The 288,358-nt window shown below is 38.9% G+C and overlaps 1 protein-coding gene across 3 annotated transcripts; it reads right to left on the reverse strand.

Annotated features, from left to right (window-relative positions):
- Positions 1 to 44,976: 44,976 nt before the first annotated feature.
- Positions 44,977 to 207,800, reverse strand: AR (androgen receptor). Of its 3 annotated transcripts, XM_060137406.1 has the most exons (8): positions 206,263 to 207,800; positions 117,656 to 117,807; positions 75,820 to 75,936; positions 56,939 to 57,226; positions 50,932 to 51,076; positions 46,828 to 46,958; positions 45,811 to 45,968; positions 44,977 to 45,132 (listed from the first exon to the last, which is right to left on the reverse strand). In XM_060137406.1, the coding sequence occupies exons 1-8, from the start codon at positions 207,798 to 207,800 to the stop codon at positions 44,977 to 44,979; spliced, it is 2,685 nt and encodes an 894-aa protein (XP_059993389.1). The 3 variants fall into 3 exon arrangements, with proteins under 3 accessions (XP_059993389.1, XP_059993390.1, XP_059993392.1); XM_060137407.1 differs by lacking the exons at positions 44,977 to 45,132; positions 45,811 to 45,968; positions 46,828 to 46,958; positions 50,932 to 51,076; positions 56,939 to 57,226 and adding an exon at positions 72,382 to 72,443; XM_060137409.1 differs by lacking the exons at positions 44,977 to 45,132; positions 45,811 to 45,968; positions 46,828 to 46,958; ... (1 more) ...; positions 56,939 to 57,226; positions 117,656 to 117,807 and adding an exon at positions 175,258 to 175,273 and having other exon boundaries at positions 75,903 to 75,989.
- Between the last annotated feature and the right edge of the window lie 80,558 nt (positions 207,801 to 288,358).

Genomic DNA, 288,358 nt, shown 5'->3' on the forward strand with positions numbered 1-288,358 from the left:
GAGACGGGCATGAAATGTTAAGGCTACTGCTGCCACCACCAAGAAGCCTGTGTGCGAGCACAGGTCACTGTCCACACCTCCCCTCCCGGGAGGCTGTGCAGCCCGCCACTGCCACAGTCCCGTGATCCAGGGACAACTTCCCTGGGAGAATGCAGGGTGCGCCTCAGGCTGTTGCAATATCATGCTGGCTTCTGCTGCCACAGGCTCACCCTGCATCCATACCGCTCCCTCCCCCCGGCCTGAGTGAGCCAGAGCTGCCCAAATCAGCTGCTGCTTTAACCCGTCCTGTCTGAGGGAAGAACAGACGCCCTCAGGCGACCTACATGCAAAGGCAGGGCCAAATCCAAAGCTGAACCCTAGGAGCTGTGCGAACGAAGAAGAGAAAGGGAAATTTCTCTCAGCAGCCTCAGGAGCAGCAGATTAAATCTCCACAATCAACCTGATGTACCCTGCATCTGTGGAATACCTGAATAGACAACGAATCATCCCAAATTTAGGAGGGGGACTTTGAGAGCAAGATCTATAAATTTTTTTCCCTTTTCCTCTTTCTGTGAGTGTGTATATGTACGATTCTGAGTGAAATTTTGTCTGTGTAGCTTTGATTTCACTATTTATCCAAAGGTTCTGTCCATCCATTTTTTTTTTTACTTTTTAAATAAATTTTGTTCTTAATAATTATTTTTTATTTTAATTATTTTATTTTATTTTATCTTTATTTTATTTTATCCTCTTTTTTTCTTTCTACATTTTCTCCCTTTTATTCTGAGCCATGTGGATAAAAGGCTCTTGGTGCTGCAGCCAGGAGTCAGTGCTGTGCCTCTGAGGTGGAACAGCCAACTTCAGAACACTGGTACACAAGACACCTCCCAGCTCCACACAATATCAAATGGTGAAAATCTCCCAGAGATCTCCATCTCAACACCAAGACCCAGCTTCACTCAACGACTAGCAAGCTACAGTGATGGACAACCTAACCAAACAACTAGCAAGACAGGAACACAACCCCACCCATTAGCAGAGAAGCTGCCAAAAATCATAATAAGGCCACAGACACACAAAAACACACCACCAGATGTCGACCTGCCCACCAGAAAGACAAGATGCAGCCTCATCCACCAGACCACAGGCACTAATCCCCTCCAACAGGAAGCCTACACAACCCACTGAACCAACCTTAGCCACTGGGGACAGACACCAAAAACAATGGGAACTACGCACCTGCAGTCTGCAAAAAGGAGACCCCAAACACAGTAAGATAAGCAAAATGAGAAGACAGAAAAAAACACAGCAGTTGAAGGAGCAAGGTAAAAAAACACCAGACGTAACAAATGAAGGGGAAATAGACAGTCTACCTGAAAAAGAATTCAGAAGAATGATAGTAAAGATGATCCAAAATCTTGGAAATAGAATAAACAAAATGCAAGAAACATTTAACAAGGACCTAGAAGAACTAATGAGGAAACAAGCAACGATGAACAACAAAATAAATGAAATTTAAAATACTTTAGAAGGGATCATTAGCAGAATAACGGAGGCAGAAAAATGGATAAGTGACCTGGAAGATAAAATAGTGGACATAACTACTGCAGAGCAGAATAAAGAAGAAAGAATGAAAAGAAGTGAGGACACTCTCAGAGACGTCTGGCACAACATTAAATGCACCAACATTTCAATTATAGGGGTTCCAGAAGAAGAAGAGGAAAAGAAAGGGACTGAGAAAATATTTGAAGAGATTATAGTTGAAAACTTCCCTAATATCGGAAAGGAAATAGTTAATCACGTCCAGGAAGCACAGAGAGTCCCATACAGGACAAATCCAAGGAGAAACATGCCAAGACACATATTAATCAAACTAACAAAAATTGAATACAAAGAACAAATATTAAAAACAGTAAGGGAAAAACAACAAATAACACACAAGGGAATCCCCATAAGGTTAACAGCTGATCTTTCAGCAGAAACTCTGCAAGCCAGAAGGGAGTGGCAGGACATATTTAAAGTGATCAAGGAGAAAAACCTACACCAAGATTACTCTACCCAGCAAGGGTCTCATTCAGATTTCATTGAGAAATTAAAACCTTTCCAGACAAGCAAAAGCTGAGAGATTTCAGCACCACCGAACCAGCTTTACAACAAATGATAAAGGACCTTCTCTAAGCAAGAAACAAAAGACAAGGAAAAGACCTACAATAACAAACCCAAAATAATTAAGAAAATGATAAGAGGTACATACATATCGATAATTACCATAAATGTAAATGGAATAAATGCTTCCACCAAAAGACACAGACTGGCTGAATGGATACAAGAACAAGACCCAAATATATGCTATCTACAAGAGACACACTTCAGACCTAGGGACACATACAAACTGAAAGTGAGGGGATAGAAAAAGATATTCCATGCAAATGGATTTCAAAAGAAACCTGGAGTAGCAATTCTAATATCAGACAAAATAGACTTAAAAATAAATATGATTACAAGAGACAAAGAAGGACACTACATAATAATCAAGGGATCAATCCAGAAGAAGATATAACAATTGTAAATATGTATGCACCCAACATAGGAGCACCTCAATACATAAGGCAAATACTAACCATCATGAAAGGGGAAATCAACAGTAACACAATCATAGTAGGGGACATTAACACCCCACTTTCACCAACGGACTGATCATCCAAAATGAAAATAAATAAGGAAACACAAGATTTAATGATACATTAAACAAGATAGACTTTATTGATGTTTATAGGACATTCCATCCAAAACCCACAGAATACAAATTTTTCTCGAGTGCTCATGGAACATTCTCCAGGATAGATCATATCTTGGGTCACAAAACAAGCCTTCATAAATTTAAGAAAATTGAAATTGTATCAAGTATCTTTTCTGACCACAATGCTATGAGACTAGATATCAATTACAGGAAAAGATCTGTAAAAAATAGAAACACATGGAGGCTAAACAATACTCTACTTAATAACGAAGTGATCACTGAAGAAATCAAAGAGCAAATCAAAAAATACCTAGAAACAAATCACAATGGAGACTCGACGACCCAAAACATATGGGATGCAGCAAAAGCAGTTCTAAGAGGGAAGTTTATAGCAATACAGTCCTACCTTAAGAAACAGGAAACATCTCAAATGAAAAACCTAACCTTGCACCTAAAGCAATTAGAGAAAGAAGAAAAAACCCATAAAATTACCAGAAGGAAAGAAATCATAAAGATCAGATCAGAAATAAATGAAAAATAAATGAAGGAAACGATAGCAATGATCAATAAAACTAAAAGCTGGTTCTTTGAGAAGATAAACAAAATTGATAATCCATTAGCCAGACTCATCAAGAAAAGAAGGGAGAAGACTCAAATCAATACAATTAGAAATGAAAAAGGAGAAGTAACCACTAACACTGAAGAAATACAAAAGATCATGAGAAATTACTACAAACAACTCTATGCCAATAAAATGTACAACCTGGAAGAAATGGAAAATCCTTAGAAATGAACAACCTGCGGATTCTGAAACAGGAAGAAATAGAAAATATGAACAGACCAATCACAAGCACTGATATTGAAACAGTGATTAAAAATCTTCCAACAAAGAAAAGGTGAGCAACAGATGGCCTCACAGGTGGAGTCTATCAACCTTTTAGAGAAGAGATAACACCTATCCTTCTCAAACTCTTCCAAAACATAGCAGAGGGAGGAACACTCCCAAACTCATTCTATGAGCCCACCATCACCCTGATATGAAAACCAGATAAAGATGTCACAAAGAAAGGAAACTACAGGCGAATATCACTGATGAACATACATGCAAAAATCCTCAACAAAATACTAGCAAACAGAATCCAACAGCACATTAAAAGGGTCATACACCATGATCAAGTGGGGTTTATTCCAGGTATGCAAGGATTCTTCAATATATGCAAACCAATCAATGTGATACACCATATTAACAAATTGAAGGAGAAAAACCATATGATCATCTCAATAGACGCAGAGAAAACTTTTGACAAAATTCAACACCCATTTATGATAAAAACCCTCAGGAAAGTAGGCATAAAGGGAACTGACTTCAACACAATAAAGGCCATATATGACAAACCCACAGCCATCTTCATCCTCAATGGTGAAAAACTGAAAGCATTTCCACTAAGATCAGGAACAAGATAAGGTTTCCCACTCTCACCACTCTTATTCAACTTAGTTTTGGAAGTTTTAGCCACAACAATCAGAGAAGAAAAAGAGATAAAAGGAATCCAAATCGAAAAAGAAGGAGTAAAGCTGTCACTCTTAGCAGATGACATGATAATCTACCTAGAGAATCCTAATGATGCTACCAGAAAAGTACTAAAGCTAATCAATGAATTTTGTAAAGTAGCAGGATACAAAATTAATGCACAGAAATCTCTGGCATTCCTATACACTAATGATGAAAAATCTGAAAGTGAAATCAAGAAAACACTCCCATTTACCATTGCAAAAAAAAGAATAAAATATCTGGAATAAACCTACCTAAAGGGACGAAAGACCTGTGTGCAGAGAATTATAAGACACTGATGAAAGAAATTAAAGATGATACAAATAGATGGAGTGATATACCATGATCTTGGATTAGAAGAACAAAGATTGTGAAAATGAGTCAACTATCCAAAGCAATCTACAGATTCAATGCAATCCCTATCAAACTACCACTGGCATTTTTCACAGAACTAGAACAAAAAATCTCACAATTTGTATGGAAACACAAAAGATCCCGAATAGCCAAAGCAATCTTGAGAACGAAAAATGGAGCTGGTGGAGTCAGGCTCCCTGACTTCAGACTATACTGCAAAGCTACAGTAATCAAGACAGTATGGTACTGGCACAAAAACACATATATAGATGAATGGAACAGGATAGAAAGCCCAGAGATAAACCCACGCACATATGGTCACCATATCTTTGAAAAGGAGTCAAGAATATACAGCGGACGAATGATAGCCTCTTCAATAAATTTTGCTGGGAAAACTGGACAGGTACATGTAAAAGTATGAAATTAGAACACTCCCTAACACCATATAGTAAAATAAGATCAAAATCGATTAAAGACCTAAATGTAAGACCAGACACTATCAAACTCTTCGAGCAAAACATAGGCTGAACACTCTATGATATAAATCACAGCAAGATCCTTTTTGACCCACCTCCTAGAGAAATGGAAGTAAAAACAGAAATAAACAAATGGGACCTAATGAAACTTGAAAGCTTTTGTACAGCAAAGGAAACCATAAATAAGACCAAAAAACAACCCTCAGAATGGGGGAAAATATTTGCAAATAAATGAACCGACAAAGGATTACTCTCCAAGATTTACAAGCAGCTCATTCAGCTCAGTAACAAATAAACAAACAACCCAATCCAAAAATGGGCAGAAGACCTAAATAGACATTTCTGCAAAGAAGACATACAGATTGCCAACAAACCCATGAAAGAATGCTCAACATCATTAATCATTAGAGAAATGCAAATCACAACTACAATGAGATATCATCTCACACCAGTCAGAATGGCCATCAACCAAAAATCTAGAAACAATAAATGCTGGAGAGGGTGTGCAGAAAAGGGAACCCTCTTGCACTGTTGGTGAGAATGCAAATTGATACAGCCACTATGGAGAACAGTATGGAGGTTCCTTAAAAAACTTAAAATAGAACTACCATATGACATAGCAATCCCACTAGTGGGCATATACCCTGAGAAAATTATAATTCAAAAAGAGTCATGTACCAAAATATTCATTGCAGCTCTATTTACAATAGCCAGGACATGGAAGCAAGCTAAGTGTCCGTCATCAGATGAATGGATAAAGAAGATGTGGCACATATATACAAAGGAATATTACTCAGCCATAAAAAGAAACAAAACTGAGATATTTGTAGTGAGGTGGATGGACCTATCGTCTGTCATACAGAGTGAAGTAAGTCAGAAAGAGAAAAACAAATACCATAAGCTAACACTTATATATGGAATCTAAGAAAAAAAATATGTCATGAAGAACCTAGGGGTAAGACGGGAATAAAGCACAGACCTACTAGAGAATGGACTTGAGGATATTGGGAGGGGGAAGGGTAAGCTGTGACAAAGTGAGAGAGTGGCATGGACATATATATACTACCAAACGTAAAATAGATAGCTAGTGGGAAGCAGCTGCATAGCACAGGGATATCAGCTCGGTGGCTTGTGACTACCTAGAGGGGTGGGATAGCGTGGGTAGGAGGGAGGGAGACGCAAGAGGGAAGAGATATGGGAATATATGTATATATATAGCTGATTCACTTTGTTATAAAGCAGAAGCTATCACTCTATTGTAAAGCAATTATACTCCAATAAAGATGTTAAAAAAAGAAAAGAAAGTTAAGAAATAACAAATTTTGTCAAGGATATGGAGAAAAGGGAACACTTGTGCACTGTTGTTGGGAATGTAATTTGGTGCAGCTACTATGGAAAACAATTTGGAAGTTCCTCAGAAAACTATAAATAGTGCTAACATATGATCAAGCAATTCCACTTCTGGGTATTTAACCAAAGAAAACAAAAGCATTAATTAAAAAAGGTATATGCACCCCCATGTTCATTGTAGCATTATTTATAATAGCCAGGATATGGAAACAGCATAAGTGTCCATTGATGGATGAATGAATAATGAATATGTAGCATATATATACACAATGGAATATTATCAAGCCATGAAAAAGAATGAAATATTGCCTTTTCTGACAACATGGATGGACCTTGAAGGCATTATGCTAAGTGAAATAAGTCAGAAATAGAAATACAACTACTGTATGATCTCACTTACATGTGGAATCTAAAAGTTAACAAACTCATAGATACAGAGAACCAATTAGTGGTTGCTAGAGGAAGTAGGTGCAGCTTGGGCGAAATGGGTGAAGGTGGTCAAAATGTACAAACTTCCATTTATAAAATAAGTCATGGGGATGTAATGGAAAGAATGCTGACTATAGTTAACAACACTGTATTGCATACTGGAAAGTTGTTTAGACAATACATCTTAAAATCCTCATCACAAGAGAAACGATTTTTGTAACTGTGTATGGTGATGAATGTTAACTAGATTTATTGTGATCATTTTGCAATATACACAAATATCAAATCATTACGTTGTATATCTGAGAGTAATATAATTGTATATGTCAATTATACCTCACAAAATCAGAATCCATGCTTTGGGAACCAGGAAGACACAAGCAGTGCCGGAGTGCCCTGTTTGTTATTCTCACTTGTAGGGAGCACACCAGGGTGAATGGGGCCTTGTGGCCCAGCAATTACTGAGGACCAAAGATGGAAGCCCCATTTCACCAATCCTGGAAGGCCCAGTTGCTCTTTTCCTTTCCAAGATGTGATTCTACATAAAAGGTCCCCTGAATACACTCCATTTTCTTGACAGGGAGGTTAGGACTACCTAAAATGTTCCAGAAGTAGTGTATTATATAAACAGAATTGGAAAATTCTACAGATAACAGAGAATGTTGCTGCCTTTATTTGAGAAATGCTGAATCCCAAAAGACCTATGCCCACAATTGTTTCCCCAGTGATGTACTTATAGCTCACCTCTAGCCATCTTCTCTGTTTAAGGCTGTATCTTTAAACATTTTTAACTTTAACCCACAGTAAAGAATTCATTTTATACTGTGAACCAGTAATTGCTTTTACTTGTGTGTCTATGTGGGTGCGTCTTCATATATATTTTCATGTACATGTGGATTGCAGTTTTTATATATCAAAAATTGCTGAATATTTGCAGTTTTATATTTTGTTTGACCAAATATAAAAACAAAAGTTTCACTAAACATTACTTACCTTTAGTATGTGCAATCACTGTGATATTTTCTATTTATTCTATTTCATTTTTAAGAAGTGCCAGTTGTTGACCACTAAATAGATTTCATAATCATAATTACTACTTTGTTGTGACCTACAGTTTGAAAAACACTGGGTTAAATTATTACCTCCTAAAGACTCTTCTTAAAATACAAGAATTTTGCCTGGGATAGATAATGCCACAAGTTAAGGCCAGAGGTTCCTCCAGAGAATGTGCAGATGAGAGGAATAGGGAGAGAGGGAGAAAAGAAAGGGAAAGGCCTGACATTAATAGAATGATAGGCCAAGTCAGAGTTTCTGGGAAGCCACAAAATAATAGAACTAGAAGGGTCCAAATCTGCCATGCTATTCATGGAGAAACTGAGATACAGATAAGGAAAGGACTTGCTAAAGGCCATTTTTATTTTAAATGGCCATATTTTAAATGTGTGACAGAGCCAGAGCTAGAACCTGAGGCTCTTGACCTGTAGTCTGGGGTATCTTCCTGCAAAGGGGAATTATAGCAACACAGGGCTTATTCCCACATAGGAAGCCCCATAGACCAGAGCTGGCACAAAGTACTCATCAGCATTTGGGGCCTAGAACATAAGCCAGTGGACAAGATTTAATCAGCCTCCGGCTGGATTCTGTATACAAGGATCAGCACTAGCATATTTGACATGCCTTGTCATCAGCAACATATTCTGCTGTTGACAGCTCCTGTTAGCAGAGCCAGTGTCCAGTTACATGATCATCCTAGCTAAGACAAAGGTGGGGAAGAGGAATGTGGCCCACATGCATAGCTGTTCCTTAAGCCAGCTATCTGGTTTGGTCAGGGAAGAAGCGGCTCATGGCTCATAGAGTGATGGGAGCAGCTATAGACAGCAAGGAACCCTAGACTTTTCTTGTTGGAATGCTTGTACTCGAGCCTCTGTCTCCCTTATCTAAGAACAGCTAGGACACATTGACCTGACCTGTAAGTTCAGCCTGACCTTGAACTGGGGCTTAGCAGTAGCCTCAAACAAGTGCTACTTGTCTTCTTTTTACTACTGTTGTAGTACTATCTTGGGTGCCCAACTCTGGCATTCAGTTTCCTGCCTGGGTCACCTACCTTGGGCCTCCAGTCCAGGGGGTGTCACTCAGTGATTATGAGCCTGAGCAGGTAGCATGTGGTTCAGTGATTATGAACCTGTCCAGACAGCATTTTTCATTCAACTATTCTACAGTTGCCTCAGGAAAACTTCTCTCTGGTGAAGTACCTCAAATACCAAAGCCTGTGGCCTTTGGATAAGAACCATGAAATTCTGAGGAAATCTTCAAATTTTTTTCCCAGCAGAAGCAAAGGACTTGAAGCCATGCTTCTTGTGTGAGAGTCTAGGTAGCTGTCTCCCAGGGAAGGCCAGACTGGCACCTGATGACATTTTTCACCTACATCCACCTTCCTGGTGGTGGTATACTCAAAGATACATTGTAGGGTTGCACAATTTATGTATTAGACAACGAAGGTGCTCAGCTGAGAGGGCAAGAAGAGACTGCCTGGCTTGTCAAGTAGCTGCTCACTTATAGTGCTGCACCCACCCAAAAGGGACACCTTTGTATAATGTCTGCCCAAAGAGGATGTTTTTTCCTAATTCATACTATATAGGCTAGGGCAGCACTGATGAGACATAAAGAACTCCTCTTAAAAGAAATGTTCAAGAAGCTTCTCTGGGCTGATCAGAGTTCTGAAAAGAGAGACCTCTGAAAACTAGGCCTTTCCCTGCCCACTCATTTTAACCATCTGGCATTTTCTATTTCAAGGCTTCAAGTCTTATCTGCATGTTGATCTGTCCTTAATCCAGCTCTTCAGCCCTACTTCACTCTTGAACTTCAGACAGATATTATCTAACTATCTATCTACCATCTGTATCTGGAGAGCACACAGGTACCTCATACTCAGGGTACTTTCCAAACCACTTCTACTGCCAATATTCCCCAACTGTGCTGAACATTTTCTATTTGACCTGCAGATGCACTCTCCACTCTTCATACACTGCTCTGTTCCCTGCAACTCTGACCTGTCCTCCTTACCGCCTTCCCTGATTCTCTTTCCTTCTCACATGCAGGTCAGAATCCATGATCCCTCTCTCTCAGCTCCCATAGCATTCTAGGTATGGGATGAACAGGCTGTATATGTGAATGTCTCCTGTGCTGGAAAGTGATCCTTTTGATGGTAGAGACCATGCTGTGTTCATCTTTGTAGCTCCAGTGCCTATCAGAGGGTCTGCCACATAGTAAGCACTCAAATAATTCTCAATTGAGGTTGATTTTTTCCTATTCTTTATTTTTTGGTGTGTGTGTGTGTGTGTGTGTGTGTGTGTGTGCATACCTGTGCTAATAAAGGTAGGGGAGACAGGAAACAGGGTACTGGAGATCATGACAAATGAAGAGAAGGAGTTTAAAACCAAGGGTCCAGAATGGAAAAGACCACTAAGGAAGGAAGTAAAAAGCAGAAAGGGATTGAGATTTAAGGAACACCATTTATATGTCAGGCTTCTTAGCCTCAGAGAAATTAAGTAACTTGCCCAAGGTCACAAGACTAACTAAGCATCTGGGAGAAAGTTTAAGGGAAAAATAAATGTTTGGGTGAGCTATGGAAACACAGATAGGAAGGAGAAAAGTCAGTGGTTGGAATGGCAAAATGGTGCAGGTTCTGGGGTGTAAATAAGCCCCTAAAGTGGGTAGGAGATAGCCAAGGAATTTGGTAAACATTCAGATTCCTTGATACCATTCTCCAATGATTCAGATTCAGTAGGCTTAGGGCGGATCCTGGGAACAGGTGCTTCACATGATGCTGATGCAGAGGATCTATAAACCACACTTTGAGAAACACTGAGGTAGACAGTGGGATCCACTGAAAGATTTTTTAAGTTTTTTAAAACCGTATGAAATAATTGAATCTCACAGATGAAAGAGACAAGAATCCCCTCTCCAACATCCCTGCCAAAGGGGCTTCCAGCCTCTGTCCCCATACCACTAATTGAGCCCACCCCCACATTACAAGGCAATCTACCCAGTCTATTGCTATACTGATGACCCAAATTATTAGAAAATTCTTCTTTAAACTGAATCTAAATTGGCCTCTCCATAGCTGTCACTCATTTGTCCTAGCTCTGACTTCTGAAGTAGCACAGGTCAGGTTTCTCTGTCACATGCTACACAGGCAGGCAGCCCCAACAAACAGGAAGTGAGGGTGCACTGAGAATATCTGCAGAGTGAAACTGAAATTCTCTGTAGGACTGAGTTACCACAGCTAGGAAGCGGCAGAGCCGAGGCTTAAACTCATAATGTCTGGGTTTTCTCTAGCACAAAGAGCCCTTGTCTGAGGATCTAAAGGATTAAAATTTAGCCCTAGTTCTTCTCCTAAGTCATTGTGTAACCTTCCCCTTTCCAGATCCCAGGTTCCATATTTGTAATACAATGTGTAATAAAATATGGACCAAGGGCTTCAACTAGATGACCCTTAAAATTTCTTCCAGCTCATTCGTTCATTCAGTCCCAATATGGTCACTCAAAAATCACATCCTCAACCTGGGACTATGTGAGTAAGACACCATCTCTACCTCACAAAACTCCCACTTTAGTGAGGGCAGGGAGACCACACTAACTTGCTCTGAGTCTCAGGCAAGAGGGGAATAATCACTTGACATCTGCAAACCATAAGTGTTCTTGAATCAAGGCTCTTAAAAAGACCCAGGGTGGGAAAGGTAGCTGAAGACACATCCTGATGGCACTAGAGGAGACACAGATAAGGATTTTGGAAGTAAGCAGCATAAAAAGAAGTCAGGGAGACAACTGGGACAGCAGAGAAGAGGTGATAAAAGAGGGAAGAAAGGAAGGATGGAGGTAAGGGGTAAGGGAAAGAGGGAGGGCAGTCTTCCTAGCCAGTATGTAGAAACTAGGTTATCTATACATTCTTTTCTACAGTCTTTTGGTCTTTGAGGCCCACAGGCATCAGATGACTTGCCTTAGAACCTGACATGATTTAAAGGACCAAGGTGAGAGCATCAGCTCTATCACCTCTGTGTAGTGGCTTCTAAAGACTTTGGGTACACCAGGAGGTCCAGAGAAGCAATGAACATAGTCTGCAGATAAGAAACTTCATTTATATTCCATGCCATGAACTTTTAGCAGCCACTCTTATCCTATGTGCCATTACTATCAGGTCTCAGCTGGCTGTCAATGAGTCGTTGCTCTGAGGCCTGCTAATAAGCCTCAGGTTGTTCACTTGGCCCCTCCCAGAGGTATGAAACACCAATGATGGAATTTCAGGCTTTGGATCAGGTGGTGGGGAGACATATTACAAGATCTGAAATGTTAATCATGCAGTAAATATGCCACCATTACCCCATTCTGTGCCCGTGTACAAATCACTAATTGATCATACCACTTTCTTCTATAGAACTTAGATACTGTCTCACAATCATCCTCTGTAAATGGATAAACATTGGAATGAAAAATTATATCCATTTGCAACCCTGCTTAGGCCTATCAGATCATACTAAGCAGGCAACTATCTGCTCCATGTTTGCAAAAGCCTGTGGTTGAAAGCTGCAGTAAGTCTACAGGGGCTTGTTCAGCAATATTCTTCTTTTATACTGAGCACTATCCTGAAAAGAACCAGAAAAGACAGCCCTGAAAGTGTCCTTAGAGATAATCTAGTGTAACTGAGGCACTTATCCTACTTGCACTGAGAGGTTGAGTGCTTGAGCTTCCTAGAGGCTAGAGAAAAAAGAGATACATAGTGGGCTATGTAATTTCTATATTTGATAAAAGAAAATGAGTTGTTTAGGAGTAACAAAGTTTCTCCTGGATTAAATGGAAAGGGAATTTATGCAGGAAAAGATTTTTTGCACGTATTGTTTCAACATTATGATAGGCATCCTGACATAAAATGTTGCTTTTTGCTGGTCAACATCACTAATTATTAGAGAAATACAAATCAAAACCACCTCACGCCAGTTAGAATGGGCATCATCAGAAAATCTACAAACAACAAATGCTGGAGAGGGTGTGGAGAAAAGGGAACCCTCTCGCACTGTTGGTGGGAATGTAAATTGATACAGCCACTATGGAGAACAGTATGGAGGTTCCTTGAAAAACTAAAAATAGAATTACCATATGATCCAGCAATCCCACTACTGGGCATATACCCAGAGAAAACCATAATTCAAAAAGACACATGCACCCCATTTTTCATTGCAGCATTATTTACAATAGCCAGGTCATGGAAGCAACCTAAATGCCCATCGACAGACTAATGGATAAAGAAGATGTGGTACATATATATAATGGAATATTACTCAGCTATAAAAAGGAACAAAATTGGGTCATTTGTAGAGACATGGACGGATCTAGAGACTGTCATACAGAGTGAAGTAAGTCAGAAAGAGAAAAAAAAATATCGTATATTAACGCATATATGTGGAACTTAGAAAAATGGTACAAATGAACCAGTTTGCAGGGCAGAAATTGAGACACATGTAGAGAACAAATGTATGGACACCAATGGGGAAAGCAGTGGGGTGGGGGATGTGATGAATTGGGAGATTTGGATTGACATATATACACTAATATGTATAAAATGCATAACTAATAAGAACTTGCTGTATAAAAAAATAAATAAAATAAAATTCAAAAATAAAATAAAATACTGCTTTTCAATTTTGTAAGTCCTATTAGATAAGAATTATTAGTTTTATTTTGAAAGTGATGAAATTAAGGATCAGAGAGGTAAATAATCCTGCTGTAGGTCAATAGCTAGTAAGTGATAGACTCAATATTTGACCAAGATTTGAGAAATATGATTCTAAAGAATCTTTCCAACATAGCATGTTACCTCCAAAAGTAACACAAAATGACAAAATGAAATTTTATTCTGCTTATTCCACAAATATATACTGAGTATATCCTATGTGCCAGGCACTGTTCTAGGCACTGTAAGAAACAAGGTAAATTGGGTTCTTGTACTTGTGGTGTTTATGGCTTGGGGGCCAAGGGGTTAAGGAAGACACAGGCAGTACTCAAAATATTATTTAGAATACATTATTATAAATTATGAAAGTGTTAATAAGGGGAAAAAGGCATATCACTGAGTTTGATATAGTCTGGGAGTTTGCATTAAATCTGTAGATAAAGGATAGGGAGAGTGCTAAAACATTCTCCAAGCTGATGGAGAAGTTTGTGCAAAAATCCTGTGGTGGGAAGACCTGAAAAAACTCCAATATGTCAGGAGCACAGAACATAAGCAGGAAATGATTGGTGAAGAAGGTCCCATAGGCCTTGTTGAGGAGTTTGGATTTTATCTTATGCACAAAAGAAACCATTGGAGAATTTTAAGCAAGTGAATGAAAATGATCCGATATATATTTTAAGTAATTTTTTACCATTATAATATATAGCATGTATGTAGAAAGCTATATAAAAAGTATTTGTATAATCAGTGACAATTTATAAAATGAAATGCATATAACCATCACTGAAGTCAATAAATAACACATTGCCAAGACCACAGAAACACTTCCATGTGACCTTCCTTGATCATAATCCTCTCTTTTCCCCTAGAGGTAATTGCTATACTGACTTTTGTGATACCCATGTCTTTTTTATTTTTTTCTTTTGTAAAATTAAACTTTCCATTTGATAGCAATTGTAGATTCAGATGCAGTTGTAGAAATGATATAGGAGAGATTCTTGTACCAAATTTCCTCAATAATAACAACTTGCAAAACTATAGTACTACATCACAACCAGGATATTGATATTGATACAGTCAAGCTAGAGAACAGTTCTATCACTGCAAGCATCCCTCCTGTTGCCCTTTTAAAGCCACACTCACCTCCTTGCCCCTCCACCCTACCCATTTCTGAACCCTGGAAACCACTAATCTGCTCTATATGTTCCCCATTTCTATAACTGTTTCCATTTCAAGAATGTTATATAAATAGAATCATACATGTGACCCTTTTGGAATGGCTATTTTCACTCAGCACAATTCCCTGAAGATTCATCCAAATTGCTGAGTGTATCAACAGTTCAATCCATTTTATTGTATTCCATAGTATGGATGTAGTACAGTTTGCTTAATCATTCACCTGTTGAAGGACATGTGGGTTGCATCCAGTTTGGGTTGGGCTATTGAGAATAAAGCTGCTATACACATCAGTGTACAAGTTTTTGTGTGAACATACATTTAATTTCTTTGGGATAAATGTCCATAAGTGCAATTTCTGGGCTTTCTGGTAATTACGTGTTTAATTTTGTAAGATATTGCCAAAATCTTTTCCAGGGTGGTTGTATCATTTCCATTCTCACCAGAAATGCATGAGTTATACAGTTTGTCCATATGCTCCCCAGCATCTGGTGTTGCCATTGTTTAGTTTAGCCATTCTGATAGATGTGCAGTGATGTTTCATTGTAGTTTCAGTTTGCATTTCCCAAATGTCTAATTATGTTAAACATCTTTTCATGTGCTTATTTGCCATCTGTATACCCTCTTCATTGAAATGCCACCTCATGTCTTTTGCCCATTTTCTAATGGATTGTTTGTTTACTATTGAGGTTTGAGAGTTCTTTATAGATGCTTTTCTTTGTCAGATATATATATATATATAATATATGTTTAAAATGTATATATAAAATCATTTGGGTTGATTGTATTGTTCAGTTTTTCTGTCTAGTGGTTCTATAAATCTCTGAGAGTAGGGTACTAAGTCTTCTACTACAGTTATGGATTTGTCTATTTCTCCTTTCAGCTCTATCATTTTTCTGCATCTTGTGTTTTGATGCACAGTTGTTTGATGCATACAAATTTAGGAGTATGTGTCTTCCTAGTGGAATAATCCTTTTATCATTGTGCAGTGTGCTCTTTGGTCTCTAGTAATTGTTTGCTCTGAAATATACTTCATCTTATATTAATATTAGCTATTCTTGCTTTTAAATTAATGTTTGAATGACATATCTTTTCCATCCTTTTACTTTCAAATTAGTGATGTCATTGTATTTAAAGAGAGTTTCTTATAGAAAATATTTTGTTGGATAAGTTATTTTTTCACTCTGTGAATATCTGTATTTTAATTATATTTGGACCATTTACATTTAAAGTAATTATTGATATGTTAGTCTGTCATATTTTATTTCCTGTTTGCTCTGTTTCCTATTCCCATTCTCTTTTTTTACATTTGTCTGGGTTATTTGAACATTGTTTTTAGTATTCCATCTTGATTTATTTGTAGTATTTTTTAGTATATCACTTTGTATCATTTTCTTAGTGGTTTCTCTAGATAGTAAATATACCTACATAACTTAAAGTTTTCTGGTATTGCCGAGTTACTATTTTGATTTAAATGCAGAAACTTCACTTTCTTTAGGTCCTTTTACCCTCCCCACATAAAAAATATAATTTGTTAAGCATTTCTTCTGCCTACATTGGGTATTACATCAGATTTTAGAATTTTGGGTTCACTTATTAATTTGGATTTAAGAAATTCATGAGAAGTAAGATAGTCTACTGTATTCATCCCTAACTTTACCCATTTCAATGTTCTGCTTTCCTTTACATGGTTCTAAGCTTTCTTATGTCATCATTTATATGTAGAGAACTTCTTTTAGCCATTCTTTTAAGATAGGTCTACTGATGACAAATTCTCTCAATTTTTCTTCATTTTAGAATGTCTTTATTTTCCCTGCATCATGAAGTATAATTTAATTGGATATAGAAAACTAGATTGACAGTTATTTCCTTTCAGTACTCGAAAAATATATCACTTTCTCTTGTTCTCCATTTCTCAGACTCCAATGATACAAATGTTGGATCTTTTGTTATTGTCCCACAGGTCTCCACAGATTCATTTTCCTTAGTCTATTTCCTCTCTGTTATACATATTGTGTGAGTTCTATTGTTTTGTCCTCAAGTTTACTGATTTGATCCTCTGTCATCTCCACTGTACTGTTGAGTTCAACTAGTGAGGGTATTTTTTTTCCTGCTGCTATTGTATTTTTAAACTCTATAATTTCTAATTAGTAGTTTTTATGACTTCTTTTTCTTTGCTGATATTTTATAATTTTTTCACTTGATTCAAGGGAAATTCTAATTGATTGTTGAAACATTTTTGATGGCTACTTTAAAATCCTTGTTAGATAATTCTAATATCAATGTTAATGTAATCTGATTATTTTTTCTCAATCAAGTTGTGATTTTCTTGGTTGGTATGGTGTGTGATTTTTTTATTGGATTCTGGATGTTTGGGACATTATAAGATGATATTCTGAGACGCATTGATCTAATTTTATTTTTATTGGAGTATAGTTGATTTACAATATTGTATTAATTTCAGGTGTACAGCAAAGTGAATCAGTTATACATATACATATATCCACTCTTTTTTAGATTCTTTTCCCATACAGGCCATTACAGAGTATTGAGTTGAGTTCCCTGTGCTATACAGTAGGTTCTTATTAGTTATCTATTTTATATATAGTAGTGTGTATATGTCAATCCCAGTCTCACAATTTATCCCTCCTGCCTCTGAGACCTATTTAAATATTTTATTTCATGTTATCTTCTTTTTCTTAAGCAGGCAGTCCCCTTATTGTGGTATAGTGCAGGGACCAGATGGGTGTGTGTGTTCAGCTTCTTACTGGGCACTGCTGACACCACCTTTGCAAAAGCAATGCACTTACTCATGCTGCTTCATTGCAGATGGATGGTGTAGAAGTTTAGCTTCCCCCTCTACCCCTTTGATATGTGAAAGCAGGGCACCCTTTTGCTGCCTTGGAGTGAGGTGTAAAATCAACACTTCTCTGGTTCCACTGCCCTCGTGGAGGGTTGATTCAAATTGCTCTGCTGCTTCAGGGTGGAGGTGGAAGCTCAGCTTCCACTGGAATCCACTGACTTAGTGGGGAGAGGGAGCAGGAGTGCCCCCTAGCTCTGTTTCACGCTTCCTCTTACAGAGTCATTGCTGCTAGGTGTGTGTGGAGGCTGAGGTTCAGCCCCAGCCCCAGCCCCACTGGGGCTACTCTATTTTGGCAGAACCAGAGTAATGTCTTTTGTAAATGTAATTTTACCATCTGCACATAAATCCATTAAAATATAGCTAGATTTGCCTTTTGATAAACTATATTAATGGAATCATATAGTGTGTATTCTTCTTTGATTTCTTTTGTTCAACATTATGCTTGTGAAATCCATACATGTTGTTGTATATAACTATGATTCCTTTGCTGATATTGCTGTATAGTATTCCATTGTACAAATGTACTACAATCTATCCATTCTAGTCTACATCAACACTTAGGTTTCTTCAAAGGTGCTATAGTGAACAATATTATCATGACCATTCTGGTATTTGTATCATGGTGCACAGGTACATTAACTTTCAGGTTATACCAGTTGTTGTGGACTATCTAGGTCATAGGATATGCATATGTCCATCTCTAGTAAATAGTTCAAAACATCTTCACAAAGTGTTTATACCAATTTATATTGCCACCAGCAATATATGAGAGCTCCCATTACTCTATATTCTCACCACCACATCTTGTTGTCAGGTTTTTGGTTTTTTTTTTTTTTTTTTTTTTGCAGTACGGGGGCCTCTCACTGTTGTGGCCTCTCCCGTTGCAGAGCACAGGCTCCAGATGCACAGGCTCAGTAGCCATGGCTCACGAGCCTAGCCGTTCCGCGGCATGTGGGATCTTCCCAGACCGGGGCATGAACCCGTGTCCCCTGCATTGGCAGGCGGACTCTCAACCACTGCGCCACCAGGGAAGCCCTTGTTGTCAGGTTTTTAAATATTTTCCAATCTGATGGGCATGCCAGATGTGCAATTTTAAAAAGATCTCCCCAGCTCAAAGTGATGCATGCAGTGGAAGGGGCAAGTAGAACACATCTTCAACAGCAATTTTATGGATGATGTAGACATACTTTTATTTTATTTCAGATTGCATTTACAACAAAGGACATGTTGTGGAAATAGAACTAAGGAAAGACATTTCAGCCAGTGGAGGGAAAAAAGAGGCAGTTACAACTAAGAATGTCCAAGAATATATAACCATGCGGTTCCTAAATTATGATTTGAGGTTCTTCAGGGTACCGCAGTGAACTCAAATGAGCATGTGACACATTTTAATTTTTGAGGGAAACACAGTAGTACTTGACATCTGTCAGACATCCTGCAAGCTACTAGCTTGAGGTAGTTCAAAGTTTCAACACTTGATTGTGCTACATTCCTTTTGATGGCTGCTGTGATAAAAATCAAGTACTGTGTGAAAATCCATATGGAACAAGAAATGAGAGTAGTGATGTCCAATCTGATTCAAAGATCTGAGAAGATTTACACTGCCTGAAATATGACTATTCAAGGTGACATAAAATAATATTTTACTATATATTAATATGCATATTAATATTTTTTCTTTCAATGTATGTGTATTATTTTTAAACAGCTACTAAGTTATTAGGGCATGAGTACTTTTTGACTTGTTTGGACTTAACTGTCTAATAAATGGAGCTATTGGATGTTTCTTTTGGCTTAGAAACACTATGAAAAAAAAATAATGAGATGCTAAGGGCGTCAATAACCAAGAAGAGTTCGGGAACTTCTGATATAACCTGATAAATGAAGAGAAATAGATGGGAAGGTGACCTAAATGTGCTTCCTCTCTTGCCTATCTCCCTGCTCTGTGTTAGAGGCCACAACACGGCCTGGAGCTTCCTTCCACTTTCTCTTTTCCTGTCTCTAACTTCTCAATGCTGGGGGAGGGGAGAGAGGACTTGAACGAGAATTTCTATATTATCTGACCTGTCTGCAGAAGAAATATTATCTCTGACTGGATCTACAAGCACCTATTATAGTTTCTGAATGGGGAGTGTTCATGGGTCCTAACATAATAATTTTATATACTCTATATTAATAATACTTTCTCATCTGAAGGAGAGAGATGTTATTTATATGTTCCCATTATCAATGGACAAAATGAACTGATTAACTTACATTTTGAGCTTATTTTATGAGAAAAAAGGCCCACAGAGAAACAGATTACAATCAAAAGAGGAATTGTCATCCAGTTAATTGATAAGGAACTCATGTAGTAAATGCTATACTTAACACAGATAGGTATATAGGTAGGTAGATCAGTAGATAGATAGATAGATAGATAGACAGATAGATAGATTGATAGATAGAGATAGAAGTTCTATAAATATATAGATTCATAATTATCCACAGAGGAAAATATTAAACTATTAAATAGTCTCATCAAGGACAGGGAAAGAAACCTCAGAGGCTAGATAATAATAGAATGTTAAGGTAGTAAGGTATTTAGAGACCTTCTGTCCACATTACAGATGAGGACACCAAAGATTTAGCCAGAATCTAATGGGGGTAGGGGGGCACAGCAACAGGGCCAAAGCCCTTGCTTGCTAAGGGAGCAAGCACATAACAAAAGTTCTAGAATTGCCTTCCCTTTGTCACATGGTCTTGCTTTACATTGCTACCTCTAAAATTTCTTCATCAAAGTCTTAGCAGGCAAAATGTCAACATATTATCTATTTTAAAAAATTAGAAACATTCCACTTCAGGGGAATATGTTCAGAGGAAGTTGCTATGTTTCTGGGACATTCTGCGACCAAGAGAGGAAAAGGACTTTTCAAAGATACACACTCAGGAATAGAACCCATGGCTCTTGACTAAAAGGCCAAGGCTCTGTCCAGTCAGTCCTAGAGTCCTACCTTTAATCCCAGCACCAGGGGTCAGGAAAGCTATAATGCGAACTGTTTTTCTGATTTTCTCTAGGCTGGGGAACTCCTTCAACACAAGCAGCTTGACTTCTGCATCTGATTTCAGGACCAGTGCCGAGCTTGCTGTGCTTGGAAACTTCCCAGACCTGTCTGTGGCTCTTGGCTTCAATACCTAAGAACTCAAGGAAAGAGACTGGTGAATCCCTTGAGGTGGCTGGGATTTACAGCCCATCTGGGAGGCCTGCTAGAATGCTTGTTCCTAGCTAGCCTGGAAGGAAATAAGAAAGGAAAGAGGAAGAAAAGTAGGGAAGGAGGCAGAGAAGCAGGGGGTTGATTTCTCCAACTGTCCCTCCTAGTAGGCACTGGCCAGGACCATTAGGCCTAGCACTCATGGCCTCAGGGAGGCTGGTATCTGAGAATTACTTGCTGGCTGGGTTTTCTCCCCACCCCCTTTTCCCTCCTTCTGCTCTTTGGGTTATGGTGACCCGAAACCGTCTCTCACAGTGAGTTCTGAGGCAGCAGTGTCTGAGAATAGCTCGCAGAGCAGCAACACCCACCCTCTGAAAAGATAGGCAGGGGGAAAACTGTGGCACATTCTGCTCACCCTGCTTCAAAGTGACTTGGGGGGATGAGCACTAGGGGTTGGGGGAATCATGAACTTGTGTTCCTTGAAGTTATTTGATGTTGGTTTTGGCTGCATTCAGGAAATTAAAAGGCATATAAAAAAATGAAGCTAATAAAACTGCAGGGCTAGGGAATGGGCCAGGCACAAGCTGTGGGCTCCCAGAGCAGCTGTGGCTGAGCTCTCAGGCCTGACTGGCTCACTATTCTTCCAAGGTGCAGGTTTGGGCCAGGCCAGAGCCAAATGGCAGAAATTAGTCAACTTTCGTGGCCTACCTTATTAGAAACACTGACTAACTTCATACACACAGGAGGTGGACCTTTAGGCTCCATTTCTGGCAGCCATGGGTACAAGACCAAGGTTTCTTTCCTTCCAGGCAGCATTTACTCCATCCAGGCTGGAGCAATCAGGGTTCTCCTGCCAGTCTGCCTACCTGGGGACTCTAGATGAAGAATAAGGGTGAGAGCTGGTCCTACCAAGGGTAGTGGCATCTGGATGGAAATAAGAAAGAGGGAAGTCTGCTACCTAGCATCTGGTCCAGGCCAGGGAAGACAGCTTATTCAGGCAGATATTGAGAGGCTGAGATCTATGGAGTAACAGTGAAAACAGGAGTCACCAGTACCTGCTCCCTGATTACCTGGGGTGAGGCGTGATAACTAAAAGAATGCCTAGTGTGAGTGTGAGGGAAAGTTATCTGTAACTGTCTCCTCATCTCCACTATAAGTGGTGGTCTATGTATATATGAAACCAGAAGGGGACTTTTTGCTACATAGGCCTGACTGAAGTGGAGACAGAGGATTAGGCTTTCCCAGAGGTGCTCATAGTTTCAAGGGCATTGGATTTGGAGTCAGAAAGCCAAAGTCCTGACTCTGTTGCTTCTTAACTGTGTGACCTTTCATAAGTTTATCACCTTCTTATCAGCCTTAATTTTCTCATCTGTAAAGTGATTATAGGACACTTTAAATGAGGTAACAAAATGCTATGTATTTGGCTGTGTTTAGAATATGCTCTGCATTCAACAAATTCTAGTGATCCTCTTATTTACTAAAGTATAGGCTAAAAGGACAACTGGAGAGATCTGAAGTCATGTACCCTGCCTAACATAGCCACAAATGTTGGTAAATAGAGTGTAAATCTGGAGGCCTGGCAGAGCCCCACAAAGGATGGTTCCCATAGCTATTCCAAAGAGTGGAGTAGAGGCAGGGAAGAGGAAGGGAGGGAGAAGGATTTGAGCCAAGTGTCAGAAAACTTAACTGACTTAGAGCAGGACAGCTCCCACCTGATGGAGATCAAGGACACTTTCTATTTCACTGTAGGAAGTAGTAAAGATGCCGAGCGGGAGATAGGTGACCTCTCAGCTGCATTGGGCATTCTTATAGCTGCCATCTCCTCTCCACTTCCACTTGAGAATAGCCTTAACTCTGGTAATTTTTCCATTACCCTGACATCCATCCTATCTACAACCTGGCAGGGGTTATCAGACCCTTGCTCCAATCATCCAGTAGAAGAGCCAGTTGGCCCAAGGCCCAGACCACCCAGCAGCAAAGGGCAAGTGGTGCTATAATCTTGAGATTTACCATGCTGCCCTCTCTTGGTCAGCAGGAGACAGAGCTGCATTACATTCACTTAGCACTGAGAAACCTCAATGAGAATATTGTGATATTATCTTCAGTTTACAGAAATGTCATCTAGTGATGGAACCAGGACTGGAACTTGGGTATGTCTGACTATGATGAAGACTTCTGGGGGAGAAGAAGAGAAGGGGAGCCAAAGAGAAAGCTCCATATGGAATTAAAATGTAAGAAAGACCTCCCCAACCTTTTTCTTCAACACCTGACTCCTTAAGCCATTATTCACAACCTCCCCTGTGGCCAGAATTTTGGTGGGCAGAGCCAGGGCCTCTTGCACTACAAAGACAAATTCTGTACCTGTAGTGACCCACGTGTATGCACTCTGATAGTAAGTTCAAGCCAAGCTTCTGGCTATAAAAACTAACCTCTAGTCCATTGTTGAGTTTGGCTCACTCTTTCCCTTTCATCTTCAAAGAAGCATGGTTCCTTATGGTAGGTTTGGATGCCATGACCAGAGTTTTGGCTACAACTGCCCCTCAGGCAGCTCTTCCAACTCTGATTTACATTCTATCCTTTCCAGTCTGCAGGCCCAGTGCTTCTCCCAAATCATGTTTTACCCAGGCATCTTCTTCACTATTTCCCATTCCATTCTCATTTCATTCCTGCTTAAACCAGCATAGTCTTTGCCCCTAAGCTCACTTTTCAGCCTTTCTCACTGGAGCTTTTTGTCCAGTGGCCCTCTTGAGATTCCAAGTTCTCTCTCCTCAGCTCTCCTGGTACCAAACTCTGTGTGCCCCTCTGCTTGTTTATTTCTCTTTATTCTTTTCCTTCTAGGCAACATTTACACCATCTAGGCTGGAATGATCAAGGTGCTTCTGCCAGCTAGCCTACCAGGGGACTCTAGCACAGGAATAAGTTTCAATGGCTCCATTATATTTGGAAAGATACTCCAGTTAACACTTAATATACTGAAATACTAAACTTGCATCAGAAGGGATTCCCCACCCCAATCTATGTGTACACAGGGAAGATGATATTCTGAAAACTATCATGGGGGAAGAAGAAGCCCACTTTTGTTGCTCTAAGACACCAAAAAAAGACATAGCAGGAAGTTGGGCCCTTTTGTAACTGACTATCAAATTATGATGCAGGTGAGTGGGTGGCAATTACTGCAGTAAGGGGTGTGTGTTGGAATCATTATGCATCAAAATGAAATATTTGTATGACATTTTTTCTCCCATTTCCAATAAAATTAAGAGCTTTAGGGTCTAAATGCTATAACCTTCAAATGATACAGTCTGAGCGTGGCAGTGTTTGCCTATGCACTGGAATAAAGCTTATAAATTAGAATCTGTCAGTCAGAGTTCCCCATGGAAAGGTTATGCTGTACCTGAAAAACGTGTACTACCTAATTAATTCCAGTCTGGATTGTGGCCATAGAAGCAAGATAATGTGGTGGGGGAGGAGATCAGGCTCAGGGCTTCATTTAAGGCTAAACTCTGATTTCTTCATGACTCAGTCACAAGAGTTCCAGGGTCCCCAAGACCTTGGTAATGTGGGCCTGGTAGGACGAAGATACCCCAGGAGAAGACTATCCTGACTGCAATGTTGGAGCCCAGTAGATACAGGTAGCCTGGTCCAGGCAAGAGCAGGCAGGGAAGAATTGCAAGCTACTACACATCTTGCATGATATGTGATGCAATATCTGGCTGTGGGTAACAGATGGGAGGAATGGAAGGTACAGAAGTGGAACCTGCTCTAAGAGGAGGAAGGCTAAAGTGGGAGGTAGCTATGAGCATGTGTTCAGAGCCCCAGGCCTAGAGATGCATGAAGCAGGATAACAAGGCAGGAGGCCAAGATTATGCACTGGACAAGCATGAGGTGAAGGGACAGAATACTGAAACCTAAGGGTTACACGGATGTTTATGTCTGACTACTCACCCACCAAGTGTCAAATTCAATTAGCACCAAAAGAGACTGGTGGAAGTGGTAGATACAATATAGCAATCCAATGTTGGGTCCTGGGTTTGAGGAGTGTAACTTGTTTCCAGGGTGCATTGACGGAAGGGAATAAAAATTCTAAGATTCTTTCTATCTCAGTCAAGACTGGCTCAGGACCTGGGGCAGGAAGAGGTCTGAGAATGAAATCAAGAGTGTGGCAAATTTGGGTTGGAAAATTGGGCAGGGTGGGAGCTGGGACTTATACCACCTGGCCATTCCTCTCCCTTCCAACCTCTCCTTACACCTATTCTACACTTCTACTCTCAGTTTTAGCTCTAGAGGATAGGTATTAATCATTCCCAGCCCAGTAGAGTGAAAATAGCATGGACCTGACACAAATCTTAATGCTTACATGCAGTTGTAGTCATGCCTCTTTTCCTCACTGAACTTCAACACTCAGTTCAGTTTCCTTGCCTGTAAAATGGGAATAATAGCTCCTTATTTCTTTGCAAAGTTGTTGTGAAGAGTCAATGAAATTATGCATAATGAAACTGAGCATAATGTCTGATATATGTGGTTTCTCTATAAATATTTGTTGAATTGAAATATTTGAAGCAACGTTTGAGATCTCTTTAATATAGAGATTGACCCTAGTACAATTCAAAGCTAACTACATTCTTTGGATAGTTTTGCACAGGCACCAGCAGGAATTGGCAAGATCTTAAAAGACAGGACTTGGGAGAGCTCACAGCTGAAGACTAGGGGAAGAGAGAGAGAGAGAGAGAGAGAGAGAGAGAGAGAGAGACTGAGATTGGAGAGAGAGTGAGACTGAACTGGAAGGGTGGAAAGGGGCAGTAAAAATGAAAAAGAGCAAGAACATCAAGAGAAGGGAAAACAATAGAGAGAGAAAGAAAAGATAGAAAGAATGAAAGGAAAAGGAAGAAAAAGAAAAGAAAGAGAAAGGTTGGGCAACTGAGAGGGAAGGGGACAGATAGGGTAAAGAGACAAAGAAAAGACAGATTGAGAGAAAAAACAAGAGAGAAGGAAAGATAGTGAAAATGAATGAGGGCTTGGAACTAACCAAATTAAATTGCCATTTGGGCATATCTTACCCTGAGACCTAGAGAAGAGTTGGGTGGAAAGCGAGTCATAAAGGGGATTTTGGCAGAAGGCATGTTGTAGGATTTCTGTCCATATGGTGACAAAATGGGATGGCAATCAAGAGAATGTAGTACTTGAATAAGGATGGACATATAGAGCAATGGAATATAATTGAGAGTCAAGAAATAAACCCTTATATTTACTGTCAACTGATTTTTTACAAGGGTGCTAAGTAAATTCAGTGAGGAAGGAATAGTCTTTTCAGGAAATGGTGCTGGATCAACCAGATATCCACATGCAAAATAATGAAGTTGGACCCCTACCTATCACTATATATAAAAATTAACTCAAAATGGATCAAAGACTTAAATGTAACTGCTCAAACTGTAAAATTCTTAGAAGAAAATATAATCATAAATCTTTGTGAGGGTGGATTAGGTAATGATTCCTTAGGTATGATGCCAAAGGCAAAAACAACAAAAGAAGTAATAGATAAATTGGCCTTATCAAAATGAAGAACTTTTGCACTTCAAAGGACACTACCAAGAAAGTGAAAAGACATTCTACAGAATAAGGGGAAAATTTTGCACATCATATATTTGATAAGGGCCTTATATCTAGAATATATAAAGGATGTTACAACTCAATAATAAAAAGATAAATAAGCTAATTTGAAGTAGGCAAATGATCTGAATGGATATTTCTCAAAAGAATATATACAAATGGCCAGCAAGCACATGAAAAGATGGTCAATACCATTAGCCATCGAGGAAATGTAAATCAAAACCACAATGAGATACTACTCGACACCCACCAAAATGGCAATGATCCAAAAAAAAAACCAAACCAAAAAAAAGGTAACAGGTACCGGTGAGGATATGGAGAAACTGGAACCCTCATACACTGTTGGTGGGAATGTAAACTGTTGCAGCAACTATGGAAAATAGGCTAACACTTCCTTAAAATGTTAAAAACACAGTTGCCATGATACTTAGCAATTTCTCATCTAGGTATATAACCAAGAGAAATGAAAACAGATGTCCACACAAAATCTTGTACATGAATGCTGCTAGCATTAATCATAGTAGCCAAAAAGTATAAACAACCCAATTGCCCATCAACTGATGAATGGATAAACAAAAAAACAACTTACCTGTAAATGTCTCCTCATCCCCACCATAAGTGGTGGTCTATGTATATATGAAACCAGAAGGGAACTTTTTGCTACATAGAGCTGACTGAAGTGGAGACAGAGGATTAGGCTTTCCCAGAGGTGCTCATAGTTTCAAGGGCATTGGATTTGGAGTCAGAAAGCCAAAGTCCTGACTCTGTTGCTTCTTAACTATGTGACTTTTTATAAGTGTATCACCTTCTTATCATTCATTGTGTTGTTCATCATTGTTTATTTGCTCTTTAGTTCTTCTAGGTCCTTGTTAAACGTTTCTTGTATTTTCTCTGTTCTATTTCCAAGATTTTGGATCATCTTTACTGTCATTACTCTGAATTCTTTTTCAGGTAGACTGCCTATTTCCTCTTCATTTGTATGGTCTGGTGGGTTTTTACCTAGCTCCTTCACCTGCTGTGTGTTTCTCTGTCTTCTCATTTTGCTTAACTTACTGTATTTGGAGTCTCGTTTTCACAGGCTGCAGGTTCATAGGTCCCGTTGTTTTTTGTGTCTGCCCCCAGTGGCTGTTAGTTTAGTAGGTTGTGTAGGCTTCCTGGTGGAGGGAACTGGTGCCTGTGTTCTGGTGCATGAGGCTGGATCTTGTCTTTCTGGTGGGCAGGACTGCATCCAGTGGCATGTATTGGGGTGTCTGTGACCTTATTATGATTTTAGGTAGGCTCTCTGCTAATGGGTGGGGTTGTGTTGCTGTCTTGCTAGTTGTTTGGCATAGGGTGGCCAGCAATGGAGTTTGGTGGTCATTGAGTGGAGCTGGGTTTTAGCGTCGAGACGAAGATCTCTGGGAGAGCTCTCACCGATTGATATTATATGGGGATGAGAGGTCTCTGGTGGTCCAACGTCCTGAACTCGGCTCTCCCACCTGAGAGCCTGAGCACCCGGCCGGACCACCAAGACCCTGTCAGCCACACAGCTTACATCCAAGCTGGGCGGCTGATCCACGCTGTCCTGGACACTGCCGGGAACTGGTCCTCCTTTTCATTTTTTAGTCTCCTTACTATATCAGTTCCTGAGTGAAATATGCTAAAATCTCCCACTGTAATATCAAGACTGTTAATTTTTCATGTATTTTCACATTTTTCTTTATATATTTTCAGGCTTTTTTATGAGAGGCATATAAATTTTAAATGATGTTATTTTCCTGGTAAACTGGGCTTTTTATCAATTCAAACATCTATTTTTTTTACATCTTTATTGGAGTATAATTGCTTTACAATGGTGTGTTAGTTTCTGCTTTATAACAAAGTGAATCAGTTATACATATACATATGTTCCCATATCTCTTTCTTCTTGCATCTCCCTTCCTCCTACCCTCCCTATCCCACCCCTCTAGGTGGTCACAAAGCACCGAGCTGATCTCCCTGTGCTATGTGGCTGCTTCCCACTAGCTATCTATTTTACGTTTGGTAGTGTATATATGTCCATGCCACTCTTTCGCTTTGTCACAGCTTACCCTTTCCCCTCCCTATATCCTCAAGTCCATGCTATAGTAGGTCTGAGTCTTTATTCCTGTCTTACCCCTAGCTTCTTCATGACATTTTTTTCTTAAATTCCATATATATGTGTTAGCATACGGTATTTGTCTTTCTCTTTCTGACTTACTTCACTCTGTATGACAGACTCTAGGTCCATCCACCTCATTACAAATAGCACAATTTCATTTCTTTTTATGGCTGAGTAATATTCTATTGTATATATGTGCCACATCTTCTTTATCCATTCATCCGATGATGGACACTTAGGTTGTTTCCATCTCCGGGCTATTGTAAATAGAGCTGCAATGAACATTTTGGTACATGTCTCTTTTTGAATTATGGTTTTCTCAGGGTATATGCCCAGTAGTGGGATTGCTGGGTCATATGGTAGTTCTATTTGTAGTTTTTTAAGGAACCTCCATACTGTTCTCCATAATGGCTGTACCAATTCACATCCCCACCAGCAGTGCAAGAGTGTTTCCTTTTCTCCACACCCTCTCCAGCACTTATTGCTTCTAGGTTTTGTGATGATGGCCATTCTGACTGGTGTGAGACAAACATCTATTTGTAGTAATGCTTTTGTCATATAGTTTATTTTGTCTGCCAATAATATAACTAAATAAGATTTCTTTGGTTGGTATTTGCCTAGTATACATTTTCTATTCTTTGACATTCAAACTTTTTGATTATTTTTAACAATATTATGTAGACATTTAACTTAATAAAGTCTAAAGTTAATGAGCAAAGTTCAATATCCATTCATGATAAAAACTCTTAACAAATTATGTGTACAAGAAACATACCTCAACATAATAAAGGCCATATATGACAAGCCCACAGCTAAGATCATACTCAGTGGTGAAAGGTTGAAAAGTTTTCCTCTAAGATCAGGAACAAGACAAACATACCCACTCTCACCACTCCTATTCAACATAGTAATGGAAGTTCTAGCCAGAGCTGTCAGGCAACCAAAACAGAGAAAAGGCATCTGAATTGGAAATGAAGAAGTAAAATTGTCTCTATTTGTAGATAACATGATTTCATATATAGAAAAATCCTAAATACTGCACTAGAAAACCATTATATTTAAGCAACTTCAGTAAATTTGCAGGATATAAAATTAACTTATAAAAATCAAAGTTTCTATACACTAACAACAAATTATCTGAAAAAGAAATAAAGAAAACAATTCCATCTACAAAGCATTAGAAACAGTATAGGTTCCTCAAAAAATTAAAGGTAGAACTACCATAAGATCCAGCAATTCCACTTGTGGGGATATATCCAAAATCACTATGTTGAAGAGATATCTGCACCCTCAGATTTATAGAAGCGTTATTTATGATAGCTAAGAAATGGAAAAATGTAAGTGTTTATCGACAAATGAATGGATAAAGAAGTTGTAGTATATATATACACAGTGGAATATAATTCAGCTACAAAAAATAAAAAAAAATCCTGCCTTTTGTGACAACTGGCGTGGACCTTGAGGGCATTATACTAAGTGAAATAAGTCAGACAGAGAAAGACAAATATAATGTACAACATGATGACTATAGTAACACTGTTGTATGGTATATTTGAAAATTGTTAAGAGAGTAGACCTTAAGAGTTCTCACCACAAAGAAAATAAAACATTTTTTTAGTATCTATATGAGATGATGGATGTTAACTAAACTTACTGTGATAACCACTTCACAATATATGAAAGTCAAGTCATTATACTGTACACCTTAAGCTTACACAGTGCTGTATGTCATTTATCAATATATCTCAATAAAACTGGAAAAATAAAAGAACTGGATAAAAATTAAGTTAATGAGTATCTTTATCTTCTTTCTCAGCAAATTAAGGACTTCAGTTTTATAACTGTAATAATCCCCTCTCAATATATAAGCAGTTTTCAGATTCTTTAATTCTATCTTGTTATTTTCCCACAATATTAGACATCACTATATTTTTTGCATATAGTTAATGTATGTTTAGATTTATTTACATGTTTATGAATATCTTTGCTCACTATTACCTCTTGCATCTCAGACCTTCCATCCAAGATCTTTTCCCAAATATCTGAAGTACGTCACTTAGAATTTCCTTTACTGAGGATCTGGTTAAAAATATTTTTATTTTAACTTGAAAGATAGTTCTGTTGAGTAGAGAATTCTCTCAGTATATCAAAGTTCATTTTCCACTCTGTTCCGCTACCATTATTATTATTGATAAGTTAATCTTAAGTGTAGTGGCTATTTCTTTGTAAATAACGTTTTGTCCTAGTTATCCCTCCTCGCTGACTGCTTTTGTAATATTCTTTTCCTTTAGCATTCTGTAAAATCACTGTGATGTGTCTAGCATAAAAAGAAACAAAATTGAGCTAGTGTGGATTTCTTTTAATTGTCTAGCTTGGGATTTGTCGGGAATGTAGGTCTTAAAGATGAATGTCTTTCAACAATGTTGAAAAATTCTCAGTTATTATGTTTTTGAATATTGCCTTTTTCCTACTCCATGACTATGCTCTGGAAGTCTAGTTAGATATATATTAGATCTATCTGCACTACCTTCTTGTCTCTTAACCTTTCATATTTTCCATTTTATTTCATTTCTGTTCTATATTATGGATAATTTGTTTGCATCCATCTTTCATTTCCCCAATTTTCTCTTTAGTTGCATATATTATGTGTTCTAATCAATCAATATAGATTTAATTCTACTATTCTACTTTTTTAGTTGGAGAGATTCTATTTTATACTTTTTCTAATATGTTTGGTTGTTCTTTATAGTCTCTTCTTCCTTGTATCTATTTCAAGCATTTTATAAATATACTTAATCACTTTAAGTAAAGTTAATTTTATATTCTAAATGTGATGGTTTTATATTCTATAGTCTGTGGGTCTGATTATGTTGTTTGTTATTTCTGAAGACTTTTACTCAGGGTGTCTTGTTTCTTTGTGTGTTTTGTAAATTTTGACTGTGAGATGCTTATTTTATTTGGACCTTTATGTATAGAAATTTTTGAGGTCTAGATGAAAGTTACATTCTTCTACAGAGGATTTGCTTTTGCCAGTCTCCTGTGAGAACCACCAATCTGGGATGTCATCTTTTAGTTTTTCAGACCTCATTAGTATCTTGAATTAGGACTAAAAACTATATGAAGGCCACTTATGGTTATAAATTCTCATGAGAGGTTTATTTTTCTCCTCCACCCAGTGCCAAGATGAAGCCAGGCAGGTTTCCTTGCCATCTCCTTCTGTGAAACAGATTTAATTCTTCTTCACTCTTACATTGACTTCACTCTAGTCTTTATCTCATATTCCTTCACCTCTTGCAGTCATCAATGTAGAAATTCAGTCTTCCAGGTCTGGTAAAACCCCTAGGGCAAAATTTGGATTTGATACTCATTTACCTCAGTGTTCCTACTTTAACTTCCTTTTTGGCTGTGGATTTTTTTTACTATCATACTAATTCAGCAATGAATTTTAAAATATTATTTTTATATTTTACATTTTGTTTTCATTGGGAGAGTCATTCAGGCTATCTAGCAAAACACACTGCTAAAAATAGAAGTCTCTAGCCAACTTCTAAAATAACAGTGCTTCCTTCCTGTCACATATTTAACTGGGATATTAATAATTCCTGCTGTGCTTTCCTTATAGGGTTCATGTGAGTCTCCAATGAGATAGTTGATATCAAAGTGCTATATGGTATAAAGCACTATTTAAAAGACAATAAATTGCTATTATAACTAAGTGCAAGCCAAAGCAGTGGTGTGGGCTTAGGGGAAGGAGATTCAAAGTTTAAAGGAGATAAAGCTGATTTCCAGCTGAGGAAATAGGGAAAACATACTGGAGTTGGCTTTTGAGCTGAGCCTTAATGTGTAGGAAGGATTTACCTAGGCAGAAGTGGAGGTGGTCATTTCAAATGAAGGGCACTGCATGAATGAAGGCTAATAGAATGTGTTGCTCTATTCCCAAAGGGAGGTCTTTGGTCTGGTCTCTTGTCCATTAGTGCTTATCTAATGGCACTGCCTGTACTCTGGTTCCTGACCTAGACCATTAATAAAGTCCATACCACGTCCACCTCAGAGATTCGTCAAGCAGTCACACTTGCCCATGTTTATTCTGTACAAGAGATATATCTAACAGGGTCTTCGGTCCATATCAAAATTGTCCAGGTACAGAATGACCCAAGATGCATTAGGAGAAATATACTCTCACCAAGAATGATGGGTGTCTTAGGCAAGATGGCATGCTGTATGGTATAGGCTGTTGTGGAACAACAAGCAATGAAATACTGGCTATGTTGTCAAGGATGCTGGTGACTGGACATTTGCAAGTACAGCAAAAATATCATTAGTCTTTTCCATGGTACAGATTCTAAAATAGAGGAATGAGACTACAGGCATGGGAGTGAGATAAAGTTGGAAATTCCCAGATTGACAAAATTCTGGTTTTAGCCAAAAGTTTCACAGAATCTAAGAAGGCATGTAAGAGCTAGAAGAAACTAGCCTAGTTCTTATCTCCCTTGCTCTACAGATAGGGAGACTGAGACCCAGAAAGGGGAAAGAGCCTGCTAAACTTCACCTGATGGTTAGTGGCAGAAGCTGGTACTCTGATTTCTGATCCAATGCTCTTTCCCCTGCATGCCTTTATAGACAAATATGCTCATAGGTTTTTTGGACACCCAGTGAACTGCTGTACCCCAGGCACCTCTAGCCAGAGACAGGAAAGGAAAGCAAGAGGCTTGGAAAGACACTTGAGAGATGGTAGGGCTGGAACAGACAATTCTTCCTCCCAAAAGTACTCATCTGAAGTTTGGGGAGTAGGTGGCTACTGAGGAAATCATGGGCTCATGTACACCAGACATCTCTTTCACTCTTGGAATGAGTAGTTGTAAAGGCAATTCCATTGTGATATCATTCCTTCCTTATTCCTATTTGTAATGCTGCCTGTTTTGAGTTCCTTGGGCCTCTTTGCAAAAGACTGAGAAAATCAACCAGCCTTTCAAAAAAGAAACTATACCGCAGTGATCAAAATCGTAGGCTTTGACAACAAACGTACTTTAGTTTGAGTTCAGGCGTTATTACTTAGAAGTAACCTTGGGTCTGAGCCAGAAATAATTTGGGTCAGGGCCTCAGTTTCTTTGTATTATGGGAGTAATTGTGCTCAACTCATAGGGTTAATATAAGGATTATGTAAGATACGATATAAAGAGCTTTGCCTTAGCATTTCTTGGCACATAGTAAGCGCTCAATACATTTAATACTATTATTATTATTACTATTATTACTTTGAGTCAATCTCTGTGTTACCCTCTACTATATTCTTTCTTATACATGTTTTAATAAAGCTTTCAACTCCCCAAACTAATTATGTTACAGCTTTGTTCAAAAATCCTTAGTTATCTCAACTGGTGTTCTGTAATTACTTGTTAGATGTGGCAAATAATATGTTGATAATATCTTAAACATTGAAATTGGTGAATAATTTTCTTAATATTATACTATAGGAGGTTCAAGATTTTCCTTTCAACATTGTCAGTCTAGGGCTTCCCTGGTGGCACAGTGGTTGAGAGTCCGCCTGCCGATGCAGGGGACACGGGTTCTTGCCCCGGTCCGGGAGGATCCCACATGCCGCGGAGCGGCTGGGCCCATGAGCCATGGCCGCTGAGCCTGCGTGTCCGGAGCCTGTGCTCCGCAACGAAAGGAAAAAAATATTGTCAGTCTCACTTGTATTCGTATTTTCTCTCTTAAGTGGGAGAGAAAGGGGCTAAGTGACAGTTGTGTATCAGGAATTGCATATAACCCTGGAGACTCCCTTGAGGACATGTCACATATGTGGCCATTAGCTTTCCCTTGTCGCAACTGAGAATGACTGGCCTACAGAAGAAATTTCTTTGTGGCACACGCAGGCTTTTCTCAATAGACCTTAGCCCAGATTCATCTCCAACTATTACTTTCTACTAGTTCCTATTTGCTTTGTCCCAAAGCAGTAGCCATATACTCTTTCCTGGCTGCTCAGCTACTTTTCCCTCCTGTGGAATTTCATCTCACTGTTCAAGGCCTGAGTCAGATATCATCACCTCTAGGAAGGTGGAATCTTGTATATTCTTCTCCAGCGTTTTTCCTGACTTCCTGTTTTGATGAACGAATGAGGCCCCACATCCACAGAACACCAATTTGATTGGCTTCCCATAGCCTCCACTACCCCTTATGGGGTATGAAGCTGCTGGTGATACTCTCTGGGATGCCCTGTCTCTCATCCAGGAACATCATGCCAGTAAGTGTCACTTAGGAAGACCATGGCACGTATAGGTGGCATAGTAAACAGTATATACTGTCATGACAGAGACCCTTGAACACATTCCAAGGATTATACCATGTCCAGGTTTTTGATAGATTGTTCTAATGTGAGGAGCCTAAAACTGGAAATCAGGAGATTCAGGGCTTCCAGTTCAGACTTAGGGTCATTAATTATTCAGGAGCAGCCTTTGGGCCAATCACTTCGCTGTGCTGAGCCTCAATTTCCCTATCTGAAAAATGGGCTTGATCCCTGTTCTGCCTGATTTCAGGATGTTATGAGGTTCAGATGAGATCATGTGTCTGGGAACTGAAATGGTGGCAACGATTTCTATAGCTCCCTTTAACCTTGGAATAGAGGCTCAACTCTTTAGTGTGACACATGAACACTCACTGGCTTTTGCTTCTTTCTTTACTCTTTTCTCTCACACTCATACCCTTTTTCAAACTTTTCACTCAGGCTAAACTAAACAATTTGTCTTTTCCCTTACAAGGTTGCTGCCTCTTGCCTGAGAAAGAATGCCCCTTTCTCTACCTTCAACCCCATCTTCACTGAACTTGGGTCACAGCCTAGACTTCTCTAAGAAGTCTTCCTTGACCTTCCCACTAGACCAGGCTAGGCATACTTCTTCTGCACCCCAGCAGAAACTTGCACTTCCCTCACCATAGCACCCATTACATTATAATTGTCTGTGTCTGTCTGTTTTTCCTACTAGACTAGAAGCTCCATAAGGACAGAGACCATGTCTGTCTTGTTCCTATGTGGGGTACATAGTGGTTACACAAATAAATAATTGTTGAATAAATGAAAGAACAAATGAATGAGGGGATAATTGGATACTGTGCCCCCATGAAGAGTCCCTGCAGTCTCTTGAGGTGGTGGGATTCTCCCACAAGGTTAGTCCAATCCTGAAATTATCTACTCTTGGCACTGTGTATAAGCATCAAAAGGACTTGTTTTCTTTGGAGACAAGTGTCACTGCCTAGGTGGTAAGTGATGTTTCTCTCACAGCACCTTCCTACTCGGTTGGCCTATTTTCTGGTCTTAGATTTGAATTGCTTCAATGGGGATTCAGGGGACAGTTTGCATAAAGTCTGGCTTAAGTCAGCTTTTTTGGTACAGTCTTGCTGATTGGCAGTCAAAGTTTTGCAAATACTCTTCTCTTCACTTGAAGTACTTTGGGAAAAAAGTTGAGGGAAGAGGGGGAAGTTGTGGCCTGAAAAAATGGTGGCAGAAGAATCTGAGAATTTGAATCATCTGCATCTGCCTATTAACTCAGAAAACTAGGTTTTCATACTTCAGTGTGTCTTTTAAATGTTTCTCATTGCTTCTACAGTCCCAATTCCAGCTCAACCAATAATTCTCTTCTTTCACTCTCCCCTGCAATGGCATGAAGGAAACCTCTGTGAGTGGGTGGTAGGTGAAGTAGGTACTGCAGTTGGAGTAGAGATCCTTGGGCTGTATACAAGGGAACCACAGATGAGAAGTGCAGGCTCTCTCACCAAGGCTCTGAACCAGTGTGCAAGGGGATGTAAGAGGTTTTCAGGTACTCTGCCACCCTGGCATGCTGCCTGCAAGCATATGAACGGGTTATGAGCTGGGTGTGCTAGAGCTAGTCCCTTGACACAGGTCCTAATTCACAATAACATTCAACAAGTTTTATGTCGTGACTTCCTTATGTAAAGAATGCAAAATTTGGGCTAGATGCTAAGATCCCTTCTATCTCTAAAAGGCAGCAATTAGAAATCAGGGGTTAGACCAATCTTGTCTGAGGAATAGATGTGGGAGGGTCTGAGGAATAGATGTGATAGGTTGAAGTCCCAGACTGGCCTGGCCTAAGGCATTTAATAGACTGTAAACTCACTGAAAGCATGGACTGTGGCTTAACTCCTACTTATCTCTGCTATTTATGAGATCATCTAAATGGTAAATTATTTTACTTTTGAGCAGTATCCCCATCCATCAAGGGGTTGACAGCATTTATTACACAGGACTCAAATTTTGTTTTGACCCTCTGCCCCAGGTGTTTGGTAAATTTTTATTGAGTACAAACATGGGGATTCTAGTTACAAAACTATGTGTTCTAGGGATAATAAAAGGCTCTTTCCTTTTCCTTTTATGTTACAATTTTTAAAAGTGTTGCTGTAGTTTGCAATAACCACGGTGTACACATTGGAAGCGGCTCTACATCTCATCTAGTTCTATTTCGCATCTTCAGACACACTCATTTTATAGATGAGAAAACTAAGGTCAAGAAAAGGGGAGAGGGTTGTCCAGTATCATACAGTGAATCAGCAGGTCTGAATCCTAGCTATATACTATATGATCATGATTAAGTCACATATAAGACTCCTGCCTCCAGGCTCTTTTTAATCCTCTAGGTGTCCTTTTCCCCCTGACCTCTGTGCTTTTCTACTCCTTGGAAAATCTATGGTGGATGATAACTACCATGTCACTTTAGGCATGAGCTGAGTGGTCAATGAAACCAAATAGGGTGGCTGTTAGGTCACTCTCTGTAGGTCTAAGAGAAGAGAAGCTAAGCAATGGTTGTCAGAGGGGCTCTTTTGCAGGCAGGCTCTGACTTCCACACACAACCCACAAACATTCATATTCTCTCTCTCCTTACTTAGACACACACAAACAAACACACATCCTAAGAATCTCTTCGTCTCCTCTCCATCAAGCATTGCTCTCAGGAAAAGTTTGAGAAATCCATCTACTCTGAAGTGGTCAGTGATAAACATGGCTCAATGTGGGATCACTCTCAGGGGTTCTGGCATTTTATCAGGGATCAAAGCCAGAGCAATAAGCCCACCAGTTGGGTCATATACATTCTTACTGAATCCCCAATCTGGCCCAGTAAAGAGGCACTGTGACAACCCCTATTACAGGTGAGGACACTGAGACATAGAGAACTTTCCCATTATTCCTTAACACATCTGTCACACTTCATTGATGGCCTGTATCTCAAGCCCAGAATTCAATTTGGGATCTCATTAAGTATTCACACAGAGGAAACAGGAGTGGGCTTTTCTTGAACTTTTGCAAACCCTAAAGAAGGCTGGCTCGGATTTTACCTTGATGGTCAAGGACGATATAGGTCCTCAAAACCAGTGAGGGTGTGAACATGCCCATTCTTTACCGGAAGCTTGGCAAGAACAGGGCAGTGAAGCCCCCACCCATTTTATGCTCCCACGAGGATGAGAATGAGGGTGAACAGCTGGGTTTTGTATAGCTTTCTCCTGGTTGACAAACTCAGGCTTTTTGATGAGAAGTTGTAATGGGTGGCCAGTGTCCATCTGTGCTTTCTAGCCCAGACCTTTTGATATTTTGGTGGTCCCAGGTCAAACTATGCTAAGGCCAACACAGGACAAATTTATAACCCCTGTACAAAGATTTTTTTAAATATATTAAAATCAAAGTAGCATTAAAAAGCCACTGGGCATGATACCAATTCGACTTCAATAAAGACAGCCAATAAAAAGAGCTAATTAAAAGAACTCTGATGACATTCATCTGAAATTTTAGATTGTTTTATGTTTTAACAAATTAACAACGGTGATAAGAGGACATTAGCAGCTTTTCTTGGGTCTCTTTGTTAACAATAACTTGAGCTTGCAGCCACAACAGGGGCTGTGGCCAAGTTTTAGCTGGCAGACCAGCAAGGCAATATTTTACACAATGGATGACATTTATGAAAGCAGAGACAGAGACAAACCCAGAGTCACACATGTATTCCAACAAACAAGTTTCTGCCATTTTTAATTGTATTTAGAGCAACAAAAGATTCCAAGATTACAAAAAGTGAATAGAACACTAGCGCTTTGGGCTGGTCCTGCTGCCCAGTGGAGGCCAAGTGCCGCTGTGAGAACTGAAGCCCCATCGAAAGAAGTTTCAAGCAAAATTAATGTTTCTTTGAAAAAAAACCTTTTATATGATGCTTTTTTTCTTTTTAATTTTTTCCCTCAACATAAAAAAATAATTCTTACATCTGGTTACATAGTCTGCTCCCTCCTGCTGCCAAATGAATCTCAAGGACAGCACAAGAATGTCATGTCCAAGGCACTCCCTAATCAATGTTCCAGTCTAGGGGAAAGCAGAAAAGTGTCACTGAGTGGTGGGAGGGGACTCTCTTTTTAGTTTGGGTCATCCCAATGGTGGCTACTCTCAGCACCTGAGTGGCTTATGGGATAGGACAACCCCACATGCACTTCACTGCCGGACAGTTAGCACCAAGGGCTAAGGTTGGGAGAGACTGCAGGCCTGGTCTATGTAAATACTCAGGGAAGAGAGTTCCAAAATGTGAAGCATCAGCCCAGGAGGGTACCACCAGAGAAGCAGCAGCATTCCAGAATTTCCTTTCCTTTGGGACATATGTGTGGGCTCCAGTCTTTGGTGGCCAATGGAACCTGTAGCTATGTGCCAGCCTTTTTAAGTAGTGCAGATGCAAACTGTTTTAGGCCACAAGGACCACTCAGATGATAGCTTCTCATTTAATTCTATAAAAAGCTGAGACAAGTGGGATAAGGAAAGGAATCAGCACTCCCACTCTACTGAATTGGGGTTGGAAACCAACCCATACATATTATCTATTTTCTGGCCAAATCTAATGGGGAGAAATCAAAGATGAGTCAAAGGCTGCTTTTCCCTTTAAGACTCTGCCTGCTAAATTACAATATTTACCACTTATTTTTGGAGTGGGAACATTCCGAATGGTTTGTTACCTCAGCTGAAGTGTCTTTGGAGGAGTGACTAATTGTGGATTTTTCTGCCTTCACCTAGAAATGGTTAAGGGTTGGGAGGCTCTGGGCAACAGACCCCAGTGTCAGTCTCTTAATTGAAGAAAAACACCCTTACCTGTGAGCAGAGATGGACCTGTACCTACAGATAAACTACTTCTAGTACACTGATAAATTTTTTAACAAAGAAAAACACATTTTCATTGTCAAAATCTTTACAGAACGTATCCAAAACCAGAATAGACACCCAGTAGCAAGAGCACCTCAGTTGCAGGTGAGTAAATTGTTTGAAATGGAGCACTTGCTCCAGGTTCCCAAGTGCAGGAAACTGCCCTTTTCTCACAGGGATGGCGAAGAACAAAAAATACCCTTCCTTCTTCCAACTGCACAGGTCCCATTAGAGGGTCACTGGCTAATTGCTTGGGTGGGCCTTTGGCCCCAAGTCTGGGCCTTCCCTATGGTAAATCCCAGTCAGTTCCAATGAGACTTCACCACCCTTTACACATTCATCTGTCTTGGGCTAGTAAAGTGCAACACATCATGTACCTTACGCTTTTCCCCCCTCTGCTCCTTTGCAAGGCCTGTGGGTCAGGCCTCAATAGGAGCAGAGATCTCTTGGCTATCTGATCAACCCAGGTGTCTTTTCCATTCTGAGAGAGCTTCCAAAACGTAGCTTTGGCCTCTCTCACAAATACATGGTATCAATTATGACCTGGAACCAAATATAAAGGTGCAGAGAAAGGTAAAGCTATCAGAACATATTATATCTATATATATAATTCAATTTTGAAACATGGATACAAATACTCATTTACAATATATTTCAACCTTCTGCCTTAAACCACAGAGAACTTTTTTGTGCCATTCAAAGTGGGCAGAAATGAGGATTACTGCCTGCTGTCCTTCTAGTGCAAAATCTAGTCCTTTAAATGCTCCTCTTATCAGCAAGGGCTTCACATCTTCAGATAAGCTAACATTGGCACTAGCAAACACAATGGCCAAGACAGCTCCACTTCTAACCATGCAATGATGGAGCTTTAAGAATTTGCTCAGCAACTACAACAGAAAAGGAAAGCTAGTTCTGCTTATAAAAAATCACTTACTGAAGGACCCATAATCCCTTTCTTTTCAAAATTATCTTCCACTCTTCTAAACGTGTATATTGTGGGGGAAACCCCACAAAACTCTTATAAGTCAGTCACCAGCAAAATCCTTTAGTCTGTCTTTGGATAGGTTACCAAAGAGGCACTAATGCTTGCTCCCTCCCTGCCCTTAAAAATTTTGGTATTTTAGCAGATACAGTGTAATCTTTGGTTACGTAATGCGATGCTCTCATCTCTTTGTTTTTTAAAACTGCTTTCACAGATTTTCAAAGAGATTAGTGGTGAGAACAGACCTGCCTATAAAAGGCAGCAAGGGTAGAAATATCCTTTTATAAGAAATTGCACATGCTAAATGGCTTATTTTGACTTTAAGTTTGGGATTGGATCTCGTGTTTTAGCATTCCTGGTTCCCATGAGCCCCTACATGTGGTTGAGCATGACGGCCACCCCCTTGGCCCAGTGCCCTCTCACCTGGGCAACTGGCATAAGATAATTAGTAGTCAACCTCTTGTTTTTCCAGGGCCATGTAGGGACCATGCAGGGATACTTATTGGGCTGTCTGAAGAGAGTCTCATGAAATGCAACCTTAGCACAAGACTGGGAAGGGACAGAGGGAGTGGCTTGGGCTTTTGAGCCATGCCGAATATCAAGGGAGAAAGAAAGGCCATGTCTGTGCTCTGCCTAATGAAACAAACAGAAGCTACTTGATGCTTAAAGTTAGGTCACTTGTGTAGTGTCAGTATCATGTGAATAGTGGGCCTATTTTCTCTTAAAGTACAAATAGAATACTTCTTGCTATATATGTATATATGTATTTAGAAGTAGAGTATGAACAGAGAGGGACTGTAGCATCAGCACATTATTTCTCAACCTGGACAGTCACCTCAGCAACTACCCAGAGGACAGAGTGAAGCTTTTTTCCCCCCATATTTTAGTGCCAGTGAACATATATAAAAATATATGTATTACTGATTTTCTTTAAGATATATGACAGAATCCTTCAAAAAAAATCCTTTCTCATTAAAAAAATAATGAACTCTCCAAGAACAAAGATACTGTCTGTGGCATAGAAAAGCTATGGAACAAAGAACCCAACCCCCGTTTCAACTCAGAGGCCAGGCCTGGGCAAGCTGCCCAATGAACAAGAGCTGAAACTGCCACACGACTCTTTTCTTTGACCACAGAGTTTGTGACCCTGGCTGCTGTCTGCTGCCAAACACAGATGGGGCCTTCTCCCTGGTGCTTCTTCTTTTTCTCTTCCTCACTCTCCATCCCCATTGAGCACTGCAAACCTTTTTGGAGATAGTCCCCGTCGCTTGTCTGGTGAGTGATCCTCATCTTTAAGCTCACCAGTTGTGTGGATGTGAGTTGCCGATCCTTCAAGGGTGAGCACAGTGTACCAACTACATCAACTCTGTTTGCAGAGCAGAGTGCATGCAAAATGAGACTTCTGTCAATTACACTGGCTGGAACAACAATGGCCAAAAGAAAAAAATAATCCCCCTTTCATCTGTGGGAGATAAAGCCAAGCTAAAATCTCCTTTGCTCACTGAAACCCCAGTGCAAAAACAGTAGGCCTAAATTCTTGTTTAGGCCATTTTTCCCTAGTCTTGCCATTCGGAAATTCGGAGTAATCCAGTTGTTGCTGTTTTTAATTACACTGCCGTTTCACTGAATTTTGGCTTTCACAGATGAAAAACATATATTCATAAAGACAAGAGTCACAACTGGGAAATCCATAAAGATGAAAAACTTGATAGCCAGAGAAATGGAAAGGAGAGCATCTAATATTTACAAGGAGAGGTATTAGAATGATATAATTGAATCCATGCACCACAAAAGATGAGAATCATTTCAAAACAGATGTAAAGGAACTATTAAAAGGTAACCTAGTTTAAATGAAAAAGTAGTGAATTTTTTCTCTTTAAAACAGCTAAAAGTGATCCTGTGACCCTACATAAGCCAAATGGTGTCATAACAAAGAAAAACAGAAGTTTTCTATCCTACCCCAGAAACAGAACCTGTCAGCTTTAGTTCTGTCCAGCAGTCTTGGATTGGTATAACACCCATCTTAGGTTCCCCTCTCCCTTGTTATTTAAAGAAGCTCTTTTGCAAGTTCATTTGGCTATTAATATCAACAGAAATCAGGGGAGGAAACCCATGTAGATCATATCATGTCACTCAGAAACTATCTTCTCAACGACAAGTAGAGTGAACCAACTGAAATGGGCTGCTTGGTGACTGGCCATTTCTTGTTTAGCAGATGAATTTAAGAGCTAAGTGAGGAGGCAGTGGCCAAGATGAGAAAGTAGGTGGACATTCCCCTGTACTCGCGACTCTGTTCAACAGAACAGAGGTGTGCCAAAGGACTATATGAAACCAGTATCCCAGGAACACACCGAGTTCATGGGTGGCAGCCCATTGGAGCCACACCAACCTTTCCAACGGAGGCCATGGTTCTGTAGTCTCAATCTTTCAGCTTCCTCTGGCTGAAAGGCAGCAACAAAGGTGGGGAGTCTGAGTGAGTATGGCCAATGTCAGAGCCCAGAATCAGCAACAGAGGAGGATGATGAGTAAACTCACCAGATGGTGCCCATCTGGCTTTAGACTTTGCTTCTGAAGACTTTTACTTTAGTAGTCAGTCTTCTCTTGGTTTCTTCTCTCTTCTTCCCATGACTTCTGCAGGTGGATATGCTGGGTGGCAAGGAGAGCATTTACAGAGTTTCTGGTTCTAGTGCCTTCATTCTTCCCACCTTAGTAATTGAGTTTTCTCTTCAACCCTGATCTGGGTAGCCCCTTTAGCTGCTCTGAAGGTGGAAGTCGGCATTTCTCCATTTTGTGGGAAGGTGTCATCTCTGGGGGACAAGAGCAAGACGCTCAGCTTGTCCAATCCCGTTGATGCCTTCTTTCCAGTTTGTCTAAGGGCTCCAGAGATCTGATAGTTGATGAGAGACATTTTCTAAGAAGTCTTTGAGCCTACTGGCATCTAGAGATAGACATTGAGACTGCTGGCTTGCTAGCCTTCTTAGTGGTGGGAGTTCTTAGCAGAGAGTCTGTGAACATGCCCAAGGAAGTGGACAAGCTTCACCACTGTGGATGTAATGCAGCCTGGTGAAGTTCAGGCCCACAAAACACTGAAGGGAGGGTGGATTATGCTTGTAGCTGTATGGAGTCAGGCAGAAAACATTCAGATCTTTTAAAGATAAGGGCAAAGAGGGATCAAATCTTCAGTGTCCTAAGTAGGAAAACAGTCAAGCCACCACTTCCTTTTCCTCTGACTGCAGCCCCAAGCTTTTCCCTGGGCCACAAATGGGAAAGCAGACCTGGATCGGAATGGTGACTTACAAAAGGTCAGATCTCCCTCTCCCTCTTGCTGGTCTGATTCTTCAGTGGAAGTGGCCAAGTTTTGGCTAAAGAGAACATTCAGTTCAAAGCTCTTAGAAAAGCTATTGAAAGTCAATTTGAGGGTGGAGGCAGAGGATGAGAGAGAAAGGGACTGGTGGGGGGAGGCCATACAGACAAGTTTTCAAACAAGAAGTACACTTTTCAGTACCATGAACTGTGCTGCAGTTGAGCAGTCTAGCCCTCAGGAGCCAAGGCTCTGGGCAGGTACTGGTGATCCATCTGTCCTCTCTGTCCTCTCTTAAATCTGCCTCCCATCCACGTCAGCTCTGGTGTCACCATGCCCTCTAATGGCAATAGCCATTGGCAGAAAATACAGTCTCCCAGGGAGAGAGGGTTTGGGGAAAGAAAGCAGTGACTCCCCATGGGCTTGCAATTTTCACTTTATTCTAGTTACTGTTGGTCTCTTCAGGGATTGCTGTTTGTTTTTATATTTTTTAAGAGGCAAAACCCTAGCAATTTTTTTTTTGTTTTTGTTTGTCTTTTGTTTTCCCAGATACTCTTACCTCTCTAAACTTCACGTGGCATTAGGTGAGTAAACGTTTGCATGGCTGGTATACAGTGCAGTGCTATAAACAAGCACAACTTGACACTGTGCCACAGGATCATCACAGATTTAAAGAAATACAACAGCATTCAAAACACAGATAAGGGCCACAGCGGGGAGCAGAGTTTGAAAGTGCCATGGAGGGTCAGATAGGGAGGCAAAGAAAAGAAAGGAGGAAAAGAGAAAAAAAAAAAGCCTAGCAAATAGAACTCAAGAACATCTTCATGACAGACTGTACATCAATAGAGGAAATTCCCCAAGGCACTGCAGAGAAGTAGTGCAGAGTTAAAACAGGCAGAAGATTTCTGAGAAAGGGAGTGGGGTGGGGGTGAGGAAATGGGGGCTTCCAAAGCTTCACTGCGTGTGAAAATAGATGGGCTTGACTTTCCCGGAAAGGATCTTGGGCACTTGCACAGAGATGATCTCTGCCATCATTTCTGGAAAGTCCACGCTCACCATGTGGGACTTGATTAGCAGGTCAAAAGTGAATTGATGCAGCTCTCGTGCAATCTGCAGGAGGACAATAAGAGAGGGAGAAAACAGGGTTGACAAGGAGTTGGCTTCTTGTCAGGGTCTATCCCCACATTCTTTGATTTCCTCCTCTTTCCTTCCATGTCCTTGGGCCTCCGTGTGTGTGTGTGTGTGTGTGTGTGTGTGTGTGTGTGTGTGTGTGTGTGCGCGCACGTGTGCGTACACACACATGTGCACTAAATTGTCTCCAGGGAGTCATCGAAGGCTCCCAAGAGATCTCTTACACCATTGCAAGCTCTCTGACTCAAGACTGCGTGTTCCTTTTCCTCAGCATAGACACACACACACACACACACACACACACACACACACACACTCGCTCTCTCATACACACACACAAACGCACATGACTCGAGGAAGAGGGGGAAAACATCCAGGTCTGTTTTGTCTGCGTAGAGAACTTATCTACTCTAAGCCCCTTCTCTGAATCCCAACTGCTCTGTTCTCAACTCCTCCACCTCTTTCACAACATCCAGCTGGGACACTGTGACCTGTGTTCCTTTCTTCTTCATTGAATTTTCTTCCTGGACCACACTCAAAGCCAGAGGGGAATGGAAGCACCTCCGAACAGGTGGTGCCAGACCTTAGAAGAGCATATTATCACTTGGCTCTATCAGGCTGCTCTCCCTGACAAAGCACCCTCCATCGTTTGCTTACAGGCTGCACAGAGTCCAGGAGCTTGGTGAGCTGGTAGAAGCGCCTTGAGCAGGATGTGGGATTTTTTCTCTTGCATGCAATGATACGATCAAGTTCCTTGATGTAGTTCATTCGAAGTTCATCAAAGAATTTTTGATTTTTCAGCCCATCCACTGGAACTGATGTGGGATGAAGACAGAATGGGGAGGGGAAACATGCCCACGAAGGAGCATTAGATAAAGCACCAAGTTTTCTGACCACAAACTTGACCCCCACCCCCACAGGGAGAGAACCATCTACTTGGTTTCCTGTCACTTGAGGCCTATATGCCTGGGACCTTTAGGAAGTCTGCTAGGAAGGTCTTAGGGAAAAGGCTAGCTGGACCCAGTGTGTAGGGTATCAAGTAAATAAAATTTAATGAGCTTTTCCATTCTCTAGACTTCTCATCTACACATTTCTTAGGACCTATGGTTTTACGCTGTTCACAGTCTGGCTCTGAATTAGAAAATTAAAACACGTGGTCTTGAATATCAAATTTTGTCTCCTTTCTCCCTCATAGAGGCTAAGCACTCTGCTTAGAAGAGACATTAAAGAAATATTCCTTGGCTGCCAAATAAGCCCTTTCTGAGTTGCTTACACAGAACTTCTCTTTTTGGCAGAAGAGGAAATTCCTTCCAGGAGGCAATCCCTTCTGCCCTACAAGACATATAAGGTGGTCCTTGCCTGTTTCTATGGTAGAAGCTATGGAAAAATTCAGAGACCTGCTAAAACCAGACAAAAAGGCCTTGTACCAGAAAGAGATTGGGGGTAGGTGGGGATCTAATGGAGGCTGAATTTTAGCAAAGAAATTGGTCTCTAGCCATGAAATTCATCCTTGTTAGGAAAAAGGATGCTAAGGGAGAGTGGAGGAGGGAAGGTGAAAGAAGAAGGGAAATGTTCAGGAGCTGGCTTCTTCCCAATAATCCTTTAATGAAAAAAGCAGCTTCCCTCTGATCCCCTATGCCCCTAGGGGCATTCTCTGCCCTTCCAGGCACTTACTAATGCTAAAGAGCAGCAGAGCCTTCATGCACAGAAATTCCTGGGGGGTGATTTGGAGCCATCCAAATTCTTGAGAGAGGTGCCTCATTCGGACACACTGGCTGTACATCCGGGACTTGTGCATGCGGTACCTGGGAAGGAAGCACAGAGAAAAAAAGAGGAGTAAGGAAAGGCTTACAATAAACCCAGAGAGAATATCTGTGGTTGCCCTCCCCTTTCCAAGTTCTCCAAGAAGAGCTTGCTGTTTCTCTTGCTGGTGCTTCAGTGACAGGAACAAAGTTGTTCTTTTTTCTCCAAAATCATGATATCCTGATAACTACTCATCTTGCCTGGCCAGGATATAGATTACCACATGGAAATTCCAGGTCCCCGTGGTCCTCCTGTTTCCTGGCACAAGGACAGGAAAGCCTAACCAAATGAATACAGTGGGACTGGCACATGGTCTCCCTGACTAGTCCTAAAATCTCAGCTGCAGCCAGAGCCAGAACCTGCCTCCCAGACATTCAAACTTGGAGGATTTCTAGGAGACAGGCCTTAGAAATCAAGTCTTAAAATAAGGACATCAGGATTCCCAAGTGACCACACTTCCCATATTAGAAATTTAATCATTTCTTTAAAAACTCCCAGAAAAGGAGATTCCCCATTGTCCCTTTAAATGAGTTCCAATGCTTATCAAATCAGCCAGAAAATATTTCTGAATGTCAAATCTAAATGTCCCCTGCTGAAGCGGAGCCTACTCCCTCATATACTGGCTGTTCCCTATCACAGTTTGGGAGTTATAAACACGTGTGAGCTGCTTTTATTATAGTGACTTGTGAAAACATCATCACATTATCACCTATAAATTATATAGGGAAGTGACCAAGGCTTGGACAGATTCTCGAGGGGAGCAACCTCTCTGTTCCATGACTGGCCATGACAAGCCCATAAGAGAAGATACAGCATCCTCCTGCTAGCAAACCTTCCTGGTTTTCAGCACTTCAGAAATTGTGTGTGTGTCTGTGTCTGTGTCTGTGTGTGTGTGTGTGTGTGTGTGTGTGTGAGAGAGAGAGAGAGAGAGAGAGAGAGAGAGAGAGAGAGAGAGAGAGAGAGAGAGAGAGAGAGAAAGAGAGAGAGAGAGAGACAAAGAGGAGAGGGAGAGAGAGAAATTGATTTTATATCTTGTGGAGAAAGGAAAGGGAATTTGACACTCACTTAAGTGGTGAGGAAAAAGCCCTCCCAGATTGGGTCTGAAGCCTGTGGTTTGACATTTTGGTCCCCAAACCACTAGCCTTGTTCACAGGTTGAGCAGGCCTGGTACTGGCTGGGTGGAAGCTCAGCACCCTATCTCAGAGAGATCTTGGATGGTAGAGAAAGAGGGAAATGAAGGGGCAGATAATGTAGAAATATTCGATGCAGGCTGGAACCCAACTGGAAAAATGAAGCATTTAGATAGTATCACAAGTCAACTGACCAAAACAATGCTGCTCCAAGCTCTTTCGCCCTAAGGAATTTTTAAGTAAGATTTGCTGAGCCTTAGGGCATGGCCTTGCTCTGGTCTGTCTGTGCTTCCAAGCCTCTGTTGATGACAACACTGCAGTATTTTTACCATTGAAATTGTAATCCTGACATGAAGGATTGCTCTAATACTGCTGCAGACCCCAGGAACAGAGAAGGTGTAGAAAGGAGGGGAGAAAGGCAAGGGAAGGAATTCAAAGGGAAAAGGAATAAGACCTGAGGAGGAAAGAAAGGAATAGAGTGCAGAAGGTAGAAAGCAAGGGGCAGGAATGGAATTCAGGAGGTAAGCAGAAGTAGGTGGGATTAAAAGAGAATGGAGAAGTGGGGAGACGAACATTGGAAATAAATGATGGAGCACAGTGCCTGGCACATAGTAATTGCTCAAAAAATGGCAAGTGTCATTATGATTCTATTCACTATTCTACAGATGAGGAGAATAAGCCTCAGAGAAGTTCAGTAATTTACCCAAGGTCACACAGCTAGGGTTCAGGTCCATTACCCTCACAAACTGTGTTCTCCACAAAGAGAGGAGGAGAAAAGAAGAAAGCAGGGTTGATGACAGGGTTTGGTGTCAGAGAGGTCAGCAAATGGGTTGGCCCAGAGTCCCTGTCTTTTTCTTTGGACCTCCGTTTCCCCATTGGTACCTTGAGGAGGCTAGCAGCAACTGGTGGCTTTTAACTGGAGAGGTACTGCTCCCTTAGTGGGTGCTAGAAATGTGTGGGGGCAGTTTGGGCTGTCACAGTGACTAGGATCCTATTTGGTATTTAGTGGGCAGGTACCAGGGCAGTTAAACACATTCCAATATGCAGGAATGTGCTAAAAGATGAAAAATGTCAACAGCATCCCTGTTAAGAAACATTGGTTTAGATGATTCTAGGGACTTTAAGAGCTCTAACATGGCGGGTTCCTATAAGAGGAAGGGGGTCTGCTGTTTCAGGAGCCCTGGGGCTTGATATAGGACCCTGACTCTGTGGGGAATCCTGTGGTACCTTTTGATGAGGTACATGGAAGTGGACCAGATAGCTGAGGTAGGGTGTCACATATTTACACAGATGTGGAAAAGGAAATGAAGATTTAGAAAATAGCCAATTATCACCTTGCAAAGGTTCAAAGGTCTTCAGGCTCTGGATGGGGAGGGTAGTGCAGGTGCCCAGTAGTTGATTTAATCGCTGGAGGGCAGCAAGAGGGTGGGTTGAGAGATGAACAGGAAGAGGGCTTTTTAAGGCCTGCTCCAGAAGATGGCATCATAGGTAACTCTTTGGAGATCTGGAAACCACAAAGCAGGTTGTGCCAAAAGCTCAATGGTTATTCTTAGCTTCTCGCTACCAGGGCTGGCTGAGTTGGAAGAGGGCAGCTGGGGACGCTTATTTTCCCCCATATGGCACTGCTGTACTGGAAGGAACCACTGGACTGTAGATTTTATTTTAAGGCTCTTCTGGGTTAAAGGGCTAAAGGGGAGGGAAGGTCAATTCCTTCCTGACCAAAGGGATTCTCTGTGGTGAGACTAGCTCAAAGTTCTTGGGAAGATTTTTTCTGGCCAGCTCCATTCACAATGCCACAAGGGACCTCAAATAGCAGACACAGAACAGATTATCATTGTTAGGAAAAGAGAGTATTGGAAAGGTACTTCTTTTTTATTTCTTGCCCATTATGGGACAGACATTTCACATCCACTAGCTCCTATTTTAGTTGTCATAACAAAACCATTTAAGAAAGATTTATTTTATTAACAGATTAGGAAACTGCGGATCAGGGAAGGTAAGGGTCTTACCCAAAGACAATGATGTAGGAAATAACAGAATAGAGGTTTCAGTTGAGGAAAGTACAATTTTAAACCCTGAGCTCTTGGCCAAATTCATGAAGGGTAAATAGAGCCGGTGGCAGGGCAAGCATTTATTAAAACTGTTTTTAAGAGAAGGGAAGTGGCTGGGCCAAGGTCACATGGCCAGAAAATGATGGAGCTGCACTTCCTCATCACTTACCATCAGGAGGCAGTATAAGAGCTAAGAGTTACAGAGCCATACTTTGAATTCTGTTGCCAACATGCACTAGCTGTTTGACGTTGTTGGGTAAGTCACTTTATTTTGTTGAACCTAATTTTCCCCATCCATTAAAAAAAATTTTTTAAAGGGGAAATCAAGTTCTCATGAGTGCTCAATGAGAAAGGATTAGGAAAATATCTAGTATGGTCCTGGCACAAAGGACTTTCTCAACAAATGGTGACTGGCAGTAGCTTTTGATGGTAGCATAAGGGACCAAAGGAACTTCAGCCCTCACAACTAGAGTCTCTCTGTTCACTCCCTATGTTGCTCAGAGTGAAGAAAAAGGATCCTGACATGAGGGTCTGAGATAAGGTAAAAGCAGGTCAGAAGCACTGCCAAATTACCAGGATTGAGTCTTGATTGGGAAAAGCGACAGCCTTCCCCTGTTTCCTCCTACCAATTGGCCTTTCAGCCAGGCAAAGCCACCTCAGATTGAGCAGGCTGGCTGGGCTTCTACTGCCTCACCTAAAGGTCAAATGAACCAACTCTCACCATTACTTACATTACCATCATCACCACCAACGAGGTCTGTGTTTATGTGAGTTCTGGACCCATAAGCACTTACTCATTGAAAACCAGGTCAGGGGCAAAGTAGAGCATCCTGGAGTTGACATTGGTGAAGGACCGCCAGCCCATGGCAAACACCATAAGCCCCATCCAGGAGTACTGAATGATTGCCATCTGGTCGTCCACGTGCAAGTTGCGGAAGCCTGGAGATAGGGCAGAGGCAGTGGTCAGACTGAGCACTGATGGGCTGAGTGAAGTCTGGGACTCTGCTGGGCTGAGAATTTCTGGCACTTGGGCTGCCCTTGAGGAGCCCCAGGGGCCATCAATGCTGGGGAGCAGGAGGGGAACAAACTATATGGTAGGGATAACACTCCGTGCACTCCCTACTTCATTGAGCTGCTCAAAAGAAACAGAGGCAAAAAGTGCACTGTCCATTGGAAGAGAATAATAATCTAACACTTACTGACTGCTTACAATGAATTAACTCTTTTCTAAGCATGTTACTTATATTAATTCATTTATTTCTCACAAGAATCCAATAAAGTGTATACTATTATTGTTCCCATTCTGTGAATCAATAAAAGTGAGTCACAGAAGGGTTGAAGAACTTGTCCAAGATCATAAGGCTAGTAATTGGCAGATCAAGTTCCAAAGCCAGTCTGATTCCAAAGCCTTGATCTTCAGAAAGGCTCACTGCCTTTCCAAAGACACAGTGTAATAATCATTTCTCTCACATGAACAGCACTTTTCACTTTACAAAGCTCTTTTCTAGCTATAATCTTGTTTGTACCTTCTAACAACCCTGGGAAAGGGATACTATTACATATCAGCATATGGTGGAATGCCTTTGACAGCCATGCCTTCTCCACACCACCTTCAGGTTCCATCTCTTTTCTCTGACCCTTTTCCTGCCTCCCACTTCCTCTCTATTGTTTTCTATTCAATAAATACCTGGCCCTGCTAGTTTCCTACTCTACTGCCATTCCTGCCTACTGCCATTATTATACACAAACAGGCCCTTTATGACCTGCTTTCTCAGACTAATTTCTTACCATTTGCCTTTTCATAATTTAGGTTCTAGCTATTCTGAAAAACCCACAGTTTGCTGAACACACACACACACACACACACACACACACACACACACACACATCATGCCTCTAAATCTCTGCTATCTCTGCACAGGCAGCTGCCTTTCCCTAGAATGCATTCTTCCCTCCCCAGGCTTTCCATCTGATAAACACCTACTCATCTTTCAAGTCTTCACTGAAAGGCTACCTCCTCTGTGATGCCTCTTCCAACTCATCCAGACAGAAGACCTAGTGATTCTTCTCTTACCATCTTGCTGAATCTTAAGTAGCTCTGTCCAATTATAGTACTCATTACACTGTACTGGAATTTATCTATGCACATATCTGTCTCCTCTGTAAGACTTAGAACTTTTTGAAGACAGGGACCATTCCCTTCTTATTCATCTTTACCTCTCTAGTATATAACACAGTTCAGATATTTGAGTAGGCGTTTGAGAAATATTAATTAGACTTAGGATTCTCATTATTTTCATTTTATAAAATGAGAATTATAGATGATCTCCAAATTACCTCCCTTAAGCTCAGATAACAGAGGCTCCCAGATGCTGCCTCCACATAGGTAGAACAGATATGTATGCTCTCCTGGAGGTTTCCAAATAGTTGGATACTTAAAGCATCACCTCAGAGCTCATCCCCTACCAGTGCCTCATTTATCTTCTCCCTAACAGATCCAGAATTATCTGAAATTTTGTCTTACTTACCTTATTAGGAATGCTTACATGAATTTGTATAATGCTTCTAACTTTCCTGATGATGACCTCATTTAACCCTCACAATTACCCTAGAGTGTGGGCAATGTGACACTTATTTTGTCAACAAGGAATCTGAGGGCCAGAGAAGTTAACTGACTTCCCCAAGCTCATACAGTCTGTATGTGGCTGAAATGGGACTAGAACCCAGGTGTTCTAATTCTCTTCTTCAGTGCTTCTCCCATACTACTGCTGAACAACACAGCTCAAGAACTACCAAGGTCATGAGTTTTTTCTTAGCCATAGGCTCAGGTCTGAAGTCTACACTATCTAGACACATTGTTCTGTTTGGTTGGTTCTTGACACACACACCCCCTATTTACCCTTTTTTCCTTTAGGTTCCAAGCCTACCAGACATCAGGATGCTAGAGCTCCTCACATCACCACCTTTGACTGCAATCTTAGTTCCCAGGCGTGTGCCTCACATCTTCACAGGAGCTAGTCTGCTAACAGACTAGCTGGAGCCTCAGACCCCAGAGTATTTCCTGCCTGAAGCCCTTCTGTAGCACAGAATACCTGGGACTGATTCTTTCCAGTAGGAGACAAAAAGCCAGGGTCAAGCATGGAACATCAAAGAATCTCTTTGGGAGGGGCCCGGGAGCTTGAACCCTGAACCCCTGGGGTGGGAGGCAATGGGAATCAAGGAAAGCCTTGGTTGGTGAGTGTGTGAATATGAGGGTGCATGGGGGGATGAGGATTAAACTGTACAAATACCAAGGAAGCCGTCAATACTGATGATTTTTCCTTCCCTGAGATGCCAGAGAACTAAAAAAGAGGAGAAAAAGGGAAAGCTTAGTTTGGCTGTAATACTAATTAACAGTCCTTAGTGAGAGCTGCTTAGAACTCAAGCCTAATTACTGTATATGCATCAACAACATAGCTGCTTCAAAGGCTGGGCATTAGAGAACAGAGTTAGGTATTGTAATCAGATTAGACCTATAGGAAAATTAGCCCGCTAATGCCCATCCTTTGAAGCAGCCTGCTCAGATAGTACGGCTATCAAAGGATGACTTGAAGAAACAGTAGTTCCAGTCTACAGGTTTCCTTCAACATATATTCATTCACTCAACACCTATTTGGCGCTGCATTAGGCTGTTTTGGAGAAACAGAGAGAAGTCATGGTTTCAGGTTATGAAACACACAAAACAGGTTAGGGAGCAGAGGCTAACCTGAGATTCTGTTTTCTCACTAGAATCCAATCAACATCATTTCTTAGCAATCTTCAGTAGAAACCTATAGTCTCATGTCTAGTCTGGAAGAACATACCCAAAGAAAGGTCAATTAGGAAATATTTGCTGCTTTATTGCACCTGACAGCTAAGGTCTTCAAAGAAGACAATTCATCTTTGGGACCCATGAATGAGCTTCTAGGAAAAACTAGTGGCAGCTTAAAATGATTTTAGTGGTTTAGCACTCAAGCTTGATAATAATGACCCACCATTTACGGAGCATCTTCTATGTTTCAACTATTATACTAGATGCTCTTTATACCTAATTTCTGTGCTGATAACCATCTGCAAGGTAGCAATTGTTCTACCATCTCTACAAATGAGGAAACGAGTACTGCAGACAGGTGGTTTGCTCAAAGTCACACAACTAGCGTATAGCTAAGATTCCAAGCCAGATACATCTGATTATAAATATACTGTGTACATACAGTCTACTCACCCTCCCTCAATAGTTATCATTTACTAAGGTACCAGGTGCTGTAGTAGGCAATTTACATATATCATCACTATCACAGAAAACTTCACAACAAAATTGATCTGAGTAGGTACTTAGCACAGTGCCTCTCAAAGGACAGGAACTCAATGTGTTCAATGAGCAAATAACTTGAATTAGTAGGTGATTATTGATAACATGAATAACAGTTCTAATGAATGTGGTACTTGGCTTTCTTTTGAAGCTATTCTTTAAATTACTCAGGGTCAGAGATCATTTCCTTAGACAAGCTAGATGGTGAACTGATATTAACTTGCAGACTTGTTAATGTAAGGAAAGGGCTTCCAACCCTGGAGGTTAGGCTGAGGAAATCCAGTGGCTCCCAGTTATACAAATTGTGCCATAATGCTTTGCACCAGGTTATTGTTAAGACCATCAAACTAGAACTCAGAGGGTTTGAGCCCAAGCTCTGGCTGCATTTGTTAAGTGACCAAATAGAACAAGTTAATTAACCTCTCTGAACCTTATCATTGAAATGGGAGTGAAAGTCCTTATGATTCATAGGACTGCTATGAGGATTAAGTGGAATCATATATAAGAAAAGGTTCTATCCTATAAAATGAGACACTAAGGTGTCTGGCAACTGCTTGGAAAGATTAAACTGAATCTCTGTTAGACACATGACATCAAGACACCCAGCTGAATAAGTGATAAGAATTAAAGCAACTTTTTCTTTTCTTCCTTTTTTTTTGTATTTTTTTCTTCCCTGTGTGAATTCTCTGTTTTCGGTACAGTGTATATGCAGCCAGAGTCCTTGGGCCTTCTTCCCAGGGATCTAATTGGCTAGTCAACCTCAGCTTTCCAAGCTAGGAAGGTGTTAGGGACAATCTGGTAGCTGTAACTGGGCCTTGTGAGTTGGAAAGACAAAAAGGGGGCTTGACAGTCAACATGCAATGTCTTCCAAGGCAGCAAGTCCACATTATGACCCAACTGGCCTTGGATAAAGTCTTGGTCCCTCACTGTAAAGCCCGAGGCTAGAGAACTACAGTGGTACTACACAGACTATGGGTAGAGTTGGATGAGGAGGGGATTTGGAGTTAGGAGGGGACGTGGGCTCAAGTTCTGGCCCTGATACCTTCTGAATGTGCAACTGTGGGCAAGCACATCACCTCTCAGAGCTTCAGTGTATTTATCTATAAAACAGGGAAAAGAATCCCTACTTTACAGAATTCTTATGAGGATCAAATGAGGTACTACATATGAAACTTCTCTGTTCACCATAAATTCACATCTGATTGACAGTTATTATTAAATGGCAGGTTAATCTTTGACTCCACAAGGAGAGGTTTGGTTGTTGATGTTTCAAAAGAATCTTTCAGTCATGGAAGTTTAGGATTAAGAGAACCCTTAAAGAGTTTATGTTTCTCTTGTTTCCAAACTGTGTTCCCTGGAGCCCTAAGATTCTGCAAGAGTGATCTGAGGCTTCTCTAGGGGTAGTGAGGGAGAGGCACTGGCTTTAAATCAACCAGCTCCACTTGGATCTGTGTACCATGTTTTTGAGAAATAAAGAGTTTGGCTGCTAAAGGAACATTTGTGAATCGTTGGACAGAGGATCTCTGGGGCTTCTTTAAGCTCCAATATTTTAATAATCAGACCTTTCCAAACAACAGATGGCCAAGAGAGGAAGTGAATTCCCCATCACTGGAGGTATCCATGCAGAAGTTAGAAAAACACTTCATATTTCTTTCACTATCACCTAATGTTTCCTTCCACTATGATGATGCTAAGGTAGCTTATTTTATTTCTTTTTTCTTTTTACTTTTTTGGTCACATGGCACAGCTTGTGGGATCTTAGTTCCCTGACCAGGGATCGAACCCATGCCCCAAGCAGTGAAAGCATGGAGTCCTAACCACTGGACTGCCAGGGAATTCCTTAAGGTAGTTTAAAGAGCACCAAGAGTTCCTTGAAGTAAAACTGGAAAACCATCAATTTAGTCCAAACCACTTTTCACACATTGTACAGATGGAAAAACTGAGACCAAGAAAGGGAAGGGATCACATAATGAGTTACCAGCAGAGCTAAGACTAGAACCTAACTGTTTTGACTCCCAACCCCATGTTCCTTCTATCATACCATATTATAAGAGTTCCCATGGTATGGGTTCCAAGTAATATTAAAGACAGAATATCAGTTAGGCTCAAGATTATCTTTGGGGTGAACCTGTGTGTGTACATATAGAAGAGCATCTTAAGGCATATAAGGGTATGTCTATGTGATCCATGATTATGGGAACATTTGCTGACTAAATCTGTGGGTTGAACATAGAAACATGGTTGCTGTGTGCTGATGTGAGGCATGTGGGATACTCAATAATGTTGCTTTTCTCCTTGATTTCTGAGTTTCCTTATTTTTAATGTAGGAATTTCTACCAATCTCTTCCCTCACAAGGTTATGGTGAGGATTGCATGAGTTAATGGATGGGAAGTAAACAGGCATGGTGCTTGGCCCAAAGAAGTCTTCACTAAATATGACCTCCCACATTCCATGCCCCCACTTTCCTTACCAGGCAAGGCCTTGGCCCACTTGACCACGTGTACAAGCTGTCTTTCACCCAGTTCATTGAGGCTAGAGAGTAAAGCTGCAAAGGAGTCAGGTTGGTTGTTGTCATGTCCAGCACACACCACACCTGGTTCAATGGCTTCCAGGACATTCAGAAAGATGGGCTGACACTCATAGCCTTCAATATGTGACACTGTCAGCTTCTGGGCTGACTCCTCAGTGGGGTTGGTGGCACTGGAAGTCTCCCCTTCCTCCTGTAGTTTCAGATTCCCAAGTTTCTTCAGCTTCCGGGCTATTGGGAAAGAAGGGAAACTTGGATTTATTATCAGTGGCCAAAAACACACAGCACAGCTACCCTGTTAGAAAAGCTGTTTGAGCTAAGAAAACAAGGATGTTCATTCTCCCTAGTCACAGACTCTAAACTCCTTAAGGACAAGTGCTCCGTTTAAACACTGGTTAAATGAATGATTCATCATTCTAAATTCCTCCTAACTCAAACTTTCATATCTTGCTTTCTCTGTGATCCTCTTGCCAGACAGACCTAGTATATCCTTGGATTGGACTCTGCCTAAATGCAGTCTCCACTATTCATACTTTGGATCTTCAATTAAATCATTTACTAATATATTCATGATTCACTCATTCATTCATTCAACAGACATCCATTGTTAGGCCTTTGCTTTTGGGTGGCGAAAAGAACATAGGCCCTAACCCTGTTTGGTAGAGGAGAAATAAACGCCCGCTAACAATTCTAACAATTAGAAAATGTCAAACTGGTGAATGTTACAACAGGAGTATTAACAAAAGAGGAAGAACAACAATCTCTCTGCATAGGTGAGGTCAGGAAATGTTTATGGTGATATATGACCTGGACCTCGAAGAATAGTGAGGATTTCACCAGGCAGAGAGGAATGGAAAGGGCATAAACAAAATCACTGAGTGTTTAGGGGTAAAAGAGACCAGTGTGGCTGGAGTGTATATTGTATATGTGGGGAGACTGGCTGTTTATGAGGTTGAAAACAAAGGTGGGGTTTGACTTTAAAGGAGCATGTATATCATATTAAGAAATTTGGGCTTTATCACATAGATGATAGGCAAGTATGGAATGTTTTAAATCAAGGGAATGTTGTACTTGTGTTTATGTCTATCATGTCTAGCAAACTGCTAGGGAAGGAGACTAGAAAGGCAGATCTGTTGGAGAAGGACTAGACTTATCATCCCACTTTGGGGTCAATGAATGGGAATTTTTTGGTGTTGCAGCATTTCTCACTTCAACTATAATAGTCCCAGGTATTGTCAGACATTTACACTCATAGTTGAACATACACTGTAACACATATATTGATTTTCATCTTTAGTAAAGGGGAGAGAGAGAAGCTGAAGTCTGAAATCCCCAGTTGTATCAAAGAAATAACAGAATGTCCCTACCTTTATAATCTGCCTGTAAAACAGGAACCATCCATTAAAAAGGATGATAGAAATAACATTATTTAAAAAAAACAAGAATAATCTAAAACTCAAACCTTATGAACCATCCTCCCCCTGTGCTCTCATACACACAATTTACAGGTCCTTGGGCATCCTGATGTTTACTTTGTGCTATTTTCCTTAGCATTTATATTGGCAGAAATATAAATAATTGAAAAGGTCATAACTCTGAGATCTAGCATAGGCAGTTGCACCAGGACAGACCATAAACCACTTTATCTCTAATCCCTTTAAAATAATAATAAAATTTAAAAGGTATAAAACAAAGAGAGAAGCTGATTGCTCAATTTTAATGGATAAATACAACAAAACCTGTTGCTGATCTGTTTCTGGCTCCTGCAAAAAAATGATACTTATCTGGAACTGACTCTCAGCTCTAATTAGAAAAATAAGTCTTGCAATGCAAACTCCAATCATAGTACAACTCAGTAAATCAATGAAAGAATGAATCACATGTTTGGATCAACAACCAGGGTAGAGGAGGAGAAAATAGAGGGTTTGGTGGTGCAAGAAGAGCCCAGAGAAGAACTCAGGGTAAAATAACAAGGAAGCCTGGAAAATCAACACAGAGTTCAAGATGACCTTGTCCAACAATCATTTCTGCAAGGTTTGGGCACAGTCAGTAATGAGATATGCACACCCACTGTCAACTCCCACCTCTCATCAAGGGCACAGGCTGGAGGTATGGGCAGGACTAAGCTCATCTTGTCCCAGAGCTACTGGCCTAGCCCCTAAAATTTTTTGTCATCTGGGGAACCCATTGCTGACATGGGCTCAAGTAGGCAGCTCCACAGACTGACAGTGACTTCTGGATCTGCTCCCCTGGTACAGGTTCTAGAGGTAGACATTCTCTTCCCCATCACTGGTACTTTCTGACCTTGGGCTCAGAAGTTGCCAGGCCATGTAGTCCCCCTTTCAGCCTGGGAGAAGACAGATATAATTAGCCTTATGCCTGAGGGAACTAAGAGATATAAGGTTAAATATTTTTTCTGAGCCTTCTATATACTTCACTTCATAAACATATTATATCACTTAATTCCACAATGATCTTAGGAGGTGAGGAATATTTCCTATCTCTGTTTTGCAAGTGAGTAAACTGAGGTAACACAGCTATCAAGAAATAGAACCTAAAAATCTTAACTTAGTCTGACTATAAAGCCAATGCTCTTTCTACTATATCATACTGCATCCCCAAGGAGTCTGAAGCCCTAAACCCTACTTCTAGCCTAATAGAATTGAGGAGTAGGGCTAGGGTTATATTCTCCCTGCCTTCCACCCTCACCCGTGACTCTAAACTTCAGTAACTAGCATCAAATCCAGAAAGGAAAAGGCAGAAGCTATGAGACTCCTCTAGTCATTTGCCCAAAGTAGAAGTAGGTTTGGGGAACTACAGTGGCTTAGAGATTCATAGCATGATGAAATAGGAAGGGTCATTAGAACTCATCACATCCAGGGGGTTCACAGAATTAATATACCTTCATTGTCTACACAAGTAATACAGTGTGTGTGTGTGTGTGTGTGTGTGTGTGTGTGTGTGTGTGTGTTTATAGGAGAATGGTGGGAACTCTGGTGAACTGAAGTGAATGCTTTACCACCTTCTTGCCCCTGCAATGCATGTGCACATAACACACACACATATACATACTCCTAGAAGGCGTTCATATAATATTTTAAATTTTTCCTAAAACTCTTCTGTATCCCAAAGTTGAATTCAGGCCTTAGCCATTATTTTGGGACTTCTGTTGTTAATCCAACATTTCAAGTCAAGGATGGAGAGCCTGAGGTCAGAGTGAGTGTGGTCACCTACTGGCAGAGCAGAGACTAGAACCGGGCTCTTATTCCTAATCCAGAGTTCCCTGTACCATACCAGCTCTTTTTCTGAGTAAGTAAGTCATTTCTACTCTATCTCAGTACCTGCCTCTCTGAACTCAAGATTTGCACTGTCCAACACAAGAGCCACTAGACGCATGTGGCTACTTAAATTTAAATTAATTAAAATTAAATAAAATTAAAAATATAATTCTTTAGGCTCACTAGCCACAGTTCAAGTGCACAAAAGGCACATGTGGCTTATGGCTGCTACAATGGACAGTACAGTTACAGAGCATATCCTTCATCTCACAAAGTTCTATGGAATACTGTTGTGAATCTAGACTGTTCTCTGGGGCATCTGTCCCATTTGTCATGCCTTACTCATGCTATTGATTAAAAAACAAATCCAAATGAATTTTATATAGAAGAATCCATGGGTTTTTCAAAAAGGTGGAACGACACAGAGAGGAATTGGTGCTGGTGCAATCAGCGAGGTATGCTCTGTCACCTTGACTCTCCCACCAATGACTCAGATCTCAGTGGGCTGATGACTTGTGAACCTAAGCAAACTCATTACAAGCAAGATCAATATGTGCAGAAACTGTGGGGAGAATCCATCAACCTAAAATAATTCCCCTTCTCTGCATAGTGCTAATGAAAACTTGGCTGGTATTTTCATATCCTCCTCCTCTAGACCTATATGGCATCTGCTTGAGAAAGAGAATCCGTATTCCCACTTGCCTCCAGGACCTGGGTAACCTGCTGTCCCTGCGGCCACGGTGGCCCAAGCTGCACCAGGTGTTCTGGCCTCTCTGCCTGAAGAGGGTGACTGTACTGAACATAATTGAAATCAGATTCCATTCATTCTGCCGGGGGATCCTCTGTTCTCTCTGTGCAGCAGAGGCCAGCATGTTGCTAGACGACTTGGAATGCTGGACAATGAGGCTTGCTAGTCTCAGCTGTTACTCAATGCCCAAGGCCTTGTTTTCATCCATGAAGGCCGCCCCCACACCCCTCCTGTCTCCTGCACCTGAGCCCCAGAGTCATATCTAACTCTTTCATGTGAGGTACAGGCTTGTCAGGCCCCTGTGTTACCGCAGAGACCCATTGGTTTGCTCAAATTGAGTGATGAAGCCAGGATAAAGGGGACAGTATAGGTTGATAGTTCTAATGGTGTGTGAGTTGCTTTGCATCTCATCACTGTCTTTCAATCGTAGGTCAAAGCAGTGACAAGAAAGGGACATTGGCAAGGCACATCCTTGTCTGTACCTGATCTTTAGGGGAAGAGAGCCCTTGAAAACATGCCTGGATCCTGCTGCCTGGACCTTATAGGGAGCTGACTTTTCAGCATAGTGGCATTAGACCCCTATGAGGGCTGTCTCTACAGCAACAGAGAAAGATTTTTCCAATCAGGTTCAATGGTACATCCCTCAGGAGAAGTAGATGTGATTAATCTGTAGCTTCTATAGCCACTATGACCATTAGGCACTATTCCAGCCTCATTCCTTGCTACCTCAAGACAGAGGTTTTCTCATCCTTGGGCAGGGGAGAGGCAAGGTGCGGTAAAGTTTACAAATTCTTAGAAAATTCAAGTTCCTCTCCCCAAGGTCAAGGATGTTTCTCTTCCTTGAATCTCACCATGGAGTTTGAAGGATAAAAGAATCATTTCCTGTGCTAGGTATACTTGATGGCCACCAATATTCCCAACCCCTGGTGTTCACATACCTTCTTCCAGTTATTTAGTCAAGCACCAATATAGGTGCTGTTGTAAAAGGATTAGGTAGATGTAATTAAGGTCACAAGTCAGTTGAATTTTGAGGGTCGTTATCCTTGATGGGCCTGACCTAATCAGATAAGACTTAAAAGGGACTGGACTCTTTCTGGAAGGGTATTCATGGAATCAGGGTGATTCAATATAAGGAATATTCTCTGTTGCAGGCTTTGAAAGTGGAGGTGTACACATGGCAAGGAATGAGGGCAGCCTCTGGGAGCTAAGAGCAGCCTCTGACAGCCAGCCAGAAAGGAAACAGAAACCTTAATCCTACAACTGCAAGGAACTGAATCCTGCGATAATCATATGAGCTTGGAAGAGGACTGTGAGCTCCAGATTAGAACAAAGCCCCTGGCCAATAGTTTTATTTCATCCTTGTGAGACACTGAGCTGAGAATCCAGTCATGTTGTGTCAGACTTCTGACTTACAGAACTGTGAGCTGATAAATGGGTACTAAATTTGAGGTAATTTGTTATGCAGCAGTGGAAAACTAATACACTCTCCTTACAAAATTGGGGTATAGACAAGATAAGAGGCTTTGGAATCAGAAGATCTTGGATTCAAACCCCAGCTCCATCAATTACTAGCTTAATAACTTTGAGCCAATTGCCTAGCTTCTCTGAGATTCTGTTTCTACCTTTATAAAATGGAGAAGCCGCTTCCTGCTTCCTAGGACACTTATGAGAACTAAATGAGAGAGAATGCCTGGCACATAGTGAGCCCTCCAAAATGATTTTCTTCACTCTCCATCCATTCCTAAAGAGTAGAGAGTGACTGGATTACAGGAGACCAAACTCGGACATGGGGAAGAAGGGACAGCAGGATTAACAGAGAACCAGATATGGCAGAGAAGGGAACGGACGAGTGACATATTATGAGATGAAAAAAAGTAACTGAGTTTCTTCAGCATATAACTGCCTATAAAACTGAATTCAGGTCTTAAGTGTAATTCTAAATGCTAACTAAACACAAAGGTACATTTGGTGCAGAGCTTCAAATTCTTTGTGAAACCAGACTAGGCTGTACTTATGTGAATGTCTGAAATTATGTGTGTGTGTGCAGGTGCTTATATATTATAATGCTTAAATGTATGGGTTATGAATTTGAATATCTTCACTAGTCAGGCAGATACGCAAATGATCTAAAACAGCCTAGTGAACATAAATAGGGTGGGCTAGGGAACAGGAAAGTGATTGATGCCCTGCCTAGAGGCAGTCTAAGTCTGTTTGTGCTGGACAAACAATTCTGCAAGTCAATTTTGGCCTGTGGAAAACCAATTTGTGGCCTCTGGCTTAAATCATGCCAACCATCATTTCATCCACTAGGATTAGAGTCAGGGGATCTCATTGTACAACTTTAGGTTTAGATATTCAGAGGAACACTGGATTAAGATCCAGGGGAGCTCACTGTATGATCTCCAGAACATCCTTTTCTTTCTTTTGCTCTTAGTTTCTTGATATATGTACAAAGGGTAGTAGTTAACAGCAAAAAGTCTGGAGTCAGACTGTCTCAGTGTTAAGCCTGGCTGTATTGCTCACTAGCTGTGTGACTCTGGGCAAGACTTAGCCTCTCTGTACCTCAATTTCCTCATCTATAAATCGGTGATAACATTAGCACCTAACTAATAAGGTTGTTAAAGAGGAATATAGACACTGTGGTGGTGTCTGAGAGTAGAGGGAAGATTCTACACCACCAGTAGAACCCTCCAAGACTGTGGCATGGTGAAAAATTTCACTGTACTTAAGGAGGCAGAATGCAATGATGACATCAAAGTTCTAAAATGTTATTCACAAGAAAGGGCTTTTTATTATTGGTGGTGGTATTCACATTCTTATGGGATGTCTGACCTTGAACATATCCCTTGATTTCTCCTATACCTCAGTTTTCTCATCTGACCTGACTACTGCATAGGACTATTATTTGGAGAAAGTGAGATGATCTCAATGAAAGTACTCTGAATTCTGTAAAGTTGTATATCAATGGGCAGGCTATGACATTTTCCAAGAATGAATCTCTAGCTAGAAAACACTCTGAAAAACTGCTTAGGGTGGCAACCTATAAGAAATATTGTCTTCCATCTTGGTCAACTGGTCTCAAGTCAAAGATTGAGGGCCAAACTGACAGGTTCAAGAATCCTAAGATAATTATAGGATCTACCTCACAGAGTTGTTGTAACTTTACCTAACAGAATACATGTAACGTGCTTAACACACAGTAACTTCTGTATGTCAATACATGATGCCTCTTACTCTTTCTTGCTAGTTGCTAAACCCCACATTGCTCCACGTCATTCCCTTTATCTCAAGCAGCTGAATTTCTCTCTGAAAAAGCTAACTGATGAAACAGGGAGATCAGCTTGATGCTTTGTGACCACCTAGAGGGGTAGGATAAGGAGGGTGGGAGGGAGACACAAGAGGGAGGGGATATGGGGATATATGTATACATAGAGATGATTCACTTTGTTATACAGCAGAAACTAACACAACATTGTAAAGCAACTATACTCCAATAAAGATGTTATAAAAGAAAAAAAAAGAAACATATAGAGTTTCCACAGGGATTTAAATCAATTAGGAGAGAGAATCAAATCAGAAGTTTCCCCAGACATCAATCTAGTACAGTAGTGGAGCTCCAAGGATTTTAAAGGGCCCTGAGAAGAGGCAAAGTAGGCCTGAGCATGTGGCTCCAATAAACCCTCCTTCTTTCAAAGCGGTGCTCTATTCCGTATCTTCATTTGGGACTCTGCATCAGATTTTGTTTGAAGAAAAGATTCCATTGCCAAGAAAATGTTTGAAAGCCCCAGATATTGTCTATTTCTTCCTTTCCCATTGAAACAAATCCCTATTATAAAGATGAGCAGACTGAAGGCCAAAGCTAAGTCTTGCTCAAGGTCACACAGCTAGATAGTAGCAAAGCAGGAACTAGAACCAGGTATCCTGACTTCTAGGGTAGTACTCTTTCAATTTTATCAGGTAGGGTAGCATGTTAGTGGGGAGAAGGGTCAGCTGGAAATGAGTGGGGAAGAATTAGGACAAGGATAAGAGACAGGGAACAGAGCCAGTTCTTGGCAGCCATGGAGTGAGAGATTAGTAGGGGTGCATCCAAGTGTAAGTGTACACAAATAAGTGTAGGCCAAATTCTCTCAGGCAATAAGGTTTCTTGGTCCTTCCTCCCATGCCCCCATACTCCTCCCTGTCCCAATTCTGAGTCATAGGAATAGCCAGGGAAAAGAATATTGAATTTTATCTTTCAAGGTTTATGTTGGACTATTTAGTCTAATGGTTTTTAGTTCATGGAGGAGTAAACGTAATTAATAATAGAATGATATGCAATGCTGCATATGCTTGCCAAAGCACAGGACCTGGCAGAAACTATTTCCAAGTCTCCTCTCTCTGACTACTGAGCCAGAAGAAAGAGGTTCACTGTCCAGATGCCATCCTGGGTGAGGGGCACAAGGTCATTACCAAAAACCTGCTCATGTGAAATTGCAGAGCCTGGAAATGGTTTCGCATATGAGGCTTTTCTACTGGAAAAAGTAACTACGTGAATTTAGAGCATACATGCTTTTACAATTACATTTAAACTGACATTAAAAACAAATGTGAAACAGTCCAAGCCGAACAGGTCAGCATGACCTGGAAAGCAAACGAGAGAAAAAAAAAAAAAAAAAAGAAAGAAAACGAAAAAGAAAAAAAGGCCCAATGTTAACAGCATTAGTCCTGTCAGTCTGTTGTAAATAAGAAAATACCATTGATGTATTAACGGCTTTATTAAAGGAAAATTCACTAGCAGAAATATGCAACATTCAAACAAATAGAAAGCAGTTAAAGAATAAACCACATTAGCCTTTCAATCCACATTAGGGAAACTCTTGTTGGCCTGGAGATTAAAATTCTGCCCCAAGGAGGGGGAAACTCCCTTCCCTCCTTGAAGTTCTTCCTTGGCTTTTCTCCAGAATGTTGCTGAGTCAGGGAAAGGAGAAAGAAGTGTGTGCGTGTGTGTGTGTGTGTGTGTGTGTGTGTGTGTGTATGTGTGTGTGTGTGCATGTAGATGGAGAGAGGAGAAGGAAGAGGGTGGAAAATGCAGGTCCCAGGCAAGGCTGGAAGAGTGCTTCTGACCCTCATACCTGTCTGCCCCTGGCCTCAAAGACTGCACATCCACCAGAAGGAAACTAGTTTCGATATGGAGGCTCTGAGGCAGAGACAGAGCATAGCAAGATATTACAAACTCTAAGGACCTCTCCTCTTACATCAATGCAAATTTTGAGGCTGGCTTGGGAGAAAAATAAGGTTTCATACTTGCTGGAGAAGCAAGTGTATGGTGTGAGTGAAAAGTGTGGGGCACTAAAGCTAGAAGAGGTAAAGTCTTATCTACTTTCCTCCATCATCTTAACTTTAATAGAAAACAAGAGAGTAGACACTGGTTCTTGGATTTTGCCTTCCTCCTGCTTTATGAAAAGTTCAAGTGTGTGTGTGTTCCTAAAAGCAGAGTCACATTAACTTTGGGAATAGGGAGAAAAGAAATGTCTGACTGTAGTCTCCTGGTCTGTTTGAAGAGAGAGGCTGGCTGGCTTCTTGGGGGTGTTTCTCCAGGAAAAACAGAAATCTGGTCTTTGTTTACTGAATTTCTGTGGATCAGCTACTACCTTCAGCTCAATGATGGAGCCTGAGGTTAAGATCTAGTTCCTTGGCAGTGGTCCAGCAAAATGGAGGTAAGAGGAAACTCATGAATTGCCTAATAACCAAGTGAAAATGCCACAGGAGCCTCAGATAGGCACAGTGGCTTCTTGTTCAAGGTAGCACTTTGAGTCCTATTAGCAAAGCTTCTTCCCAGCAGCAGCACACTGTGGAAAGCAAGTAACTGAGCCAGAGCTTCACTGCATCCACTTGAGTCAGTGCCTGATGCTATCATATAAAATCAAAAACAATCAAAGGGCACTCTGTTAATGCCAAGTCATATTATAGAAAACAACAATCATGATGCTCATGACTACATGACTTGGTAACTCTATTATTTAGTCCTCACAATATCCCTGTGAGGTAGGGAAACACCATCAGTCCCACTGGGAGGAGTCATCAACTAAGAGAGTAGCCCCCAGTCCCAACATTAGAGTATCTGTTGAGGAGCAAAGGCTTAAGCCCCTAAGCTTCAGATTCCAGGTGTTTCCTGCTATCCACTAGAGCCCTCTAGAACCCTCAGTTTGAATGAGGCAGGTCAGCCTTTCTTCAGTGTCTGGTCATTTTGAGATGCTTACAGTATCCAACCTGGATTTTTTCTAATATGAAACAGCGACACTGGTGAACATAGCAACTTAACGATGGGCTAGCACCTAGCAGGCCCCATAATCAGATACTTGAGTCAGATCCTCTGACATAGGAGGCAGCATGCAAAGTTGGGGAGAATGAGTGACTGCCATTTTGGACTGGGGGTTTCCTTGTCTCCCTACCTACCCATAATACAGAAGTGAGACTGGGAAATGGAAAATTCTTTACTTGGAGTTTTGCGGGTTTTTTCCCCTTTCTTTTCTGCTTTATTGACGAATATACTAAAGAGCTTATATATGTGTTTGTTATGTGCCTCTTGCTACGTAGCGGGCAAGAATTAAGTGGTGGTGGTGGTTGGGCAGAGAGGATGTGGAGGAAGGGAAGGGAGGTGAAATTTAAAGGTCTCATTATAGCCACTCAGAGGCCAACAAAGACTCCTTATTCAGTTTTCTGAATTTCTTGCAGCTGCCAAACAATCCCATAATATTACAAACATTATTACTCAGCTTGGAGATGGGAATGCTTCGAAATTAATGTCTGTGTGCCTAACAGCTCACTAATCAAAGCTTCCATGCCTCATTTTCCACCCTGGTGAGAGTCCTCATTCTCTTCCAGTTTCACTGTGGCCAGCATGATACACCACACTGTGCAGGCCCAGGCTGGTGACCTTCTGTCTTGGTCAAGATCCAGATTTTCTTTTTAGTTCCAAATGTCAGTCCAAGTTTTCTGCAGGTGATTTCTTCAGGATTGGTGCTTACATTGTTTTAAGTGCTGACTGCTAGAAGTCTGAAATGTCCCTCAACAATCAATTTTCACTTCAGCCACAGAACCACTGGTCCAATGGGGTATTAAACAGGAGAAAGAAATACATTTCTATGCCTGGGTTAAGAGATCTAAAAAGTGTAGCAAGAATTAAATGGACTGAAGAGAATGGAACTTGATTCCAAACGAGGTGATCTAAAGTAGTGATGCCATTTGCAGTTTACTTCCTAGATATCTGTTGCCATGGAAATATTATCAATAATAGATAATTTGAAGGCTCTACTGGTTTCTGGGTGGTTGTGTATTTCCCCCTTAGTTCTACTTCATACAAACATGATCCCAAAGGATGTACAAAAGTCTCTAAAAAAGCATCTTTCTCAGGTAAATTGTCTATGTATAAGTTCAGGACAATAGGAAAATATTCTAAACACTTTTGTTGATCTTAAGGAATACATTCTCCAATTTGTAACTACAAGTGGCACTCTTCTTAAATCAAAAGTAAAATGTTTTCATACAAACCATTATGTTATCAGTTCATATGAAACTTTTTTTCTGAATTTTTATATTTGGAAAATACTTGCCTTTGTATATATGACCTATTGTGGGCTGTGTACTCTTAGCTTTCTGCATACTACTTTCAAAAAACATTGCCTGTGACATCATTTTACTCTCTCAAAATCACCTCAGGGAATCTGGAGCACTCACAGCGAAAGTAAACAACAATAAAATCTTTCTGCTGCTATTACACTTTAAAAACTCAAGGAGTTTAAGTGGAAATTTTATAAGTTAGATACTTATTCAAGAACCAGATATGTGGTATCATCAATTTTGATGATCAGAGAAAATTATTTACCTCTACCATAGTTCTCTAAAAACAAATATTCAGAGACAGACTACAGCATATATGTGCTGTACCAAATAATTTGGTTTGGAGGAAATAAGAGATACGGTCTCTCATCTCTCCATATACAAGTTCACTTGAGAACTACAGTTAGAGAGAAGTATACCTTTTTCTCTCCAATGTCACCAAATATATATGTAACCAATTGGAGGATGGCAATATTGACCCTGGAGGACAGATTGCAAGGGTTAATTTAGGGGAAATTCAGAGACCAGGGAACCAAGGAACCAGTACCATAATCCACACTCCTATAGCAGAAAGAACAGGCTCCATTAGTGACTGGGAGCGCACAGACCAATTTTCATCCAAAAAGGGAGATACAGTGATATTTATTGTGTGCCTACTATGTACCAGTTTCTTTACAAATTTACCACCATTCTGTAAGGAAAATTTTATTATTCCCATAGTGTAGTTGGAAAACTGAGTCGGAGAAACTGAGGCTCAGAGCGATCTAATGATTTATCCAAGGTCATCAAGATACTAAGTGCCAGAGCCAGGACTAGAAACAAGGCCTGTATGTATCCTAGTCCACCATGCTATTTCCACTATACACAGGACCTCTTAAAACACAAAACCAAAAGAAAAAAAAAAAAGCAAAACAAAACCAGAAACTGTAAGTGCTGAGCCACATGTTGTACAGGTTGGTGTCAAAAGTTATAGGGCAATTCTGCTCCTCTGTGCATGCCTCAGTTATGCTGATCTGTAAGAGCACTCAAGTATCTAAGAAATTTGTGTGGGGAGTAGCACTTCTTAGAATTGAGACTTACTGCTTACATCTTCAACCTAGAGACTTTTTGGGCTCTAATCTACAGAGTCCAAGTAGAAGGGAGGAAATTCCATTAACTGAGTTCCACATTGTTGATTCTTTATGATACTCTGCTGCTTGCTGAACAGGGTTTAGAGGGGATTCAATCATTGTGTGGGCAGTGGGACACAAATTCTTAAAATCTGTGATTTCTAGGCCTCCTACATGAGCAATGAGTGTATGTGGTAGCACCATGATGAGGTTCTGGGTGGATGTTGGAATGCTAGTCAGAGAGTACACAAAAGGACTGTTAAACTTTAGGGTAGAATGTCTAGATAGCCAAAATATTTAGTGATCACTTTGCATGATGCTAGAAGTCATTATATTTCTCAGAAATTATGTATCTAGCATGCTCCTTGGGTCAGGAATATGTACCTGTGGCTATTAGATAACTTGGGCCTGAATTATATCCTATCCTTTGTGTATGACAATAATACTACAGACCCAACATGGTTTACTTTAGTGGTTTTAGTAGCCTCTGGTGCATACAGTTGAGATGTGGTGAAGATGGTCTGCTCTTGGTCATGAAGTCATTCTTAATTGATTCTCCTTGTGAGCAATATACATGTAGGTATACACATCTATAAAATGGATGACCTGGGCTTGGGGTATTGCCTACTTATAGGATAGAGTATTTATCTATAACCAAGTTTTCCAAAGTACATTCCAGAAAACAGTGGTTTTATAGGATATTAACAGGTACTATGTGAAAACAGGTTTCTGTGCTTGAGTTAAATTTGGGAATCCTGAATTACCAAGCTCCTCAGGTTACTTTATTGCAATACTTGACAAGGTCTGTGATATGCTAACATGCACTGTAAATCTTCCTGATCAAGACCATAATATGCAAGTTTTCCTAACTTATTTAACCATAAAAATAATTTTTCATGTATCATGTCACAGAACTATTTTTCTCAGAACCCATACTGAGAAGCACTGGCCCAGATCAAGGCAGCAGACTTGTATAAGGGAAGGACTTATGCACATGGTCAGCACTTACAGGTATCAATCCAAGCAGAGGCAACTAACCCCAGGAACCAAGGCTATAATCCTAGGTGTTTAATGAAATCGATGCTAGAAATTTCTTTCTCTCTCTCTACCTAGCATACTATCTCTTTTTATAAAATTTAAGCCCTCATCTATACAGCATTCATGTCATCGCTAATTCTCTTAAAAAACAAGCATGCAAATAAACAAAATGGTATGTGAACATGTCTATTCCGTGTCATAGCTCTTCAACTGCCTGAAGTTCAAACCTTTTAGCATAATAACCAAGTACATTTTCAGTGTGGTTTCAGCTTGCCTTCCCCCTTTCTCCAGATCTGGCCATATTAAACTACTTGTGCTATTCCTCAAAACCTCAATGAATTTTTTAAATGTCTTTCTGCCTTTATTCAAACTGTGCCCTTTGCCTTGAATTTCCTTTCCCTCTACCTCATTAAACTTCTTCCCAGCTTCTTCATTTCCTATTTAGCCTTTAAAGTTAAGGTGTATTAGTTATCACGGTCTGTCTCCCCTTGTTTAACTTTCTGAAGGCAGGGATTGTATCTCATTCACCTATGTTCCCCCAAAATGCCTACCACAGAAGCTGGCACATAGTTGGCACTCAATTAATATGTGTTAAAGGGATAAATATATGAGTGAATGGATGGAAAGATGAAAGGGATAGCTAGTTGGCTGGTTGGAAAGATGAATGGATAGTTTGATGGATGAATAAATGTTGTGAAACTTTTCTGCTGAAGAACCAAACCATGAAATGGTATTTCAGCATTGGAATCACTCTCTTGCATCCAGGGCATGTGATCCAGAAGTAACAATGGTGGGCTGCTCGTGAGCATGGGGAAAGATGAAAGAGCTGACGTCAACGCTTCAACACTTCAACACTGGAAATGACAAGGATGTTCATAGTGTCCATGGCAACATCAGACCAGGCCATCCTCTCAACTAGAGAATCATGGAGGTTGTTAAAACCTACAGATCTGTTAACAGTTTTGAGTCTCAGATGTGGAGTTCAGCCTCCTAGTAAGAACGAGACTTCTCAAATATGCTAGAGTAACCTCTGAAGAAAATGCTGCACACCTCAGATTCTCACATGCTCTGGGGCTCCATGTTTCTTCTCCTCTTCTGGGGTTTGGCTGTTACCTGAAATTCCTAAAAGGCCTACCATTTTCCATGTTTCAGGAGAGGAGGGAGTAGGCAGGGGCCAAAGCCATTTATTAAAGGTTGAGAACTCAAAAGTTGCATAACACAGAAAGAAATAATGTTTAGGGAGGAATAAGAGAGAAAATGAGAAGGAAGGAAGGGTCAGGGAAGAATATGGCGGGTAAAGGTAATTCTTTCCTTCTTATTCCATCTTAGAAACTGGGAGTATATCCTTGAGAAGTGCAAAGAAAAGTAAGAAATGGCTGTATATTTATTCTAATTATGAACTGTGAAAAAGCAGCAGTTAATTCATCAGGGAGAAGGTGCTTCTTTGGACATTTATATTTTTAAAAAATTTCTTAAACAAAATGTAGGCAAGGAGGTTAGATTATTGAAGCAATTAGCAACATGTGGTTTTTCAAAAGCAGCCAGAAATGAACCATGTTCAAAGAAAGGCCTATCCTTGTTGTAGATGGGCAGTTGAGAGCCTGAAGGTAGGCTTTAAGGAAACCACTCTGAGAATCCAACCACCTCCAGGATCCTTTCAGAAACACCAAGAGCTGCTAAGATAACAAGAATCAGCAGGTAGATAGGCCTAGAAGCAGAAAGGAAAAGGGTATGTGTTTTAAGTATCTCTGAGCTGAGGAGATTCCATCACCAAACATAGAGGGAACACTAAAGAGAAAGCCAAATTAGAGACCTTGAGGCATCAAGACCAAGCAGCCATCAGCTGCAGAGTGCCAGCTTCTCTAAGATATAAAGACAGTCCTTCTGCCCTCTACTCCATCAATAACTTATCCATACAGTCTAGATACATGATAGATCTTATTTAGGTGTGACTTGAGGTAGCTAAAATTACTATGCAAGTCAATGCACTCAAGTCTAGACTAATCTATACCTCTGGAACAGTGAATAGACAATCCAAAAAAGGGCTGATACATCTACAATCCTTTCTCTGTGACTTTAGACATAGAATCACAAAATGGTAGTGCCTAAAAGGTCCTTGGTGAAGCCCACTACCTCGTTTTTATGATGAGAAAAATGAGCCTCAGATGGGAGAAGGGATTTGACCAAAGCTACATTCTTAGTTGCCGTTTTGGAAGATATTATACAATTTTAAATTGAGTGATGGGAAAAATAAAACAAAATTATCCAAAATCTCCTTCAAGGTGATCAAAATGTTGATGCTAAACCCACACCTTGTGAAAAAGGATGTCTATTACCAATATATTCAGAAGGATCACTGTATTGATGCTTGCTTTCTTTTTTCCATTGTTTGAGTAAAGGTATAGTATACACTGAATTTGCAAGTTAACAATAAACTGGGAAGGGTTTGCAGCAGGGAAGCAAGGAATGTGAAGATAAGTTTAGCAAAATGGAAAGGTTTGTTTCTCAAACAATGGTGTCTAAGAGGGTAAACATTTGGGTTTTTACTGATGTGGTACTTGAACATAATATATGATTCCCTTAATTACTAGAATCAGCTTCCAAGTAGGATCTTGATGGTACTTTTGTTTTGAGATGATTTCTGGTGATGGTCTGCCTGTTGGAGCTATTACATATTATAGGGCATGCTAAGTAACTCAGGATTAAAGCCAACTGGGAAGTGCTGTGTAGAGCCTTACCAGCTAAATTACCAGTGACCTTACTATTATAATAAGTCCTCACATTTGTCTAGCACTTTGTCATTTACCAAGCATGTTCACATTCATCATGTCATCTGACCCTATCATAGCTCTGTAAGAATGGTATGTCTAAATTACAGATGAAGAAATTGAAGCTTAGAAGGGGCACAGTGAATAATGGAGCTGGGCCTTTAACCTAGGTCTGCCTGACTCCAAAGGCAAGATCATTTACAGGACATCAAGAATCCTTGTAGTTTTTGGACATTTCTGGAAGTTTGCCTGCCTGAAGTTCTATTGCCTAGCATGGTACCTTGTACATAGCAGACACTCAGTAAATGTAAAAAGGGAACTGGAACCAAAGCCAGCCACAGCACTTCTCAGCTTCTTTTCATTGTATTGACCAAGCCCATTCAAATTTGAACACTTTAATAAATCAATCTGAAAACTTACTTTACCACTCTCTTCAAGAAATTAATTTACAGATTTATGTCGGACTGCTATATGGAATAGTGAAATTGTTATACACAAACTTCTTTTCAAAAGAGATTCACTGTAATCATGTCACAGTCTGCTTTATAACAGAGGATGTTAGCTGATACATGAAACTAATTTTATGATTTGGGCCCAAATGTTATGAGGACTTTTGTTACCATTAAACTTTACCTGTGTCAAAGCGGCTTGCAATTCATATCAGCAGATGGAAAACTAAGCAAAAGTTTTCCATATCTAGGAGCCCCCATATCTTATACATAATTCACAGAGGGCTAAATAATTGAGAGTCGAAAGTATCAGAACTCTCACCATGGGGTGACCCCCCACCATGAATGTTGTGACAACATTCATATGGAGAACACTTCATCTTGTCAACCCCTTTATCAACTTTCCTGGCTATCTTTCTGCCCTCTCCCTCCACACCCAGTCCTGTTTCTTCCTCCCCACTGTAGACCACAATTATAGGATTTTTCTGTAGTAAGCCAAGCAAAGAAGAACAAAGTTGACTTTTCTTATATTATTTGAATCTCATTTGATGTGGTTGCCTGGAAAACCACTCACAGAGCATCTGGCTGCGATGTCTAGGAGTACTAGACACTACTTGAGAGGCTGTCTCAAGCTGAATCTGCGTCAATTCATTTTTAGTACTTTGGTCTGTTTAAAGACTATCACTAGCCTGTGAGGAGGGGAGGACACAGTTACCCACATGAAGACCCACACATGGTTAGAAAACAACCATGTTGGTTTCTGTAAATATGCACATAGGCAGACAAGGTATTAAGCACCTTGCAGAAAGCCAATGATAAACAAGTACTCTAAATCAGCCTTGAGAAGGGGAGGTGAGAGGGCAGAATTATAGGAACTTGGGTTTTCCAGGCTGATAATAAGTAATCAGGTATGAGGCTACAGTTTCAGGTGTTCAGAAACAGGTTTGCCTTTCTTCAAATTTCCAAATCAAAGTAGACTAATAAGCTAGTTTTTCTCATGAAAGGTGCATGTTTTTGGAAGCAGCAGGCAGTAGAGAGGACCCTGGCACTGAGTAGATATAAACATGAAGAAATGAGGAATTTGAAGGGGGAAAATGTAAGTGTCAGCCAAACCTTTCTGTAATAGTGACAACAATTATGGTAGACATAGAATAAAGGACAGAGAGCATTACGATGGGGGATTACCCTTGAAAGAGCTGTATCTTTGTTCTGTCAAGTTACTCTGCTACTAAAAAAAATGCTTTTGGAAATGGTCAATAGATTTGCAAACAAAATGAAATGATTAAAAGGCCTGCTCATCCCTGGGAGATGTGGGATAGGAAATTGGCTCTGCTTGGCAGCCTAGTCATAGGCTCCAAAGAAAAGCAGCTTCTCATTCCAGGTGGCCAACTCCACAACACAGGCAGCAGATAACTGAGGGATATTCCTGGGTTTTCAGGGCCAGCCTGTGCCTGGGTCATCCTGCACCTGTGGCTGTTCTGGATTCCTTAGTTCTCTCATCCTAGCCACCATTTAACAACAGAAGGTCATTACCATTATGTCCCCTGGGGAACCCTTCATAGTCAAGTCCACACTCACTCACCCTCTGATGGGTCCTGATCCCTGCTTCACAACTCCTGCTCCTATGCTGAGCCCCACAGTGCGGTGTGGCATGGTTAAAGATAAAGAAAAGCACCAGCTGGCTGATGGCCACATAGGATATGAAGGGGTCAGCCTGTATCTAGAGCATGGCTGGCCTCCATGGAAGCATCAAAGAGGAAAATCTGGTTTAAAGAGAGAATAAGAGAATGAGGGAGGGAAAGGAAGAAGGAGAAAGAGGAAGAAAAATATTGTACCTCCCAGAGTCATCCCTGCTTCATAGCATTTCCGGAGGCGACAAGATGGACAATTTTTCCTTCGGAATTTATCGATGGTGCAATCATTTCTGCTGGCACACAGGTACTTCTGTTTTCCTGGGAGAACAAATATAAGAGTAGACAGTCCTGTTAATGTGTTGCCAGAGTCTCTTTGGAAAGTATTTCTAGGCAGAAAAGGTGTGACGATATACCCTGCCCAATGAGAGAAGTGGATAGAAAATGGTCCCATACAATTTGATCACAAAGACTCTAACTATTAAACCAGGATGGCTTAATTCAATGCTATATTGTTTGGTTTTCATAGGTGTTTTTCAAAGGGATGAACAATTCAGGTCCTGCTGATACTCCTTTATTAGGATTACGTACTGGCTTTTTAAATAAGATGCTCTTTACTAAAAGTCAATAATGTCCATGAGAAAATATGGTGGAAATTGTCACTCCTTTAGCATGGCATAGCAGAGACTTGGGCTCAGGCAATATTCCCTTCTCCTGACTTCTGTAATCATCATAGGATCATACTTGAGCTAATAACATGCTTATTTTTCATAATACAATTAAGCCTTCTATAAAAGAGAACTCCATGTGATTTTTAATTGTTTTTAAAATATTAGTGATCATACCCTCAATCCTTCAGGTTGTAAAAATCAAACAGATAAAGCCCACTCTTTGCAAAGTGAACACAGCAAATGAAAGGAAGTCCTCTGAAGATAGCAGAAGAAAAACAATCACTGTCATGCACATGTGAAGTTGTGAGAGATACACAGAAATATACACACACAAACACACCACACACATTCTCAGACTCAGAAATCCTTAGGATTATAGCTGTTCAAAGAAAAACATGGAGGTCCACTCAGAAACACATATTTCACTCAATACTTTGTCTCCTTGCTCCTCGCACAGGCCTGGCACACAGTAGGCCTTCAATAAACACTGACTGAATGAATACTCAAGTGGAACAGAGAGATCCAGAGGCACATAGGGTCACCAGCAGAAATAGACAGCGATACATACCCTGCTGCTCTGAAACATGCAGAACTTACACTTGTGGCCCTGCCCCCCAGACTGAGCTTGTGCATCCCTTCATCGCACCCCTTTCTTTCTCCAAGTCCTTGGTATTTTTTCTCTCATTTACTTCTGTGCTTTACTTTATGGGATAGACTGAGATTTTAAGGAGGCTTCTTTTGGCAGAGTAAGAATGTTTGTGGTAGAGAAAAGGAATAAAAAATGAAGCACAATTGCTATTTGATATCGGGGAAAAAGCCCACAAATTTAGCTATAGCTCAGCTTTCCTCTCTCTTCACTCAGTCTAAAATTTACATTACAGTCACATCTATTGTAGTAGGTTATTTTTTGTAGGAGATTCATTGTAACCAGGTTAGCAAAATTTTCTTTTCCTTCCTCTCCCCTTTTCTTTTTCCTTCCCTCCCTCCCTCCCTCTTTCTCTTCCCTTTGTCAAAGGACTCTGAAATGCTGGGCTTGAAGGAACTATTAAAAATCACCCCAGGACAACACTTTCATTCCAAGGATGAGTTCTGGGGAGGTGACTTGCCTGAAGAACACTGAATTGGAGGCATCTTAAGGAAGAAAAACTACCATTTAATAGGCACTTACTATGAACAAAGCCTGTGTGAGGGGGTTTACATATGCTATTTAAATAAATCGCCTTGGCAATGCTTTGAGGTAGGTACTGTCATCACTTTCACTCAACAATGAAAAAACTAAGGCCTCTAGGCCAATACCCTTTCTACCATACTGCAGGATTTTACTTGTATAAATAGAACACATAATTTGCTAACAGCTTCTTTCTGCTGCAAACTGAGGACTGAAATATGTGCACAGAATGGATGGTGCTTTGATGATTGTCATATAGCCTTTAGGTGTCAACTCCTAGAAGGCAGGCCCTGTACCAAATTCCAGTGGGTTCATTTCCAGTGCTGTGGGTATTCTAGACCTGGGACACCCCCACAGTATCAGTGCTGCTGCAAACCTCAAGACTACAGGCAGACCTCAGACATATTGTGGGTGTGGTTCCAGACTACTGCAATAAAGTGAATATGCCAGTAAAGGGAGTCACATGAATTTTTGGTTTCCTAGTGCATATAAAGGTTACATTTACACTCTACTATATAATACCTATTTATTTATGTATTATAAATAACATATAATAACATAAAGTAATAATAAATTAAAACCTAATATAAAACATAATAAAATAAAAATCCATCCCATTTGATTAGCTTACAAAAGTTAATAAGAATCTTGTACAAATTAAGTATAACAGGGATTACTATATACCACATTATACAGCTGAAGAAAATGATGCTCATTAAAATGAAATTGACCTGCATGGCACCACACAGTTTATTTGTTCCATATCATAGTCCATAAGGCTATGAATCTTACATATTGGAAAGAATTTTAAACACTGGTCACACCACCCCTACTTCTCCATAAAAAGCTTGAATCCCCTCTATAGCATCCCTGCCCCACCTTTTCTTGAATTGCAGCCCACTTCATTTCTGGACTCTGTTATGATGCTCTTACTTCCAGGAAACTCAGTGTCTGTCTCCTTGTAGCTTTGACCCATTGGTAATAATACATAATAATTATATATTATTAAAAATAGATAATCTTTGATCTGTAAAGGACTTTAAAAGCCTTCTAATAAAATGTCCCAAAGTACTGCTTGACTCTTCAGTTATGAAAATGGCCTCAAGGTATTGAAATGACATGCCCCAAATCACAGGAAATTGGTAGAGCCAGCACAAGATCTAGTAAATGCATCCGAAGGAGACATGTTGTGGGTGGGTGTAGTCTCAAGACTGAGCACTCTGAGGATGTTAAGTATCTTTGTTTATTATCTAGTAAGTGTATGGCCTTCTCAGTTGACAAAAGAACTGTGTAAATGGGATCTGGGCCTGCTCCAAGATGGTCCTAGAAGGTCCTCTGTTCCCATGCTGTAGCCAAGGTGACTGAATAATTAACATAGAGAACACAAACTACAAACCATCTTCTTCTCCTCCTCAGATTCTACAAACATTACACCTGGCTCTTTGACACTGTTGACCTCCAACAGCAAAATTTTATCAACAACCTATAATCAGTCTCACAAAAAATGTCATTGTGAAAACTCTGGCAAAATATAAAAACCCCTCTCACATGCTGAAGGAGGTAAGTCCAAACTCTAGAACTACAAACAGATCGCACATTTAAATACTTGATAACTCTCTTATTAGAACAGCTCAAACACTTTATCCCTGTGAATGGTCACATAATGAACTGATATGAGGCCCTCTGCATGCCAGCTGGCTCTGAAATTCTTGACTGCCTGATAGTGTTCTGCATTTTTCTTCATGGGTCCTATTCTTCCATCATAAACCTTAAGTCTGATTCAAAGCTCCAGCAGAAACAAAGGTCACAGGACTGGCTTCAGATATTTTCTCCAGAGACTCCCCATTTCTATTGTTTTCTGTCAGCCCCTTTGGTGCTGCCATGCAGTATGAGCTGAGGTCAACGTCTGATTAGGTTTTTTTCAATTTGTTCATTGTGAAAAATCCTATTTGGAGCTGAGGAGGTAAAGTAGGGGAGTTACCCACCATCTGTGGCAACACATCATGCAAATGAGAAGAGGGTCAAGTCATCATCTTTATTATGAACCTATAGAGAAGACTGAAGAAGTAGGACTTCTCATGCTTCATAAAGAGAGTGTTAGTGTAGGGCCTATATAAACAAAACTAAAAACAAAACAAAACAAAACAACTTTATTGAGGTATGTAAAAAAAGATCGAATTAAATGGAAAGATGTACAGTGTTTCTGGATGGGAAGATGCAATACTGCAAGGATGCCAGTATTTTCCCCAGTCAAATCTATAAATTTAAACCAATCCAAACAAAATTTTGGCAACATTATCCCAAAGTTTATCTAAAGGAATAAAATGTGTGATATTGCCAAGATATTTTTGAAAAAGAAGAGTAATGAGACTTTTCCTACTAGACATTTAAAGTATTATAATGCCATAATAATTACAACAGTTTGGTATTGACTCAGCATAGACCTATCAGTGCAAGAGACCAGAAAAGCCAAAAACAGACTCTGCACATGTAATATGTCATTCTAAATCAGTAAAGAAAGGATGATTTATTCATTAAATGGTGTCAGAACAACTCGTTATTCATTTGGAAAAGATAATAAAGTTAAATTACTAGTTGAAACCAAAATAAATTCCAGATGGATTAAATATGTCAATAAAAAAAACAAAAAGGAATTATTGAAATATTGTTAGATATTGAAATATTGTAGGTGAACATTTTTTAATTTTTGAAGGTCCAAAAGGGATTTTTAAAACATGACAATAAAGAATACATAAGCAAAAATTCTGACACTTGACTAGAAAAAATTTAAACTTTCTTATGTGAAACAAACATAATAATAGAATTTAAAGACAATCATGAACTAAAAAATACATATCAGTATCAAGTATGTAAAAGCCGTGGTCAATTTCCTTGACATATAACAATGAACAATACAACAGAAAGATGGGCAACAGACATGAACAGGCAATTAAAAGAAGAACCACAAAAGATCAGTAAGCATATGAAATTTGTGCAATTTCAATTGTATTAATAATTATAGAAATACAATTTAAATAAGATATCATTTTCACAAGGAAGACTAGTAAAAATTTAATACTAATTACTGGTGAAAAGGTATTGTTAGTGGGTGTGTAAACTTTTTAGAGAGCAATTTTGCCATATATCTAAAAAAATTAAATTCACATAAACTTCAACCAGTAATTCCACTTCTGGAATGTTTTATAAGAAGATAATAAGTTAAGCACAAGAAAGTAGTTCAGTGTAGCATTATTTAAACAGGGAATGCAGTCAGCCCTTCATAGTCATGTGTTTCATATCCGTGGATTCAACCAACCATGGATCGAAATTTCAACTGTATTCATTCTATTATGCCAGTTTATTTTTATTATTTATTTATTTGTTATTCATAGTTTTCTTCTCTTTTTCATTGCACTATAGTGACATACAGAATTATATTAGTTTCAGTTGTACAACATAGCGATTTGACGTTTATATGCTTTAGGATTTTATCAGCATGATAAGCCTAGTAACCTAGTAAATCATACAAAGTTATTACAATATTATTGATTATATTCTCTATGCTGTACATCACAGCCCTGTGACTTATTTTATAATTGGAAGCTTTTATCTCTTAATTCCCTTCACCTATTTCTCCTAACCCCTCACCCTCCTCCCCTCTGGTGACTACCAGTTTGCTCTCTGAATTTATGAGTCTGTTTTGTTTTTTCATTTGTTTTTTAAAATCCACATATAAGTGAAATCATATGGTATTTATCTTTCTCTGTCTCTTATTTCACTTAGTATAATACCCACTGTATATATACACCACATCTTCTTTATCCATTCTTCTATTGATGGACACTTAGGTTGCTTCCATATCTTGGCTATTGTAAATGATGCTGCAATGAACATAGGGATACATATAATCTTTTTGAATTAATGTTTTCATTTTCTTCAGATAAATGCCCAGAAGTGGAACTGCTGGATCGTATAGTAGTTCTATTTTTAATTTTTTGAGGACCATCCATACTGTTTTCCATAATGGCTGCACCAATTTACAATTCCACCAATAGTGCATGAGGGTTCCCTTTTCTCCACATCCTCTCCAACACTTGTTTTTTGTTTTTACTTTAATAGATCTTTATTGGAGTATAATTGCTTCACAATACTGTGTTAGTTTCTGTTGTACAACAAAGTGATTCAGGCATATGCATACATATATCCCCATAAGCACTCCCTCTTGATCCTCCCTCTCACCCTCCCTATCCTGCCCCTCTAGGTGGTCACAAAGCACAGAGCTGATCTCCCTGTGTTATGCTGCTGCTTCCCACTAGCTATTGTACATTTGGTAGTGTATATATGTCAATGCTACTCTCAGTTTGCGCCAGCTTTCCCCTACCCTCGGTGTCCTCAAGTCCATTCTCTATGTCTATGTCTTTATTCCTGTGCTGACATTAGGTTCATCAGTACCGTTTTTTTTTTTTTTTTTTTACCTTCCATATATATGTGTTAGCATATGGTATTTGTTTTTCTCTTTCTGACTTACTTCACTCTGTATGACACTCTAGGTCCATCCACCTCACTACAAATAACTCAATTTCATTTCTTTTTATGGCTGAGTAATAGTCCATTGTTGTCTTTTTGATGACAGTCATTCTAACAGGTGTGAGGTGATATCTCACTGTGGTTTTGATTTGCATTTCTCTGATAATTAGTGATCTGCATTTCTCTGATAATTAGTGATGTTGAGCATCTTTTCATGTGCCTGTTGGCCATCTGTATGTGTTCTTTGGAAAAATGTCTATTCAGGTCCTCTGCTCATTGTTTGGGTTGTTCGGGTTTTTTTTTTTCTGTGATGTTGGGTTGTGTGAGTTCTTTATATATTTTGGACATCAACCCCTTATCTGACATATCATTTGCAAATATCTTCTCCCATTCAGTAGGTTGTCTTTTTGTTTTGTCGATGGTTTCCTTCACTATGCATAAGTATTTTAGTTTGATGTAGTCCCATTTGTTTATTTTTGCTTTTGTTGCTTTTGCCTGAGGAGACAGATCCAAAAAAGGATTGCTAGGACTGATATCAAAGAGTGTACTGCCTTTGTTTTCTTCTAAGAGTTTTACAGTTTCAGGTGGACTACGCCATTTTATATAAGGGACTTGAGCATCCACATATTTTGGCATCAACCAGGGCTTCTGGAACCAATCCCCAGCAGACACCAAGGGACGACTGCATTGGAAAAATTTAAATGTCCAACATTAAGAGAATGATTAAATTATTCTATATTCATGCAAAGGAGCACTGCAGTCAGTGTCTTATTTTTTAACTTGGAAGGATATTCACAATATACTATTTTATTCGAAAAACAACAATGGTGTTATCAAACAACATATGTTATTGAATCCCACTTTTAAAACTTAAGGCTTTAGAGAACATCCATTCAAGTTATTTTATTCTTTTGTGGTGAACCTTTTTAATAAATGAAACATTACATAAAGGCCCCATATAACGTAACAGATAAAAATTAAACTTAATGTGCCTGAAGCAGGCATAGGAAACTTAGAACTTCTGCTAGACCTCTCCTTTTCTCCCCTTCTCTGCAGCTTTATCATTGTGGTACACCTTAGAAAAGCTCTATAGGACTCCCCAGGGCTTTGTGGAAAAGTTTAGAGACCTACATGACTTAGTTCAACCCTCAGTATCTCCTATTTCACAGACTAAGAAACTTAGACTCAGAGAATGGAAAAAGCTTGCTTAAGGTCATACTATGAGTCAATGTCAAAGTAGCAACAAGAATCCATGTCTCCCTATCCCCAGTCTAGCAGTTCAGTGCTATTCTCATATAAGATAATAGATGTAAAAATAACATAAAGCATAAAGCATTATACAGATCTTATCTATTATTATTATTTAAATAATAAACTCCTTGAATATCAGAAGAGGCAAGGACCTCTGCAGAGATCATATAGTCCAACACTCTTATTTTACAGGTGAGGAAATTGAGATCCAGAAAGCAGAGTGGACTTGACCAAGGTTAAACAATGCATCAATGACAGTGATGGAACTAAAACTCAGCTTTCCTGCCCACAATGTTCTTTGCATATTTGCTTTATTACTTCAAAATCATTTTCATATTCATTATCTTGCTGAGCCTTTCTTCAAAGTAGGGAGGGTACAGAACGTTACCCTCAATTTATGAGGAAACATGAGATACAGAGTGCCTATTGAGACCAAAGAATATAGCCCAGTTTCAATCCAGGCTACCATATGCTTTCTACTGAACCACTATAAAACCAAGCAAATATTTTATTGAATATTTGCCTCTCTCCTGACTTATTTGCCCTGTAGTTTCTACATATACCCATTGCCTCTTCCTAGTGTCAAGGAAGAGTAATCCTTGACTTTCCTAGAGAAAGCAATGGAGAGAGGAGGTAACCCACTGTGCTTTGGGTACTATTCCAGGTGCCTTTAAAGATGCTGACTCACTTAATTCTTGTCAAAATTCTTCCAGGTAGCTACTATTCTTAATTTAGGGTTGAGGAAAATAAGGCTCAGAGATGCTGAATGACTCACCTACAGTTACCAGCTAATAAGTGGCAGAAGCAGAATCAGAAGCCAGGTCTGTGTGACCTGTGATATAGATGCTTGTCTTTATCAATGTGATATCTTTTCTCATATGGACCCTGACACTATATTTCAAAGAAAGAAGTAGCACAGAATAGTAAAAGATCATAGAGCAGGAAGGAGGAAGACCTGAGGACCAGCCCTGTGGTCTTACTGAATCACTATGTGACCCATATTTCTACTTCTCTTTTTCTTTCTTTCTTTCTTTTTTCTTTTTCTTTTTTTGGCTGTGTTGGGTCATAGCTATGGCACGTGGGATCTTTTGTCACAGTGTGGGCTCTTTGTTGTGTCGCACGGGCTTCTATCTACTTGTGGTGTGCGGGTTTTCTCTCTCTAGTTGTGGTGCATGGGCTCTGTAGTTGTGGTGTGTGGGCTCTGTACTTTGTGGCAGGTGGGCTCTCTCATTGAGGCATGTGAGCTCAGTAGTTGTGGCACGTGGGCTTAGTTGTCCTGTGGCATGTGGGATCTTAGTTCCCTGTCCCGGGATCAAACCCATGTCCCCTATATTGGAAGGCGGATTCTTTACCACTAGACCACCAGGGAAGTTCCTCTACTTCTCTCTTCATCTTTTCCCCCTGATCTATAACTAGATGGGAATATGTTAGGCATTAAGAGAATAGTAGCAGACTAAGGAAGGTAGGTTCAGAAGTCTTCTATTCACATTAGTATTTGTGATGGGAGTCTCAGAGTCCCTGAGTGTGACTCTAGGAGGGCTGAAGCCAGTCTGCATACCTATCTTGTTTTTCCAATCTCAAATCTCTTGACTTTAAGGGCTTTCTCTGAAAAACAAAGACAGTACCCTACAGAAAGAAGTAGCTAAGTGCCTCTTCCCTGAGTGACCTACATATACTGGAAGGAGACCAAGGCCTGTTTAGGGCCATGTATCCTGTGGACATTACTTTCTCTGGGGCTGAGGCAGCCTAGAACCTCTGGCCTAATCACCCAAGGTCTCTCTTCTATGAAAAGCAATCCCAAGCATTATTGATTCCTAGTACTGTTTTTTTCTCCTAGAATACTGCTCTTTGGCCTGTGGAACAGGCTAGAAAACTCTAAACAACACAGTCTGTGCCCTGCCACAGGGCAAGTCGTTTGTGAGAAGAACTTATAAGGTAGCTGACTCCTTGTGATTCTAGGGCTGCAACCATTCCCCCACCTGTCCCACCCACCCAGAAACACAGATGGCCGTTAACCCAGTACCATGATGGGCCCTCAGCCAGGCCCCTCAGCTAATGCTCAACAGGAATGCTTCTTGGGAGTGGTTATAAACCCATGATCATTTTTGATTCTTTTGATGTTATAGTTAGCTCTACTGAGGGGAACAGGAATCAAGCCCACACTCCTTTTCTTGGCTTTCTGTACTTTCCACAGTCTGGCCCAAGCTCCACAAAATAGAAATGTAAAGAGTACTAGACTGGCAGTCAGAAAGAACAGCAGGTGTCAAATCCCAGCTCCAAATGGCCTCAGGCAAGGCCTTAAACCTTGAACCTTGATTACTCATCTAAAAAAATGAGGATATAAATAATGGCATTACCTCCATCCTAGAGTTATACAAAACAAATAATATAGAATGCATGTGCAAGTGATTTGTAAAAGGGAAAATATCAGTACATTAGATGAGTTATGTATAATGTTACTGAGTCTATCTTGTCTTCTATTCCCCTCCAAGAGCAACCTTCTTATGACTATGCTACTCTCTTCATTGGCCCCTGCCCTGGCCACAAACATTCCATCCTCTGCCTCCTGCCCCCAGTACACACACAAATACACTTCTCTGTTAAAGAAAACCCTGCAGTGTTCAGTTCCAGACCACGTTCCCTAGCTACTGCAATTCATATAGACCTCCTGCTTCAAGAGGACAGCAAGTAGAAGGTGAGGCTGACAAGTTTGATGGTGGCTAGGTCACAAATAGCCTTGAATGCAATGCTATGCAGTTTAAACCTTAACACAATGAAATATTTGAATACATCATTGAATTCAACCATAGAAGATGTTTAATAACTATCATCTGATGGTTAAAGGACAATCTTTGAGTGTATACCTACTATGTTCCAAGCACTATTCTAGGCAACCAGGGAAACAACAGTGAATAATACAATCAAAGTCCTTGCCCTCAAGTTGGGTGATCTTGGTGGAAACAGACAAGTAATAAATGAGTGATAAATAATAATTTAGATATTTTCAGATGGTGATACATATAATGAAAGAAATAATACAGAGTGCTGTGATAGAATAGGAGAGTAAATTTAGGTAGAGTGGGGAAAGATTATCTGAGGATGAGGTTTTGAGCTGAAACTTGAATAATAGCACCAGACATGCAAAGAGTCAGGGGGAAAAATTCTCAAAAGAAGTAATAGCAAATACAAAGCCTTAAAGTCATGAATGTGTTTGGTGTGTTGTTGGAACAGCAAGATGGTCAGTGTGACTGGCATATGATAAGGGAGGGGAGGTGGTAGGAAGAGTTGATTCGATGGCAGAACCAGGTAGTGCAGTGCAGTAATTCTCAACCTTGGCTGCAAGTCAGAATCATCTGGGAAGCTTTTACAAAATACTTATGCCTGGTTTCACTCTCAGTAGTTTTTATTCAATTGACTGGGGGTAAGGGTGGGCACTATGACTTTTTTTAACACTCCCCTATTGTTTCTAATGTGCAGCTAGGGGAGAGAACTGCTGATGTTGGACCTTGCCCATGAGTTGACTGCTTATGTAGTTCTGCAGCTGACATCAGGTTAATAACAGGATGAATGTTTGACATTGAAATAGCACTTGAGAATTTACAAAACTCCTTGTTTTTTTTGCTTCTCGAGAGACTAGTGAGGTTCAGTCCACTCAGATGAATAGTGTCGGGAGCACCAAACAGATAATGTTCTTCAGATGGGATTTGGAAAGACCATCTTGGAGAAGTACAGGCTCCAACCTCACCAAGGAAAACACTATGAAGAATAGGCAGCTCACTTCTGCCAAGGTCATCTGACATTTGGTCAGACCCAAATTGTATGTTCTCCAGCTGTCTACCCTTAGGTTCTGTGCAGTGTTGTGCTGGAGTTGGTTTGTAGTGATTCATAAATACCAATTCTGAGCATCTTCATAATTTCACATTCAGTGCTGTCATACTGGTAGCTTGAAATTGGTCCTGATAAGAGTATCTACATCATGGAAATTAGTGAACAGTACAAATATCAAGACTTCCTGCTGACCCCTGCCCCCTCGCAGACAGAAACCCAGTTTATTGGCACGACACCAGTCCTGCCCTTGTGGTAGCTTTACTTCCTTCTAGTTGAGTCTGACCCCCTTGTTCTTTTCTCCACACACTTTCACCTGATCACACCTCTGGGGTTTGGTAATATGATTAGAAGCACAGTTTATGTAGCCTCAGTTGCATTTTAGAAACATATTGCCATCTTCACATGCTTTACCCAATAGATGTGTTCCTGAACAGTAGTGTATAAGTCACATTTCTTTAAACTGAATTCTCATTTGAGTGTACAGTGGGGATTGATCATTTAAAGAAACACTGTATTGAACAGTTCTGTAAGGTCAAGACAATCATTCTTTTGTAAAATTAACAGTAACTATTTCATTTATAAATTTTGTCAAATACAAATTTTGCATAGTCTTACAACCTTTGTGGAGGACAATTTGGCAAAAGCTTTCAAAATTGAAATGTACATATGCTTTGACCCAGCACATGTTTGCACATGTGTGGCATGACACATATACAAGAACATTCTCTGCAACTTTGTTTATAATAGCAGAAGACTGGAAACAACATAAATGCTCATCAATAGATGGAGTCATACAATTCAGCCATTTAAAAATGAAGCAGTTCTGTATAAACTGAGTGGAACAATCTCTAAGATATATAGTAAAGTGGGAAAAAATATGCAAAACAGCACAGAACACCAATTGTCTGGGGAAAACTTTATGTATTTTCTATATGTGTCTATTAATGAATATACTATGTATACAAGGGCACACAAGAAACTAATAAATATTGGTTGCCTCTGAAGAAGAGAACTGCATGCCTGAAGGATGGGGGGCTGGAATTATTTTTCACTCTTTAACCTTTTGTGATTTAAAAATTTTGTACCATGTGCATGTATTGTCTGCTTTAAACATAGATTTAAAATAGTCACAGCTCTGTTAGGCTTCCCTGTTTCCTTGAGACAAATCATTTACACTTTCTAGGCTTCAGCATCCCTATCTATACAACAAGGGGGTTAAACTCCATACTTCAGAGAGGAAACCAAAACGGGGTGTCCCCAAGCACATCCTAGTCCCCAATTTATTGAGTCACCATTCACAACAGGTGTGTTTCCTGTTCACCATACTGTGCAATTAAGGAAGCTGCTTTTCTAATATGGCCAGAGAAGGTACTTCTGTTATTGACAAAAAAAAGTTAGTTAACAAATACCTACTGAAAACCCAATGGTCCAGGGCTTCCCTGGTGGCGCAGTGGTTGAGAGTCCGCCTGCCGATGCAGGGGACACGGGTTCGTGCCCTGGTTCGGGAGGATCCCACATGCCGCGGAGCGGCTGGGCCCGTGAGCCATGGCCGCTGAGCCTGCACGTCCGGAGCCTGTACTCCGCAGTGGGAGAGGCCACAACAGTGAGAGGCCCGCATACCGCACAAAAAAAACACAACAAAAAACAAACAAAAAAACCCCAATGGTCCAGCCCTGTGCTGAAGTCTGTAGAGGAGAAAGAGAAATTATAGCTCTTGCCCTTTAGGAGTTTGCATCTAGTGGGAGATGAAATAGCAATAAGACAAAAGAGGATGAGAGAGTTATGGAATGAGGCAAGGAGGTGTAGGTCATGGCTTGACTACAGTGGCTCACTGTGAGGACATTTCTTTCTGTTGAGAAAATGATGGGGGAGCATGAGGAGGAGAATTCAGTAATCTCTCAATAAATTAATATTCATTCCAGAGACTAAAAGACTATAACATAGACTGTGAAATTTCTATTACTTGTTCTTAGCTATTTGTTAATTAGCAAAGAAGTATGGTGTGGTGGCAGAAGCAAGAACTTAGGAGTCAGAGGGACTGGGTTATGAGTCCCAGCAATGTCACTTACTAGTTATGGTAAATAGCATAAACTTGGGCAAGCAGCATAAACCTCTTTGAATCTGTTTCCTCCTTTGTAAAATCTGTATCATATCATCCACTTTTGCAGAGCCATGGACATTTAAAATAACTTATGTAAATCTGGCAAATTTTAGCTATTTGGTAAACAAGAGCTGTTTGAATGGTGTGCATTCTCCTGGAATCACGTGGAATGCGGGAAGAACTGACCAAGGCTGAAGTTACTGCTGAAATCTTTATTGTGCAGCATTCAAGGAGTGTACTTAATGTTATTTATTTATCAAGTACTCCACAATAAAGAGCTTTAATAAAATTTCGCAGATTTTTCTTCCTATATAGTTCTAAAAATAAAGGTCACCTAAGATCAAATTTGAAAACTGAAATTTAATCTGCAGCTCAAACATACCCTCATTATGCTCCCTTTCTGAGTGCTATTTTGATTTGATTTACTAAAAATTCAAAAACTACTTATCAAGATGATTATAGTGTATACCTTATCAAAACACATGCTTCTTGACAAGATTAATGACGCAGGTGGGGGGGGAGAAGGAGGAGGAGGAGAAACAAGAGGAAGAAGGGATGAAAAAGAAGGAGAAGGAGAAGAGGAAGAGGAAGAGGAGTAGAAGGGGAAGGGAGGGGGCAGGACTAGAAGAAGAAAAAGGAAGATATGAGAAGAAAAGAAAAAGAAAAGAAAAGTTTTATAGAACGAAAAACTCAATCCTGGGCCTCACTAAGGACCTACCGAGCTCTGTGACAGTTTCAAGAAAAGCTGAAGAAGCCATTACCACCCTCCACCAAGTGCTGCCTTACTGGGCTCAACATTACCTGTGGTGTCACTGCCATCCCTACTGAGGGTAGAAGCATTCCTGGTTGCAGTAGGGAAGATGTGAGCTTGTATCCCAATTATTTTATAGCCACCTTCTCCAAGTCTCTCTTGTCCAAGGATTATTTTTAGTTACTTCCTCTTAGGGAGTCACACTGTGATGGACCCTGAGCACTAAGAAGCCAAAATTCCTTTCTTACTCTAGCCCCATAAAGGCACCGAAAGATTGATTTCAGACACATATAGAGGAATCAATTGAAACTATAGAGAAAGGAGCCAGTGTAATAGAGTAGGGAAAAAAATAGGGCATTGTATTTCCACAAAAATCCCTGCTTACTAGCTGGAAATTTGGAGCAAGTAACTTGACTTCTCTAGACCTCAATTTAGTGCACTGTAAAATAGAGATAATGACTTATAAGTCTGCTGTGACATGTAAATGAAATAAATGAAATAATGTGGGCAAAACAACTAACACAATGTCCGGCCCTCATAGGCATTCACTAAATATTGAAAGAGAAAGAGAAAAAGAGAGGAGTAAATGAGTAAATTAGGAGTAAACTAGGAGAATATGTACAACTAATTGGGCAAAAGAGAGTAATAGTTGTTATATAACATCATCAGAAGACAAAATAATGGGACGCTAATAAGCTGTATAGTAAAAGAAATGCAAACAGCTTGCTAATGTTAAGTTAAACTCCTAAAATGAAAGAATTAAGAGTAGTTGCATTTCACAGCAGTAATCTTGATGGAAACACAGAATTTTACTATGTAAACAAAGCACAGGTAGAGCATTCCAGGCAGAGGAAATGATGTATTTGAAAAGGCATGGAGGTTGGAAAGAGCCAACATTGATGGATAAAACAAACTGTGAAATTAATGACTTGTGGCTCATCAAAAACTAAGATATTCAATTAGTCTTGACCAAACACATTGACTCCATACACTTTTTCTTTTCCTTTCTACTAAAAACAAAGTTTTTCTTTTTACAACTTCCTTAAGACAGCCAAATGGGTTTGACTGTTCCTTTCCCCAACCTCTACTATGGCCTGCATTTTGGTGATTACTACCTGAAAGACCAGTTGCTAGAACTGACCAACAGTCATGGCCAGAAAAATGACATGTGGAGGCTAGCGGGGTATTAGAAAGAATACTGACTGCTTACTTAAAGCACTCCTGGGCTTTACTTTCCAGCCATCAGAGAATAAGAAGGTGGTGAGACTACATCCATCAAGAAAGGTCCACCCATACCATCCATTTGCCATAAAGATAACGTCTTTTCCTGTCATATATTGGGTTGGCCAAAATGTGACTTCGGATTTTAAGTAAAAATAAAAGACACATTTTTCATTTTTACCAAGAATTTTATTGAACAGCATATGCATCTTTTTGTTCCACTACCTACTGCCATTTTTCAGGTAACTTCATAATTCTATCTTCCCAAAACTTTTTATATTTTTGAGCAAAGAACTGTTCAGTTACCTTTTATAGTCTTCCAGGGAATTGAAATTTTTTCCATTAAGAGAATTTTGTAAAACAGAAATAAATGGAAATCTGAAGGTGCAATGTCTGGTGAATACAGAGGATGGATCAGAACTTCCCAGGCAAGCTGTAACAGTTTTTGCCTGGTCATCAAAGAAACATGCGGTCTTGCATTATCCTGATGGAAGATTATGCATTTTCTGTTGACTAATTCTGGACGCTTTTCATCGAGTGCCACTTTCAGTTGGTCTAACTGGGAGTAGTACTTGTTGGTATTAATAGTTTGGTTTTTGAAAGGAACTCAAATAGAGGACTCCCTTCTAATCCCACCATATACACAACATCACCTTCTTTGGATGAAGACAAGCCTTTGGTGTGGTTGGTGGTGGTTCATTTTGCTTGGCCCATGGTCTCTTCTGTTCCACATTGTTGTACATTGTCCACTTTTCACCACTTGTCACAATTTGTTTTAAAAATGGCATGTTTTCATTACGTTTCAGTAGAGAATCACATGTGGAAATACGGTCAAGAAGGTTTTTTTGTGCTTAACTTATGTGGAACCCAAACATCAAAGCGATGAACATAACCAAGCTGGTGCAAATTATTTTCAACACTTGATTTGGATATTTTGAGTATGTTGGCTATCTCCCACATGGTATAACATTGATTTTTCTTAATTAATGTCTTGATTCAGTCACTATCAACTTCAACTGGTCTACCCGACGATGCAGCATCATCCAGCAAGAAATCCCTAGCATGAAACTTCACAAACCACTTTTGACACATTTGATCAGTCACAGTACCTTCTCCATACACTGCACACATGTTTTTTTTTTGCGTTTCAGTTGCATTTTTACCTTTCTTGAAATAATAAAGCATAATGTGCTGAAAATGTTGCTTTATTCTTCCATCTTCAATATTAAAATGGCTGCACAAAAGTTCACCAATTTTGATAAGTCTTTTTTAAAATGCACACTGATATGACAGCTGTCACGAACAATCTAACAAAATTGTTTCAAATGAAGTTAAAGACAACTAAGTGCTACTAGAGCCATCTTATGGGAAAAACTGAACGAACCTTTTGGTCAACCCAATACTTCAGTTCCCCAACAAAACTCTCACTGAAAATGTTGAAATCAACTGAATTACAAACAAAAATAGTGGTCACTGGCAAAATGAGATGTCTCTCTTTAATCTTAAAATTCCTCTATAATGCAGGACCCAAGAAAAATGAATACATTATTCCTTTCCATTTGTGATTTGGAAAGTCAGAAGAACTCAAAGGTACATGTTGCTAGCCTTTCCTTAATGGAAAACAAACAATGGACATATATACACTACCAAACGTAAGGTAGATAACTAGTGGGAAGCAGCCACATAGCACAGGGAGATCAGCTCGGTGCTTTGTGACCTGGAGGGGTGGGATAGGGAGGGTGGGAGGGAGGGAGCCGCAAGAGGGAAGAGATATGGGAACATATGTATATGTATAACTGATTCACTTTGTTATAAAGCAGAAACTAACACACCATTGTAAAGCAATTATACCCCAATAAAGATGTTAAAAAACCAAAACAACAATTACAAAACAAACAAAAAAACCCCATCCTGACCAACTTCAGGAACTTGAGCTGACAAACGACTCTAACTTTCTGTTCTTTTTCACTGTCCCAGGGTTCCCTAAGTATCTGAGCATCTTTGCATTTTGGAGTACCTTTTCAGTACCAAGGGCACCAGAGTTATTCCTAGGAAACACGGGAGTCATCTTTGGCTCCAAAACATGTAAAACGTTGATAATTCTTAATACTCTAGGGCAAGGAGACTTACAAAATTCCAGTGTTGAAAGTTGCTCACACTAAAACATCAGGAATCTAAAATTATTTTCAACTAATGACAGGTAGAGCTGATGTTATTCAGGTTTAGCTGTTCTCACATTGAGTGTAACCCTTCTCTGTTCCCTAAAAACTCACCAGTAGGGATCAGTTCATATGTATTCAGCATCTTCCTAAATCATAAACATTTGTATCAACTCTACCTTGCATTTGTTGGTAGCTTTACAACTTAGAGATAGTATTCCCATGCATTATCTTGTTTGAACCTCACAGCAATATATGAGCTATTCAGGGAAGTTATTATTATCTTTTTACAAACGATGAAACTGAAGCTGAGACTGGTTAACAGAATTGCCCAAGCTCATACAGTTAAGTAAGAGATTAAATTCTTGTCACACAGGGTATTCTTTTATTCCTATTATTTTTTCCATAGTTTTTCAAAATCCAACAAAAACGCTAAATTATAGTCACTCTGCTGTGTTCCGGAAGGCGTGAAAACCATTGTATCCATTCCATGAAGAGATATATAAAAATGTTAAAACCTAGACTTCTTGGAGATCAGTTATATGGCAAAGTTCATTTAGGTGGAACATTTCATTTACCTGACAATACTGGAAAAATAAAGGGTTAGAAATGGAGCATAATATTCATTGTGTTATTCAGTGAAAAATGAATATACACCTAATAAATACCAGAATCTATACTAAACACATGCCCATGTAACAGATAAAATATTAAGATAACTCTAGGCAGAATTAATTAATTGAATATCTATTAAATTCAATATTAATTAATTGAATGTCTATTAAATATTTACTCTATGCCAAGCAGTGTTCTAGATGCTAGGGATATATCAATGAACAAATAATCACAAGTTCCTATCGTGACTAACATCCATTTTAATGTGTGTGGGGAAGTGAAAGAGGGAAGGAAGCAGAAAATAAACAATACACATAATAAATTAGGAAATTAAATTGTATGTTAGAAAGAAACAAGTACTATGTACAAAAAGCATGGTAAGGGGAATGGGGAGTGCTGAGTGACAATGATTTTAACTTGAGTGGTGAAGGCAGGTTTCATTGAGGTGACACTTGTCCAAAACTTGAAGGAAGTGAGAAAGTGCGCCACACAGTTATCTAAGGGAAGATCATTAATGGCCTAGGGAGCAGTTGATGTAGGTCCCTAATGTGGGAGAATACTTATCATGTTTGAGAATTGGCAAGGAAGGCAGTGCAGCTACGGCAGGGAAAATATGGTAAACGGGGTCTGAGAGGCAACAGCAGAAGAGATCATTTGTGATCTTATAGGTCATTAACTTATAGGTCAAATACTCATAATAAGTGAGATGGGGATACACTGGAGGATTCTGAGTAGAGGGGAAACATGGTCTGGCTTATATGTTTATATCACATGCAAGAAAACATCTTTCTTCTTGCTTGTCAAATGAAAAACAACATTGGGTTAAGTGACCTCAGGAACAGCAGAAGGATCCTGAAAATCCAATTAACTTTCAGGGTCTTTTTTTTCCTGGACACTGTAGATATTCCCTTTTTTAAAGGTTGAGGAGTTCTCGATCAAAACACTTTAGACTGGAGTAATGTCAGAGTAAATGATGAAGTGAGGAACTCCTAAAATTCTCTCCTCCATTAAATAAATTAGAAAACTGGCCAAAAGATGGTCAGAATAAACATTTTCAGAACTCTAGAAATTAACCAAATGCTTGTAGCAATCTGAGGAGGATTTATTCAAAACTTTATGACATTTAAACTTGCCCTATTGCCCATCATCCCCTCCCAGCTCCATAGTAACCATGAAAACCAACAGTCTGCAATGATGGTGAAAACTAGCAGCCTGGTAATCACTGGAGGAGGCGGAATGGGGCTGGGACTCCTTTAAAGCCCCCCTTTCAGAGAACGGTCACTATTTGACCATTTGGGGGTTCCCTGAAAGACTCCATTTTCAGGGCTATGTTTATTTAACCTGAATCAGAGCTTACCAAGTGTGAATAGCTTTTTCCCTGGGGGAGTTTGTAGAAGATAACGAGAGACAAATGTTGAACATCAAGGCTGGCTGAGTTGGTGGTAACAATTGTGGCAAACAATGAGCTAACCAAAAAGCTTAAAAAAGAGGTGGAGAAATGAGATGTCCAATAGAGGCTTTGAAAATCTCCAACGTATTCCCAGCCATCTAGAATTAGTTTTTTTTTTAAATTTTATTTATTTATTTATTTTTGTGGTACATGGGCCTCTCACTGCTGTGGCCTCTCCTGTTGCGGAGCACAGGCTCCAGATGCGGAGTCTCAGTGGCCATGGCTCACGGGCCCAGCCGACCCATGGCATGTGGGATCTTCCTGGACCGGGGCACGAACCCACATACCCTGAATCGGCAGGTGGACTCTCAACCACTGAGCCACCAGGGAAGCCCAAATAATTAAACTTTTTTTTTTTTTTTTTTTTTGTGGTACGCGGGCCTCTCACTGCTGTGGCCTCTCCCGTCGCAGAGCACAGGCTCCGGATGCACAGTCTCAGTGACCATGGCTCACGGGCCCAGCCGCCCCGTGGCATGTGGGATCTTCCCGGACCAGGGCACGAACCCGCGTCGCCTGTATCAGCAGGCAGACTCCCAACCACTGTGCCACTAGGGAAGCCCTAATTTTTTTTGTTTTTTTTTTTAAGTCACTAAACAAGGAAACAACTAAAAGAAGAACAAACTGCAGCAACAACAATCCATGAGGTTTGACAGGTGTAAATCCTGCCTAAGTAATTAAGTGTAATTGGATTAAACACTGCTATTAAAAGACAGAGATTTGAGGAATGAATTGGAAAAAAACCACGAGATACAACTGTATGCTCTCTACAAGAGACACCTTAGATTCAGAGACAAACTCTTTGAAAGTAAAAGAATGGAAAAAGATATTCCACACAAAGAGCAGCCAAAGGAGAGCTGGAGTGGGTATACTATTATCAGACGAAATAGGCATCAAGACAAAAACTGTGACTAGAGACAAAGATGGACATGTTATAATGGTAAAAAGTTGAATCCGTTAGGAAGACATACAATTATAAATATATGCATCTAATAACAGAACCCAAAAAACATAAAGTAAAAACTGGTAGAACTGAATGGAAAATAGGTGATTAAATAATAATAGAATTTTAAAGACCCTACTTTCAATAAAGGATAAAACAAGTAAGCAGAAGATAAGAAAAGGGAAATCATGAACAACACTATAAAAATTAGACTTAACAAACATCTGTAGAATTCTCCACCCCCAAAACACCATAATGCACATTCTTAAGTGCACATGGAACATCCTCCAGGAGAGAACCTACTTAAGGCCATGAAACAAGTCTCAATACGTCTAAATGGACTGAAATCATACAAAGGATGTTCTCTTATCAAAATAGAATGAAATTAGCAATCAGAAACTTTGAGAAATTCACAAATATGTGAAAGTTAAACAATACAGCCTAAATAATTGTTCAAAGAAGAAATCACAAGGGAAATAAGAAAATACCTTCAGATAAATTGAAATGAAAAAACAACATTCCAAAACTTTTGGAATTCAATAAAAGCTGTGCTTAGAAGGAAATTTATAGTTCTAACTGCTTACATATACATTATTTACAGCTATTGAGAAAGATCTCAAATAAGTAACATAACCTTCTATCTTAAGACACTAGAAAAAGGAGAGTTAAACTAAAAAAGAAGAAAGCAGAAGGAAAAATAATTTAAAAAATAGGACATAAATAAATGAAATAGACAATAGAAAATAAAAGAGAAAATGAACAAAACCAAATCTTGGTTCTTTGGAAAGATCAACAAACTGACAACCTTTTAAGAAATTGACCAAGAGAAAAAAAAAACAGTACTTTTAAATTATGAAAATCAGGAATGAAAGAAGAGATAATACTACTGAAATAAAGATTATTTATTGCATCATCTTTACTGAATGAAATCTTACAGAAATAAAAAAGATTATTTAGGAATACTACAAACAATTATATACCAACAAATTGAGTAACACAGATGAAATGAAAATTACTAGAAAGATACAAACTACCATAACTGACACAAAAATAAATATAAATTCAGAATAGACATATTACAAATAAAGATACTGAATTAGTAATACGACTAATTATAGTAATAAAAATAATAATTCCCCACAAAGAAAAGCCCAGGGACTCATGGCTTTATTACTTAATTCTATCAAATGTTTCAAGAACTAATACCAATTCTTCACAAATACTTCTGAAAAAGAAAATGATGAGGGACACTTTCCAATTGATTTTATGAAGGTATTATTACCCTGGTAACAAAACAAGACAAAAATAGTACAAGAAGAAAACTACAGATCCATTTTCTTATGAATATCGAGGTAATATCTGAACAAAATACTAGCAAACCAAAAAGCAATATATAAAAAGGATTATTCCCCATAACCAAGTGAAATTCACCCCAGAATGTAAGGTTGGTCCAACAAACAAAAATCAATCAATTTAATATAACATTTTAACAGAATTAAAGACAAAAACCACATGTGATCTGAATAGACACAGAAAAAGCATCTGATAAAAATACTTCAACAATCCAGGACTAGAAGGAAACTTTCTCAACCTGATAATGGGTATCTATGGAAAACCCACAGCTAACACCATACTTAATGGTGAAACACTGAAAGCTTTCTGCCTAAGATTGGGAACAAGACAAGGATGTCTGCTCTCACCACTTCTATTCAACATTGTACTGGATGTTCTAGCCAGGGCAATTAGAAAAGAAAAAGAAATAAAAGGCATACAGATTGGAAAAGAAGATGGAAAACTGTCTCTATTCACAGATCGCATTATCTTATATGAAGAAAACTCTAAAAAAATATGCAAAATAACTATTAGAGTTAATAAATGAATTCAGCAAGGATGCAGTATAATAGATCAATATACACATATTAGTTACATTTTTAGACTAGCAATGAGTAATCCAAAATAAAATTAAGAAAACAATTCAATTTACAAAAGTGTCAAAAAGAATAAAGTATTCAGGAATAAATTTAACAAAAGAACTGTGAATCTTGTACATTGAAGACAACAAAACGTAACTGAAAGAAATTAAAGAACAACTAAATAAATGGAAAGACATCTTGTGTTCATGAATTTGAAGACTTAATATTGTTAACATGACAAAACTCCCCACATTGATCTACAGATTCAGTGTAATCTCTATCAAAAACCCAACTGTCACTTTTTCTGAAATTGATGATGTTTTTCAAAAATTTATATGAAAATGCAAGTGTCCTAGAATAGCCAAAATCATCTTGAAAATGAAGGATAAATTTGGAGGACTCACAGTTCCCAATTTCAAACCTTATTACGAAGCTACAGTCATCAAGATGGTGTGCTGGTTTCATAAGAAAATATATATAGTTCAGGGGAATAGAACTGAGAGTTCAGATATAAGCTCATATATTTATGATTAATAGTTTTTCAACAAGGATACTAAAACGACTCTATTAAGAAAGAATACTCTTTTCAACAAATAATGCTGGGACAGCAAGATATCTACATGCAAAAGAATGAAGCTGGACTCTCACCTCACATCATATAAAATAAAAATCAACTCCAAATGGATCACAGACCCGAATGTAACAGTTAAAACTACAAAATTCTCTGAAGAAAGCATAGGTGTAAATGTTTGTGACCTTGGATTAGGCATGAAGTTTTAGATACGACACTAAAACACAAGCAATAAGAGGAAAAAATAGATAAACTGGACTTCATCAAAATTAAAGATTTTGTTCTTTAATAGACACCATCAAAAATGAAAAGACAACTTTACAGAATGGGAGGAAATGTTTGCAAATCACATATCTGATAAGAGACTTGTATCTAGAACTCATAAATAACACAAGTCTGTAGTAAAAAACAAATAATCCAGTCAAAACCTGGGAAAAGATGTGAATAGTTATTTGTCCATAGAAGATACACAAATGCCCAACAACCACGTGAAAAGATGCATAACATCATTAGCCATTAGCTAAACACTAATCAAAACCACAACAAAATACCACTTCATACCCACTAGGATGGGTATAAGAGTACTACTACTACTACTACTACTACTACTAATGTAACATAATAACATGTTGGCAAGGATGTAGAGAAATTCAAACCCTCATACACTGCTGACGGAAATGTGAAATGGTGGAGTCTCTATAACAAACAAGCAAACAAACAAATAAAAGCCTTGGTCCCTCAAAAAGTTAAATGTAGAGTTACCATATAACCTAGCAATTATTATTCAGTCAGAAAAAATAAAATACTAATACATATTAAAACATGGTTTAACCTTGAAAACATTATGCTAAGTGAAAGGATCCAGATACAAACGTCACATATTGTATTGTTCCATTTAGATAAAATGTCTATTATTGACAAATCCACAGAGACAGAAAGTAAATTAGTAGTTGCCAGGGTCTGAGAGGAGGGGAAATTGGGAGTAAGTATCTTTTTGAGATGATGAAAATGTTCTGGAATTAGACAGTGGTGACGTTTGCATGATTTCTTGAACATATTAAAAACCATGAAGTTGCACACTTAAAAAGGGTGACTATTGTGGCATGTGAATTATATCTTAAAAAAAATCCTAGCACGCCTTTTGGTGCCAATAATAGGAGTCAGAAAAGAAAATCAAGACTGCCTTGTAAGTTGTAGTCCAAATGATCTAATTTAAAAGCATGCAGACGTCTTTAAAGACACTCTAAATCATTAATGAAGGCAGGTATACTTTTATAAGGTCCTAAAATCAATTTCATACATTTGTAAGCTGTGGTAACATTAGCAAATCCCTTCCTATACATCATCTCACAACATACCCATGAAGTAGAAAGAGCAAATACCATTAACAGCTTTGCAGATGCAGAAGCACAAGTCCAGAGAGCTTCAGTGACTTGCGTAGGGTCACATGCTAGCTTTCTTTTTCCTAGTAGTGGTTTACTCTGCCATGATGCATGCATAAAGTATACTCTTCTCTAAAATAAAATGAACACTAACTATTCCCAACTTCTCATCTCATTTATGTCATTATCACCCATGTTCTTGCCTCCAGTGACAGCAAGATTCTATTACCTGCAGTGCCATGGGGTGAAATTTCAAAATAGTCCTTTGAAACTGCAACCCCAGTATTTCAAAATGGAGCCTTGAGAGTGGTTAGATACACACTCAGTCCTCCTGCCCCTGTCTCGGCTTTTCAATCATTCCCTTGTGTCATTACCATGTAAAGATATCCAGCAGTGTATGAAATGTGACAGATCATTACAAAATGAAAGAATAGCTGTCTTTATTAGATTGTGAAGGAGACAAGGATAAAACTTACTCCTTTTTGTCATTCCTGTGTCTGGTACATAAAAAATTATCAATTTACATTAGTTGAATGCATAAGTGAATGAATGATTGGTCTTTTAATATTTTGTTGGCCAAGACATCTCCCTGTAATGTGCTTCTTAAGAAAGCAGTCCAGGTCCTAGAAGATCATTAGGGTTTGAAGGCTTCCTAAAAAGAGTAGTTATCTTTCTGGAGTGAAAAGACTCAACAAAGAGATCACTGTAGTTCTATAAATGTTAAGTCTCATTCCTTCCTTCCATAACAGTTATTTGAAATCCTGGTTCCTCTTCAGTCTTAGTGAGTTTGGTGAGGCTGCTTTATGAAATGCTGGCCTGGAGCCTCTTGGATGATGAATAGAAGGGGTCAAGGGAAGCCAGAGGACAAAGCTCAGTTTGTTGCCACCTCACTGTCAGCTCACCACAGTCACTACTGACTCTGGTAGCTTGGGCATCAAGAGAAAACAAAGAAAAGGACCTTGGAAGCAAGTTCTCAAGGTTCCTGTGTTAGCCAGGCAGCAATGCCCGTGAGCTCAAAGCAAGCATATTAAAGGCTGAGAGACGGCTCCGTTGGGGAAAACAGATAAAGTTTTGAGGGTGATGATGAAACTGAAAAAGCCCATGTATTTATAACTTACAACAAATAAATTCATTCCAATAATATCACCACTCCTCCCCAATTTGTATACAGCAGCTTAGGAACCTGCCCTGCTGCCAAATGCCAGATCAAAGTCATGTCTGATGGGGATTAAAACACTAAGCAATGAAACAAGGGCTTGCTTTTAGAGCAAGTTTTGCTTTTGCCATAAACACTGCAACTTATCTGCACAGGCTTTTAGAAACCGTGCAGGTAAGACCCAAAGCTGAGCTGTAATAGGAAGGCAATTCTCATGCCTCTCTTGTCCATTTTCTGGCTACTGCTCACTTGCAGGAAGACAATAATTATCTCTATAGATAAAATTATCTGCCTAGCCCTATATCTTGCAAAAGTAGTTGGACATACTGTCAATCAATTTGGAGGTTATCTTTGCGATAGACTATTTTTGGAGGAATAAAATTCATTTTTGAGGATTTCTGGAAGGTATTTCAAAGAGGTAATCATTCTGGTATGACTGCAGATTAGAGAAGATGTACCTCATGTTAATAAGCTGTTATATAGAAAAGATGCAAATTAAGGAGTAATTTGCATATTAAACTGTTTCTCCTATAGACAACTCTTTGCAAAGTGTTTCCAGGGTGGTCAGAGGCAAGTATTTATATAACATAGGCATGATTGTCTTGAATGATGGTAAGGAGATCCTCTAGAAACTACTACTCATAGGATACTTTGCAATTTACACAGTGTATTCACAAGCATCATTTCCTTTAGCTTTTTCAACCGCTATATTATCTCCATTTTATAGGTGAAGAAACTGAGGCTTAGAGAGGTCAAGTGAATTTCCTAAAGGCTAAATCTACCACATCCTAGCTGCTTTAAACATGCCTGAAGCTAATCAGAAGACGGCTTATCTGCAGGCTCTATTCTCTGTACATATTCCCTGGTAATATTCAGCAAACTTTGGAGTTATATTTCCCAGAACAGTGAGGGTCTCCTTGAAGCAATACACCAATCACATTCTTCTCCAAAGAGGGGTCAGGTTACTCACAGGTGTTCCTAGCAACATGGGTGTCAAATGCTCACAACATCATAAAAGGGTTTGCTATTAACGAGTGACCTTCCTCTTACTGGATATGTGTGTAAATTTTTGTCATTTCCCTAGGACCCCATAGGAGCATAGTGGATGGGTTAACAAAAAAGGAAGAAGGGTTAACAAACAAGGAAGAAGGATTACCAAGTGAAGACTGGGCCACGTTGACATGACTAAAAAAGAGCCACAGGAAGGCATCTAATTCTTGTTGTTTAAGAATTCCTTGGTATCCCAGATTAAACAATAAAGAATTTAGCATTCTTTATTGTTTAATCTGGGATACCAAGGAATAGAATCCTACTTTTATTTTCTATACTGGATTTCCCATTTGTTCTCCCTTAGTATTTACTAATGTGCACTTTGGTGAACGAGAGGTCATCCCTATTGTTTTCTGGGAACCCAAGGAATGTGCTCTATATTTACACTCAAGGTGAAGAGTGGAAGAACACTAGGAACCAGAGTAAGAGAAATTGAGTCCCAAGGGGGACAAGAAATTCTGGCGGACAGAACTGGAAAATGCTGTCTGACTTCTTACAGAGCACCTCTATCCTTAACCCTGCAGGGTTCTATGTTCTGTTCTAACTCAGGAGACCTGTTTTTTTTTTCCCACATAGAATATGCAGTTCTGCAGTAGATCTTGCAGTCTCCACCTGAACAAGAAAACCTGAGTATCTGAAAGCTACAACCCCCAAACCATGTCAGTGAATTCAACCAATAGGTAAAAACTTCCTTCCAATTCCTCAAATGTGCCTACCACCCCTAAAGATCTGTCCATCACAGAGGGCAGTGGCAGCTGGCCTCTATCCTGCATCAGTAATCTTAATCCTGTGAGATAACTGGTGTGCACTTACTTGTATGTGCTGAGTCTGCCATGCTGCCCTGAGTTCTTCTGCCCCTGATAGGTTTCTGATATCCAAATGCCTCATGGTTTTCTGATGTCCACAGAAGCTGGCCTGGACTTGGGCATCCCCTTAGGCCTTGACCCGTACAATTCTATCTAAAATCACCTATTGGTTGCCCAAAACTCAGTCATCTCTCCCTAGTATAAAGTGATATCACAAACCCAACACAAACCCCAAATTCCAAGTCCTGTTAAGTAGGTGAAACCTGTTCATCTCTCACCACAACTCCTCCTCTGCTTCCCTCTTCCCCTTCTGTCCTTTCATCCTACCGAATGCTCAATGCCTTAATTTGACCCCTGGCTCCTGAGAGCTTGCCACTTCGATGCTCTATCTATAAAGTTTCCTATTCTAGATAAGCACCTTATGTTCAGAACTTGTCCTGAATCCCTTATCCCTTTCAAAATTTATGAGGCTGGTGTTCCTATCCTCCAGAATCCTGCCAAGAAACATACTGACAACATATGTCCCAACAGCATTTCTTGATGATGGCTGAATGTGTCCTAGGAAGCAGTCTTCCAAAACAGTCCTACATATGGCAAGTTTCAGACCCTGTGACAGATCATGTGTGGCAAGATACTTTCAAACAGAGACGCTTTTCATAAATTCTTAAATCATAACACTTTATTTTGTCTGTCTATTCAGTCATCTGTCTCCCTCCAATTCCTCGAATGCATCTACCATTCCTAAAGATCTGCACATCACATGCTCGCATCCCCAACCTCTGCTTTTGATCCAGTATTTCCACTGGTGGAAATGGATCCTAAGGAAATTTTTAAAAGAAAAAGAGTAAAAGTAATGTACATGAATGCAACCTAAGTACGTGTAAACAATCTAAACATCCAACAACAGAGGCCTGAGGGGAGATAATAAGACTATAAATTATGTATGACTGAGGGCAAGACCTAAAAGAAATGAAGACACATTTTAGTCATTGTTATATTAATGTAGTAGCCTTTATTAAAAGCTAGGAGTAGAACGTGTTAATCTCCAGATAGATTATGCAATTTCACATGCTTAAGATTGAAGGGTAAGGCCCACTAGGCAACAATACAATCCAGAAGAGAATTCCAATGAATTTAAAATAAAATCATGGTTTCAGCAAAGTGAATCTTCCACTAAGGAGCTCAGTCTAGTAGAGGAAAAAAGATGTGTAAGTACATCACCTAAAGATAAAGCAAGGAGTGGTAAGAACCACAAGAGAAGCACCCATGAAGTGCTGTGGGAGTACGGGAGAGGGTAGAATGCCTTTTTTTTTTTTTTTGCTTTTTTTTAATTTTAACATCTTTATTGGAGTATAATTGCTTTACAATGGTGTGTTAGTTTCTGCTTTATAACAAAGTGAATCAGTTATACATATACATATGTTCCCATATCTTTGCCCTCTTGTGTCTCCCTCCCTCCCACCCTCCCTACCCCACCCCTCTAGGTGGTCACAAAGCACCGAGCTGATCTCCCTGTGCTATGCGGCTGCTTCCCACTAGCTATTTTATGTTTGGTAGTGTATATATGTCCATGCCACTCTCTCACTTTGTCACAGCTTACCCTTCCCCCTCCCCATATCCTCATGGGGTGGAAGCTTCATGGAGGAGCAGGCACTTGAGTGAGGCCTTGAAGGAAGGTGGGACTTAAAAAGCATTTGAGGTAGAGGGATGTAGCCTGAGTAAAGGTGAGGAAAGGGAAAGTGTGGGCATGAGATGGGATAAAGGGATAGTTTAATAGTATAGTTTGATAGTATTTCATCATCCTTCCATGGGAGATAATACTGATCATCCATTTTAGGGATAGAATGAAAAATGGAAAATAACTGACCAAGCCTGAATAAAATTAGATAACACTGGTTTTTATTTTGGGGGTTTGATTTAAATCAATCAGTTTCTCTATTATTCTTAGTAACATTGCTTCTTTTGGTCTTTGATTTAAACCAATCATTTGCTGCACAATCTCTGTCCCATTTTGCACTTATCTCTCTTATGACACTTCTCACAGCAGTATATAATTTTTGTTTCCACATTGATATCCCCCAATAAACTTTGAGAGCTTTGCAAGAAGGACTGTGTATCATTCATCACTGAGTTCGCAGCATCAAGCAGAAGGCCTGGAATATATTAGCCTCACTGTGCACTTATTGGTTTGCTCCCTCTGGACTGAGAGTATGTTTTACTCATCTCTCTCTCCCTAGCACTTAGCACAGGCCTGGCATATAAGATGCGGTATGTTTGTTGAACTCAGATGAATTAGTTCCCTTCCTGTTCCCTTAGTCCTTGAGCCTCAGTTTCCCCATTTGTAAAATAAGGGTAGTAAGGGTATCTACTATCTCATTATGTTGTTGTGAAGATTAAGTAAGCACTTAGTGTAGCGTCTAACACAGAAAATGTTCAGTAAATATTAGCTGCTATAACTATCATCATCATTATTTTCTGTTGTTGATAAGGCTTCCAGACCTGCTCATGCGAACAGTTCCCTCAAACTGTGCCATCCTTGGTCAGTGTTGTCCTTGGGTATGGGAAGCTATGCCTGTAGATTTTTCTCTCCCTTGTCTCATCACACTGCTTCTGCTGCGCTTAAATACCCTGTGTAGTGTAAAACTGTAGCTGACCTTGGAGGGCACGTCCACCAGACTAGAAGCTCCCTGAGGACAGGGCCATCTCATACTCATCTCTAGGTCCACATAGGGCCTCATACAATACATGCGTGTTTAAAAAAATGAATGAGTGGAAGCTACTCACCTCCAGCTCTTCTTCCCTGACACTAGACTATATGAATACAAATGTCTATAATCCAGAGTTCCCTCTAACCAAGGGACAGGTCCCAGGGAGCCCTGTGTTGTCTACCTTTGTACTACCCCTCATAGCTCTAGCTAATTCCTTTTAGGTCTTTGGTAATTGGGAATGAATACATCTGCAAAGCTGCAAAACTATTACAGTCTGAATTATGTCTGAAATATGTCCCATGTCTAAAAATAATTACTACCAAACTATCCATGTAAATAGCAACAGGTGAGTTATTTAATTCATACTTGCATTTCTACAGTGAAATCATGGGACCCCTGGAAACATGCTGAAATTTGACGTGGAGCTGATTTCTCATTTACACATTAAGAGGCATTGTCGAAAGTGTTTGGTTCAGTTTTTTTGAAAGTCTGGCACTATGTAAGAAAACTTCTAGTTGCTTTATCTCACGTAATCCTTAGAATTTCTCTGGTGGTCATCATTATCCCAATTTTAAAAGTGAGAAAACTAAGGCTCACGGAGGACATGTCATTTTCCCAAGATCACAGAGTCAACAAATGTTGGACTCAAATCAAGTCTTTTACCCCTATATCAATAGGGCTTCTGAGTAGAGAACATTTCAATATTTTTGTAGGGCTCACTACATAGGTGACAAATCATTCCACATCTCCAAACCCCTTTCTATTGTTTTCTACATCTATCTCTGCCCCCATGGAAGCATAATCTGGACTTAAACTTGCTAGCTAGTCTTCATGAAATTGCAAAAGAGACAAGAAAATCTCTTTCCGAGTGACATGGGTTACAGAGGAGTTTCTGGGGAGCCATGGAAGCTATAGAGGTGGGGTGGCAGAAGAGGTGCGGTAGGACAGTGGGAAGTAGGAGGCCTTTAATCATAAGCAACACATATGAAGGATCCTGTCTCTATTCTGAAGCTGAGCAGAGCTAAGGGACCTCAAGGACTGGATATCCACTTACTGCTGGGCCCAGGGGGCCTTAGGCAAGATGCTAACCTCCTTTCCCCATTTAGGGTTTTGGACAAGATCTGAGGGTCATTCAGTTAGGACTTAGAGATAAGTAGTATGTTACATGCTGGTTTGGGTTGACTGTTTTGTTTTTTTTTATTTCCTTTATTTTAATTAATTAATTAATTAATTTTATTTATTTTTTAAACATCTTTATTGGAGTATAATTGCTTTACAATGGTGTGTTAGTTTCTGCTTTATAACATAGTGAATCAGCTATACATATACATATATCCCCATATCCCCTCCCTCTTGCATCTCCCTCCCATCCTCCCTATCCCACCCCTCTAGTTGGTCACAAAGCGCCGAGCTGATCTCCCTGTGCTATGCAGCTGCTTCCCACTAGCTATCTATTTTACATTTGGTAGTATACATAAGTGCATGCCACTCTCTCACTTTGTCCCAGCTTACCCTTCTCCCTCCCTGTGTCCTCAAGTCCATTCTCTACGTCTGCATCTTTATTCCTGTCCTGCCCCTAGGTTCTTCAGAACCTTTTTTTTTTTAGATTCCATATATATGTGTTAGCATACGGTATTTGTTTTTCTCCTTCAGACTTGCTTCACTCTGTATGACAGACTCTAGGTCTATCCACCTCACTATAAATAACTCAATTTCATTTCTTTTTATGGCTGAGTAATATTCCATTGTATATATGTGCCACATCTTCTTTATCTATTCATCTGTCGATGGACACTTAGGTTGCTTCCATGTCCTGGCTATTGTAAATAGAGCTGCAATGAACATTGTGGTACATGACTCTTTTTGAATTATGGTTTTCTCAGGGTATGTGCCCAGTAGTGGGATTGCTAGGTCGTATGGTAGTTCTATTTTTAGTTTTTTAAGGAACCTGGTTGGCTGGTTTTTAAAAGGATCAGAATTGAAGAGCAGGCGTGGATGTAGGGATATAAAGCCAATCTGTGGGAGGCAGAATGAATGACGGTACATCACCAGTTTCATTTTATACACAGTGAAGTCACAGGCCATACCAAGGCATTATCCGAGTTTTGAAATAAATGCCCCTCCCTCACAAATAATAAACAAAACAATAACACTACAACCAGACTACATTCCTCCAAGGGGTCCAAAGCACTAAGAGCGTAGGAGACAGCACTCTAGATAAAATAAAGTCCAGCTTGGTTTTAAAAAATATCCATCCGGCTTCAGGAAAAGAAGCCTTAAAATTTTATTTACACAGGTGCTGGTTCAGGTTTCTATTGAATCTGGCCCCAACATACTTTTAAGACACGCCACTGGCTGGATGAGGGAAACCAATCGCTGAAGAATGTGGAAGATAATTTATGACCTCTCTTAGCTTTTCTCCTGGCCTGTGGCTATGGATCTGAATTTACCAGGGAGGTCAGACAAATCTTGTTGCAGGCAAAGATACACAGAGAGCTCTGACACTTTCGAGTCCAAAGCCCAAAACTCAAGAGAGGCGATGAACACATGCTTGCTGGGCTTTCTGGGGAATGTTACTCATAGTGCCCTGAGAGGCCAAGAGGAAAGAGGAAGAGATTGACCTTTGCTATGTTCTTATACAAATGCTATTGGCCCTTCGGATCACCAATTAAGTAACACTGAAGATAAGTGGTTGTTTGAGGACCTTACACCAAACCCAACCCAAAGCCTTCTTTACCAGAGAACTACGATAAATACTATTTGCCATCTCTCCTTTCTGCTACCCAGGGGACACCATAAGTGTATGTGTGCCAATAAACAAGGCTTCACTCCAGTAGAAGGAACCAAAACTTATTGGGCACTGGAGCTGTGTTACATATCATTTAGTTCTTACAATAACCTTGTGATCTATTGCTATCTTCACAGAGGCACAAAGAAGTTAAGTGACTTGCTCAAAGCTGCATATCTATTAAGTCTTGGAGTTAAGGATTGGGTTGTCTATTTTCCAAGGCTGATGCATATAAAGTGAACCACTGGCCAATAGAAACATCTGGAATATCTATAACATTTTAGAGATTTATTGTTAAAGATTTAGTTTTTTATAGATTTATTGCTAAAATATTCAAGATCATTTAGTTCAACACTTTTATTATTTAGATGGAGATTTGAAGTGAAAAGAAGGAATGAGACATGCCTAAGGCCACATAGTAAGTCAATGGCAGAACCAGAGCTCCATTTGGTGCTCTTGCACTGCATCTTATTCCACTACCTAGATAGCAGTGTGCTTCCAAAAAGTCCAGAGAGTAGAGTAGGACAGTGATGTACAGCTCAGCATCGGAGTGGGGGGTGAAGGCATAAAAGGCTAACTGAAGGCTGGTCAAGGGACCTGCTGCATCTGATGAGGTTCCTCTCAACCACTTCTGGACTCCAAAATGTTCCTAAAACAAGCATCCAACTTTCACGCAGCCCTGTCTTTGGCCAGTCTGTTCCTGAAGTCCTGTCTTCCTGAAGTTCACTTCCTACCTTTTGTACTTGGCAAACTATTACGCATCCCTTCAGACCTAAATCAACCCTTAACTCCTCTGTGAAGATTTCTTAAACATTCCAGGTAAAATAACTCATTCTCTTATTCTGTCTGCTCAGTGGATTGTGTACTTACTTCTAGTACAGCACTTATCTTACTCTATTATGTTGGAAACTCTGTGTCATATTCATTCCACAGCCACTAACAAGTTATATGACTTTGGGCAAGTCACTTTAACTCTTCTGTGCCTCAGTTCCCTCATTTGCAAATAGGGCTAATGATAATACCTACATCATAGGGTTATTGTGAGGATGGAATGAGAAAATGTCTACAAAGCAACTAATACATACTGAGTGTTCAATGACTAGTTTTTGTTGTTATCTCTTATCCCAGTGCCTGGTATAGGTCTAGTGTACACAATAAGTAAGCATTGACTGTTTGTTGAATAAATGGATGTTATCTGGGGAAAGTGCCAGTCATCAAATAGCAATTTTAGATATCCCTGCAGTCAAGATAAAGGTTTATTATGCTGCCTTACATAATTCTTGGAGATTCCAAGGCAACAATCTCTGAGGCTCTGCTGATCAGCTGTGAGGCTGGAGAACCCCTCAGACAAGAAACAAGAAATGGCTGGGAGACCCTCATTTCTGCCTTTTATATGTTCTATGAACCTGGAAAAGTCACTTCCTCTCTCTGGGCCTCAGTTTCCTCATCTATAAAATGGCTTGGTCAAATTTTTAGATTTCTGAGTTCTCTTCCTTCAAATTTTAACAGGTTAGCATTTAAAGATCCTGTGATTCCAAGTACTGCAAATCTTTTAAGTCTTTTCATTAAATAACTCATGGCTGAGTCAACTGCCCAGAAAGTGAAAGAACTTGTGAACATGGGACTATAGAAATGTGGTTATCTAACTTAGGGACCTGTAAGAGGCCCACAGTCTCAAGGTTCCATATCCAAGTACCAGAGTGAAATCATGGTCCGTCTACACTATGAGGTGAACCAGGAGAGGAAGGACAATTAAAAATTTAAAACCCTGATAAGGGCTTCCCTGGTGGCACAGTGGTTGAGAGTCCCCCTGCCGATGCAGGGGACATGGGTTCGTGCCCCGGTCCGGGAAGATCCCACATGCCGCGGAGCGGCTGTGCCCGTGAGCCATGGCCGTTGAGCCTATGCGTCCGGAGCCTGTGCTCCACAACGGGAGAGGCCACAACAGTGAGAGGCCCACATACCGCAAAAAATAAATAAATAAATAGATAAAACCCTGATAAAAGAGAAGAAGATTTTGCCTCAATTTTTAGCTCTGTCCTGAAAGACAATATTTTCTGGTTTATGACATCAAAGAGGAGGGGAATGGAGTTCTCTTGCTCCTGGCCCCATGGAAAACATTCTGTGGCACACTTATCTGAGAAGGCTCAAAGCAAAGAGTCAAGGAACCATGATTCTAACATTTGTATCCATACAACCTGTCTCTGAGTTCTTCCCTTAGCTTGGTAGTGAGGAGTAAAATTCTCATGTGCATAGGTGTTAAATCATGCTTCCTGTTCTGTGGTTGTGTGATGAGAGTGAATTAAGAGCTACCAAGCCTGGTTTCATCAGAATCAGAACTTTCCCTCTGAAGAGTAGAAGTTGGCAGAAAGACTATTACTCACATGTCCCTGGCCCTACCTAATGAAGAGTTTTAAGTATTTGGAGCTGTTTTAAGTATTTGGAGCTTTTTTAGGAAGAAAGCTCCCTGTGATATTGGTGCTACTCATTGGCTCCTTGGTTTCTCCCCACAGTACTTAAGTCTTTCGTAAATTCTTTAATTTCTGACTCTATTGTTCCTCTTCACTGTTGTCTTTCTTGTTTGCCTAGGCATTGCACTTTCTTTCTGCTTTAGGTTAGTATGTTTATATATTTGAGGGGTAGCTGTGCTGTAAGAGAGTGACTGCTAGCATTGGACCCAGAAGGCCTGGGTTTACATCCAGATAGTCCACTTACTACCTGTTGATTAACTGAGAAAACCTCAGTTTGCTTACATGGAAAATAAGGAGGATGACATCTTCCTCTGTTCTAGGTGGTTGGGAAGTTCAATGGAAATCGGATATGATAGCTCTTCATCCACTGAAGAAATTTAAAAGTGTCCAGGGCTATGATCACTAAGTTCCTTCAGGTAGGCTCTGTATCTTGAGTATGTGAGCCTAGTATCTCATGTGTAGTAAGGACCCAGCAAATGTATACTGACTGAATGCATGAGTAGATTACCACCAGGCCTGTTCTTATGAAGTACTCAGTAAAATATTGGCACGAGTCTAGCCAGAAGCTGTGGTGATTTCAGTGGGATGTATCAGGAGTCACAACATGGGCTGGAAGCAAATGGACTGAGAATTCTAATCCCTTTGCTCCCTTTATAAAGAATCATTCACCTCCAAGTCCCAGTTTCCTTTTTTGGATAGGAGGAAGTTTCCTTTTCTGTGCTCTCTTCTGACAGGTAAAAAGATTACCTGCCTCCTTGGAATGCTGAGGGCAGTTACCTAGCCATGAAGAGAAGGAGCGTGAACACCTGAAAAATAGGTTCCAGAAGTATGCACACATGACTATTATAACTGAAGAGATTGTTTTTTGAAATAACAGCTTCTCCCAGAATTCAGTTATTATGAGGGACTGTGTGTTTCTTGCCATGGGACTAGACTAGAGATCAGAGAAGTAAGAAATAACTCCTACCTCTGAAGAAAAAGTGGGTCTAACACCCTTGCAAGAGCAACCAACTGCTAAAATCTACCACCCAGAGTTTCACAATTATCAAGAGATTCTGTGAGGGATTAAAAAAGCTTCTGGCTGCAGTATATGGATGGGCTTTAAAAATATAACACACTGGGGAATAATAAGGCAAGGTGGAGTGAGACAATGGACTCAGAAGATCTTACAAGTGACACAGAAATTTCATGTTAATCATTGTTTCATAAGATGCACATGCTATAAATAAGCAGTCACAGGGCACTATAGACGAGCAATGGCAAATTCTTGACATGGCTCCCAAATTGGGCTCTAATAAGAGACTTGGGTGGGCATCAACTGGAATGAGTTACAGAGCTAAATTACTTATTCTGCAAGCCTGTGGTCTAGTCTTGTGATGAGGAGGACCAGAATTAAGCCAGCAAATGTGTAAAGACAAAGAATCATGGGGAAATATATGGTAGATTCATAACTCAGCTGGCCACCTGGGCCTTACTTTCTATGAGACAGAGTTTTTCCATAACGCTTAGTACCAGAGAGTCCCCAAAGCCCTTCCTCTATACCATCTGGGGTATATGTGGTGTCCATCAAAACTCATTCATATATATTTTATAGTTATCCATATGGTTATGGTACAAAAGTCTAAAAAGAAAATGTGTAGAATATTTTCAACTTCTCCTCTGGGTATTGCAAGGGTGAGTGATCTACAAGATCATCAGAAAAAAAGTATCCTCTTGTAGCATTGCTAGATTTGTTTATTTTTCTCCTGTTTAGTGAAAAATGCTCAAGACCTAGATGCCACCAGACCAGGTATTCTAGGCAAGCAAGGGGAACAAACTTTGACTGGCCAACTCAGAAGAATGTTTAAAATTAGATAATCTAGAGAGTTGCTAAGATACCAGGAGACCAGAAAGAGCAAAATTTACTATGCAGATTTGTAAGCACAGGAGCAAGAGTCAACAAACTACAATTCACAAGCCAAATCCAATGTGCTGCTTGTCTTTGTGTGGCTCAAGAACTGAGAATGATTTTTACATTTTAAATGGTTGGAAAAAATAAAAAAATAGTATTTAAAAGCATGTGAAAATTAAATGAAATAGAAATTTCAGTGCCCATAAAGTTTTACTGTAGTACAGTCATACCCATTAGTTTTGTCTAGGTTTGCTTTCATGCTACAAAGGCAGAGTTGAATAGTACAGTCAGAGACCATATAGGCCACAAAGTCTAAAATATTTACTATCTGGCCCTTTATAGAAAAAAGTTTGCTGGCCCCTAATCTAAAGTCTGGTTATGATATTTAAGAAAACCAGAGACAGAGAAAAGATAATAGGAGCTTTGTGAAAAAATCTCTAGGACTCGTGCAATCAGGATCAGTCAACTTCTTGGCCAAAGATACCTGATTAAGGCTCTGTTGAAGTTGCAAGTAGATCCTCCTAGCAGAGTTAACTTGCCCCTGGGAAATGTTCCTCCGAAAGTCAGGGAGTGAAGGGGACACTGATATGCACCAAAAACTCTCTGCAAGACTCCAAACAAGAAGTAACATTCAATTCCACATGAGTTGAGGTGGGAAAGAGTAGATTTAAAGGACAGAAAGAGTTCAATGAGGGTTCACTTACATTTCTTTCCTCACAAAAACCTGGGGCTAGAGAAAGAATCAAAGCCATACTTATATAAAATTTGCCAAGGATACTAAATTGGGACATATTGTAAACATCAGTGAGGATGGTGTAATTCTTTGAGTTCAGAATGTAAACTACAGTTTCAATTTTATGATGTGTACCAAACAGTGCTTCATGTGTACAAAACAAATGGATGTACAATCTCCAATGTTTTACTAGAAAATGTCTGAAAAATAGTAAATTCTTGAGCACATAATGCACATGATGAATTAATTAACCCTCTTTGAAACATGATGAGGTAGAGATGAGGATTCATATCCTGATTTTCCAGATGAGAAAATGGAAAAGAAAGGAAGTTATCCAGCCATGGTCATAATGCCGGGAGAAGAGGGAATCTCAGTCCTGACTTTTAACCCAGCCCATCCACAGTGCACTCTCTCAGCTGGCTCTATTCCCCTCTGAAGATTGATTTTTTTTAAGAGAATGGGAGCTAGGATTCACCATCTTCTAGGAAGGCAACACCAAACATGCATACAGGTATAAATGCATGTGTGTTTGCTGAAATAACAATGATGGTGTTTGGAACTTGCAGAATTGTCACAAAAAGTCTAAGCTGAAAAGGCATTTTAAAAGTATCTAGTTTAACTCCCTTATTTTACAGACAGGGAAAACTGAGGTCCAAAGGGGGAAAAATTCTTATCCAATGTCACACAACTAAACCCCCTCTGAGCCCCTACCCTGCTCATGGATATCACCTTCCTTTGACTTCCTGGTCTTTTTGATAGCATCTAACATGCCTTCCCCTTTTACCTCCCCACTCATCTCACCCACCCACCACTAACTGATTCTCTACATGCCTGTTTCAAACCCACAGACCATCCACTCAAATGCGCTTACACACACACACATACACAAACACATTATTTCACTAAGTTTCCATCAAGCAGATTTTAGTGGTTTTTACCCCCTTGACCTATTACCATTATTTTTTAATCTCAAAATATTCAGATCCTTCCCTGACTAGCCTCACCATCACCCCGAACTCCCAGCATTACTGACAACGAGAAAATGTGGGGCTCTCTTCTCTTCTTCCTCCTCAACAGGAAAACCTGGCTAGATTACAATCGACTCTGTGCCGAGCCTTGCACCAATGACAGCATTAAAGCTTCATGGTTTATGAACTACCAAAGTTAGAAATGGATTTCTGTCTGACATGCCAGGCTTTTAAGTCTTGTACCTGTGCCCAGTCCAGAGATTTCCGAAACCATGAATAAAGTGGTAATCAACACTCTGAATACTCCATCTGAGCTTACTGACAACGACAGACAAATGAGGAAGAAAAGATTTGTGCTCCCACTCCCTCCAAGACAGGTGGAATTCCAAGTTTCAACAAGGAAGATTCACAATCACCTTCAGAAAGGCCATTTGGGCAATAAAGACGCATTGTAAAAAAAAAAAAATCAATAAATGTTCTCTGCAGGTAATAAGACAGCCCCTTGCCTTCAAATAGAGATAATAATGGCAGTAAACTCCAGCTACCAAGCTTTACAGATGGGAGGTGAAAGAACACACCAATAATTGTTTTTTGCTTTGTTTCATGTTTTTTCTTAAACCACATTCTCCTGTCCCTCAAAGGGCTCAGGACTGGAACCTGTGGTTCACATTCCAAAGGAACCAATGGGCTCCATAGTTTTGCAATGAATCCACTGGAGATTTTAATATTTCAAGCAGTTAAGAGCATTTGGCTCCGTGAGTTCATAGAGTCTCATTTTCTCAAATAAAATATCACCAAGTTTCCCTAACAAGTGATTCTAGGGACTGAAGAATTTTGAGACCTTGCTGGATTTCCAAGTGCTCAGTAATATGAGTGATTACCCCTCCCCCCAGCTTCCTTGTTCTCAAATAGTCCAAGATCCACATAATAGCAGAGTTCCTCCCAGGCAGCCCTGCCAGCTGCCCTTCTGCCTGCCTCCCTCCTTCAGCCCTAACTTCCTCAGAAAGCTCCCATGTGGAATAGTTATGACAGAAAAATCTTCCCTTTCACAATATGGTTGATCATTCCCACTGTTTTCGAAAAGCAACAATATCACGACCCAGATTTGTAAAACCCAAAGGCAGCATCAAATACAATCTAATCTATCTGACTATTGAATTTGCTTTTTGCTTGCTTTCTTGAACTCTTTTCTCATATAATATGGCTGCTATTACTGTGGTGCCTGGGCTTACTGACACATTAGCTCTAGATGGGTGCTATGGTTCATTCTCTGCTCTATAGATAGGGCCTACCTGATGACAGGGTATGGGGAAGAGACAGGTTCTCACTGGAGAAGGTGGGGTGATCTGAAGTGTTTGGAGCTACTCCTCATTTCCTTTTCTGACAGCCATTCTTTTGTGAGTACTCTTAAGAAAGGAAGACACTGCTCTCTGTCTCTTTCCAAACTGCCTACGCCTAGGCACTGGTGCCCTGGACTTCATACTGTCCAGTGTAAGCAGTAGTAATGCGCCACTCAAGGCTATGGGTGGAACATGCAGCATATTTTCATTAATACTAAATGCTAGCTGTCTCCTTGTTGCCTGGGGGACTGGAAGAAAACAAAATAGCTTTCCATTTTATAGGTATTCCTGCCATCTGGCTAAAATGGTGAAAAGGTAATCATCATTCCAATTGGCTATCAATAGGGAGGCCAGTTAAAGGGCACACACTTTCTACCTTTTCTCTAGATGCCAAGAACTCTATGGTGCTTCTGCTGTCCTCTGGTGGGTGTCATCATATTCCTGCTGAAAGGTGTGGCCTATATACCTGCCACTTTCAAGACTGTCCTCAGGGATTGTAGCCTTTATATAAGGAAAAGCTGTCTGTTTTGATTCTGAATTGGAACTCAAAACTTCTAGGCCAGTGAGAAGGAAGAAAAAGGTCTTGGCAGGATGTACTTCCTTTGTGGAAAATGGAGGCAGAAGTAAATAGTGGTGTTTAGCAACTGGGTCTGCTCCCAGAGCAGAGTATCTCTGTCTAGAAACTGTTCATCAGTGTCCCTTTGAGAAGAAAGCCCTTAGTACAGGATGTGGAATGAAGTGGATGGGTAGGAGGCTTAAGCCCAGGGGTATTGGGAAGGAAGGAGGCACTAGTATATATAGGAGGTATGGAAGTGTGAGTTCCTCCTGTAAGATGCAGCCTGAGCACCTCTGGGGGCTAAGCAGACATTAATTGTTTTAAGTTAAATAATATTAAGGAGCCAGGGTTTGAGCCCACTTAGCCAAATATAAGCTGCAACTTAGCTTATGGTTCTGGACCAATGGACAGGGACTGAGGACAACTCTCTGGAGAGAATAAAAATGTTTCATCACGTTGGGTCCTTATCTACCTAGGAGCTATTAATGCAAAGAGGCCCCAAGGATGCAGCAGCAGGAGGGAGCAGGTGCATAGACTGATGGTCTGCTGAACAGTGAGAACACTTCCTTTCTGGGGCCGAGGCCAGAAAGCCTTCACGAAGGAACAGTTTCGTATTCACCACAGAGAACAGGCTGGGGATTCAGTTGGGGTTTCTCCACTTCTAACCTCTCTAATAAGGACAATTTTTTCCCTCACTAGGCAGGAGAATGGAACACAAGCAAGGAGGAAATTAAATCTTTTCAAATCATTAATTTTTCTTTCATTCCTAGGACCCACCAAGCTCCAAGCACCAGCTGGGACCACCTTCATTGCCTACATTGCCTATACTACCAAGGCTGCCAAAGCCAGGGGACCAGCAAGTATGAAAACTGACTTCTTTTTTTAAGGCTCTTAGGTTCTTTGAACCAGCCCTGCCAGTTACCTTGTCTCAGAGATGATAAAATCCTGGGTCCTGATAGACTGGTGTCTCTTTTTAGAAGATAAAGCAGAAAGGGAAACAGAAGTTAGTGTCCAAGACCCTTTACCTTCAGCGGCTCTTTTAAAGAAGACTTTGCAGCTTCCACAAGTGAGAGCTCCATAGTGACAGCCAGAAGCTTCATCCCCACAAATTAGGCAGGTCTTCTGGGGTGGAAAGTAATAGTCGATGGGCAGAACATGGTCCTTGGTAGTCTCCAAACTGAAAAGACCCAAGAGGAACAATGCAACACATGTCAGTACTTGACAGAAACAGGAGGGTAGAAGTCTGAAGTCTTCAGCAGTAAAGTGCACATGTAAAATATTATTTATTGCTTAACTGAGTCAGGGCGAAGCTGAATTTTCCTTGGACTTCTCCTAGGGATTATGTATGTAGGGTTTCCTGTCATGTGGACAGAGCCCTTTTGAATCCTGTGAAAGGATGTGAGAAGTTCTCTGGAATCAGCCAATCTCATGGGCTATGTCTACATGAGGGAAGGATGAAGGCAGAAACCTGAGGTTAAGGTCTTTAACTTAAGTTGGTGGTCAGGAAACAATTTCAGAGTAACTAAAGGGTATGTACTCAGCCCTAAGACCTTACCTTATCCAAAGGGAGACCTATGGAAAAACCAGACTAAGCATCAAAGCACTTTGATGTGCTTTGCTCTAGTTCTCTGAGCCTCACTCTCATCTGTAAGTAGGAATAATTATCACCCATCTTACCGAGCTACTTGTGTGAGTGGAGGTATGAATTAAACAAAAGTATAAAAAGCGCTTGAAATGAATACAGAAGTGAGGGATCATGATTAGTATTATCGTACCAGTCTTCTTTGGTCTTTTTTCCATTCCCTCACTTTCTTTAGGAGTCTATCTAAATCACATGTAAATCCACCACCCACATTCTGTAACATAAAGTAGCAGAATCCCTATGCCAGATTTTATTGTGAAATGATGCACAATGATGCTGGAAACCTTTCAGGCAACCATCTCAACACTTAGCCATTAGAATACTCAGGTTCCTTGGGCTAGGATGGAGCTTCACAGGTCACCTAGTTTAACTGCCTATCTCCAAGAGGATCTGTGTCTGTGTCCTTCCAAGTGGACTGAAGGAGAGGGCCAGAAAGCCAATCCTAAAACCTTAATGGAAAGGTAGCTCTTAGTCTCCCATGGTAATTAATTCAAGTTTAAACAAATGGAACATGGTTCGTACTACCCAAAGGTCAATTTTTTCCTCTTCTATGTCCTATGTCTAATCATTAAACAAAACGTAATTAACTTCTTGGGTAAATCTGCCACAGATAGGTGACAACTGCATATTCTCTCATCCACAGGAATGCAGCCAACATTTTTATGAATACTTCTTTCTTACTAAGCAAAGAAAGGAAGGAAAATAAGCCTGTTCACTGTGTTGGGTGATTTCAACTCCTCAAAACAATTCTGTGAGACATTTTTTTCTCATTATTATATCAGATGAAGAAAGTCAGACTCAGAGAAGAAAAGCTCAAAACTATTTGACCTAAGCCCAGGACTCTCTAACTCCAAATCTAACACAATTTCCATTATCCTATTGTCTTCTCAGTACTCACCTTCACTTTCTACCCATGACTCTTTGGTTATACTCAGCACAGTCATCAGAATCCCAAAAGAGAATGAAAGGTTATCCTCCTCTCAATGCTCAGTGAGCAGCCCTGGCAGGGCAAGAGCAAAGAAGGCTTTCACTCAGGCTACATTTGACAAGCACTTTATCTCTAAGACACAAATATTAGCTTTTATTCACATCCCAAGTACAACAGAAAGCACTCAGAAAGTTCTGCTCATATGCAAACCCAGCAGCTGATTATGGCGGCCTATTTCTTCTCCCCATAATCCTTCCCTTTCCTACCTTAACTGGAAAGCCAGCAGGAGTCTGTCCACCAGACCAAGACTAGGAGGGCCACAGGTTCCACAGGAAAAGAGCTCACTTTCCATAAACAAATGGGAGAAAAGCTAAGAATGTCATTCCTTTGGCTAAAAATGTCATTTCCTTGGGTAAAAATTGTGCCCCCATCCTCATTCATGAAACAAAGAGAAGACGCAGAGGCTTTTTGCTATTGTTTCTTTGTTTGTTTTAAGGTGTCTTAATCTTCTTCTTACATTTTATGACTTCTGTAACTAATACAGTTAAAATCTAAAGGACATGTATTAAGGCACTTTATGTGCCAAGCTATTTCATATATATCATCTCATTTAATCTTTATAACAACCCTGCCAGGTAGTTCTGTGTCATCCCTATATTGCAGGAGAGGAAGCTGATGCTCAGGAAAATTAAGTAAACTTGTTCAAGATCACTCCTATAGTAAGTGGAAATGCCAGGTTACCATCTGAGGTAAGTCTGACTACAAAGTGTGGATTTGTTATCAATGGCTAACCATATTATGAGACTGAAGGTCTAGATTAGATAAGTTGATTCAACTCAACTCCTAGCACCTGGCCCTATGGACCAGGTACAGGGATAAGTGCTGGGGATATAGTGATGATCAAGATATTATCCTTGCCTCTAAGCAACTTGCTATTTAGTAGAGAAGAAAGACAGGAAGCAAAGAACTGTAAAATAAAATAGTAGATGATATAATAAAGTAGAGTGCATATTGCTACAAATGAGAAAGTACCTCAAAGACAGAAATGCATTTTGAAAGGTATAAAGGTATATATGTGTATATATGAATGAAATGATGATGGTAATGACAGTAATTATTATTATATGATTGAAGAGTAAATATTAGATAAACAAAATGAGAACCTGCATAAAGTAAATAAGTGGTCTTTTTGGAAAGATCCTTTAAAAATAGAAATTTTCATCCATACTAAAATTTAAAATACAACACAAATTATTTAAAAGAATCTAATTAATCAAATTTATAATCAATACTTAAAGACTGAAGAAAGTCATCATTTTATTTATTAGATATGAATTTAATAAAATACACCTCACACAAAAATAGCTATAAAGGAGGTGGAAGAGTAGGAGAAATAATGAAGGCAATTTTAGAATTTGAATTTTTCCTAATTACAACCCACTTTGGCTAGAGGCCTGAGATATTTCCTGACCTTACCAGGCCAGTCTCTGCCTACCTCCTCCCTCCTCTCTCTGGCAAAATGATTTGGACAGGATTCCCACTGACCCTGGCCTAGTGTGAACAAAGGGCACATTGCAGTGACTCATGGACTGATTGATCTTCTAGCACTGGAAATGAGAATTACAACTGCAGTCCCTCTCCCAGGTTTGTATTCTAGAGAAACTTGTGCACATTTGTACCAGGAAGCATATGCAGAAATGGACATACCAGCTTTGTTTATAGAAGCAGAAATGATAAACATCCACTGAGAGGAGAAAGGATAAATAAATTATATCATACTCATTCAATAAAGTACAATTCAGCAATGACAAGGAACAGAATATATCTAAAAACAGGCGAATCTCACAAGCTAACGTTGCATAAAAGACAATTCATAATAGCATACATACAATATGATTCCGTTACATAGAGTTTGAAAAGAAGCAAAAGTAAACAATATGTAATTTGGGAATATATATATGAAAAGACATAAAAATGCCAGGGAGTGATAAACCCCAAATATAGGACAGTGGTTATCCCTGAGGGGAGGCTGTGGGGTAATGATATAAGGAAGGAAGATACAAACTGATTTATGCATTAATTTAAAAATATTTATTAAGCACCTGCTACACATCTGGCACCATTCTAGGTCCTGGGGTTAGTTAAACTAGTGAACAAATAATAGTGTTAATGTTCTCATTCCTTAATCAGGGCTCATGAGTGTTTGTTTTATTATTATGCTGTATAAGTAACTTGCATGTTACATGTATTTTGTATGGCTATAACAGGACACAATAAAAAAAATTAAAAGAAAAACCTCAGGAGTTTCTAACATCTCCCTACATAAAATTCTAACTGCAATCACGGCAGAGGTTTGCTCTGAGAATAAGTAAGTGCAGAATTTGAATGCAACATTGTGTTTTTTACCACCTCCCCTGTGTTATGTGCTCACTTATTATCCCAGTGCTGGGCATTCAGTTTTATGAAGTCTGAAGCAAAAGCCCTGCCACATAGCATGGAAGTTTTCCAAACAAGAACATGACTTGCTATTCTCCAATGGTTTCACAATTAATTAAATGAAAGTGGTTTACTAGAAGCTATAGGCTTACAAACGCCAGCTCAACCATGAGTAAGTTGGGTTCAGAAACTCTTGGCACCCAGCTGTAATCTCAGTCTCTCTCTCTCTCTCTCCCCTGATCTCTCTCTGTCTCCCTCTCTTTCTCTGTCTTTCTTTCTCTGTTTCTCTGTCTCTCATACTTGAGGATACTTTAGATACCTTAAGGGGTCTGGCTAATTTAAGCAAGGCCCTCAGTAATTGTGGAACAAGGATGAAATGTAAAAGTCACAGACCAGTTTTCCCTGTTTGGGAGAGAATGTAAACTCAGCAGGGCTTTTGAGCCAGCCAGACCTGGGTTAATATCTTGCCTCCACCACTGAACCTTGGGCCCAGTAATTAGGCTCTCTGAGATCAGCTTGCCTCATCTGGAGAGTGGGGATATTTTCTACCCTTGAGAGCTTTTGTGAGAACTACATTGAATAACAAATGTTAAGCCCTTCCCTCTATGCTGCCACATGGTAGCTGCATTATAAGTCTAGAATGTCATTACCTTTTGTCTTACCATAAAAAAGGGAAATGTCTTATAGTCTTAAAATAAAAAAGACCATCCTTCTTGGCTATACAGTATTCTTAGGGAAAGGTAAATATAGGTGGAGAGAGAAGGAAAAAAGGCTAGATGTGTAAAAGTATAACATTTTTGTACATACCTCTGTACTTTTCAAACAAGAAGGGATTTAGGAAACCACCAAACATCTTTACAGAGCATATTTTTCCTGATGTTGAGTAATTAAAAAATATTTTTATTAATCACATTGTGGAACATAATGAAGACTTTAAATGAATTTTTAAGATAAAAATCAAAGAGTTCAAAGTTATTTTCTCCTCATAGATCACTTGTGCCTACTTCTTTGGGGGTATAAAGGATATTTCAGTAGAAAAATTGGCAAAGTAATGATATAAGACTTGTAGCTACGTTTCCCCTGACAGCCTGAGATTCTAAATTTGATAACTGTCTGTCCAAGAAGACAATCATGTTTTCTTTTAAAAGTATTACCCGAGCTTATGTCATATCTCTCCAATTCTCTTTAATGATGCCCTTTGTTGAAGTGGGAAGGTATACAGGTACAACATCTGGTTTTCATGGTCATATCTGCCACTTTCTAACAGAATGACCTTGAACAAGTCATTTTGCTTAAATTTCTTCACATGCAAAGTGCATAAAGAAATATAGAACTCATAAGACTGCTATGAAGATTCAGTGAGATGCTGGAGGTAAAGCAGCTCACACCATTGCTGAGAAGTAAGTTGGGATTTTGAGAGAGATGACTTTGAATCCATGGAAAGTATTACCATCTTAACAATACTAAATCTTCTCACATCAGGACTCAACTCCACACACCAGCTAGTCAGCACCAGCACCAGACTCTTGGGGTCACAGAGGCAGCTGCATGAGGGCCCAGCCCTCCACATCCACAGACCAGCACCAGCCCTGGGACCCAACAGGATCTGAAGCCAGCTATACCAGGGCCAAGCCCTGCCCACCAGGGGGCTGGCATCAGCCCCAGGAACCCTTGAGCCACACAGCCAGCTGAGTCAAGACACAGCCCCACCCACCATCAAGCCACTGCACAAGGGAGGGCCTGGCAGCCAGCCAGGCTGGGAACCAACACCACCTACCAGCATTCCTACAGTAGTCAGCCCTGCCACAAAAGAAGGGCACATGCATGCACAAGGGGGCACCTTCAGAGCATATATCTCTGGTGAACAGAGGGCAGTGTGCTGCTGGGCCTCAGAGAACATCCTCTATATAACGTCACTTCTCCAAGACTGTGAAATGTAACTGATCTGCCTAATAAGTAGAAATAAAAACAGAAAATAGGCAAAATGAGGAGACAGAGGACTATATTCCAAACAAAGGAACAGGACAATACCTCAGAAAATGAAGTAAATGAAATGGAGATATGCAATATATCCAATAAAGAGTTCAAGTTAATGATCATAAGGGTGCTCAATGAACTTGGGAGAAGAGTGGATGAACAGAATTTTAACAAGGAGATAGAAAGTATAAGAACCAAACAGAGCTGAAGAATACAATAATTGAAATAAATAATACACTAGAAGGAATCAACCGTAGATAAGGTGATACAGAGGAATGGATCAGCAAACTGGAATACAGAGTAGTGGAAATCACCCAGGCTGAAGAGAAAAAAATAATTTAAATGAGAACAATTTAAGAGACATATGGAACAACATCAAGGGTACTACCATTCACATTATAGGGATCCCAGAAGGAGAAGACAGAGGGAAAGGGGCAGATAACTTATTTGAAGAAATAATACCTGAGAACTTCCCTAACCAGGGAAAAGAAACATACATCAAGGTCCAGAAAGCACAAAGAGTCCCAAACAAGATGAACTCAAAAAGGTCTACACCAAGACAGACAAATAAAATGGCAATAGTTAAAGAGAATCTTAAAAGCAGCAAGAGAAATAAGCAATTAGAAAGACTAACAAGACTATCAGCTCACTTTTCAGCAGGAAATTTGCAGGGCAGAAGGGAATGGCAAGATATATTAAAAGTGATGAAAGGAAAAAACATACAACAAAGAATATTCTCCCCAACAAGGTTATCATTCAGATTTAAAGGAGAGATAAAAAGTTTCACTAACAAAAAGAAGTGAAAAGAGTTTACTACCACTAAATCCACACTGCAAGAAAAGACCATTACTAGAAATATGAAAAGTATGTGATAAAAGATTTCATTGGTAAAGGCAAAGATACAGTGAAGGTAATAGATTAACCATATATAAAACTGGTATCAAGGTTAAAAGACAAAAGTATTAAAATCATCTATATCTATCCACTATAGGTAAAGAATACACAAAACAAAAAGATGTAAAATATGATATCAAAAACATCAAATGTTTGGGGGGGTGATAAAAATGTAGGGTTGTTAGAATGCATTCAAACTTAAGAGATGATCAACATCAAATCGTTATCATTATATATATATATATATATATATATATAAAACATAAGATACACATGCAAAAAAGAGAAATTCAAACATAACACTAAAGAAAGTCATCAAATCAAAAAGAATGAGAGGGGCTTCCCTGGTGGCGCAGTGGTTGAGAGTCTGCCTGCTGATGCAGGGGACACGGGTTCGTGCCCTAGTCTGGGAAGATCCCACATGCCGCGGAGCAGATGGGCCCGTGAGCCATGGCCACTGAGTCTGCGCGTCTGGAGCCTGTGCTCCGCAATGGGAGAGGCCACAGAAGTGAGAGGCCCACACACCGCAAAAAAAAAAAAAGGGAAGAGAGAGGAAGAAGAAGAAAAAAAGTGCAAAACCCACCAAAAAACAATTAACTAAAGGGCAATGAGTAAATAATTACTTTAAATGTAAATGGATTACATGCTCCAGTCAAACGATATAGAGAGAATGAATGCATTAAAAAAAATAAGACCCATATATATGCTGCCTACAGTAGACTCACTTCAGATTGAAAGACACACACAGACTGGAAGTGAAGGGACAGAAAAAGGTATTCCATACAACTGAAATGAAAAGAAAGCTAAAGTACCAATACTTTTATCAAACAAAATAGATATTTAAAAAATATAATGAGAGATGACTAAGAACATTAAATAATGATAAAGGGATTAATTGAACAATAAAATATAACAATAGTAAATATATATGCACCCAATATAAGAGCACCTAAATACATAAAGCAAATATTAACAAACATAAAGGGAAACACTGACAGTCACACAATAATAGTAGAGGGCTTTGACACCCCATGTATATCGATGAAAATATCATCCAGACAGAAAATCAGTAAGGAAACACAGGCCTGAAAATACTCATTAGATAAGATAGACTTAATAGATCCATATAGAACATTTCATCCAAAAGCAGTAGAATACACTTTCTTTTTAAGGGCACATGAAACATTCTCCAGGATAGATCACATGCTAGGCCAGAAAACAAGCTCAATAAATTATGAAGACTGAAATCATATCAAGAATCTTTTCTGACCACAACAGAATGAGGCTAGAAATCAACAAGAAAAAAAAAACACTGGAAAAAACACAAACACATGCAGGCTAAAAATATACTACTAAACAAACAAAGGGTCACTGAAGAAATCAAAGAGGAAATAAAAAATACCTGAAGAAAGATGAAAACACAATGATCCAAGATCAACAGGATACAGCAAAAGTATTTTGTAGAGGAATTTTTATAGTGATAGAGATAGAAACCTACCTCACAAAAACAAGAAAAATATCAAATAAACAACCAAAACTTATACCTAAAAGTCCTAGAAAAGGAAGAACAAACAAAACCCAAAATTAATAGAAAGAAATAAATAATAAAGAACAGAACAGAAATAAATAAAATAGAGATAAAAAGACAATAGAAAATATCAATGAAATAAAGAAATGGCTCTTTGAAAAGATAAATAAATTTGATAAACCTTTAGGCAGACTCATCAAAAAAGAAGTAGAGAGGACTCACATAAATAAAATCAGAAGTGAAAGGAAAGATACAACTGACACAACAGAAATACAAAGTATAATAAAAGATTACTATGTATACTTATACAAAAATAAAATGGACAACCTAGAAAAAATGGATAGGTTCCTAGAAACATATAATCTCCCAAGACTGAATAATGAAGAAATAGAAAATATGAAGAGACCAATTAACAATAATAAAGTTGAATCAGTAATACAAAAATCCTAACAAAGAAAACTCCAGGACAAGACGGCTTCACAGGTTAATTCTTCAAAACAGTTGAAGAAGATTTAACATCTATCCTTCTGAAACTATTCAAAAAACAAAATGAGGAGCAAGGAATGCTTCCAAACTCATCATATGAGGCCAGCATCACCTGGATACCAAAACCATACAAAGATATCACAAAAGAAGAAAATTACCTGCCAATATCACTGATGAACATAAATGGAAGAATACTCGATAATATATTAGCAAACAAAATTCAACAATACATCAAAAGGATCATACACAATAATTAAGTGAGGGAGTTCCCTCCCTGGTGGTCCAGTGGTTAGGACTCCATGCTCTCACTGACGAGGGCTCGGGTTTGATCCCTGGTCAGGGAACCAAAATCCCACAAGCTGTGTGGCATGGCCAAAAAAAAAAAAAATCAAGTGAGATTTATCCCAGGATACAGGATGGTTTGGTATCTGCAAATCAATCATTGTGATACACCACTTCAGAAACTGAAGGAAAAAAAAATCATATGCTACTCTCAATAGATGTAGAGAGAGCATTTGACCAAATTCAACAACAATTTATGATTAAAAAAGTGGATCTAGAGGGAACATACCTCAACATAATAAAGGCCATATATGACAAACCTACAGCCAACATAATACTCAATGGTGAAAAGCTAAAATCTTTTCCTCTAAGATTAGGGACAAAACAAGGATGCCCACTCTTTCCTCTTTTATTCAACATAGTACTGGAATCCTAGCCACTGCAATCAGGTAAGAAAAATGGGTAAAAAATACTCCAAGTTGGAAAAGCAAGAAATAAAGCAGTCAGTGTTTGCAGATAACATGACACTATATATAAAAAGTCCTAAAGGTGCTACACACACACACAGAACACTTAGAACTAACACTAAATTCGGTAAAGTGGCAGGATAAAAAATTAAGATACAGAAATCTGTTGTATTTCCATAAGCTAATAACAAACTATCTGAAAGAGAAATAATAAAAAACAATCCAATCTACAATTACATTAAAAAGAATAAAATATCTAGGAATAATTTTAACCAAGGCTGAAAGACCTGTATACTGAAAACTAAAAGATACTGATGAAATAAGTTGAAGTCAACACAAACAAATGGAAAGATATACCGTGCTCAGGAATTGGAAGAATTAATATTGTTAAAATGACCATACTCCCAAGGCAATATACCATTTCAAAACAATCCCTATTAAAATACCAATGGCATTTTACACAGAACTAGAAAATATAATTCTAAAATTTCTATGGAAACACAAAAGACCCTAAATAGCCAAAACAGTCTTGGGAAAGAAGAACAAAGCTCTAAATATCATGTGCTGTAATTTCAAACTATACTCCAAAGCTACAGTAATCAAAACAGTATGGTATTGAATCAGTGATACAGAATAGAGAGTCCACAAATAAACCCACACTTCTATGGTCAATTAATGGAGGCAAAGGAGGCAAGAATATACAATGGGGAAAAGATAGCCTCTTCAATAAACAGCGTTGGGGAAACTGGATAACTATAGGCAAAAAAATCAAATTGGACTACATTCTCACACCATATACAAAAGTAAACTCAAAATGGATTAAAGACTTAAATGTAAGATGTGAAATAACAAAATCCTACATGAAAACAGGCAGTATGCTCTTTGACATCAGTCTTAGCATTATATTTTTTATATATCTCTTCAAGTATGAAAAACAAAAGCAAAAATAAACAAATTGGAACAAATGGTATCAAACTAAAGAGCTTTTGCACATCGACTGAAACTATCAAAAAAAGAAAAGATAGTTTATTGAGTGAAAGAAAATATTTGCAAATGATATGTCTGACAAGGCGTTAATATCCAAAATATACAAAGAACTCACACAACTCAACATAAAAAAAACACAACCCAATTAAAAATGGGCAGAAGACCTCAGTAGACAATTTTCCAGAGAAGACAAACAGATTGCCAACTGTCACAGGAAAAGATGCTCAGCATCACTAATCATCAGGGAAATGCAAATCAAAATCACAATGAGACACTACCTCACAACTGTCAGAATGGCTACCATCAAAAAGACAACAAAAAACAACTGTTGGCAAGGATGTGGAGGAAAGAGACTCCTCGTGCACTGTTGGTGGGAGTGTATTTTGGTGCAGCTGCTAGGCAAAACAATGCGGAGGTTCATCAAAAAATTAAAAATAGAACTGCCATCCAATTCAGCAATTCACTTCTGGATATTTACCCAAAGAAAACAAAAATACCAATTCAAAAAGATATATGTACCCTATGTTCATTGCAGCATTATTTACTATAGTCAAGATATGGAAGTAATCTAAGTACCCATCCATAGATGAATGGATAAAGAATATATGGTATACAACCACACACACCACAGTGGAATATTACTCAGCCATTAAAAATGAAATCTTGCTATTGCTGACAGCATGAATGGATCTAGAGGGTATTATGCTATGTGAAATAAGTCAGATAAAGAAAGACAAATTCTGCTTGTTTTCACTTATATGTGGAATATAAAACATAAGAAAGGGACTTCCTTGATGGTCCAGTGGGTATGACTCCATGCTCCCAAGGCAGAGGGCCTGGATTTGATCCCTGGTCAGTGAAGTAGATCCCACATGCATGCTGCAACTTAGAGTTCACATGCCACAGCTAAGAGTCCACATGCCACAAGTAAGAAGTTTGCATGCTGCAACTAAGAAGCCAGCATGCCACAACTAAAAATCCCATGTGCCGCAACTAAGACTCAGTGCAGTCAAAATAAATAAATAAAAAATATTCAAAAATAAATAAACAAAACTTAGAAAAAGAGTGTAGTCCTTGGTTATAAAAATAAATAAAGACAAGAAAAGCAAACAATAAAAACAAAACAAAAAATGACTTATAAAGAGAAGAAACATGTGGTTCCCAGATGAACAGGTGTTGTGGGATGAGGGGAAAGGTGAAGGGGTTGAGAGGATCCAAACCTCCAGTAATATCATAAATAAGTCACAACAATGTAATATGCAGTACAAATAATTTAACAGTTTTGTATGGGACAGATGGTTACTAGACATCATGATGATCATTTCACAATATATACAAATGTCAAATCATTATGTAATATACTTGAAACTATATTAACTATATTTTAATAAAAAATAAATAAAAATTAAATCTTCAGATCAATGAACATAGAATATTATTAAATTGATTTACACCTTAAATTTATTTCCATAGTGTTTTATAGTTTTTTGTAATTGAAGTATAGTTGATTTACAATATCATATTACTTTCAGCTGCACAGCATAGTGATTCAGCATTTTTGAAAATTATTCTCTGTTATAGGTTATTACAAGGTAATGGCTATAATTTGGTATGCTTTACAAATCCTTGTTGCTTATCTACTAAACACAGTAGTTTGTATTAGTTAATCACATGCTACTCATTTCGCCCTCCCCTCTTTGGTAACCACACTTTTGTTTTCTACACCTGTGAGTCTGTTTCTGTTTTGTATATACATTCATTTATATTATGTTTTAGATTCCATGTATAAGTGATATCATACAGTATTTGTCTTCTTTTGTCTGACTTATTTCACTAAGCATGATGTATTCTAGGTCCATTCATGTTGCTGCAAATGGCAGAATTTCATTCTTTTTTATTGCTGAATAATATTCCTCTGTGTGTGTGTGTGTGTGTGTGTGTGTGTGTGTATCACATCTTCTTAATCCAACCATCTATTGATGGGCACTTAGGTTGCTTCCATGTTTTGGCTATTGTAAACAGTGATGCTATGAACAGTGGGATGCATGCCCCTTTTCAAATAACTTTTTTCATTTTTTCTGGATATATACCCAGGAGTGGAATTTCTGGATCATGTGGTGATTTTATTTTTAGTTTTTTGAGGAAATTCCACACTGTTTTCAATAGGGGCAGCACCAATTTACATTCCCACCAACAGTGTACAGGATTCCTTTTTCTCCCCATCCTCTCCAACATTTGTTATTTGTAGACTTTTAGATGAATGGTCATTCTGACAGGTCTGAGGTGCTATCTCATTGTTGTTTTGATATGCATTCCTTTAATAATTAACGATTTTGAGCATCTTTTCATGTGTCTGTTAGCCACTTGTATTTCTTTGGAAGAATGTCTATTCAGGTCTTTTTCACATTTTTTATTGGGCTGTTTGTTTGATATTGAGTTGTATGAGCTGTTTATTTGCTTTGGATATTAACCCCTTGCTGGTCACATCATTTGTAAATATTTTCTCCCAGTCCGTAGGTTGTCTTTTTGTTTTGTTGACAGTTTCCCTTGCTGGGCAAAAGCTTTTAAGTTTAATTAGGTCCCATTTGTTTATTTTTGCTTTTGTTTCTTTTGCCTGAGGAGACCAATCCAAAAAAACATTGCTGTGATTTATGTCAAAGAGTGTTCTGCTTATGTTCACTTCTAGGACTTTTATGATTTTCATTTTTATATTTAGGTCTTTTGATTTTTTTTTGCATATAATGTGAAGGAATGTTCAAATTTCATTATTTTACATGTGGCTGTTGGGTTTTCCCAGCACCACTTGTTGAAGAGATAATCTTTCCTCCATTCTATATTCTTGCCTTCTTTGTCATAGATTAATTGACCATAGATGTTTGGGTCTATTTCTGGGTTCTCTATTCTGTTCCATTTATCTACATGTTTGTTTTTGTGCTGGTACCATGCTGTTCTGATTACTGTAGCTTTGTAATATAGTCTGAGAGGGTAATACCTCCAGCCTTGCTCTTTTTTCTCAAGGTTGCTTTGGCAATTTGGGGACTTTGTGGTTCCATATGAATTTTATAATGATTTATTCCAGTTCTGTGGAAAATTTCATGGGTACTTTGGTAGGATTGCATTAAATCTGTAGATTGCTCAGGATAGTATGGACATTTTAACAATATTAATTCTTCCAATCGAAGAGCACAGGATATTTTTTTCATTTCTTTGTATAATCTTCAATTTCCTTCATCAATGTTTTATAGTTTTCACAGTATAGTTCCTTCACCTCCTTGGTTATGTTTATTCCTAGGTATATTTTTCTTTTGATGCAATTTTAAATGAGATTTAAAAATTTTCTGTTATTTCATTATTAGCATATAGAAATCCAACAGATTTCTGTATATTAATCTTGTATACAGGAAACTTACTGAATTAATTTCTTGGTTCCAACAGTTTTGAGCTGGAGACTTTACAGTTCCATATATAAAGTATCATGTCATCTGCAAATGGTGACAATTTTACCCTTCCAATTTGGATAACTTTTATTTCTTTTTTTTTGTTGTTGTTCTGATTGCTGTGGCTAGGACTTCCAATATGATGTTAAATAGAAGGGACAAGACTGGGCATCCTTGTCTTGTTCCTGAATAAGCAGGAAGGCTTTCAGCTTTTCACCACTGAATATAATGTTGGTTGTGGGATTGTTGTAAATGGCATTTATTATGTTGAGATATTTTCCCGCTATACACACTTTGATTAGAGTTTTCATCATGAATGGATGTTGAATTTTTTCAAATGTTTTTCCTGCATCTATTGAGATGATCATGTGATTTTTATTCCTTCTTTTTTTTGCTAATATTAATGATTGATTCGTGAATGCTGAACTATCCTTGCATTCCTGGAATAAATCCAACTTGATCATGGCGTATGATCCTTTTTATATATTGTTGGATTCAGTTTGCTGATATTTTGTTGAGTATTTTTGCATCTATATTCATCAAAGAATTGACCAATAATATTATTTTTTGTAGTCTCTGTGTCTGGTTTTGGTATCAGTGTAAAGGTGTCCTCCTAGAGTGAATTTGGGGGTCTTTCATCCTCTTCAATTTTTGGGGGTAGTGTGAGAAGAACTGGCATTAATTCTTCCTTATATGTTTGTAAGAATTCACCTATGAAGACCTCCAGTCCTGATTTTGTATGCTGGGAGTTTTTTTGCTTTTATTAACAAATTTAATTTCACTTCTAGTCATTGGTCTGTTCAAGCTGTTGTTTCTTCTTGATTCATTATTGGCAGGTTGTATCTTTCTAGCAATTTGTCATCTTGAATAAAGATGTTTTTCTTTCTTCCTTTACAATCTGGATGATTTTTACTTTGTTTCTTGTCTAATTTCCCTGGCTAGAACCTCCAATACAATGGTGAATAGAAACGGTGACAGCAGACATCCTTGTCTCGTTTTTGATCTTACAGGGAAAGCTTTCATTCTTTCACTCTTAAGTATGATGTTAGCTGTGGGTTTTTCATAGATATCCATTATCAGTTTGAGTAAGTTCTCCCCTTTTCCTGGTTTTTTGACTGTTTTAATCATGAAAGAATGTTAGAGATTTTGCCAATGCTTTTCTGCATATATTGAGATGATCATGATGCCTTTATTCTCTTAAATATGGTGCATTATATTTATTAGCCGATTTTCCAAACTTACCTTCCTGAGATAAATCCCAATTTTACATTCTTGATATAAATCCTACTTGGTCATTATAATCCTTTTTATTTGTTGCTGGTTTGCTATTATTTTATTAAGGATTTTTAAAAAATCTATATTCAGAACTGATATTGGTCTCTAGTTTTTGTTTTTTGTTTGTTTGTGTGTGTGTGTGTGTGTGTGTGTGTGTGTGTGATATCTTTGGTTTCGGAGAACCACAGAATTTGGGGGGAAGTGCTTTCACTTCTATTTTTTGGAAGTTTGTGAAAGACTGGTATTAATTCTTCTTAAAACATTTGATAGAATTCACCAGTGAAAACATATGGATCTGAGTTTCTCTTTATGGGAAGTTTCTTTATTAGTAATTCACTCTATTTACTTGTTATAGAACTATTAAGATTTTCTATTTCCTCCTGAGTCAGTTTGGATAGTTTGTGTCTTCCTGGGTATTTTCCATTTCATCTAGGTCATGTAATTTTTTGGCATACAGTTGTTCATAGCATTCCCCTTAAATCCTTTTTATTTTTTAAGGTAGGTAGTGATGTCCCCACTTTCATTGCCAATTTTGTAATGTGAGTTCTCTTTTTTTCTCATAGTTAACCTAACAGTTTGTCAATTCTGTTGATCTTTCAAAGAACCAACTTTTTATTTCATTGATTCTATTGATTTTTTTCTATCCTATATTTCATTTATTTCTACTTTAATCTTTATTAATCTTCCTTCCTACTTTCTTTGTTTATATTTTGATCTTCTTTTTCTAGTTTCCTAAAGTGGAAGGTTAAGCTATTAAGATTTTTATTCCTTGTTAATGTAGGTGTCTTAGTCTGTTCTTGCTACTATAACAAAATACCTCAGATTGGGTGGTTTATAAATAAAAGAAATTTATTCCTCACAGTTCGGGAGGTGGGAAATGTGAGATCAGGAGGCCAGCATTGTCAGATGTATGCCCTCTTCCAGTTTGCAGACTTCTTGTTGTATTCTTACATGGCAGAAGGGCAAGCAAGCTCTCTGGGGCCTCTTTTATAAGAGCACTAATTCCACTCATGAGGGTGCCACGCTCATGTTCTCAGTACCTCCCAAAGTCCCCAACTCCTAATACCATCATATTGGGCATTAGGATTTCAACATTTGAACTTACGTGGGGATACAAATATTCAGGCCATAGAAATAGGCATTTATCGCTATAAATTTCCCTTTAAGTACTGCTTTAGAGTATCTGTATCCCCTAGGCTTTGTTATGTTACAATTTTGTTTTTATTCATCTCAAGTATTTTCTTTTTTTTTTTTTATTTGCAGTACGCGGGCCTCTCGCTGCTGTGACCTCTCCTGTTGTGGAGCACAGGATCCAGACGTGCAGGTCCAGCAGCCATGGCTCATGGGCCCAGCCGCTCCGTGGCATGTGGGATCTTCCCAGACAGGGGCACGAACCTGCGTCCCCTGCATCGGCAGGAGAACTCTCAACCACTGCGTCACCAGAGAAGCCCTCAAGTATTTTCTTATTTCTCATGTGATTTTTTTTTGTTTGACCCACTGTTTATTAAGGAGTGTGTTTAATTCTACACATTTGCGAATTTTACAAATTTCCTTCTGTTATTGATTTCTAGTTACTTCCATTGTGATCAGAGAACATACAGCAGTTTTACTTGAATAAATTTTCCTCAGATTTGTTGCAAGCCTTTATTTCCTTTCTAGAGATCTGGAAAAGTTCATTTTCACAATTTTTGCTAGTGTGTTTGTTGATTTTAAGAAAGGGTAGATTTATGTCAGTATTCACTTTACCATTCTAGAAGCCTTGTTTTCCAAGTCAGGTTATATTTTGTATGATACAAGAATCAGCCCTCCCCCAATACACACACACTAATCAACATCATACATCATGAAGGGGAGAAGACGAGGTTGCTCATACTCTTCATTCATCCATTCAAAAATTCATACTATTCATACATTATGAAGAGACAGCTCTGCTACATGGTGGTTATGTAAAGATGAGGAAGGCATAGCCCCTATCCTCTAAGAGCTTTCATGGGCTCATTTTGGGCTATGACAAGTGCCTGAATGGTTAATGCAAGGTATAGAAAGAGAAATATTGTAAAAGGGGCCAAGATGCTGATTACTCTAGAAACAGAAAATTGTATGTGTTGTCTGAGGGGTTTAGGGAGTAAAGCCCACCATGTACTAAATCCTATTACTAACCAAACTAGGTGTTTTACATACTTGTCAAGCATTTAGAATAGATCAGATGCCCATGTCTCTAATACATACTCAAGTCTAAAACCTGACATTAAGAGATTGCTTTGCACAATACACAATGATGAATAGAAATATACATGTCACTATGCATCAGGCAGTTATAGGCCTACTGCTGACTTCCATTTTCCTGCAGTTTTTATCACTGACAAACATGCTAAAAGAGCAAGACTTTTATCGGTGTGCCCCACCAAAATGACAGCTGTCCGTTTCCCCTGAAATCACTCTCAGAAATGGGTCTGAACAGTGAATCCTTACTACAGTCATGTCCTTGTATCTCCCAAGCTACACCTGCTATATTCTGTGAGCCAAAATCTTTCCAATGGCTTCTGAGCCATCAGAGCCAATTGGTCACATAAGAACTAGCCAGATTCCTTTCTGCAGTGTCATCAAATCTGAGGACTGAGAGCCGTTTCCACATTCTTTGTTTCCGGAATCCATTGCCAAGAAAGCAGGAAATGAGAAAACAACTTGATTTTAATTTACTTCTTAAACATTATTGGACCAATATTTTCCTTACATCCTCCTTTGGAAATCTGATACTAAAAAGACTATTTACTGAGAACATACTATCTGTTAAGCACTGTTGACAGTGCATAATCCTTACAACTACTACTGCAGGGTACGTAGAATATCTCTATTTTACAATGCAGAGCCAGAGGCATTGAACAATTTCTTCAAGATCACACAGCTAGTAAAGTAGGAGAGTCATGACTTGAATGCATATCTGGTTAACTCCAAAACCTATGCTTTGTCCACCACGCTATCTATATGATGACCAACATTCAACAGTCACTCAGCTATACTCCAGAACCCTTTGAAAAGATGGTAATAGCATTAAACAGTATAGCAGCCCCCAAAATGGATTTCATCCATTATGGAATTACCCTGTTGCTAGAAAGAAATCAGCAAATATTTATTGAGTGCCCTACTAGGTAGTAGGCACTGTGAGAGGCACTTAGAATACATTAAAGACCCAAAGATACAAATATTGCTGTCTCCTATCCTAAGTCTGAGAAAATTTACTGTCATACAGAGCAAAGGTTACAGCACCCATTTTACAAATGAGGCAAATGAAGCTCAGAGTAAATGGTGTTTTCTAGTAAGTTGCATTGTCACAAGAAAAAAAAAGACAGGCTTTGGGGGTAGAGAGACTTGGGTTTGAATCCTGCTATTACTGATCACTAGCCATGTGATGTTGGCCACAAGATGAACCTAACCTCCCTACCACCAGTTTCATTATCTACAAAGTGGGGAAAATAATATACCAGCCTCAAAGGAGTTTTGTGACAAATGCATCAGATAATATACAGAAAAAGGCCTGGCACACTTAAAATAAATGATCATTTATCCCCAATTTCCTCATGCCATCCCAACTTCTCCTTGGGACTAGAGTCCAAGGCATCTGACTCCTAGTCCAGTGAGCTCTGAAATACACCATACTGCTTCCTCCTCTGTCAGACACTACTGGTTAAGGCAGAAAAGCAGCAGCCACTGCTATTCTTTTTGCAAAATTTGTGAAAGCACTGAAAAAAACAACTTTAAAGTCTTTTTGTGACTTTGTCTGAGTCAGGGAAAACACAATGTAGCTTAAGAAATGTGAAAATATTCAGCAAAGTGTCTGAGGGCTTCAGAAACCCAAAGAAGGAAGATAGCGCCATGAAAGCAGACACAACAGGGGTAGGAATGAAATGCTGATGAGATTCCAAGCTCAGTCCACAACCAGGAAATCCAAGGTTAGACATTTCATGTTGGCCTAAAAAACCTACAGGATCTAGGAAAACAGTCTCATTGAGACACTCACCAGCAAAAGGGCTTACCCTGCCCTCTTAAACACACAAACAGCAAGGCCTGCCCCAAGGCAAAACAAGGCCAGGTATGAACTTGACACTTGGGAAAGTGCTTTGATCCCCAGCATAAAATACTGATTTTGATTGTTGGGAGAGGAGGTCATTGGCAGAGAATAAAAATCCCCTACTCCATCTCATTCCAGTATACATCCCAACATATGGCACAATAATACCAGCTAACATTTACTGGGTACTTATATGTCCCAGCTACCATACTGCACTCTATATACCTTAACCTCATTTAATCTTTACAACAAATGTAAGATTATCCCCATTTTATAGAAGAGAACACTGAAGTCCAGCAACCTTAAGCATTCTGCCCAAGATTCACAGACAGTAAATGATGGCTGCAAGATTTGAACTTAGGTCTCTCTAACTCCAAGATAAATTATTAGACCATAGTTTCTCACAGGGGATGGTAGTCCCCAATGATTCAACCCAGAAAACTATAAGTCATCTTGGACTTAATGTAATACATTTCCTCAATGTATCCCATGTACCATCACTATCCAGTCCATCAGTGACTACTATCTGTTAATTTTACTACCTAAATCGTACCCCCCACACACAAATACATACATACACACACACAACTTTACCTTCAAAATAACTGAACTCTCTTATTCACGTCTTTCTGCCTCCTGTCTGATCCTCTCCAATCCACAAATTACACTGTATCCCAGAGGAATCCTATCTAAAATATTTGTTTCTGTAACTTCTCTCCTTAAGAGCTCTCAGAACTCCCCATGGTTTACAGCAGTGGCCTAATTCACTGATGGATCATAATCCCCTGAAGAGCTACTTAGCAATACAATTGACCCTCCATATCTGCGGGTTCTGCATCCACAGATTTGACCAAGCGCAGCTCAAAAATATTCATTAAACAAATTCCAGAAAGTTCCAAAAAGCAAAACTTGAATTTGCTGCACGCTGGAAATTATTTACAAAGAATTTACACTGTACGTACAACAATTTACATAGCATTTACATTGCATTAGGTATTATAAGTAATCTAGAGGTGATTTAAAGTATACTGGAGGATGTGCATAGGTTATATGCAAACACTACACCATTTTATATAAGGGACTTGAGTGTCTGTGGATTTTGGTATCCACAAGAGTCTTGGAACCATTTCCCTGTGGATAGTGAGGGACAACTGTACAGAGATCTGATCCCATCTCTACTTAGCCCAGAGTCTTCTGAATCTGAAGCTACAGTAAGACCTGAGGATCTGTAATTTTATTAAATGTCTAAGCAATCTCCTTGGGCAGGCACTGGAAACCACTTATCCTACAGGATACAAATTCAAAGCACTAGCTTTGTTTTCAAGGCTTATTTCTAGATCTTTCTTTCACCACTTCCACAACCTTTTCCAAATGACCTTCCAGCAGTACTACCCTATTTCAGTTTTCCAGCCTAACCCAGCTGTTTAACACCCCTGTGTCTTTGCTTACATTGCCATTCCCTCCAACTGGAATGACCTCATCTTACCCCCATCTGCCTCCCTGGCTGCATCTCAAGTCTCAGCTCAAGAGGCCATCACCTACTCCATGAAGCCCTTCATGACTCTGCATCCCTTACATAGAATATGATCATGTCCCCAACTTGTACAGTTTTCTTTCAGAGCACCTATAATATTTTATACCACAAATTATCCATTTATGTATGTTGTTCCCATCCATCATATGGCCTTCATTGATGAACTTCCAGTGTCTAGCCCAAACACTGCCAGAGAACTTTCTAATCAACTCTCCTCCCTCTTTCTTTGCTCTTCCACTTATTCTTAAGCCAAATAACTTGAAAACCATCAATGCTGCCTTTCAAATAGCATGTTAATTTGAAGGCCAAGATGGACCCTGAACAACTTTTGAGTTCTAATTAAGACACTGTTAACTTATATCAGATGAATGAAAAGCTCTTCAAAAAATACCAAAGATTTCACAATATCAATTTTTTCTCCGAGAAAAAAACAATTATCAGTTTTTTTTATTCTCAATGGAAAAACAACAAAATCACAAATTGGAGCCATGGAGGTAAAATACGGATGAAACTGAAAACATTCTCTTGTCCCGATCTCCCCTTTCCGAATGCCACTTTACCACGGGAGTTATTTTACTGGGGCAAACGTAAGATCAAATACTGTATCTTTGATCAATTTGGAGTCTCTTACTTCTGTAAAAAGGGGAATAAAAAATTGCCCTTGAGTAAGAAGTTGATAAACAAAAAAATAGCAAAATCCTTTAACAAAACTGTAAAGCTCTAAAGACATACTTATAAATTTATATTTTACCAATAAAAGATGGTAAGGGGTTTAAAAAAGAAAAAAAAGATGGCTAGGAACTGGTGCCAAACCAAAGTAAAGGATTAAGTTTTCGGTGCTTTTTCTAAACTCCTGTCATAAAAGTAGTGTTTTTCAATATTTTTCAAAAGAAAGATTACTGTAATTCACTCTATTATCCCAATTCATCTCTCCCTCTCCCTGTTTCTCTCCACTCCCCATAAACAAAAGGGAAGCAGAATTCTGCCCAGCACCACTTGGTGGCCTTAGGAGGTGGCAAGGACTCCTTGCTACCCTCAGTTTTAACAAATATAAACAAGGAACAAGATGATTCTGCAGTTGTGTTTTTTTTTTTTTTTTTTTTTTGCGGTACGCGGGCCTCTCACTGTTGTGGCCTCTCCCCTTGCGGAGCACAGGCTCCGGACGCGCAGGCCCAGCGGCCATGGCTCACGGGCCCAGCCGCTCCGCGGCATGTGGGATCCTCCCAGACCGGGGCATGAACCCGTGTCCCCTGCATCGGCAGGCGGACTCTCAACCACTGCGCCACCAGGGAAGCCCCTGCAGTTGTGTTTTAAGTCGCAGGTGTGCAACCTGACTTCATGAATTAAACCTCTTATGATAAATAACAGAATTAAGTCATAATTTTAAAAGTAATATTTACTTAAAAGCAAAAAGGGAAAAAGAAAAGCTTCAAAACCAGAGTGTGATGCCCTGTTAAGTATGTCTAATGTGCATTCAAAGTATTGGAAAGCAGGCTATTTTACCGAAGGGCAATGTCACTAGGACACATGGACTTACAATTATAAAAGAAAGTTTTGAAACATAAAGGTGCTCGTGGAAAAGAGTAAAGAGAGGAAACAAAGGCAAGGACACAGAACGATGAGCTGGTGCTTTGAGAGTAAGGCTCTGAGAAATGACTTGGACACTGGCCCCAGGGCTGAGGCAGATGTCTGGCCAACAGTCTGGGGTCCAAGAGAGAAGAATACTTTTGGCAGGGTTTGAGAAGAGGGCACCGCTGCAGCCTCCAAACAAGTCTCTAGTTCTCACTCCTAAGTGGATGTGCTTTCCAGACTTCAACAAGGTTTCCTGAGGAGGACTTGCTCTCCACCGTGTAGTAATGATACAGAAAACCTAAGAGAATAGCACCTACGATGGGGAAGATCCAATATGACCAGTAGCTTTTGCACATATTGCTCTTCATAGGGTCTTTACTACCACTCCCAGGTTTAAGGTCATTCGGATGCACATCACCAATATAGTACTGCTTGAGCATTTCTCTGGCATCAGAGGAGTGGCCTACATCTTCAAAACTTTCAGTTGCATCTCTACCAGCTTGTTCCGGCAGAACCTCTTCTCCGCCAGGATGCTCTTCTCCACCACTATCCCGGTTTCCGCTGCCAACTTCCTGCAGGTAGACCTCGCGCTCAGCCCTCCCACAATATCAATTTGATCACAATACTGCTCACATCCTGGCTACAAGTTCTTCCTCATATCTAATCCAAATCTCTCAGATATTTTTTCCCTTTGTCCTCAATAGAAATAGAGAATAATTGTTACACACTCTTAGTTTGCCTTATTCTCTTTCTAGATTACAGGTAAACACAGGTTGAACAAAATGTAATCTAGGATAAAACCTGAGGAAGAAAATGTGTCATTCTTGGCATCTTTTTGAACTAGGTAAAAGTGAAGTGGTAAAGAGTTGATGGAACTGTCATTGTTAGATAAATGTAGATAAATATTTCAACTTGATGAGCAAGCTCTTTCCATTCTGCAGAGTGATCATGTGGTCTCTGACACACTACCTTCCTAGTTCCCCTTTGTCATTATGATGAAAAGACAAGAGTCAGCCAGACAGAGCCTGCTTTCCCTTATCCCTGGCCACTATCTACTTTCCTCCACTATTTCTGCTCTGGAATCTGCCTCAGTATAATAGGATAGGAGTTAGGAGCCTGAGATTCCATTATAAATTCTGATACTAACTTGCTGCATGACCTTGGACCAGTTACCCTTTTTCCTAATTCTCAGTTTTCTCATCTTATAAAACATATATTTGCAAAACATTTTAAGGTCATAAAGCAGGCATATGAATTTATCTCATGTCATCTGCATAGCCACTCTGTGAGGAAAACAGATGAGTTAAGGGAAGTTTGGGGAGGTTAAGTAACTTGTCTAAAGTGGAACAGCTAGAAAGTAGCAGGGTTGTAATTTGAACTCTGGTTTTAATTCCTAATCCAACACTCTTTCTAATATACCAAATTGTCTTCAGAGATCTATAAAACAAGGGGGTTGGATTAGAGATTTTTAACAACTATTATATGTATAGCATTTAATAAATTTAAAAATACCTTCATATTCATTATCATCCATTTTGTCAATAAAAATGTATTCAGTACCTGCCATAAACCAGTACCTACCATGCACAATCTGAGTAAGGATATAGTGATGATCAAGTCAGACAAAGTCACTGACTACCTTTAGAAGGCTTCCATTTTAGGAGAGGTGCATGAAACAAGTATATAAAGAATTAAAAAATAATTTCAGATATTGATAAGTACAGCAGGGTAGGTGGATACAGAGTGACTGAGAAGTATTTTATTTAATCTCCCAATACCCCTGCTATGTAGAGATTTTCATTAACCCCATTCTCCAGATGAGCAAAAGGAGGCAGAGAAGCTAACTGTCTTAGCCAGTGAACAGGAGAGTTGGGCCCAGGCACAATAACTTCTGACTATATGTTCCATGTTCATTCCTTTCTGCTGCCTCACTCCTGGCACTAGTTTTCTGAGTTTCCATGATTCAGTCTCCAAATGACTAACTCTTGGGTACTTGGTTTAATAATGTTCTTTCTCTGAAGGAGGATGAGACTTGGGCTAAATGTTTTGTGATCATAAGATTGGTAACACCAGACACCTAGCCTTCAAAACAGGACCAGGGTATGTGATGGTTCATTTTGTTATCTCTATCAGTTCCTTGAGAGTGGCAGAAACTCTGTATTGTTCACTGTTCTATCCCCAGTGCGTAGCACATGACTTGGCTCTTATATTGTTTGTCAAATATTAATTGTCTGTGGATGAATGAATGAATGAATGTACAAACCAATGAAAACACAAATTAACACAGCCTGCAGAAAGCTGGGTTGGTGTGTTCCTGGCAAAGGAGCAAAACTACCCTCAACTTCCTCCTGGAAGCAAGCTTCAGCTGCTTTCTCCCAGGAACAAACAGGCATGGCAAAGAGATAGGTAGGAACTGGCATCTGAGAAGAAGGAGAAGGGAACATCATACTACAAGAAACATAACCAGGTCAGTTGAAAATTAACTGCACCCTCTAAGAGGTTGTTAGGAGAGGCCCGTGATATGATTTTCTTCAGCTCTCAGCCCTGGAAAACGGAACTTTGTTTGCTGTACTTCTTATGTGATGAGGAAGTAGTAGCTCTGAAATGTGGTGGTTCTTGCTTTCTGCACATTTTGGATGCTGAAAAGGACAATATTGCATCCAGGAAGGACTAGAGTGGCCTGGGGACCTTTCATGGGGCTAAGTAATACTGGGCTGCCTGGGACCCTGTGGTCCATTTTCATTAAATGTCCTAGTCACAGTTTGCCTAGATGCCTGTGCTATACACACATAAAAACAGAGTGGTCTCTGAGCATCTGAAACTGACTTAGATGGAGAGTGGAAAAAAATACCTATGGAAAAAGGAAGGTAATATTTACCTAGCACTCACCACACGCCAGCATTGTGATACTTATAGTCACTACAACTGTAGTGACAATATCTACCCCCCTGGTTGTTGCATGGATTAAGTAAGCTAGTCCATGTCAGGTGTTCTGCACGGTGCCTGGCATATAATATACATTGAGTAACAAAATGAGCCTCCACTGCTATCATCGTCACTGTCATCTATGTGCAGTGTGTGTTTTCAGTGCTTTCATATCAATTATCATAATGCATCTTCTCCACGGCACTGCATAGTAGAGATAATAGATGAGGAAACTTAAGCACACTGAGACATAGTAACTTGCCTAAGGTCCTGAAACTAGGAAGAAACACAGCAAGAACTAGCAGCTAGATTCATTTGACTATTCCTTCATTGTATCACACAAGTCCAAAATAAAGCCTGGCATCAACTAGTCACTGATGTTCAGAAATCCTGATCGACTTACAATAATTCCATCTGCACACCAGTGTTGGTAGCAAATGTAATTATATCTTAAAACTCCATTTTTATTCCTTGATATAAGCTAAGGGAGGTGGCTAAAACTGAAAAAACTAAAGTCAAAGATATTGCTTGGGATTTGGAAGGGAAAAAAAGCATACTTTTATAAAAGTGTAAATCAAAATGGACATTTTTAATATAAGATATGCTAAAGTTCATTTATGCTAATGGAAAAAGCACATTTTCTGCAATGAGCCCCTCTACCATGGAACTGATATCTTATAGATTTGCATATAGATAACTAAACTACCATATTCTTTTCTTTTAATTTTAATTTATTTTGTATCGAAGTATAGTTCAATTACAATGTTGTGTTAATTACTGCTATACAGCAAGGTGACTCAGTTATACATATACATTCATTTTCTTTTTGATTATGTTTTTTTAATATCTCTATTGGAGTATAATTGCTTTACAATGGTGTGTTAGTTTCTGCTTTATAACAAAGTGAATCAGCTATACATATACATATATCCCCATATCTCCTTCCTCTTGCGTCTCCCTCCCACCCTCCCGATCCCACCTCTCTAGGTGGTCACAAAGCACCAAGCTGATCTCCCTGTGCTATGCAGCTGCTTCCCACTAGCTCTCTATTTTACATTTGGTAGTGTATATATGTCCATGCCACTCTCTCACTTTGTCCCAGCTTACCCTTCCCCCTCCTCGTGTCCTCAAGTCCATTCTGAGTCTTTATTCCATTATGGTTTACCACAGGATATCAAATATAGTTCCCTGTGCTATACAGTAGGACCTTGTTGTTTATCTATTCTATATATTCCAAAAATTGCCGTATTCTATATTTGCTACAACTCATTGTCTTTATCAAAGTCTTCCTACCCATTCAAAAGGTGGCAACCAAATCCTATGAGCCAGTGAAACAGAAAGGAGCAGGCAGCAGACCTTGTCTTTTGAGGCTCTTAGAAGCAAATAGTTATTAAAATGTAACTTGAAAAAATTCATAAGTGAGAACAATACAGAGTGATGCAAAAACATGGTGGGGGAGGAACACAGTCATTTTAACAGCTTTATTGATAAAATTTACAAACCATTAAGTTTACCCATTTAAAGTATACAGTTCAATGGTTTTTAGCGTATTTACGGAGTTGTGCAACTATCAAATTCCACAATGCTTTCATCACCCCAAAACAAAACATATACCCATTAGCAGTCAATCCCTATCTTCTCCTCAAAGCCCCTGTGAATCTTAACTACTTTCTGGCTGAATGGATTGGCATATTCTGGACATTTCATATAAATGAAATCATACAATATGTGGCCATTCATGACTGGCTTCCTTTACTTAACGTTAATATTTTCAAGGTTCATCCATGCTGTAGCAGATATCAGTACTTTGTTTCCTTTTATGGATGAGTAATATTACATTATATGGATATACCACATTTTACCTATCTATTCGTCAGCTGACGGACATTTGGGTTGTCTCTACATTTTGTCTAATATTAATAAAGCTACTATGAACATGTACAAGTTTTTGTGTGGACATATATTTTCAATTCTCTTGATATTTACCTAGGAATGAAATTGCTATGTACCTGTACTTATATATCTAAGAGTGAATTCGCATGTTTAGCTTTTTGAGAAACTCCCAGAATGTTTTCCAAACCAGCTGCAACATTTTACATTCCCATCAGCAGTCTATGAGGGTTCCAATTTCCCAAATTTCTTGCCAACACTTGTTATTTTACATGATTTTATGATTATGATTATTACTGCCATCCTAGTGGGTATCAAGTGATATTTCACTATGGTCTTGATTTTCATTTCCATAATGTCTAGTGATATAGAGCATTTTTTCATTTGTATATCTTCTCTGGAGAAATACCTATTCAAATCCTTAGCCCATTTTAAATTGGGTTGTCTTTTTACTATTAGCTTGTAAGAGTTCTTTATATATTCTACATATAGGTCCCTTATTAGATACATGATATTCATACATGCTTTCCTATTCTATAGGTTGGATTTTCATTTTATTGATTGTATAATTTGCAGCACAAAAGGCTTTTCTTATACTGTATTATACAGTCTACTCTGGAAAATGTTTCATATTCACTTGAGAAGGTTTTGCGTTCTGCTATTGTTGAGTGGAGTGCTTGATGAATGTCTGTTAAGTCCAGCTGCTTTATAGAGTTATTCAAGTCTTCTATTCTTTGCTGATCTTCTGTCTAATTGTTCTATATAATGGATAGAGCTTTCCAATTATTATGTTGAACTATTTCTCTCTGCTTCATTTATTTTAGGGCACTGTTGTTAGGTGCATATGTTTATAATTTTTATATCTTCTTGATGGATTGATCCTTCATTATTACAAAATGTCTTTTATCTCTAGTAATAGTTTTGACTTAAAGTCTATTTTGTCTGACATTACTAGAAGCCACTCCAGTTCTCTCTTTTTTTTTTTTTTTTTTTGCGGTACGCGGGCCTCTCACTGTTGTGGCCTCTCACTGTTGTGGCCTCTCCCGTTGTGGAGCACAGGCTCCAGACGCGCAGGCTCAGCAGCCATAGCTCACAGGCCTAGCTGCTCCGCAGCATGTGGGATCCTCCCAGACCCGGGCACGAACCCGTGTGCCCTGCATTGGCTGGTGGACTCTCAACCACTGCGCCACCAGGGAAGCCCCCAGTTCTCTTTTGATTATTATTTGTATGGAATATCTTTTCCCATCTTTTCACTTTTAACCTATTTGTGTGCTAGAATCTAAAGTGAGTCTCCTGTAGGCAGCATATACTTGTATCTTGTTTTATTTATCCATGCTGACAATCTCTACTTTTTGATTTGATTGTTTAATTCATTCCCATTTAATATTATTACTGGCATAGTTAGAGTTACCTTTTCCATTTTGTTTTCTATATTTCTCATTACTGTTTGTTCCTCTGCTCCTCTCTTACTACTGCCTCTTTTTCTAAAGTAGATATTTTCTAGTGAACAATTTTAACTATGTTAACCTTTGTAAACTATATTTTTGTATTATTTTCTCACTGGTTGCTCTGGGCCTTCTAACACATTTTAAATGATCAAAATCTGTCTCAGATTTATACTAAATTCCAGGAGGTTAAAGAAATTTTACTCCTCTACAGATCCATTCTCTCCCCTTATATAATAACTGTTTTGCCTAATTTGTCTATATATGTAATCAAGTAAACAATACATGTTTATAATTATTGCTTTATATAATCCTATGTCTATTAAAGAAGCTAAGAAAGGGGAGAACAATTTATAGAGGTTTTTATGTTAATCTTCATATTTACTATTTATTATTATTTTTTTCATTTCTTTCTGTAGATTCATTAACTGATACCATTTCTTTAATTTAGCTTGGTTCCCACTCTCCTCCTTTGCATTTTATTGTCAAATATATTACATTTCTATATGTCGTAGACCCAAGAGTACAATTTTACTGATATTGTTTCATACTATTGATCTTTACTGAGTTAAGAGAAAAAACATTTAAAAATATATAATTATACTTTTTATCATTACCTACATAATTCCCTTTACTTTAACTTTTTGTTTTTTCCTGAGGATTCAAATTATTGTCTGATGTCACTTCCTTTCAATATTTCTTTTTTTTTAAAGTTTTTATTGGAGTATAGTTGCTTTACAATGTTGTGTTAGTTTCTGCTGTACAGCTTTCAATATTTCTTGCAAGGTATGTCAGCTGGAAACAAATTCTCCCAGATTTTGTTTATTTGGGAATATCTTTACTTCTTCTTCACTTTTAAAAATGTTTTGCTGAATACAGGACTATTAGTAGGCAGATTTTTCTTTCAGCACTTTGTGCCATAACCCTGTCTTCTGCTCTCTTATTTTCAATCAGAAGTCAGTCGTTAAGCTTATTTTGTTTTCATTGTCATTTTCCTCTTGCTGATTTCAAGATCTTCTCTTTACATTTGTCCTCAACATGTTGACTGCAATACATCTGGGTGTCAATCTCTTTTCATTTTTCCTGCTTGGAGTTGACTTTCTTTGATGTACAGATTGTTTTTCATCAAATTTGGGAAGGTGTTACCCATTATTTCTTCAAATATTCTTTCTGTTCTTTTTCTTCTTTCCTTCTGATACTACCATTACATGTATATTGGTGCAGTATTTAGGTGTCCCACATTTCTCTGAGGCTCTCTGTTCATTTTTCTTCATTATTTTTCTCCTTCTGTTCTTTAAAATGCATAATCTTATTAATATATATTCAAATTTGCTGATTCTTTCTTCCACCAGCTCAAATCTACTGTTAAGTCTCTCTAGTGAATTTTTCATATCAATTACATATTTCAACTCCAGATTTTCCATTTGGTTCTTCTTTATTTTCTACCATTTTACTGATACTCTGTATTTGTTGAGAAATTGTTCTCATATTTTCCTTTAGTATTTTATAAATGATTTCCTTTGGTTCATTGAATATATTTAAAGTAGCTTTAAATATATTACTCTGTCTGGTAAGTCCAACACCTGGGTTTCCTCGTGGGCAGTGTTTGTTGACTGCTTTTTTGTTTTCCTGTGTATGGGCCATACTTTCCTCTTTCTTTGCACATCTCAATTTTTTTGCTGAAAACTGGATTATTTCAGATACTAGATTGTAACAACTCTGGATACTGTCCTGCCCCATTCTAAAGCTTGTTGCTCTTATTTTCTGCTTGGTCATTTGTTTGTTTAGCGACTTGGATGAACTAATTCTATGAAGTCTATTTCCCCCACATTGTGAAGCTTCTAATGTCTGTTCAGATACATTTCCTTATTATCTTTTAGACTGGCCTCCCATAGGTTAACCCTGGATGTACATAAACCCCATTTTGGTTAAAGGCTGCTCTTTAAGCCCCTTAGCCAGTTAGATTTGTGCCCTTTACCATTGAACATACACGTGGTTTGGAGACTACATTCACAGTTCAGGGAGTTTAGGATTTTGCCCCACATCCAGCCAGGGACAAGTATTTCAGAAGTTTTTTTCTCTGTTCACTCTTCGGAAGGTACAGCTTTGGGCATTGTCTTACATTCCACTAAAGACAAGTATTTTATTATTAAGCCTGGCTTCCTAGGAGTTGCCCCAGGGTCAGAGTAGCATATTGTTCAGGCAATGTTTGCTCAGAGGTTGTACTTAAGCATCTTCAGCCTTAAGCCTTCTGCATTTTATTAATGCATTTTGCAGATCTGTGTGTGGCTTGAGGAATGTTTCAAAGTGTGCCCCACCTCTTGCTCTCATTTCTGCTTAGTGGGTACAGCCTACCACATGTACATAACACTCTACAAACCTAGAAATGAGTATGATTCCACAGGGCCTCTTCTTGGTTGTCTTTTTTCCTTCTCTCTGGTAACCTTCTAGCTGGTGTGATGTTTTAATTGTTGCAACTACTGATGGAAATATCAATCCCCTTCTTCTTTTTTTTTTTTTGCCACACCACATGGCTTGAGGGATCTCGGTTTTCTGACCAGAGATTGAACCCGGGCCATGGCAGTGAAAGCCTGAATTCTAACCACTAGGCCACCAGGGAACTCCTTCAATCCCTTTCTAATTGCTTATCTCCAAGATCTCCATTATTTTTGACAATGGTCTTAGGCACAAATTTGTCCAAGCTTTGTTCCAAATAAAGTCAGTTCCCTCGTGCAGACCTGTGGAGCTCTCCATACTAATGGCCTGCCTTCTCCACTTTGCAGAAACTCTGTCACTGCAGTAGAGTTGGGGAACAGAGGCAGTGACCTGCTTCTCCCAAAGTGATTCCTCTGCTATCGTTGTGGACCCTGGGGAGTCAAAGTAGTCCCTAGTCCTCTTGGCTTGCCTTTCCCAACCTTCACCCTTTGTATGAACTGGGTCGTCCTGACTTACCACCACTGGGGTAAAATCCTCATGAGTGGAAACTAGGTGATGGGAGGGATCTCAAGTCATCTCAGCTGTGTCTGCCTAGAATAGTGCTTCTGCAATACAGGGCTAAAGGGTCTAAGAGATGCTGATGAACTGCCCCTTTGGGTTAACAATAGCTCTAGAATAGGAGTTGGGGGAGAGGGATCCCTCATCTTCTTGGCTGTACCTATCTGGAGAACAGTTTCCATCACATGGAGCTAGGGTGAGGATGAGAGTAGGACATGGCTCAAATACCATAGACTCCTGCTGTTCTTACTGAGATTTAATTATTTCCTTGAATAAATGTTTCTCCCTTTGCTTTATGCCTTTAGGGAAATTTCCAGAGATTTTAAATGGTTGTTTTTATTAATTGTTACCAGTTAAATGGCTGCTTCGCTGGGTAAAGGATGCACCATGATGCTTGAATTGCCACTCCAGAAGTCCTGACTATAGGAAAACTTAGTCTTGGGGTGAAAAGATTGGAAAAGCCTTCACAAGAAGTAGCAGAAATAATGTTTACTTAAATTGGTTTTGACAGGCAGGCAGGTGGGGAACAAAAAGTTGCCACAAACAGGGAAACAGCATGTATAAACAGAAGTGTAAATAAGACTGGAAGACTATGCATAGCTGCTAGAGGTCAAATGGCTACAGTAAGTTTGACTATGGAGCTTGGACCTTATCTTACAGGAAATGAGGAGCCATGAGAGGGCTTTAGAATAGGGAATGCTCTGAGTAGATCTGCATTCAAGATAGGTCACAATGGCTAAGGTCCCAAATAATTTAAAAGGAATTAGATTTCATTCCAGGCTTTGTCAAAGCAGGGAAAGGAAGGTGAGAATGCAGTTAGCAGCCAAGCCAACATTTTTCAGTTCTCATCTCTATCAGACACAATACATTTCTGTTAAAATAAATCCACATTTCACACTTGATAATTGAGAAAGTAAAAAACAAAACCAAACCAGATATGCTCTTTTGGTTAGAATACTTGCACATTTGTTCAACTAAATACCTAAAGCACATACATGATTTATTTTTAACTGAAAATATGCTGATGTTTCTCTAAGTAAAAATTAACTGAAAAATAAAATGAATCTTTGTTTTAAAATGTGCTGTGTACTTTCTTAAAAACGAACTCTAAGTTGTTTAAATATGTGTTTTTTTTAAGTAAGAAAACTCTTTTTCTGAAACAATCTGGTTAAACTAAATTGATCACTGGAATAGGCATCAGGAGCCCAGCACTCCAGTCTACACTTTTACCATTAGCTTGCTATGAAATCTTTCCCTTCATTGGGCTAAATTTCTTTTCCTTTGCAAAGAAAAATTTAAAAGATATGAGGAGAGGAAAGTTGAATTATGCAACCTCTAAGATCCCTTCTAGTTTTCACATCCATAATTGAGTCTTTTTGGCAAAACTACTTCCAGTATGTGATTTAAATCAAACCCACCTAGAAAGACTTTCTAAGCATAACCTCCAAACTTAAAAGCCATAAAGGAAAAGAATGACTAATTTAATTATATAATTTAAGACTGCTGGACAGAAAAACATATAAACAAAGTTGAAAGATAAATTGGGAAACATATTTGTAACACATAGGAAAAGGAGCCAAATTCCTTTATATACAAAGAGCTCTATAAATCAATAAGAAACAGACGAAAAGCCAAACAACAACAATGAATGGGCAAAAGCCAAGAACAGGCAGTTCACATGGAGAGAAATATAAATAGCCAATAAACATGTGAAAAGATGCTCATGCTTGCTCATAATTAAAGAGAAGAAACTTAAAATAATGATAAGCTGCTTTTTTTCCCACCTACCAGGTTTAAAAGATTTAAAAATTTAATAATAGCAAATGCTTGCAGGGTTTTTTTTTGGCAAGGAAAGGGGTAATATCTACCAGCATTTAAAATGCATACACTGTTTTATCCAATTATTTAATAACTAAGAAATTATATTTGCAAAAGTATGCTAATAAAGGTATACAATCATATTAACTAATGATTGTTAATATTTTCCATGTGCCTGGCACGTAATGTATAAATACTTAAGTTCTTAATGTGTATTGTTAACTCATTAAATCCTCCTAACCATCTTATGGGATAGAGATTATTATTATGTTAATTTTTTCACAAGAAGACACTGAGGCAGAGACAAACTAAGTAACTTGTCCAAGATCATACAGTAAGGAGGTAGCAGCACCAACATTCAAATCAAAATAGTCTGCTCCAGAACCATTCCCCTTAAGCACTGTATATACTGCCTCTTGAGGATGTTAATTACAGTACTACTTTTAATTTAAAAAGTTAGGAAAAAAATATCCATCAGTAGTGGGAAATGGCAAAATAAATTACAACACATCCATACAAGTGAATATTGTGAAGCCTTTATGAAAATTAATACAGATATATATACTGATATGGAAAAGTGTGTAAGATCTATTAAGTGAAGAAATCAATTTGCAGAACAGTAATTGTAGTGTGATAGCATTTTTGAAAAATAATATGCATGTATTTAACTATATAAACAAGTTTTTATATGCACAGAATATCTCTGGAATCATATACAAGAAATTGGTCACCACGTTTACCTCTGAGGAGTGAAACCAGGAGGGGGGATGGAGAATAGTAGGTAAGGTCATGAGTAGGACTTTTATCATTCCATATACCCTTTCGTAAGGTTTGATCATTCTTCCATGAGAATGTATTACTTTTATTATTTAAAACAACTAATAAAAAAATCATGCAAACTTTAGGCACTCTCCAATATAAACCTTCTTGAAAAGACTATGGCAATACACTACAGGTTCTAAAAAAATCATGTTCATACTCTTTGACCCCATAACTCAGTTTTTGAAATTGATTTTAAGAATTAATTAAACCAAAGCAAATAGCTACATACACAGGTATATTCATTATCAAGTTATCCATAATATATAAAAATGAGAAATAATTAGATGCCCAATAATAGAAAAATGGTTTACTACATTATGGCACATTTACTCTATGGCTATACTTCCCTATAGAACTTTCTCTGTTGATGGAAATGTTCTATATCTCCACAGTCTAAAACAGTAGCTACTAGGCACATGTGGCTATTGAGTCCTTGACTTGTGGCTAATGAGATTGAGGAATTGAAAATTTAATTTACTTTAAGTTTAATTAGCTTAAATGTAAATAAAAATAGCCACATGTATTGGACAGTGCAGCTCTATGGTATGTCAAGAAGCAATTAAAATAAAAGATACTATGTATAATATGTCCATAAAAAGACAAAATATAAAAGAAATAACCCATGACAAAAAAAAACATGTTTTATATACACCAGATAAAGAAACACAGGTTACATGGATAAATATAGAAAATTAAAATGGTTAAATGTTTGTATAAACATGAAAATGAATTTTGATAGGGTGATTAGGTAACTAGTGATACATTTTACTTGCCTTTAATTTTCTTTCATTATTTTTCCATGTTAAATCTTTTTAAAAGATTACATTACAGGTTGGAATTTCAACTCTTATGGTACAAAATTCTTGAATATGCATTAGATTCACTAATACTGACTCATGAATTCAGCCAATAGAGCATCTCTTTAAACGATTTCATCTTCTTTGCCAAGAGTAAAGAGACAAGGAATCAGGCTCTTCCCAATGTCTTGTCCTCAAAAATAACAGTTTGAAAATATGGCATGATCCATGAAAACCAAAAGCCAGAGCATCTTAAGCTCCACTGAAATTAAAATAAGAGAATGGAGAGAGAATTACTACACAGCTTCTGTTGACTGCTGATGAAATGAACAATAGATTAGAAGAGTTTGAAGTTCTCTTTATCTTCGAATTTCAAAGGTGAGGGTGGAAGCTGCTCTGATTTTTCACCTCTATCCTCCATCTCATAGACACCAAAGGCAGAATTTCCATGTGGCTGTTAACTCCACTGGAAACAACAAACCATGGTGGGGTCTGCTTGGTAAGGTATTTCCACTGATCACAAGCAATAGATTTCCAGATCATGCCTGGTTTCATGGTGTTTTCTGCCCAGTGAAAACCTGTAGCCCTGCTCGGCACAAAACTTGAAGATTGGTATCTGGTCAATTGAACGGAAGGAAACTTGGGGTTTCTGTTGGATCTGAGGGCCTGTGCCCAAATTCAGCATGCACATGGGTATAAAGTAACTCAGTGTGGGCACAGTGCTGGTGACAGCTCATGTAAAATGGGTGTTCTGTTAGTCTCAGAACCAAACTTTGACAGGAAAGAAGCCAATGCATAGAATCTTTTAGTTCCATTCGATTCTGTTACATGTGGGAATCCAGACTGTGAAAATTAAGTGGAGATTCATCTGCACAGTTCTGAATGAGTACATGAGTCACAGTGGAGACAGAACATCTGGATGTAGAATGAATTGTTCTCTTTTATTATTATTATTTTTTAACATCTTTATTGGAGTATAATTGCTTTACAATGGAGTGTTAGTTTCTGCTTTATAACAAAGTGAATCAGCTATACATATACATATATCCCCATATCTCCTCCTTCTTGCGTCTCCCTCCCACCCTCCCTATCCCACCCCTCTAGGTGGTCACAACCTTTTATTATTTTTACTAATTCTTCATACTTGAATCACACTTAAAAGTTAACAGAATGCTTTCAAATCTATTATTCCATTTGGTGGTCATAACAACTCTGTGAGATAGGCACAATACTAAGTACATTAAATCACAGCTGCCTCAAGAACCGATATTTGTATAGCACACTCTTTCACGTGTATTATCTCAATTGTTCCCCATAACTCTAGGAAGTAGCTAGCAAGTTTCAAACTCCCATTTTATAGTTAAGGAAACTTTAAAGAAGAAGAGCAAGATTCTTATAGATTCACAACTAGCTATGCAGTAGTGTCAGGGCCTGAACTCTAATGTTCTAATAATTCCAAGCTCCAAGTTCTTTCAAAAACACCATGTGGTTTATTTGTATTCATATATGTTAATTATATTCCCAGACTATTTATTCAAATTTAATGTATTTGAAATCTCTAGGACCATCCAATAAACATACTGCCCATCCTTTTCTGCCCATATACAGCCCAGTTTAGGCAGTGGTCTCCTGAATGATCTCACTACCTCTAGTTTCACCACTGAATATTGCTCTCAAAGCCCTCATTCTAAAATGCAAATTCTCAGGGTCACACTTCTAGTTAAAATCCTTCTAAGGACAGGCAAACTAAAAACTACCAAGCCTCAATGGGGAAAACTAATGTTAGAGAAGACAATACTCACTTCATGCACAATGCCTGGTACATAAGAAGTGCTCAATACTATTTTTTGTATTAATTAACAAATTATTTTTAAATCCTTCTAAGACTGTGTCCACAGGACAAAGTTCAAAACCTTCACAATGACATCCAAGGCCTCTTGTAACCTAACACAGAATATTAACAACTACCTGCACTCTGCTTAAGCAACACCGGACTATTTGCCATTCCCTCAAACTCAATGTACTAGCATGTTTCTTTGCTAGTCCCTCTGTCTGGAGTGCCTTTCTTCCCTCAACTTGACCTCCTCTGAGAACATTCCATTATCACTCTTTTCCCTCAGAATTAATCACCTTTTCAGTACTTTATACTCACATACACTGTGACATTTAAAAAAAATAGCAATTTGTTTATATTTGTTCCCTGCTAGACTGAAAACACCTAGAGGACAGAAATTTGTCTCATCTCAGTTAAGAGAATGCCTAGCACAGGTGCCTGGTAGATAGCAAGCATTATGGATTAATTCACCTCAATGAAGGGGTACCAATGATCTGTCAGTTATGTTACCTGAAAAAACAGAAAATCACATGTCCAGTTTGAGCAAATATACAAACCGATAAACTTCAGATTTGGTGTTCTTGTACCGTTCCTGAATGGTCTCAAAACAGACAGATTGAAGGAAATCATATGGCTTCCCTGAGTTACTCTTCTGCTGTTTGGCAGCCATGAAGATAAGAAGGGGAAAAACTGCTTTTCTCAGGCAAATAAAGAGGCCAGATGACCATTCCACAGCCTGCAGAGTGGCTGTAAAACAAAACAGCAAACCACTCCACAAATGCTTTCTTATAAAGAAGGCTCCAGGGTGGAATAAACACACACGTACAATGAACTGGCCCTCTGGAGAGTCTGTCTGACCACAATGAAAGAGAAACCATCCAAGCAAAAAGGGCGAGTCATCCTACAACCAGGTACACATCTCCTCTCAAAATTAACAGGCAATTCCAACAGTGTCCTCTGTAATACAGGCCACGTGAAGAATCCTTTGGGAATGCCTGAGGCTGAGACCTTGATGCTTCCCAGTGCATTGAGATTCCTACCTAATTCAATCCGAAAGAAAGAGCCGCTGTCCTAATTATTTTTGGATTTCATTTAACCAGCTCCAACGCATAAAATTCCCTTTCCCACACTGGTCACTGAGGGACTAAAGTGAAAGAGACTGTTCTAAGGAGGCCAAGACAATCAACCTTGCAAAGAATGTTCAAAACAATGCTACAGTTACCATCACCAGGTCAAGCCTCCTCATCTGGAGGCAGACAATGGTGACTTGCAGTGACAATTATTCTACTACCAGTATAAAAATTTCACAGAAGAGAAATGTAAAGAAGAACTTTTTTAGTTTCCTTTAAGATTAGGACCAAATTTCTTCAGGTAGTGGGTGAATATGCTAACATTAATGTTAACTAGATGTATTCTTGTTAGAGTCACACACAAGTTGTTGAGAATCAAGAAAAAAAATTTTAACAACAGTAGGGAACTCTACTCTCATTCTTTTTTTTCTTTTTTTTTTTTTTGTGGTATGCGGGCCTCTCACTGTTGTGGCCTCTCCTGCTGCAGAGCACAGACTCCGGACACACAGGCTCAGCGGCCATGGCTCACGGGCCAAGCCACTCCGCCACATGTGGGATCTTCCCGGACCGGGGCACGAACCCGTGTCCCCTGCATCAGCAGGTGGACTCTCAACCACTGCACCACCAGGGAAGCCCCTACTCTCATTCTTTAGGTAAATGGTCTAAACTTTAATTATCAAACAGGATAGATGAAGGGAGATATATATCAGAATCTCTGGGAGAAGGTGTCATTCAGAGAAACATATTCAGTATCATAATTACTTTGATTATTCTGGCACAATGACTAATTTATTTGGTGATTTCAAACAACAAATAAAAATAAATAAAAGAAAGAATTTTTATGTTTACTGAAAACGGACCCAAGCTTGTTACAAATGTTGATTCCTGAGCCTCAATAAGACTGAAGGTGAGCCCTGGAATCTGCATTTGCAACATGCACCACAGGGGCTCCATATAGGCAGTCCTGAGATCATATGTCACAAATCCTTCCATAGACTATTTGGGAAGCCTCCCAAGGCCTTATGCTATAACTGCTATATATTTTCCAATGAATCAGGCTGTGCATGCCAGGGGTCAAGCAGAGAGTTAGCAAATCTTTAGAACAGACTCAGAACAAATGAATGTGGATTCCAAAAGTAACCTTCAGGCATTGTGTAATGCAGTCATCCTATATGAGTGTTTATTATGTGGTGATGCTCGGTGAAATGATCCAAATTTCTACAGACTCTCCTTGGAGCAGGCGTGTGCGGGTAGCTCACAGATTTCACTGCGGTGGCCTTGCCTAATCTACTCCCCACTTTCATTCCCAGAAGCAGTGCATGTACACACACATAAACACACTTATATTCCACCCCAACTCCTAGCCTTCAATCAAAGAGCAGCTGGAGGTTGGATGGGAGTGCTGCTCCTGTCACATTGCATATAAAAGGGTTCTTTTCCTTGACTATTGCTGCTCTCCACACTCTCAGGAGTCAACTACAGTGGTTAAGCAAGAGCTCCACAGCCAGGTTGTCTGGGTACTAATCCCGACTGATAACTTCCTAGCTGTGTACCTTCTACCTATCTCAGCACCTTACAAACTTCTTGAGCTTTGCCTCCTTGCCATGCTATGTCCATTTTACCTCAGTGACTCCTCTAAAACATCATTCCTCTTCTCATTTCCTAAAACCACTCTCCTAAGTTTTATCATCTCTTACTTTATTTCTTTCCTAAATTGTCTCACTGTCTCCAGTCTCTGCCTCATCACCTTCCAAACCTCACCAGCAACCCTTATCCCCATAGCTGATATAATTTTCTTTCTAAATCACAAATCTGATCAGTTCACTTTTTGTTCAAAAAACACATGATAATGTCCAAACTCCTTAACACAGAAATCAAGATCTTCTATGATCTGGCCCCAATCTATTCTTCCAAACTCATTTCCTATTATACTTATGCATCTTACACTTCAGTTATACTGAACTACTTGTTACTCCCTCATGTAACCTTCTTGGTTATCAATGTCTTTGCTTATGTTCCTCCCTCTAGCTGGAATGCTTTTCCTTTTCTGTCTCCTACTATTCAAATCCTCACTATTCTTCAAGGCTAAGTTAGTTCACAGGAAACTCTCTTTGAACTCTCACCAAACTTTATTTGTTCATCTCAAGGCCTCAAGCACTTCTTATCTTGGCGTATATTAGTGTGACCCCATATCTTCTCTCTTCTACTACCTTATGTGTTACTTGAAGGCAAAGACCATGTCTGATTCCTTTCCCTTTTATATCATCTACAGATCTTACTACAGTGCAAGGTACAGCCTGAGTTCTCAGTCAGTATGTGATATGAATGAACAGTTTTACAGGCTCAGTATTTTCTCTGCTACAGTAGAGCTGCAGGTATATGGCCTGGTTATTCTAAGATTACATTGTGGGAAATTCTACCTAGGGTCAAATTATATGCCTTTACTTTTGTGTGTGTGTGCGAAAAGGATTTTTACAGGCCTGGGAGAATAAAAATTGTTATTAATAATACCACCCAAATTTAATAATACATTTCCTATTACTGTGGAAGTCACATTTCACAACTACAATTTCAAAGCAGTATAGGTTACTTCCATTATGACAAGCAAAAGGAAACTGAGGCATGTGAGATTTGATAAATGGCTTACCTTAGACACATGGTACAAGTTTTAGGTTTTTTTATTGCTGCATAACAAATTATCACAAACTGAGAAGCATAAAATAACACCCATTTATTATCTCAAAGTTCTGTATGTCAGAAGTCTTGGTAGGTTCAGCTGGGTTCTCTGCTCAGGGTCTCACAAGGCCAAAATCAAGGTGTTAACCAGACTGATCTCTTATATGAAGGTTCTGGGAGAATCCACTTCCAGTTTCACTGGTTGTTGACAGAATTCATTTCTCTGTAGTTCTAGATTTAAGGTCCCCATTTTCTTGCTGGTTGTCAGCTGGGGATCATTCCTAAAGGCCACTCTACTCTCCATGTGGCTCCCTCCATCTTCAAGTCAGTATTAGCACATCAAATCTCTTTCAAGTTTCATATTTCTTTCTATTCTGTTACCAGGTGAAGAAAAGTCTCTGCTTTTAAAGGGTTTGTGTGATCAGACCCCTCTTAAAGTCAATCATGCCATATAATATAACCTAATCATGGGAATGATATCATTTTCACACGGTCTACCCATACTTAACTTATTGCCATATTTTTCAGGACAAATTGCTATGGTCAAGCTATAATGCAAAAGGGGATTTGACACTGGTATGAATATCACCACAGGAAGCTCACTAAAATGGAAGGCAAGAGACATAATTAGGTCCTCCTCTGACTTGCTGTGTGACTTTGAGCAAGTCTCTGCCATTCTGTGGGCCTCAATTCACCCATCTGTAAAACTAGGGGGTTGGATTGAGTTATCTACAAGCTCCCATTCATTTGAATCAGTCTATGGTTCTACTTCTCATTCATCTCTCTACATTATTCTTGTGAATTAAAGGTGAACCTTTCAAGAAACTACACTTGCTGATAAGAGCTGAAAAAATGAAACCAATGAAGGAGTCAATTGTGTAAACATTTGAATCTGAAAAAGAGACTTTTTTAAACAGTTTTCTGCAGGTCTGTAAAGAATAAAATAATAATCTAAATTATTATTATTATAAATAATCTAAAAGTACCTACTATACAGTAAGACTCAAAAAGTCTCCTCTCTGAATAATTAAATAACTACAGTGTGGAGTGCCTTCTCTGTACTTAGTATTTCCTACTGCAGGGGAATTTCAAGTGTCACACAGGTTGGACTGTGTAGATGGCATTTAAGACTTCTTTCAACCCTGATAACCTAAGATTTAAATTCTATATCTTAAATCCTAAATTATAAATTATAAGATATAAATAAATTGTTTCCTAATATACAGGATACATAGCTTTTACTAACAATAAACTTACAACTGTACTGGAGAGACAGGGAATTATTTGGGAAGTAAAGAGGCCCAAAATGTATTTTTATTTCCTAAGTTATGAATAAACAACAAGAAAAAGGTACAGACTGGGCTTCCCTGGTGGCGCAGTGGTTGAGAGTTCGTGCCCCGGTCCGGGAAGATCCCACATGCCGCGGAGCGGCTGCGCCCGTGAGCCATGGCCACTGAGCCTGCGCGTCCGGAGCCTGTGCTCCGCAACGGGAGAGGTCACAACAGTGAGAGGCCCGCGTACCACAAAAAAAAAAAAAAAAAAAAAAGGTACAGACTGTGAGCTGCTGCATAACCCCTTATTATCCCATGTATTTTCATGATTATCTGCCTGAAATATCCATTTAATTTACTTTAAAAGCACACACAATTTATACTTCAAACTTTAACTAAAAATACATAATACATCATTTTACAAAGAAAATGTGCCATTAGAAAATTTATCTTGAACTAAGCAGAATTTGTTGAAGAATCTTCTTTTCTAAGTGACCATTGTTGAACTAATAGACAAATATGTCCCCCAATATACAATTTAATTGGAGATCAGTTTCCTCCTAATTAGTTTTGTTTTGTTTAAAACTTGTATTGACTTGCTCTACTTTTAGTACCAGAATTTTAAAATAATTTTCTAAAAAATTACAAAAGCAGTTCATAATAATTGTTTTAAAAATCAAACAATACAGGGTGTATAACATAAACACTGAGACCCAGGTCTCTTCCATCTTACTGCTCAGGAGGATCCACTTTAAATAACTTGAGATATATTCTACCACAGCTTTTCCTATACACATATAAACATATGCATATATGTTCATTCAAATGCCGTGATTTTATTTTACAAAAGTCAGATGATACTTAACATATTGATTTGAAATTTGCTTTTTCCACTCAACAATATGGTGTGTCAGTATATGCATATCTGCCTGATTTAATGGCTGCATAATATTCCATATTATGAGTATACCATAATTTATTTAACAATTTCTCTAGACATTGACATGAAAAAATCATAAGCTTGGGACAAATAAAGTAAATAAAATCAATTCATCATTCAGACTTGACATTTAGCTTCAAACTTATTTTGAAATAATTAATCAGTACTGTGAAATCTCTAAAATGAAAATCGACATGTAGTTCTAAGTAGTAAAAATTGCCTTTACAATTATGTTCCTTTGTCAAATAGTAAACTTCATGGACTATTATTTGTGTTGTAAATAAGTATTTATTGAGCACCTGTTTGGTGCTAGGCACAGGAGAGAGACAGGTATAGGTTCAGAGATGAATAAATATCTGTCTCCCTCCTCAAGGCTCTTACACTGTAAGAGTAACTGGAAGTTACTGTTAGTAACTGGAAGACAAAGGCTCTAACATTCAAACACAGTATTGGTGAGTTAGAAATTGCCCAAAATGAGCTTCCTGAATTAAGGGAACTGAATCCAGTTTCCTAACCAGCCATTTAAATCAAACCCAATCTCAGAGTCTAATTTCAGTGGTGAACTCACTATGACATGAATCTATCCACTGAGCATCTTGTATTTTCCATGTAGCAAAACAAGCAAATTATCCCCCACTGTCCTGTACTCTATGGATGAGTAGGTATTCAGTATACATTGCTGAAATACAATATCTACATAGCAACTTTACCTATATAACATAGAGCTGAGACTACATCCATCAAAGCCACAAAAAGGTGAAAAGCAGAGTATATAAGAGCAAGTAATGTCACACATATTAGTCACCTCCCTAACGATTTATAGCCCACTTTTCTAATAAATACCCATTTCTGGTGTACTTGAGTACCTTCCTCTGGATAATTTCCTTCACCTCCTACTCTCACTCCCTCCCTCACATTTCTATTTGAACTAGTGACAGTTCATGAGCTCTACAGTCACATGTCGCTAGTGGCTACATAATGGACAGCATGGATCCAGACTGAGTTTTCTGAGACCAAGGATTCTACTCTGTTCTTCACACAGTTAGGCACTCAGGAAATTGCTCGTGGATAAGTTACCATCATGCTTGTCTTAAGATCACAAGAGGATTTTCTTTGCCTCAAACTTTGCCTTGGGTACAAAAAAGTGGAAAGAGATGAGGTGAAGAAGAGAATGTCTAAGAATGTTGGCTAAGAGGGTTGTGGCTCCAGTTGGAGCCAAACAATTCTGTATTATTAAAAAAATATTTGAACTAATGTTCTAAGGGTAAACTGGTACCCTTATTATAGGTAAACTCAGCAAAGAGCCAAAGATTACTTTTCTAATTAGAATAGAAACTAATTACTATGAAGTGTTGCAAAAAAGAAAAGCAATAAGAGATGATTATTTAAGCAGTAGATTTTCAGCACTTTTTGGGCTACTGACCCAATGGCCTACTCATCTCAATTATTCCCTCACCTTTTTTTTTACATCTTTATTGGAGTATAATTGCTTTACAATGGTGTGTTAGTTTCTGCTTTATAACAAAGTGAATCAGTTATACATATACATGTGTTCCCATATCTCTTCTCTCTTGCATCTCTCTCCCTCCTTTATGTGTGGCAGTTCCGGGCGCTTTCTCATTCATTATCTCCTTTAGTTCTCAGAAGAACTCTGAGGGATAATTATAATTGTTATCCCCATCTCATGGATAATAACCTAAGGCTCACAGAGGGGAAGTGACTTGCCCAAGGCCATGAGCACTGTGGTTAAGCTGGTAGTGAAGGCAGCTAGGACTTGGAAATCTTGTCCAAGTGTTCTGTGCCTGCAACAGGTTGCCTTTCACCAAAAGTGTATTTGGTCTGCTAAGATGATTTTTATCCAAAAGAATCCATGTCCAATTACAAAGTGGTAGTTGGATAATTCTATTTTCCCTCTTCTAGCCAGCCCTGATGGAACACATCTATTCCAAAAGCAAGGGATATCCACAATTTCTATACCATGACTAGCAAAAAGCTCTGTGTAGGAAGGGCAGGGCACCTACTCACCTGGGAAATAGTTACCGGGGCAGAAAGCAGATAGTCATAGGCCACTATAAGCCAACTGTTCTGCATTCCGCCTCAAATAGCTTTCTGGAAAGCCTGTGTGCCAGCTTTTGTGAAGGGGCCAAAGGTGTGGCTAGAAGAGAGCAAATCAGAACAGTGCCTAGTCTGTGGTAAAAGAGTTCAGGAGGTTAACTTCTGGTGATGTGAGGAGCCCAGTGTTTTACGTGTGCTCTTACTAAAGTACCTAATGAAATATTTAACTTAGCTACGCTCCCAAAGGGTGAAAAGGAGGGCAAATGGATATATCAAGCAGGGTCATGGAACCTTAAGGAATGTTCAAGAGCAGGGATGGGCAAACTATGGCCTACATGCCAAATTCAAGCTACTACCTTATCTTGTAAAGTTGTACTGGAACACAGCCATACTCATTCATTTGTGTAATGCCTATAGCTGCTTTTGTGATACAACAGCAAATTTGAGTGTTTTGACAGAGACTGCATGGCCCACAAAGCCTAAAATATTTACTATCAGGGCCCCTGCAGAAAAAGTTTGCTGATCCCTGCTCAAAAGAGATACCAGAAGCTTTTCCTATATTTTGATGAAATGGCTTTTTTTTAAAAAAATGAGTTATAATTAACATACACTATTATATTAGTTTCAGGTGTACAAATATCAAATTGATGAAATGACATTGTGAAGAAGTTTCCACACTGAGCAAACTACTTCTTAGCTATGTAATTTGGGGCAAGTCACTTACCTCTCTGTTTCTTCCCCTGTAAAATAGGTGTGATGTGGCTGTAAGGCACAGCATAAAACCTAGCTATTGTTTTAGTGCATAGAACAATGGTTGGCATATGGTACCAAGAGAAACAGGGAGAACCAGAACAGCTGCTCTTAAAGGAATCAATACTTTTCAGTACAAATTAGGGACCACTTTAGTTTTTGAACTGCCTGAGAAAATATCCCCACATGTGGCTTTTTAAGTGAGATTTCTTCAGGAATGACACAACCAGTTTCTCTGGAGAAATGGCATATAATGTGTGGTGCTCACTAATCTACATATGCCTAAAATGAGTGTGTGAAGATTGTGTGCCATGATAATCTAATTATCCATCTGACTAACTTCTTACAGGGTTGTGTGGGATAACTGAATACACACAGCCTGGACACAGGCAGAACCCTCAAAGCAATATGCTTAAAGTGTGTTGTTTGTTTAATTGCATATGGAGGACAAGGTAGATTTGTAAACCATTTTAAAAATCAGATATTCAAAATAATCTAAAATAGGACTTTATATTTCAACTGCTTTGTGTAAAATAGATTTTAGAATGCTTTAAAGACATCTAGATAGATAGATATCTCTATATATATTAGTTTGATTAAAAAATAAAAATTAATTGAAAAACAAAGTAAATAAGTACATCATCTGGAAGGCTACCCAAACAAAGAAAAAATTGGAGTCATCAAGGAACCCTTCTTTCTGATAACAAAGAGACGACCATGAGGTTTCATAGGTTTCTAAGCTTTGGATGCTGAAAAATAAAGATCATGTAACTCAGTCCATCATTTTTCAATGAGGAGACTGAGGCCCAGAGAAGTGTTAAATGACTCGATGGTTAGTGGGAGAGTTGAGACTAGACTCCAAGTTTCCTGGATTCCATTATACCAGGTTTCTCAGTCCCCACACTATTGACATATGGCGCCAGATAGTTCTTTTCTGTGGGGGCCTGTTTTGTGCATTATAAGATGTTTAGCAGCATCTTTGATCTCTACACTAGTTGCCAGGAGCACTGTTCCCACCTCAGTTGTAACTAAAATGTCTCCAGTCATTGTGAAATGTCCTGGGAACAAGGGGGGCAAAATTGGCTTCAATGAGAACCACTAAACTACATGATGCACATAGTAATATCTTTTCTCCAGCTCTAATGAGATATAATTGACATATAACATTGTGTATGTTTAAAGTGTACAATAAGATAATTTGATACATGTATATATTGTGAAATGATAACTACAGTAGGGTTAGTTAACACCTCCATCTTCTCACATATTTTTTTTTTAGTGAGATCATGTAAGATCTACTGTCTTAGCAATTTACAAGTAAATAATACAGTTTTGTTAACTATAGTCACCATGCTGTACATTAGATCCCTAGAACTTATTCATCTTATCACTGGAAGAAGTTTATACACTCTGACCAACATCTCCCAATTTTTCCCACCCTTCAGCCCCTGTCAACCAGCATGCTACTCTCTGTTTCTACGAGTTTAGCTTTAGATTCCACATATAAGTGAGATCATACAGTATTTGTCTTCCTCTGTCTGACTTATTTCCCTTATGCTGGTAGTAACTTAATAGTGTTTTATTCCCTTTCTTTACATTTTGAAGAAAAATAAGAGACATTAAAAAAAAGAGTACCCAGGAGCAAAACAGGAAAAAGAGTGGAGCTTCCCCAAATCCACAGGATTAGTAAAGCACAAGAAAATATAAGATTTTATATACAGTAATTAAGATAAACAGACAAAGTCTTTCACTGTTTGAATTTAAGTGAATAGATGGAACAGTTGCCTCTCTGAAATCCATCACCAAATCAGAAATTTCATGACCTAATGAAGTCAAAAGTCCTTCTCATGAATTTTAAAATTCCATGGGAAACTTACAATAAAATAATAAACAAGGATAAAAAGGATCATTTAGATTTTAAAAAAATCTTAATCTGAGTTAGACTGAAGTATAAAGACAGAATTATGAAACTAGGCTTATACCTTCCATTGTACAGTATTTATAAATAATATGGTCCATAACCTTTATAAAAGGTTAAAAAAAAAAACTGGCTGTGGCAGGCCATGATTCTTTTCCTCAAACTCATGCTAAATTTTTCGATAATCAGTATGAGGGTTTTCTAAATCTTTAATTACCAGAGTTAGCTGTGATGCAGTATCCATCAACAATCCTTCCACAGTAATTTCTGAAGTGTTCAAGCTAAGACCTTTCAAGTAATCTGTTTGCTCAGAATGTTTTAAGAAAGACAAGTTTAAGCACTGGTGCAGCTCATTTTAATTTAACAGATATTCAAAATCAAAGCCACAACTTGTGCAGATTTGAAATGGTAACTGTCTTCCTTTGGAATTTATCACATGCTACATTGGGAAATTATTTAGAAATTTAAAAAATAGGGAAGTTTTTTATTTCCTAATTATCAGTAGATAGGAAGAGGAAGATGAAGACTGAATGGTCCCATAAGCCGATATTTTAAGTTTTTCACTACCAATTTATGTAGTGATTTTTGTTGTTGTTGTTGAGGTTTAAAAAACTAACACAACTGTAAGGTTTTTGTCTGGTTTGGTTTGGTAATGCTAAACTACAGATGCTTGCCTAGTTAAAACATTTATATTTGTTGTTCAACATAAAATATTTTCTCCATTTCATTAAATAAAAATATTACAGAGACCAGCTTGTTGGGGGGAGCTGTTGTTTACTACATAAATTATGGCAAAAACAGCTCCAATTATCCATAATTTGCCCATTACGTTGGAAATTTTTCTCTTCCCAAAGCTTAACAAGATCTAAAATAACCAAATCATTCCTCAGTTCTCTCTGATTAATGGCTTTTGATGCCTGAAGTGAGTAAATAGAATCAGTTACCTTTCTGAAAATTAATATGAAAAAAATTAACTACTTCCTTAAATATATTATGTACCTTCTAAAATTAAACTCACTATCTGTTAGTTGCAAAAATATGTTCAATGTTATAAAGATATTAGTTGACTTTTTGAGGAAAAATCCACATGTATTTGCTTTATGAAATGGTTTAGCATTTCATTCTGTTGCGTAACAAAATAGTTTGGATATTTAAAACGAAATCAGACTACTAAGAAATCACTTAAAGAAAACTTATTACTGGGACCAATTATAGAAGACCCAAAGCCACCAGTCTAAGAAGTTCAGAAATTCAGGTAAGGAAAATAATCCAGAGAAGAAACTAAAGATAAAGGTATTTCCAAAAAGATGATTTCAACTTCAATGAAAAAGTAAAAGGTTCAAAACATATCAAATGTGAAAGAGGCTAAGGACATTTAAGATGCTGTGCCTTTTAAAAACTAAAGTTGCAATTAAAACAATTGTCTTAACGTGATGAAACATTAGAACTTTGATTCCTAAATCAGCTGGGAATGGCCTGAAGTAGAGTTAGAATAGCATTATCAAAGTAAATGAGTTATATTGTTGAATTTTGGGGTAGTTAGGTTATATTCTTTTTCTCTAGTATTTTTTTTTAATAGAAATACTAGAGTGGCATTTCCTTGGGCTTTCTTAGTTTTCCACTTATTCACACTTCTAAGCTATCAAAACAAGAAGCACCAAAATCAGTTACTAGTAATGACTCAATGAAACACAGTTTGTAGAGGTAATTATTCCCTTTAGTATATGCTCAAAGGTCTGCAGTGATAAGAATATCACAAAATCTTTATAAGTAGTTGATAATGGCTTAATTTAAACAGATTCATCTTCAGTCTTATCCATCATACCTAGTACATTAAAAAAAAGTTTTCCCTAGGAATATTAAGACAAGAAATCAATAAGAAACATGATGTTATAGACAATAAATTAATTTCACAATCTCTCAGGAATGCCAAATGTATAAATGGAAGCACATTTCCTCTATAAGTTGCAGAATTATGTGTTTTTAATACAATTCCTAGAAAGGTAAATGTATATACATCCAACTATATTTGAAGTGTACTCAGGGAGCTTCCTATTTAAAAAGAATCATATTCAAAATCTTTTAAGGAAATGAGGATAATCGTTCCCTAATTAATCCTTTGTGTAAATCTTGGTTTTCCTTTATTGCGTTTGCTTAATATGAGAAGTATCTGTAGTTTGCACTCTTACTTATTGTTTAGCCAGTGTCTCTGCCAGCTCCAACCTGCAATGGAGGCTGCAGCTGGTGGACACAGATCCACATATCTCCACATAAACTTAAAGTGGCTGATTTTAATGAACACCCAAACTATGAGTTCTTTATTAATAAACCTATAGTCAGTCAAATAGAGCAATAGGGTTTCCAGAGGGCTCTACATTAGCAAAGCATCACTGTTGAATCTATCACCTTAGTTTCATATTTAGATATAATATTGCCTTTTAAATTCAGCATGTATCTCCTAGCTTGATTACACCTCTTCCCAAATCCTCTAATCTACCTCTGAAAAGAGAATCACCCCTTACATGAAGAAAATACTTCCACTGAGGGTTATTCTAGAGAGCTCTTCTTTGGTCATATGGAGGATTATACCTTCTGCTTATTTAAGATAAGACATTATTTTACAAGTAGTGTCAGCCGTAGGAACAAAGGAGAGGCGATGACAACTCAAAGGGAAGTTGGGGAGCTGTCACTGCTGCGAAGATGCCCTTCTAGCCTGGGGTTTTCATCTCACAGCTCTTTCTGAAGCAAGCCCCCCTGAGGACTTTATGTTTGGTTAATCAATTCTAAGAGATGATTTTCCTTAACTACCTTCATGTAATATACATGTATCCTCAGGAGCTTGCTTCCTCAGAAAGCCCTGTTAAGCCTTACTGGGGATGTGGAGGGGTTACAGTGCTCACCAAGGGGTACAACCTATCCAGCAAGCCCACCTTAAGGATTCAACTTTGATCTGCCATAGAAGGGAACCAAGTCTGCTTCATTTAGAGTAAAAAAAAGGACTACTTTATCAAAAAATATATTCAGGAGAACTCAAAATCTCCAGTGGGGCTTCCCTGGTGGCACAGTGGTTGAGAGTCCGCCTGCCGATGCAGGGGACACGGATTCGTGCCCCGGTCCAGGACGATCCCACATGCCGCAGGGCGGCTGGGCCCGTGAGCCATGGCCACTGAGCCTGCGCGTCCGGAGCCTGTGCTCCTCAACAGGAGAGGCCACAATAGTGAGAGGCCCGTGTACTACAAAAAAAAAAAAAAATCTCCAGTGTATGTCTCACAATCTAGCCTGTGATGATCCTATTATCTGAAAACTCATTTTTCTATGTGTTTTCTTTTATTTCATATTCTTCTTTTCTCAGCTTTACAGAGACATATATTCTGACCCTATTCTCTCTACTTTCTTCCACCCAGCCAGCCAACAAAATTTTCTACCAATCCATCCCACACTTACTGGTGTCAACTATGACAAATGCAGATTTGCAGTAGTCAAATGCAGATCTGTCTGAATCCAAGTCAGGTACTCTTTCAATAAGAATCCACAGGAGTTCCCTCTGGGGCAAGATTCCAACCTATTTTTCTGCAATGTCATCTCCAGAACTCCTTACTCAAAATCTCCTCCTGAGCCTATCTGATTCACTTTCCTCTGTGCAAACCGTGGCCATGGCCTATGAAGACCTTGACCTTCTCTTATACCTCTTGCCTTGACATCTATCTCCAAACTTTAAAGTATAGCTCAAGTTCTCCCTCTTCCATGAACTGTCCCGTGGATCTGTGAATATGGAGAGTGATGGAGATAGGAGTTTGTGAGTGGGGAGGAGGTCTGAGTGAACAGTGGACATAGACACTATGTATTATCTCCCAGAATCCCCAGTAACTAGCATCTGCTAGAGTTATTGAACACCCAGCAAATATTCATGGAGTGACTGGACAAGAGAATTGGCCCATTTTCCATTTATTTTGTGTCTGTTAATTCATTTCTCCTCGATCCTGGACACAAAAGAATCCTATGCCTTGCAGGTGCTATACAAATAGGCAGAAATCAGCAGTAATCTGTGGGCATGTCCTAAACATTAAGAAAAAATTAACACCAGAAAACTCCACCAGGATTGCCTAGGGAACAGGCAATACCTCAACATGTATAGGTCAGATGTACATTCCTAAATCCTACCTGCAAGATGTAGGATGCTGCTACTGAACAATAGATTTTTCCCCACTCTTCCTTGGTATTGGGGAGTTATATACCACCAGCATCTACATTCATGACACACTTCTTGAACTTTAATTGTTTTCACTGTGGTTGTTCAATATATCTGGTGTGTACCATGATTAAGCCACAAATTATATAAAGACCTGAATTTGAATAGGTCTCTATCTAAAGGAGAACTGGAGTGGTTAGCAGAGTGACCACTGGCAAACAATATTCAAAACAAACCTCTTGATTCACAGTGGAGACCTACCTCCCAGATGACTCCATTAATGTAAACACAGATTCATTCAACAACAGGCAAAAAGATCAAGCACCTGCATGGTCTTGTAGTCCCATGGCAATCTGATGGCTGTGCAAATACCAAAGAGCTGTTGTGGCTCTTTGTTATAGAAAACGCTGTATCATTTTCATTCTATGACTCCTGACTTTTGCAACAGAACTGGAGATCACTGCCTTGTAAAGGAACTCCACTTGAACAGTTTGGCTATTTTTACATAAATCAAACTAAAATGGAACATTTAGGTGGAATGCTGTTCTTCTGGAGGTATCTGCAATAGAAAAAAACTAATAAATGGCTCTACTGAAGAAAGAAGTAATTCTCTTACTCTTCAAGATCTCAAGCTGGGACTTCCCTGGTGGCACAGTGGTTAAGAATCTGCCTGCCAATGCAGAGGACATGGGTTAGAACCTTGGTCTGGGACGATCCCACATGCCATGCAGCAACTAAGCCCGTGTGCCACAACTACTGAAGCCCGCATGCCTAGAGCTCCGGCTCCACAACAAGAGAAGCCACTGCAATGAGAAGCCCGCACACCACACAGAGTAGCCCCCGCTCGCCAAAACTAAAGAAAGCTCACGCGTAGCAACAAAAACCCAGCACAGCCAAAAATAAATAAATTTATTTTTAAAAAAGATCTCAAGCTGGGGAAAGAGATTCAACAGTAGTACATGGCTCAGAATTAAATCACCTTTATAAGCAGAGACGTGTATCAAGGTTTCCATACAAAGGAATTCCAAGTTGGTGCACACCATCTCTTTTTCTTTACCCATACATTGGGCACTGCTATCTGCTTTGTCCAGAGATAAAGCTTCCACTTCTCTCATTGGGAAAAAAAAAATCCAAGTTCTGGCAGCTCTCATATTTTTGTGACTTTTTCTTCCAAATTCCCTCCACATGGAAAGTCTTCACTTTCTACTCATCTTTGCATATTAAATCTCCACCTATTCTTCAAGACCAAGCTTAAATGCCACCTTAGGGAAATATTGCAGGGTATGGGAGAGTGAACAACTTCAACCACAGGTTTTCAATTATAGCTGTGTATCAAAATCACTGAGTATTTTTTTTTTGTGTGTGGTACGCGGGCCTCTCACTGTTGTGGCCTCTCCCGTTGCAGAGCACAGGCTCCGGACGCGCAGGCTCAGTGGCAATGGCTGACGGGCCCAGCCGCTCCGCGGCATGTGGGATCTTCCTGGACCGGGGCACGAACCCATGTCCCCTGCATCAGCAGGTGGACTCTAAACCACTGCGCCACCAGGGAAGCCCCATCACTGAGTAAATTTTAAAAGTATAGATTCCTGGCTTTCATGCCAGACCAAATGAATCAGAACTTCTGGGGAAAGGAACCAGTATAATTATTTTTGATTTCCTAGGAGATTTTGAAGAGGTCATGACTGGGAATCATCATCTTCAGTTCTGTGTAACTAGCCACAAAATAGATGTATAAGCCTAAAGTGTCCATTCCCTCAGGATGACCTGGGCATGAACAATAACAGAAACAGATGAGGTGAAAGGTCACTCTGTCTACTTAGAGTTGAGTCCACAAGTTTTCCTTTCCCAAAGCCAACACATAATCAAGCACTTTCTTCCTATGGAGAAAATATCAACTGCTCCTTCCTGATAACCAGGAAGAAGTCCTCATCCCAGGGCTCTGGAGATGCCAAATCTCCTGATCAATGTGATGCAGAAATAATGTTACAGACAAAAGCTCTGACTGTCAGCCAAAACAGTCAGGAACAAAAATGAGAAAACTTGCTCTTGGATTGGTAAGTATATTGTACCTTTACTCCAAAGAGCCCATCGTATTTGCACAGCCAAGAAACATCAAAGAATAAGAAAAGAGAGCTCATATGAGCAAATGTGGATACATTTATTACTACAGCTTTGCAAAATAGATGTGATATTAAAAAGTTGTAAGGAAAGTAAATTTTAACTGAATCTGGTCTTGACTTAAACTACAAAATTGTGAGGACGGTCTTTCAAACAAATGAGATCAAGCACAAGTGTTAAGATGAGTAGTCTAAACTCCAAGGCAAGCCAGGTACTGGTACTCTGGAACTCACTTCAGTGGCTGGAAACTGTACCTTTCCAGGAGGCTTGTAAAATTGGACTATGTCTTTAACAAATCCCTTCTATCACTTCTACTGCACAGGGTAGGAAAAGGGGAAACTTAATGAAGGCTGCTTTTTTTCCTCACACACCCTAACCTGTCTGAGATCAGTTTCTTCATTTATAAACTGGGGATAATATTAACTATCTTGAAGATTGACTGACTTATTGATTGTAAGGAGAGAAGAGGAGAGGAGGATTGACTTTGATTGACTGACTGATACTAATACTCAGTGAGTGCCTGCTATGTGCCAAACAACAACAACACTGTGAGCTATTATTTCCATTTTTACAGATGAGGAAACTGGAGGCAGAGATAAATAAAGTGACTTGTTGAAATTCATCCAGCCAGTAAGCTGATTTTACACTGTTAATAAGTGGTTCTTATCTCTGGAAATGCATTAGAGTCATTTATGGTCCTTTTAAAAAATAGACATTCCCAAGTAGACCTGGAATAGATTGGGTTGGCCTTGACATTGTTTTAAAGTTCTATTAAAGATTCTCACGTGCAACCAAGGTAGAGAATTCTTGACCTAGATTTATTCGACTAAGAGAATATCAACTCTTCCTTATGACTTATTCATTCAATGAATATTTACTAAGCATTTTCTATGTGCTGAACACTCTGATAGTGCTGGGAATGTATACAGTAGTGAAAAAAAGGATCATGGTCTCTGCCTTCATAGAGCTGACAGTCTAGTGGGGAAGATAGATAATAAGCAACTGAGTGAACAAACTAATTTATAATGAGACATCGGAATACGTGCTTCAAAGGAAACAAACAGGATACTATGACAGGGATTACTGAGAAAGTTAGCTTGAAATAGAGTGGACAGGGAAGGCCGATCTGAAGAGGAGGCTTTTAAGGCAAGACCTAGAGTCCAAAAGACCATGGAAAGTCAGGCAAAGATAGTATCTTTAGATTTGGCAAAAAAGTACAATGAGCATTCAGACTATAGATTAGTAATTAGGGACAAACCCTCCATCCTTTGGCCAGAATAATAGCAACACTTTAAAGTTGACTTTATAAGTTTCAAAATTATGGGGTAAAATTATTACAAAATTAGTATTCATAGTTGTTCTTAAACCATAGTTGAGTGGTTTATAATAAAGAAATCTAAAACTCTGTATATTTTTTGACAAAAGATACTACTACTTGTTAAAGTCATTATTGTGTACAATATAATCATTATTATTAGGTTATACATCTCCCTAAACACAATAAAAGGCAAATGGAAGTAAAGGGTTTTGGTTAGCATTTGGGAACAAATTTCTGTCAGGACTGTGAGGCACTAGATTTCCCCTGGAGATGCCTTTTTTCCTTGGGGATCTTTAGGAAAAAGACAGACAGCTATCTGCTTAAGATGAATTAAGAACTCCTGTGGAGTTAGGGAAGTAGGCTATATGACAAATATGTGTGAGAACTGTTGAGTGGCAGCTGAGGAAAGGCCAAAAAAGACAAAAAATGGCCACCCTACCTTTACTGTCAGGGTTATGTGCCAACTTTAAGAAAAAGGAGCAAACTGACGACATATGGCAACACTCAGAGAAGGAACTAATCCAACTTTTGCAATCTTCTGTGTGCTGCCATTTTGTTTTGCAAGGGGATGAACTAACAGATGAAAATTACAAATGTTTGCATTGATGACATCTGAAGGAAAACAAACTTATTTGTTGTTTTTAACCAAAAAGAAGGAGAGTGAGAGCAAGAGTGAGAACAACAGCACAAGCATGCAAGCAAGAGCCAGTGTGAGCTCTAACCAGATTAAATATGCTTTGTTTAATAGCTATGTAGAAACCTGAAGCTCATAAATTCTCCTTCATGTGCCCAGGACGACAGAGAATTGCAGAGAATTGCAGATTTATGAGCTTCGTGTTAGAAATCTGTAACAGTATCTTCTACATTATACAAGGTTTGTTGAAATAGCATTCCAAGGACTGCTCGCTAGACATTAAAGAAAGTAATGCGAGGCAATCATCAACCACATTTTCACCCATGCTTACAGTCTTTTCTTCATTTAAAGTGTCTATTTTGATCTCACAACACCCTTCTGAAGTAGTGCTTTTAGGTAATACAAAGTAGCCTTGCAAATAGCTTCAGTAGGAAGTCTACCAGCCCTAAAAATGATGTCTGGGCACCTACTCTTCTGCAGTCTTTGCCAGTTTTCAGTGTCCTTCTAAAGGGCAAAGCTGTTCACCAGGACCACCTGAAGTATTAAGATATTCAATGACAATTCTATAGGTACACTAACAGACATGGAACCGTGAAAAATCTTGCCCAAGGAAGGCCACTGAAAGGATCTTTAAGAAAACAAGCTGGCAACATAATGCATTCCTACTATGTATAACATAATGCATAGAAAAAGAGCTATGTTGGGAAATAATACTAGTAACTCTGGTTCATATCCTGTCACTGAACTGCTGGGTGAATTTAAACACATCTCTAAATGTTTCTGGGTCTCAGTTATTTCATCTGAAAAATGTAATTGATACTGACTGCACACCTGCTTCAGAGTCTGTTTATGAGAAGACAGTGAAATAAGGAGCATTAAGTACTTCTAAAAACACAAAACAATCTATAAATGTAAGAGATTATTATTACAAGAAAGTTCTGCTGGCTAATAGTCTCCTCAAAAAGTCAGATAATCAGGAGAAGAAACTGTCAGTAGCTACCGAGCACTTATGCCTAGATAAAGGAGAAAATAAATGCTCAAAGTCTTTTCATTTTTCCAGCCTATTCTGTTTTATGGACTCTCTGCTACCATCCCAGATTGAGTTATACCACCAATGTACAGTTTCCCATTAATAAACCCACTTGCCCCTATCCTCAAATACAAAAATAGTTGCTAGCTTATTGGGCACATATGTGCCAGATACTTTAACATACATTATCTTATTTAGTCCTCACAGTAATTTGAGAAGGTAGGTTTTCATCTATCTCATCAATAAAGAAATGGAGATTCAGAGAAGCAAAGTAACTTGGGTAAGGACACAGCTAAGAAATAGAAAAACCAATATTTGAAACTCAGGTCTGTGGGATTACAAAACTATTTCTTCTTACGTGGAGTTCTATGACTTTCCACTTTCCATTATTTTATTTTTAAATCACCAATATAAATTGCTAAAACAAAGAGGGGATATTCTTCATGTCCACTGCTTCATACACAAGTACATAGAAACCATACATAAAGCAAATACACGTTTGTGTATGTCTTATTGGTACTTCAAAGTATCCCAGAGCTTAAAATGAGAGATTTCTTCAGCCACCTGACCCGTCACACAAACCAACATAAATATGCTGATTTGAATAAAACATAAACACTTTTCTATCACAATTTCTCATGCCATTCCTTCCCTGTTCAAGTATGCACAAGGCAAAACAAAAAGAAAAGGTCCCAGACACAGCCAAGCTAAAATAAAAAATAAAACAACAACAAAAAATACAGACCTTTAAATGTAGATTCTCCTTGTCCCAGATAAGGATGGGGGTGGGGGGCTTAAGTGGCAAATTTCTGATACATTTCTGATAAATTTCTGTCCCTGGGCTGCATTCTCACCAGGGAAGCCAAGGTCACTCAGATTTTTACTGGCATTCATACCCAGGAAAGCGGCTAATGCAGCTAAAATACATAGCACCAATAAAACTACACAAATAACCACTAGAAAATATCATATAACTGTAAAGTACTATCCTTAAAAAGACAAACATACCAAAATATATTTTAAAATCTTACAACTCAATAATAAAAGGACAAATAATCCAATTAAGGATCTGAATAGACATTTCTTCAAAGAAAATATATAAACAGCCAGTCAGGACATGAAAAGATGCTCAACATCATTAACTATCAAGGGAAATGCAAATCAAAAGCACAATGAGATACCATTTCACACCCACTAAGATAGCTATTAACAAAAAAAACTAAAATGGACAATAACAAGTGTTGTCTAGTGTGTGGAGAAACTGAAATTCTCATAAACTGCTGGTGAGAATGTAAAATGGTGCAGTTGCTTTGGAAAAGTCTGGCAGTTCCTCAAAAGGTTGGACACATAATTACCATATGACACAGCAATTCCATTCCTAGGTATATACCCAAGAGAAATGAAAACAGACGTCCACACAAATATATACAAATATTCACGACAGCATTATTTATAATAGCAAACAAGTGGGAACAACCCAATGTCTGTCAACTGATGAAAGGATAAATAAATGTGGTGCATTCATACAATAGAATAGTATTCAGCCATAAAAAATGATACATTCTACAATGTGGATAAACCTTGAAAACATTATGCTAACTGAAAGAAGCCAGATGCAAACAGGCACATATTGCATGATTCAATTTATATGAAATGTCCAGAATAGACAAATCAATAGAGGACACCCAGGGCTGGAGAAGATAGGGAGAAATGGGAAGTTACCGCTATGGGTACAGAGTTTTTGGGGAGTGATGAAAATATTCTAAAATTGACTTGATAATGGTTGCACAACTCTGTGAATATACCAAAACACTGACTTGTACACTTTAAATAGGTGAACTTTATGGTATGTACATTTTATATCTACAAAGCTATAAAAAGGCAATATGCCTCATATGAAAATCCACCATCAATTTTTTTCAGAGAGGAAAAGTAGAAAAGAAAATAAAGGTTACATAGCCAGATGTTACAATGAAGAGAGAACTACAGAAGGATGCTGAAATTTCCAACAGCAGACATTCCCCTTTAGTGTATTTGCCTGAGAAGAACGCTCTCTACTGGCTCTCAGCTCACCAGCTCCAAAAACCAGACTCTGTAAAAAAAAATCCTCCACTGCTGGGGGCCACTTTGCTGAAAACATGACCTATGAGACTGAGACCAGGGTATCCCAACTTGGGTAAGTATTGGGAAGAGGGTTCTTGCCAGCCTGTTTTTCTACCTTTATGTGTTTTTCTTTCCAAAGAGAAGTTTCGCTAAGTAAGGGAAATAGTAAGTGTTTAAAGCATAGCTCCCAAGGCACCAGCTCATTATTTAATTTATGAACACAGTTCCCTGGCCTTATTGTCCATGTATATACTCAATATGGCAGCTCATCAGCAGGCACAGCAGAAGATGAGTATAATGCCAAGGAAGTTAGGGCTGGGTTAAATTAACAGTGAGCTCTATTTGTCAACTACACAATGCAACTAAATACAGGTACGGTTGTCACCTCTTTTCACAGCAACAATCAAAAAGGAAAAAGAAAATTTAGTGGAGTACCACTGAGGTACTGAACTAAAAGCCTACTCTAACCAGAGATTCCAAAATACCCATATTCCAGTTCTCCATGAAGACTGTGGTCTGCAGCCATATTGCTGATGTGGAAAGGCAATTATTTTTCTTTCTGAAGATAGAAACGTTTTTGGTATACATTCGAAGTCTCCTGGCCTCTGGTTTGGCAACCAGATGATAGAAAATCTTTCCTGTGTAATATACATAAAAACCCACAAGTTTCTTGGACATTTGAAATAGGTTCTTTGACTCTTTTTGTTCTTTCGTTCTGCTTCGACAAGGTGTTCTTCTCTTCCTTGCCTCTTCATGTGAAACTTAAACAAATAAAGCTTTAGTTGAAAAATGAGCTGATATTTACCAAAATAACAAACACACACACACACACACACATACACACACCAGTTTCCTATGCAAGCAAAAGCAAATGACATAAACAGAATGGTTAGTACTGCAGCGCATCCCAAATAGACACCCAAGTGTTAAGGGGTAAAGGAGATAACATCTGAAGTCACTATCAAGCTAAAATGTTGGCAATTACATTTCTGAGATGCTAATGGAATTTCCATATTCTTTTCAGTCAGACTTACAAGGAGAGGAGAGATGATGGCTCTTCCATATTAAGCCCTTCTCAGTATAGCACTGAAATTTCTAAAAGTCCTTATTGCCTTCTTTTAGGTACCGGATCACAGGTATTCCATTTCTTCTTTTAAACAAAAGCACTATCATTTGCAATGATATTCCATTTTGATAACTCATGGAGTATTTGGCATAGCCACATATTGTATAAATTCAAACAGATCCTAAAGGCATAGTGCAAAAGTTCTGCCCTATGCCAGAGCTAAGCTACCTACAGTTATTTCTACATCCTCTCAACATTCTGCAACAGAAAAGAGAACTCTCTGACCTCTACAATTATCAGGGGGAAAAAAACAAACAAACACTTATCATGTTTAAGAAGTCAAGGATTTCTAAGGATTTTTGGATCTCTTTCAAGGTTTCTTTTTAATGGATGGATGACCCAGTTTTTCCTTTTCTCGCTCCCTCTCCTTTTAAAACATAATCACAAATACTCTTACTAACCCCACCATACCCCCTCCACTGTCCAGTAAATTACCTCTTGAGGATTCAAAAATGTGTTAATTCTTGGCCCAATTCTCATAACCTCAGCAAATCTTTCTCCTCTACATACATCCAATGCACTTGAAAGTAGGCCCATAAGGATTCCATAAGGACCCTGTGAGTGCAATTAGTAGATATCTCTGCTGTCTGCACTTTTTTTTGTTACAAAAAAGTCTTTCCCTTACCCTTTCCAATGTCACCAGTCAGACATCATCCCCAAAGAAAGAAAGAAAGAAAATTGGCTCTATTTTTGGGGTTTATCTTTAGGGTATTCTTACTTTGCTTAATATCGCTTGGCGCTACCAGAAAGTCAGAAACTTCAGCTTGTAATCTTTACCTCATATTGAGAAGTAGAATATTCTGCCCTGAGTTTTGCTAGTAATCACAAGTCCTTAGGCTAACTCTTTCTGTCCCAGCAGTTCCCACACATGTATGAAGAAGGAAAGCTTTATTTACATCTTTTCTTTTACTTGGATTAATTGTAGCACTTCTGTAAGAGAGTTTATCTTCTAAAGATTGAGAAGTAATTGGGAGATATCTAGAAGTACTACATTTTACTCAAGCTTTTGTAACTCAACACTACTATCAAGGTTCTGGGGATGTGAGCCTCTGCTGCAAAGACAGTGAAGGAAAGCTGAGAGGCAATAATTGAGCTATGATGACAGTCATTTCCCAGCTGGGTGGCACAAAAGTCCTCAGCAGATTAGGGAGTGGGCCTAAGCAACAACTGGGAGCACCAAGCACACACACATCTAAACTAGTCCAATGGGTCACTGAGGCACTTGAATATATTTCCATTTTGACAAAAGGTGTTTTCAGGAATACGGTCTTATGGGAAAGTATATAAATAGGTGCTGCCTCTGTTGTTTGACAAGATGGGTGGAGAAGGGGAATGAAAGCCAAATTCAACTCTGAGGAAAAGCTGGAACTCATTACCATCTAGAAGACATGTCAGGAAGGAACACACTTAGTCACTAGTGTTTTTTTTTTTACCAAACTACCTTCTACGGGTGGTGTTCAATAGGCCTTCCAGAGCTGAAGTGAAGTAAATCACCACTTAGAAGAACATATGTCCTAATATGCTGGCAGGAGCCTTAGACATTATCAATTCTTATCTTTCATACATTTCCATCATGTTTTACAGATGAGGAAAATAGTACCCAGAGAATGGAAAGGAATTCTATCCACTTCAATATCTGTAAGACTCAGAGCAATGTTTCCTCAACTGTGAAACTTATACTGGTGGTGAGATGATGAGATGAGTTAAGGTGGCACCTCAGTAAACTCTTTTAGTACTTATGCATTCATTTTAATGAGCATGTTAAGAGCACAGGTTCTCACAAACTATTATATGATATTTGGAGATTATTATTATTTTTAGGTGTGATGATAATTTTATGGTTATGTTAAAAAGAGAAAGTTCTTACCTGTTAGAGACACACACTGAAGTATTTACAGGTGAAATAAGTCTGAGATTGGCTTTAAAACACTGCAGCAAGAAAAAAAAGTGAGTGGGGAATAGACAAAACAAAAACTGCAAAATGTTGATAACTGGTGAATCTAGGGATGGGTATATGGGGGAACATTATATGTTGTTCTAATTTTGTGTACTTTTGAAATTTTCTATAATCTTTTTTTTAAGTAGGGGAGGAAATCCTGGTTTCTCATGTACAATATTTATGTGAAAGTTTCTTTTTAAAATAAATTTATTAAGTGCAAAAAGCAAGTCAATAAAAAATGTTAAGTACAGAGTAGTAGAAGTGGTAGGCAGGGTCAAAACCTGTGAAGCTGAAGTTCACTGGGAATGAATGATGTTCAGGAATACTACCCTAGATCAACAGTCCCAAGAGAACTATGAAACAGGAAAGTATTACTGACAAGTACTACGGAAAAGTTCTTCTCCTCAAAATGCTCCTAGATGACAATAACTTATTTTAACGGGATCTTCAGTCACTAATTGGAGCAATTATATTTTAAGTGCTACTTCTAATTTTCCTTTTTAAGACTTTCACAATAAACTAAAACACCAGGGATAAAATCACCTATTCTACAAATTCGAAATACAAATTTACTCTTGCAATAACTAGCTGTGTGACCCTGGGAAAGTCCCTTCACCACTCTGAGCCTCAATGTCTCTGAGCCTCAATGGCTCCTTATATACAATGAGAAGGTATTAAAAACATCTGTCAGGGCTACCCTGGTGGCGCAGTGGTTGAGAGTCCGCCTGCCGATGCAGGGGACACAGGTTCGTGTCCCGGTCCGGGAAGATCCCACATGCCGCGGAGCGTCTAGGCCCGTGAGCCATGGCCGCTGAGCCTGCGAGTCCGGAGCCTGTGCTCCGCAAAGGGAGAGGACACAACAGTGAGAGGCCCGCGTACCGCAAAAAAAAAAAAAAAATCTGTCAAAGGGTGGGGGCAGGAGCCTCAGTCCATACCCCCAGTGGGTCAGCTTGCAGCCCTGTGCTGTTAATCACAAAAGCAATGGAGATGGTATCACAAATGAAGGCTTGGGATCCGATGATCCTGAGAAAATGTCACAGATTTGAAGGGTTGGGAAGGACTTTTAAAAGTCAGTCAGTGCAGCCCTCTGTGCTACCCAGAAAACCAATCCATTTGTGCTAAATCTGCTGTCCTCAAATGGAGAAACATTATGGGGCTATTCAGAACAAATAGGACTCTTGGCCCAGACTTCAGAAGAGCATGATAAATAAACACTGATCCAGAGAAGAACTGGTTCCTCCATCTTACTCCACCTTTCTTACACAAAGCCAAATTATCAAAGGTTAATTGTTTCACAAGTACTTTCTGAAGGTGTCGATATTTCAGTTGTCTCTGTTTGCTTTTCCTTAACTTGGGCATTACTAATGGCCCTCTGAAAAGTATAGACCCTTTACCTGAATGGCCTTCCAGTCTCTGCTTTGTAGAATGGTTAACCTCAGAGAGCAGAGACCATGGTTGGTGAACAGACTTCTACATAATCATAAAACAAATATTTATAGGAAGATGACTATGTGCTAGGTTCAAATCCTTACTACATCACATTTTAGCAGTAGAACCCTAGTCCAGTTCATTTATGTCTTTGAGTCTTAATTTCTTCTTCTATAAAATGGACATTAAGATTACTACCCACTTCACTGGGTCATTGTGAGGATTAAAATGTCAGAGCGCTTTACACATATATAACTTTGCAATAAATAAGGTAGGATGGTCCTGGAAAGCAGTTAAGCACAGCAGAACAAATTTCAGAATGCTGATTTGAGTATATGAACTATTTTTGACTACCCATGGTACAGTGAACTAGCCAAATAAATGGCAGAGTTTCCTCCTTGAAAAGTGATTTGATAGACTAGTTTGATTGGTTTTGTTCCTCAAGGCTCAAGGCTTACCTTGCAGTCTAATGATCTACTTACAACTTGAAATCCAGCTTCTATCACACTAGTAAAATAGAAAAAAATAAATTTAGATTGATGTTTCATAGCAAATCACAAGAAGCTGTCCTTTTTCTTTTACATACTAGAATTTTTTAATCTAATATTCTATCAATAACTGGACCAACATCTAGAACCTCCATTCTTTTAGAGGATATGAAAAGTATCTTTATAATAATATTCTTGTGAATGATATTTTACTTGATATTCTGATTTGGATTTTTTTTTTTTACAAAAGGTTAAAAAGAAAGCAAGGAAGTCCCTACACACCTGAGGTCCTAACACCTGTCCCTTAAATATTTGTTGTTAACAAAATTGGATACTTTATGCCATACGTATAAAACATTATTTTTACCATAGATGTATAATCTCAGAAAAGTCATGACTCCCCCTCAACCCAATACTCACCCTCCCTCCCTAGAAAAGGCAGAATTAAACCAAATCAGTATTTTCCCAAACAAAACAAAATGACCAGGGTTTGCCGCAAAAGACTATCTCAGAATATTACTTTAACTGAATAAATTTTGTTTTATGAAATATCTACCCATTGCCCTTACTTTTCTTATTTTTCCCTAAATAAGTGAAAAGTTTGTCATATGCAGTCATTTGGTACTTACTGAGATAGTCTTTATTATGACCATATGCAAATGAGGAAATCAAGGTTTGATGTTATCAATGTTGGCTAGAATGTGGAGTCTACATACAAACCTCCATCTTCTGACTGGAATCCAGGACCACAGACTCCTCTGTATTCAAATCAATGTAACGGAAGAAAAAATCAACTGTCTGAATTATAAAATATGATAGATTTTACCCCTTGGTTTTGTTATTTGCATTATTTTACATTCAGTATATCAAACTAAGTTAAGAGCGTATAAACAGATACAATTATTTAATCATCATATCAATTGTATATAAATAGTATGTCTAGGTGTTTGATAATTTTTAATTGTCTTAAAATATTTTAATTATCTTTCCTATAATCTTATAGGAGGATTAGATTAAAATACTTATGGAATCTCCTTATTAATCATAAAACAGTTGACTTCTAGATAGATATTCCTTTAGCATAGTACCAAATTAATTTCCTATACCTAGGTAACTTAGATGTTCCCACTGAGCCTAGTCCTCTACTAGTGACCACTTCCTTGTCAATGCTTACCATAATTGAGAAGGAACTGTACTCTTTAGAATTCTGTATACACACTAGATAAATGAATAAAGGATGACGTCAGAAAAATCATGGCTGCCCCCATAAAGGACCACAGGTACCCTGGGAAGAGTGCAAAACTGCCATAAAGGGTCCCTGACCACATCAATGGATCAATTTGTATGACAGCTGCAGTGACATTTAACAATCTCTTTAATATCTTGCAAAGAAACAAGTATAATAAGCAGGTGAACCACATTTGGAAGTTTCCTTCTTGCAGTGGCAGAACAAACACCAAAAAGAGTATATCAAGCAAAGAAAGAGAAACCAAAAGAACTTAAATTTAAATACAGGAGATCACCTTCTACCAGGAAAAAAAAAGGAGGACTGGCCTCCTCCTCATCCCTGCCCCTCCCTCACTGCCTTCCTTGGATGAACACAGCAGCCCAGGACAAGGAAAGATGGGATCCTGCTAAGCTTCTCTCTGTGGCCCTCATCATTCCATTTCCTATGAATTCCATCTTGAGCCCCCAGCTGACTCCATACAGATGAAGAACATGTTCATCCCTCTGTCATTTTTCATTCTCCATTGTGTCTATACTCCTTGTGCTCTAAGTCCACCTCAGAGCCATCTGTAGTAACTCCTCAAAACAAAAAGCCAAACAAAACCAGAGAAGTAACATCTTCTAACCCAGTAATGAACATCACATATAAGACTTCACAGTACAAATAGATGCCTTCTCTACCATCAGTATGCTGAGTTTCTCTAAAAGCATGTAATATCTTATACAGCCAGTCCTTTCAAATTTAATTCACTGACACAGTGAAATTAGCATGAAAAGGTTTACAATTTAAATACCACTCATTTACCAACAATTCTCCCCACACACGTGTCCTGTCAATAAAGACACAACATGTACAATTCTTAAATTACTCTTTTGACATCGTACATGAAGAATTATGCAGACCTAAGTATCAATGCACACCTAAGTACCATGGTGGCTAGAAAGCCCCAAAATAAACAGTAAGTTCAACATATCTGAGATATCTCACAAAATAATCCAGTGGATTCCTCAGAAAGCAGATGGCCATCTTGTGAGATCAATGGGTACACATGCACAAAGATATAGCCAACAACACAGAAACAACAGAGAGACAGCTACATGGAAATATCTGGTCACAGAAAAACAGAAAGATACATGGACCATTACATATACAGTCAAATACACACACAGGGACACACACAGAGACAACCATACACAACAGATTACAAACATAGACAGTTCTTCCCAAAGCTGATGCACACAAGCTAAAATGAAAGCACATGCACAAAAAAGATAACAGGCCAATTCCAACTGATGCATACAGAAACATAAAGAAGTCAAAAATTACAAGGGCCCAGAAAAGCAAGACACAAGTATACAAGGTCAGAGAAACATGAACTAAGTACACAGATGCATCAAAACGTACACATAAAAAGACACACGAAGACAGGGACACTAAGGGCAAAGAAAAAGACACACAGAGAAGGAGACACACGGGGAAGGGCTAATACATAAACAGAAATGGTCATCTCAAAATTGGCTTGCATTGGCACTCGAAGACCCAGCCAGATGTAGAAATTCATACACTGACAGGAACAAAGAGCTATATACATAGACGCAGTGACACATGGGCTGGGAGTCAGAGATGTCCACAAAGATAGAAACATGTCCAAAACCAGAGGGAAAAAATATAGGAAAGCACAGAGACACAAGAACAGAAGAATGGAAGAAAAGACACAGGGGCACATTGACTCAGTAAGATGCACAACTTGGAGACACAGGTACAAAATAAGAGCCATGGTCGCACTCGGAGAGTACACAGAGTTAGACGCTGTTTCTAGGTCTCTGTGCCACAACTGTTCAGAAATGGATTCATATAAAGAAACACACAGAGTCTGGTACACAATTACATATAAGCATTAAACCAGAATACATGTGCAGAAACTCACACCTATCCTGTGCACAAAGGCTGAAAACTGGAGGACACAAAGCATGCTGCTTCCTGTCCCTAAGAGTCCTGCAGGCAGGCCAATGTGCATGAGAAAAGCAGCCTTGGTTTAGGTGATAGTGTTTTTTTCATGTTAATAATAATGAATTGCTCACCCCCCACCACAATCCCCCACCTACACTGTAGTCTTCCTCAAACCACTTAATACTAAAACAGCTTAATAAGCAAGCTAATCTATATGCCTAATAGATAATGGTGTGGCTGCATCCCACAGGTCACAGTCCAAACCTTACAACACTCACCACTGAGTTCCAAGTTTTCAACCAAAACCTCCCACCTGTGAGGCCAGAGTATCATGGGAAAAAGTGACAAGGAATGTCAGGAGCACTTTGCATTCATTTCCCTGGTATACTTGTACAAAGTCCTGTTCAAAGCAGGCCTCCAGCACCTTGGAGGCAGGCTTTTGCAAAGGCAGTAAGATGAAAGAGATGACCTCTGAGGAATCCCTCTCTGCTCTTAACACCTACAGGAGAAGAGAGCAGTTTGGCAAATCAGAGCTGAAAAATTTTATTGGTATGCACAAAGTGGGAGAAGGAAGGGGGCAGAAAAGCAAACATGCCCTCTCCATGCTAATCATTTCTTTGCTAATTCAGAATTCACAAACATGATCTAATGCGGACAGTGGTATTACACATGATAATCACACTTCCTCCATCTTCTAGGTCCTTGAAAAAAACAAAGGGGAGGGGAGGGAAATATTCCCACTTTAGCTAGAGCTGGAATCTCAGATCCCATTGTCCCCAATGTATTATAGAAAGGGTAAAAATCATGGAGATCACAGAATCTCTGAGCTGAAAAAGGCCTTAAAGAGCATCTAGTACTGATGTGGGAGTAGAAGCCCTTGATTTCCAATCTGAATGTGCTATGATGAGTTTTGTGAATTTGGTCTAATCCCTCTTCCTGCCCAATCCATATAAAAGGGTACTGATTTCCAGAGTCCCCTCTAAATTCTGATAATCTCTGATTCTTTGGTATAAGCTTGACCCTTTTCAACTCACTGTTTTGAATTGATGTCTAGAAGAGAAGCACAATTAATCCTTAGAAGTGGAAAGAGAGTAATGTTTTTCACCAAGTCAACAAATGCCTGTTACATACAAATAAGGAAAAAAGCCCAGATAGACATGCCTACTTGAAACAAGCCTCAGATGTTAAGTCTGAATAAATAAGAGAGGCTTTGGAGAGTGAGAGAGGGACTTGGTCTTCTTTACTTGCCGTCTGCTGACCCCTGAATGTGTAACCCTCCTTTTACACTTTCTCAATGCTTAAGCAGTCCACTGCCCTCAGCCCATAATTACTACATCTGTAATGTGGCTGGTACAGGGGCAAAGACCCACCCCTTAAGCCACACATGTTCAGGCTTTTAGGAAAAACAGGACAAGGTTTTATCAGTGAAGAGTAGCATAATTTTTTGACCATACAAAATCAACACTTTAAATCTATAAGCCCTTTCTGAGTTTGCAAAACACTTTTAGACTTATCCTTTCATCTATAAAATTAGAATTTATGTTCTAATTTACAGATGAGGAAATTCTGACTCACAACTGTTAACTTGTCCAAGGTTACACAGATAGTAACCAACAAAGTCTGGACACAAATCCTGGTATTTGAAGCATACCTTCACTGCTCTTTCATGTACCCCTGCCTTTTTCTTCACTCATGGTCCTCCTAGTAATCATTCAACTTCTCCTCCCACTTTGGTTCAGCGGAAGGAAAAGAAAACCCTGGCATCAACTCAGTGCTGAAAGGAACTCATTTCTAGCTCCCACCTCCATGTCTGCACAGAAAATAGGGAAGCAGGAGGGGGTGTGGCCTTGGCTGAAGGGCTCTTGGAAGGGAAGGGAAGGAAGCTTTTCCCCATCATTCTCATTACTACTAGCTCTCAGAGAACATTGTGGGTAAGTTTACGAAGCTAAGGAAGTAAAATAGAGATGACAAGTTGCCAATGAAATTCACATCCCAAACTAATATTTCCTGAAGTAGCTAAGACTTTGATTTTCCATTTTACAGTTAACCAAGACACTTAAAAGCCTGGATTAAGCTCTGGGCCACAGTACTCATGAAGGTTGTAAAAGTTTTTCTGAAGATTTCTTAAGAACATTCTAGAGAAGAATAATGTTGAAGGGAGGCAAGAAGCTTTGGCTAATGGAGAATAGATTTAATGGTCTCTATGAAAAATAAAGCTGAAGTCGTGTGGAATAGTGAAAACAGCAGTGAGGCCAGAGGACAAAAAGCTGAAAACCGAAATTCAAATCCCAAGTCCACTAAGTTACTCATTGTATGACCTTGAACAAGTCATTAACTGTCTAGGATCAGATTAAAGATTAAACAAGAAAATACCTTGATATACACCTAGCACTGAGAGGGAGATGCTCAAAATGTGTAATATCTGATAATAATTAGTTTACCCACACTAGGAAAGAGCCTTAAGTGTCATGTTTTCAAAGCAAGTGAAATAGTGATGCTCTAGTTCTGCTGACTGGTTACTTGGAAAAAGTCTAAGATCAGCTCTTATACAACAATCCTTGTCACCCTGATCCTCTACATAATACATACACACTGGGTTGGAACCCACTAGGACAACTTAACCTGCCCCCATAGCTCCTACTTGGCAATGCCCTAGCTCTCATCTATCATCACACATCCAACCCACAGCACGCGCGCACGTGTGGACGCGCGCGCGCGCGCACACACACACACACACACACACTGAAACTTTCACTTTTGTTCTTAGGAAGATAGGATTAGATTAAAAAGCAGTTACTCATTAAAACTTCATATTCATATACCCAAAATAAAAGACATCTACATTTTTAGGAGGGCCATACTCACTATGCAAGAGGGATATGACTTGAAATTTGGGTAATGTTATTTCATAAGCATCTGTTCTTATGTTTACTATTGAGATGTCAGTCCCCAGTCTCTGAGATCTTTCAGACCTGAGATGATGTCTTATTTCTCTTTTCATCCTCAGAATCCAGCACAGGGTCAGTTACAAAGTTGGCACTCAGGAAATATATTAATGGATAAAAGAATGAATTAGTGAATTAATGAATGAAATGTTTATCATTTGACAAGACTGATATTGCTGATAATAAAAATGATGATCCACAAAGGATGGAGCAAATCTTTAACTCAAAGTTGAAAATAATGTTCCCAAATCAAATGTATACTCATTCATTCATTTATTCAAAAGCAAATCTGTACAGTGAGCTTGAAAAAAAATAGGGCTTACAACCAGAAATACATGGTCCAAGTCCTGGTTCTTCCACTTTTTGTCTAAATTACCATGGAATGTCCCTCAATTGCCTCCAGCCTCAGGTACTTCATCTGTGAAATGAGGATTTTGATCCATATTGTGCCTACCTCCAAGTTGGTTTTGAGAAGACAATGTGCCTGAAAGTACCTGGTGCACTTTCAAGCACTTTATACTTCCCAGGAATTTGAATCATTTAGTCTCAAACATGTCCAATGGCTCCACTCCCATTTTCCAGTCCTCTACCATTTCACATATCAATTGGCTATAACAAAGCCAGCCACCATATCCTCTGAAAACCATCTAAAACTGAATGCAAAAGGGAAAGGATATACAAATATAGAATCATTATGTTGTACACCTGAAATTGACATATATTATAAATAAATTATACCTCAATAAAAGAAGGTGGTGGGGAGGAAGGCAGAGGCCTAGGTCTCCTGCCAGTTTCAAGCAAATTTTGGCTTATCTGATTTCTTCTAGGTCCTGGATATGGCTGTCTGAACAAGTTACTGCTGCCACTGATAAAAAATCTTGATACCAACCTTTTAAAGTCATCCAAGAAGCATCCCTTTTGGATCCACCCTGGCTCCTATGCCCAGCAAAGTGAAGGGCTGTGAGGAAGATTCTGATGGGAGGGAGATGGCATGATAGAAAGAAGGGGGAGGCTATGTAAGTCATGGGATGCAGACTGAATAAGTAGAAATGGCAAAAGTAGATGAAGGGAGACAGCAATGGACAAAGAGGAGAGCAGTTGCCTTGAAAGAGAAAGGGGCTTGGAGTCTGTGGAACAGGGTTCAAAGAGGCCAGGACCAAGTTGAAGCTCAGGGCTTTACAGGATGAAACCAGGTTTATAGGAGAAAAGCCCAATCTTTACCTACAATGAACTACTTGCTAACTGCCATTTTCTCCACTAATAAATTCATAACTGCAGTGGTGGACAAAGTATAAAGAATTATACTACCTATAATAGATAATATATTACTTTCAGCTACCTATAGCAGAAAGAAGCATTACAATTTCAGACAGCTGACCCACTGGTACAAGTGCTGCCTCCCTCTCATCTTTACTCTTTTATAAACTAAGAAGAAAACAAAAAGTGATAGAATAAGAAGTCTTAATAGATGCTCTCTAGAGTCATGGGGGCTAGAAGTGGGTCACCTTTCCTGTCCCCATTGGAGGAAGTCAGATAGATTCCACCTCTCAACTTACTCCCTCATAGATTAGGGTATAGTCCTTGCCTCCTGTGACATGCCAGTCTGCTCTTCAGTGACTCAGCAGATCTTTAAATATACCCAGGCAAGGAGCTGCTCTGAGACACAGTAAAAAAAATGTTTTAATCTGTTTGGGGTGTTGAGAGGCGGTCAGGAAGGTCCTCTGTTAACATGAGGTTCCCAAGCAAATTCAGCATTGCCATGAAGCTCTCTCTCTATGCTAAGAGGCTTGTTTTTGTTCTGCTGTCTGCTGTTTGCCAGCTGTGTAGAGCACAAGAATGAGAAGGGGGATGGTTCCAGGCCATGGAAGGAGTGAAGGAAATTCCTGCCCAGTGATTCTGTGGGGGAAGGGGACCAATGTATGCAATGGAGTGACTTGTTTAAATGTAGGGGCCCCAAACTCACCAAGGGCCCAGACTTTGCACTGGGTCATTCTGTTCCCTGTGGAGGACCATGACCTCTAGCTGAGAGGAGGGGTCTTCTTACTTTCCCTGTCTTCTCAGACCGGCTCAGTCTTGCACTTTGAAACAAGCATCAACTAGTAAAAGATTTCAGCTGGGCTGAGGGAAGTAACTGAATAACTTGTATTACCAAAACAAATCACGCTCCTGTTATCTGCAATGACCTCACACTTACATTCCGGCCAAAGCATTTTGGAGACAGAGCTTTGTGGAGGGGAGGAAGGGACAGCAGTGGCCTGAGGAAAGGCTCATGTACTTCAGAGTCTAGCCATGCGTTTTCCCAAGCTCTGCTGGTCTGTTCTAATAATAATAATAATGAGGAGGAGGAAGAGGAGGAGAACCATTTATCAAGCTTTTATTCTAGGCCAGGCATTGGTCAAGACTTTTTACATCCATTATCTCACTTACCCTCACAAGAACCCAACGAGAAAAGTATTAATATCTTCATTATATAAATGAGGAAACTGAAAATAAGATTAAGTGGCCCAGAACACACAATTGGTAATTGTCAAACTCAGGATTTAAACTAAAATCTGTCAGGTGCCAAAGCCTATTCCTGAATGTCAACACATTATATTTTAGCCCTGACCCCAACTTTTTCCCCAAGAGCCCTCATCCTATCTGTTGTTTATTAAAAGTCCCTAACTCTGTGATGTATGTCTAAATTCATCCAGATGGGCATTTTGGAGTTATTGATAGGCTTTTAAATTGTTAGAAAGTGACTGTGGAAATCACCTACTATGAGTTGAAACCTCTTCCCTGTATACATGGTCTCCAACAAGTCCAGCTTTTTCTTTTTTTTTTTTTTTTTGTGGTACGCGGGCCTCTCACTGTTGTGGCCTCTCCCGTTGCGGAGCACAGGCTCCGGACGCACAGGCTCAGCGGCCATGGCTCACGGGTCCAGCTGCTCCGTGGCATGTGGGATCTTCCCAGACCGGGGCACGAACCCGTGTCCCCTGCATCAGCAGGCGGACTCTCAACCACTGCGCCACCAGGGAAGCCCCCAGCTTCTTCTTGAATGCCTTCAATGAGGGTGAATTTACTACTTATGTGATACTCCCAATGGACATAAAGGGTGCCATAAATAAGAAGAAGGGAACTAGTATTTCATCATTTACTAAGTGGCATGCCCTTTATCTAGTTGTTTTATTTAGTTTTCACAATAATGCTGTGAGGAGAGCGTTATACAGACGAAGGAGTTGACGTTCAGAGAGGTTAAGTTAACTCACCCAAGGTCATACAGTTGGTAAATGGCTGTGCCAGAACTGAAAGCCAAGTCACATCTGATTGCAGCATCCCTTGTACTTTTCTTTAGTCCCTCCTAGATGAGGAGTACAAGCCCTTGGGGTAAAGAAGGCTGTCAAGATTTTCCCAGGTCCCTGATCTGACAGGGATGGCAAATTCAAATGCCTAGAACAGTCAAGCAAGTAACTTAAATGAATAAAGCAGGTTGCTCGTGTCTGGGTAAACTGGAAAGTACATGCTCCATCTAGAGGAGCACTTGCTTCTCACCTCCAGCTGGTTACTGTCATGCAGGAATGTAGTCCCAATAATTCCAGATCTTCATTTCCCAAACTGGAAATCTGAATTTTTACGTGAAATGTTAGCAACTAATTTGATAAACACACACAAACACACACACACACCCCAAAACTCATTTGGTCCTTGTTGGAAACTTCCAATATAGGGTGAATCCACTATGAGAAAATGTCTTCCTTTTACTGAACTGCAATTTATCCTCATTGGATTTGCCCTTTGGGGTACTACAGAAAATATCTAACTCCTTTATTCCATGATAGCCCTTCAGATATATTGAGACAATATTTATGTCCATTGCTCCCTACCTCCCTTCCCATACCCAACTCAGCATCTCAGCTTCTTCATGCTTTACAAGAGGAGATGCCTCATGAAAAATTGGGTTGAACACCACATTGTAAATATGGTCTGACCAGAATTCACTTCCTTTATTCTGAATCCCATATTTCTATTAATTGAACTTATAATCCATTATTTGTTTTTGGCACTTAATATGATTGGCTCAGATTCACTGAATAAATAAATGTTTATGGAATACCTACTATGAGCCAAATGCTAAGCTATGTGTTTTGTATAATTTACAGAAATATATCCGTGAAACAACCTTTGCCCTAAGAGAGTACAATTTAAAAAGATATATAAGATAAGCATATAAATAATTATAATTTAATAACTAAGTATATATCAATAGAGAAGGTAAAAAGGGCTGAATCTAAAAGATATTAAGCACTAACTCTTGACTTATACCTGACATCCATCATGCATCACGTCATCTGATCATCTCCTTGCAAAAGTCTTATAATCTAGAGATTTCGAGCACTAGTTTACAGATGAAAACTGAAGCCTACATTCTTTCAACCATATCATGTCACAGAGATAACTTTCTCAATGGATTAGGGGATGAGAAATTTCATCTCATATGAGACTATATTTGAGCTAAGGTTAGAAAAATAGATAGTATTAAAATTGGGATAGCCTTCAAGGCCAAAGGAATAATAGGAAAAACAACAAGTTCAAGGAAAACAGGAGTGACAACGGTTTAAGGTGACAGATCCATGTGGCTGGAGTTAAAGATTTCTGTAGGGTAATTATAGGAATTAAGGTTGGAAAAGTAATACAGATAATGAAAAGCTTTGAACACCAGACTTAAAGAATTTGTATTTTAACCTATAAGCAAATGGAGAGGAGCTGCAATTTCAAACATGCATTACACAACTGCTCAGGAAGGCTTCTTCTGTACTAAGCATTGAGAATACAGAGATAAATTAAACAGAGTTCTAACCCTCAAGGAGCTTATAGACTAATGGATGTTTAAAGGAAGATACTAACAATATTGTAACTGAGTTTTGGGAAAGTTAATCTGGTAGGATGAATACAATATGAATCAGAGAGCAGCACAGAGGACTAGGGAGAGCAGGCATGAGGTCACTGCACTAATCCAGGCAAGAGGTGATGAGGACTGGAACTCACGGAGAGGGAATGACAGAGAAGTCTTTGGTAAACAACAACACATCATTTCACTACCTTAATTCCCAAAGCCTCCAGTGCAGCTTTTCCCAGACACTGTGGGATCATCTCTGATGATGACACATTTTGAGTCAATCTAGCACCTCAACAAGGCTTAACAGGTGTCCAAAGAAAATGACATATAAAAATACGAGTATGGTTAAGGTTTTTGGTTTATTATTAGGTAGCTGGTGACTGAAATATCTCAGTATAATTTGGTCCTTTTTATTTAAACGCCTGATCAAACAGATTTTTCAAATGAACAACTGGAAACTCAGACTACACACTTGCTAACCTTTGTATTTTTAAACAAAGATGAAAGGGAAGGAGGGGTAGGTAAAGTAAACAGACTCAAAACATGTTCTGGAATCCTTTCTGCACCCAAACATCAAAGGAGTTTCCATCTTACTCCCAACTCTCAGTTTATGAGACCTCATCATCTAATCAGAGGTTGGACAATGCTTCAGAGAAGTAGACCAATATGACACTTTTGGAAAGATGCTTCCTCTTATGTACTGCCAATTTTCAAAAGAAATTCCTAAGTAGTTATCACTTATATGAGTGGGAAGATTGCACCTTCCTTAAAAAAAATCTGGAGAGAAGCAGACTTTCATAGTGGCCTTCTTACATTTCCACAATAACAAAAAAGTCATCTGACAATCATATTCATGACTTCCTATGGAATCCTGCACAACCAATTTGGGCTAGAAGAACAGAGGTAGCATTTTCTCATACTGGGAAGTTCGCCTTCTTATTTAGGGCAAATCCCATATGCTGACATTTTTTCCTTATGTTTTTGTTCCTTTTGACAATGCCTGATAGGACATGGATTCTGATCATTCTCCCATTCTCTGTCCAATCTTGCTGATGCAGAACGTTAATTTTTAAAAAATGAGAGGCAGGGCGATACAGAAGGAGGAATAAAGGGAGACAAGTCAGTGTGAGAATGGAAACAGAGTGATAAAATGCAAAGAGGTTTGGCAGTCTGGAGTCTCGAGTTCAGACTCTGGTTCTACTAATTACTCACCATGTGCCCTTGGATAAGTACCTTTCCTTCTAAGAGTCCTTAAAAGAAGCTGGTGTATTTTAAGGACAAGAGGTGCTCAATGTTTGAAGCTCAGGCACAATGTTTTTGCATTAAAAAAATTTTATAATATGAATAGCACTCCTTTCCCTAAATGTAGTGGAAAATAATATAAGTTGAGGAGCAGAGCTACCTAGATTCTAATATAGTCTCTTTCACTTACTTGTTCTATAACCTTGGGCACGTTACTTAATTGTTCTGTTCCTATTCACTCACCAGTAACATAGAAATGATAATCCTACTTACCTCAGGGAGTTATTTTGAGAATTAAATGAATTAACACATGTAAAACACATAAAAGAGTTCCTGACTTCAAGAAATCAGCCATTTTATTTTTCTTACCTTGGTTTCTTTCCTATTTAAGCAGGCATTGCATTGCCCATGTTTGTAGTGGGCGTTGAGATTTTCAACCACCTTGGAATCTCCAGGCCTTTTTCAACAATTTCTGTAGTTCTGCTTTCCAATCCCTATTGTAAATGATCAACTTCTTCCCACCACCCCCTTTATGTCCCTCCACCTCCACTTTAATCTCCAGGAACTCAGGTATTCTGTGAGGATCAGTGTACGATATAGGGTCAGTGCTTAATGAGGTCACCCTAGTCACCAGTCTTTTGGGATAGTAGAGGTGAATGACTAGCTAATCTGAGAAGCTGTTGGTACTAAACAGTGATTAGAACCTCGCAGTTACAAGCCAGACTTCTATTACTTCCTAGCTGTGTGACCTTTGGGCAAGTCACTTAACCTCTCTGGGACTATTTACCAAGGTTTTTGTGGGAATTAAATTAGTTAACCCATGTAAGGCACCAAAATTTGGCACATAGTAAGTGCTATCATTATTACTGCTATTATAATTCTTTGTTCTGAGTGGGGAATCACTTTTCCAACATAGAATTTTCCAAAGGAGCAACAGACAGCTAACCCTCAGAATAGGCTCTGACTAAAAGAAACTAGCTTTTTGTGTGACTTTGTTCAAATTCCTTTCCATCTCTCTGCCTCAGGCACCTCATTCATAAAATGACCAAACTGGACAAGATGGTTTGCCACGTTCCATAGACTCTAATATCCTACAATCTCAGGCCATTTATGTTCCAGATCTCTGTAAGTTTCAGCTTAGATCAAAGCTCAGTGGCCTTTAAAAGTCTACTTACTGTGTTTTTCATGGATAAATTATTTTGGTGTGTGGTTCAGTAAAAACATAATAACAATATTTTGGTTCGATTGAAGGCAGCAGCCACTTTGTGTGGTGTTCTAGGTTTTTATTCATTATTTAGTTTAGTTACCTGGTTTAAGGTTTGGGCAAGAAGAAGAAACTCACACCACCCCAAAAATGAGGTCTCAGGATAACGCTAAGAAGCACCAAGCTGGAATCCAGGAGAACTGAGTTTGTGCTCTAGTTATGTTGCCAGCTTGTTGTTTCGCCCTAGACAAGACTCCACTCCTCTCTAGGCCCCTATAAAGCAAAAGGGGAGAAGTGAGAGGGCATCAAAGATCTAGGTGGTCTCTAAGGTTTTAATCTCCTTGAAAAGCAGAAAGCTAAGGGCACTGCATGAAAACTGAGAAGAAGCCAACAAGATGTTCACCAAATAACTCAAACTTTATACATCAAAAATCAAACTCTTGATTCCTACCCACCCACACACACATACCGGCTTTACCTACAATATTCATCATTTCAGTAAATGGCAATCACATTCTTCAAATTGCTCAGATCAAAAATTTGGCAATCAGCCTTGACTTCTCTCTTTTTCTCACAATGAGTATCTAATCTGTCAGTAAATGCTGTAGGATCTACCATGAAGACACATCAAGAATCCAGCTACTTCTCATCTCCTCTACCAATAACCCCTGGTCTAAACCACCATCATCTCTTACCTGGATCACTGCAGTAGCCTCATCTCCTTGCTTTCGCCTTGCTCTTACAGTGTTTTCTCCACACAGACAATCAGTAAACAAACAAATGTATAAAATATCAAAGAGTGGTGGATGTTCTGAAGAAGAGAATCTGTTAAAATATCAGTCAAATCATGTTAATCCTCTATTCAAAATCTTCCAATGACTCCCCATATCGGAGTAAAAACCAAAGTCCTAAGGAAGACCTGAGATGTCCCTTATTAACTCTGATCTCATCTCTTATCACTCTCCATTTACTTAAACTGCCATACAGGTCTCTCTGCTATTGTCCATCATACAAAGTATGCTCCTGCCTCAGGTCTTTTCTACTTGTGGTTGTCTGTATCTGGAATATTCTAACTCCAGATATCCCTATTGTTCACTTCCTAATTTCCTTCAGGTCTCTGCTCAAATATCACCTTCTCAGTAAGGGCTTCTCTGACCAACAGATATAAAATAGTCCTTCCCACTATCAATCCCTATTCCCCACACTCTGCTAAATTATTCTTCATGACATTTATCACCATCAGATATATTCTACATGTCTCCTTTCATTAAACTGTAAACTCCATGAAGGGAGGAATTTTCGTCTGCCTTGTTCATTGCTGTGTCATAGGTGCTTAGCATAGAATTTGATATGTAAAAAGCTCAGTAAGTATTTGTCGAATAAATGCAGTCTATAAAGTAAGATGGCAAGACTGTTGGCAACTTGAATGCCCACACAAGCCAATCCATCAGTCCAGTAAATGGATAAAAGACCCAGAAGCCTTAAGAGCTTCATGAATTTCTATTGATACTAGTTAAGGTTATTTTGCCTCTCTGACTCTCCTATTTCCTATCTATGAGGTGAGCGACCTGTGTGATAAAAAAGGAGCACTTGATTTGAGGAACAAAGAGTGGGGCTGAAATCCCAGCTCTGCCACCTTGAGGCTGTTTGACTTTAGACATGTCACTTAACTTCTCTGAACATAATATTTACAATGGGAATGACAGTATTATAATAGTATGGAGAATATTAAAACACAGTAAACCTGGCTACTTGTATACAGTAGAAAAGAGGATGAAATGCAATAATGGAATATGAAACAACTCTGTAAACTGTAAAGTGTTACTGGAATATGTCCAATGTCACTGTTCCCTGTGCTACATTCAGAAAAAGTTGTCAAAGAGTCAAATAGTGCTACTAAAAATGTTTTGAACTTTGGAAAAGAACATCCCAGATAAAATACTAAGTACCACTGTAGCTTATTTATTGTCTGGTACTAGGTTGTTCTGGCTCAAGTTATCCTGTGACATGTTGAATCCACCAAAGGAGGCCAACTATTTCCAGGGAAACCCTGTCACAGGACACTTGCAGTCCCCCTAGCGGCCAGATAGTAAGACTACACTTCCACAAGCAAGGAACACACTCAATTTGCACAAAACAGAACCCATAATTAAGGGATTGGCCATTTTAAAGCTACATCATCTAATTCAGCAAAGGCCTTATAAAAAAAAGTTTTCATGTTCCCCTTACTCCCAGAATTGTCTGACTTGTGCTCTTTGCTTCTCTCCCTTAATCAACACCCTGAAAACCCATTTATACAGAACCTCAAAGCAAGCCACCATGATCAATGGAAAACTTGAGAGCAGAATGATAATTCTTTTTTTTTTGGCTGGATAAATGCTTTATTCTTTTGCCAGTTTTTATTTTATTTTTTTTATTTTTAACATCTTTATTGGGGTATAATTGCTTTACAATGGTGTGTTAGTTTCTGCTTTATAACAAAGTGAATCAGTCATACATAAACATATGTTCCCATATGTCTTCCCTCTCAGAATGATAATTCTTGATCTGACCACCACACTGGGCATCTTTATTGGCTCTCACGCCAAACTTAGACCCATTAATCACCCTCAATTTTAATTACTTCCTCATATATTGCAGACTTGTATAGTCAAAGACATCAAAACATGTTCCCAGAAAGTGCAAAAATATAGCCAAAAATGAGAAAGTAACTAGTAACTGACTTGACTGGGGTGGCACTGTTGAAAAAGGAGAAATAGATTCCAACCCCTTGAGTTCACTCTTCATTGTCTTTCCAGAAATACTACCTTCTGGTATCTGAAATATTCATCAAGACGTATAATCTATTGCTTGAGTTAAATCATGTCCCAACCTCATCCATAAGGATAAAAAGCAGCCATAGATAATATTGTTGACCACTTCCACCTATGTTGATCCATTTCTTTTTTGGATATCTGCATTTAAAAAATACATACCATACAATCCAGCATCTCATCATACTGGCATCATGGTGTTGCCATTCTGTTTTGTTTTTATTTTGGTTTTAATAGCTATAAGCTCCTTGAGGGCAGTGATCTCAAGATTCTCCCTGAATTGTGTTCCCTTTACCCTGATCTCTCTCTAGTACACAGATGGGCTTATAGCAGGTGTTTAATGAAAAGTGGTTGATTGATGAATACTTTTTAAAACTCACTTTATTAGGGTCATCTCTAAAGACAACTATGTCACAAGAGGACATTTTGTTCAGTGGCCTGCCGTTCACTTACCATTTTCAGGACACAATAGCTATAGCTGATTAGATATGACCCTTAGCCTAGAGTGTTAATAAGACCAAAGTTCAATCCCTTTATAGGTAAATTTTATCTCTTCTTTATGGTTATAGAGTACACCCCTGAAAAGAAGCCCAAATTATATGAGAGTAAATGGACCACTTCTTCATCTACAAATACACACCAGAAGGAGTGGTGGCATTTACATTGTCTAAAGGACAACATATAAAAACATAAAATTATGACTCCAGCTGCTTACACAAACCTAAACATAAGCCAAATACAACTAACTAGTGATTTCTTTGGCTTAGTTTGCATCTGTTACCTCTTCATGTTAGTTTAGTGCATAGAAATTATTATTCCTCATCCCCTTGCTAGTAGTTCCCAAATCCAAATACTAAAAAGAGGACTACTAACTGCATAAACCTTATTAATATGTTTCTTCTCTACTGTTGTCTGAAGACCTGAAAATTTTAGAGACACTCTTCTATTCATCCAGGAAGGGGCTGGCATTACCAATTCTAATTCACAGTTGAGGAAAACTGAGAACAGTGTCCTTATGCAGCCTTCATACAGGATGAAACAAAGTATGCTTTAACTTTCAACACAGCAGCAGAAACCTTTTGCCTCTTAAGTCCCAGAGGGGTTCAAAACTCAGGTACTTTCAGCGAGGTTGCAGGATACAAAGTCAATATACAAAAATCAGTTATATTTCTATACACTGGCAATGAACAATTTTAAAGGATATTAAGAAAATTCCATTCATAGTAGCATCAAAAATTAAAACATTGAGGAACTAATTAAACAAAAGAAGTGCAAAATTTATACTCTTAAAACTACAAAACGTTGAAAAAAGTGAAAATGACATAAATAAATGGAAAGACATTCCATGGCCATGGATCAGAACACTTAATGTGGAGATGACAACACTCCCCAAATTGATCTACAGATTCAATGTAGCCTCTATCAGAATCCCAAATGGCTTCTCTGTAGAAAATGACAAGCTGATCCTAAAATGCATATAGAAATTCAAAGGACCCACAATAGTCAAAAACAATCTTGAAAAAGAAGAACAAAATTGGACGACTCACACTTCCTCATTTCAAAACTTATTAAAAACTTACAGTAATTAAGACACCGTGGTATTGGTATAGGATCAATGTATTGTAATATAGCCCAGAGTCCAGAAAAAACATTTACAGTCAACTAATTTTACACAAAGGGTGACAAGACAGTTAAATAGGGAAAGAATCAACATATGGTGCTGTGGTGACTAGATATTTACATAAAAAATAATTCAAAACCGATCAAAAACCTAAATTTAACAGCTAAAACTATAAAACTCTTAGAAGGAAAGCTAAGTGTAAATCTTTGTGACCTTGGGTTAAGCAAAACCTTCTTAGATATGATACAAAGATCACAAGCTACATACAAAAAGTACATTGGACTTCAAAATTTTTAAAGCATGTTCTTCAATGGATACCATCAAGAAAGTGAAAAGACAACTCAGAGTATGTGATAAAATATTCACAAATTGTAATTTCTTATAGGATCTTTATCTAGAACATATTTTTTTAAAACTCTTACAACTCGGGGTTCCCTGGTGGCGCAGTGGTTGAGAGTCCGCCTGCCGATGCAGGAGACACGGGTTTGTGCCCCGGTCCGGGAATATCCCACATGCCGCGGAGCGGCTGGGCCCGTGAGCCATTGCCGCTGAGCCTGTGCGTCCGGAGCCTGTGCTCCACAACGGGAGAGGCCACAACAGTGAGAGGACCGTGTACCGCACAAAAAAAAAACACCTCTTACAACTCAATAAGAAAAATAATCTAATTACAAATGAGCAAAGACCTTTTTTGCAAAGAAGATATACAAACAGTCAATAAGCACATAAAAGGATGCTTAATATTATTAGTCATTAGAGAAATGCAAATCAAAACCACTTTGACATACCACTTCACACCCACTGTGATGTCTATAATTAAAAAGACAATAACAAGTATTGGCAGGATGTGAAGAAATAGGACCCTCATACATTGCTGGTGAGATTGTAAAATGGTGTAGCCACTTTTAAAAACAGTTTGGAAGTGCCTCAAAAGGTTAAACACAGAGTTACTATATGACCCAGAAACTCCACTCCTAGGTATGTACCCAAAAGAATTAAAAAACATGTTCATAAAAAAAATCTTGTACATAAATGTTCATAGCAGTATTATTCATAATAACCAAAAGGTTGAAGCAACTCTAATGTCCATCAACTGATGAATGGATAGATAAAGTGAGGTACATCCATAAAATGGAAAATATTGAGATGTGCTTCAACATGGATGAACACTGAAAATATTATTCTACATGAAAGAAGCTAGTCACAAAAGGTGACGTATTGCATGGCTCCATTTATATTAAATGTGAGAATAAGCAAATCCATAGAGACTGAAAGTAGACTGGTGGTTGATAGTTGCTCAGGGTTGGGGTGGGGTTTGACTGCTAAGTGATTAAAATGTTCTAAAATTGATTGCGGTGATGGTTGCCCAACTCTGAATATAATAAAAACCATTGAATTGTATGTATACTTTAAATGGGTGAATTATATATTGTGAATTACGTCTCAATAAAGCTGTTGATTAAAAAAATAAAACTCAGGTACTGCATGATCTAAATTGGCAGCATTCTCAAGTAACCAGCACTTTAGAGCTATATGCTTATCTAGATGAGCCACTCTCAACACTGCTCTGCCCTGTAGGTTGGCAACAGGAATTGGTGTAAGAGAGAAGGGATGGCAGCATTCATGAGTGTGCAAGGAGCTGTGCATAAATCACAGCAGCAGTCACTAAAAGTAGCCCTTACTGAGCAAAAATCTAAAACATCATCTGTCAGGTGGGAAAGTTCAAGAAAAAAAGTTGGGAAGTGCCACTCTAGAGAGGTTTCCCTATGGTAAACAAATGCTATAGAAAATGCAACAACTTCTACTCCCTCAACTAGCAAAGGGATGTACACTAAGCACCCTCCTGGCTTACTCAAACTTACATGAGTGCTAGTGAATAAACCAGAAGATGCTGGGTCTTTTCTTTGAAAAGAGTGCTATATAAATATGAGATTTCATAATTCTCTTCAATATGGCAAATGCCAACCAATACTGATAACTGTATGGAGCTTTACAAGCAACGAGGGAAAAAAAGTCAACTTTGTGCCTAGGATGAGGATAACTTACTCTGAGTTCAACATCTCAGAACGTGATGTAATGCTGGCAGGCAAATTCTGAGGTTGAATAATTTCTTCAATACCTTTCTTTTTTTAAAATGATTAATTCACATATAGCATCACCATATTAGCTCAGCCAGACAATTCTAGCAAGCACCGTTGCATATAGATCAGGTACTACTTGTGAAAGCACTGCAGAAGTTTGACCCAGACAGAGCTGTCTCAGAGGCGAGAGGGTCCAGTTATTCTCAGGTTTTGAGAAAACGTTGCCAAAATAGCCAGTAGACAGAGAGAGACAGAAAACAAGAGACAGAGACAGCAGCCAGCAAAATACTTCATTAAATCACCAAGTCCTCAAGCCATCTAGTTCAGCTCCCTCAGCAACTGTTAAATCAGGCTCTAACCTTAAGGTAAAAAAAGCCCAGCTATTCATTTTGCAATTTCTTCAAGTCATCTATCTAGCCTTAAAAGAAAGGTGCTGAGGTTGATCTGATCTGTTACTCTCCAGATTAAAAAAAAATTCTTTAGGAGCATGCCACAGGTGTAATGAGAAAAAATATCCTGAAAAGTAGAAAAAAAAGTCTATATTCCAATATCAAAAGCATGAAAGGAATAGAAAGAAAGAAAATCGGGGACAGGCAGCACTTAAGGAAGCTGCGGACAAAGAGAAAATGGTGGAGGTAGGGGATGGGGAGAAGTTTCCTTTTCCCTCTCAAACCAACCTCACAAAACTTGATTTTTATTTGCTTTCTATTTTTCAGAATCATGATTTCAGGTTTGGTTATAAAATAAGCCCCTTGCTTACCACAACCAGCTAGCATTCTGCTTTCTGCTTAGCACAGTTCTGAATGAAACTGGTGGTCTTGATATCACAGTAAATAACAATAATAATAAAATTGTCCATGTCCCTAACTCCAATTCACATAATCCCACCAAGAGCAGCCACAGTACAAGTAAGAGTCGGGAGACCAAAGAATTGTTTGGTTTAAATACATATATGTATACCAGATGAGAAAATTACTACAGGGAGGTAAAACGTTTAAAAAAGAAAATGAAATGTGCCAGCAAATTCAATATATTAATATCAAAGTTTACAGCGTAAAAAGAATGGAAGTCTGATGAGGCAAAATTAGCACTGGCAAGAAAGCTCCCTTAAGTGACCCTGCAACAGGAAAGCTGCAAGCATCTTCAAAAATGTCTCTCACTGATGTTAACCTTTGGCCAAGATGAGAGAGATACTCTGTAGACAACCAAGAGAAGAATTCTATCACTACATCTTGCACATATTTTCAAATGGGGTACTACCCAGTGTGGCTATATGGTCCTCGGGTTCTGATTACTGGTACCCAGACAGAACTCACCAGTTATTTACTGACCGTGAAGAAAGGATGCTTCTTTCCAACATATTGACCCTGAAGGCCTATGGACAGAGAGCGTCATTCCCAAAGCAAAACTCAGATTTACAAAAAAGACAAACTGCTCCTTGCAATATAGTCATAAAAAGTGACTTGATAACTGTGGAGAGGAGAGGAGATGGAAAGGGGAGTTAATAAAATGACTTCTTTTGAAACAACTAATGGAGAAAGGCAGGATTTGCCAATTTCAAAGCACTACTAAAATACTACCTATTATGAAGACCAGAACAAATTATCAAGAGAAAAATTAAAATGTTCTTTTTGCATCTGGATAATTTATTTAAACCCCAACTCTAATTCCTGAACAGGCTCTCCTTGGTCTCATCTCCCAAGAATAAATATTTGTCATATTATTACGCTGTTTGCTGGGATATAAAGGGCCCTACTTCTGTCAAGTGAGACAGTGGTCAATTAACAAAGTTGTAGTCTTATTTGTTCTTGGTGGAAGACAGCTCCATAAAATATTATCAGGGTTTCACACAAGCCCTATCACTTTTTATTATTCCTTCTGCTCATACCACATGCTAAAATAAGTAAAAATAAAAATTAATGGACCACCTTAGGCCTCTCTCCTCTCGGCAGAAATATTGTAGATGCATAAGAACACAGAGCTATTCCAGAAGTTATTAAGTTAAAAAAAACCTACAATTAAATAACGTGTATGAACACACACACACAATCAGAAAAGGGAGTAATCCAACAGATTATTGAAAGTCTCTAGAATGTTGAGATTTTTAACTCAAAGTTGGCATATAATGCATGCAATACAGAGAGGGTGGAAGCTCTAGCTTTGGCTTAAAATAATTCCTTGCCTTTCACCAAACTGTGGCCCTACAAAGTGAGGGAAAGAAAGAGAAAGTAAGAAAATACCAACTTTTAGATTGGGATTTGTTGAATTCTGATGAAATTGATAAATTTTCAAAAACCTGATTCAAGGATTTTCTTTGTCCTAGAAATGAAAAATCTTTGTCAACACACAAGACAGGAATGCCAGTTTTCCCTTTCACTAGATTCCTATAACTAGTGCAGCAATCACAAACCAGGAAAGATTAAATAATCTTGTACTTTATTCGGGTACTGCTAATGTCTCACTAGTTGAGGTCATTAATTTATGCAGGTTTTAGAAATAGAGAAGTTTTTCCATTAAGACCTGGGATAAAATCCCCTAGCTTACTGCACACCTGATGGGAAGAGCTATTTAAAAGCTCTCTGTAGCCACTTTCTGAAAATTTCAGGTTATGTCTTCGAACACACACACATCTCTTAACAAATATGTGGAATCATTCACCCCCTCCCTGTTAACTGAGTTACTTGGGTGTTGGGGGAGGCATGCAGAAGAGGGACAGGACGGTTCCAGTGACTGGGCAGGTCATGAAGCACCTTATACATTCCCCCCAACCCCGCCAAAAGAAAAATATTTCACAGTAGAAGAGAGCTCCGCTGACTAGCAACCCGCCCTAGGAAAAAATATATACTCTAGCAAGTAAATCTGTTCTTATGAAATGAAGACCTTTTGTCCCACAGTATAACCACATTGCAAAAATTTTTTAAAAAAAACAAACTTCAAATTAACTAGAAAAGACTGACAATATAAATGAAGCCTTTGAAAATCCTGTAAGCCAAACCTTAAGAACCTAAAAAATATAAAGCCTGGTTAGAAGCTGTTTCTTCAGTAACCCAGAAAATAATATTTTATGAAATCCTATCTTCCTCTTTCTTTTCTAACACTGTGCTATCAACCTTCCAAGAACAGAAGCATCAGTGAAAGGAAGCAAATTGTTGGATTTAAGTCTCCAAACAAAGATGCTAAGTCTAACAAATTTTGAAAAGTCACAGGTAAAGAAAATAGCTACAGAAACACGGAACAAGACATCAACATCCATGAGGACATCAGCACCCAGCAGATCTGAGGAGTTAGTTCCCCAGTCAATATTCCCTCCCTCATGGGAATAAACTAATATCTTAGTTTGCTAGGAAAAAAATCTTTAATGTGGTCTCCAAAGTGCTCAATTGTGGTAAGTAAGAATTTTTAACACGCAAGATGAAATTGACCGCCACTTTTCTCATGTCCTAATGAAAACTATTGGGCAAGATTAAGGCTCATAGGTCTCTAACAGTTCTTACTTAATTTGTTAGAGGTAACATTACATGTTTTAAAATGCAAGTATGTCCTTAAAATGAAGGAATATATTGAAAAGCCCTATTCCTTTTGTAAACCCTAATCTCACAAAAGCAGATTTCTATGCACACTGGAATAGCAGGAAATCCTTTAAACTTTTTTCCCAACACTTTTGTAAGTCAGACTCAAGTCTGGTTAAATTGTTCATTAAAAGAACATTCTCCTCTTTATAGAGCTAATGCAAACTCAAAGTAGGAACTGTGGATCTGTTGTAATCCATAGAGCAAATAAACACTTTACAAGAGAAAACCAACACTACCATCTAGTTCCAACATTGTCAACCTGTGAGGGCAAATCCTGCCCATTGTTTACGGGGAAAGGGGTCATTTGGCTTTCCCCTACCTTTGCCTGCTCTAATCTTGCCTGGTTGGAGTCTCTCTCCTGACCTCCAACCCTGGGGCAAGTCCTCTTTGTTGCCAACAAAGGGACTTCACTCCTTCTTCACACAGCGGCCCTCAGAACCCAGAGACCACCTTCTTCCCGTAATCCCATACTCCATTTCATCTCTTTGGAGGAGGCGGGTTGAGAAAAGCTTGGGTCAGTTATTTTGCCTCTAACCTGCCAAGACCAGCCACAGGCCAGGGGGGCAATCCCTAACAGACCTTAAGAGGAGAAAGTGCCCATATTTCTTGTCCAGGTTCTCTGATTTGGGGGCGGGGAGAAGGAGAAGTAGTGGAGGGCTTAAGGGCTTTATTTCGGAAGATGGCCCTTGCAATTGGATTTAAATTTGGAGTCAGCGGGACATGGAGTACCAAGTGGCAGGCAAGATTTTTGGAGGCTGGTGGGGGGCGGGGGTTGTCAAGGAATCTGGAAGGGCTTGCACCAGCACCCAGGGCTCACAGTGGTGGGGACTGGAGCACACAGTGGGGGTTCAGAGCGCAAAGGTCGAATCTTTGGTAGTCCAGGGAAAGGCTCCAGATTTAGGGCGGCCCTTTCTGTGGAAGCTTGTTCAGCTCGCCCAAGAACAGAGCGTTTGCGCGGGGAGGAGAGGACTGACTCTAGGCTTAAAGACATTTTTAGGAGGAGAAACTTACCGCATGTCTCCATAAGGTCCAGAATAGCTCTCCATCCAGGGGCCCATTTCGCTTTTGACACAACTTGGACTTGGATAGGGCACTCTGCTCACCACGCCGCCGGGATACCACACATCGGGTGGGGGAAAGTCGCCTTCTTGGCCCGCCAACCCCTGAGGTGGCCGAGTGTAGCCGTATGGGGCTACAGCCCCTGCCTCGCCTGCGCTGCCGCCCCCGCCTCCGCCACAGGGCCCATAGAGCTGGCCTTCTTCGGCTGTGAAGAGAGTGTGCCAGGAAGAGGAGGCGGCAGCTGAGGGTGAGCCTGAGCCCGGTCCTGCTGCACCCCCGCCGTGCAGGCTCGCCAGATCCCCATAGCGGCATTGTGCCGCCGCGGCCGCCCAGGCACTGCCATAGTCCAGGGGGTTCTCCAGCTTGATGCGGGCATGAGGATGGGGAGGCGGCGGAGGGGGCAGCGGCCCAGCCAGGGCTAGCGGAAAGTTGTAGTAGTCGCGACTCTGATAAGCTGCTACCTCGTCCAGTGCTCCAGACTTGTACAGAGACAGGGCGGATGGCAGCTCAAGTGTTCCGGAGCCCCCTGCTTCGCCGCTGCCAGAGCAGCGCAGGCTCTCACTGTCCAGCCCTTTGGTGTAACCTGCCTTGAAAGGGGAATACTCAGCAGTCTCTTCGGTGCCCTTGCTCGGGCCATCATCCAGCAGAGAACCTTTGCATTCAGCCAACGGGGCACAAGGAGTGGGACGCACAGCTGGTGGACCTCCCAGGAGCGGGGCGTACATGCAATCCCCCCGAAGCTGCTCCCCAGGACTCAGATGCTCTAATGCCTCCACACCCAAGCCCATGGAAACCGACACTGCCTTACACAACTCTTTGGCGCTGTCCGAGATGGTCGAACTGCCCCCTAGGTAACTGTCCTTGGAGGAGATGGGAGCCCCAGTGGCCTCCCTCGCTCTCCCGCTGCTACTGCTGCCTTCAGATACCGCCTCCTGCTGCTGCTGTTGCTGCTGCTGCTGCTGAAGAAGTTGCATGGTGCCGGCCTCGCTCAGGATGTCTTTAAGATCGGTGGAGCAGCTGCTTAAGCCGGGGAAAGTGGGGCCCAGCAGGGACAACGTGGATGGGGCAGCTGAGTCATCCTCTTCCGGAGGTGCTGGCGGCGGCTGCTGCAGCCCCTTGCCGGCTGCCGAGGCAGCTCCTGGCTCTGGGACGCAGCCACGATCCGGGGAGTCCTCGGGAGCTGACTGCTGTTGTGAAGACTGCTGTCCCTCGTCCAGGGACAGGTAGCCTGTGGGGCCTCTGCTCTGGACTTGGGGAGAGCCATCCTCACTCTGCTGCTGCTGCCGTTGCTGCTGCTGCTGCTGGGGACTGGTCTCCTGCTGCTGCTGCAAACGGGCGCCGGGAGGTGCTGCACTCGCGGCCGCAGGGTGCCGGGGACCCGGGTTCTGGATCACTTCGCATACACTCTGGAACAGGTTCTGGAAAGCTCCTCGGTAGGTCTTGGACGGCGGCCGGGGGTAGACCCTCCCCAGACCTAATTGCACCTCCATCCTTAAGCTTGGGTGAATCTTCCACCCAATTCTTTTATCCTGCTCCCCTTCTCTTGCTGAGAAGAGTTCAACAGGCTGCTATGCGTAGTTGCTGCAGCTAGTTGCCCACCTGCGGGAAGCTCCTGGGGAGGAAACTTGCGGGAGTAACAACTCCAAAGAATTCTGACAGTCTCAAAGTCTCGTGCAGAGGAAACACGCGCTGGACACGATCTTCCCTGGTAGGCTCACAATCTGCTCCTGAATACTTGGAGGGTAGATTCAAAAGATGCTCAAATCTTGAAGGGGGGTGGGGAGGAAAACCCTCTGCCTTCTGAATTTGGTGTCCACTGAAGCAGGTGCAAATAAGAACCAGGTTATTTTCTTTTTGTTTTGTTTTGTTTTGGGTTTTGCTATTCGGTTTTGTTTGTTTGGGTTTGGTTGGGGTTTTGTTTGTTGTTGTTGTTGTTTTCTTTTTGGGGGGAGGCTACTGAAGTCCTGACTGCCTTTTCATCCTTTGATCTCTGGCCCCACAAACTGGTGGGAGGGGGAAGCGGCGTGCAGGGGGAGGTGGAGAGGGAGTAAGAGGAATCTGGGGGTCTGCCCTGCTTACCGCCTAACCAGCCAGATTCTGGCTGCAGTGCTGAAGCGGCTCCCCGGTCTCCTGGCACCCCAGAGCCGTTTTTGCAACGTGCAGCTAGCTCTCCCGCTCGCAGCCAAAGGGAGTTACCTCTCGGCAAACTCGGGCTGGCTGCGCTGGGCTGACTGCAGGGGGGTTGAGGGGGCTGCGAGGAGAAGGCGGAGGCAGCAGCAGGACAGGAGACCCTGGAGGGGGGGCGGGGTGGAGGGGAGGAGGACAAAGGCAGGCGTCAGTCCTACCCGGCACTTTCCTCGCTTCCTCCGAGTCTCCAGCAGCTTTTAAAAACTTCACTGAAGAGGAAAAGGCAGCTCCGGGGAGGCGGCTTCGAAGCCGCCGCGCCGCAAGAGGCGTTGGCTGTCGCCAGAGCCGGCTGGGGTTGACGCGGTGCGTCCCTTCGGCTCCTGTCCCACACTGAAGCAGCTAGCTCGGTCGCTTTCCTTCCGTCGCCTCCTCTGCCTCCAGGCTTGCTCCGGACCCTCTGGCTCTCGCTGCACGCTGGCTCCCCGGGATCTCGGAGGGGGCGCTGGGAAGTGGAGAGCAAATGCAACAGTTTGCGAGTCGGGTCCCGCCCCCGCCGGGCCGGCCTCCTTGCCTTCCCACCTCCTTTCTCCCTCCCCTCCCCTTTGATTTTCTCCCCTCCCCTCCCCGTCCACTAAAGCCGGGCGGCTTTGGAGAAACAGGTGCTGTCGCAGCGTGGGTGAGGGCAGGAGAGGCTTGTTCTAGCCCAGGAGCACCCCAGCTCCCCGACTACCTCCTGCTTTCCTGGACCAGGTTTTAAGCATCGGGGCTGAAGCTTTAACCCGGAGCTTTATTTTGACGACAGGGCCACCAAACTCTCAGAGGACCATACTTGCCAGATTTGATTCTGAAGTCCAATTTCAAAACAGACCCTGTGCACTTGTGGGAGGGGGGAGAGAGTGGGAAAGGGCAATAGAAGTATAGAGGAAATAGATCTCCTTCAGCGAGGGACTATGTTCAGGGAAGGCAGACCGAAAAGCGCAGACGGGAGGATCTCCTACAAACTGAGGAACAAGCAATGGCCAAGCCAGTCTATACTTGTTGAAACATTTCAAATTTCTCCATAGGGGTAGATTGGGTCTCGTGGCACTGTATCAGTTGCTCTAGGAACCCTCTGCCTGGGAACAAAAGGTAATCTCTATCCTCTTCTCTTCCCTTTTTCCTGTCTGGAATTGCTTCTTACCACACACTTATCATCTATCCCGATGTACAAAGGAAAATCACCCAGAAAAGCAGGCAAACACGTAAACTCTAGAAACACTTGTCATGTACATAGAGATCTTGATTTTGTCCAGGGTTTTGCAGACATTTGCTTATATACAGGCACTTGCTTTTCCAAGTTGCCTTTGAATAGTTTAAGCTTGCAAACTGCAGTATTCAAGGAATGGAACCTATATAGGTCCGCTTTTCTTCCTCTTAGTAGACAACCAGGAGTGGAAGGTCATGTGGGCTATTGCAACTGTTCTTTTCTGGAAGAGGTCTCATCTTCCCTGTATAAAGATGGAGAGGCAGTTGGGAATGGAAGAGTAGAGAAAGTGAAAGGGGAGATCTATAGGGAAAGAGGTGTCCCTTGGTATCAGCAGGGTCCCTGGGCCTCCCTAGCTTTTAAATTCCTTAGACTTCTGGATCTGGGCAGGGTCTGTCTGTCCCAGAGGACAAGTGGAGTTTTTCCATGTGGGCCTGTTCTGTTTTTTACAGGTTTCTACAGAATCTTATCTTGTTCACAGCCAAGCATAATGGGAATTTACTTACCATGACCAAAGGAAGTAACTTAATACTAAAGGCAGGGAAGAGTGGGCATGATCTGCTCTATTTTCCAGATGACGACATTGAAGCAAGGACATAATTTGTTCTATGTTCCACTTTAGTAGAACCTAAACTAGTCTTCCATCTTATTGCTATTTTAGCTAGACTCATCAATGTCAAGAGAACTTAGAAAAGGGCTATAAATGAAACTTCCAGAAGCATGAGGAGCTTTTCACCTGAGGAGGTGAAAAATTATCTTCTGGGATTTTAATGATTTCACCCCTGCCTGAACATATCGCAGATATACACCCTTTGTTGGTAAAGAATCTCACAAAATACTCCTTATGGTAAAGAAGCAGTCTTATTCGTAGAGACGTCAAATTGTAACAGGGCTAATTCTCAATTCCTTATTGTCATGGAAAACAAGAATATGTAATTGAAATGCACAGATACTTTGAAAACCTTATTTAAATAGTCATCAAAACCTTTAGTTCCACCAAAGCTTTTAACAAGGGTTCCTCAAAGGGAATTAAGTAAGTTGGGCTGGCAGGAAAGTGAAATGGAAATAACATAGGTCTCAAAGTCAGAAGTTTGTCTACAGATTAACAATGAATCTCTTCCTCTACATAAGCTTCGGTTTCTTGCTCTGTGAAATGGGAAGGGAAGGAAATAGAAGCTGGACCTGACAGTCTTTCAAACACTGACAATTTAGAGTGCTGTGACTGACGTGAGTTGTCTTCTTATCTACACTCCGTAGAAGGTGGGTATGGAGGTGGATATGGAGGGTGGGTATCTACACTCCATAGAGGGTGGGGATGGAGGGATATCACTATTTTTCACTAGTGATAGTGAAAAATCCAATGGACAGAGGTGAGGAGGGTAGTTATAAGCAAAGAAGCCTGAAAAAACATAAGGTGAGAAATAATTCCTCAGAGTTGCCCGTTGAATAAATGACATCCCAACAGACATTCAAACCCAGGTCTGAAGAATTCCAAAATTCATGTTGCTTTCACAGCACCAAAATTGTCTTCAAAATTTTCTTATAAAATTCTGGCCAATAATACGTACCCTTAAAAGGCTGATGTGGTAATTAAAGGAGATCATGTGTGTGGAACAACTTTATAAACAGGAAAGCATTGTACAAATCTGAAGGATCACCTTGTTATGTTATATTTTTAAAGGTGGTGCTATCTACATTTATGTTATTGTCAGGGAAGACTACTGTGAACATAACAGGAGCTTACACTTTATTTTGAATTTTGAGTTCTGATCCCCAATCTCAAATCTTATTTTTCTCCCATTGTTTTAAAGATCAAGAGACACTATTGGAGACTATTACATAAATTATGTGCTTGTACCATCTTTCTTTCTCTTTTTCTTTTTCTTCTTTGCAATTTTTAGCAACCACATAAGTAATCAGTAGTGTCTTCTCAGGACATTTGAGTTGAGGGTATGTTTTTGCCATGGGCTTCCTCTGCAATTTCAAGGAGACTTTGTTAATAGAATTTTCCCTAGTTCCTTGCTCTGGAAAGCCAGGATGAGCTGACCTTTGGAAAATGATGGACATTCGCCAAGTCCTGTGGGCTTTATTTCCTAAATATCTCACAAATCTGCCTACTTCTCTTCATCTCTGCTACTGTCAACCTAGTTCAAAGCACTGTCCTTTCTCACCTGGACCACTGTAAATGGGTTTCCTTCTTCCACTCTTACTTTCCTGGAGTCAGTTCTGCATTGAGCAATTAAAGGGACTTTTTAAAATTAAAAAAAAAATTAATTAGAACAGTTTAATGTCACAACAAAACTGAGGGTAAGGCACAGATATTTCCCATATAACCCCTGTCTCCACACTTGCATAGCCTCCCCGATTATCAACATTCCCACCAGAGAGGTACATTTGTAACAACTGACAAGCCTGCAGTGATACATCATAATCACCCAAAGCCCATAGTTTACATTAGGGTTCACTCTTGGTGTTGTATATCTATGGGTTTGAACAAACATATAATGACATGTATCTATCATTATGATATCATACAGAGATTTTTCTCTGCTCTAAAAGTCCTCTGTGCTCCAACTATTCATCTCCCCCATCCCCAGGCAACCACTGATGTTTTTACCGACTCCATAGTTTTACCTTTTCCAAAATGTCGTATAGTTGGAATTATACAATATGTATTGTATTAATCATACAATATGTAGCCTTTCAGATTGGCTTCTTTCACTCAGTAATACACATTTAAGTTTCCTTCATGTCCTTTCATGACTTGACAGCTCATTTCTTTTTAGTACTGAATAATATTCCATTGTCTGGATGTACCACAGTTTAGTTATCCATTAATCTACCGAAGGACATCTTAGTTGCTTCCAAGTTTTGGCAATTATGAATAAAGCTGCTATAAACATCATGTGCAGGTTTTTGTGTGGATATAAATTTTCAACATTTTTAGGTAAATACCAGGGAGCATGATTGCTGAATAGTATAATAAGAGTGTGTTTGGTTTTGTAAGAAACCATCAAACTGTCTTCCAAGGTGGCTGTACCATTTTGCATTCCCACCAACAAAGAATGAGAATTCCTGTTGCTCCACATCTTCACTAGCATTTGGTGTTGTCAGTGTTCCAATGTTGCCCACTCTGGTAGTGGTATCTCATTTCTGTTTAAATTTGTATTTCCTTCATGGCATATGATATGGAACATCTTTTCATATATTTATTTGCCATCTGAATATCTTCTTTGGCGAGGTGTCTGTCAAGATCTTTGGCCATTTTTAATCCAGTTGTTTGTTTTCTTATTGTTGAGTTTTGAGAGTTATTTGTATATTTTGGATAACAGTCCTTTATTGATGCATCTTTTACAAATATTTTCTCCCAGTCTGTGGCTTGTCTTCTCATTCTCTTGACATTGTCCTTTAAGAGCAAAACTTTTAATTTTAATGAAGTCCACTTTATCAATTCTTTCTTTCATGGATTGTGCCTTTGGTGTTGTATCTAAAAAGGCATCACCACACCCACGGTCATCTAGACTTTCTCCTATGCTATCTTCTAGGGGTGTTATAATTTTGCATTTTATATTTAGGTGTGATTCATTTTGAGTTAATTTTTATGAAGAGTGTAAAGTCTATGTCTAGATTCATTTTTTTACATGTGGATTGCCAGTTTTTCCAGCATCATTTATTGACAAGACTACCTTTGCTTCATTTTATTGCCTTTGCTCCCTTGTCAATGATCAATTGACTACATTTATGTGGGTCTATTCCTGGGCTTTCTATTCCAGAGTATTTTTCTAAAACAACCATATTAAGGTATGTCATTATTGACATACAATAATGTGCACATATTTGAAGTTGTATAAATTGATAACTTTGCCATATGCATACACTCATGAAACCATCACCCAGTCAAGATAGTGAAAATATTCATCACCCCCAAAATTTCTTTTATGTACCTTTTTACTTCCTCTCCCCACCCTTCCCCACACTCCCTTTCTGGCAATCAAAAGTTTACATTTTTGTCACTATAGATTAGTTTTCATTTTCCAAAATTTTATATCAATAAAATTATCATCTTTTTTGTCTGGCATCTTTCACTCAGCATGATACCTTGATATCCATCCAAGCTTTTATGTGTATCAGTAATTTGTTCTTCTTTATTGCTAAGTATTATCCCATTGTATGGATGTACCAAAATTTGTTTATCCATTAGCTTGTTGATGGAATTTGTGTTCTTCACAATTTTTGGCTATAACGAATAAAGCTTTTATGAACATACATACATACATCTTTGTATGGACATATGCTTTCATTCCTCTTGATTGTATATTTAGTAGTGGAATGGGTGGGTCACAGAGTAGGTGTATATTTGCCTTAATAAAAAAACTGTCAAGCTGTTTTCCAAAGTAGTTGTGCCATTTTATATTCCCACCAGCATTTCCTCCACATCCCCACCAACACTTGGTATGGTCAGTCTTTTTAAATTTAGCATTCTAATTTGATGTGTAAGCATTTCTCATTTAATTTGCATTTCTCCAATGAATAATTATGTAGAGCATTTTTCATGTGTATATTTGCCATTTGTATATTTTCTTTGGTAAAGACTGCTCAAAATTTTTGCCTATTTTTTTAAAAAATTGGGCTGCTTGTATTTTATGGAGTTTTTAGAGTTATTTATATATTCTAGATACAAGCTCATTGTCAGAAATATGACTCAGTAATATTTTCTCTCAATTTGTAGTTTGTCTTCATTGTCTTATAACTTATAACTATATAACTATAACTTATAACTATAATTCTATTTTTAATTAATTAATTAATTTTATTTTTTGGCTGCATTGGGTCTTTGTTGCTGCATGTGAGCATTCTCCAGTTGTGGCCAGCGGGGGCTACTCCTCCTTGCAGTGCGCGGGCTGCTCATTGCGGTGACCTCTCTTGTTGCAGAACATGGGCTCTAGGCACGTGAGCTTCAGTGGTTGTGGCCCCTGGGCTCAGTAATTGTGGCTCGCGGGCTGTAGAGTGCAGGCTCAGTAGCTGTGGAGCACAGGCTCAGTTGCTCTGCGGCATGTGGGATCTTCCCAGACCAGGGCTCAAACCCGTGTCCCCTGCATTGGCAGGCAGATTCTTAACCACTGCACTACCAGGGAGGTCCTTATAGGTCTTTTTAAGAAGAGAAGATTTTAATTCTGTGAGGTCCAGTTTATCAATTTATTTATTTATGGATTAAGCTTTTGGTTTCAGATTTAAGACATCTTTTTCTAACCCAACGTCACAAACTATGTTTTTAAAAGCCTGTGTTTCTTTTTCTAGAAGTTGTATAGTTTTCAGTTTTATACTTAGAATGATCCATTTTGAATTGAATTTTGTATATGGATATCCAGTTCCATTTGTTTAAAAGACTATTCTTTCTCCTCTTAATTGCCCTTAGACTTTTGTTAATAGTGAACTGTCAATATATGTTTGTGAAGAGAGTTTTTTTAAGTTGAATCTTATCATATCATTCACTCACTTACATTCTATCTCTGGCTTCTCATTGCTCTTAGTATAAAAGCCCAAATCTTTAACAAGACACTATATGATCTGGTGTCTCGCCATCTCTCTGATTTTATCTCATACCACTTTTTCTCCTGCTCTCTGAGCTCTGCTCACACTGGCCTTTGTTTAGAGCTCCTCAAATGCCCAATAATCTTTCGTGCCTTTTCATATGCTGTTCCTTGTACCTGAAATGCTGGCTTATCCTTCTCCCTGCTCATTAGTTAATGCCTATGCATAGAGCACTTCCATAAAGACTTCCTTGACCCCCTAGGCTAGCTCAAGTTCCCCACTCACCCACCTTTTAAAATGTTTTAACAGTACCCAGTATTTCTCCATTGGAGGTCTTCACACAAATACAATTATAATAATTGTGCATTTAGTTGCTTAATATCTATTTTCCTCATTAGACTGTTTCCTCATTAGACTTTCCTCATTCCTGATAGCAGGGACCATGTTGGTTTTGTTCATCATCAAATCCTTAAGACTCAGCCTGGTGTGGCACATGGTCAGTATTTAATAAATATCTGTTGAATAAATGGATGGATTCTATTTTCACAGAATTAAAACTCTATTTCCAAACTGAGAGCTTGGCTTTGGGGGTTTGCAGAAACCCTTGTGGTTTCAGCATGCTTAGGCATGCAGTAAACCTTCTCTGCCTAAAGTAGAGAATCTCTCTAATTCATGCATTGAATGGGTATCTATTAAGCGCTTACTTCTTGCCAGGCTCTGTGCTAGGCACTTGGGATTCACTGATGAATAGGATACTGTGGACTGTGTCTTTGAGAGCTTATATTCACAGTGTAAGAAAGAGAGTGAAAAATCATTTAAATACCTGTAATTGAGTCGGGCCGGAAATGAGGAGTGGGGCTTATGAATAAACCCTTAGAGTTTTTCATTCTGCTGATTTGTAGATGTTTGCTATTTCCTCCACTTAGAGGGTTATAAAAGACTACTTTCTCATCTCATATTTTCTTCTTTCCCCCTAAATATTGGAGCCTCCATCTTATCTTATCCTTCTCCACAGCTACAGCCCTAATTTCTCCCCTGACCACCTTCTTCCAGGCTATCTTCAACAGAATCAGAGGGTTCTTTATAAAATGATAACTCTGATAGCATTGTTTCTCTTCTCTATAAACTTCAATTGCCTATACTAGGGGTTTCAAACCTGAACGCCTCCTTAAACAAAAGTGAGTGAAGAGAACCTGGTATTAAAGAGAGAAAAGGTTGTGGTGGGAGAGGCTGTGGCCAACTAGAGAACAGATGCCCCATCTAAAGTGGGCAGCCTCCACTCAACTCCAACTGGTTGTTGCCAGGCAGAAATGAAGTCTCAGTATTCCAGATGTTCCATTATTTTTAAGAACAGAATTCCAGACTTTAATGTGAAAGCTCCTGAATTTTTTAAAAAAGTTGGCAACTAATTCAATTGGTTTAAAAACATCATACAGGCCAACCATTTTTCAGGCCAAAAAAAACATGTCTGTGGACAAAAATTAGTTCGTGGGCTGCAAATCTGCAACCTCTGGCCTGCAGGTTCAAGTCCAAGTTTCATAGCCTAGACTTTAAAGTTTATCACAGTTATGTCCTAATATCTCTCTGCAGCCCCTTCTCCCATCTCATTCTCCTGCCAATCACCCACCTCCTCAACCATATCAGACTTCCTGGGTTCCCTCTTAAAATATCCTACACTGTATGGCCAGCCTACCTTTGGGTCATGCTATTGTCTTTTACAGAAATGTTATTCCTTCGCTTCCCTCATGACCAAATTCAACTTAACTTTCAAAACACAGCTCAAATCTTGAGTTTTCTGGGCAGTAGTTTTGGATTTATTAATCATAATTTATATAGCTCTTTATCCTTATCACTTTTAAAACACTTATCACAACCTGCTATTTATATAAATATATCTGATATAAAAACTTACTCCTCCACCAGGCGGTATCCCACACCTTGTGCATTCCCATTCATTAATTTTTCATTTTTTTCAACAAATGTGTGGAACTCCTACTGTGTGTCAGGCACTCTACCAGGCACTATGACTAAGAGCTCTAGATGTTCCGTTTAACCAAAATATAGGTATAAAATTTTAAATGCAAGCAGATTACAAAAGTATTATGAGAAAGAGAGGTTTGTCCACACTTCTGCTATTTGACTGCTAATAATGATAATTCAGTAAGAATCCACTGACATTACAGGACATTGATAATCACTTTTTTTTTTTGCGGTACGCGGGCCTCTCACTGTTGCGGCCTCTCCTGTTGCAGAGCACAGGCTCTGGACGCACAGGCTCAGCAGCCATGGCTCATGGGCCTAGCCGCTCTGCAACATGTGGGATCTTCCCGGACCGGGGTACGAACCCGTGTCCCCTGCATCGGCAGGCAGACTCTCAACCACTGCACCACCAGGGAAGCCCTGATAATCACTTTTGTATAATAAACCAGATGAGTAGGGGTTACCTCTATTTTGTAGACGGGGAAACTAAGGCTCAGAAATATTAGGTAATTTGCCCAAGGTCAGACAGCTGATAGCAGGCAGGGCTAGCACAACTATGAATTTAGATGTTCTATCACAAAGCAACTGACCTATTACCACTATGCCCCAGCTGCCTCTCTAATGCTCTGGTGAGGTGCCCTATCCATCCATAATATGCAAGCCAAACATTAGATGAGCAGGGACAGTATTGAATCTATGGTAGAGCAAGGCATTTCATAATAGGTTTTATAGTGACATTTGATGAAGAATGAAAATTCTTTCCCCTACAATTTATGTGCTATGTGACCTCTGGTAATCTCCCAGTTTGGACCTCCCTTTACTTTTTTCTAAAATGGAGATAATAATTTTCTTCTTCACAGTTTGTTGTGAAAACCAAAAAAAAAGAAGAAGAACTCAAAGAGACTATGCAATAAGGATTATTATAATAATCTGTCCATTAAGTGCTTACGACAGCTCTCCAAGAGAAGCATTATTGTTATTATTCCCATTTTAAAGATGACAATATTGAGGCAGAGCTAGAATTTGAAGCTTGCCCTCTTTGACACAAAACAGAATGTCATATTTTCTCTCATGCATTAGGCAACAGTTAATTACTGGTATCATCTGTATACTGCTATTTGCTTTTCAAAATGCCTAAGGATATTTGACCTCAAGTTCAGGTGCCAGGGATAACATTTGGGATTCAAAGTTTAAACTCCACATTTAAAAGGTTTCAAAACATGTGCAGCAGAGGCTTACAGTTGGAAATCATTCCAGCAAGACCTTTCTTTCTTCCTACCCACATCTCACCCTTCCCCAGCAAAAAGACCCTATCTCATTCTACTCTAGAAATGTCCTTGGCAGCATTTGTTGTGAAAAACCCATTTGAATACGGCAATATACAGAGAATCTTGGCTCATATTTGTTTCTGCTTTACCAGGTAAGGAGGAGGGAATCAATAGCTGCCAAAAGGAAAAAATGACAATCAATCAGAGAACATATATCACCTATGGACCTTTAAGAATAGAAAGGCCCGTAGGTGATATGTGAATACTCTGGGAAAACCAGAGTAAGGCTAAGAGATGCACTTGAGATCATTTCTATCTTTTATAGTAGCAAAGCCTCCATATAGTGTTTAAAGCTAGGAGAGATGCTACTTCCTTGGTGCTCCAGTGGTCCCCTGTTACAGATAGCAAACCAGGACAGGAATACAGATACAAAAGTAATATAGTATTGCAAGAGCATTTGGATTATGTGATCAGATTGAAACAAAAGGGCCTCATCTAGTAATAACCAGGTTGTAGTTCCTTTATCACCAGAGTCTATGCAATGGACTATAATAACAGTTAATATTTATTACACACTTGTGTGCTAACCATCCTTTTAAAAGAGCCACACATGAACCAACTCATTTAGTACTAAAAGCACTTACTCTGTGTTCAGCCATTCATCTAACAGCTTTATGTGAATTAAATCATTTAATCCTCACAACAATCCTGTGAGAAAACTATTATTATTACTCTTATTTTACAGATGAGGAAAGAAAAGCTTGGAGAAATACAGCAACTTATCTGAGATCAAATAGCTAGCAAGTGATAGAGTCAGGTTTAGAACCCCTGAAACCTGGCACTATTATTTATGCTATCCTGACTACTAAATGATATTTGCATATCATCTGCCTGGTCCTTTTCTTATTAACAAAATGCCAGAAAGTCTCAACAAGTAACTGACCTTTTCTCAGCACCTACTATGTACTAGGCATACCATCAAGAAATTTGCAATAGAAAAGCAACCCAGCCCATTATTTTCAACATTAGTAGAATGAACTTTTATTTTGTTAAAAAATAAGAACAATTAGGACATGTTCAGCATTTTAGAATTTTCAAAGCCTTTTCCCCCACCTAATCCTAACAACTCTGTGAGTTCAGCTAGGAACGTATTTCTCTTCTCATTTCACAAATGGGAGAACTGAAGCTCAGAGAGTCTAAGTTACTTGCTTAGGACCACACAGTTTGAAAGTTATACAGATGAGATTCAAACATCTTCTGACTCTACAAATTGTGCACTTTTAACTACTGTATGCCATAGTGCTTTAAATGAACGTGTCAAACACCTTGGACTCAGAATGACTATACTCACATGCTATAACAGCTTCAAGCACATAGATTCTGTCACTCAAGTGGTTAGAGGAAGCCTTTTGGCTTTTTACCCTGCCATTTTTATGGCATTCTCACTGGTATAAAGCCAAGGCAGCCCAACTTGGGCTGAGACAATGAAATTCATGAGTAATCCAAAATCATAATGCTTTTATGTGTGTTATAGCTCTGATATTGACCCTAGATAAGTCTTTGCCTTGCTTTGATCCCCAGTTTCTCTAGGTCTCTTAACCATGCAAATAGCACTTGGCCTACAAGTTAATGAAAAAGTCATATGTGGGGGATGGAAAAAGGTATTCCATGCAAATAGAAATCAAAAGAAAGCTGAAGTAACAATGCTCATATCAGACAAAATAGACTTTAAAATAAAGACTGTTATAAGAGACAAAGAAGGACACTGCATAATGATCAAGGGATCAATCAAAGAAGAAGGTATAACAATTATAAATATATATGCACCCTACATAGGAGCACCTAAATATATAAGATGAATACGAACAGTCATAAAGGGAGAAATCAACAGTAACACAAAAATAATGGGGGATATTAACACCCCAGTTTCATAAATGGACAGATCATCCAGACAGAATATCAATAAGGAAACAAAGGCCTTAAAAGACACAATAGAGCAGATGGACTTAATTGATATTTATAGAGCATTCCATCCAAAAGCAGCAGAATACATATTCTTCTCATGTGCACATGGAACATTCTCCAGTATTGACCACATGCTTGGCCACAAAGCAAGCCTTGGTAAATTTAAGAAAATTGAAATCATATCAAACACTGTTTCTGACCACAACACTATAACACTAGAAATAAACTACAAGAAAAAAACTGTACAAAGCACAAACACGTGGAGGCTAAACAATATGCTACTAAACAACCAAAGGATCACTGAAGAAATCAAAAAAAACCCTAGAGACAAATGAAAATAAAAGCACAATGATCCAAAACCTATGGGATACAGCAAAAGCAGTTCTAGGAGGGAAATTTATAGCAATACAGTCTTACCTCAGGAAACAAGAAAAACCTCAAATAAACAACATAACCTTACACCTAAATCAACTAGAGAAAGACGAACAAGCAAAACCTAAAGTTAGTAGAAGGAAAGAAATCATAAAGATCAGAGCAGAAATAAATGAAATAGAGACAAAACAAGAGCAAGGATCCATGAAACCAAAAGGTGGTTCTTTGAAAAAATAAACAAAATTGATAAACCTTTAGCCACACTCGTCAAAAAAAAAAAAGGGAGAGAACTCAAATCAATAAAATTAGAAATGAAAAATAAGTTACAACTGATACCACAGAAATACAAAGGCTGATAAGAGACTACTACAAGAAACTGTATGCCAATAAAATGGACAATCTGGAAGTAACAGACAAATTCTTAAAAAGGCACAATCTCCCAGACTCAACAAGGAAGAAATAGAGAATATGAATAGACCAATCACAAGTACTGAAATTGAAACTCTGATTAAAAAACTCCCAACAAACAAAAGGCAAGGACCAGAAGGCTTCACAGATGAATTCTTTGTTTTTGGCTCTTATTTACTTTTATTTATTTATTTATTTATTTATTTACAACAGGTTTTTCTTAGTTATCTATTTTATACATATTAGTGTATATATGTCAATCACAATCTCCCAGTTCATCCCACCACTACCACCACCCCGCTTTTCCCCTTTGGTGTCCATACGTTTGTTCTCTACATCTGTGTTTATATTTCTGCCTTGCAAACGTGTCTTCTGTACCATTTTTCTAGATTCCACATATATACGTTAATATACGATATTTGTTTTTCTCTTTCTGAATTACTTCACTCTGAATGACAGTCTTTAGATACATCCACGTCTCTACAAATGACCCAATTTCATTCCTTTTTATGGCTGAGTAATATTCCACTGTATATATGTACCACATCTTGTATATCCATTCGTCTGTTCATGGGCATTTAGGCTGTTTCCATGACCTGGCTATTGTAAATAGTGCTGCAATGAAAATTGGGGGGCATGCGTCTTTTTCAATTATGGTTTTCTCTGGGTATATGTGTAGTAGTGGGATTGCTGGGTCATATGGGAATTCTTTTTTTATTTTTTTAATGGAACCTCCATATTGGTCTCCATAGTGGCTGTATCAATTTACATTCCCACCAACAGTGCAAGAGGGTTCCCTTTTCTCCACACCCTCTCCAGCATTTGTTTGTAGATTTTCTGATGATACCCATTCTAACTGGTGTCAGGTGATACCTCACTGTAGTTTTGATTTGCATTTCTCTAATAATTAGTGATGTTGAGCAGATTTTCATGTACTTCTTGGCCATCTGTAGGTCTTCTTTGGAGAAATGTCTACATAGGTCTTCTGCTCATCTTTTAATTGGGTTGTTTCTTTTTTTTACTGTTGAGGTGCATGTGCTGTTTATGTATTTTGGAGATTAATCCTTTGTCCGTTGATGTGTTTGCAAATATTTTCTGCCATTATGAGGGTTGTCTTCTGTCTTATGTATGGTTTCCTTTGCTGTGCAAAAGCTTTTATGTTTCATTAGGTCCCATGTGTTTATTTTTGTTTTTATTTTCATTACTCTAGGAGGTGGGTCAAAAAGGATCTTGCTGTGATTTATGTCAAAGAGTGTTCTTCATATGATTTCCTCTAAGAGTTTTATACTGTCCAGTCTTGCATGTAGGGCTTTAATCCCTTTTGAGTTTATTTTTGTGTATGGCGTTAGAAAGTGGTCTACTTTCATTCTTTTCCATGAAGCTGTCGAGTTTTCCCAGCATCACTTACTGAAGAGACTGTCTTTTCTCCATTGTGTATCCTTTCCTCCTTTGTAATAGATTAGGTGACCATAGATAGGTGCATGAGCTGATCTCTAGGCTTCCTATCCTCTTACATTGATCTATATTTCTGCTTTTGTGACAGTACCATATTTTCTTAATTACTGTAGCTTTGTAGTATAATCTGCAGTCAGAGAACCTGATTCTTCCAGCTCCATTTATTCCCCCCAAGATTGCTTTTGCTCTTAGGGGTCTTTTTTGTCTCCATACAAATTTTAAGATATTTTGGTCTAGTTCTGTAAAAAATGCCATTGGTAATTTGATAGGGATTGCATTGAATCTGTAGATTGGTTTGGGTAGTATAGTCATTTTCACAAAATTGATTCTTCCAATCCAAGAACATGGTATATCTCTCCATCTCTTTGTGTTATCTTTTATTTCTTTCATCAGTGTCTTATGGTTTTCTGAGTACAGGTCTTTTACCTCCTTAGGTAGGTTTATCCCTAGGTATTTTATTATTTTTGTTGTATTGGTGAATGTGATTGTTTCCTCAATTTTTCTTTCTGATCTTTCATTGTTAGTGTACAGGAATGCAAGAGAGTTCTGTGCATTAATTTTGTATCCTGCATCTTTACCAAATTCATTGATTAGTTCTAGTAGTTTCCTGGTGACATTTTTAGGATTATCTATGTATAGTGTCATGTCATCTGCAAGCAGTGACAGTTTTGCTTCCTCTTTTTCAATTTGTATTCGTTTTATTTCTTTTTCTTCTCTGATTGCCATGGCAAGGACTTCCAAAACTATGTTGAATAATAGTGGTGAGAGTGGACATCCTTGTCTTTTTCCTGATCGTAGAGGAAATGCTTTCAGGTTTTCACCACTGACAATAATGTTTGCTGTGGGTTTGTCATATATGGCCTTTATTATGTTGAAGTAGGTTCCCTCTATGTCCACTTTCTGGAGAGTTTTTATCATAAATCGTTGTTGAATTTTGTCAAAAGCTTTTTCTGCATCTATTGATATGATCATATGGTTTTTATTCTTCAATTTGTTAATATGATGTATTACATTGATTGATTTGTGGATACTGAAGAATCCTTGAAGCTCTGGGATCAATCCCACTTGATCATGGTGCATGATCCTTTTAATGTGTTGTTGGATTCTGTTTGCTAGTATTTTATTGCGGATTTTTGCATCTATATTCATCAGTGATATTGTTCTGTAATTTTCTTTTTTTTTGTAGTATCTTTTTCTGATTTTGGTATCAGGGTGATGGTGACCTCATAGAATGAGTTTGTGAGTATTCCTTACTCTGCAATTTTTTGGAAGAGTTTGAGAAGGATGGGTGCTAGCTCTTCTCTAAATGTTTGGTAGAATTCCCCTGTGAAGCCGTATGGTCCTAGACTTTTGTTTGTTGGAAGATTTTTAATCACAGTTTCAATTTCATTACTTGTGATTAATCTGTTCATATTTTCTATTTCTTCCTGGTTCAGCCTTGGAAGGTTATACCTTTTTAACAATTTTTCCATTTCATCCAGTTTATCCATTTTATTGGCATAGAATTGCTTGTAGTAGTCTCTAATGATGCTCTGTATTTCTGCAGTGTCCATTGTAACTTCTCCTTTTACATTTCTAATTTTACTGAATTGAGTCCTCTGCCTCTTGATGAGTCTGGTTAAAGGTTTGTCAATTTTGTTTATCTTCTCCAAGAACCAGCTTTTAGTTTTATTGATCTTTGCTATTGTTTTGTTTCTATTTCATTTATTTCTGCTCTGATCTTTATGGTTTCCTTCTACAAACTTGAGTTTTTCTTGTTCTTCTTTCTCTAATTCCTTTAGGTGTAAGGTTAGATTGTTTATTTGAGTTTTTTCTTGTTTCTTGAGGTAGGATTGTATTGCTATAAACTTCCCTCTTAGAACTGCTTTTGCTGCATGCCATAGGTTTTGGATCATCGTATAGTCATTGTCATTTGTCTCTAGGTATTTTTTTTTCCATTTTGATTTCATCAGTGATATCTTTGTTATTTAGTAACAAATAATTTATTTCTAATCTCATAGCATTGTGGTCAAAAAATATGCTTCATATGATTCCAATTTTCTTGAATTTACTGAGGCTTGATTTGTGACTCCAGATGTGATCTATCCTGGAGAATGTTCCGTGTGCACTTGAGAAGAAAGTGTAATCTACTGTTTTCAGATGGAATGTCCTATAAATATCAATTAAATCTATGTGATCTATTGTGTCATTTAAAGCTTGTGTTTCCTTATTAATTTTTGGTCTGGATGATCTGTCCATTGGTGTAAGTGGGGTGTTAAAATCCCCTACTATGATTGTGTTACTGTCAGTTTCCCCTTTAATGGCTGTTAGCATTTGCCTTATGTATTGAGGCACTCCTATGTTGGGTGCATAAGCATTTGCTCTTGTTATATCTTCTTCTTGGATCAATCCCTTGATCACTATGTAGTGTCCTTCCTTGTCTGTTGTAACATTCCTTATTTTAAAGCCTATTTTATATGATATGAGTATAGTTACTCCAGGTTTCTTTTGATTTCCATTTGCATGGAATATCTTTTTACATCCCCTCACTTTCAGTCTGTATGTGTCCCTAGGTCTGAAGTGGGTCTCTTGTATACCACATATATATGGGTCTTGTTTTGGTATCCATTCCGTGAGCCTGTGACTTTTGGTTGGAGTATTTAATCCATTCACATTTAAGGTATTTATCAATATGTATGTTCCTATTACCATTTTCTTAATTGTTTTGTGTTTGTTTTTGTAGGTCCTTTTCTTCTCTTGTGTTTCCCACTTAGAGAAATTCCTTGAGTATTTGTTGTAGAGCTGTTTTGGTGGTGCTGAATTCTCTTAGCTTTTGATTGTCTGTAAAGCTTTTGATTTCTCTGTCGAATCTGAATGAGATCCTTGCCAGGTAGAGTAATCTTGGTTGTAGGTTCTTCCCTTTCATCACTTTAAATATATTGTGCCACCCTCTTCTGGCTTGTAGATTTTCTTCTGAGGAATCAGCTGTTAATCTTATGGGAGTTCTCTTGTATGTTATTTGTCATTTGTCCCTTGTTGCTTTTAATAATTTTTCTTTTTCTTTAATTTTTGTCATTTTTATTACTATGTGTCTTGGTGTGTTTCTCCTTGGGTTTCCTGCCTGGGACTCTCTGTGCTTCCTGGACTTGGGTGGCTATTTTCTTTCCCATCTTAGGGAAGTTTTTGACTATAATCTCTTCAAATATTTTCTCGAGTCCTTTTTCTCTCTCTTCTCCTTCTGGGCCTCCTATAATGTGAATGCTGGTGCATTTAATGTTGTCCCAGAGGTCTCTTAGGCTATCTTCATTCCTTTTCATTTATTTTCTTTATTCTGTTCTGCGGCAGTGAATTCTACCCTTCTGTCTTCCAGGTCACTCATCAGTTTTCTGCCTCTGTTATTCTGCTATTGATTCCTTCTAGTGTATTTTTCGTTTCAGTAATTGTATTTTTCATTTCTGTTTGTTTGTTCTGTAATTCTAGGTGTTTGTTCTTTAGTTCTTCTAGGTCTTTCTAAACATTTCTTGCATCTTCTCAATCTTCATCTCCATTGTTTTTCTGAGGTCCTAGAACATCTTCACTATCATTTTTCTGAATTCTTTTTCTGGAAGGTTGCCATTCTCCACTTCATTTAGTTGTTTTTCTGGGGTTTTATCTTGTTCCTTCATCTGGTACATAGTCCTCTACCTTTTCATTTTGTCTATCTTTCTGTGAACGTGGTTTTCATTCCACAGGCTGCAGGATTGTAGTTCTTCTTGCTTCTGCTGTCTGTCTTCTGGTGCATGAGGCTATCTAAGAGGCTTGTGCAAGCTTCCTGATAGGAGGGACTGGTGGTGGGCAGAGCTGGGTGTTTCTCTGGTGGGTAGAACTCAGTAAAACTGTAATCCACTTGTCTTCTGATGGGTGGGGCTGAGTTCCCTCCCTGCTGGTTGTTTGGCCTGAGGTAACTCAGCACTGTCGCCTACAGGCTCTTTGGTGGGACTAATGGTGGACTCCAGGCAGGCTCATGCCACGGAGTATTTTCCAGAACTTCTGCTGCCAGTGCCCTTGTCCCCTTGGTGAGCCACAGCCGCCCTGCCCCACGCCTTTGCAGGAGACCCTCCCACACTAGCAGGTAGGTCTGATTCAGTCTTCTATGGGGTGACTGCTCCTTCCCCCTGGATCCTGATGTGCACACTACTTTGTGTGTGCCCTCAAAGAGTGGAGTCTCTGTTTCCCCCAGTCCTGTCAAAGGCCTGCAATCAAATCCCGCTAGCCTTCAAAGTCTGATTCTCTGGGAATTCCTCCTACTGTTACCAGACCCCCAGGTTGGGAAGCCTGATGTGAAGCTCAGAATCTTCACTCCAGTGGGTAGATTTCTGTGGTATAATTGTTCTCCAGTTTGTGAGTCACCTACCCAGCCATTATGGGATTTGACTTTATTGTGATTGTGCCCCTCCTACCATCTCATTGTGGCTTCTCCTTTGTCTTTGGATGTGGGATATCTTTTTGGTGAGTTCCAGTGTCTTCCTGTCGATGATTGTTCAGCAGTTATTTGTGATTCAGGTGCTCTTGCAAGAGGGAGTGAGCACACGTACTTCTACTCTACCCTCTTGAACCAAAATCCACAGGCAAATTCTGTCAAACATTTAGAGAAGGGTTAACACCTGTTCTTCTCAAAATTTTCCAAAAAGTTGCAGAGGAAAGAAAACTCCCAAACTCATTCTATGAGGCCACCATCACCCTGATGCCAAAACCAGACAAAGACACCACAAAAAAAGAAAATTACAGGCCAATATTATTGATGAATATAGACACAAAATCCTCAACAAAATACTAGTAGTCCAAATCCAACAATACATTAAAATGATCATGGGATCAAGTGGGATTTATCCCAGGGATGGAAGGATTTTTCAATATCTGCAAATCAATCAATGTGATACACCATATTAACAAACTGAAGAATAAAAACCATAAAAAATCATATGTGATTAAGTCATAATAAAAATAAAAACAAAAAAATACTTGTACAGTGGTAGGATTGTATAAATATAAAAGCTCACTAATGACTAGCTTTTGCTTTTGTTAAGTAGGAGGCTTTACTAGTTTAGATGTATGTTTGCAAGTAATAGAAACCCAGTTAAGCTCACTAAGGAAAGAGAGAAATTGAATAACTTAGCATAAAGAACTGTTTGTTATTAAGCCTATAGGGGTGTCTTACAGATCAGAATTCTGCTGGGCCTCAGAAACAATTAGAACAAGGGACTCAGTGCTGTCAGGTCTCTTTCCCTCTTATTGTCTCTGCTTCTTTTGGCATGTCTCCTCCTCCTCTCTCTACAGACCACTTTCTCCGTTCTAAGTCCACACTGGAGAAAATGGCTACTGATAACATCTGTACAATTAAAGTTAGGAGCCAAACTGGCCTTGAATCGCCAGGTCCAAAAACCAAGGTAAAGACTGATTGTAAAAACTTGGGTTATATGCCCATCCTTTGGCCAGTTAATTGTTACCAGCAAGAGGGAGCATAGTAGAGCTCCCTCTCCCTGTAAGAGCATAGTAGTGTAAGAGCATAGTAGCATAAGAGCATAGTATCTCTCAGTGTAAGAGCATAGTAAGTGTAAAAGAGCATAGTAGCTCTCAGTAATATGTGAATGGGGGTATTCCTTCTGGAAAAAGTGACAGTTTCCTTCAAAGGGGTTTTCTGGGAAGACAATCAAATGAGTAGATTTTTCTACAAAAGCAAAGAATATATATTTTTGCCAATTAATGCAGCCTGAGTACATTACTAGTGAGATTTAGAGATGGGTTTCTCTGCATGTGCCAACAGGTCTCCCTCAATCCTAACAATGGCTCTAAAATATCTATGCTTATTTCCAGGGCTATTGGCCATCAGTTCTCTATTCTCTTCTTTTCTAGAAGAATAGATGAATGACTAGTGTTCCAGTGAACATACTTTGAGAAATATTTTAGTGCTTACATTTTCTGGTTCCATTATTGTTAAGTCTCCTATCCACCTGGTTTCAGAGGAGACTTTGCTTTATTGATACTCCCCAGAATTCTACCAATCAGTGTTCTATTTCTTTATCTTAAGGCTTAGCCCCCAATTCAATATCCTTTTCCTTGGGAGTGGTCATCCATGAGGTCTTTTCAGTCACTGACACATTGATATGAATGCATTGACCATATCATTTCCCTAGAGCATATTCACTTACAGGAGGGAGAAGGGGAAAATTTGGGAAGCCAATGGGAATATGGACTTCCTGACAGGGAAGATAGGAATTTGAGCATAAGAAGAATGGCTAGAGGCCCAAGACAAAGGCTTTCTCCTTCACTATTATAGACAGCCAGACCTCCCTGGCTATACAAATTGCCTGGGTACCTCCAGCAGCTGGCCCTTAATATTGATGACATTATCATATTCACTCCATCTGATCAGGCTTTTGATCAGGATTCTATGATAATATGTGCTATGGCACCTATAAGTAGCAGCTCATGCTATTCTGGCCAGACTGCTGGTCAGGATTCTGTGATAATGTATTCTCTGATACCTACAGCTACCAACTTATGTTTTTAGCCCCTCTTGCTATCAAATAGGAACACAACTACTAATAATTTCATTAGTACAATAATTTGCAGTTCACAAGAATGTTTCCATATGAATTATATAATCTGATTCTCACAACTTCCTAATAAAGTATGTTGGGCAATGACTATCATTCCTTTGAGCAAACTGAGGCTAGTGGAATTAAATATTACAGGTACACAGCTACTATATGTCAAAAAGGCTTGGCCTGTACACTCTATAAGAATAAAGGTCTTGTTTGCTTTGTTCACTGTTCTTTCTCCAGCCCCTAGCACTGAGCCTGACACTTAAGAGGAGCTCAATTGCAATGTGTTGAATGAATTCTCCTTCACTTGGGTCTATATCTTCTCTGACTCTCAAAAGTATGCTGTATAATGCCAGAGAACCAAAGAAGAATTGATATTTGAGGAACATTCCAGACTTTATAGACACATATTTTATTTAATTCTCATGAGAATTCTGCAAATTAGGGATTATTTTTTCTCTCTGAGCCTCAGAAAGGTATAAGTTCTCATGGCTAGGAAGTGACAGAGCCAGGATTTAAACCTACAAGTCTTAGCTCCACAGCCTTCAAGAATGCCTCTATAGAACTGTAATATTAGTTCTCATCATCTCTCAGAGTCAGAGTGAGATGAAGATGAGTCCACAGAAATAGCTGAAAAGACCAAAGTGCTAGGCAAAGTGAAAGATGATTAGTGTTGCTGGCTCATTTTTCTAAACTTTATTTTTCCTTAATAAAGAGACATGTACCACAATGTTCATTACAGCACTATTTACAATAGCCAGGACATGGAACCAAGCTAAATGTCCATTGACAGATGAATGGATAAAGAAGATGTGGCAATATATACAATGGAATATTACTCAGCCATAAAAATAAATGAAATTGAGTTATTTGTAGTGAGGTGGATGGACCTAGAGTCTGTCATACAGAGTGAAGTAAGTCAGAAAGAGAAAAACAAATACTGTATGCTAACACATATATATAGAATCTAAAAAAAAAATGGTACTGATGAACCTAGTTGCAGGGCAGGAATAAAGATGTAGACATAGAGAATGGACTTGAGGACATGGGGTGGGAGGGGGAAGCTGGGACGAACTGAGAGTAGCATCAACATATATATGCTACCGAATGTAAAACAGTTAACTAGTGGGAAGAAGCAGCATAGCACAGGGAGATCAGGTTGGTGCTTTGTGATGACCTAGAGCGGTGGGATAGGGAGGATGGGAGGGAGGCTCAAGAGGGAGGGGATCTGGGGATATATGTATGCATATGGCTGATTCACTTTGGTGTACAACAGAAACTAACACAGTATTGTGAAGCAATTATACTCCAATAAAGATGTTAAAAAAATTCATTTTCCCCATAACTCACTTCCTCCAAGAAGTTCACTTTAAGTGTGAAGGACTAACAGTGTCTGAAGTCACCCACCTGCTGATTCAGGTCCTCCTGAACTTCTAATAAGTTCAAAACAATGTGAGAAGAAAGAACGTTTCCAATTTGTATATTTTCTTTACTTGCCTTTCCTGGAAAGGGCTATGCCTTTTATTGCTTTGTAGAAATGGCCACAGCTCAATGATGAAAGTCAGTGATGATTAAATCAAACCACTTACTGTGCAGTCGGTCGAATAGCAATAACAAAAACAACAATAATACTTTAAATCATTTCCATGTGCATTGTAATTTAGTTTGTAAAGTTCTGTCACTTTCAGTAACTCATTTCACAACTTTGGCCTCCCGCTCTAATACTTGTTTATCACCTTCTTTCAATCCTCAAAACCATCTAGGTTTTCACTTATCACATATTGCTCAAAAGTTTGTTTCTTACTGTTGGTACAAACCAGCGATGCCCGACCTGGTTTTGCAACACCTTGGGAAGCTTTTGCTCAAATTATTTCCTCTCCTTGAAATTCCCTCATACTCTCACCTTTCTCTATCAAAGTCTTACTTACCTTTCAAGGCTCAGCTCAAAGCTCACATTTCCTTTGAAGCCTTCCAGGTCCACTAACTCACAGTGCTCTTGTCCTTTTCATAAGGCCTGGGAAACTTCTGCCATTCAGTTGGAACTTAACAGAGCATAACCAATGTTATTAATCTTTATGTATACATCGTTCCTACCCAGCAAACAATTGGTGCCCAATAAATATTTTTTGATCAAATTACTAATGCTCACAATAATATACAATGAATTCTCCCAAATGTATAAAAATAAAATTTACTTTATTTCAATTAAGATATATTGAATGCTTACTCTAAGGGAGGTCTAACATGTAATAGAGAAAGCCTTGGATGTAGAATGGTAAACATGAGTTAGAGCTCTAGATCTTTCATTTTTCAGCTGTGTGAATTTATCTAAGTCTCTTTACCAAAATTTTCAGTTTCCTCATCTATAAAAAGAGGCTAGAAATAAGTTCCCTGCACAGTGCCTGGCAGGTAGCAGATTCTCAATAAATATTTTGTTAAATAGGGAATCAATATGTATTTCACAGGATGAGTGTGACTGTCAAATGGGATCATGTATTCAAGAGTGCCTTGCCAACTACCTTTGTAAAGAAAATAATCAGTGGTCACAATTACATAAATGAAGAAGGCTTGGTATGGGGTCCTGCCAACCAAGTTGCTGACAAACTCCTTCAGGGAGATGAAACCAATACACAAAATATAGCAACTAGGTAAATACTAGATGGTTCAGAGTAGTACAAAATGACTTCATGGAGTTTTGGGACATGAGCAGAGTGGGGTGGAGAGCAGGCTTCAACATAAAGTAAGGTTTGAAGGAATGCTGAAGTTGGTATGGGTGTGGTACCAAGTGTGAAGAGGGCACTCTGGCTAAAGAAAAAGAGGTGTAGAGGAGGGCTGAGAGAAGAAGTTGGCTGGATATGACAGGGACAGGTTACGGAGGGTCTTGGGTCTTTAGTGATTTGGGCAGAATGATGTGGAATTGATATGGGAAAGGACAGGAAGCCATTACATATTTTTGAGCTGTGGGGTGATATGATGCAGGTGGTCTTTAGAAAGATATGGTAGGCAAAGTTGGAAGATACAGGAAAAATGGAGTCAATGAGACCATTTAATCAGATCTTAATTTGGTCCAGGGCCAACGTCTTTGTTTTTCTACCACAAAATACTATATTCTAATCATTGTTTTTTTTTGGTCTCATGAAAAAGGGTCTTAGTTGTCAAAATTTGAGGTTTCAGGCTTGATCTTGAAACAGGCAACCTAAGATCCAGATAAGGGTCTTAACACCTACCAATTTCTACCAACTCCCATCAGTGTCTTTCTGTTCCTTTATTTACCACTAATTAGGTGCTAATATCCCCACCATTAGCTGCCAGAATCCTGAGACCATCACACCCCACTAATTGTCACCTATAAGGGATATTAAAGTTAGTGCCTGTGCTTCTGAAAACCTATGGTGTCCTCATCTGCAAAATGGAACATTATAATATAGTGGGAAGAATACCTATTTTGTAATCAAGGAGACCTGGGCTAAAATTCAAACTTCTGCTTTCTAGCCGTACAAACTTGGGTAAGTTATTTAACCACTTTGAGCTTCATTTGTAAAGGTGAGAAAGATAATACCATTCTTCAATAACTAGTAACTATGCACCAAATATGTACCTGGCTCTGTTCTAGGCACTAGAGATACAATGAGGAGTATGTTAGTTATGGTAAAATAGCTGATATGACAAACCAACCCCCCAAATTTCTGTGGCTTGACATAAGCTTATTTCTTGCTCACATGACAGCCTAATACAGATATTCCTGCTCAACAGACAACATTTCTCCACACAGTGTTTTAGGGGTCCAGAAGCCATGCCTAGGCAGTTTTTCTCAACTTTGACTATCCATTAGAATATCTTAGGGAGCTTAAAAATTACTAATGCCTGGGTGTCCACATACAGAGATTTAATTGGCTTGACATGCAGTAGAGGTATCAGAATTTTTTAAAGTTTCTGGGTGATTCTAACATCGCAATCAAGTTTGAAAACCACTGCTCTAGGGCCTCAGAAGCCTCTGTATCTAGGCTGGAGAAGTACAAAGAGAAGATAAAGAAGGCACACCTGCTTTTTAAATACTGTGGCCCAGAAATGACATACTTCCGTTTGTATTGCATTAGTAAGAACTGGTCGTACTAAAAGGTACGTATGCACATACCTTTTCCTTCCCCAAGATGTTAGGAGGGTGGTCGTATGCACCTTTTCCTTTCCCAAGATGTTAGGAGGGCTGATAAATGTAGTCTCTGGCTAGGCAGCCACTTCTCAACAACAGCTTTATATTATAGAGCTGTCATAATTAAATGCTCATGCCCACTCATGTAAAGTTGCAATTATGATAAGAAACAAAGAAATGTACCAGTGTCATGAGTGTGTAACAGAGAGACTTGACATAGACAATGAAGTCAAGGAAGGTTACCTTGATAAAGTAATCATTGAGTTGAGACCTGAAGCATTCGTAAAACTAGGCAAAGATAGGTGGGAAGAACTGTCCAAAGAGAAGCACATGTGCAAAAGCCCTGAGGCTCAATAGAACATAGTTATTGTAAGAATCAAGATGATTTATGCTAAAAAAGATTATAACAGTAAAGCACTATGAAAATGCTATCATTTTAAATTTTCATTATTTATCTTCACACTGCGTCCTGGAACCCTGACACTCACTTCTCTGGGCCTCGCCAAACCAACACTGTTCAACGTTGGGAGGACAAATGGGTCAGGGTTATAGAAGTTTGGAAGTAGTGATAAAGGAGTCAGAAAAGCGCCTGGGCTCTGTTTTCACATTAAATGAAAAATATGCAAATTAACTACTGACACATCCTATTAGCCATCATTTTGTAGATGTTGTTAAGCTTTTCCCCTTTACTGCCAGGCAGCTAGGAAAGGTCCTATTAATGTGTTCAATTCCTTTTTTTCTCCTTACCTGGCTTGTGCTACTGTGGCTTTGGTTTCACAACCAAATCCAGGAAAACACTATCTTTTTTAGATTGGAGAATATCAAACAGCAGATCTCTTGATGTAAAAAAGCTGCAAATGAATGAGTATGTACCCTATGGAATTTAACTTACAAGGCTCACTTTGTGGAATCTTTTGTATGGGCTTTCGTGGGCTATTGCAACTAGGCAAAGTCAACTCAACACAACTCTAAATGTCACTGTGCCCCATTCTTTAGATATGAGAGGAAGGAAGGGAGAGAAAGCTGTTTCCATTATGAGATGTTCTAAAGTATCTCTTAGATACCTTTCCCAGTATTCCTCTATCATAGGACTTAACATATTTTTTCTTCTCAACCCAAGTGCTTTATATATCCCATTGCCATAGACTCTGCAGGCCTCTAGGATATAGGAATGTGGATAATATGAATAATATTATCCTAGAGAATTAGATCTGGATTGGGAGAGAGATTGGTAACCTTTCAGGAGATCAGTTGGACTAATACATAGCTTGGGACTACTGCAGTACAGAGATAGGAAAAGATGACTACAGTAAGTCAACATCAGGACATGGAGTGAAATCTCAAGTCCTGTCTCACACCCTACACCTTGGTGATTGGTGTTTTTTCTGCTACACTCCACAATTAACCTCCTACAGTGCCAGAATGATTAGAATGGTCTGTTTCTGACCTTCTGTTTTAACCTGTTGATCTTTTGATTATTTCAACCGACATTTATTGAGTGCTGACTATGTAAAGTACTGATAAAGTAGAAATAAATAAGGCATCTTCTTTGTTTTCAAGCAGCTCATGCCAAGTGGGGAATACTCAGGGAAACAGAGATGTTACAACACTTTGTGATAAAAGCTATAAAGCATGAGCAGGGTCCTATGGGAAGACAGAGGAGGAATAGAGTAAACAGAGGTCAGGGAAGACTTCTCAGAGAAAATGATAACTGCCCTTATTTTCAAAGAATTATTATGAATTCACCAGAGAAGGGAAGCATACAGGGACAAATTAGCAATAAGGAATAGCATGAGCTTTAAATGAGTAAGAAGAGTGAATTTTATGTGGCTAGAAAAGAGTGAGTTGAGAATAGAAATTTAGGTTAGAGAAGCCTGAGGAAAACCAAGCAAATGAATTCTGGCTTTATTCTGTAGGCTCCTTGGAAAACATTGCACATTTTCAGGTAAAGTTGTGACATAGACATGTTTATTCATTCATACATTCACTGCACTCCAAGTGATATTTTAATTGACAGATCTTCCCTGCTTAAAACTCCTTACTGACTCCCCATTGCCTTTAGATAAGCTAAGCTCCTTAAAGTGATATCCAAGACTCCCATGACTACTTCCCCATCCATCTCCCTCTCTACTCTCGTTTCTTACCACTCCAAACCCTGTACTTTAAATTTTAATTTTCTTGACTTTTCATAGTTCCCTGAGCATAGAGTGCTGTTAGACACTCCTTTGCCATTGCTATTGTTGTTCCGTTTTTGATGTTTATTTCTCACTTTTTTCTCACTAACTCCTTTGAACCATACCTGTTGAACTCTCCTACAGGAAGAAGTCTTCCCTGCTGCCTCTAGCCTGGGTTGGGTGCTTCTCTTCAGTGCCTTCAAGACATCAAGTTCTCATCTCTTGCCTGTCATTAATCACATTATATTGAAATCATCTGTTTACTCCTCTGGCTTTGTAAACAGGCTATGAACTCCTGAAGGGCAAGGACTAGACCTCAGTCCACTTTGTACCCTTAGTTCTTGGTACTGGCCTGGCACAGAGCAATTGGCTCCATAAGTACATGTTGAACTGGACTGAGAGTTAGCCAGTTAGAAGCCTTTAGTAGCCTATCTAGGTTCCCATTACTCTGAAATAAATTCAGCTTTCTAATGCCCCAGAGCCAAGGGCCAAAGGCAATACAGGACATTAAGCCATGCCCAAGGAGCTTCTGAAATCAAATTATTTTAAGAGCATCAACTGGTTTTGGTTAAGGTAAGGCTAGCAGCTGACTTTCAACAGTATGTAGGTAGCCAGACATAGCTAAAAAGCCAGGAGCTGAAGAAGCAAAGCTTCCTCAGCTTTGCCCCATGACACAAGTATTGAGGTGGCCTGGTTTAACCTGGCCTACAGTTCACCCAGGAGGCAGATCAGGGAGATGAGACAAGCCATAGGGTTGAGTGGAGATATTTCCAGTCCAAGGCTTGGGCTGAGGCTGGAGCCCCAAGCAGAGCCCAATCTGGCTTACACTGCTTCAGCTCCCTGCTGTCAGGGTACTATTACAAAGAGGGACATTCTGAGTAGTCCAGTTATACCTTACATGGAATTAAAAGCATAGACTCCTTTCTCCTTCCTTTCAGGGGAGAGGGTGAAGTCCCCTCAGAAGCTTTGGGGGAAATAAGCTCAGAATCAACTTCTTTATTTCCCCCACAACTCCCATTTCTAGCTAGGGCCTTCACAGCACCAGAATAACAGGATAGAAAATGCTAACAAAATCAGTTAAATCAGTCATCTAGACATAAAAAACAGAGGTATGTGTAAAACTACTGTGATTATTATTTTTGATCTGTGTCTGTTTTTTTCAGGTTTCAGTCAAACCAGTTTCTGTGTGTAGACAAAGATTAAATGCCAGCCCACAGGCAAGGTATTGCTGAGCATACTTCGCTTAATAATATGAAGTACTTCCCCGCTAAGAACCATCTTCAGTATGGTGTGTGCGTGGGGAAGGGAGGGAGGAGGTACTAAAGACCAGAGAGACAAAACAGCCAACACTTCTCTTCTAAAGCAACTCAGGCATTCAGTATTGGAGCTGGGAAAAACCCCATCAGATGTTGTGGTCTCTTTATTTGGCTTTTGCTATTTCACCCAAAGGAAAGTACAGCCACTCAGCTACAACAAATCTGTCAAAGATCACAATGTGCGGTAGTGGCAGTTCTGAGAGGAGGCCCAGACCCCAAAACTCTCTGTTCTATCCAACTCCAGGGTTTCCTCTACTCACCAAGGATTTCATCTTCAAAGTATTTTTTATAAATATTAACCAGTGAAGGCTCTGACCCAGCTGTGTGGGATGAGAAGAGCAGTCATGCACTGGTCCAGTGAATAAATGTGAAGTGGCAAGAAGCCAACATGGGTTGTTAATTATGCTCAAAAGAGATTCTGGTCTTTGCCAGGGAAAGTCAATGAGGGTTACAGAAATAGTATCATTTTCAAAGATTGATAAAAGGTCATTTAATCAATTCCTCTGTGTCTAGGAAGTCACCATCTCAATTAGTAAAGTCTTCAAATGGTTCTTTAGCATCATTAGGAGACTTTTATTTTGTCTTCCTGCAGCATTCCACGATGTAATCATCACATAGGGAACGATAGTTTAATAACCATTATACCTATCAGGTTTTCTGTCAAGGGACAGCTTGAATTCAAGAATCATGTTCTGGTCTGTGTGTAAACAGGGAGCAAGGATGGCTTCATGAGTGTGTGACCTGTGCAGTCACAAAGAGCCCCATATTTAGAAGGACCCAGGATTGGCTTAATGATCTATAGTCCCCGTCATGAAAATTTAATAATTTTAGAAAAGGGTCCCACATTTTTATATGGTACTGGACTTCTGCCAGTCCTGGCAGCTTCACATCCTGCCTGACCCATTTGCATACCTGCGTTTCTGAAAACATACACTGTCAGTTCTGAGCCCATCTAGCATGGGAAATATAGGAACTGGTATTATGAAACTTTAAAAGACATGTCTAAGAACACTGCAAATCTCTCCCAAATTGCATGCTGCCTAGAGAACAGGTGTTGGTAATTGCAATTTAGATACAATTTAGGGAAGTTATGGCCAGAAATGAGAATCTGTAAAAAAATCTACCCCAGTGCCTCATATTTAACCTCTAGCCATTCCTATTTTGAATCTACTCAGGGTACATGTTGAAACAAGAAGTACCTAAGTGCCAAGCTTCTGTGCTCTGCCAGGCCTGTGAAAAGCACACATGACTCTTTACACTTTGTAGTTTCATTTGTGGGAATGGTTCTAGAAACTGGTGTTGGCAGAGCTTTGGAGTGGTACAGGAGGCAGAACCCAATCCAACTCACTCTTTTCACAGCTGTCCTGGCTTCTGACAGCTGCAAAAATTAGTTTTTGTCAAGTATGCAGCTCAGACTCTAAACAGGCCTCAGGCAAAACAGGACCCTGGGAAGCCAATTGCATAGCTTTTAGTTCCTGACCACAAGGCTTCTCAATGGCTGATAGTTCTTCAGAGAATGTTCATTCTAAATTTGACAATTAAACTAGTGCTGCTTGGCTTATTTCCTAGGGCAACAAAGCAGCAGCATGAGTCTTGGGGTGAGACACAATTAATTCCTGTGGAAGTTTGAAGGTATTTTTCTCTTGAAGTATAGTATATAGGCTTTAGTCCACTTATAGGGAAAGGGGAGGAGAGTCAGCCAGCACTTTCACAACTTTCAGTTTTTATCAGTCTTAATTTATGGTTTTTCTATTTACAAATGTGTCCTTGATAACCTTGATAGTCTTTTCAGGCCATGCAACCCTGATACTGGCTGTAGAAAATAATCCAGAGAAAACACAACCTGGCTTGAAAAATCCCTGAGTCCACACCCAGGCTTTTCTGTTTGGGTTCCAAGCCATATTTCCAACATTTTAAGAGATCCAGTGTGTGTTCAGGGTTCTGGGATAATCTTGACAAATGTTACGCTGAAGAGAAAAAACTTATTTCTGTTCATCTTCCAGATAGAGCAATAAGGAAAAACAGAAGACTAGGCTTGTGTCTGGTCTCTGCCCCATAGTAACAATGTGGCTTTTCACCTTTCAAATCCTCAACTTTATTATCGATCAGATGGGAGTGATGACCCTTGTTCTACCTATGACATCACTTTTTATAAAGATCAAATACTATCATTAATTTTTTCAATAGGTATACCTAGTTGTACAAGATACTATCTTAAAAATACAGGGGCTAGGGGCTTCCCTGGTGGTGCAGTGGTTGAGAGTCCGCCTGCCGATGCAGGGGACACGGGTTCATGCCCCGGTCCGGGAAGATTCCACATGCCACAGAGCGGCTGGGCCCGTGAGCCATGGCCGCTGAGCCTGTGCGTCCGGAGCCTGTGCTCTGCAACGGGAGAGGCCACAACAGTGAGAGGCCCGCGTACTGCAAAATAAATAAATAAATAATACAGGGGCTAAAGGTAAAGAATTATACAAGAAAGAGCTATGAGGCTTCACAGGAGGTAGGACTTATTTTCAGCTGCAGGGATCTTGAAAGGTTTCTTGAGCAGGAGCATGCAAGCTGACTTTATGACATTGAAAAATGGTCAAGTTTATCCAGGGGGAGATGGGGCAAGTAGGGACTGTGGAAAGAGCAGGCTCTTCTGGAAAGCACAGATTGTGTGTGTGTGTATGTGTGTGTGTGTGTGTGTGTGTGTGTGTGTGTGTGTGAGAGAGAGAGAGAGAGAGAGAGAGAGAGAGAGAGAGAGAGAGAAACAGAGACAGAGACATTGGGCAATTCAGATTGAAAAGAGCACAAAGTGAAAGGTCAGACCTACTCGAAGTCCCAAAGCCAATATGTCAGAGACTCTGCAAGTACCCAGTTTTTTCTCTTGTACTGTCTGGATCCATGGCTTTAGGGAAAACATGAAGCAGAAGTAACCTTGTACCATCTCATAATTCCTATTTTCATCAGGCCTTCCTTTTGCTTGTTTTGCTCAAGCCTGTCAGGAGAAGCTGCCTGAGAATCACCTGTTCCTGGCTACTATGCCCACAAGGAGGCAAGAAGCCAGGTTGAGTAGTACAATCTATAGTTTCTTAACATCGAGTGAAAGGTGGACATTCCCTTGCGAACCTGATGGGTCTCAGAGTACCACTAGCTTCTTCTCAGCAGGCTTGGACCAAATGTCACCTTTTGTCATTCTCTGCAGACGATAGCAGTATGCAAGTAGTCCCAACTCTGCCTCTAATTCATCATGAGATCTTAGGCAGGATACTTTGCCTTTCTGTGTCTTTGTTGCTCATCTGGAAACCAAGTGTGTTACAAAAGTAAGAGAATGGTTAAGCAAGAAATTCCATTAACGTCTAAATGCAAATGATATGTCAGTATATAAGAATGTGTATATAAAACAGAGTTGAGGCAACAGCAGTGAAAACATGTAGCTCACTTCAGTCTCTTAGGTCTTGTGCAAGTCCTTCCCCTCTCTGAGCCTCATTGTCCCCATTGTAACATTGGAGTGGGGGTGGGGTTGGGTTGAACTAGAGAATCTCTAAGTACCTCTAAGCACTGACATCCTATGAATTTGTGCAATAATGTTAAATGAAGAAAGCAGATCATAAAATTCACATGTACGTGAATAATTCTGTAAATGTGTATGTGTGAACACTGCCGAGAATCAGAGGAGAACTCAGACTGATTTAAATAACTGTGTTAAAAGTATTTGAGACTTTTTTCCTACTAAGAGTACAATAATATTAAAAATAAAATTGAATATCTATGGACACATTTTGAAAGTTTTGCCCAGTTCAATATTCTAGGATTTAATCTTCAAATACATTTCTTTAATAAAAAATGAGCTGTCAGGATATATATACATCTCCTGATAAGTTTTCAATGCTTTTTCTACCTTGAACCCCTGTTACTATTAGATTTATAATAACACTTTCAATAAAATAGTCCAGGTGTTAACACTTTCAATGAAATAGTCCAGGAGTTGGCAAACTTTTTTCTGTAAAGGGCTCAATAATGAATATTTTAGCCTTTGTGGCCTATTCAGTCTCTGTTTCAACTACTCAACACTGCCAATGCAGCACAAAAACAGCCATAGACAATATATAAAGAAATGAGTGTGATGGTGTTCCATGAAGCTTTATGTACAAAACAGGCAGTGCCTGTAGGTTGTTAATCCCTGAAATAGTTTATGATAAAATCTAAAAATATAAAATAGTTCAATAGTTATAAATACCATCAATGTCTTTGAGTTTTAAAAACATTTAAAAGAGAAAATATTCTAAATGTATAGTTTTATAGACAGTTCTACATTGTAAATAGGTTCTCTTCTGACAAAATTTACTGACAGCTACAGGGTGTAATTTATGGTAAAGTTTGCACACCCATACCTAGTCTTGCCTTGTGTGTCATGATCCTTCTGTTATTTCAGGCTCTGGCATATGTGAATTACACAAAATGCCAAGTAGAAGTAGAAGAAAAACATCATTTTCAAAAAGTGCTTGGTATTTCCTGGTGCCCACTCAGGCCAAATAGCCATATTAAACTATATTTCCTGATGAAAGGCTCACCTGTGTCAGTCCAGGAAGTGATTTGTGAATTTATCTCAAAATTAGTCGAAATTAGATTATTGATGTATTTGAGCATATATGTGTCACTAAAGTTCTGTGGCACTTTGGATGTGGGAGAAAGGGTTGATATGTGGTTTGGGTGGTATGGTTTGGATTATAAAATATTTGCATTTCTGGTACATTTCAAGGGTTTACAGAGACGTTAGGACTGGCTATTAGCAGTCAGGATTATCCTGAATCCCAGTACTCTAGTGACACCGAGTCTTTATATGTTATTTCATATGTGTTAATCTTTTCTCCTCTGATAGTCTGTAAGACCTTTGAAGGCAAAGACATTGTCTAATGTTTCTTTTATCCTTAATGTAGTGATTAGCACTGTGTGAAGCACATACTGGGTGCTCAATATTTATTTTGGAGTATACTGAACATTCAAATTATTCCAGTGCCTGGTACATATTTAGGGAAGTTTAGAGAGACAGTAGTTCCATGCACTAAAGCCAGACAGCCTGTGTTTTAATCCTAACTCTATCAGTTTTTAGCTGTGTGACCTTACAGTAGTTACGTAACCTCTCTTATGCATAAGTTTTTTATAAATCTTTAAAAGAGGATAATAATAGTCCCTGTGTCATAGGGTTGTTATATGAAATAAATGAGTTAATAGGCTCAAAGTACATAGAATGGTGTGTGGAACATAGTAGTGGAACATAGTAGGCACCATCTGTATTAGCTATTATTATTAATATTTGTTGAATAAATAAACAGTGGATAAATAAAGTCTCTAGTACTTACAGAGCTAATATTAACCCTATTATAAGTTTTTTCATTTTTTACATCTTAATTGGAGTATAATTGCTTTACAATGGTTTGTTAGTTTCTGCTTTATAAAAAAGTGAATCAGTTATACATATACATATGTTCCCATATCTCTTCCCTCTTGCGTCTCCCTCCCTCCCACTCTCCCTATCCCACCCCTCCAGGTGGTCACAAAGCACCGAGCTAATATCCTTGTGCTTATGTGGCTGCTTCCCACTAGCTATCTATTTTACGTTTGGTAGTGTATATATGTCCATGCCACTCTCTCGCTTTGTCACAGCTTACCCTTCCCCCTCCCCATATCCTCAAGTCCATTCTCTAGTAGGTCTGTGTCTTTAGCCTAGGTTCTTCATGACATTTGTTTTTCTTAGATTCCGTATAAATGTGTTAGCATACGGTATTTGTCATTCTCTTTCTGACTTACCTCATTCTGTATGACAGACTCTAGGTCCATCCATCTCATTACAAATAGCTCAATTTCGTTTCTTTTTATGGCTGAGTAATATTCCATTGTATATATGCATCACACCTTCTTTATCCATTCATCTGATGATGGACACTTAGGTTGTTTCCATCTCCTGGCTATTGTAAATAGAGCTGCAATGAATATTTTGGTACATGACTCTTTCTGAATTATGGTCTTCTCAGGGTATATGCCCAGTAGTGGGATTGCTGGGTCATATGGTAGTTCTATTTGTAGTTTTTTAGGAAACTCCATACTGTTCTCCATACTGGCTGTACCAATTCACATTCCCACCAGTAGTGCAAAAGTGTTCTCTTTTCTCCACACCCTCTCCAGCATTTATTGTTTCTAGATTTTTTGATGATGGCAATTCTGACTGGTGTGAGATGATATCTCGTAATTTTGATTTGCATTTCTCTAATGATTAAGGATGTTGAGAATTCTTTCACGTGTTTCTTGGCAGTCTGTATATCTTCTGTGGAGAAATGTCTATTTAGGTCTTCTGCCCATTTTTGGATTGGGTTGCTTGTTTTTTGTTATTGAGCTGCATGAGCTGCTTGTAAATTTTGGAGATTAATCCTTTGTCAGTTGCTTCATTTGCAAATATGTTCTCCCATTCTGAGGGTTGTCTTTGCTCTTGATTATGGTTTCCTTTGCTGTGCAAAAGCTTTGAAGTTTCATTATGTCCCATTTGTTTAATTTTGTTTTAATTTCCATTTCTCTAGGAGGTGGGTCAAAAAGGATCTTGCTGTGATTTATTTCATAGAGTGTTCTGCCTATATTTTCCTCTAAGAGTTTGATAGTTTCTGGCCTTACATTTAGCTTTTTAAGCCATTTTGAGCTTATTTTCATGTATGGTGTTAAGGAGTGTTCTAATCTCATACTTTTACATGTACCTGTCCACTTTTCCCATCACCACTTATTGAAGGGGCTGTCCTTTCTCCACTGTACATTCCTGCATCCTTTATCAAAGATAAGGTGACCATATAAGCGTGCATTTAATTCTGCGCTTTCTATCCTGTTCCATTGATCTATCTTTCTGTTTTTGTGCCATTACGATACTGTCTTGATTACTGTAGCTTTGTAGTATAGTCTGAAGTCAGGGAGCCTGATTCCTCCAGCTCTGTTTTTCCTTCTCAAGATTGCTTTGGTTATTCAGGGTCTTTTGTGTTTCCATACAAATTGTGAAATTTTTGGTTCTAGTTCTGTGAAAAATGTCAGTGGTAGTTTGATAAGGAATGCATTGAATCTGTAGATTGCTTTGGGTAGTAGAGTCATTTTCACAATGTTGATTCTTCCAATCCAAGAACATGGTATATCTCTCCATCTATTTGTATGATCTTTAATTTCTTTCATCAGTGTCTTATAATTTTCTGCATACAGGTCTTTTGTCACTTTAGGTATGTTTATTCCGAGATATTTTATTCTTTTTGTTGCAATGATAAATGGGAGTGCTTTCTTGATTTCACTTTCAGATTTTTCATCATTAGTGTATAGGAATGCCAGAGATTTCTGTGCATTAATTTTGTATCCTGCTACTTTACCAAATTCATTGATTAGCTCTAGTAGTTTTCTGGTAGCATCTTTAGGATTCTCTATGTATAGTATCATGTCATCTGCAAACAGTGACAGCTTTACTTCTTCTTTTCTGATTTGGATTCCTTTTATTTCCTTTTCTTCTCTGATTGCTGTGGCTAAAACATCCAACACTATGTTGAATAAGAGTGGTGAGAGTGGGCAACCTTGTCTTGTTCCTGATCTTAGTGGAAATGCTTTCAGTTTTTCACCATTGAGGATGATGTTGGCTTTGGGTTTGTCATATATGGCCTTTATTATGTTGAGGAAAGTTCCCTCTATGCCTACTTTCTGCAGGGATCTTATCACAAACTGGTGTTGAATTTTGTGGAAAACTTTTGCTGCATCTATTGAGATGATCATATGCTTTTTCTCCTTCAATTTGTTAATGTGGTGTATCAAGTTGATTGATTTGCAAATATGGAAGAATCCTTGCATTCCTGGAATAAACCCCACTTGATCATTGTGTATTATCCTTTTAATGTGCTGTTGGATTCTGTTTCCTAGTATTTTGTTCAGGATATTTGCATCTATGTTCATCAGTGATATTGGCCTGTAGTTTTCTTTCTTTGTGACATCCTTGTCTGGTTTTGGTATCAAGGTGATGGTGGCCTCATAGAATGAGTTTGGGAGTGTTCCTCCCTCTGCTATATTTTGGAAGAGTTTGAGAAGAATAGGGGTTAGCTCTTCTCTAAATGTTTGATAGAATGTGCCTGTGAACACATCTGGTCCTGGGCTTTTGTTTGTTGGAAGATTTTTAATTTCAATTTAAGTGCTTGTGGTTGGTCAGTTCATATTTTCTATTTCTTCCTGATTCGGTCTTGGCAGGTTGTGCATTTCTAAGAATTTGTCCATTTCTTCCATTTTATTGGCATAGAGTTGCTTGTAGTAATCTCTCATGATCTTTTTATTTCTGCAGTGTCAGTTGTTACTTCTCCTTTTTCATTTCTAATTCTATTGATTTGCAGCTTCTCCCTTTTTGTCTTGATGAATCTGGCTAATGGTTTATCTATTTTGTTTATCTTCTCAAAGAACCAGCTTTTAGTTTTATTGATCTTTGTTATCATTTCCTTCATTTCTTTTTCATTTATTTCTGATCTGATTTTTATGATTTCTTTCCTTCTGCTAAGTTTGAGGTTTTTTTCTTCTTCTTTCTCTAATTGCTTTAAGTGCAAGGTTAGGTTGTTTATTCGAGATGTTTCCTGTTTCTTAAGGTAGGATTTTATTGCTATAAACTTCCCTTTTAGCTCTGCTTTTGCTGCATCCCATAGGTTTTGGGTCGTCGTGTCTCCGTGGTCATTTGTTTCTAGGTATTTTTAAATTTCCTCTTTGATTTCTTCAGTGAATACTTCGTTATTAAGTAGTGTATTGTTTAGCCTCCATGTGTTTGTATTTTTTACAGATCTTTTCCTGTAATTGATATCTAGTCTCATAGTACTGTGGTCGGAGAAGATACTTGATACAATTTCAATTTTCTTAAATTTACCAAGGCTTCATTTGTGACCCCAGATATGATCTATCCTGGAGAATGTTCCATGAGCACTTGAGAAAAATGTGTATTCTGTTGTTTTTGGATGGAATGTCCGATAAATATCAATTAATTCCATCTTGTTTAATGTATCATTTAAAGCTTTTGATTCCTTATTTATTTTCATTTTGGATGATCTGTCCATTGGTGAAAGTGGGGTGTTAAAGTCCCGTACCATGAATGTGTTACTGTCGATTTCCCCTTTTATGGCTGTTAGTATTTGCCTTATGTATTGAGGTGCTCCTATGTTGGGTGCATAAATATTTACAATTTTTATATCTTCTTCTTGGATCTATCCCTTGATAATTATGTAGTGTCCTTCTTTGTCTCTTCTAGTAGTCTCTATTTTAAAGTCTATTTTGTCTGATGTGAGAATTGCTACTCCAGCTTTCTTTTGGTTTTCATTTGCACGAAATATCTTTTTCCATCCCCTTACTTTCAGTCTGTATGTGTTTGTAGGTCTGAAGTAGGTCTCTTGTAGACAGCATATATAAGGGTCTTGTTGTATCCATTGAGCCAATCTGTGTCTTTTGTTTGGAGCATTAAGTCCACTTATATTTAAGGTAATTATCAATATGTATGTTCCTATTCCCATTTTCTAAATTGTTTTGGGTTCGTTACAGTAGGTCTTTCCCTTCTCTTGTGTTTCTTGCCTAGAGAAGTTCCTTTAACATTTGTTGTAAAGCTGGTTTTGTGGTGCTGAACTCTCTCAGCTTTTGCTTGTCTGTAAAGCTTTTAATTTCTCCATCATATCTCAATGAGATCGTTGCTGGGTAGAGTAATCTTTGTTGCAGGTTTTTCTCCTTGATCACTTTAAATATGTCCTGCCATTCCCTTCTGGCTTGCAGAGTTTCTGCTGAAAGATCAGCTGTTAACCTTATGGGGATTCCCTTGTGTGTTATTTGTTGTTTTTCCCTTGCTGCTTTTAATATGTTTTCTTTGTATTTAATTTTTGACAGTTTGATTAATATGTGTCTTGGCGTATTTCTCCTTGGATTTATCCTGTATGAGACTCTCTGTGCTTCCTGGACTTGATTAACTATTTCCTTTCCCATATTAGGGAAGTTTTCAACTATACTCTCTTCAAATATTTTCTCAGTCCCTTTCTTTTTCTCTTCTTCTTCTGGAACCCCTATAATTCGAATGTTGGTGTGTTTAATGTTTTCCTAGTGGTCTCTGAGACTGTCCTCAGTTCTTTTCATTCTTTTATCTTTATTCTTCTCTGCAGTCGTTATTTCCACTATTTTATCTTCCAGGTCACTTATCCGTTCTTCTGCCTCAATTATTCTGCTATTGATCCCATCTATAGCATGTTTAATTTCATTTATTGTGTTGTTCATCGTTGCTTGTTTCATCTTTAGTTCTTCTAGGTCCTTGTTAAATGCTTTTTGCATTTTGTCTATTCTATTTCCAAGATTTTGTATCATCTTTACTATCATTATTCTGAATTCTTTTTCAGGTAGACTGCCTATTTCCTCTTCATTTGTTAGGTCTGGTGGGTTTTTATCTTGCTCCTTCATCTGCTGTGTGTTTTTCTGTCTTCTCATTTTGCTTATCTTACTGTGTTTTGGGTCTGCTTTTTGCAGGTTGCATGTTCTTAGTTCTCATTGTTTTTGGTGTCTGTCACCAGTGGCTAAAGTTTGTTCAGTGGGTTGTGTAGGCTTCCTGGTGGAGGGGACTAGTGCCTGTGTTCTGATGGATGAGGCTGGATCTTGTCTTTCTGGTGGGCAGGTCCACGTCTCGTTGTCTGTTTTGGGGTGTCTGTGGACTTATTATGCTTTTAGGTAGCCTCTCTGCTAATGGGTGGGGTTGTGTTCCTGTCTTGCTAGTTGTTTGGCTCAGGTTGTCCAGCACTGTAAGTTGCTGGGCGTTGAGTGAAGCTGGGTGCTGGTTTTGAGATGGAGATCTCTGGGAGGTTTTGGCCATTTGATATTATGTGGAGCTGGGAGGTCTCTTGTGGACCAGTGTCCTGAAGTTGGCTCTCCCACCTCAGAGGCACAGCACTGACTCCTGGCTGCAGCACCAAGAGCCTTTCATCCACACGGCTCAGAATAAAAGGGAGAAAAAGTAGAAAGAAAGAAAGAAAGAAAGAAAGAAAGAAAGAAAGAAAGAAAGAAAGAAAGAAAGAAAGAAAGAAAGAAAGAAAGAAAGGAGGGAGGGAGGGAGGGAGGGAGGAAGGAAGGAAGGAAGGAAAGAAAGAAAGAAAGAAAGAAAGAAGAAGGGAGGGAGGGATGGAAGGAGGAAGGCGGTAAGGAGGTAGGGAGGGAAGGAAAGAAAGAAAGAAGGAAAAAAGATAAAATAAAGTAAATTAAAAAAATAAAGTTATTAAAATATAAAATAATTATTAAGAAAAAAAATGTTTTAAAAGAAAAGACAGATAGAACTCTAGGACCAATGGTGGAAGCAAAGCTATACAAACAACATCTCACACAGAAGCATACACATACACACTCACAAAAAGAAGAAAAGGGGAAAAAATCATAAATCTTGTTCTCAAAGTCCACCTCCTCAATTTGGGATGATTCATTGTCTATTCATATATTCCACAGATGCAGGGTACCTCAAGTTGATTGTGGAGCTTTAATCTGCTGCTCCTGAGGCTGCTGGGAGAGATTTCCCTTTCTCTTCTTTGTTCTCACCTCTCCCGGGGCTCAGCTTTGGATCTGGCCCCGCCTCTGCATGTAGGTCACTGGAGGGCTTCTTCTCTTCACTCATACAGGATGGGGTTAAAGGAGCAGCTGCTTCGGTGACTCTGGCTCACTCAGGCCGAGGAGAGGGAGGGGTACGGAGTGCTGGGTGAGTCTGCGGCGGCAGAGGCCAGTGTGACGTTGCACCAGGGTGAGGCGTGCTATGCATTCTCCCGGGGAAGTTGTCCCTGGATCCCGGGACTCTGGCAGTGGCGGGCTGCACAGGCTCCCCGGAAGGGGGGTATGAATAGTGACCTGTGCTCGCACACAGGCTTCTTAGTGGTGGCAGCAGCAGCCTTAGTGTCTCATGCCCGTCTCTGGGGTCCACACTTTGAGCCGCGGCTCGTGCCCATCTCTGGAGCTCCTTTAAGCAGCACTCTTAATCCCCTTTCCTCACGCACCAGGAAACAAAGAGGGAAGAAAAAGTCTCTTGCCTCTTTGGCAGGTCCAGACTTTGCCTGGGACTCCCTCCTAGCTAGCCGTGGTGCGCTAACCCCCTGCAGGCTCTGTTCTCGCCACCAACCCAGTCCTCTCCCTGCGCTCCAACCTCTCCCTGAAGCCCGAGCCTCAGCTCACAGCCCCGCCCGCCCCGGCGGGTGAGCAGACAGGCCTCTCGGCCTGGTGAGTGCCGTTCAACAACGATCCTCTGTGCTGGAATCTCTCCACTTTGCCTTCTGCACCCCTGTTGCTGTGCTCTGCTTCACAGCTCCAAAGCTTCCCCCTCCACCACTCGCATTCTCTGCCCGCAAAGGGGCTCCTAGTGTGTGGAAACCTTTCCTCCTTCACAACTCCCTCCTACTGGTGCAGGTCCCGTCCCTATCCTTTTGCCTCTTTTTATTCTTTTTTCTTTTGCCCTACCCAGGTACGTGGGGACTTTCTTGCCTTTTGGGAGGGCTGTGGTCTTCTGCCAGCAGTCAGCAGTTGTTCTGTAGGAGTTGTTCCACATGTAGTTGTATTTCTGGTGTATCTTTGGGGAGGAAGGTGATCTCCGCATCTTACTCTTCCGCCATCTTCCCCTTGTCCCAACCAACCCTATTATATGTTAAAGGATGTGGGCTAGCAGTGACTTGAATAACATTTAATCAATGGGAAAGCTCCTTTAGCCCCAGGATTCCTCAGAACTGATTTACATTTCCAAATCTTAAGTTTTGGCCTGTAGAGAAACAGCATTTCCAAGGTGAAAGGGCTTATATGTGTAAGTGTGTGTGTGTGTTTGTGTGTGTGTGCGTGTGATTCTTGGAGCAAAGGCCTAGAGCAGTTTAACTGTTGAAAAAGTGCTCTGTGGCCAGAGATGAAAAGGTAATCTTCCCATATGCTCAAAAAGCAAGAGACTTCCTAGTTGCTTAATAGATATGTTGTTCACTAATGAAAGGCAGTGATTCTTTAAAGAGCTGTAATTATTTTTTTTCATTTGAAGGATGAAGGATAGGTGCACGTGTTCTCTATCTCCTTCATAATGGATTTCTAAATGACAATTTATATATCTGCCAGGGTGATAGTGTGGTTTAGTGGAAAGGCCATGGGCTCTGGAATTGGGTTTGAATTCCAGAGCTGTCACTTAATGTCACTTACAGAGACCCCTTGTGCTTTTTTTTTTTTTTTTTTTTTGCGGTACGCGGACCTCTCACTGTTGTGGCCTCTCCCGTTATGGAGCACAGGCTCCAGACCCGCAGGCTCAGAGGCCATGGCTCACGGGTCCAGCCGCTCAGCGGCATGTGGGATCTTCCCGGATAGGGGCACAATCCCGTGTCCCTTGCATTGGCAGGCGGACCCTCAACCACTGCGCCACCAGGGAAGCCCCCCTTGTGCTTTTTGATCCTCAGTTTTATCACCAGTAAAATGACCATAATAAGATGCATTTCACAGGTGTGCTGCAACAATTGAATGTGATGTGACAATCGAATACTATGATGTGTCTCTGTTACACAGGATAGTGGCTAATAACTTTAGAGTCAGACAGCCAGACATGGGGGAAAGTGCTCTACACGTATTACCTCATTTAGTCCTCACAGCACCTCTATGGAGGAGTGCTATTATTATTGCTATTATACAGAACAGGAAAGGATATGAAAACCTTAACTTGTAAAAGTAACACATGAGGGAATGGTCATTTGTTTCCAAAAATAAGTTTAGCTTTATGAAGAACTGTAGCCATAGCCACCCTCCCAATCATGAAACTTCCTTCTTAGAGGGGGTGGCCCAGAACTAAGCATGTAATGTTTGTATGGGCAGATTAGCACATAAGATGTAGCTGTCAGCTCTCTCTTTCTGGACACTGTATCTGTTGAAATGGCCTAACAACATCACGTTACATTTGCTGGCAATAGCACAATTTGATTAACAAGGAGTTTACCTTATACAGTTATTCTAATTAAATTTCATCTCATTAGATTTAAACTTATTTTTGGATTCTCACTTGGTTATGTAATATCAGTCTATTATCTATTTATCTGTCTGTCATATATCATCTACTTAGATGTCTATATTCTTTTCTTTTTCATATTCCTTAACATTAATCAAGTACCTACTCTATGCCAGGCATTCTTGATATGGATATTAGAGATCCAAAAATGAACTAAATATCTGCTGCTTTCAAAGACTTCCCATGCTCTTGGGTAAGACTAATTATACGTAATAAATTTGAGAGCACAGAGGTAGGAATCACTAAATATGTCCAGGAGTTGTGAGATCAGAGAAATCTTCACAAAGCGGATGATGTTTGAGGGCAGATTTTTTCTTTTTTTTTTGCAGTATGCGGGCCTCTCAGTGTTGTGGCCTCTCCCATTACGGAGCACAGGCTCCAGACGCGCAGGCTCAGCGGCCATGGCTCACAGGCCCAGCCGCTTCGTGGCATGTGGGATCTTCCCGGACCGGGGCACAAACCCGCGTCCCCTGCGTCGGCAGGTGGACTCTCAACCACTGCGCCACCAGGGAAGCCCATTGAGGGCAGATTTGATAATGATGATAACAGGCACTATTTATTCCCTCAATACTCATTCAATAAATATTGACCAATTTATCTAATGATCAATTATTGAATGTTAATTATGTTTCTGGCATCCACATTGAGAGATACAGTGGTAAATTACACAGACCTTGAGTTTATAGCCTAGTATAATTACATAATTATATGCTATTAAGTAATTTATTAAAAGTGAGGGACAACATAATATAGTGATTTAAAAGCATGGATTCTGGGACCAGATCACCTGGCTTCAAATCCCCAGCTCTACTACTTACCAGATGTATGGCCTTGTGTAAATAACTTCTCTGTACTTCAGTTTCATCATCTGAAAAATGGGAATAAAAATAGGACCTACTTCATAGGATTGTCATGAGAATTGCATTGGACAATAATCTAAAGTGCTTAGTTCCTGGAGAACAGCAGTGATATATAAATATTTGTGCATCAAGTGCAGAAAAGAAGAAATAGTGGGAGCCTTGGAAACACATAGCATATAACAAAGAGAAGGGGCAATCTAGTTTGGGGATTCAGGAAAGGTTTCCTGATGATGTGACAATTAAGCTAAGAACTGCACCAAGGAAGACTTCTCAGAAGGGACATTAAAGTTGACACATCTGAAAGAACAGTAGGAGTTTGTGATGCCAGGTCCTTGAGAGCTGGTTTAAAGAGATTGGTCTTTGTCATAAAGAAAATGGGAGGCTATTGACACGTTTTAAGTGGGTTAGTGAAACTTTGCATACTGGGAAAATCACTTTTTTATTAATTTTTATTGGAGTATAGTTGCTTTACAATGCTGCATTAGTTTCTGCTGTACAGCAAATTGAATCAGTTATACATATACATATATCCACCCTTTTTTAGATTTCCTTCACATTTAGGTCATCACTGAGCATTGAGTAGAGTTCCTTGTGCTACTGATGTTTGAAATAAAAGGATAGTAGGAGAAAACTAGAAATAAAGATACCAATTAAGAGGCAGTGGCAATATACAGGTGAAAGATGATGGTGACTGGGACTAAGGACATATCAATTGGAATGAAGAGGCCTGGAGAAATCTGAGAAATATTCAAGAGGTAGAAATGGCATAAAGAGCTTAAGAACTAAATAATTTAGTGTGTGTGTGTGTGTGTGTGTGTGTGTGTGTGTGTGTGTGTTTATCAGTGATAGATGGAGTGATGAGAGAGATAGAGGAATTAAGGATGATATTCAAGTCTTTGGTTTTGAGTAGCTAGGTAAATGATGAGGCCATTCACTGAGGAAAGAGAACTGTGATGGAGAAGCAAATTCATAAGGAAAAGAGATGAGGAGTTCTGTTGCTGTGTTATTAATATGTGCTAGATACCAGGTTATACACTTTATATGCATTATCAATATTCAGCAGCCCTGTGAGATGAGGTTTATCATTTTACACTAATTACTCTTTTTCAGATTATGAAATCAAGGCTTAGAGAGGTTAAACAACTTGCTCAAGATGACATAGCTAAATAAATGGCAAAATTGAGATGTGAAATGTGTTCTCTCTGACCCCTTAAGCCCATGTTCATTCCATATTTCTCCATAGTCTCAGAGGATAACTTGGATTACGCTTTTCAACTCCAACCAGCACCAAACACCTGACGTCTTCCTTGCTTTATTTCTCAACATCTGCCTCAATGACTAAAAGAAAGTCCTTAAGTGTAAGTAAGATGTCCAAGATTACTAAGTAAGCTCTGAGTTTGCAACCTAGAAAGGCTGGGAAACTAGAGAAACCAAAGTAGTAACTTCTCTAAGGAGAGAATTCAATACAAATAGCTTTCCTTCCAGCTAACATTGCCCCATCACTGCTACCCAAGTCAGTTTTCCTGCTGGCACTCTTGCTCCTCTGCTTTTGTCCTTCCATATAACTGGTGACATAATCATTTTCCTTATGAATAATGATATTTTCCTAATTCTGAACTGGCACAGTCTGGCAGAGGGATTTTTTGCTGTGTCCAGCTGTAGAAGGAAGTCTGGTGGGTATATTTTGGTTGCCAAAATTTTGGAATTTCTGGGACATTTTGACCATTTTGGTGGTGTCTGGGGACACAATATATGAAATCAGGGCTGCTCTAAAAAAATCCGGGTTATTTGCTTCCTCTTCCCATATCCATAACTGCAAATTATACGAGTATATCTTCTCAATTTTCATTTAGGCCATTGATAAATCAGTAAATGGGCCAAGACCAAGGCTTTTTAATCAGGTTTATGTCAGCCTGTTATTTAGTTACTCATCCCCTTTCAGAGTTGGCCCTGAATCAGTTGTGAACCCTATCAGTATTCCCCTAGGGCCTCTATCTAAAAAAGATTAGAATGAGAGAGCTTACTGAAGTCTCACACTCTATTCTCTTGCATGGATACCTTGTTAACAACACAAACAAAAACAAAGTTTATTTGTCATCACTTGTTTTCAGTGAATGCATGTTGGCTTCAAGTATATACTTTTTATAAGTCATCAAGGATCATTCCTTAAACAAGTCATTGAATCTCACCTGATTTCAAGAAGTTCATTTGTGGTTTATCAAAGGCACCCTCTTCCCCTTTCTGATAATGCTTACCCTGTTAAACTATCTTCAGCTTTCAAGCTTCACTGCAATCCTCCAGGGCTGTTTAATACCCAGTGGTTTAACCTTTCTCACAATTCTTGGTATGTAATTTTTCTGATTTAGGAGGCTTGAACTTATTTAAACTCATATCACTTGTATTTCGAGTACTTCTAACCAATGTTCATTTCACTGTGAATGAGGACTATTCTCCTTGTCGATCTATTTAACACTGGTAGTAGGAATTAATTTCTCAGATTAGCAGTTGTCTCCCAGAAGAGAGCAGTACCCTGAGTTGTGAGATAGTGTAACAAGTCTGTAAAAGCTCTGAGAATTATCTGTAATGATCTATCAGCAGGGCAGCTGCTGCTTCATGCAGCAAAATTTTGTGAATTAGCAAAAGCCATTCTCACACTCTCCTCGACCTCTCATACCCCTAACAGTTCCAGCTCTGCAAGTGAGTAGTTGGAGAGGGAACTATGCCTTTCTGCAAATTAGAAAAAGCTGTCCTTCCTTTGGGGCGTTGTGGCTTGAAACCATGGCACACAGGACAAGAAGAATAGGGGCTGGTTTTCAGTCCTCACTCATGCCCTCCACCAGGCCCCCTTGTGTAGTGAATAACCTGCAAACTGCACATGGTGGGTTCTGTCTATGAGGATAGGAAGAAACACCAATAGACAGGACAAGGCCACTGTCAAAACTTCCCTACATCAGTGTTGCTAAAGGCTGGCTTGGGGCATGGAATTCAGTTTCCATCTTAATTTCTTGACATTATGTCTGTGCTTCCAGAGAAGTTTCTCTATGAAGGATTTGTCTCATAGGGATTTACAGAAATATTAATTCCAGGTGAAATGCATCAACTGATTTTGATTTCAAAACGATTCAGAGAAGGCCCTTCAGACATTAAAAATGGGACCAGACTGCCCTGTCTGATCAAGATATCTCCTATAATTTCTCAGGCAAATGACTGGAATAGAAGAAATGGTCCCTTCTAGTGGAACCAGTGGTTCAAACCATGGGCTCTTGAGTCAAAATACCTGGATTCATAACTTGTCTCTGCCACTTCCTGTGTAAACTTGAGCAAGTCATTTGATCTCTGTGTCTCAGTCTGTTCATGAGTCAAATGAGAATCATAATAGCACCTACTTCATAGATTTGTTGTGATAATGAAATGAAATGGTAAATGTAAAGTGTTGAGTACAATGCCCGGCACATGGTGAGCATGTAATAACTATTAGTTATTAATAATAAACAGCAGGTTTCATAGAAGAACAGACTGGAAGAACAGACTGTCAGACCTGGAACAGCAGAATAATTTAGTCTACTCTCCTATATGTGGATTGAAAGGAATTCCAGAGAATATGAATGTTCAAACCAGAAAACCCCCAATTGTATAGGAAACTGAGTCTTACTGATGAAAATAAACTTGTCTTAGGTAACTCAGAGGGTTAGTGGCCTCTCCTAACCCAGTGTATCTGTCAATAAATAATTCTTAACTGGGATTGAAGATTTCGAGGGCAGATGAAGGTGATTATTTAAAAACTATAAAACAATGGGTCTGTTCTTTCTCTCCAGTTATGCTGATGGACCTCCCTTCATACTTTGAAAGAAGACATGACCACTAATAACTTAGTGGTTTCACTGACCCAGAGATGAATAGCAAAGAGAGCATGGAGTTTGATGTACAGAGTCTTGAATTCTAGCACTGATTTTACCACTGAACTAGCTGTGTGACATTGGGACAAGTTGCTTGCCCATTTGGAGTCTCATTTTCCTCACATGCAAAATGTAGGTAACAATAATTGTCCTGCTTTCTTGACAAAGTTCTTGGAAAACTGAATGCAATAATGTATGCGTATACCAAGTGCTGTCCAAATGCTGATTGATATTCATATTGAATTTATCATGTTCATGCTGGTCATTTATGATGCTTCCCAGGATATGTTATTTTTTAAATTTTTTTTAGTGGCAATTTATTTTATTTTTTTATTTTTCTTAATTTTTTAATGTCTTTTTTGCAGTATAATTGCTTTACAATGGTGTGTTACTTTCTGCTTTATAACAAAGTGAATCAGTTATACATATGTTCCCATATCTCTTCCCTCTTGCATCTCCTTCCCTCCCACCCTCCCTATACCACCCCTCTAGGTGGTCACAAGGCACCTAGCTGATCTCCCTGTGCTATGCGGCTGCTTCCACTAGCTATCTATTTTATGTTTGGTAGTGTATATATGTCCATGCCTCTCTCTCACTTTGTCACAGCTTACCCTTCCCCCTCCCCATATCCTCAAGTCCATCCTCTAGTATGTCTGTGTCTTTATTCCCGCCTTACCCCTAGGTTTTTCATGACATTTTTTTTTCTTAGATTCCATATATATGTGTTAGCATACAGCGTTTGTCTTTCTCTTTCTGACTTACTTCACTCTGTATGACAGACTCTAGGTTCATCCACCTCACTACAAATAATTCAATTTTGTTTCCTTTTATGGCTGAGTAATAACCCATTGTAATATATGTGCCACATAATCTTTATCCATTCATCTGATGATGGACACTTAGGTTGCTTCCATCTCCTGGCTATTGCAAATAGAGTTACAATGAACATTTTGGTACATGACTCTTTTTGAATAATGGTCTTCTCAGGGTATATGCCCAGTAGTGGGACTGCTGGGTCATATGGTAGTTCTATTTGTAGATTTTTGGGAACCTCCATAGTGTTCTCCATAGTGGCTGTATCAATTCACAATCCCACCAGCAGTGCAAGAGTGTTTCCTTTTCTCCACACCCTCTCCAGCATTTATTGTTTCTAGATTTTTTGATGATGGCCATTCTACCCGTGTGAGATGATATCTCATTATAGTTTTGATTTGCATTTCTCTAATGATTAGTGATGTTGAGCATTCTTTCATGCGTTTGTTGGCAATCTGTATATCTTCTTTGGAGAAATGTCTATTTAGGTCTTCTGCCCATTTTTGGATTGGGTTGTGTGTTTTTTTGTTATTGAGCTGCATGAGCTGCTTGTAAATTTTGGAGATTAATCCTCTGTCAGTTGCTTCATTTGCAAATATTTTCTCCCATTCTGAGGGTTGTCTTTTGCTCTTGTTTACGGTTTTCTTTGCTGTGCAAAAGCTTAGAAGTTTCGTTAGGTCCCATTTGTTTATTTTTGTTTTAATTTCCATTTCTCTAGGAGGTGGGTCAAAAGGATCTTGCTGTGATTTATGTCATAGAGTGTTCTGCCTATGTTTTCCTCTAAGAGTTTAAAAGTTTCTGGCCTTACATTTAGGTCTTTAATCCATTTTGAGCTTATTTTTGTGTATAGTGTTAGGGAGTGCTCTAATCTCATACTTATACATATACCTGTCCTGTTTTCCCAGAACCACTTATTGAAGAGGCTGTCCTTTTTACACTGTATATCCCTGCCTCCTTTATCAAAGATAAGGTGACCATATGTGCATGGTTTTCTCTCTGGGCTTTCTATCCTGTTCCATTGATCTATCTTTCTGTTTTTGTGCCATTACCATACTGTCTTAATTATTGTAGCTTTGTAGTATAGTCTGAAGTCAGGAAGCCTGATTCCTCCAGCTCCATTTTTCATTCTCAAGATTGCTTTAGCTATTCAGGGTCTTTTGTGTTTCCATACAAATTGTGAAGTTTTTTGTTCTACTTCTGTGAAAAATGCCAGTGGTACTTTGATAGGGACTGCATTGAATCTGTACATTGCTTTGGATAGTAGAGTCATTTTCACAATGTTGATTCTTCCATTCCAAGAACATGGTATATCTCTCCATCTACTTGTAGCATCTTTAATTTCTTTCATCACTGTCTTATAATTTTCTGCATACAGGTCTTTTGTCACCTTAGGTAGGTTTATTCCTAGATATTTTATTCTTTTTGTTGCAATGGTAAATGGGAGTGTTTTCTTGTATTCACTTTCAGATTTTTCATCATTAGTGTATAGGAATGCCAGAGATTTCTTTGCATTAATTTTGTATCCTGCTACTTACAAAATTGATAAACCATTAGCCAGACTCATCAAGAAAAAAAAGGAGAAGTCTCAAATCAATAGAATTAGACATGAAAAGGAGAAGTAACACCTGACACTGCAGAAATACAAAAGATCATGAGAGATTACTACAAGCAACTCTATGCCAATAAAATGGACAACCTGGAAGAAATGGAAAAATTCTTAGAAATGCACAATTGCCAAGACTGACTCAGGAAGAAATAGAAAAGGAACAGACCAATCACAAGCACTGAAATTGAAACTGTGATTAAAAATCTTCCAACACACAAAAGCCCAGCACCAGATGGCTTCACAGGTGAATTCTATCAAACATTTAGAAAAGAGCTAACACCTATCCTTCTCAAACTCTTCCAAAATATAACAGAGGTAGGAACACTCCCAAACTCATTCTATGAGGCCACCATCACCCCGGTACCAAAACCAGACAAAGACGTCACAAAGAAAGAAAACTACAGGCTAATGTCACTGATGAATAAGGATGCAGAAATCCTCAACAAAATACTAGCAAACAGAATCCAACAACACATTAAAGGGATCATACACCATGATCAAGTGGGGTTTATTCCAGGAATGCAAGGATTCTTCAATTTACGCAAATCAATCGTGATACAACATATTAACAAATTGAAGGAGAAAAACCATATGATCATCTCATTAGGTGCAGAGAAATCTTTTGACAAAATTCAACACTCATTTATGATAAAAACCCTGCAGAAAGTAGGCACAGAGGGAACTTTCCTCAACATAATAAAGGCCATATATGACAAACCCACAGCCAACATCATCCTCAATGGTGAAATACTGAAACCATTTCCACTAAGATCAGGAACAAGACAAGGTTGCCCACTCTCACCACTCTTATTCAACATAGTTTTGGAAGTTTTAGCCACAGCAATCAGAGAAGAAAAGGAAATAAAAGGAATCCAAATCAGAAAAGAAGAAGTAAAGCTGTCACTGTTTGCAGATGACATGATACTATACATAGAGAATCCTAAAGATGCTACCAGAAAACCACTAGAGCTAACGAGGGTGCATTATTTAAAGTGCCTTCATAAGGTGGAGTGGGGTAATGGTTGGCTTGCTTTTCCAATTATATAAACATCCTTCTCCTTAACTTGGGGGAACTGTGTTTGTTTTCCCCACTGGCTGTTTTCACTCACTGGAGATGTATGTTCCCGTTTTTGTGAAGGATCTCTAAAGTCTAGTCTCTCTTTTTATGGTCTTCATCAAAATTTTGGATTCAGGAGCCCAAGGATTCAGACATTTTGTCACAAATATGTATAAAACAATTTTGCACATATAATCACTGTTAACAGTTTGGGATATTTTTTTCAGACTTGTTTTATCCCTAATACACACAAATAAGTACATGTATATATATTTGCATAGCATTTTATTTTTACAAGAACAGGATTATACCATTATAATATATTGTCATTTTCTTTACCCAATTCATACATCTTGAATACATTTCCATTTGAGTACAAAAGATTGGCTTTATTCCTTTTAACAAAGGCATAGTATTTAATTTAATCACTCCCTTATTAATCTATATTTATGTTGTTTCCAACTTTTCACAATGTCAAACAGTTCTGCAATTGGAGATTACTGTGTCCCCCCCCCCCGTGTATGTGTGTGTGTGTGTGTTTCTGCAATTATTCAGATAATTCTATAGGGTAAATTTCAATACAATTTTTGGATCAAAGTGTGTGGACGTTTCAAATTCTCATAGAGACTAGCATATTGTTCAATTTTCACTCCAATTGTCAGTCAATATGTGAACTGGATTCCACACACTTTTTAATCTATGCATTTGATTGGTGAAAAATCCAATTGCTGTTTTAATTTGAAAATGAAGGTATAAACTGAGCATTTCTTCATATATTTAATGGGTATTTCTTTTTGTTTTTCGTATCTTCGTTTTTTTTTTTTTTTGGACAAGGACTTGCTTCTGTCCTTTGTCCATTTATCTTTAAAAGTATTAACCATATTTGTTATACAGGTTCCAAACATGCTAAAACTAAAACAAGAGCCACTCCATGTGAGAGAAAAGTGACCCAAACAAAGAATCAAGAGTCTTGAAGTCCAAGCCCTATTTAGACACCAGTTTGCTGTGCAACCTTGGACAAGTCAATTAACTTCCCTCAGCCTCATTTTCCTCAACTTAAAAATAGAGAAATAGGGCTTTTCTGTTGGCGCAGTGCTTGAGAGTCCACCTGCTGATGCAGGGGACACGGGTTCGTGCCCTGGTCTGGGAGGATCCTACCTGCCGCGGAGCGGCTGGGCCCGTGAGCCATGGCCACTGAGCCTGTGCATCCCAAGCCTGTGCTCCGCAACGGGAGACGTCACGACAGTGAGAGGCCCACGTACCACACACACACACACACAAAGAGAAATAATGGCTTTCAGTATCCTTTGTATAATAGCATTTCTATAAAATCAAATGAGTTTTCTTTAACAAGTATAAAGCACTATTGGCAAATAAGGCAGTGAGTCTGAAAACTGACAGAATAAAAAGAAAAATGTAATTAAAACTAAAAAAATCATATTTATTTTAAAATATTTTCTTAAAACTCTGTGAGTTGACCTTCAAGGTGGCAGAAGAATAAGATGTGGAGATCACCTTCCTCCCCACAAATACATCAGAAATACATCTACATGTGGAACAACTCCTACAGAACACCTACTGAACGCTGGCAGAAGACCTCGGACCTCCCAAAAGGCAAGAAACTCCCCATGTACATGGGTAGGGCCAAAGAAAAAACAGAGACAAAAGAATAGGGATGGGACCTGCACCACTGGGTGGGAGCTGTGAAGGAGGAAAGGTTTTCACACACTAGGAAGACCCTTCACTGGCAGAGACGGGGTTTCAGGCATGGGGGAAGCTTCAGAGCCATGGAGGAGAGCGCAGCAACAGGGGTCTGGAGGGCAAAGCAGAGAGATTTCCATAAAGAATATCAGTGTCAACCAGCACTAACCAGCCTGAGAGCCTTGTCTGCTCACCCACCGGGGTGGGTGGGGCCGGGAGCTGAGGCTCTGGCTTCGGAGGTCAGATCCCAGGGAGAGGACTGAGGTTGACTGCATGAACACAGCTTGAATGAGGCTAGTGTGCCACAGCTAGCCAGGAGGGAGTCTGGGAAAAAGTCTGGACCTGCCTAAGAGGCAAGAGACCATTGTTTCCACATGCGCAAAGAGAGGGGATTCAGAGCACCACCTAAACGAGCTCCAGAGATGTGCGCAAGCTGCGATTATCAGCGTGGACACCAGAGACGAGAATGAAATGCTAAGGCTGCTGCTGCAGCGACCAAGAAGCCTGTGTGCGAACACAGGTCACTATCCACGCCTCCCCTCTTGGGAGCCTGTGCAGCATGCCACTGCCAGGGTGCCCTGATCCAGGGACAACCCCTGGGAAAACACACGGCACGCCTCAGGCTGTTGCAACATCATGCTAGCCTTTGACTCCACAGGCTCGCCCTGTATACTGTACCCACCTCCCCCTGGCCTGAGTGAGCCAGAGCTCCCTAATCAGCTGCTCCTTTAACTCTTTCCTGTTTGAGTGAAGAACAGACACCCTCAGGTGACCTACACGCAGAGGTGGGGCCAATTCCAAAGCTGAACCCCAGGGGTGGAGCTGTGCGAACAAAGAAGAGAAAGGGAATTTTTTTCCCAGCAGATTCTGGAGCAGAGGATTAAATCTCCACAATCAACTTGATGTACCCTGCATCTGTGCAATACCTGAATACACAGAGAGTCATCCCAAAATTGAAGTGGTGGACTTTGGGAGCAATGATATATATATATTTTTTCTTTTCCTCTTTTTGTGAGTGTGTATGTGTATGCTTCCTTGTGTGATTTAATCTGTATAGCACTGCTTTTACCATTTGTCCTAGGGTTCTGTCAGTCCTTTTTTTTTTTAAGTATAGTTTTAGTGCTTGTTATCATTGGTGGATTTGGTTTTTGGTTTGGTTGCTCTCTTCTTTCTTTCGTTTTTAAATTACTTTTAATTTTTTTTATTTTTAATAATTATTTTTAATTTCAATTATTTTATTTTATTTTTTCTTCTTTCTTTCTTTTTTTCTCTCTTTTCTTCTGAGCTGAGTCACTGACATGGTCTTGGTGCTCTGGCTGGGTGTCTCTGCAGTGGGAGAGCCAAGTTCAGGACATTGGTACACCAGAGACCTCCAGCTCCACATAATATCAAACAGTGAAAGCTCCCCCAGAGATCTCCATCTCACCGCTAAGACACAGCTACACTCAACAACCAGCAAGCTACAGTGCTGGACACCTAGCAAGACAGGAACATGGCACCACCTATTATCAGAGAGGCTGCCTAAAATCATAATGTCACAGACACCCCGAAACACACCACTGGATGTGGTCTGGTCCACCAGAAAGACAAGATCTAGCCTCAACCACCAGAACAAAGGCACTAGTCCCCTCCACAAGGAAGCCTACACAACCCATGGAACAAACCTTAGCCACTGGTGGCAGACACGAAAAACAACAGGAAATGTGAACCTGCACCTGTGAAAAGGAGACCCCAAACACAGTAAGTTAAGCAAAATGATAAGACAGAGAAACACAAAGCAGATGAAAGAGCAAGGTAAAAACCCATCTGACCAAACAAATTAACAGGAAAGAGGCAATTTACGTAAAAAAGAATTCAGAGTAATGATAGTAAGGATGATCCAAAATCTTGGAAATAGAATGGAGAAAATACAAGAAACATTTAACAAACACCTAGAAGAACTAAAGAGCAAACAAACAATGATGAACAAAACAATAAGTGAAATTAAAAATTCTCTAGAAGGAATCAAGAGCAGAAAAACTGAGGCAGAAGAATGGATAAGTAACATAGAGTGGAAATAACTACTGCAGAGCAGAATAAAGAAAAAAGAACAAAAAGAATCGTGGACAATCTCAGAGACCTCTGGGACAACATTAAACACACCAACATTCGAATTATAGGGGTCCCACAAGAAGAAGATAAAAAGAAAAGGACTAAGAAAATATTTCAAGAGATTATAGTTGAAAACTTCCCTAATATGGGAAAGGAAATACTGAATCAAGTCCAGGAAGTGCAGAGAGTCCCATACAGGATAAATCCAAAGAGAAACATGCCAAGACACATATTAATCAAACTATCAAAAATTAAATACGAGGAAAAAATATTAAAAGCAGCAAGGGAAAAAGAACAAATAACATACAAGGGAATCCCCATAAGGATAACAGCTGATCTTTCAGCAGAAACTCTGCAAGCCAGAAGGCAGTGGCAAGACATATTTAAAGTGATGAAGGGAAAAAAACCACAACCAAGATTGCTCTACCCAGCAAGGACCTCATTCAGATTTGATGGAGAAATTAAAATACTTACAGACAAGCAAAACCTAAGAGAATTCAGAACCACTAAACCAGCTTTATAACAAATGCTAAAGGAACTTCTCTAGGCAGGAAACACAAGAGAAGGAAAAGACCTACAATAATAAACCCAGAAGAATTAACAAAATGGTAATAGGAACAGAAATATCAATAATTACCTTAAATGTAAATGGATTAACTGCTCCAACTGACAGACATAGACTGGCTGAATGGATACAAAAAGAAGACCTGTATATATGCTTTCTACAAGAGACCCACCTCAGACCTAGGGACACATACAGACTGAAAGTGAGGGGGTTGAAAAAGATATTCCATGCAAATGGAAATCAAAAGAAAGCTGGAGTAGCAATTCTCATATCAGAGAAAATAGACTTTAAAACAAAGCCTTTTACAAGAGACAAAGAAGGACACTTCATAATGATCAAGGGATCAATCCAATAGGAAGATATAACAATTGTTAATATTTATGCACCCAACATAGGAGCACCTCAATACATAAGGCAAATATTAACAGCCATAAAAGGGGAAATCGACACTAACACAATCATAGTAGGGGACTTTAACACCCCACTTCCACCAATAGACAGATCATCCAGAATGAAAAAAAAATAAGGAAACTCAAGCTTTAAATGATACATTAAACAAGATGGACTTGACTGATATTTATAGGACATTCCATCCAAAAACAACAGAATACACATTCTTCTCAAGTGCTCATGGAACATTCTCCAGGATAGATCATATCTTGGGTCACAAAGCAAGCCTTGGAAAATTTAAGAAAATTGAAATCGTATCAAGTATATTTTCTGACCACAACACTATGAGACTAGATATCAATTACAGGAAAAAATCTGTAAAAAATACAAACACATGGAGGATAAACAATACACTACTTAATAACCAAGGGATCACTGAAGCAAACAAAGAGGAAATTAAAAAATACCTAGAAACAAATGACAATGAAAACACGACGACCCAAAACGCATGGGATGCAGCAAAAGCAGTTCTAAGAGGGAATTTTATAGCAACACAGTCCTACCTTAAGAAACAAGAAATATTTCACATAAACAACCAAACCTTACACCTAAAAGAATAAGAGAAAGAAGAAAAAGAAAAACTCCCAATGTTAGCAGAAGGAAAGAAATCATAAAGGTCAGATCAGAAATAAATGAAAAACAAATGATGGAAATGATAGCAAAGATCAATAAAACTAAAAGCTGGTTCTTTGAAAAGATAAAATTGATAAACCATTAGCCAGACTCATCAAGAAAAAAAGGGAGAAGACTCAAATCAATAGAATTAGAAATGAAAAAGCAGAAGTTACAACTGACACTGTAGATATACAAAGTGTCATGAGAAATTACTACAAGCAAATATATTCCAATAAAATGGACAACCTGGAATAAATGGACAAATTTTAGAAAAGCACAACCTTCTGAGACTGAACCAGGAAGAAGTAGAAAATACAAACATACCAATCTCAAACACTGAAATTGAGACTGTGATTAAAAATCTTCCAACACACAAAAGCTCAGGACAAGATGGATTCACAGGAGCATTCTGTCAAACATTTAGAGAAGAGCTAATAACTATGCTTCCCAAACACTTCCAAAATATAGCTGAGGGAGGAACAGTCCCAAACACATTCTATAGGCCAACATCACCCTGATCCCAAAACTAGAGATGTCACAAAGAAAGAAAACTACAGACCAATATCACTGAAAAACACAGATGCAAATATCCTCAACAAATACTAGCAAACAGAATCCAACAGCACATTAAAATGATCATACACCATGATCAAGTGGGGTTTATCCCAGGAATTCAAGGATTCTTCCATATACGCAAATCAATCAATGTGATACACCATATTAACAAATTGAAGGATAAAAGCCATATGATCATCTCAATAGATGCAGAGAAAGCTTTCAACAAAGTTTAGCACCAATTTATGATAAAAAACCCTCCAGAAAGTAGGCATAGAGGGAACTTTCCTCAACATAATAAAGGCCATATATGACAATCCCACAGCCAACATCATCCTCAATGGTGAAATACTGAAACCATTTCCACTAAGATCAGGAACAAGACAAGGTTGCCCACTCTCAGCACTATTACTCAACATAATTTTGGAAGTTTTAGCCACAGCAATCAGAGAAGAAAAAGAAATAAAAGGAACCCACATGGGAAAATAAGTAAACCTGTCCCTGTTTGCAGATGACATGATATTATACATAGAGAATCCTAAAGATTCTACCAGAAAACTACTAGAACTAATCTGAATTTGGTTAAGTAGTAGGATACAAAATTAATGCACGGAAATCTCTTGCATTCCTATACACTAATGCTGAAAAATCTGAAAGAGAAATTAATGAGACACTCCCTTTTACCATTGCAACAAAAAGAATAAAATACCTAGGAATAAACCTATCAAAGGAGACAAAAGACCTGTATGCAGAAGACTATAAGACACTGATGAAAGAAATTTAAAATGATACAAACAGATGGAGAGATATACCACATTCTTGGATTGGAAGAATCAACACTGTGAAAATAACTGTACTACCCAATGCAATCTACAGATTCAATGCAATCCCTCCAACTACCAATGACATTTTTCACAGAAATAGAACAAAAAAATTCACAATTTGTATGGAAACACAAAAGACCCCAATAGCCAAAGCAATCTTGAGAAAGCAAAATGGAGCTGGAGGAATCAGGCTCCTGACTTCAGACTATATTACAAAACTACAGTAATCAAGACAGTATTGTACTGGCATAAAAACAGAAATATAGATCAATGGAACAGGATAGAGAGCCCAGAGATCAACCCACGCAACTATTGTCAACTAATCTACGACAAAGGAAGCAAAAGTATGCAATGGGGAAAGACAGTCTCTTCAATAAGTGGTGTTGGGAAAACTGGAGAGCTACATGTAAGAGAATGAAACTAGAACACTCCGTAACACCATACACAAATATGTACTCAAAATGCATTAAAGACCTAAATGTTAGACCAGATACTATAAAACTCTTAGAGGAAAACATAGGCAGAACACTCTTTGCCGTAAATCACAGCAACATCTTTTTTGACCCCCTCCTAAAGTAATGAAAATAAAACCAAAAATAAACAGACCTAATTAAAAGCTTTTACACAACAAGGGAAACCATAAGAAAGATAAAAAGACAACAACCCTCAGAATGGGAGAAAATATTTGCAAATGAAGCAAGTGACAAAGGATTAATCTCCAAATTTCCAAGCACCTCATGCAGCTCAATATGGCAAAAACAAACAACCCAATCCAAAAATGGGCAGAAGTCCTAAATAGACATTTCTCCAAAGAAGATATACAAATTGCCAACAAACACATGAAAGAATGCTCAACATCACTAATCATTAGAGTAATGCAAATCAAAAGTACAATGAGGTATCACCTCACACCAGTCAGAATGACCATCATCAAAAAATCTAGAAACAATAATTGCTTGAGAGTTTGTGGAGAAAAGGGAACACTCTTGCACTGTTGGTGGAAATGGAAATTGATATAGCCACTATGGAGAACAGTGTTGAGGTTCCTTAAAAATCTAAAAATAGAACTACCATACAACCCAGCAATCCCACCACTGGGCATATACCCTGAGAAAACCATAATTCAAAAAGAGTCATGTACCGCAATGTTCACTGCAGCATTATTTACAATAGCCAGGACATGGAAGCAACCTATGTATCCATCAACAGATGAATGAATAAAGAAGATGTGGCACATTTATACAGTGTAATAATACTCAGCCATAAAAAGAAACAAAATTGAGATTTTTGTAGTGAGGTGGGTGGACCTAGAGTCTGTCATACAAAGTGAAGTGAATCAGAAAAAAACAAACAAATACCGTATGCTAACACATATCTATGGAATCTGAAAAGAAAAAAAAAATGGTTCTGAAGAACCTAGGGGCATGACAGTTATAAAGTAAAGATGTAGATGTAGAGAATGGACTTGAGGACACCAGGAAGGGGAAGTTCAAGCTGGGATGAAGGGAGAGAGTGGCATGGACTTATATATACTACCAAATCAAAATAGAGAGCTAGTGAGGAGCAGCTGCATATACAGGGAGATCAGCTCAGTGCTTTGTGACCACCTAGAGGGGTGGGATAGGGAGGGTTGGAGGCAGATGCAAGAGGGAGGAGAATAGGGATATATGTATATGTATAGCTGATTCACTTTGTTATACAGCAAAAACTAACACACCACTGTAAAGCAATCATACTCCAATAAAGAAGTTAAAAACAATCTGTGAATTAAAAGCAATTAATCTCTACAGAAATATTTGCACAAGTGCAAACATATATGTATATATACATATATATAAATATGTTTAATGTAGCATTCCTTATATTTGTGAAGAATTGGAATTTCCATAAATATTAATGAGAGGTTACTTAAATATATATTTCTCCTCAATGAAATATTCTGCAGCCACTGAAATGGAATAAGATTCATCTATGTGTGCTGACAAGGAAAGATGTCTGCAATGTATTATTGAGTGCAAAAAGAAAATTTTAAAACATTAAGTATATATGTTCATACATATGTAAAATAAACAATAATATGGGTATAGGTGTATATATTAAATTTAAAATATTATGTAATAAAGATTATATATAATTATCTATAGTAATTGTCCAAAAATTATATTATACATACAATATATTATATATTTAATCTAGAGCAGGGCTCATCAAATGACAGCCCATGGGCCAAATTAAGCACCACCACCTGTTTTTGTAAGTAAAGTTCTATGACCATTTGTTTATGAATTGTCTCTGATAGCTTTCATGATATGGCCCTCAAAGCCTAAAATATTTACTATTTGACTCCACATAAGAAGTTTCTTGATTCTTGATATAGAAAAAGGTATACTGTACATTTAACAGTTATGACCTCAGGGTGGTGAAACTATGAGAAACATTGACTTTTTAAGATATGTTTCTTCAAGGGAAGACTGTACCTTTTATCTGATTTCTTCAAATGGTTACATCTTACATAATTATAATATTGATATCAAAATCAAGAATTTAACATTGGTAGAATGTGTGTATATAGTTCTGTGTCATTTTGTTACATGTGTAGATTTGTATAACCATCACTGCAATCAAGATAGAGAACTATTCCATTACCACGAATATCTCCTTTGTGTTTCTTTTTATATTTACTCAACCTTTTCCTCACCTCACTATCTCTAACCACTGGCAATCACTAATCTCTTCCCCATCTCCATAAGTTTCTTGTTTCAAGAACGTTATATAAATGGATAATAAAGTATGTAACCACTGGAAACTGTCTTCCACTCACCAAAATGCCTTTGAGACTCATTTAAGTTGTTGCATCAACAGCACATTGTTTTTATTGCTGATTGCTATTCCACTGTATGGATGTTCTACAGTTGTTTATTTACTCACATATTGAAGGACAATATATATACTTAACTGTTCCTGTCTATTCAGAATTAATATTTTACCACTTTGGGTTTTTAAAAAAAATTTATTGAAATATAGTTGATTTACAATGTGTTAGTTTTAGGTATAAAACAAATTGATTCAGTTAGTTTCAGGTATACAACAAAGTTATTCAGTTATATATATCTATCTATATATTCTATTTTTTAGATTCTTTTTCCATTATATATTATTACAAGATATTTAGTATAGTTCCCTGTGCTATATGGTAGGTCCTTGTTGGTTATCTATTTTATATATAATAATTTGTATATATTAATCCCAAATTCCTAATTTATCCCTTTCCCCTTTGGTAACCATAAGTTCGTTTCTATGTCTGTCAGTCTATTTCTGTTTTGTAAATAAGTTCACTTGTATCATTTTTTAAGAGTCCACATATAAGTGATATCATGTGATATTTATCCTTATCTGTATGACTTACTTCACTTACTATGCTAATCTCTAGGTCCATCCATGTTGCTGTGAATGGAATTATTTAATTCATTTTTAGGACTGAGTAATAATCCACTGTGTATATATACCACATCTGCTTAATCCATTCATCTGTCAGTAGACACTTAGGCTGCTTCCATGTCTTGGCTATTGTAAATAGTGCTGCTATGAACATTGGAGTGCATATATCTTTTCAAATTATAGTTTTCTCCAGATATATGCTGAGGAGTGGGATCACTAAATTATATGGTAACTCTATTTTTAGTTTTTTGTGTGTGTGTGTGGTATGCGGGCCTCTCACTGTTGTGGCCTCTCCCATTGTGGAGCACAGGCTCTGGATGCGCAGGCTCAGTGGCCATGGCTCATGGGCCCAGCTGCTCCGCAGTATGTGGGATCTTCCTGGACCAGGGCATGAACCCATGTCCCCTGCATCAGCAGGTGGACTCTCAACCACTGCGCCACCAGGGAAGCCCTAGTTTTAGTTTTTAAGGAGCCTCCATACTGTTCTCCATAGTGACCACACAAATTTACATTTCCACCAGCAGTGCAGAAGGATTCCATTTTCTCCACACCCTCTCCAGCATTTATTACTTGTAGAATTTTTATGATTGCCATTCTGACCACTGTGAGGTGATCCCTCACTGTGGTTTTGATTAGCATTTCTCTACTAATTAGTGATGGTGAGCATCTTTTCACGTGCCTTTTGGCCATCTGTATGTCTTCTTTGGAAGGATTTTTCAATATCCTCAAATAAATCAATGTGATACAGCACATTAACAAATTGAAGAATAAAGACCATATGATCATCTAAATAGATGCAGAAAAAACTTTTGATAAAATTCAACATCCATTTATGATAAAAACTCTCCAGACTGTGCATGGAGGCAACATATCTCAACATAATAAAGGCTGTGCATGACAAACACACAGGTAAAATCACACTCAATGTTAAAAAGCTCAAAGCATTTCCTCTAAGATCAGGAACATGACAAGGATGCCCACTCTCTCCACTTTTATTCAACATAGTTTTGGAAGTCTTAGCCACAGCAATCAGACAAGAAAAAGGAAATACAAGGAATCCAAGTTGGAAAAGAAATAATAAACCCATCACTGTTTTCAGATGACATGATCCTATACATAGAAAATCCTAAAGATGCTACTAGGAAACTACTAGAGCTCATCAATAAATTTGGTAAAATTGCATGATACAAAATTAATACACAGGAATATTTTGCATTTCTATACACTAACAGTGAAATAGCATAAAGAGAAATTAAGTTAACAATCCCATTTACCTTCACATCAAAAAGAGTAAAATACCTAGGAATAAACCTACCTAAGGAGGCAAAAGACCTGTACTCCTAAAACTATAAGACCCTGATTAAAGAAACTGAAGAGGTCACAAACAGATGGAAAGATATACTGTGTTCTTGGATTGGAAGAATCATTATTATTAAAATGACCACACTACCCATGACAATCTATAGATTCAGTGCAATCCCTATCAAATCACCAATGGCATTTTTCACAGAAGTAAAACCAAAACAATTAAAATTTGTATGGAAACACAAAGGGCCCTGAATAGCTTAATCAATCTTGAGAAAGAAGTACAGAGCTGGAGGAATCCTGCTGCCTGACTTCAGACTAGACTACAAAACTCCAGTAATCAAACCAGTATGGTACTGGCAAAAAAACAGACATATACATCAATAGAACAGGATAGAAAGTACATAAATAAACCCATGCATTTATGCTCAATTAATCTATGACAAAGAGGCAAGGATATACAATGGAGAAAAGACAGTCTCTTCAACAAGTGGTGCTGGGAAAGCTGGACAGCTACATGTAAAAGAATGAAATTGGAACATTCTCTGTCACAATATACAAAAATAAACTCAAACTGGATCAAAGATCTAAATGTAAAGCCAGATACTATAAAACTCCTAGAGGAAAACATAGGTAGAATACTCTTTAACATAAATCATGGCAATATTTTTTTGGATCTGTTTCCTAGAGTAATGGAAATAAAAACAAATCTAAACAAATTTGACCTAATTAAACTTAAAAGCTTTTGCACAGCAAAGGAAACCATAAACAAAAAGAAAAGACAACCTATGGAATGGGAGAAAATATTTGCAAATGATGTGACTGACTGTGGGTTAATTTCCAAAATATGCAAACAGCCCATACAGCTTAATATCAAAAAAACAAACAACCCAATCAAAAAATGGGCAGAATATCTAAATATTTTACCACTTTGAGTGCAACATAAAAACCTTAGCAGCATATAGGTCCCTTTTCCCTTCTTTTTTTGTTTTAGTTATCATATATATTACATCTATATACATTGAAAACTCCACCAGGTAGATTCCAGTGTGTGTGTGTGTGTGTGTGTGTGTGTGTGTGTGTGTGTGTGTGTGTGTGTTATCACATAATCTTTATCTGTTCATCCATTGATAAATGCTTTTAACATTTCAGTTGTTTCCATATCTTATTGTTAATAATGATGCAATGATTTCACTTATATGTGGAATATAAAAAATAAAACAAACACAACACACAAAAACTCATAGATACAGAGAAAAGTTTGGTAGTAATCAGAGGGAAAGGGCACCAGGGGTGAGTGAAATGGGTGAAGGTGGTTAATTGTATGGTACATGTGAAAACGTGTATTGTGCTGATCACTTGTAGTGATTACAAAGATTGACTTATTAAGTTGTATGCCTGAAACTGTTATATACCAATTTTACCTCAACTAAAAAAAGAGAAAAATAGTGTACTATTTTTAAACAGATATTTATCTTTTTGTTGCTCTTGTTTCATTCCTAGTGTTCCAAGTTACTACCTGGACTCATTTCCTTTCTGTATAAAGAACTTCCTTTATCATTTTTTAGAACAAATCTGCTGAATTCTGTTATTTTTCATTCATCTGAAAATGTCTTTATTTCATCTTCATTCCTAAAAGTTATTTTCACTGTATATAGAATTCAGGTTGACAGTTGTTTCAGATCTTTAGAGATGTCTTCTTGACTCCATGGTTTCTAATGAGAAACTTGCAGTCATTTGAATCTTTATTTCCTCATATAAAATGCATTGATTTTCTCTGATTTCAATATTTTTTCATTATGTTTGATTTTTGGCAGTATATGATGTGTCTAGATGTTAATTTATTTGAGTTTATCCATTGGATATTTGGCCAAGTTTCTTGAATTTGTAAGTTTATGTATTTTACCAGTTTGCGGAAGTTTCTGGCCATTATTGCTTCAAGCATTTTTTTTCTAAATAATTCTCTTTAAACTTCTGGGACTCTGATGATATGAATATTAGACCTTTTGGTATTGTTCCACAATATCTGAACCTCTGCTCATTTTTCTTTTCTTTCTTTTCTTCAAAGTGGATAATTAATATTGCCTTGTCTTCAGGTTCACTAGCTCTTTCTTCTGTTATCTCCAATCTGGTATTGAATGCTTTCAATGAAAGTTTTATTTTAGTTATTGTATTCTTCACATCTAAAATTTCCATTTTAGGTTTTCGAGAGAAGATGTCAGAAAAGTAAGACACAGAGATAACCTTCATCCCCACAGACACATCAGAAATACATCTACACGTGGAACTGCTCTTACAGAACACCCAGTGATCACTGGCAGAAGACCTCAGACCTCCCAAAAGACAAGAAATTCCCCACATACCTGGGTAGGGCAAAAGAAAAAAAAAACAAAAGAATAAGGATGGGAACTGCACCAGTGGGAGGGAGCTGTGAAGGAGGAAAGGTTTCCACACACAGGAAGCCCCTTTGCAGGCATAGACCACAGGTGGCATAGAGGGGAAGCTTCGGAGCCATGGAGGAGAGCACAGAAACAGGGGTGTGAAGGACAAAGCGGAGAGATTCCCACACAGAGGATTGGTGATGACCAACACTCACCAGCCTGAGAGGCTTGTCTGCTCACCCACCGGGATGGGCGGGGGCTGGGAGCTGAGGCTCTGACTTCGGTCAGATGCCTGGAGAGGACTGGGATTGGTGGCGTGAACACAGCCTGAAGGGGTTAGTGCAACATGGCTAGCCAGGAGGGAGTCTGGGAGAAGTATGGAGCTGCCAAAGAGGCAAGAGACTTTTTCTTCCCACTTTGTTTCCTGGTGCATGAGGAGAGGGGATTAAGTGTGCCACTTAAAGGAGCTCCAGAGATGGGTGCGAGCCACGGCTATCATAGCGGACCACAGAGACGGGCATGAGACGTTAAGACTGCTGCTGTAGCCACCAAGAAGCCTGTGTGCAAGCACATGTCACTATCCACACCTCCCCTCCTGGGAGCCTGTGCAGCCCACCACTGCCAGGCTCCCGTGATCCAGGGACAACGTCCCCAGGAGAACGCATGGCACACCTCAGTCTGGTGCAACATCATACCAGCCTCTGCCATTGCAGGCTCACCTCGCATCCATACCCCTCCATCCGCCCGGCCTGAGTGAGCCACAGCCACTGAAACAGCTGCTCCTTTAAACCCATCCTGTGTGAGTGAAGAAGAGACACCCGCAGGCGACCAAGACACAGAGGTGGGGCCAAATCCAAAGCTGAACCTTGGGAGTTGTGCAAACAAAGAGAGAGGGAAATTTCTCACGGCAGCCTCAGAAGCATCAGATTAAAGCTCCACAATCAACTTGATGTACCCTGCATCTGTGGAATACCTGAATAGAAAACAAATCATCCCAAATTGAGGAGGTGGACTTTGGGAGCAAGATATATTATTTTCTGCCCTTTTCGTCTTTTTGTGATTGTGTATCTGTAGGCTTCTGTGTGAGATTTTGTCTTTATAGCTTTGCTTTCACCATTTGTCCTAGAGTTCCGACCATCCATTATTTTTTCCTTTTTCTTTTTTTTCCTGTAAAATTTTTTTCCTTAATAATTATTTTTTATTTTAATTATTTTATTTTATCCTCTTTCTTTCTTTCTTTCTTTCTTTCATTCTTCTTTCTATTTTTTCTCTCTTTTATTCTGAGCTGTGTGGATGAAAGGCTCTTGGTGCTCCAGCCAGGAGTCAGTGCTATGCCTCTAAAGTGGGAGAGCCAAATTCAGAACACTGGTCCACAAGAGACATCCCAGCTCCACGTAATATCAAAGGGTGAAAATCTCCCAGAGATCTCCATCTCAATGCCAAGACCCAGCTTCACACAATGACCAGCAAGCTACAGTGCTGGACACCCTATGCCAAAAAACTAGCAAGACAGGTACACAGCCACATCCATTAGCAGAGAGGCTGCCTAAAATCATAATAAGGCTACAGACACCCGAAAACACACCACCAGACGTGGACCTGCCCACCAGAAAGACAAGTTCCAGCCTCATCCACCAGAACACAGGCACTAGTCCCCTCCACCAGGAAGCCTACACAACCCACTGAACCAACCTTAGCCAGTGGGAACAGAAACCAAAAATGACGGGAAAAACGAAACTGCAACCTAAAAACATGAGACCCCAAACACAGTAAGATAAACAAAATGAGAAGACAGAAAAACACAGAGAAGATGAAGGAGCAAGGTAAAAACTGACCAGACCTAACAAATGAAGAGGAAATAGGCAGTCTACCTGAAAAAGAATTCAGAATAATGATAGTAAAGATGATCCCACATCCTGGAAATAGAATAGAGAAAATGCAAGAAACATTTACCATGGACCTAGAAGAACTAAAGAGGAAACAAGCAATGATGAACAACACAATAAATGAAATTAAAAATAGTCTAGAAGGGTTCAACAGCAGAATAACTGAGGCAGAAGAATTGATAAGTGACCTGGAAGATAAAATAGTGGAAACAACTACTGCAGAGCAGAATAAAGGAAAACGAATGAAAAGAACTGAGGACAGTCTCAGAGACTTCTGGGACAACATTAAACGCACCAACATTCGAATTATAGGGGTCTCAGGAGAAGAAGAGAAAAAGAAAGGGACTGAGAAAATATTTAAGAGATTATAGTTGAAAACTTCCCTAATATGGGAAAGGAAGTCGTTAATCAAGTCCAGGAAACACAGAGAGTCCCATACAGGATAAATCCAAGGAGAAACACGCCAAGATACATATTAATCAAACTATGAAAAATTAAATACAAAGAAAACATATTAAAAGCAGCAAGAGAAAAACAACAAATAACATACAAGGGAATCCCCATAAGGTTAACAGCTGATCTTTCAGCAGAAACTCTGCAAGCCAGAAGGGAGTGGCAGGACATATTTAAAGTGATCAAGGAGAAAAACCTACAACCAGCATTACTCTACCCAGCAAGGACCTCATTCCGATTTGATGGAGAAATTAAAACCTTTAGAGACAAGCAAAAGCTGAGAGAGTCCAGCACCACCAAACCAGCTTTAAAACAAATGCTAAAGGATCTTCTCTAGGCAAGAAACACAAGACGAGGAAAAGACCTACAATAACAAACCCAAAACAATTATGAAAATGGGAATAGGAACATACATATCGATAATTACCTTGAATGTAAATAGATTAAATGCTCCCAGCAAATGACACAGACTGGCTGAATGGGTACAAAACCAAGATCCGTATATATGCTGTCTAGAAGAGACCCACTTCAGACCTAGGGACACATACAGACTGAAAGTGAGGGGATGGAAAAAGATATTCCTTGAAAATGGAAATCAGAAGAAAGCTGGTGTAGCAATTCTCATATCAGAAAACATAGACTTTAAAATAAATACTATTAGAAGAGACAAAGAGGGACATTACATAATGATGATGGGATTGATCCAAGAAGAAGATATAACAATTGTAAATCTTTATGCACCCAACATAGGAGCACCTCAATACATAAGGCAAATACTAACAGCCATAAAAGGGGAAACCGACAGTAACACATTTATAGTAGGGGACTTTAACACCCCACTTTCCTCAATGAACATATCATCCAAAATCAAAATAAATAAGGAAACACAAGATTTAAATGATACATTAAACACAATGGACTTAATTGATATTTATAGGACATTCCATCCAAAAACAACAGAATACACATTTTTCTCAAGTGCTCATGGAATATTCTCCAGGAAAGATCATATCTTGGGTCACAAATCTAGCCTTGGTAAATTTAAGAAAATTGAAATCGTATGAAGCATCTGTTCTGACCACAATACTCTGAGACTAGGTATCAATTACAGGAAAAGATCTGTAAAAAATACAAACACATGGAGGCTAAACAATACACTACTTAATAACGAATTGATCACTTAAGAAATCAAAGAGGAAATCAAAAATTACCCAGAAACAAATGACAATGGAGACCCGATGACCCAAAACCTATGGGATGCAGCAAAAGCAGTTCTAAGAGGGAAGTTTATAGCAATACAACCCTCCCTTAAGAAACAGGAAACATTTCAAATAAACAACCTAACCTTGCACCTAAATCAATTAGAGAAAGAATAACAAAAAAACCCCAAATTTTTCAGAAGGAAATAAATCATAAATGTCAGATCAGAAATAAATGAAAAAGAAATGAAGGAAATGATAGCAAAGATCAATAAAACTAAAAGTTGGTTCTTTAAGAAGATAAACAAAATTGATAACCATTAGGCAGACTCATCAAGAAAAAACGGGAGAAGACTCAAATCAATAGAATTAGAAATGAAAAAGGAGAAGTAACAACTGACACTGCAGAAATACAAAAGATCATGAGAGATTACTACAAGCAACTCTATGCCAATAAAATGGACCACCTGGAAGAAGTGGAAAAATTCTTAGAAATGCACAACCTGCTGAAACTGAACCAGGAAGAAATAGAAAATATGAACAGACCAATCACAAGCACTGAAATTGAAGCTGTGATTAAAAATCTTCCAACAAACAAAAGCCCAGGACCAGATGGCTTCACAGGAGAATTCTATCAAACATTTAGAGAAGAGCTAACACCTATACTTCTCAAACTCTTCCAAAATATAGCAGAGGGAGGAACACTCCAAAACTCATTCTACGAGGCCACTATCACCCCGATACCAAAAGCAGAAAAAGATGTCACAAAGAAAGGAAACTACAGGCCAATATCACTGATGAACATAGATGCAAAAATCCTCAACAAAATACTAGCAAACAGAATCCAACAGCACATTAAAAGGATCATACACTATGATCAAGTGGGGTTTATTCCAGGAATGCAAGGATTCTTCAATATATGCAAATCAATCAGTGTGATATACCATATTAACAAATTGAAGGAGAAAAAACATATGATCATCTCAATAGATGCAGAAAAAGCTTTTGACAAAATTGAACACACATTTATGATAAAAACCCTGCAGAAAGTTGGCATAGAGGGAACTTAGCTCAACATAATAAAGTCCATATATGACAAACCCACAGCCAACATCTTCCTCAATGGTGAAAAACTGAAAGCATTTCCACTAAGATCAGGAACAAGACAAGGTTGCCCACTCTCACCACTATTATTGAACATAGTTTTGGAAGTTCTGGTCACAGCAATCAGAGAAGAAAAAGAAATAAGGGGAATCCAAATTGGAAAAGAAGTAAAGCTGTCACTGTTTGCAGATGACATGATACAATACAAATCATATTCCATTTTATATATAAAACATTGGTTTTTATCCGTTTATCCAACAATGGACACTTAGGTTGCTTTCATGTCTTGGCTATTGCAAATAATGCTAAAATGAACATAAGAGTTCAGACGCCTTTTCTAGTTAGTGTTTTTGTTTCCTTCGAATAAATACTCAGAAGTGAAATTGCTGGATAATAAGGTAGTTCTATTTTTAAGTTTTTGAGGATCCTCCATACTGTTTTACATAGTGGCTCTACCAACTTACATTGCCACCGACAGTGCACAGTAGTTTCCTTTTCTCCACATCTTCACCACCAAAGTGATATATTACTGTGGTTTTCGTTTGCAGTTCCATCATGAGTAGTGATGTTGAGCACCTTTTCAATTACCAGTTGGCCATCTATATGTCTTCTTTGGAAAAATATCTATTCGATTCCTCTTCCCATTTTTAAATCCTATTTTTTTTGTTATTACTGAGTTGTATAAGTTCTTTATATAGGATATTAACCTCTTATCAGATATGTAATTTACAAATATTTTCTCCCATTTTTAAGGTTGCTTTCATTTTGTTGATGGTTTCCTTTGCTGAGTAGAAGCCTTTTAATTTGATTGAGTACTTTCTCTGGTTTCAGTTGAGCATTTTATGAATTCCATGTTCTTTCTTCTTATCATATCAATTATACTCCTTAAAAAATTGGTGATTTACCTAGAGTTTGTAATGTACAATTCCAACTAATCTATACCCACTTTCAGATAACACTATAACAGTTCATGTGTAGTACAGTTATCTTATAACATAGTATTTCAAATTACTCTCTGCCCTTCTTTATAACATTGCTGTCATTCATTTAACTTATTCATATGCTATAATCAATCAATACATTATTAAGATTATGATTTGAACAAACTATTACATCAATTAAAGAGGAATAAGATATATTATTTTACATATATTAATTCCTTTTCTGATTCTCTTCCTCATTTATGTAAATCTTATTTTCTGACCTTTTTAATTTTTGTTCTTACCAATGAGTTTCTTTTGCCATTTCCTCAGAGTAGATAGGCTTGTGTGAATTCCTTTAGTGTTTGTTTGTTGAGAATGACCTTATTTGTCTTGCATTTTTGAAAGATAATTTTGCTGGATATAGAATTCTAGATGGTGTGGTCTTTTGTTGTTTTGTTTTGTTTTATTTTTATCACTATAAATATTTCACTCCACTCTCTTCCTGCATGCCTGGTTTTGACAAATTCAATGTAGTGCTTATTCTTCTGTAGGTAAATTTTCCCCTCATCTCTCTAGTTTCTTTTAAGTTTTTCTTTGTCTTCTGTTTTCTCAACTTAATATGACATGCCCAGATTTATATTTTTTGACATGTTTCCTGCTTGATGTTCTCTGAGTTTCCTGAATCTGTGGTTTAGTGTCAGTCATTAGTTTTGAATAAATCTGCCGTTACTCTTTCAAACATTTCACATACTTCATCCTTTTTTTCTTCTCTTTTTGGTATTCCATTTATATATATATATATAATACCTTTGAAATTATCCCACAGTTCTTGAATATTTAGCTTTTTAAAATTATTTTTTACTTTGCATTTCAGTTTGGGAAGTTTCTATTGACATGTCTTCAAGGTTCCTGATTCTTTCCTAAGCTGTGTCCAACCTACTGATGAGCTCATCAAAGGAATTTTTCATTTATGCTAGTTTAAAAAATTCTAGCATTTTTAAAATGTTTTCTTGAGATTTCCATATCTCTGCTTATATTACCCATCTGTAATTGCATATTAACTATGTTTTTCATTAGAGTCACAAGCATAGTAATCATAGTTATTTTAAGTTGCCCATCGGCTCATTCTAAACTCTACATTATACCTAAGTCTGGCTCAGATGAGTCTTTTGTCTTTTCAAACTGGTTTCTTGCCATTTAGCATGACTTGTAACTTTGTTGTTAGAAGCCCAATGTGATATCATAGTAACTCAAGTTCCTAGGTAATAGAAACTGAGATAAATAGGACTTTAGTGTGAGATTTTATACTTATATGAAGGGGGGGGGCTGTATTTAATGTTTGCTGTAGCTGTAGGGACCAGAGATTTCAACTTCCTCTAGTGTCCTTATTTTGGCCTCCCTTACTGTCTTTGGGTTTCCATATGAGTTTCTTTCTTTTTTTTTTTTTTTTTAGCAAGAAACTGACTTTTTTTATACAATTAGTTTTATCTATCTATCTATCTATCTATCTATATCTATCTATCTATCTATTTTATTTTTGGCTGCGTTGAGTCTTCATTTATGCGTGTGGGCTTTTTTTGTTGCGGTGAGTGGGGGCTACTCTTCATTGTGGTGCACGTGTTTCTCATTACGGTGGCTTCTCTGTTGTGCAGCCCAGGCTGTAGTTGCGTGGGCTTCAGTAGTTGTGGTGCATGGGCTCAGTAGTTGTGGCACATGGGCTTAGTTGCTCCGTGGCATCTGGGATCTTCCCAGATGAGGGATCGAACCAATGTCCCCTGCATTGGCAGGTGGATTCTAAACCACTGCACCACCAGGAGCGTCCCTCCATATGAGTTTCTTCTTAAATAGAGTCAGTGACTTACAGTTCCTTCAGCTGTAATCCACTGTTATTATACAGAACCACTGTTGGCATGGTGGTAAGGTATAGAGTAAGAGAATTGTGTATTCTCTTTGTGAGCCTATGTCACTTTACAAGGTATTTATTGTTTTTTTTTTCCATTTGTAGATGAGACAGGAAGGTATAGGGGTCTGGATTTGGGTAAATATCTTTCTTTCAGGTAGAATAAGGCTCTGGTAAAGAATGTTTCCCTGCACAGTAGGCCTTTTTATGGAGGATAGTCTGCATGCATTTAAAAATGCCTATGTTTCCCTTTTTTCTTCCAGAAACAGAAGATTTTTCTTGTTTCTTTACTTTGACAGCATGGTGCATTTATTGGAGGTATAATCTATGTTAAATGTGGAGAACCAGGACTTCAGCCCTTATGAGTTTTTTTGTTCTCCTGGTAGTCCACACTCAGTCACTAGCAATTTGTCAAAATTAACATTCAACTGTTCCTACCAATTTATGGCTCCAGTGGCTTCTGCTCTATGCAAATTGATATCAACTCTAATTTTCTGTATTCACCTGTATCTCCACATTTTAGGGGTGGTAATTTTCCTGTGACCTCAATTCTCTGGTAAGTCCAAGAAAAGTCATTTATATTCAGTTTTTTCAGTTTTTCTCTTCTAGTAAGATTGGAGTGATACTTCTAAGCCCTTTATATGTTAAAGCTGAAATCAGAAGTCCAGATTAACTTTTAAAGATATTTTGTTTTGAAATAAATTTTAATTTACAGGAGAATTTCAAAGATAGTATGGTGTTCACATGTACACTTCACCTAGCTTCTACTAATGTTAACCTCTTATATTTACTGTGGTATGATAATCAAAACTAAAGAATGCACATTGGTCAGATACTACTAACTTAACTAGAAACTTCGTTCAATTTCTCCAGTTTTTCTACTAAAGTTCTTTTTCTATTTCAGTATCTAATTCAGGAACCTATATATTTATTCATGAAGTAGCCTTAGCCTCCTCCACCATCACTTCAAAGAACTAGGTGGCCTAGGGTGTCCCCTTGTAACTGGTGTCCAGGTGTCTGAGGAACTCACCTTCTAGCTTCTTCTTAAGCTGACGATACTTGTATTTGTAGCCTTAAGAGTCACAATAAATCACCCTGAAATTGAGAACTATGATTTAGGATCAAAACATTTGCTAAGAAGGGATAGAAATCAGAGAAGTTTGTGTTCATTGGGAGTCTGTACGTTTAGTTTATTTAGTTTTTTAAATGGTGAATTTTATGTTCTTTGAATTTTTTTTACATCTTTATTGGAGTATAATTGCTTTACAGCATTGTGTTAGTTTCTGCTGTACAACAAAGCGAATCAGCTATATGTATACATATATCCCATATACTTTCCCTCTTGAATATTCCTCCCACCCTCCCTATCTCACACTTCTAGGTCATCACAAAGCATCAAGCTGATCTCCTTGTGCTATGCAGCAGCTTCCCACTAGCTATTTTAGTTTGGTAGTGTATATATGTCAACATTACTCTCTCACATCGTCCCAGCTTCCCCTTCCCCCACACCCTGTCCTCAAGTCTCTTCTCTACATCTGCATCTTTATTACTGCCCTGCCACTAGGTTCATCAGTACCATTTTTTTAGATTCTATATATATGTGTTAGCATACGGTATTTGCTTTTCTCTTTCTGACTTACTTCACTCTGTATGACAGACTCTAGGTATGTTTAGTTTTATAAGAAAGTTCTAAACTGTTTTCCAGAATGGCTGTAGCATTTTAAATTCCCATCTGTAATGTATGAATCATACTGTTTACCTTCATCCCTGCCAACATTAATGTCACAACTATTTATTTTAGCTATTCTGATAACCATATAGTGATATTTCATTGTAGTTTTAATTTGAATTTCCTTTATGGCTAATGAATACATTTGAATACATTGAATACATTTTCATGTTCTTATTTGCCATCTTTATATCCCCTTCAGTAAAATAGGTGTTCTTTTCTTTTTTTATATATTTTCTAATTGTAATGTTTGGGACTTTTTTAAAGTTGAATTTTTAGAGTTCATTATATATTCAACATAACCATCCTTTTTTGAATATATGGTTTGTAAACTTTTCTTTCTCTTTGTAGTATGTATTTTTATCCTTTGTACATAAGATTTCACAGAGCAAAAATATTTTACTTTTGATATGGTTCTATTGCTTTTTATGGATTATACTCTTAGATATGTGTGACATGTCTATGTTGTTGAAACTGAAGTTGAGCTTCTTTGAAATAGCATATAGTTAGACCATTTTTTTTTAATCTACTCTATCAATCTCTGTCTTTACTTGGTGTATTTAGGTGACATACATTTAAGGTAATCGTCACTACTTAGGCTTAATTCTGTCAGTTTACTCTTTGTTTTCTGTTTTCTTTTCCTCCTTTTTCACTCTCATGGGGGTTAATTCAACATTTTTTTAAGATTTGATATCAATTTGTTTATAATAATTTTGAGTGCTTTGCATTGTATAGTTTTCTTGGTAGTCGTTCTAGATATTAAAATATATATGACTTATCAGTCTGCTTGTGCTGAGGTGTTACCATTTTGAGTGAAATGTGAAAAATTACTTCCATCTAGGTCCCTATACTCTACCCATTTTAATATTTTATTTAATTTTTCATTTTTTATTGAAGTATAGTTGATTTACAATATTATATTCATCTCAGGTGTACAGCATAGTGATTCAGTATTTTTGAAGATTATACTCCATAAAAAGTTATTACAAGAAAATGGCTATAATTCCCTGTGCTATACAATATATCCTATTACTTTTCTATTTTATACACAGTACTTTGTATCTTTAATCCTGTACCTCGAATTCGGCTCCCTCCTCCCTTTGGTGACCACAAGATTTATTTCTGAGCTCTCTACTCTGTTCCATTGATCCTTGTATATGTTTTTGTGCCAGTACCATGATGTTTTGATTACTCTAGCTTTGTAGTATAGGCTGAAGTCTGGGAGTGATATACCTCGAGCTTTGTTCCTTTCTCTCAAGATTGTTTTGGCAATTTGGGGTCATTTGTGGTTCCATATGTATTTTAGGATTATTTGTTCTAGTTCTGCAGAAAATGTCAAGGGAATTTTGATAGGGGTTGCATTAACTTTGTAGATTGTTTTGGGTAGTATGGCTATTGTAAGAATATTAATTCTTACAGGCCAAGAGAACGGGATATCTTTCCATTTCTTTGTATCATCTTTAATTTCCTTCATCAGTGTTTTACAGATTTCAGAATATAGATATTTCACCTCCTCGGTTAACTCTGTTCCTAGGTATTTTATTCATTTTGATGCAATTTTAAGTGGGATTTTAGAAAACTTTTTCTTTCTGATATTTCCTTATTAGTGTATAGAAAGAGAAGATATTTATTTATATTAATCATGTATACTGGAACCTTTCTGAATTCATTTCTTAGTTCTAACAGTTTTGGAGTGGAGACTTTAGGATTTTCTATATAAACTGTCATGTCATCTCCAAATAGTGGCAGTTTTAACTCTTACCTTCCTATGTTTATAATTTTTATTTCTTTTTCTTGTCTGACTGATGTGGCTAGGAATCCGAATACCATGTTAATAGAAAAAGCAAGAATGGGCATGCTTTTCCTGTTCCTGAATTTAGCAGGAAGGCTTTCAGGTTTTCACTGAAGAGTATGATGTTGGCTGTGGGTGTGTTGTAAATGGCCGTTATAATTTTGAGCTATTTTTCCTCTATATACACTTTCATAACTGTATGCTGAATTTTGTCAAATGCTTTTTCTGTGTCTATTGAGATGATAATATTGTTTTTATCCTTCTGTTTTTTAAACATCTTTATCAGAGTATAATTGCTTTAAAATGTGTGTTAGTTTCTGCTTTATAACAAAGTGAATCAGCTATGCCTATACATATATCCCCATATCTCCTCCCTCTTGTATCTCCCTCAAACTCTCCCTATTCCACCCCTCTAGGTGCTCACAAAGTACTGAGCAGATCTCCTTGTGCTATGCTGTTGCTTCCCACTAGCTATCTATTTTAAAATTGGTACTATATAGAAGTCCATGCTACTCTCTCACTTCAGCTCAGCTTACACTTCCCCCTCCCCATGTCCTCAAGTCCATTCTCTAGGCCTGAATCTTTATTCCTGTCCTGCCCCTAGGTTCTTCATAACCACTTTTTTTTTTTTAGATTCCATATGTATGTGTTAGCATATGGTGTTTTTTTTCCTAACTACTTCACTCTGTATGACAGATTCTAGGTTCATCTACCTGACTACAAGTAACTCAATTTTGTTTCCTTTTATGGCTGAATAATATTGCAGTTTATACATGAGCCACATCTTCTTTATCCATTCATCTGTTAATGGACACTTAGGTTGCTTCCATGTCCTGGCTGTTGTAAAGAGAGCTGCAATGAACATTGTGGTACATGACTCTTTTTTAATTATAGTTTTCTCTAGGTATATGCCCAGTAGTGGGATTGCTGGGTCATATGGTAGTTCTATTTCTCATTTTTTAAGGAATCTCCATAATGTTCTTCATAGTGGCTGTTTCAATTTACATTCCCACCAACAGTGCAAGAAGGTTCCCTTTTCTCCACACCCTCTCCAACATTTATTGCTTGTAGATTTTTTGGTAATGACCATTCTGACTGGGTGAGGTGATACCTCATTGTAGTAATTTTTTTTTTTTTTTGCTGTACACGGGCCTCTCACTGTTGTGGCCTCTCCCGTTGTGGAGCACAGGCTCCGGACGCGCAGGCTCAGCGGCCATGGCTCACGGGCCCAGCCGCTCCGCGACATGTGGGATCTTCCCGGACCGGGGCACAAACCCGTGTCCCCTGCATCGGCAGGCGGACCCCCAACCACTGCACCACCAGGGAAGCCCCTCATTGTAGTTTTGATTTTCATTTCTCTAATGATTAGTGATGTTGAGTGTTCTTTCATGTGTTTGTTGGTAATCAGTATATCTTCTTTAGAAAAATGTCTATTTAGATCTTTTGCCATTTTTGGATTGGGTTGTTTGTTTTTTGATATTCAGCTGCATGAGGTGCTTGTAAATTTTGGAAATTAATCCTTTGTCAGTTGCTTAATTGGCAAATATTTTCTCCCATTCTGAGGGTTGCCTTTTCGTCTTGTTTATGGTTTCCACTGCTCTGCAAAAGTTTTTAAGTTTCATTAGGTCCCATTTGTTTATTTTTGTTTTTACTTCCATTTCTCTAGGAGGTGGGTCAAAAAGGATCTTGCTGTGTTATATGTCATAGAGTGTTCTGCCTATGTTTTCCTCTAAGAGTTTTATACTGTCTGGCCATACATTTAGGTCTTTAATTCGTTTGGATTTTATTTGTGTGTATGGTGTTAGGAAGTGTTCTAATATCATTCTTTTACATGTAGCTTTCCAGTTTCCCCAGCACCACTTATTGAAGAGGCTCTCTTTTCTCCATTGTATATTCTTTCCTCCTTTATCAAAAATGAGGTGACCATAGGTGCATTGGTTTATCTCTGGGCTTTCTATCTTGTTCCATTGGTGTATATTTCTGTTTCTGTGCCATTACCTTACCATCTTGATTATTGTAGCTTTGTAGTATAGTCTGAAGTCAGGGCTTCTGATTCCTCCAACTCCCTTTTTCTTTCTCAAGATTGCTTTTGGTATTCGGGGTCTTTTGTGTTTCCATACAAATTGTGAAATTTTGTGTCCTAATTCTGTGAAAAATGCCATTGGTAATTTGATACTAATTGCATTTAATCTGTAGATTGCTTTGGGCACTATAGTCGTTTTCACAATGTAGATTCTTCCAATCCAAGAACATGGTATATCTCTGCATCTGTTTGTATCATCTCTGATTATTTTCCTCAGCATCTTATAGTTTTCTGCATACAGGTCTTTTATCTCCCTAGGTAGGTTTATTCCTAGGTATTTTATTTTTACGTTGCAATGGTAAATGGGAGTAGTTCTTTAATTTATTTTTCAGATTTTTCATCATTAGTGTATAGGAATGCAAGAGATTTCCGTGGGTTAATTTTGTATCTTGCTACTTTACCTAATCATTGATTAGCTCTAGTAGTTATCTGGTAACATCTTTAGTATTCTCTGTATATAGTATCATGTCAACTGCAAACAGTGACACCTTTACTTCTTCTTTTCCAATTTGGATTATTTTATTTGTTTTTCTTCTCTGATTGCTGTGGCTAAAACTTCCAAAACCATATTGAATAATAGTGGTTAGATTGGGCAACTTTGTCTTGTTCCTGATCTTAGTGGAAATGCTTTCAGTTTTTCACCATTGACAATAAGGTTGGATGTGGCTTGTCATATATGGCCTTTATTATGTTGAGGTAAGTTCTCTCTATGTCTACTTTCTGGAGGGTATTTTTTTATCATAAATTGGTGTTGAATTTTTTCAAAAGCTTTTTTGCATCTATTCAGATGATCATATGGTTTTTCTCTTTCAATTTGTTAATATGGTGTATCACATTGATTGATTTGCATATATTGAGGAATCTTTGCATTCCTGGGATAAGCGCTACTTGATCATGGTGTATGATCCTTTTAATGTACTGTTGGACTCTGTTTTCTAGTATTTTTTTGAGGATTTTTGCATATATGTTCATCAATGATATTGGCAAGTAGTTCACTTTCTTTGTGACATTGTGTCTGGTTTTGGTATCAGGGTAATGGTGATCTTGTAGAATGAGTTTGGGAGTGTTCCTCTCTCTGCTATATTTTGGAAGAGTTTGAGAAGGACAGCTGTTAGCTCTTCTCTAAATGTTTGATAGAATTTACGTGTGAAGCCATCTGGTCCTGGGGGTTTTTTTGTGGGAAAATTTTTAATCCCAGTTTCAATTTCAGTGGTTGTGATTGGTTTGTTTAAATTTTCTATTTCTTCCTGGTTCAGTCTCAGAAGGTTGTGTTTTTTTTTTTAACATCTTCATTAGCGTATAATTGCTTTCCAATGGTGTGTTAGTTACTGCTTTATAAAAAAAGTGAATCAGTTATACATATACATATGTCCCCATATCTCTTCCCTCTTGCATCTCCCTCCCTCCCATACTCCCTATCCCACCCCTCTAGGTGGTCACAAAGCACCAAGCTGATCTCCCTGTGCTATGCGGCTGCTTCCCACTAGCTATCTATTTTACATTCCGTAGTGTATATATGTCCATGCCACTCTCTCACTTTGCTCCAGCTTACCCTTCTCCCTCCCTGTATCCTCAAGTCCATTCTCTAGTAGGTCTGCATCTTTATTCCCATCAGAAGGTTGTGCATTTCTAAGCCTTTGTCCATTTCTTCCATTTTGTCCATTTTATTGGCATATAGTTGCTTGTAGTAATCTCTCATGATCCTTTTTATTTCTGCAGTGTCATTTGTTACTTCTCCTTTTTCATTTCTAATTCTATTGATTTGAGTCTCCTCCCATTTCTCTTGATGAGTCTGGCTAATGGTTCATCAATTTTGTTTATATTCTCAAAGAACCAGCTTTTAGTTTTATTGATCTTTGGTATTGTTTCCTTCATTTTTTTTCATTTATTTCTGATCTGTTCTTTATGATGTCTGTCCTTCTGCTAACTTTGGGTTTATCTTTTGTTCTTCTTTCTCTAAGTACTTTAGGTGTAAGGTTAGGTTGTTTATTTGAGATGTTTCTGTTTCTTGAGGTAGGATTGCATTGCTATAAACTTTCCTCTTAGAATTGCTTTTGCTGCATACCATAGGTTTTTTGTCATCGTGTTTTCATTGTTATTTGTTTCTAGGTGCTTTTTGATTTCCTTTTTGATTTCTTCAGTAATCTCTTCGTTATTAAGTAGTGTATTGTTTAGACTCCAGGTGTTTGTATTCTTTCCAGATTTTTTCCTGTAATTGATATCTA

This window comes from Lagenorhynchus albirostris, chromosome X (assembly GCF_949774975.1).
Source record: "Lagenorhynchus albirostris chromosome X, mLagAlb1.1, whole genome shotgun sequence".
Classification (NCBI taxonomy): domain Eukaryota; kingdom Metazoa; phylum Chordata; class Mammalia; order Artiodactyla; family Delphinidae; genus Lagenorhynchus; species Lagenorhynchus albirostris.

What these genes read in the sequence shown, in the direction of transcription:
- AR (XM_060137406.1), bottom strand. Translation starts at nt 207,800, where the DNA reads ATGGAGGTGCAATTAGGTCTGGGGAGGGTCTACCCCCGGCCGCCGTCC. An exon ending in CTTTAAAAGAGCCGCTGAAG is followed by an intron (nt 75,937 to 117,655) that starts GTAAAGGGTCTT and finishes TTGTTCTCCCAG; the next exon opens with GAAAACAGAAGTACCTGTGT. An exon ending in CCTGACCTGGTTTTCAATGA is followed by an intron (nt 46,959 to 50,931) that starts GTAAGTGCTTAT and finishes CTTCCTTCCCAG; the next exon opens with GTACCGCATGCACAAGTCCC.